The sequence below is a fragment of the Ciconia boyciana genome, chromosome 1, assembly GCF_034638445.1.
Source record: "Ciconia boyciana chromosome 1, ASM3463844v1, whole genome shotgun sequence".
NCBI lineage: Eukaryota > Metazoa > Chordata > Aves > Ciconiiformes > Ciconiidae > Ciconia > Ciconia boyciana.
The window spans coordinates 68,194,878-68,478,298 of NC_132934.1; the positions used below are offsets into that span (position 1 = coordinate 68,194,878).

Genomic DNA, 283,421 nt, shown 5'->3' on the forward strand with positions numbered 1-283,421 from the left:
AAACCAGGAACTTTTAATAGTATTTTATCAGTTTCCTACATTAGCTTCAATGTTTTTAAATGTACATTTTAATGCTTCAAGACATAAGTCATTGCTGGATGCAAATTAGGGGATTTCTGAATATATCTGGGAAGTTAATAAAAAGAGAAGCATGAAAAGAGATGCAAGACTCTAAAGATTAGCGTTAAATATAACTGGAGAGAGAGAAAAATGTTATATTAAAAGCCTACTGGAAATATTAGTGTATATTAAGAGCCTACTGACAAATGCTTGTCTAAATAATGACAGCAGGATACTATACATTTTAGGACAGTCTGTTTCCAAACAGAATAATGAAGGGTGAAAGCAAAAAAAAAAAAGAAGCTTTCATGAAATAATTCATTTTAATCATTTTAATTATTGTCACCATCAATTAGGACTCAGTCCTGCACCATTTAATTGTTCTTTTGACTTTGCCTCCTAGAAGCATATTTCAGAAAATGAAGTAATATGTGGCAAAGAAAAATTTGCACTGGAAAAATTCCTTTAATAAAAGCTTGTTCCTGCAGAGTTAGTTTCAAGCTGGAGACAATTTTTCATCTTTTCAAATATAAAAACTAAATAACAGAAATCAATATTCCATGGGAATGAGACTCACCCCTGTGAGAAGAAGTTCATCCAAACTCTTTGCTGTCAATGGTAAGCTCCTATTTTAGGATTTAAGTGGGTGTTCAAATGGCTGGGTTGTGTGAATAATTGATTATTTGATTCAGTTGTTGAACCAAAAAATTAAACTCTGCTTTTTTCCAAAGTCAGCCCCAAAACACTGTTTTCGGTGTACTTGGTAAAGAATAAAAACTCCATAGTTTTAGGGTAAATTATTTGCTATTTGTTTGGTTGGGACCAACTTTAGTTCTGCCTTTTTTTTCCAGGTATATGCAATAAAAGCAAAGAACTGGATTCATAGAAGAGCCTAGGCATTACCTTCAGAGATGTTTTTCCAATTTCTACTCAACTGGAAATCTAGTGAAAACTTGAAATACTTACCTGAAATATTTTCTTTCTGAATGAGCAGTGAAATACATGTTAAACATTTCCAGTGATGTTATTACTCTTGCATTTCAATCTTTCAAATGCTTTCTATTGCTGTTAAGTATTCACATGAAGTTATTTCATTTCAAAGCCTACCATATAAGCCTATTATAATTCCTCTGTGCTGCAGGCCAAATTTCCTGGTGGTCCTTAAAATTATGCCATATTAACTGCCTTTTAATAACTGTATACCAAGGTGCCTTGTTAATTTCACTAGATTTTTCTCCAGAAACATGAATTTATCTTGCATCTGTATTATAACATCAGGTCCCTACTTAATTCTGTTTCTAAGACCTACAGATATAATCTTCCTTTTCATTTACAAAGCAATAGGATATATATCTCTCCCACTTCAGCCTTTAATTCCCCCCTCCATTTTAGAGAGAGGCAAAAATAATACTGGGTGCAACACAACATCAGTTTTAACAGTATCTTTGTCATTGTTTCATAATAAAACCAATGCATTTATTTAATAAATATTTCTAATAGTACTTCTATGTGCTAGCTAAACTGCATAGCTCATTCTTTAAAAAAATAATAAAGTTAAGCATCAATAAATAACTACTCCAGGTTTTAATTTTTTCCCTGTTCTTGGGAGAAGAAAAAGGGCTTAGAAAAAAAAACCACCCTCAAAACTCACAAGTCTGGGGAGTTTCATACGAACTGGAGAGCAGGAAGGGCGTGTGCCTTATGCTCCGATGTTAAAGCCTCTTCCCTGAGAAATGGGCTACATTTGTGCACCTCTGTGGTATGTGACATCGTTCTGTCATGGTCCATGTGAGCATCCTGACGAGGAGCTGCTGAACAGAAGGACAGTAGCTGGGTGATGACTTCATGACCTTATGACTTCAACTAAGACATCCAAACAATTTGTTTAAAAATACATCGAAAAGAAGCATTTCATAATTTCTGTAATGTTGTCCTCATTGTTTTAAATGTCTAAAATGTTCAGTAAGTGCATCTCAAATTCACAAATAATTTTGCATTGACTGAATGTTTATTTTGGCAAATAAACAATTTATGACAAACAATTCACTACACCCATTTCAACATGGCCTTCGGTAGTAGGTGAGCACATCCACTAAAACGAGCCAGGAACCAAGAATTTTCAGCAGGAAGGAAGACAGGACCACAGACAAGCTCCTAACCTCTCAGCTCAGGCTGAGCTTCAGTCAACAATGAAAGACATTTTCTCAAATCTATACAGATTATGAATATGTCCTTGAATTTCCCGTTGAATGCAGAGAATCAGGGTTGAGCCCAGAAATCCCATAAGTTTGTTTGAGGGGGCCTCTCTATCTATTTTTGTCCAAGTGTTTTGCTGCCAGGCAGAGATGCTGAGCTGGATTGCTAAAGACAAGCTGCATCCTGCTCTGAATGGTGAGACAGCACAGGTCTCCTCTGCCTGCAAAGCCTTGGGGTACTCCTGCCTTTAAAGCGGGCAGTTGTGGATGTGTCTGTGTACGGTGCGGGGGAGTTACAGACTTGCCCTTTCTGGCATGCAGGGAAGTAGGCTAACCACAGAGATGGCCAGGACAGCTAAGTCAAACAGCATTAGTAGCAAGAAGCTGGCTTGTAAGGAAAAGAGACAAAGGACTTGGAGACCTTCACAAAACAACTGCTGCTTGTGGGAAAGAATATCTGAAAGGATCCCAATATATAAACATAAAGGAAGAGGAGAATTTTGGGGGCTACCTCAAAATGAGCAAGTAGGACTTATCAGAAGGCAAATGAAAATATAAACCCGCTACAAGAATGTTTCTTAAAATTTAGACTGGCCTGGCCGTGATGGCACTAGCTCCAGTGGGGAGTAGGGGCAGCACGTACCTCTTACTGTGCTGACCGGTATTTACAGTTGAGAGCTCCTGATTTTATTTTAGGGTTTATTCCCTATAGTCATGCAAACTGTGGCACAATGCTCCACCTTGTCTCCATCACTGCAAAGTAATTCATATTCACCACAACCCCAGAACCACTAGAAAAGCAATGTAGACCTCACGGAGGGTGAAATCTTGGCTGCCACTAAAGTCAATGGGAGTTTTACTCTCTGACTTTGAAAGCATGTAGTGAACTCTTGCCTTTAGCTCTACACAGCTCGACTCTTACCCGTAAGAGAGGGTTTTAATTTTTCAGGAGCCCACTGAACAAACAGTCTGCTGGCTACAGCGTAGCTGTTTAAGCAGGACAAGTTCCATTCAGGGCTACCTACCAGTTCAGCTGAAGCAGCAGGGACACTACTGGAAGTGCAAGCAAGGATGAAGAGGGTTAATTAGCATGGTGGGTGGTAAAAATGCCAGCAGTTGCCAGAACATCATCTCCACTTGAGCTCCCATCACAGTAACTCCCTGGGTTTATCTGAACCAGCACTAGCAGTGATGAGGTAGTTTTTGCTCCTACTCCTCTTTGGAGACCCAGCCAGGACAGGCAGACTGTCACATTATGTGTTCCTCCTTTCCCTCTTTGAATATATCCGTGTGGAGGCAGCAGGAGCTTGGCCTTGAGTATGCACCATTACCTTCATAGAAGGGAAGGAAATACAAGGAATTAATACCAATACCAATATTGTTGCAGTCACATTCGGTATTTTACAGGCCTGTTTTGTTCAGTTTGGTATAATACTGTTTATGTCCTGTAATCTATGCTGTGAAACATACAGAATATATGTTATGGAAGAATTCCCACTGCTGCTACAACCTCAGCCTCTCCATTTCCAGAAGCTCGGGACTGTATATCCATAACCTGCATGATGCACTAGTGCCAGGTTTGCATTAAGAAACACCAGTTTTATTTAGCACCTCCTGAAAATTAACTTTGGTTCACTTTTTAAACTGACTGGCTTCATTCTGCAACCACCAGAGTCAAAGAATAAATACTCTGTCACATTTCTTCATTGCATCAAAACTCGTGCCATATCAACAAAATGTTATCTGCATCTGAAAGACTGGCAAAAGGAGGTAAATGGTAACTGCAGGCTGATGCTCCGGCTAGACAGATTTTTGTGCTTGGCTTGAACCCACTGATTTAAAAATGAGGCCTCATGCACCTGCTTGCCTGGAGCAGCTTATAGGATTGGGGTCAGAACTGCAGGCACCAGGGGAAGCCTCTCCCTCAACCCTGCCTCCAGTTTTTTCTTATCATCGTCATGCTTATATCACCTTTAGTAGCACTAATGCAGCCTGATTTCTCTAAACTATGTCATACTAGTAGAAGGAAAAAAAATGCTTGTCTGCTCTCTCCTTTGTACTTGCCTTTTTTTTTTTTTTGTTAGGTATGATGACCTCTGTGAGACTGCCAGATTTATTTTGGCAGATTTGGCTGCTAATTCATATCTCCTAGGACTGAAAGAAATGATCTGAATTTGGGATGTCTCTCTATTAATAATCTGTTTTTTATCTTAATAAATATTTGTGAATTGTTTATCTGACACAGATGACATGTTTATTATTACAAATATGCTTATTGGTCATGATTCACATTGGTCTCTATTATTTTGGACTGTTTTCATTTATCTGTAGGCAGCTCATGCTGTTCTATATATTCTGTCACAGTTGGTTTTGTTTTGCCTTTTTGTGCTGATCTCTGTAAAAAACACAGCACATATAAGAAATTAAAAAACAATGAGAATGTTTCCAAAATCATCACTCTACCACATCCATCCAGCAGTAATTTAAATGTGTATGAAACAGAGTACAAACCTGAACAGATGGGAAGCTTTTAAACAAATCGTAACTTAAGACATCAGCAAATAACTCTGGCTCCTTTAGGATCCAGACCTGAAACTAAGACAGAGTCAATGGAAAGACTGGTGTTGTCTTTTGACCAAGCCCCAGGTACCTATGTGCTCCTGCGCGGTGACATCTTTGGAGAGAGGATTCTGTTTGCTCATGGGGCCTTGATCCCTCTTTTGGGTATGTGATGCTGTCCTTGTTCCTCAGTAGAGTACAGAAAGAGTGTTAGGTAAGTATAGCTGGAGCAAAGATCTGATGCTCCCTGCTACAGGATGATGTGAACGCTAAAAATTCAGACAGGTTTAAGGTGAGACCAGAAAAACTGATAGAAAACTATTGAGGTTTTTTTTAATGCAGGGGTATCACCTCTGACTCAGGAAGTCTGGCTGGAAGCATATTTTGGGAAAGTATCACTTTGTGTTGCTCCCACTGTAATTCTCTTTCCTAGGCAACTGATTTTTTATTATTTATAACCTTTTAAAGCCTTACACAGTGGATTTCAACCTAACTTTCAAATTTTGAGTTTTCCTTTCAACCGTACTCGGCATGTCTTTCTAACAAATATTCAGCCATTCTCTTCAGTTTACTGAGAAGCACTTCAGATACCTCCTGCCCTCACACCTTTCTGTCTCCTTCTGCACATTCACTTCCCTTCCACAACTTCCACATCGGTCTTGCCTGCAGACCAAATATCAGCCTTCCCCCTCCGTCAGTTCTGCCCACCCCAGCGATTAACAGCCTATGCATCCTCAGTCCCCTGCCTCCTGTCAATTCTCACCCGTCTCCCTATGTATCATGCTTCCCAATTCACATCGGTTTTCTCTCCCCACCATCCAGCCGCTGTTACTGCTTCTGGCTCCTAAGCCCTTCCTCCCTCCAGGGACAAGACCGCTCATCCTTTGCCGCTTCTCTCTCCACCTTCCCAAGGTGAGCGCTGCAGAGTGCTGCAGAGGGAAGGAGTAACTGAACTGTCATCTCTGCATGGGATGGAAAGAAGAGGCAGTGCTGCTGTGAGCTTTTGGCATTTTTTTTCTTTTTTCCCTCTTTTAAAAATGAGTGTAGTGTTGTTTGAGAAGATATGTCTGCTCACTATCTGAAAAGGTCTGCTGGGCTACTTTTACCTGGGAGATGGGCAAATACAGTAGCCAGCAAATCGATGGGTAATTTCTCTCTGGCCAACTTAAATATTGTAAGGTTTCAGCTGCTTGCCTTGTCACTAGATTGGCTTCAACCACTGCCAAAATCCCACCAGTTGTGAAAAAATTCACAAGACAGAATGGCTTGCACCCAGAGCTTAACCTTATGTTAAGCTCATGCACGCAACACAAAAACTAGACCTGTGATCTGCCACCATTTGACCTATCTCCTGCTCTTTACATCTGGGCCTCCCAAAACAGAGTGGTCTCTTGTGCCCTTTGCAAGAGGCTGTGTAGACAGAGGTTCTACTGTATGGAGTCAGTTGCAGGAATGTGGATGGTGGTAGCTGTCTGAAGCAATTCTGCCATGTTCTTCAAAGAAGAGTCTGGAGCAAGTTCTGTTGGTTTTGAGTCACAGGATCCTTTTTGTCTCTTCATTTGCTCCTTGAAATGCTTTCAGACACCAAAATAGAACATAGAAATATTTATCACAAGTCAGCAGGTCTGAGCACAAGGGGTCCTGTCTGTAAGCAGATTTGAAGGCAAAGGTTAACCTGAGCAGAAGCCTGACCCCATAAATAATGAGCAACAAGAGACAGGAACACATCTGAGCAGCGACCTCTTCAGCATATATTTGGCCTGCCTCTAGTTGGACCACACTGTGTATCAGCAAGTCTGAAGGATTACCTCAAAAGCCAAAAAAAAAAGACTCGAGTTTAAAAAAAATTGCATCATTTAAAGAGTTCAGTCCGTTTAGCTTGCTAAAAATAATATCATCAGGTGATCTGATCAGTCACCTTCAAGGAGAGAAAAGCTTTAGGACTAAAGAGCTCTTTACCCTAGTGGAGAATGGCATAAATACTCACAGCTGGAAAGTAAAAAGGATAAATTCAAATGAGAAAAATATTCCAACTTGTCAACAATGACAGAGATTAACTATAGTGACAAAATATCAAGGAATGAGACAAATGCTCTACCTTTTACTATCTTCACAGTGGTACCAGAGGCATTTCTGGAGATACATTGTTCTTAAGCTCATGTTCCAGGTTCAGTAGCTGCATGAGATTATATGGTATGTAGCATGTCAGGCCAGATGCATTATTGATTTGTCCTGGCCTTAATTTCCCTGAGAAGTCAGCATCCGCTTACCCCTGTTGCATAACGGGAGCACAGACCAAACAAGCCACGCTTTCAAGGTGAAACAGGACGCCACGGAGGGTCTGTAAGCAGAAAGTGGTCCCTCTGCTTCAGATGAGGACTGACTAAAGGCAAGAGGAGTCCTCTGGCATCTTCATCCTCAGTCCTGCACCTAAAAGCCAGGTGGCATGGTCTGCAGTCCTACCTTCTTTAAACTGAAATCTGCAACAAGGTGAAACCTGTCTCTCGTCTTGGGGCTGTTGAATTGTTAATTCATACTGATACCACAAAATCAGAAGCAAAGGGAAAATATCTTGTTCTATAAAGCAAACATAAAGAGCTGAAATGTGGTAAAGACAAATACTTCAGTTTCTTTCAATGGTTTTTCTTTTACCTCTTCAGTGGAACACAGCTAAGCTGACATATAAATATTTTAAACAGCTGCTCATCAGAAAAATAGTATATTGTAGCTTTAGCTAAAACGTATACTGTTCATGCATGTTTTTTGTTTTCTTGATGGTATTTGATCTCTGCCACTGCAGAAAAAGCTTCTAGTTGGAGTATGAGTTTAGATTTAACATTATTCCATTTCTTTATGTTTCTCTTTTTTATCTGTGTATCTTATGCAAGGTCAGATCACACAAACTTGTCCCATCTGAAAATCCCCATGTAATTCAGTGGGACTAGTCAGATAAGATTTGGAGAATCAAGCTCATATTCCATTTTTTCATTTTACCGCAGTATTTACAAAGGACTGAACAACTGTCAGTTCAAACAAAAACCTGACTGACTCTGAAGAAAATGTCTCTGTGCAGCTTTTGCTTTCTAGAATTAATCAATTAAGTGGTCAAAGCTTAATTTCATGAAAAAGACAGGAGATAATGTAACATTTAGCAACATTAAAAGGGAAAGGGCATTCTAAAGAGGGACCTTGTTTCCTTTTAATTTGCAGTAAATAATGCAATGCTGCAGCAGCACAGTTCAAATACAGTCAGGATTTAAAAATATGTCAAAACTACACATCTCAGCTAAGGCTACAATACAGAATTTGTACCTTTTTCCTGATGAGCAGCTGTTTTAAAATATTAATATGTCAGCTTAGCTGTACTCCACTGAAGAGAAAAAAAACCAAACAAACATTGAAAGAATCTGAAGTATTCGTCCTTACCACATCTCAGCTCTTTATGTTTGATATAGAACAAGATATTTTCCCTTTGCTTCTGATTTTGTGGTATCAGTATGCATTAACAATTCAAGAGCCCCGACATGAGAGAGAGAGTTCACCTTGTTGCAGATTTCAGTGTAAAGAACATAGGTAGGACTGCAGACCATGCCACCTGGCTTTTAGGTGCAGGACTGAAGATGAAGATGCCAGAGGACTCCTCCTGCCTTTACTCAATCCTCATCTGAAGCAGAGGGAGCACTGCTGTTGACTCCAATGCTTTCTAATTACAGACCCTCCGTGGCATCCTATGGGATCATGGGCAACACACTTTACTTGGTCCTAGCTTCATTTTATCTATCTGTTTAACAGGTGTAAGCAGATAGTGGCTTACACTCAAGATGGTGAAATGTCTCTCACTGATCTGAATAGTTTTGGATGAGGCCTCAAGTGAAAGAAGCCTGAGTGAAAAAAGCATTCAGGAGATGCAGATTTTTTTCCCCATCCATGAATTATGCATGAGTACATTGTGATTGTCTTGATTCTATCCTCTGTTTTGAAATTATTCATCTAATTCCTGCAGAAATTTTTTGGTCTGTAGGCTGTTTGCAAGCAGTTCTGAGAACCTCTACTCAAGCAGCTGCTAACTTCCAGGTGGGGCTGAAAACACCCCGTCTTCCCCCAGAAATCAGAATGGAAGGTGGCAACACAAGACCGTGATTCTTGCGTCTCTTCCCTACCATCTTTTACACTAATTCTGTCTTTTTTATATGATTTGTGTTATGCTTCCTTGTGCGTACTTCTTAAGAACTGGGTGAGAATGGATCCAGTGGGAAACACTGGCTGTGGGGATTTCACTTGAGATTCTGCCATGGTTTTAGAGAGACAGGAAGAAGGGGAGAAAATGTTAGGTTAATTAAGGTGGGTTGGCCAACATTAAACCTGCCTTTCCTTGAGTACTAAGGACTTGACCTTGAACACCAATAACCTTTGTTGTATTCAGGTGCGCTTGTACATAATTCTTCTCCTAAAAGAAAGACAATAGAAATACATGTATTATAGAAGTATAAAAAACCTTACCATAAGCTCATAAGCTTATGATAATAAGACCATAAAATCGTAGCTGGGAACCTAAGCTATATGCCCTGCATCTCAAACTGGTAGTACTTTGGATACTGAATTACCAGGAGAAAGTTGTTACCTTGCAAGGCCTGGACATGGAAGGTGGAGGAGAATGGGGTCAAGTGGAAGAAATGGGGAGAAGACTGCCTGGATTTGCTGTGAGGAGCCCCTGTCCAGGAGAAGGAGATGAAGTGTAACTGAGAAGAGGGAAATGCCTTGAACAGAATTTCAAACACAAAAACATGGGAAGTCTTTACCTGTCAAAAGGCTGGAGTGATTTGTTCGCATCAAGTTTCAGTGAGCTGTTGCAAATTAAAGTGGGATTAGGACCTCTCAGTAAATGTTACAAGAACACTCTGCAGTGAAAATTTTTCTGCACATGAAACACCTGAAGATGTTACTACCTTCCCTATCGTGTATGCTTATTAGTATACCCTTATTTATGCATTCACTCTCCTCTGACTGAATTAAATAGCTAAATAAATGTAAAATTAAATCATGTAGTATTAGACCTTTCCATTAAATCCTGGGGCTTCACTCATTTGCATTTTGTTTTGTTTTTATAATGCATGCTTATTTTAATTACTACTGCTGCATTTTATTTGTAATTGTCTGTGCAATGCCCAAGCACCTTGCTAAGTGGATAAGAGAAGCACTTTATTCCATAATAACATAATTAATCCATTATTGTTCATTATTATTTTTTCTGGAATGGACTGAAAAGAATCATGACTTTGAAAAATACAATACCAACAAATTATCTATGGCAAAAATAATTTTAACAGAATTCATACTTTCCTCATCTTCGCCATTGTTTCCCTCTAGATATCATCTCTCCTAAAGAGAGAAGCAGCAGCATTTAATGACCTGAAGATTGGGCTAAATGCCAAAGAAGTTTGAAATCAGAGATCTGTCCCCCTGGCTTCCTGCATAGCCTTGGACAAGTCATTTAACCACTCTGTGTCCCTATTTCCCTATTTCTGATGGCTACAATCCTACCATTCACCTTCTACGGAACAGTAAAGCTTACTTCACTAATGTGCAGAGCTTTGCAAATGATGTATGCTAGGTATTGTGGCAGCGTAATCAAAGGGACACAGTGATGGCTGGATAAAAGAAGAGGCGTTTCCTAGCTATGCAGGATTCTTGCTTACCGAGTGAAAGAAGACATTCCGTTTCTTCTGATATCCTTGCAGATTCCTCCTGAATGAATAACCCATCTTCATTTAATTTTCTTATTACAGAGGATTATGCAACTCTATTACCTCTTGAAGTTTTTTAGGGAGATCCCTGCATAGTCTTTCATGTTAGGCACAAATGTATTCTGCTGCATTTTCCTTTGGCACATGCTTTCTGTAGAAACCTGAAAGGTCAGGGCTGGTCTTACTGTTTTTGTCCACCAGTCACCACACCCATACAGAAAATGGGCTTCCTCCTGATTCTCCTAGCCTGCTTGATTTTAGCTTACCAATCCATGGCTGTAGGTCTCTGTTTAATTTATGACAAAGATTTATTAGTAGAAACTAGGCTAATGAGGCTGGTCAAGCAAATTAAAGGTGCAGAAAAAGTGAATTAATATATGGGGTCCACTCCGCGCAGTAAAAGTCACATCTTCTGATAGGTATTCAAGCATCAGACACAAGACTTCCAAGCTGTTTTGCCCCATCCCCAATCATCCAAACCAGGATTTTTTCTTTTTAGTTAGTATTCCCTTAAGAATACATGCCACAACCTGGCTGACTATACCTGGACAGACCAGTACAATGTCTATGACCCTTATTTCTTCATCACTTTTATCCAGCTGAGCTGCAAAGGAACATGATGTCCACTGCAAAGACAAAACTCTGCACAGGGCTTGCCTTAAAACAGCCTCCTCTATTCTGCAAGATAAACAATCTCTGCCTGAAGTCTCTTCTAACAAGGACAAGGTAGCTCTGTGTGTGTGTGTGTGTGTGTGTGTGTACGTACATACGTATGTGAGCATACCCGTGGCCATCCCTCGTTTCCCAGAATACATTAATGCCAAAAGCACGTTACTTCCATTGGTGTCCCTGGACTCTGTTCCTGTGAGGCAAGACTGAAATGATGCTGCTCAGTAGTGTCTCTGAAAGCAGACACCATACCAGCACAATTTCCCAAACGATCACTTCCACTCTTCCCCAAATATAGCTTAGGTATTTTCACCTCCCCTGTCTTTCTGTGTGTGCCTTTTTTCACATTCCCCTATAACCATCTCTTCCCTTGCTAAATAATGCCAGTTCCTGCTCAGTCAATCCCCTGTCACGAGACATTAATGACACACTAGGCAATGAGATGGAGGAAGGTCTCCCCTAAAAATTTCCAATAAAACCATAAGTGTGTGGGATTTGAATGCTGTTACTCCTTAGAGTTCACTCCGGGGTCTTCCCCCAACACACAGGGGACATACGGCAATGTTTCACAATCCCCAAAGCTATCTCTAAGTGCTTGCAAGAGAACTGTGAATAGCAGGTCTTTTTTAGGAGGAGCCTGTGAACAGCTTCTAATCCTGGTGATCCTGTTTGCATCAGTTTACATTCCCAGGGCTATCTGTGAACAGAAAAGACCGGGACACCTTTCAGCTCATCTGAAACAGAGATGCTGCTTCACATTGCTTGGTTCCTCACTTCAGGAAATCCTTGCTATGGTGCAGGTTTTGCTGATCTGAAAAGGCAAAACGAGAGTAGTTCTAGACTCAAAATCACCTACTTAAAAACAGTTGTTTTTTGTTCTGTGGTCTTGCACCTTTTGTATGGTCGGTCGAATCTACTGACACGCTTGCCTGAAACCAGGTCTGACTGCCCATTACACCTCCTGGATCTTCAGCGCCCACAGTGCCTGGAAAGGATGCCACTTTTTTACCCTTTACAGAAATCATCATATTGTTCATGGATCTACACAGGAGTTCCTGAAAGTAAGTTTATTACCCTTAGCCGGGTAACTTATCGATGAATATAATAGAAAGCACACAGATAGTTTCTCAGACCCAAGGTTGTAAGTTTGCGAACTCGTAAGGCTGTGGATGAGGAAGGGCAAGGGAAGGTATTTCTTGAGAAATGAACAAAACCTGCACAGAGTCTAACAGCAAAGGCCCTGCCTGTCACTTCTCTGGTGTTACACCCACATCCCCCCCCAGCAAAACTCCACAGCAAGTCCTAGTTTTCTTCCTAAGAACCTGAAGGACACCAAAGACTCAAAGGAGTGACAAACTCGCAGGGAAGCAGCCGATTCCTCTAACATCGATTTTCCTCGGTAACTCCTTCCCTCGGGTTCAGATTTAGCCCTGCCTTCTGCATGCTAACAAGGCAGAGCAAAAAACAGGACCATTATCAACAGGGCAGCCAAAACCAGCCACGATTATTCAAATCACTATGGGGGGAAAAAAAAAGAAGAAATCACTAAGTCACCCTGGAAAAAAAAAGAACAGCAACACCTAGAAGTGCCATTCAGGGAGGAGAGCAGAACGGCTATCGGAGAGGCTGCGAAGGGCTCTGCGAAGGGCTCTGCGAAGGGCTCCGCAGAGGGGCTCCGCAGAGGGGCTCCGCAGAAGGGCTCCGCAGGCGCTGCCCGCTCCCGCCGCGGGCTCCCCTCGGCACCGGGCGCTCCACGGCGGGGCGAGGCGGCACCACCCGGACGCGGCGGGAGGGTAGGGGACGGCGGCGGGGCCCGGCCGCGCCAGCTTTCCTCTCACAGACACCGTCGGGCCCCACCGCCGGGACGGCGCCCCGCACCCTCTGCTCCCCGCGCCCTCCCGCGCCTGCGCGGCCCGGCCGGGGGGCGGGATCTCTGCGGCGGATCCCGCCCCGCTCCCCTTCCCCCGGCCTCGCGTGCGTGGCGCGCGGGGGCGGGGGCAGGCGCGGGAGCCGCCTCGCCTCCCCTCCCGCCAGAGCGCGCGCGCACGCGGGCGCGCGGCGTGCGAGTGAGCGGCCGTTGGTCGCGCGGGCGCGTGCGTGCGTGTGCGCGTGGGGCGGTGAGGCGCCTCCCCGCAGCCCGCGCCGCTCTCGCCGGAGCGCCGGCGGCCGGGCAGGGGGGCCCGGGCCGGCAGCCGGGGCATGGAGAGCCTGCTGGAGAACCCGGTGCGCGCCGTCCTCTACCTGAAGGAGCTGACCGCCATCGTGCAGAACCAGCAGAGCCTCATCCACACCCAGCGCCAGCGCATCGACGAGCTGGAGCGGCGGCTGGACGAGCTGAGCACCGAGAACCGCAACCTCCGCGGGCAGCAGCCGGCCCCCGCCGAGCCGCCGGCGGCCCCCGCGCCGCCCCAGGGCCCCCCGCCCGAGCAGCCCCCGCCGCCGCCGGGCCAGCCCGACCCGCTCCAGCACCACCAACAGCTCCCGGCGCAGCAGCCGCCGCCGCCGCCGGCGGGCAAGCAGGCACCGGCGGGCCCCGGCGGCGGCGGCCGGGCTCCCGGCCACCAGCATCCCCCTCTCCAGCCCCACCAGCACCCCGCGGAGAAGGACGGCAGGGAGAAGGGCTGCTGCGCCGCTCTGCTCCAGCACAAGACCCCCCAGGCCATCGGCAAAGGCGTCCTGAGCAGGAGACCGGAGTAAGTGAGACGGGGGAAAGGGGGCGGGCAGGGGTGGCGGTGGGGGAACAGCAGCGTAACGGGCTCTTTCCGGGCCCAGATCCAAGAGGGAACTGGGTTATACCCCCCTGCAGCCTTGCACGGAGAGAGGCAGCGTGTGGGTGGGTGGGGAATCCCTCCCTCGATGCGTTCTCGGGGAGAGCAGGCAGAGTGCAAAGAGGGGCCAGGATGCTGCTTCCAAGAGGCATTTGCCTCCTAGTTCACCGCTTTTATTTTTATGTGCAAGTGCTTGTGGCCTGTTTGAACCCACTCGGGCTGCTCACCCGCGGTGCTCACGCACAGCATCGTGCCCTCATTGTCTGTCATAAATAAATAAGTCTTTGATCAAAGATGAGTGCGGTTTAGCCCAGGCAGGGAGAAGCTTTGCAAAGGACAGCAGCATTGTGGCAGCTTCTGTTTGCCATAAGTCTGTTTGCCTTAAGTATCTGTCAAAAAACCCCATCATCCCTGGAATGAGCTGGGATTTTCCTGCCCTCGGTGATGTAAGGGGTCTAGGGTATGCATTACATTGCACATGATGTGTATATGTTCATAGAGATACAGATGCTGTACATATGTTTGACATTTAGGATGCTTATCACACTCCAGCTCTTCAAAAGGACAAAGTATTTTTTGCTGGTCTTTCCTCTTCAGTGAAGAAAGCATGACTACTAGTACTGAATACTGATAATGGTCTGTGTGCATGCATGTATAGTAAACAAGGATGAGCATTCCAGCGCTATAGGTGGTGGAAGAGGCTACTATTGAAGAGTCACATTTTCTTGGATTACGTATCCAGTATATGCCATCAGTTCACCAGCTGGTAATTACAACTGCACTCAGTATTGTATTGTCCTTTGTTTAGGCACTTTGAAAGCAGGGGAATGTTTTCTGATTGAAAGCCAGAGTTAGTGAAGTTAGGAAGAGAAGGAGCATAGTTTCTGATCTGGCTTCTTTTATGTAAGAAATAAGCTAATATAAGTAGTAAAACTAGATCGGAATTTCTTTCCTAGAGCGAATTCTACTGTTTTGGTTATAGTAATGTCAAAACAAATGAAGTATGCAGCACACTGTGTAGCCCAAAACGTCTTCCTTGTCTCTTTTGACACTTTAAATAAAAGGGCCCCTTCTCTCTCATGTTTGTTTTGAATACACAAGCATAGCTACAACATGGAGCTGGATTTTCAGCTAGTTTAAGTAGAGTTACACCACTTCATAACAACTAAGCATCTATCACGAGTTTCTGTGAAAATCAGTGGAGAAATTACTATTGAAAGAAATGCTATTAAAGGAATATGTACGGTCAAGGCACGCTTGAATCCCAAAAGACAGATCCATACTTCTAAAATACTGCACTGTAAGACTCAATTTTGCAGTCACAACTTAAAGGAAATGAGTGGGCTACTCAGAGTATTAATACAGGTAGTAAGCATTTGCAGGATCTGGCCCTTATTCATCATGCAATAGATGGAGTTTTAAAAAGACGTAGGGCCAGATCCTGAACTCATGCCGATTGATGTAAATCCAGAATAGCATAGTTTAAGTCACTGAAGTCAGAACAGTAAGAAACCCATAGAAAAATGCATAATCAACCTCATTGTTTTTTCAATAGTGAATCCCTGCAGTGAAGGCTCTGTTAGAAACATCATATCGGCAAGGGCTTTCCTTTCTTCTGAACAGAGTTTCTAACATACATCATTACACAGATTGAAGAGTCAATATCTATGCATAAGTCTAAATACCTCCTTCTTATTTGAGCTTTTTTTGCAGTGGGGTTTGACTGGGGGAAGAATTGTAGATTTTTTTCTTCATACCAAAATGCGCAAAGAGAAGTGCATTAAGAGCACAGCTGATCACTGGTATATCATACGATGATCTTTATATTCTATATAGATAGATAGATGGATAGATGGATGGATGGATGGAGCCTTTTTGTGGAAAGTCAGGGCTGCTGCTGGGGATAACAGAGCAATCCCTGCAGTGTTCTTCACTCAGGAAGATTAAAATAGACTGCTTCTGTTTCCTTGTATAGCTTAGGCAAACCAAAATCTTTGTATAGCAAAGGAAATATGAGAGATGCAAAACAGTCTACATTTCTCACTCCTGCAGGTTCTTTTTTTTCCCCCCATTGATTATATATACTCGGTTTCATGCTCTCTCATCTCTGACTGTTAGAAGAAAATCAAAGAGACTGCAAAATCTAACTTAAAGGCAACTTGGATGGAGGGGGGGGAATCTTTCACCACCTATTGACAGCATGCCCAATATATTATGATCCAGCTGGCCAACCTGAGAGTTGTATTTTTGCTTTTGTGTGACAGCAGGGGACATATACTTTAATATCTACACAGACTAGGAATCTGCACTCCCTTCCTTCCTCCCCACATCTGAACATGTTTTTCCCTCTATTATAATCCCTGAAATTCAATGTTATCAAAATTTTTTTCTCTTAGCCAAGAGCATAGGAACTGACTGTTCAGTACAGAAAATGGCCACTCTAAACAGAACAGAAATGATATTTTAGCATGTCAGGATGCAGTGGCTGAAAGCAAGGGTTAAAGCAGCACCCAGGCAGTGCCCGGCTCTCACTGCCCAGTAATGGAATTTCCTCTGCCTCTCACAAAACAGGAGGTTCTGGCAGCATGTTTAAGTGTATGTGTGCTGGCCCTTCTCACCTCAGACACAGCCCAGGGATTTTGCTCATTTTGAGTCAGGACTGAGATTTTTTTGCAGCCCAGCTCACCTCAAGCCCTGGACAGAAGAGAAGACCTGAGCTTTTGGACACGTGTGACTATTCATGTCAACTGGGGCAGTCTTCTGTAAGGGGCTTGGAGGAAAAAACAGCTGAAGCATCTCTATCATTTTAAAGAAAAGTTCAGTCTTATTTTCATTGTTCACTTTTTAAAAAACTGATAAGTTTTCTTTTTTTAAAGCCCTTTTTTAAAAAAAACCCACCTATATTTTAAAAGGGAACAAAACCAAGCCCATCTCTAGAAAGGGAAGAATTCCTGAGTTACACAGAGGCCCACTAATTGTTGCTGCATGTCATTGTGTGAGAAAGGTAGCACTGAGCTTACCTGTGAAAGGAGAGGCAAGGAGAAAGATTTTTGCAGAGATTCTCAGCAAGAATTAGGCTGATTATTATTCCACAGCATCTGTCTCTTTCTACCTTAGGAGTCTATTGCATAAGCACCTCACAAGTTTAAAAACAAAAAAATAAGGTCATCCGTCATGGAATGTTTTGCTTCAAAAATACAGGTTGCCAAATTAGCATAGCTTAGATCACCCTTACTAGGCAGCCTCTTGTCTTAAGGGACCATCCCAAAGTATCGTCAGATCCTGTGAGTATAATTTTTCCTTCCCTTCTTTATCAGAACACTACCTTCTTTGCCAATCCCCAGTACCCTTCCTTGAGTATCAGGGAAATGCCACAGGGTTGAATTTAGCAGATTAAGTCTAAATGGCCCAAATCCTGCTGGTTTTTTTATCAGTGAAACTCTCAGTAGGAGCTCTGCCTATGGAAGGACTTCAGATTTTGAGCCCATGCATTAGCTGGAAAGCTCACTTCGATAAATACAATTAGAATAACAGCTAATAATCCATTATAGTTCCTTCCATCAAAAGACATGGGTGCAATTTACAAACATTCTGCATTAAACTGGCATTAAAGTTTTCTTTTAACTGTGTCACCAACACTGAAAACAAGGCGTAGAAACAGTATTTGTCTAGCATGACATAAAGAATCTAAGTACTGCCTTTAAATTATTAGCCTGTTTTGCTCTACAAGATATCTCCTCAAGCAAAACAAACTCTTAGAACTCTTGGAAGAAATTTTCTAGAATCACATTTTCCCAGAGGTTTTAAAGCTCAGTTGGATTTGCATTGGGCTGAAAACTATTTTATTTTATTTTATTTTATTTTATTTTATTTTATTTTATTTTATTTTGTATTGGTTTAGGATAGTATTTTTTATCTTAGTAAAGAGGCAAGTTTTAAAAGACAATGTTAGGGTCACTTAGTTGCTGTTGTGGTCTGAGGCTGTTTGCTATATTTTTGTTTAATTTCAAAAGCTCAATTATGTAACTTTAAAATGAAGATATTGCATATGCAGAGGTGCTGTTTTCCATAATTTTTCTTTTTAACTATGCATTAATGTTCTATTCTATGGATTATCTCCAGGGTAAAGGCATTAGACAAAATCCCACTGATTTCAATGGATACTAACAATAACTGTAAATATTATGGCTTACTATTAACATATTTTGCTATATTTGCGCATTGCACCAGCACAAAAAAAAAAAAAAAGACCAGAACAACTCTGAATGGCTCGTGTACCCCAGATACCCATTCCTTTAACTTTGGGCGCACAAGGAGTGCTACATTTGCCCTCTGCTTTCATTCTTTCAGATTTCCCCCAGCCTATTTCAGGGTTTAACTCCCTTGAGCTTTCACACACTAGAAATAGTTGCATTGGTGCTGCCCTGGGTTCCGCAAATCCCTGCTAGCAATGTACCATTTCAGCATCAAAAGTTATTTGGAATAGAGTGCTGTAAGCTGGTTCCAAATGACAGAGGTCTGCACTGGCATAGCTATGCAGATGCTAAAGCCCTGCTTAGATGATTTTGAAATAAAGAACATAATGAGAAGAAGAAAGAAAGTAGACTCTCTCCGACTACGTCCCATTTAAAGATAGATCCATACTGGTTCCATTCACATTGTAATCATATGTAAGACATATTTTATGACATGAACACACCTGCATTGTATCTACATCAGGGCCTGTAAAATCCCAGGCAGAGGAATATGGAATTAATTATTTAAAACAGTATTTAAGAAATAAGAGATGAAGTGAGAGAAAGAAAACATCTCAGCTTAGGAAGGGTTCAGGATGAAGTTCTAGGTATAAAATTGCTGAGTAAAGACGGCATGAGGAATTCCACCCACAGGGATAGCACCTCAATATGATGCTGTATAAAGTCCCAGCCAGAGCAACACAGTGTCAAGGCTGAAAATACTATTGTGGGAAATCTCACTGGCGGGATGGGAGCATCAGGAAGTAATAACAAGGAAGGAATCTGTGTGAAATACTGCCTAGCGGTGCTTTGGGCAGATACTACTTGTGTATCTGTGTCCTGAACCCAGTTAGAGCAGTACCTGGAGTAACAAAGACTCATACTAATCTTTTAACAAGAGAAGCCAAGGGCTGAAAGCAACAGCAAAAAAGGTGAATTTTTTAATGCTTAAATGAGGAGGGATGCAAATGCATTATTTTGTTTTTCTGATAAGATGGTGATATTTTCATGTCACTCAGCTGTATGTTCTGCTGCAGCCAGGCTGCTCTTCTCTGGTGGCAAGGGTACCTTTCTTCCATATGCCTTGTATTGGCCCATTTGGTGTCACTTCCGAGGCAGATCCAAGGTAAGGTTCTATGAGAGGACTTTAGAAGCAATGAGCTCACATGCCAACTCTGTTAGCATTCAAAAGAATTCACGCATGTCTGTTTGGAAGAGGTATACATGGAAAAATGTCCCAAATGAATAGGTATTAACAACGCCCTTGAGAATTCCTGTCAGGGACTCAGTGCCAGGTGACTCTTGGGCTGGCTGTCCCATTCTTTGCAGCACGTACAGTGTGGAAGGACACCCATTGTTCTGAGATTGCAACAAGCGACTGATACTTCCATGTTCTCCATAAAATGATGTGCACACAGGAATATACAATTTAGGCATGGTTCATACAGTTTATGCATGCAGCAAGTGGCTACTTATATGAGGCATAGGCTGAATACATTCCCACCTACACCATACTTGAAATTATTTGCACTTTTAGTCAGAGTAAGCCAGAGAAATCTAGCCTTGGGCTGTTCTTCTAGTCCTTAGATGGTGCCAGACCAGAGCCTGTCAGCTAGAAGTCTGGTCTTCTATTAATTATGGCTTCTACCTGCTCATTCAAAAAAAGTGTTCATGTGATAAAATGAAGTGCACTTCTGCAAGGAAGAATACCTCTAGACAAACAGATGTATTAGATTGTAGAAATTTCCCAGTTTTATTTTTTTCCCTTCTGCCTTGGAATCCAAGTAGAAACAGTAAAAAAGAGCTACTGTCCTTCTGCCTTAATCTTTCTGTACGTACGGTTTATTCATCTTCTGCTTTCCTGTTATTTTCCCTATAAATGCCTTGTTAGGTAGCTTGTTTTCTCCTTTCTTTCCTAGTTCAGCAGTGGTTTATTTCTCTTTTTCCATTCTTGGTTATAAAACCTTTTGTTGTTTCTCCCTTAGGAATACATTATAGAAAGCTAGAAATATTCCTCTGTTTAACAGATGGAAAATATTTCATTTGTTATAAAATTACCTGTAGCCTGTGCTCATTACTTGGTGCACATTCCATGGAACCATATAAGAGCAAATAAGGAAAAAGGAAAAGAGTCATTTATGAAGACAGAGCCTGAAATGTGACCATTTTCCCTTTATTTTTCATACTTTTAAAAAAAATTATATATACATTTTTTCCCTCCAAGAGGTCTATCTTGAAACAAAATAGTAATATTCTTGTATTCATCTATTCTGGAGCTTGTAATTTCATTTAGCTAAGTCCTAGGTGAGAAAATGAAAGTCTTGACTATTGGATTTGTTCTGCCCAATGGCTCTGTTTAAGATCTCTTAGTTAGAGCATTGGACTAACAGTCTTAAGATCAAAGTTTAATTCCTCCTAAATGTATTTTTAACAGACTTGTGATGCTGGACAGTCCCTTTCATCTCTGCGTATTTTAAGATCTGTAGCAAAGCAGTTGGAGATCTATTGTTACAGATAAGAGTGGGCAGATAGATCAGGAACAATCCTTTTTATAAATTTCAGCACAGGAAGCAGCATAAAGCTCCTGTCATTACTTGCAATGTGTACTGCAAGGCAATATGTATATTTGCACATAGAAGAGAGAATGTATTTGCCTGAGCATTTGTCTACAGTAGGTGTCTAAGAGCAAAGTTGAAACAGCACCTAGCTTCTGTGCTTTTTACATACAGAAAAGCAAATCGTCTGCTGGAGGAAATCCATGTGTCTTTACTGACGTCAATACAGCCATGACAGTTTACATCACCTGTACCAGATTTTGCGTATCTGTCCTCACACACAAATACACATACATCCACTAGTGTAAATGAGTGTTGACAAGAGCAATGGATAGCTACTCATCACAGACATAACAGTGAACAATGAGCAAACCATTAAGCAACATTCTGACTCTTCGTATAACAGGTTTGTAATGTTTTCTTATGGTATTTTAGTATAAGGTGGTAGGAGTTTTCTTGTTGCAGGGTTATAAAGATAGATTTGCTCTGTTTGATAATGTTTTTTCCTTTCTCTAACCTGTGCATGCACCCTCAGTCTGCTTCTCACACAGGTATTATTTTTACTGCTTTTGCTAAGATTATGCTTATTGATCAGCTGTTATTTTCATGTCCTCTGAAGTTGCACTTTTTGAGGGGGATAGAAGGGGATCAATATTTTCCATGATTAGTCACATCTAAGAGGGGCCGTTTGGTGAAATTGAAGTGATTTTGAATAAGAAATTAAAAATGGCAAACCTTACCCTTCCTGCCCTCTTCTAGCTGCAAACAAGGGGGTCTGTGAGCTGCAGAGCTAATGAAGCTTGACTTCCAGAAGATTTGTGTCACGGTTACATTTTCTGATGCCTAACAAGATGTGAGTTCTGATCTAAGCTTCTCCTGGTATTGAGGCTTTTATAACATCTCTCTCCAACATGGAGACTTCTGTGTGGAGTAATGGCTTCAGTTCACTTGGCAGACTTTCCCTCAGTGGAGAACCTACAAAGTTCTCTCTGTTACACCCCGCCAGCTATTTTCATGGAACTCATAAGAGGTTAGTATCTCTGAGATCACTGTTACTCACTCAAACTTGGTTGAAACTCACAGTGGGATCTGCAGTTACAAAGTAGGAACCAACATAGACACACACACAGAGAAAGAGAGAGACATACGTGCATAGAATGAAAAAGGAAGAGGTTATATGGTCACAGAAAACATATTTTGCTTAGGAACCCAGGCAATAAAGACCAAGTCCTAGATAATTTTCTCATTTAGCTCACCAGTACATCAAAATGGCTGAACAGTCCACTCCAAATCTGTGACCCTTTCTTGGAGCTGGTGTTCTGTGTGTAATAGCCTCTTAAAAGTCTTGGAATATTAAAGTTATGAAGAATTGGGAAATTACTGTAGGAATTCAGGGGGTGCCTAGGTGGAGGTTTACCATTGGCAAATGGAGTCTGTTGCTTCTCCTGGCTTTGCATATGAAGTTGGTGGATCATCTTAATCCATCTGCCAACATTTGTGTGGGCATGGGCTGCTGCTGAGACAGTTACTACTAGAGAGGTTAATTTATATTTGCTGAAACACACTAAAGCATCTATGTCATTCTTAAGAGTAGTAGAAAATTGACACTGAAATTATTATAGATCTTAAGGAGGCTTGGGATTTTCTTCAGGTTTTGCTGTACTTTGGATGTTTGTTCAAATTTTGACCTTTCTATTAAAATTCAGGACCTTGCTGTCAATCTGTTTGTCTCTGTGACATCGATTTCCAGGCAGTCCTCCAAAGTGGTTCACACTATCCTGCTCCAGTGGGAGAGTTGCTCTGACAGCACCTCCTGCAGCCTCAGCATCCAGCATCTTGGTGTTGCTGTGCCAATGTGGGCACTGCCTTCACGGAACATCCTCGGATCTGCCTCCCAGAGCAGTGTGGTTTTGGCCCTGAGGTTCTTAATGGACTTTATACATGATAGCATTTTCCAAAAGAGAGGGTACCTCTCCAGATTTATAGAGATTATTACCTTTCTACTTCAGTTATGGAACCAAGCCCAGACCTGTCTTTCCTTGCTTTTGCCCCTCTGTGAGGAATACTGTTTCTGCCTCTGTTGGGCTGTTCCAGGAAAAGTTTCAGCTCTGCAGTCAGTTCAGAATTCTCACAAATGTCCTTGTCTTTCATTTGCTGGTTTTTAATTCGCGAATCCATTCCCAGTAGGACACCAGTAAATTGTCTGTGTCTGCCTAGGTACTGACATGGCCCCCTTCACCATAGTAACTGAGTATCTGGATTTGTCCTGAGGGCCCATGCTGATATCCATGCACACTGGACCACTAACCTTCATCTGAACTAGCAAAGAGTCTGAGGAATCTCCTCTCTTTTCTCTGAGCGCTCCCTGGTTCTCATGCCAAAGACCTCTCTTCAAGCAGTTTTTTTCTATAATGTTTTGTGCCAATAAATCTATATCCAGTCAAACTCCTGATGCATGACTGCATGTCTCTGATCAGTAATTTGCACTATTTTACAATCTAGGTAAGTCTAAGAGCCAGATTCTGTTACCACTTAACTGTAAATCTGAGTGGCTGAACTCACTTAACTCAGTGGCTTCGAATTTGGAGAGACGTGAGATAGCACTCATATATAACTTCTGACATTATGGATCTTCTTGAACTGACTTCTGTCCCACCACTGGAACTAGTTAGTTTGAGTTAGCTATTAGCTTATTAGATTCTGTGCATACTTGCCATGGCAATCATTTGGGATGGCACAGCCAACTGCTGTAATGTTTCCCCCAAGAATTCTTTATTACTCATTTGGGAAAATACTGATCTCCATGTTAGCTGCAGCAACATCCGCTGCTGGTCCCTTGTTTCTGCCAAGAAAGGAGTGAGTTTCTCATCTTTGTCAAGCTGAATACATAAATATTGACTTCACTAGACATGCTCTGACTGGAACTATTATACCACCTTTATCACCTCATTTACTGTGGCTCTTACACAGCTAAGCAGATAGGGAATACCAGATTGGTATCCTTGATGGATGAAAAGCATTGGCAAAGAGTTTCAGTCTCAGACATTTAAAGGTATTAAGCCTCCCAAAGGTGGAAGAAAGAATCTCAGTTTTAAGGGAGGGATCGGGCTTCTGCCAAACTCCATTTGCTTTCAGCAAGTTATTTTACAGGTAGGCAGAAGAAAGGAAATACTAGTGACAGGGGAAGAGGGGAAGAGGAGGATGAGAGGCATCTACAGTGTGTCTCTACTCTCTGCTAACAGCAACCTTCAGGCTGGTTTTAAGTCTATATTAACCTACTCTTCAAAACCCAAGCCTGAAAGCATGGCTGGAGCGTTGCCTCAGGACTACATCCCAGCGGTGTGCACATCTGCATGTTCTCCAAAGCCTCTGCAGCAGTCATAAGACAGGTTATACCATATGTCTGGGTTCTGCAGAGGTTGTCTGTGCAGGGAGATACAAGCTGGTGAAAGAGTGGACAGCAGTGGGGAGAAGTTACAAGGGGAAGGGGAAAGGGCCCAGTGGAAACTATAGAATGCAGGAGGGCCAGGAGCCCCATAACCTTATCTTGCAGAGGCTGTGAAGTTTTTGAATGGCTGGTTCATTTACATGTGCGACTGTAATGGTGCTTCAGTGTAGCTGGGGGGGAGGGAAGGAATGACAGGGGTTTATGTTCTATTTTTATGAAGCTTCTTACTCAGGAGAAATTAATAATAAACAGCACACACTGAACATTATCCTTAACACATACTGACTTGTTGAAGCCACCTCCCCAGTAGGCAACTCCTGGGCTTAAGGAAGGAGCCCACTACTGTATGCCGAGAGTGTATGTGACTAGTTCTCATCACTGTGGGATGGGAGGTTTATCAGATCTCATAAAGCAATGCTGTTTAACCTAGTCAGGCAGCGTCTGGGAGATCTTCAAGAAGTACCCAGAGTGCTAGAAGAGGACAGTGGAGTATGTCTGCAGATAGCATCTCATCCTTTTCAGGATGTCTCTACCTGGCATTAGCACCTCTTTTTTCAGATTAGATGTTGGGGACCTTGGCCACCCGTGTCCCTTCACAGGATATACACACACAGAGAGCAAAGGTGTTATCCCTGTTCACATGCTGGTGTGAATTTGTCATCACGTTCCTCTCCCTGTTTTGCTTAATTGACAACAGGCCCCATTCTTCATTGTCTTCCTCTTGTGAAGTTATTTTCTGTTGTGTGACATGGGTTTGAGATGCCAGCAAATCCTCACTGAGCAATTCACATCCCACTACATCAAGCACAAATTATAATATGACTTAGAAAGCATAAGGAATCAGGGCCATTCTTCTGCTGCAGTTTTTTACAAGGCTTCATTGGAGGCTGCTATGGCCAGCTCTGATATCTATCACCAGAAACAGCTGCATTTCAGAGATGAGCACATATACACAGTAATGTTAGGTTTTTTAAAGTGCTTTGGGAAGTAATGTACTTATTCACAGATGGAATATTGTTAGTGTATGTCCCTATCAATATCTAAAAGTGCAGCAAGTAGCAAGTATATAAGCTTTTCCTCTAGTACACCTCTAACCATGGCAAGATCTTGCTGCAGGATGAATGATAGAAATACCATGCAAAAATAAGTAATAATAATAATAATAATAATAATAATAATAATAATAATAATAATGATGTCTGTTCTGCATTACTCTTTATCAGTAGAGCCTTCAAAGCTTACAAAGGTAGCCCTAATTTTACAGAAGGGGATGAAGACATGGAAAATGTTTTGCTTGAGTTCACCCAGCTAGTCAAAGCTGAGAGTAAAACCTGTGTCCCAGGGCTCTGATCTGTCAAGTAGGCTACAGTGCCTTGAAAGAAGGAGACAAACAGGACAAGAAGTGTTAAATGTTACGAGGTCACTTCTGTGGCATAAATAACATTGCTCTAAATCCTGAAATATGATTCAGTCCCTGGACAGCTTGATATCAGGAAGAGTTTTGGGCAGTGAAAGATCTATAACTTGGCCAAAAATCCTTAACAGCCATTCATGATTGGTGTCAGTTATGTACACCAGAAAGAACGAGCAGTGGAGGCTGGACATAAAATTGAATATTGAATTTGATGAGGAATTGAGACACGTGATTTCAGGTTGGCAGGGCTGTGAACGTGTATTGCATGCAAGTCCAGCAAGATTTACAAAAGCATCTAGTCCAGCAAGAAAATGTGTCGGAGTAAAAAAGTGGCGTAAATTTGTTGGAGTAAAAAAGTGCAAGAAAACACACATGCATTCTGGAGCGTGTCTTGTTCCTTGCAGCAATGAACCAGTTATGAGTCGCACAGAATGATGAGGGGAGGAGGTAGTGAGAGAAGGTAGGTTAAGAGTCTATAGTCTCTGCTGTTTCAGTCTGGTTTCACGGGAGAAAGCTCAGCAAGCACATGGAAGACACCAAAAATATTCCTCTCGTGGGAGCAAAAGGAAAAGCCTCCCACAGAGGCAGGCACTGCATGTGAGCTAGGGAAGCGGAAAGTAATTACCACATCTGTGCATGTGAAAAAGTTGACAGAGTACCTTCTCCAAAAACCACTGCCTAGGAAGGCACAGTTCCTTCTTCCCACAGCTATATTTTCCCTCCCCCTCTTCTCCTATTAAATACAGAGCCATAGTGGGGTCTGCTGCCTCCATCCCCTCCTCCCCTAACACAATCACAGCAGTACATGCAATCACCAAGTCATGTAGACAGTCTCAAAGTCTTGCTCAGTCAGGTTTTTCCTGCCTCACCCAAAGAGAACTCTTGCATGATCGATATGTGTGGCTTAATGGATTCTGGGCTGAGGTTTTCATTTCCAGTAATAAGGAGAGCATTTGCGTTCTCCCATCCCTCTGCTTGTGGTACAGGGCTTGATGGTAACAATGTTTCATTAGCTCAGTCTGATTAGCTGTTACCTGGGGACATCACTTTGATAGGGATCCTCCATCCTGCCTGGTTTTTCATTCAGTATTGGGGTAGGCCCCAGTATTTTACAAACCTCCAGAGTGCTCTTTGGCACACTCTTGTGCACGTGTGAGAGGGGGGCACGCTCTGGGAATTCTTATACAACTTGAATACATTCCCCACAGTCGAGGGGTGCATTCAGGATAGACCTAGCCTGCATTCGGAAATGACAGAGATGGCAGGGGAGATCTGGAACAAGGGCAAGAATGTCTTCAGGATGTGAATATGCCTTGGATGTTTCTGGAATTCCTTTCTCTTACCAGCAAGGAGCTATTTATGTTTGTTACTTTTTCCTCTCAGCTTGTACTGTAGAGTATACTGATTTCCTCAATTTGAAAAGACTCAGGACCTCATAGGATCAGGACCTCACTCTCTCTCCTTTTTCTTTCAGCTCTATTTTTCATTCCTCCATTCTGATTTTATTTGCTGCTGTTTTGAATTCCCTGAGGTGAACACTAACCAGAGGCACAATTAGTAACTGTTCCATTGGGATCCACTATGGCACTAGTTGGAGATATGCCACAAAAATATCTAAAATATGACCGATTTAATGACATTTCTCTATTATTACTCCTTTTATTAAAGTCATGAAGAAAAGTTAGGACCTGAGTGGCTCCTCATAGTACGGCAGCATTTGCAAAGATACCAGCAAGAATGAAACTGGCCTTCAGGAAGAGAGCTTGGAGCCCCTCTCCAAACTTCACTGGGTCCTTCCAGACAGCACCTCCTGTTCATCCTTACTTAACTTGCCCTTGTTCCTCTTTCTCACTGGCAGTTACACCCTCTCTTTCCCCCAAAACCTCCATTCTGCAGTTCTGCTGCAAGAGTAGTGTAGGTGGCAGCTACACCACAATGGCAACTTATGAATACAGCACTGCTGAGAACAAGGCTGTGATGAAGGTTTCTGTTGCTGGATTCCCAGATAGCTGTTGGGAGAACAAGGAGCATGGCATGTCTGCATGTACTGAACAGTGAATGGGTAGGGTGAAGTGACATGGGAATGATACACCTGTATCCCCATGAGACTATGTCTTCCTTTCCCTCTAGATATACATCTCTCTGTGGAAAAGTGAAGTCTGAAGGAGTGAGGGGTTCAAAAGTATATAAACACATATATTCACTCACAACTGGCTGGGTGAACAGTCTAAGTGAGATGTGCTTTATGTGACATATGTCCAGTTTTTACATCTAGTGACTTATATGGGTTTCAGGAACCCACTGAATTAACAAAATCATCAATAAGGAAAGATGGAAGGGAAGATTATTTTTTCCTCTCTCCTTCCAGTTGCGGGCAGCGACATTGGAAAAAACAGATGGGTCCAGTCCATTAATACATGGCTCTGTGGCTGGTGTCACCGCCACAATAATGGGATGGCCTACACAGCACCAGGCTTGCTGGCATCAGGTGGGATTCACCTTTCTCAAAGGAGGAAGAGGGTCTTTGCTCACAAGCTAGTGGGGCTTATTGACAGAGCTTTAAACTACACATGAAGGGGGAGGGGGATAATATCAGGCTTGCCTGTGACAAGCTGTGGGATGACACGCCAAGGTTAGAGCGACGGGGTGCTAGTGAGGGCCCTCAGTCTGTTGCTCTGAGACATGCTGGCTACACTGCAGCACACTTGAAGTCTTACAGAGATGAGCCAGGGGCTTCTGAGGTAATAGGCGCCAATAGGGAAACATCAGTGAAATACCTCAAAGGAATTAAGGGCTGTTCCTCTAAGAAGGTGACATGGCCGACAGCCCAGCTGAAGTGACTCTATTCCAATGCACACAGCATGGGCAACAAACAGGAGGAGTTGGAAGCCACCATGCTGCTAGAAAGCTACAACCTAGTTGCCATTACTGAAACTTGGTGGGACGAATCTCATGACTGGAGTGTGGCTATCGGTGGCTACAGGCTGTTCAGAAGGGACAGGAGAGGAAGGAGGGGTGGAGGCGTTGCCCTCTACATCAAGAAATGGATAGAGTGTGAAGAGCTGTCTCTGAAGAATAACCATGAGCAGGCTGAAAGCTTATGGGTAAGAATCAGAGACTGAGGCAACAAAAGGAACCTTGTGGTTGGTGTCCACTACAGGCTGCCCGATCAAGGGGAGCCTATTGACGAAGCCTTCTTACTCCAGCTACAGGAGGCATCACGCTCGCAGGCTCTCATCCTGCTGGGGGACTTCAACCACCCTGACATCTGCTGGAAAAGTAGCACAGCTAGCTATAGGCAATCCAGAAGACTCCTGGAATGCATTGAGGATAACTTCTTAAGCCAGGTAATAGACAGCCGTACCAGAGGGGATGCGATACTGGACCTGTTGGTCACTAACACAAGTGAGCTAATTGGTGACATCAAGATTGGAGGCAGCCTGGGCTGCAGTGATCATGCACTGGTGGAGTTCACAGTCCTGAGGGATATGGGTCAGGCGAAGAGTAAAGTCAGGACCCTGAATTTTAGGAAAGCAAAATTCCAGCTCTTAAGGAGTTAGTCAACAGGACCCCCTGGGAAACTGCCCTCAGTGACAAGGGAGCAGAACAGAGCTGGCAGATATTTAAGGACGCTTTCCATAGAGTGCAAGAGCTCTTGATCCCCATGTGTAAGAAATTAGGAAAGGAAGGCAAGAGATCTGGCATCGATGGGTCGAGACCTGCTGGTCAAACTAAAGGGCAAGAAGGAAGTGCACAGGCAGTGGAAGCAGGACAGGTATCGTGGGAAGAGTATAGGTATGCTGCATGGTTGTGTAGGGATGGGGTCAGGAAGGCCAAGGTGCAGCTGGAGCTGAACTTGGCAAGGGATGCAAAGAATAATAAGGGCTTCTACAGGTATGTCACCCAGAAAAGGAAGGTCAAAGAAAACATATCCCCCCCGATGAGCAAGACTGGCAAACTGGTAACAATGGACGAGGAGAAGGCTGAGGTACTCAACAACTTCCTTGCCTCCGTCTTCACTGGCAGTCTCTCTTCCCACACCTCTCAAGTGGATGGACCACAAGATGGGGACTGGGGGAGCAAAGTCACTCCCATTGTAAGAGAAGATCAGGTTTGTGACCACCTGGGGAACCTGAACATACGTAAGTCTATGGGACCTGATGAGATGCATCCCAGAGTCCTGAAGGAATTGGCTGATGTAATTGCCAAGCCACTCTCCATGATATTTGAAGTCACAGCGGTCAGGTGAAGTCCCTGGTGACTGGAAAAAGGGAAACATTGCACCCATTTTTAAAAAGGGTAGAAAGGAGGACCCTGGGAACTACTGACCGGTGAGGCTCACCTCTGTGCCTGATCATGGAACAGATCCTCCTAGAAGCTATGCTAAGGCACATGGAGGACAGGGAGGTGATTCAAGACAGCCAGCATTGCTTCACCAAGGGCAAGTCCTGCCTGACCAACCTAATGGCCTTCTATGATGGAGTGACTACATCAGTGGACAAGGGAAGAGCTATGGATGTCATCTATCTGGACTTCTGTAAGTCCTTTGACATGGTCCGCCACAATGTCCTTCTCTCTAAATTGGAGAGATATGGATTTGATGGGTGGACTGTTTGGTGGATGAGGAATTGGTGGGATGGTCGCATCCAGAGGGTGGTGGTCAACAGCTCAATGTCAATGGAGATCGGTGACAAGTGGTGTTCCTCAGGGGTCCATGTTGGGACCAGTACTGTTTAATATCTTCATCAGTGACATAGACAGTGGGATCGAGTGCACCCTCAGCAAGTTTGCAGATGACACCAAGCTGAGTGGTGCAGTTGACACACCTGAGGGATGGGATGCCATCCAGAGGGACCTGGACAAGCTCAAGAAGTGGGCTCATGTGAACCTCATGAGGTTCAACAAGGCCAAGTGCAGGGTCCTGCACCTAGGTCAGGGCAACCCCTGCTATCAATACAGGCTGGGGGTTGAAGGGATTGAGAGCAGCCCTGGGGAGAAGGACTTAGGGGTGCTGGTGGATGAAAAGCTGGACACGAGCCAACAAGGTGCACTCACAGCCCAGAAGGCCAACCGTATCCCGGGCTGCATCAAAAGAAGCGTGGCCAGCAGGTCGAGGGAGGTGATTCTGCCCCTCTACTCTGCTCTGGTGAGACCCCACCTGCAGTACTGCGTCCAGCTCTGGAGCCCTCAGTACAGGAAAGACATGGACCTGTTGGAGTGGGTCCAGAGGAGGCCCACAAAAATGATCAGAGGGATGGAACACATCTCCTGTGAGGAAAGGCTGAGAGAGTTGGGGTTGTTCAGCCTGGAGAAGACAAGGCTCTGGGGAGACCTTATTGTAGCCTTTCAGTACTTAAAGGGGGCTTATAACAGAGATGGGGACAAACTTTTTAGCAGGGCCTGTTATGATAAGACAAGGGGTGATGGTTTTAAACTAAAAGAGAGTAGATTCAGGCTAGATATAAGGAAGAAATTTTTTACTACGAGGGTGGTGAAACACTGGAACAGGTTGCCCAGAGAGGTGGTAGATGCCCCATCCCTGGAAACATTCAAGGTCAAGTTGGACGGGGCTCTGAGCAACCTCATCTAGTTGAAGATGTCCCTGCTCATTGCAGGGGGGTTGGACTAGATCATTAAACGTCTCTTCCAACCCAAACTATTCTATGATTTTAAGATTTGCCCAATGTTTTTTTAAAAGAACTTAACATTTAATTTTTTTGTTTAGTGGTGTGGTGATGACTACAGAAAAAAACCAGTTCTTTTGACCTGTGTTTTGCTCTTCAAAGAGTGAATGGACACATTCTGAACCTGGGAGTAAGAGGCTCCAGAGATAGCTTAGAAGAAGCTCTGAGTAAGCAAAAAAGAAGTTTATGCTTACTCAGTTAATGCTACAAGAAGGAAAGAACTAAGCAGAGACTTCTAAGCAAGAGGACGTTGAGCTTGGGAAACTCCTGAAAGTGTGCATAAAAACACAAGTGGGAGTGCTCAAGAGGCAAGCAAAATGCTGACTGAGGCAAGCAGAATGCTGACTGTCTACCTGTTACCCACTTCCTGCTATACATTGAAACAAAGAGCCATAGTTACATATACTACTAAAATAAAGCATAGCCTTCATAGGTATCAACCGTCAGACCACAGTCCATGGAGCTAGAAGATACATCAACCTTTCTTGTCACTCCACTTCTGAGCTGTTGTAGCAGACAGTGTAGCAGGTGCTGTAAGATCATCAGCAGTCACAGCTTTGTTTTGAAACAAACTTTAGAGATATATTTATAGATACTAACACCGTAACAGTGGATGCTCCTATTTAAACTGAAACAGTACATTTTGTCTACTACCACTACCCTCTGCTAGGTGTGGAGAGCTCTGATGGCAAGAAGTCCATACAGTAGCTATCATGCCAGTAGGCTACCATGGGTGTGCCCTAAGATAAACTAGAGTGAGCTTAGTGACATTTGTCCACCCTTTATGTGGGTATTTCCCCAAGTGGCAGACCCAAGTTTGCTCAGCAGAGCCACTGTGCAAGTCCAGAACTGCATTTGTGAAGTAGGAGTTGCTGGGCAGAATTGAGATGAATGTGAGAGGTCTGCATTTTGAGGAAGAGACATGGAGAACTGGAGGAAGTGATGCTGCAGGACTCAGACAAAGACTGAGTGTTGTGCAAAGGACTAGCAGATGCTGCATGTGGCGAGACAGGTGAAGGAGCAAGACTGGAATAGCATGGGAAGGAGTAAGACAGGATTCTAATGCATCAGCAGAGCTGCATGGACAATCCACACTGGAATAACAAGTGATAACATAGGCAGCTTTCTGCATCAGCAGCAGAGCTATGTGGATGAACAGGTCTGGGCTAGCAGGGTTTGGGTGTACGGGCAGCTACATGGGTGCTGAGGACTAAGCTAATCGAGGTTCTGCAGGTGAGGAGAAATGCAGAGCTGCACAAAGGAAGCCTGCCTACGCTCTGCTTGGTATCAAGCAGTTGCTATTAATCTTTTACTTCCCCAAGCACTGATATTCATATAAATTATGAAGAAAAAAAAGGATCCTCACATGCAGCAGGAAAGGCTCTTTAGCTTCATATTTATGAACTTAGATAAAAGAGAACTTGATATGAATCTGGAAAAGTGACATCTCAATTTTATCCTGCCCATCATGATGATGAGTGCAAGTGTGGGTTGATTACTTGCTACTGAACCCTCCCTTTCTCTCGTCCTTTGTAAAGTTCTGTTTCTCAGGGAACTCCTTTTCACTGAACAGTTCAGGCTGTTCTTTGTCCTTACAGCCTTGTGATTTCCACTAGCACCAAGCCAGAAATCACCTCATTTGCTAATAGGTATTCTAGTTAATAATAGCAGATCCATCCACTGAGGATATTTCTGGACTGCTTTGCAAGACAGGAATTCTGTTTTAATGGCACAATGCTGGCACACGAGTGGGAATGCTTGCACCCATTTGTGTAGCTGCAGGTTGCACACAGTCTATGCACCCCTGAGAACTTGTGATGTGCCATGTCGCTCACCACACCGTAATTACGATGGTGGCGGGAGCATAACAATTCCATAGATAGCTGAAAATCTCCTGGGTAGAAAGACTTGCTGAATTTCCATGGCACAGGATTTCTGGGTATATGTTCATTGGCTGTTTGGGGATTTGACTATGAAGAATCCAAACCAATTTTCTCAATCAGGCTTTTGATGTTGTTGTTTTAATTATTAATTACATAAGAATAGGTTTTCAAGAAAAGATAGATCAAGCCATCTCCCAAACAGCATTCAAACCAGTCTCCAAAACAGATTTTCTACAGAATGAACTATAGATCTAAACAAGAAAATTACTCACATATTTTGTCTGTTCCCAATGTCTTCTAGATGCTTAGTGTATAATCCCTGTTTTGTTTACCTTGGCACAAATGGAGAGTAACCATCGAAGGCAATGAAACCAATCCAGTGGAAGCCCACAGCCATGAACAGACATAAGTGAGGAGAGAGCAGAGGCCCTTGGAGTTCTAATGGGCCCGCAGGCAACAGATGCAGATTTAATTAAACTTTTAGTAGCTGAACAGTTAATAGGGAAGGCTATTTCAGCCTTGGTAGAAGTACAGGCTGCATTGCTAACTAAAAAAATATCTTGAATAAGCAAACAAAAAGAAGGGTAGTGCTGTAGTCAACAGTGGCTATTGTCTGTAAGAGAACAATTGGCTGTAGTAATGGACATGGCATGGGTCCCAATGCCACAGCAGCTGTTCTGTGCACTGCTGTGTATCTCAAAGTTCATGCCCATCCTGGTTCTATCACGAGTGAGACAAAGGTGCATCGAGAAACTTTTTTTTCCTTTTAATTTGCCCTTTTTATCCTCAACAGATTTATATTTTCCAAGCACTCAAAGCATGAAATCTTTGTTCCCCTGTTTCCTCCTTTTTGTTGAATTCAGTCAAGGATATTAGAGAATCACAAATAGGAATGTCACATGAAGCCAACACTGACAGTACTGCTTTCCTTCTGGACTCCAGTATTTAATTTGTCTTTAAAAAGTACAAAAAAACTCAAAGAAAATCGTGGTCATCATCAAAACCCTCCCAAAATGGAATAAAAGCTACCCTACCTTTATCCCTCATCCCCCGCTTCTTCCCTGATATGCACTGTCAAGACCAAAAGCTCCAGGTTCCTTTCAGTAAGGATCTGACACAAAAGAAAAAGGAGGTAAGGTTGAATAAAAACTGTGAGAGGAAAGGAGGTATGAAATTAAAAGTACAATGTCATTTGAAGGCAGCCTTTATAAATGCTGAAGAAGCAAAAAGCAAAACACTTTTATTTTGCCTTGCATTTTCCCGGAAAGCATTTACAGGGGCACAAGTGCAACAGTCAGTCTGTTGTAATACATGCATTGTTTTTAGTATACTTACTCAGTTGCCTTCGTTTTGCCTCCTCCTTTAACAGATTGAGGGTCTTGAGACAGACTGCAAGCCTTCCCAAGGAGAGATAATAAAGAGAACATTGATACAAGAACTTGTTAAGACAAATTAGTTTCAGGAGAGTGATTTATGTAAAGGATCTTGTAATCACTCCAACCCCAACACTGTCTGACAGCAGTTGTTTTTATGAAGGAATTTAAACACAAGAGTGACTGCTGCATAGCCCTCTCCTTCAGAAGGCTGGGTTAATTAAACAAAACAAAGCAAAACAACAAACAGCTGGAAGGAGAAGGTGAGGTAGTAGCTAATGCTATCAACTGATAAGACCTGCTACATTTCAGAGGTGCATGCCATCCAGGAGTTACAAAGCCTCAGCACATTCTGCAAGATGGCATTTGGTCATAAAAAGTTTCTGCTCCTGGGCCAGATGGCCTTATTGCTGTTGCATGTTGAGCAGTCTGTTCTCAGATGCCAGCATTGTTGTTTTGTGGAGAGCTAAGAGTGATGTGGCAAGCTTCCCATTCTCAAATGTGCTAGTATTGCTTGATCCCAGAGGTTCACAATTACCTTACAGCTTATTGTATTTCATATGGAGCCCATCAGTGGAGTAGCCTGCAGATTTGTCTTTGAGGACCAACCTCCAGAAGCATCTGAATTTCAATTCTATAAGGTTGTACAATTCCCTTTTTTCTTTCTTCCTGACTGTATCCTCCATCTCCTTCCATTATTAACAATTCCTCATGTTATCTTTCATTGGAGCACTCCTTGGACTGATGTAAAAGCTCTAACTTAAATAGTCACCAAGGCAGAATTAGGATGTCCAAACCCCATGATAACACTCCACATCCACCTCTTGTACTTCCATCATGCTCTGTTCCTTTCCTTTTTTTGTCTTGCTCCATGTAGGTTTTTCTTCCTATGAATCTCCCATTGGTCAAAAACATCACATAACCAGAAAGACAGAGGATTTTTATTTTGTCTGAGGTCAAACAATAAATGTAAGTCCCATCCCCTTGATCTTTTTGAGATGCTGAGGCTGCCACAGTCTTTCTGAGCCATTACAGGCAAGAGAAAGGCCGAGGAAGGGGAATGAAGTGCAGGCACCTTCTAATTTCATCCTGACGCTTGGAGCTCTCAGTACCAGCCGTTATAAAGTCACTGATTCTAGTTCCTTGCAGACAAAAGCAGCCATGCAGTAGATACCTAGTAACAAAAATCCACAGCACTTTTATTCTGTGTGCACTGCAGGCAGCAAAACACTTTCCAACAAACTTGCACCCTCTCTCAAAAGAGCAAAACAACAAAAGCCAGAACTAGAAAACATCCCAGAAAGAGAGCAAAGGAAATCAAGAATACTACACAAGTCTTACTTACTGTAGAAGTGTTGTGGTTTAACCCCAGCCAGCATCTAAGCACCACACAGCCGCTCTCTCAGTCCCCCCTGGTGGGATGGGGGAGAGAATCGGAAAAATAAAAGTGAGAAAACTCATGGGTTGAGATAAAGATGGTTGAATAGGGAAAGCAAAAGCCGCACACACAAGCAAAGCAAAACAAGGAATTAATTCACTGCTTCCCATCAGCAGGCAGGTGTTCAGCCATCTCCAGCAAAGCAGGGCTCCATCACGCCTAACATCCTACTTGGGAAGACAAACACCATTGCTCCGAACGTTCCCCCCTTCCTCCTTCTTCCCCCAGCTGAGCATGACATCATATGGTATGGCATATCCCTTTGGTCAGTTGGGGTCAACTGTCCCAGCTGTGTTCCCTCCCAACTTCTTGTGCACTCCAACCTACTCGCTGGGGGTGCACAAGAAGCAGAAAAGAAGCAGAAGCAGAAAAGAAGCAGAAAAGGCCTTGATGCTGTGTAAGCACTGCTCAGCAGTAACCAAAACATCCCTGTACTATCAACGCTGTTTTCAGCACAAATCTAGAACACAGCCCCATCCTAGCTACTACGAAGAAAATGAACTCTATCCCAGCCAAAACCAGCACAAGAAGTAAGGTGTGGTAAGTCAAACTGAATGATGCTAGAAAGGAAGCCATGCTGTCTACTGGAGAGAGGGAAGATTAGAAAGTAATGATAGGCTGAGAAACAGCATGAAAGAAGATGACAAATGCTTTGGGTTTAGAATCTCCTAGAAAAAAGGAAAGAGTGGCACAGATTTACATACACGTAATAAAACTCCTCCCTCCCCAACCATAACACCTCAGGAACCCATGATTAAGGAACCTAACTCTATTTCTAGGCATTCATATAATTTTGTTCAGAGCACTTAGCACATGAAAAGACCAACCTGTTGCGTTGGACTAAGATGGCCTACATCTTTGATGTCTACATAGAGACTATGAAACTTTGGGTACTATATAAAGGAGAAAAAAGCCAACCCTGTAGAGATTCAAAACACCATCACTCCTGCTCTGCTTGCTAGCATCTCATTAGCACCTGCTGCCCTCAGATGTGTTTTAGCTTCTAAAAGTTGAAGAGTCAGTCTAGTTACAGACATACTTTCAGACGTTTAAAAGTTCAGCTCTGGGTTATGGAGAAGAGGGTGATAGGGAAGGACCCAAATAATTGTCTTTCCCATTTTAAGGATCATGAAGGAAAATGTAAGGCTATGACACTGAACTGTTGAGTAAAGAATATTGAGGAATATCCTGCCAACCTGTAATATCTTACCCATTCCAGGTAACCACTATTAGATTTCCAGTCAGATTTCCAGAATCAATGTAGTGCGGCACTGTACACACGTGTGAAAGCTCAGCTCATCCCTTAGTCTCTTTGCTATTTAGTTTTCCTAAGGAAAGTCTGGCACGCACTTCCCTTCTGTGCACGGCTCTCAGCAGTGCCCAGCCCCACAGGTCATCCACAGAGCATCCCTTTGACACAACCATGCTATGCCTTCTATTCCAACCATGCTCTCAAGGTGCCCATGACCATTCCAATGGACTCCACTTCTCCTGCTCTATGATCCCAATTCTATGGCCTGCTAGAGGCTTTGCTAGAGGCACTTCACAGGGGCTCTTACACAGCAGTGCAATTAAATTTATGAGTTTCCGATAGTTGCATTAATTTTAGAGGGATTATTGGCATTCATACCCTGCACTGAAGCACTAGCTGAAGCAGTTAAGAAATTCTCTCCCTCCATACACAGCCTTAACGAGGCTTTTCAGAAGCATTATTCCCCTTAGAAAAAAAGAGTTTGTGAATTAAGGAGTTCAGGGGATATGTAATTGGAAACAGTTCCATCGAATAATGGCTGTAGACTGGAATTCCCTTCTTGCCCTGAGGGACATTGTACTTTGTTTCCAAGCCAGAAGAATATAATTTCCATTGACAGAATGCTTCTTTTTTCTGAGCACTCAAACTGACCATTACCTGCCACTGAGACACAGCTGCCTCTGGGAGAGAAGGCAGCAGTCCCCTGTGATCAGAATTGCCATTTCTTCCACAAAATCTGTTGTGCAGGTGTTAGGCTAACCAACTGAGAGCAGGCCGTTAGCTGGTGCATATGACCATAGCCCCAGTGATTTCTGTTAACCAAATGGAGTTTGACAGAAGACTCCAAGTTTAAACATGCAAGCATGGAACAAGAACAACAACAAAAAATCCATTTAGTCTTACTAGGAGTTCAAGTGACTTCAGCATTACATCTTGGTAGGGACACTGAACCTTATAACACCGTGCCATGGCACTGGTGCACTGATGACTCAGAAGGAAGACTACCACTTACTGCAGCACCCCCTTCAGTTTTTATTGGAAATCTTCAATCCAACTGCATGCCTAGACTGACTCAGTTAGCTTATAATAGCTGACATGAGTGCAGCCTGAGGAAGCGTAGCTGTAGGCCACTGAGCATTGCTAAACAGACTTTTTCAACTCAGTGGAGGAGGTCTAGCAACTGCAGCGAAAACTTGTCACTGTCTACTTTGGAGTTACCCTGAATCTGACTTTTCTATGAATTTTTTCATCCTAAACACAAGGATCTCACTCCAGTTCTTTTTAAAGGAGAGAAACGTACCCTTGCAGGAGGCAAGAATATGACACAAGCAATGCCCAGTCTTATTGCTAAAACATTTCCAACTGCCAGTCTTGAACTAGATGAGCCTCAATTTCTGCCTGTTCTCAGTATTTTCACATTTTTTCTTATATAAAGGCTCCTCACACTGCAATTTCTACTGGTGAGAGGAAACTAAGCTATCAAACACAAATGAAAGGGTAATTTCCCTTTTTGTAATCCAATCAACTGCTACAATTTAGTCAAAACTGCAGAAGGACTAATGCAAAGTGATAAAGAATCACATAGAAGCTTAAGGAGGGTCTAAAAGCAGTAGAAACACATGCTTTTGTGGAAACTCACGTAATCCAGTCTGTACACTTGCTCTAGGACAGCAGAATAAGCTTAAGGAACCCAGTCATTTTTCAAGGAACGTTGGTTTCTGAGGACATGCTGCAGTCATATGTGGGATCTTCAGCTTACCTGCAATCTATAGTCAAGCAGGACAGCTCTTAGTTCCTATCCAAAATGGCTTAGTGATCTGAGCATTTATTTTCAAAAGGGGTTCGGTTCAAAGGCAAAGAAACTGACTTCTCAGGAGCTCACGGTGGAGCAGCAAATCTCAGATCTGAAATCTGAATGTCAGCGTTCCCATCTGCTCTGAATGGGTTAAAAAGGCTGAGTCTTCCAAAGTCACCAAGAGATTTCAGGAGCTTAGTTTCCATTAACACTCATGGAAAAGGAGCAGTTAGATCCTCCAAGGGAGATTTGAATCCCTAAATGATCTTCCAGTATATTTTGCAAGAGAAAGGGTTTGTTTAGATATCCCTGTCTCAAAGCTCCTCCTTACACAGCTGTGCAGCATACTGACTGCCAAATCCCACCTAAGAGATGGCTAGACGTCAATGGCACTCTCTCTGTTTCTCTCTCCCTCCTACCCCCTTTCTAAAGCACTTAGGCGATTAATGGAAGTATTAAAAACATTGCTTATTGTTCTTAATCCAGCTCTACCTTAATTTTACAAAACATATTAGTAGCACCACAGAGGGCAAGGTATCTTCACTGTCTTCTTTGCCCATGTATGCCCCTCACACACGTTGGGGACTCAAGACACTTAAGTTTAGCATAAAGACATTAGTTTTTATCTCTTTCACATCTTCTCCAGCAATCAGGTTTCTAACATTTTCCCCTCCCCAATACGAATGCAATCACATACGTATCCATGATCACCACTACTGCATGAGAAAGAGCACATGATATGTCCTAGATCAATGAATAGCATTGCAATGTCTTTCTCATAGCTACAGCATGAAGCAGACATCATAATGCCAGTAGATGGGGTAGGTGAGGGAGAGGAGGCGGCCGTGTCTTCACAGGTAGTTTTGAACTGTACTAACACTGTTTTACAGGGAGGTAAACTTCACTTCTCAGGTGAAGTTCAGCCACCCTAAACCAAGATGGATCATGCTACCAAATGAGGGGGAAAACACTGCACTTTTAATCTATGATGATGGAATTGTGCTACCAGAATAACAGCATGTAGTAGCTAATCTCCAAGAGGATAGGTTCTCCGTGTTAAGAAGTAACACAGATTAGTTAGAATTCAGAAGCCCTTTCCATTGAGCACAAGCATAAGGAGTTCTTGTAATCTCTCTCTGGCACCATTTGAGAATATTTATGAACACTAAAACTGGCTAAGAAACCACCCACACATTTTCAATGTATGATAAAGTCTCATGAGAACCTGTATCTTTCAATAAAATGTGACGCTTAAGAATCGGGAAACTGTTTTTTATTCCTAGATTTTCCATTGGAAGGTCATTAAAAAAAGTTAACCAACTTTTAAAAATCTTTAAGTGTTCCTTCTGGGCCAAAGAAGCATTTCTTGTCAGGAGAATGTTTGGACTCTAGCAATTTTTGACCAGTTGTTGTTTAATGAATTGTCATTCAGAGAAAAACTTGTATGCTTTGACTTCTTTTGTTTCAACCAGAAGTGATATGGGTCATGGCATCTTTGGAGCAAGCTGTCAGAAAATGACTCAAAAATTTTGCCTCTAATTGTACCCATTAACAGAGCAAGGAAACTTCCTACTCATTATTCCAAGAATAGCAACAATGCCTTTTGAAAGGGGATTAGCTGAAATTTCAAGTGTGCCAGTACTCCTCAACTCTGAAAGCTCTTCTATTGATGCCAAGCAGCAAGATTAGTCTGCAGGAGGAGGGAGCCTGCACAGCAGTGATGTGGTGTTCAGGACTGATGACACAAGTTGCAATGTGATGAAAAGCCCTAGCTATTCCATATGAGTGAGCACAGTTATAGCAAGGTGGCCTTCCTACTGGCAGGCTCAGCAGAATAACTCACGCCTGTGGGAATCTGCAAAGGCTAACAACCTTCTCACCTAACAACCTAAACCCAAAGACAAGGCACAATGCTAGAACGACATGGAAGGGGGAAAAAGGCTGCTTTCCATTCTGTGTGCATCATATGGCCCGCTGCTTTCATGTTCTTTCCTCATACTGGAAATTCCACATAAAGGAATATGTGTTGGGATCAATCACAGAAGGGGATAAAGCTCATTATGCGGGGGCTGCATTTTGTTTGTCTATGTTGTTTGATAGGGAGAGAATGTCTCAAGTGCTTGTATGAAAATTTGTTGGTGTTTGTTCCTGTTGGCTGGCTGAGGCTTCCATTTTGCTCGCTCTCCATTTTATTTTTTCCTTTGCTTGCAGTAGCTATTAGTGACAATCAGTTAGTAAAAGAGATTTATTGTTGCCTGTTAGGGCATGTTGCAACTTTTCAGTCTGATTATTTTATTATATCAACCCAAATTAAGTATCTTGCTTATGCTGCACTTCCCACCTCCTGATACACCTTCTGCCTGAATGGAAGCCAGGCAAGGTGTGAGGACTCAAGTAGATTGTTAATGTGTGCCTTGGGGAAAGTTAACATTTTTAATGATCCCATGAAATAGACCCAAGTTCTAGACATATCCTTTATCTCTAGTTTTCTTTGTGCATATGTGCCATCTGCTTTTTGCAGCGTAGTAGGAGAGATGGAGAATGTTTGGTTTAAGTAAGCCTGGAGACTGGAGGAAATAATCCCAATGACACCTACGCATTCTCACAGAGATCCTCTTTTAGCTCAAGCAGGAGAGGGTTCTTTCTCCATAAGAAGACATCAGGGGCTCCATTTCTCTACTCTCAACATACAAGCAGATGTTTAGCCAGGTGCTGCTGTGCCCAGTTGTACACTGCTGCAAGACTTTTATGAGCTTTAGTGGTGATTTCAACAGAAAGGTGTTGCTTATTTGGTGTCCTGACAAATAACTGGAGGTTCTCACTGGGTTATTGAGGCTATATGCTCTCTTCTGGAGAGGAGGAGGCTGGTTAAAATACCTGTAAAGCTAGCCTATTAGTAACGACTGAGCAGTACAGGTTGGCTTCAATCCTGTTCCTGTGGTTTATTAGTGATGTGAACCATTTCATTCCATTCACTTTGTGTTGCCTTTGCTACTTGTAATGAATGGATTGGTTTGCTCAGCCTGGAAGGACCAGGTTTATAATGCTTAGGTTCAAGGCCTTTTTCTGGTTATGGGAGCTCATCTGCTATTCCAATGACAGGCTACATAGCATCTGCAGCCCTGTCAGAGCAGAGCAAGGATAATACTTAATTCAGATAGGCACAGCATAGTGCTTCTGAGACAAACATACTCTTTTGGGACCACAGTTTAGGCTATGTGGAAGAGCACCAGGATTCAGATGCCATTCTTTCCAAGGAGAGGTGCCCAGTTCTGTTCCTTGGGGCTGCTGTCCAGTAAAGGAACTTACAGTGACCTTTAGGGGAGCACGTGGCCAGGTGAGCTACTGGGCAGAAGTGACTTGCACTCTGTTCTCTAGAAAGTTTCTCCCTCATTGAAAGAGGCTTTTTGCTCTGCAAATTATCACAAATCAGGGCAAGGGGAAGCAGTATGGCAGGGCTCGATTTGACAATTACAAGCTTTAGCAGTTAAGCATAGGTTGTTTCTGTCTCTTTAATCAGTACATATGTTCTTCACCCCCCAACTTGTTGAATTCTTTGAGCTGGTTTCTTCCTCTCCTGTGAAATTAATTCTTTTGGCTCCTGTTCAATATGGTGTTAAGTACCTACTTAATCCTTTGCAGTAGTTTGAGCTGCTGAATAGAGAGGAAGCTCGGGCTATTGCTTAGAAACCAGGACTGAGGTGTTAGAAAGGTAGGAGCTTCATGCTACAGACAAGCTTGCTGTGTGACAGTGGGCAAATTGTATTGCGTTGCTTTACTTTAGCATCACCCTGTGTGACTAGATGAGTGTTAGTCATTTCCCTTGCAGGGGGTAGCACGAGGTGTCTGCCAGTGGGGTTTGTAAAGAGCTTTGAGAATGCTGCCTTTGAAAGATGAGCAGTTTTGCTGCAGTGAGTGCTGGATGACTGGACATGTTTGACAGCACTTTGTGGAGCAAAGAAATGAGTGGGACTGTGCATTATTGTCACAAAGGGGAGACAGTTTCTTAGCTTTTGAAGTTGAATTCTATACATCATTTTAATGCAAGAATATATTTTAATTTAGACACAATACAAGGCACCACAACTTCAAAAATTAGAGTAGAGGCTGAATCAGGCAGCAATGCTTGGAACATTCCTAGTGCTGCCCCAGAGCCAGCACTGAGCTTTGGATCTTGAGAGCCTCTGATGGAGAGAGTCATGTACTCTGCTTACAACTGCGTTTTCTCTTCGAGTCAGGTTAGGTGGAACAGTTTGAGCTACAAACACTGTTTGGTGAGGGAGCTCTCAGGATGGCAGTTTTAAATTGCTTATCCACATTCCTATTTTTCCAGCACCTCAAAGCAGCCATAGTGATTAAGACATATGGGTGACAACACAACTTCGTATCCCAACAGGTAGAAGACGGACCCTGAAAAGAGGCAAGAGTTGCCTGGGAAAGCTCAAGGAGTACAAAAACAGTGAGAGTGTTCTGCTAGTCTCTGACAAAGATTAATAAATTCTTTTGTATTTAAATATGTTTTGATGATTAAATCTGTAGATAGGTATGGCATTCCAAATGCAATGGTACAATTTGCCGGTGAGAATACTAAGAAAAAAATTTGGAGGCTGAAATTCAGGTCCAGCTTAGCATTTTTGCAGGTAAGTTTTTTGGATTCAGAGCTCATTTGGGAAGGGAGAGAGGCATAGGTTCAAGTCTATGCAGATTCAGAGCAAAGGTTTTCCTCTCCAGTCACTCTGAATTAGGTAGAAGAGGAACACAGCTCACATGCCATATCAACAACTGGAAAAGCCCATTATGCAAGTTGTACACAACAATCAGAGGTCTCCTTTTGGCCTTCTGGCACACTCATGAGAGGACGATGTAAGACAAGATATGAGATAACTAAACATAGAGATCATTCCTGCTGCTCTTTTGCCTTCAAACGGAATTCAGCCCTGGTGAGAAGTTCAGAACTGACGTTACTAAGGTCTGAGATTTCCTGTTTGCCTCAGAAAACAAGCACAGCACAGGCTGTGGTAGCTCAGGCTTCCACAGAGTGCCTCAACAAATCATCGTCACCCCTCAGCCAAAGGGATGTGCCACAGGAGCACAGGGGTAGTATCCTTGCAGCCACCACCACTTCACTCTTTCAAAGTGTCCTCAGCCCAAGGATCAAAGGTCTTTCCAGACATTCCTAAATGATATACCTAGCACCCGCAAAAGGTTCACTGATCTCAGTGATGAGATGGGGCAGCTAAGAACTACTGCTTTTTTTTTCCTAAAAGTGAAGCACGCACCGCCTTCTACTGCAAGCTGTGCCTGCTCTCAGCATCAACTTAGCGGGACACAGTAAGTCATGTAGAACTTTGTAATACTGGCACGCAGACTCTGTACAGATAAGTGGGACAGTTCACACCTCTTCTTGCTGTTGCTTCAGTCTTTTTGTGGCTCGTGCTGGATCATATGTTGTGGATTATATGTGAGCCACAGATTTTCAGAACTGCATGCCTGCACACATAATCTGTTTCTAAACCCATGTTCAAGAAGTATTCAGCATGGAATCATTAGGGGCTTTTAAGATCAGGCTGTTGATTCTGCTGCCCATAGAAAAATATTCCCATTTGAAAGTGTTTAGTTACAAATGTAAAATGATTGAAGATAGCGAGGACAACATAGGCATTGCTAGGGGAGGCTGCTGTGTGGGAAGCCATATTGTTTACTGATTCTCCCACTTGAAATGGCAATAAATGATATTTCTCATGCAACAGACACAAGAATAAGATCTGTTCATAAGTAGGAAGAATCTTCATTTGAATGCAGATAGTTAGCATTTGAGTCAGGACAACCCTTAAGAGCTGAATTGGCTAGGATTCACTGCATGGGACTTGAAATCAGATTATATACAAACTCAGTGGAAATACTGTTTTAGTGGGAGTTGGAGGAGATCCCAGATGAATAACAATCAGATTCCATTTCAACCCTTACTCTTGGCCAGCTGCTTCTTTTGTATGTGCTGGGAAAGATTAAAAAGTTTGGAAACAGTATTCATGTGGTGCCTTATCACAGTTCTGGGGCATTCTCTGTCTCTCTCACTGTACCAGAAGTGCTAACAGTTTAATAAGACCAGGGTTTGAGGTTTAACAGTGTAATGTTAAAGGATTGCATATAGCCAGCCAGGGTACATTCTGTTTCAATGAAACCCATTCTGGAAAACTTCAAGGACAAAGGATGATTAGATGTAGAATTGATGCCTACACAAGCAAGTAGGTGGTCAAAGACATTACAAGCTTTATTTACCCTTTTCTGGCTAGCATATTGATAGCAGTTATTGTTTGTTTCCTCTGAAAAGAGTAAGAATTGCATAGAGGCCTCCAAACTCCTCCCTTATGTTCTGTACCTCGGACTCTATAGAGAGGTCTCCCTGTGCATCATTGGAAACCTTTCGGTCTTCTGGAATCCTTCCAGTCTTTTTGCTTATGGGAAATCTCCTAGTACATTTATGTTTTGCTTATGTTTTATTTATGAGGTATCTTCTAATATGGTTAACCTTTGCTAGAATCTCTGATCCTGTCTCAGAACTGTTGATAAGTGGATTGCATGGAAACATTACCATGGCACCTATGAAGTTCTCCAATAGAGCTGGACAAACTGATTCTAGAGTAAGAAATAATACAAAGTTCACTGAATGTGTTATTCATTGATTTTCACTTTATTCACACAGCTACAGAGTGAATAAAAACAAATTATAAAATGACTCAATTAATGTCATTTGCCTAGCTACTGTATAAGAACAGAATCCTGCTTCTCCTGATATCAAGGGCTGACATTCCCATTTAAAACTTGTTGATTAGATAGGAGCTACAAGTCTCCAAACCAGATCCATCTGTGCATAGGCTATGTAAATACTATTGATGCCAATAAATACACAGTATGGCTGTATTTTGCCTTAATTGTCCTTTTAGATGATTCTTCTCCACAAAATCCGGTCTCCCATTGGTACTTTAATTTCACTGTAACACAAATTCACCCTGGGTTTGACCATTGATTTTTTTTAAGTAGCCTTGTATCTTGAAAACACACAAACCAGCTAGGCATTTTCAGCTATGTAAGCAGTGAAAGCTGACTACTCCAGACAACATCTTAACAATGGTACCTGAAACATGCAATTGAATCATGGCATACAGTTACGCCCCATGGCTCAAGCAGCAAAAAAACCCCTATTTTTTTCTCTATTGATGCCTTTTATAACAATTCAGCACTGTTTTGCAAAGAGGCTTGAGATGTCCTATGACAGTAATCACTATGAAATCTCAATAAATGCTAAAAAAGCGTGGTCCATTCCAAGTGCAGCCTACCCATGAGACTCCGATCTGTAATGCGTGTTTTTCAAGATGGGAAATTCTGTCTCTGTCCGACTAAGAATGGGTCACTGTTTGGAAGTGAATGTGGGAATAGAATCCAAGTCCTGCTAACATAAGACCTGAAGAGAAAGACAGTCTCTTCCATTTAAGTTATTTGAAGAGCATTACTTTGGCAAGAAAAGAAAAATTATTGCTATTCTAAGACCTTGCAGGTTCCAAAATAACATCCCTCTGGAACGTCCCAACATACTCTTCCAGTGAGCCTTGTCTGTGCTGGGTCAAAACTCCGGCAATATGGTCTTCACTGTCTTAGTACTGTATAGTGCAGAGACAAGTGATAACACAAGAAGAAAATTGTCAAGGCAGTGGTTGTTCCTAGAGATACAGGAATTAAAGTGCCTAGTAACTGAGGACATAGAAACAGGGTCTGAAATGTCTTATGTATTCCAGTTATTCTGTTAATTTACTTTGTAAAAAAGAGATAGGGGTCTTCAACATGCCTAAAAGGGTGGACGAATTCAGTTGTTCTGCACCAAGGTGCAAAACCCAAGCAAATACCCTCAAATTCACAGTGGCATCAATTACACTGAGCTTGGAAATTTGGAAGATATGCTTCAAATTATGGAGTAAATCAGAAACAGAATAAGTAAAACACAGCCAAGTATGACATTGCCCTTTACAGACAGAGAGTCATGGAGTGAAGTAGCAAAGCAGTCGATACCACAGTTAACCAGAGGATAATTTTGCAAGGGGAAGAGAAAAGGCTTTAGAATCTGCCCTTTCCTTAAAGAGACAAACCTAAAGCTTTTTATGCACTTGCTGCCCCCAGCCCCCACATTCCGCCATGCTTCCTTAAAGGAGGGAGCCTGGCACTAGCAGAGGGAATTCCACAGCAGCACAATTAAAAAATGCTATCAATGAGAGAAAATTCTGACTTGCAAGAATCAGATTAACTTTTTTTTCAGTATTCAGCTTTATACAAAATGCCTGTATCTCAGGACTGTAACATACTGCTTCTTCCTACCACATACAGACACACACTGGTACTTTTAATGACATCTCTTTGGTCGTTTTGTAAATATCACATAATGCATCCTTTCTTGGAAAAGCAAAGTTCCTCCTGATAGAAAGTGCCTATCAGAGTACCCCACCAGATAATCTGTAGTCACCGCTGTTATTGTTCTCTTGCCAAAGTATCTCTTGCTTATGATGATTCAGATCCTAGCAAGGACCACTGTGCTGAGCCCCATCCCAGTTGTATGGTGGGCATAACTGCTGCCACACAGACCAGAGAGATTCATCTGTTAGCATCAAGCTTAATTTGAAGATATGGTGGGTAGGAGAAACAAACACATCAATGAACTATGAATGTATATGGCTTGAGTAAGCACTGACTAGAGTGGTGGTGAAAGTAATCAACATTCAGCTGAGAAACAACTGTTAGGAGAGGTACAATGAGAAGGGGAATAAAATGCAATGGGAGTTAAGTTTAGACTGAGCTGGGAGATCTGCTATTTGATGGAGAGGTCAGCTGAGAAACATGGAGCTATCAACACAACTATTCTCATCTAGTCTGGATATGATGTTGGCCATTGTATTGAAGTAATCATGACCAGGGAGGAGGCAGGGATAAGGAATGTCCTGAGGAGATGATGCCTTTCTAGTTAAAATAGAAGGCAAGTGTATAAAAGGTAGATTTGTCTCTCAGTGTTATTTACTTGTTCGTTTTGCAAGCAAGGCAAAACAACTTCTATCTCAAAAATAGAGAGGATGCCCCTTTCTCACCCCATTTAGGTGTTTTTGTCAGTTTGCTGCAAGGATGGACATTATTCAGTATTACCTGCCCTCCACTATGAATCACTTCTGATTTTTTTTTAATCAGGTGACTGCTGATGGTCTAGCAAGAATTTCACTTTACAGATGGTCCCCAGATCACTCTCCGAAATGACCTTGGAGGCCTCAGCCTGTAGAGACTAAATAGTGGTCTGCAGCTGCAACTCAAATTCTGCCTTTCTCAAGGGCACACAGGCAGGAGCCCAGGACAGCATTCCTGCTTCTTCATACATTTCAAGAGTATTTCTGTGGTGTGAGCATGCTGGTCTCTGCTAACTGTGTAGGGAATCAGTTACTAATCCTTTAGAAGAGGAAGTAGCAGCCATGGGAAGACAGGAATTCTGGCAATCCAGAATCGAGACACAGGGCACGAAGAATCATATCTCCCTGTAGGGCAGGACTGGCGTGGAACAGCAGAGCCACGTGTAAACAGGATAGAACTAGATGACACTGGAGACAGAATACGCCTCCTAGTACAGGAGGGAGAGTATTTAGTCTCCATGGCACATTGAGTGAGCTCTACTTCATTGCCATGAAAGAAATCCAGTGACTAATGAATCTCTGTCACAATTTGTTTGCTCTGGAGTCACCCTGAGAACAACTATTATGTGTAGCTACTCCCTGGATGCAGGGGGCCGTGTTTCAGCTGCAAGCAAGGCTGACCCTCCTAGCCTAGGAGTGCGGTAATTGCTCTCACCTATTCATATCTGTGCTTAGAGAACAGGAAGGAAGATGGCTGTCCTTTCTAATCCAGAGTTCTACCTCTGTGCTTCTCACTGTTTGACACTTGTTTGATTAAAATCTTATTTTTACTAGGTTGTTTTTCCTGTGAGAGGCTTCATTGTCTCTTCCCAACACCTTTTCCACAGCTCTGGGATCTCTTCATGCACTACACACTTTCTATACAGAACAGCAGCTGCCAAAAGTGGAATTTTCCCCCACCACACAGCTTCCAAGGCTAAACCAGAGTCTAGGCAGAATCTGTTCATCACAAGAATCAAAATTTCAGCAGTTCCTAGTGCTAAAGTAACCACAGATGCAGATACTGCCACTGCTGTCGCCTTTTCCCAAGATGGGAAGTATTGTCACATCCCAGCATCTAGGGTCTGGAACCATCACTGATGTAGCTTCACAGCTGAAGTGTGAAAGCACAAATAGCACTGGCATCTTATGCTGAGCCACATAGTGTCAGCTTATGCTACAGCCCTGTTGGCACCAGGGTACTGAAGCAAACTTTTTAAATCTCAGTTGTTAGAGGAGATTGCCCAGCTGTAAGTATCACGAGGTTCAGAAGGTCTGCATCAGCCATCTTGTTTCAGGAGCAGAAACATAACCAGTCCCACAGCTCCTCACTCTGATTTCTAGTAACTGTTTTTGCAACTTTCCTGAAATATCTCTGCAGAAATCGGGCTCCTTATGGAGAAGATCTACAGGAAGATCTCTTATGTTTGTGTTTCCAGAACCACACCTTATATATATATTTTTTTCCAAATAAAGAAAAGGAAACAAAGGACTCCAGCACATGGTAGGAAGCTCAAAGCTTTATTAAGTAGAGAACAGTAATGGATTTGTAAGTCAGATGTTTTAGCAAGTTAAGACTCCCCACAAGGCACAAGCTAGCTGCAATAAGGCACTACAGAGAGATCCAGTAGTACAGACAGACATAAGCAGCTCATTTAATTCAAGATGAGCTGTACATTTGGTTGCAGATGCAGGCTATATGGGTTCCTATAGTCATCACTGACTGAAGCACTGCTCTTTCAGCCAGATATATGAGTGTAAGCTGACATTTGTATCTCAGTGCTGAGATAGGGTATGGATGAACAATTAGCGTGTGCAAGGCATCAGGTTAAGAAGTGATGCCTTCTCCATTTTTGTGGTGATTTTTTCCCAGTGCTGCTGCACCAGACAGGGAGTATAAAATAATCCAGCTCCTGGGACTAAGACTAACCTAAATGATCATCATCTTGATAAATTGACTTGACAGTACATTGTATGTCCTACTGGTTTTAAATCCCAGGAATTACTGAGCAGTTAAGATGGGGAAAGGGAACAATTTTCATAGCTTTTCCAAATCTTAGGATACCTCATTAATTCCACCTACTCTTCTGCTACCTTGGCAAAGTCAGGAGTTTATGAAGCCTCAAGAAACTGTGAAATCTCCTCTTAACCCAAAACCAAGTATCCATGATGGTCAAGTGCTGAGCATACAAGTTGCATCCTCTCCCCACTTGCATTAGTGCCAAATGATACTTTCCTTCCCGGGAAATTACATATGCAAATTCAGCTGCTCTTGGTGTCAACCAGCTGCTGTGTCCACAAGCAGTCTTGAACACTGCCTGCTTTCCATATGTCAAGGCCCTGGTAGAAGCACATGGGGGCATGTGAAGGGAAATGGGGAAATTAAATTTCCCCTGAAACAATGGTGACTATTCCTATCTGCCACCTGAGGCATTAGAGTCAGCTCTGCAACTGGTCCTGCCCTTTTCCTCTGCTCTTCCCCTTCCCACAGCAGAAGCAGTTCAGCTCTGAAGCATCAGAGAACAGCAAAATTTAGTCTTGTGTATGCCACCAAGCAGCCTGTGTCTGGTTCTGCATTCCTAATTCTCCTTCTTGTCCTTCCCAGTTAGGAAACCACTCCACTTTCCATTGTAGGTGTCATTGATGCAACAGCCACAGATACCGGCAGGTCTGGTAGTAACTGGGTTTCCATATCCAAGGCCCCAAACTAAGGGCCTGAAGCAGCCTTCTGCAAGTCAAGCCGAGTCAAGCCACGACCTTTCTCACTGCATTCAACTGCACTCTTCTTGTTATACTGTTTTGTGTCAAGCCACAACATACAGTAGAGTCCAGGCAGCTGAGTACTAGGCAGCAGGACTTACCTCACAGAACGATCTTGATAATATTTGATGAGTATGCAGAATAAAACCACTACTTAAATTTAGTGCATCAGCCCAATGTGGCAGTAACGAGCTTGTCCTTAATAGCTGGTGCAATTCACTGTCATGCTACTCTGGTATCCAGCATTGAATACAGAGCTGCCAGCAAGGGCACAGAACTGCAGTGATACAAGCAGCAAATCTGGCCATGCATTTTCATGCAGGGGTAAGTCTACAGAAGACAGTGTTGCTAAGGTGCATGAAGAGCTCACTGGTGAGCCATTTCTGTGTATGCAGCTAATTTGCATGTTTATGGGAATCTGAATTATTGAACAGCACTCCTTCATATAGCTTTGTGTCATTCTCCAGTGCTGAGGGACAGTTTGATTTTAGACTTTGGAAAATTCCAGGGCTTTCTTCCTGTACTTAGGGGTTAAACATGAGCCACAGGAGTGAGAAGCCAGTAAGAAGTCTAAGCCTGATTAAAAACAGATCTAATACTCAGTCATAACAAAAATCCTTTTACTGAGTCCAATTCTGACACTTATTCAAAAAGTAAAAATAATTTATTCTTACTGAGGAAGAGACCTAAATTCCTTTTTTATCTCATAGTCCCAGTAATTATGAAAAGGGTTGCCAATTCCACTAACACAAGTCTTGGCTTTTTGATAGTGTTCATACATATTAGCACAAAATATGAGAGAAGAAGAAAGGTGTTTAGTCTGCTAGCAGAGCATTCAGGCAGAGTGCTAGTTCTGGATCTCTTTAGGAGGACCACATACTCATTGGTATTAGGTTGACAAACTATAATTGTTATATGAAGAACTGGAGGGGATTTGGAGAATGCTCATCAGTGTAATTAAAAATGAGCTTTTGCCAGCTATTCCCATTTTATGTAGTTATAAATCTATTATTTGAACAAAGAAGAAAGGGCCTTTGTATAGTACAAACAGAAGAGGTATGAAAAGATGTTTCAAAGCTACAGAAGGTCATTACCAGCATGCATTTGCAGACATGTAATTATTCCATTACATATATAACCTTTAAAAGAAATGATGATATTGAAGATAGTTGGAAGTGAGGGTTTCCATCTTGGAAAAGGTCACATGTTGTCTTGGAAAAGTAGTTTTGAATTAATATACCATTTTTCCATTAAGAAATTAATCGATACGACTTCTGTTTATGGTAATTATTTAATCGAAATGATTTCAGGAACTTACACAAACTCCCCCTCACACATGCTTCAGATTTACATAGCAGCTTCCTAGTTGTGATATCTGAAGTATAGTTTTGGCTACAACTTATTAAACCTCTGCTCACTCCCAGTGAGTGTTGCATGTGTCACTGGAGGATCCCCTCCACATGATTAGCTGTGCACATACACTTAGAATATCAGATTGCTCTTTCATACAATAGCTCTTTTTCCTGAGTACCACTATTCACCCTGTTAGCAAGTCAGAGCAAATGATGTTGTGACTTGTCTATCACAATAAGTCATGAACTGTTTCCACCATTGACAGAGGATCTAAACAAGACTGGTGGTGCACATTGGGCTATTGCATAGTCCAACATACAGCATTTCCTCCCACTGTGGCCACTTTGCCTTCTTCCTCTTAGTGCTTACAAAGCACCAATCCAATCAGCAGACAGCCATGCTCTATGTGGCTGATGTTCCTCTGGAAGAGAGAAATCCAATTTCAATGGAATGAATGGACTCCCCATTGACATGTGATTCAAAGACATTTAAGGAGAGGCAGCCCACCCAACCCCTCTAGCAGATGATGACAAACTCTTCCACCCAGGAAGTTTCTTCCTGGGAATTGCTTAATCATTCCCCTTATCCCTGTTCCTAGTGTGCCTTAGGAAAGAAATTAATAGCAAGAGGAGAAGCTTCTGAGTGAATCACTTCTGCTGGGCAAATATGAGGACATGAGAAGCATCCCCCATAAACCCAAAGAGTATTTCCTCAACTAGTAATTCTGTAAGAGACACCAACATAGCTACATCAGAGATAGCAGTACCTCTCTACAGAGAGCTTTCAACAATGCTAGCTTCTCCCACGTGTCCCAAATCTGAATGTTTTGTTCCATCCAAGTTGAGTACTATTTCCAAATCTCTTCAAGCTGCTGCCTTTTATTAAGGCACTGCATGTGTATGCAATACATTATGTTTACTGCTTTAAGGATCAGACTTTCTCTGTACAGTAGATACTTAATCTTAAGTTTCCTCCTGTGGACAATTTCTGTCACCTAGACTGACTCTGGTTATAATGAAGTTATTCCACAGATAATTGAGTGAGTGTATCATCCTTAGTTCACCTTAACTAAGTTCTTTCATGCCACTGTAGCTGAAGAACCAAGGGCCACAAAACTGCACAAAGAGTAGTGCACCACCTAGCATGAGAAGTGCTGGAAGTGGGTCCAAAGCGGGCCCCAGACTTTGCTTCTGGCTTTCACAAGGAAATTATCTGGCAGACTGGACCCAGAAGCCAGTATGGACTCTTCCCCTCCAGTTGATTCCTGGAGTGTGTTCCATTCCTTTTTCTACTCTTACCCATTTCTAGCACGTAGGGGAAATCTGGCAGTTAGCCCAACCACTCCTTGTAGGCTTAACAAATGGATTAGATTTCCTTTAAGTGTTTCTTGGTAACAAAATGGACTTGTCAGCAGCAATTTTCACTGAATACAGTGAATCCACAGGTGACATCTTTCCAGTCTTCCTCACTCTTACTAGTGATGTCTGGAGCCTAGATCCTCGGGTAAGGAAATTTCTGTCAAGTAGCCTGTCACCAACAAGAGAAAAGAGAGTGTCTAGGTCTATGGCAGAGGAGCAGACCCCACTGAGCCAGAACACAAGAGACCACAGCTCATTTTCACCATCTCCCAGACACATTGCTGACTCTTACCCTAAGCTCAGGAATGCCAGCTCACACTATCCCTTCATGCTCAGACCCTCTTTAGTACACATCCACACACATTTGTCCACTGGTCATGTTCTTCGCACTGAAGTTGGTGCAAAACACCCCAAATTCTTTCTGATATCCATGCACTCATCTGCCACTCATGCCCACACTTTTCCCCAAGAATTTCTTCAAGGTAAGAGTGAGGATGTACAGGAGAAATGCCTGCCACATATATGGACTAAAGTAAGCTGAGAAACCAACTGTTCAGGAAGATATGGCATTAATATCTCCATCCCCAGAAGCAGATGGTCATAAACGAATGGCATATTTGACATATCTGTTATAGTCACCCAACTAGTTAACCAAAAAAAGATCAGATCACAGCAGCATTGGCTCAGATCTTCTTCCTCCATCACAGGAAATTCCATTTCCTCAGCACAGTGCCTTGTGCTTATCCTTCCAAGCTGTGCTGTGTTCTGAAGCTCAAAGCTTCAGATAGCTCAATAGCTTCACAATAGCTCAAAGACACACATTTGCGTCAGCATGTCACATTGAATTTTCACTTTCCAAACAGTAGTGTATGCATATGGTATTTTATACTACCGAGGTGAATTTGTTTTAAGATATTTTATATGATATAAAATCATCGTATTCTGGTGAGAAACTGGAAATACTCTGTCAATGGGAATCCTGTCTTCATCCCATCCCCTAGCACTACACAAACAAATTTATAGTAATGCTATACAAAGGATATATGACTTAAAATGAATTTGTACCAGAAACAATATGATGATTAAGCAGGTGCTAAGTAGGTTTTAGAGGATGAGCTCTGATCTTTTGATCATCAAATTTCTGGATAAACATCATGGAAGAAGACATTTTCTCCAACACTCATAAGGTGTTCAAGGCAGGCCAAGTTGCAGACTACAAAACATATTTGATTTTTCATTTTTGGCAGGCAAGCAGAGAGTATAGATGCTACTGGTAAGTTCTCCCCTCTTCACCCCTCCCAGCATGACTTGGGGGGGCAGAGGAGGGAAGAAGTAGGAACAGCACTGAGAATGCTAAAGAAAGAGCTGTGGAATGATAGGCACTCAAGTGGACTGAAAGAAGAGCTACCATGCATCCTGGCAAGGCTGGGCATGTATGTGTATGCTATCCATTCATCCATCATGCTGACACTGCCAGGGGGTTTCTTCAGCAATTTGTTTTTGTAGGCAGTAGTTATGTGCTGGCATCTAGACATCATCTAGACACATCTTCATTTTTTCATACAATTAATTAGATATCTAAGCCTTTGAAGGGTTACAGGCAGAGCTAGACAGTCCCTGGTCTGAAACAAGTTAAGAAAATCCTAGATCTGGATGATGTAACCGGCACTCTGCACATAGATACATTATGAACATCTCCCCCTGTAGGCAACAGACCAGAGAGTCAATGACAAGTATGTGGAACAGATAAAAAGTGGTTCTGCATAGACTATAGTGGCATATGCAAGCCCTTTACAAATACGGCACTGACCTTCCAGATAGCTAAAGGACTAAGGATACTCACTTGAGAGGATGTTTCTGATGAGGGAGTCGAGGCAGTGATGACTTGGATAGCGAAGTAAATCTATAGCCATAAAACCAACAGATGTGAAGTGCAATATAGGAAGAGGCAGAGGCTGAGAAGTTAGAGAAGGGGAAATAAAACCAAAGTAGCCTAAAGGTGTTGGTAAGAGCTTGCTGGGTCAACACACACAAATTCCAAAGCATTTTCCTATCATCTTTTGCTCAGTTCTTCCCCCTGCTTCATTTGTTGTAGTTTCATCTTCAGCAACGTACCATGCAAATCTGTCTCCAGACTGCTTCAGTCTCATTCTCCTCTTTGGGGATTAATACTGGGACATTTTTGGACTGAATACAGAAGTCTTTGACAATTTAGAGAAGATTACCAAATCAGTCCATTCCTAAGATGCATCCTGGGGACACTCAGATTGGGATTGTTGTAGTTACTGGCAGTGTAAAAGAAAATGACAGTTTCAGTCCTGTTGCACTCCTACACTTCCGTATCTTGGCTACTAAGCCCCTTGCCCTTTAACACAGGATTTCTCAGACAGTCAGATTTGTGAGTCTGTTTTGTGTAGCTGTTTTTCAGAGATAGCCGACATCAAATGTTCAAGAGGGAAGAGCAAGAAGAGTCACAGTAGATAGCCATGGGACACCCATAAAAGCCACCTTCTAATGCTGAGAAGTTTGAGTCCTATACATTGGCTTTGAGAAGAATCTGCATTAAGTATTCTCATAGGATAGTCTTTAAAATGTCCAGTTTCCCTCTGAATCTTGACAAATTCTTGCCATCAACAGTATCCCATAACAATGAGGAAGCCATGAGACTTACAAGGAGTTAAAGAACTTAAATTCCAGAAATTACCTTGAATTTATTTTTAATCATGTATGGTTTCCCTACAACATAAACTCTGCCCATACTCAACTCCCTCCAAAACACCAGTCTAACGACCTACAATCAAGATGAGTAATTAAGATGGAGAGAAAGTTTTAGTGAGGGTATTTTGGAGTGAAGAGTGAAGAACCGGGGGAGAAACAGCTAGTTGCTAGAAGATACTCTTTTGGAAACACTGCCTCTTTCAGATCTCACTTCAACTCTCAGTTCCAGGTTGACTGGAATCAGAAATAGATCTAGCACAGGAGGGAGATGATAGGAGGAGTAAGGCCTGCAGCTAACCTTAGCTAGGTTGTATCACAGCTCCGTGGTAGGTAGAGGTAGCATTGAGCTACCATTTTGGGGGACTCAGAAGACGGTGCAACCAGCCTTTCATAAACTTAGCATTGCTAAATAGTTCTTGTTTGTGGTTCTCCAGTCCTCATCTTAGGAAAGATAACAGCCAGTAAAACTTCATCTGAGATGAATTCAGTTCTCCTTCGACTCTTTCTGCCTTTAATCTTCCGCTTCTAGGCCATGATTTTCTGTGACTCCATCTGTTCTCTTGGCAGCTATCCAAAAAAAATGCAAGATAGAGACAAGTATCAAAAGACTTCAGGAAAGCTGAGATATCCAGCACTACAAACAATGACTTTTGGTCAAAGCCTCTAGCATTTCTTCAAAAGGTGGAGTTTTAAAGAGAAACCAGAAAGGCTACATGAGTTGGACTAGTTATTTACTGATTGAACATTGCTTGAGGGATCACCATTTGCCTTTCAGCATTGTCAGATTTCTAAGAACTGATGTGCACTTGGGCCAAGGGCAAGGCTGCTGAATATGCAGGCCAGCAGGGCCCAAGTACCAGGCTACAGAGGCTAAGCAAGTACTGGCAGTTGGAGAACCCCGTGATCTTCATTGTTGTTGCAGTAGGGGCCATGCCAGCTATCCTACATAACTGACCAGGGTAGCAGTCACAGTGGGATGTAGGGGTGACGCAGCATGTTAGAGAGAAGCACGATCTGTGTACTCGTGAGAGCAATTTTCATTCTGTCTTGTTTTGGCATTTCTTGTAGTCTAAAATCATTCATGCAGAAAAACACAGAACTGCTCTTTTTCTATGGGAACAGGCCACACTGGATATTTGTTTAATTAAAGCTGACTGCTGGAGAGCAGGGAGCACCACGGTTTTCCATATGCTGTCTGGGTTGGGAGTTTGCTTTTGCAGGGGGCAGGAGAAGAAGAAAAAGGGGTTAGACTTGTTTAGCGTAATACAGCTCTCAGCAGACAGGCATCTCTGTTTCAGGACAGCTATCATCAATGCTAAACGAGTGGGCACTGGTGCTTAGGATGGGCAACAACACTGAATGAACATAAAGCCCCAGGCCCTTGTCTGAACATAAAGCCCTAGGCACTTGTCCAAAGGGAAGATACAGCATTAAGGCAATTTTAGGAAAGTTTGCACTCCTTTGGCTCTGTGATGTGCAATCGAGGTAGCTACAGACACTTTCAATTTTTGGAGCTCAACTCTTCCAGTTTTTAAAAGAGAAGAGGCTTAGGTCTTTGGGATCCGTAGGTGTAAAGACCAAGGCAGCATGAGTCAGGGGGGCCCCTTTGCAGCACAGTCCAACTTTCTAAGAAACCAGAAAGGTAGAGCTAATTCCTGAGCTGACTAGACAGTTTGTGCTAGCCAGGAGGTTTGGCACAGGCTTCTCTAAAGTTCATCACAGAGCAGGAATTGCTGTGGCCGGACAGTTCATTCACAGATACCCCCATTGAGGCTGCAGGCAGCTGGCTGGAGGATACCTCTTGTCAGGAGCAATGTTAAAGACAACTGAATAAAATTCAGTCAGTTGTTTTCTCTCAGAGGAGAGGGGGCTAACATTTCAATTGACAGCACGGGTTACTTCTGGGCCAAGCGTAGCTTTCTCTGCATTTAAGATAGGTCTGGACTGTCAAATCCTTGCCTCTGGAACATGTGTCCCAGCTAGACAGAGCAAGGCACTGACAGGCTCAGGCTGTTCCCAGTCCTTCTTTTGCATCTATGCTTGCCCTTGTCCTCTGCTGCTCCTCCACATACAATTCACATACTGCTGGCAACATTTACTTCAATAGGCCCTTCAGCATGCCTCCTCCTCTCTGTTAGCCTCTTCCTCTTTTGTACCACCCAACTCCTCTTCACTCACCCAGAACACCTTTTCTTCTTGCTGACTTTTCCCTTCCAAGACTTCATCAGGGTGCAGCCCAAGAGATAATAATTTGTTTGTTTTTAAAACGATAAATTGGAAACAGAACAGTTCAACGGTATCCTGACAGATGGGAGAAATTGCCTCTCTTCCCAATCACCTGCCTGATCTGCCCACAACAGTGTTTGCTTAGCTGCAGTCTCTGTGATGGTTTGTGAGTCTGAGGAAGGCAAGGTAAAGGACATAGAGGAAGAGACAGAAAGGCAAAAAAGCAAGCCCTGGACCTGCCCTTTTAATTTGTAGACCATTGCCACCTACCTGAAGTATTGAAAAAGAAAAAAAATTACAGATCATCATCCCAAAAGTAATGAGTCTGAATCAACTGTCACTGGATTGAAGACATGTTGCCTTCCTCCCTGTTTTTCAAAGGCAAAACAAGCCTTATGCTCTCTGGTGTTTACCTCCTCAGAGGCTGCACATTCAAGTTTTTTGTAGCCTTTCTGACTTATGAAGTAAGATTTGTTTAAAAACAAAATAAAAAGAAAGCACAGAAAGGAAAAATACCCACCATCAAAAGTCTTACACTGACTTCAGACAGATACTAAATGTCTCAAGACTCACTTTAAAGCTGCAAAGGTTGACAACACCACAGGGGAATGAAATCCAGGTAGCCACCAGCCATTACAACCCAGCCAGGCCCTCTTGAATCCCAGCAATAAAAATAACATTTTACCTGAAGACTTCACACAGTTAAGAAGACAGCTGCTTTCCTAGAGCACTTACTTTAGGCTTAGAAGTAATAGTAAGGCCCAGAACACTTGCCTTTTGCACCCGGATGAAAGCTGCTTTGTCCAGATAGCAATTAATACAGCTTCTTCAGGGTGGAAACAGATCCAGTTCTTCCATACCAAGTTAACCCTCTCTCCCAGCTCCTGTCTCGGCTATGCATGCTATGCTGCAAAGGCAAGGGCATGGATTTGCAAAATATTAGATATATGCAGGATCAAGAGATGGAAAGAAAGAGGAAAATGAACAAGGAGAGTCTCCAAGGTGGAGCCCAGTCCCTGTGGTGTACACCTGGGTAGCACAAAAGAGAAAGACAAGCAAGCTGTAAAAGAAGAATGTAAATAGACCCAGAAATCCAACTGCTTTTGGGCATTTGGGGAACTCAGATTTAACATGAGTAATAAGATATCCTTCCCTGGCCCCAGTCAGGGGAAGAGTTTTCAGCACAGTCTTGGAATATCCATTTACACCTCATATATTTACCCCTATCAGGCAGTGTCTGCTCCTCACCACCTCCCTGGTGGCTTCTCGATGGAAGTCATGGCCCCCAGAGGGGGACTCAAGGATCCCAAATGGCCTGGAGGCAGATTTCTGCCTGTGGGGATGATCAACATCTGGTAGTGGTATGTAAGGTGCACAACTACTCCAGAGATCTTGGGATCTCAGAAGTTCAAGAGGACTGTGGTTTGGGCAGAAAATACCCAAGGTTAGTGTTAAACACACATGAGAAATCATGAGAACCAGAGTCAACAGCTGACTGTGCAGCTGCAGTGCTCAGAGCATACTGATTCTCTGAAGAGTATCTGTGAGATATTTTTTCTTAAAACGCCCACAGGAGACTGAGCCTAAAGTCCTGTAACTTCACACTACTCTTCCTTTCCCTGTTTCCCCTTTACTTTTCTCTGTAAAGAGAAAATTTCTATCCTGATAATTAACTAGCAAGGCATTTCATCTATATACAGGCTTCCATTTATCTGTTTTTTGTCTGTCCTCGTTCCTTCCTCTTCTTCCCTTTGTTTTCTCTCCCTGTTGTTTGCTTTCTTCATGTGTAATTAGGAATTGGAGTGGTGCATCTGCTGTTCACATAAAAGCAGAGAACAGTGTAGTTCATTTAGGGAAGTGTTGAGATTAGAAATGGCTGAAATTTGGGCTGTCCATTTTTTGGAAGATTCCATTTGGAAGCTGGTGAAGAGTCTAGAGAACAAATCTTATGAGGAGGGGCTGAGGGAACTGGGGTTGTTTAGCCTGGAGAAGAGGAGGCTCAGAGGAGACCTTATTGCTCTCTACAACTATCTGAAAGGAGGTTGTAGTGAGATGGGTGTTGGTCTCTTCTCCCAGGTAACAAGCAATAGGACAAGAGGGAATGGCCTCAAGTTGCACCAGGGGAGGTTTAGATTGGATATTAGGAACAATTTCTTTACTGAAAGGGTGGTCAAGCATTGGAGCAGGCTGCCCAGAGAGGTGGTGGAGTCACCATCCCCGGAGGAGTTCAAAAAACATGTAGATGTGTCACTTTGGGACATGGTTTAGTAGGCATGGAGGTGTTGGTTTGATGGTTGGACTAGATGATCCTAGAGGTCTTTTCCAACCTTAATGATTCTATGATTCTGTGATTCTATGGTTTAGTGGTGGACTTGGCAGTGCTAGGTTAACAGTTGGACTTGATGATCTTAAAGGTCTTTTCCAACCTAAATGATTCTATGGTTCTATGATTTCAAAATATGTTGTTACTTTTATCCAGAAGTAGGCCCTTTTTTTCCCAGCTGTTCCTGTAGAGATGAAATTCAGCAGGAAATGCCAATATATAATACTTCTGAAACCAAGCATGCTCCTCAGAATGAATGTCGGCTGTTGCTGAATCAGCTGAGAGCCTTGTGCATTTCCATGCTGCAGCTGACAATGTCTGTGACTCCAGAGCTGCTCTGCAGAGCTGAGTGACTTGGTGCAGGTGCTCCACACCTCTTGGGCTAGCCAGCTCCCAGCGTTGCTGCTCTGGGAGTTGGGCAGAACAAAGAGCTGGGTGGAAAACCTGATGGCCCCTCTCCAAGGGGCTACTTGTATGGCATGGCTGCACTAGAGAGGTGGGATATGGAGGCACGGCCCTCCAGCAGCCTGCCAGGAAATCCAGGTAAAGCCCTGTAATTTGAAGAACCTTTGTCAAACCCAAGATGTTTTCACCAGATAGTTTAAATTTGATGAATCGGTGTTTTTATGCAAAACCAAAATTGTATCAGGAAATTCCTGACGGATTCTAGCTGGAAGCAGAGTGACGAGATGTAGAAGCTGGACTATTTGTGTGAGCCTGCTTGAACATAGACTCAAATGTGATCCCACCGCTTGCTTCAGTAAAAAGACAACACAAGTAATTTATGGACTCACCAGTCAGATAGGTACTTGCCACCTGAGAAGTTTAAATTAGAAACAACATAGAACCAGCAATAACCAGGCTGGCAGGAGAGAAGGGATGTGAGCTGGGTAGTTACAGAAATGGAATACCAGGAGATGAGTTTGATATGTCACACAAACATGTCCTCTCTTTTCCAGCAGGTTGCATGTCACAGGCAGGGACCGAGGGCATGGGCAGAGGTCAGTGAGGTAAAGCTAATGCTTTCGTCTGTCCCCTGCTGTGTTGTTCCTGCCAATCCTCTTGTTTCTAAGGAAAGATTCCTTTTGAGAATGCACTGGAAGCCAAGGAAGCGGAAGAACTAAGCCGTTTGTTATATTAAGCTAGCTGGGAGGCCGGAAGGAGGTGGCTGGGAACAGTATCACCATCATCTGTAATTTAGCTATCTTTGTGGCCACGTCTGTCAGATTTTGAGAAAGACAAAGGTGATAAGCTTCACATTTCAGAGTGATGGAAAGTGTGGCAGGGCCTTTGGAAGAATGTGAGACCCTCCTGACAAGCCAGGAGACTTAGCTTTACTGCTTATGTCTGGGTTAGAAGCTGTAAAAATATTTTTAAAAGGAGATGACCCCATTTGAGCCCTGGGTCTCCGCAGTAGCATGGGAACAGTGCTGTTCCACTGACTTGGAGACAGGGTCATTTTATGCCATCTGAGGATTCAGCCTGCTTTATCTCCCCTGCTTTTCTTCTCCTCTCTTAATTTTCTTTTCCATTCCCCTAGTACTTTCCCCCCTTGACACTGTGTATCTCTTTAGTGACTCCTTTTCATTGATGAAGGTCAGTGTGTTCAAAATTGGCTGTTGATTTGTGCTGCCTATGACACCTCAAGGGCCACCCTGGACATATCTTAAAAGGATCTCATTTTCAGAGGTGCTGAGCAGCTCTTACTGGGTTCCAATGCTGTGGTAAGTGCCTAACACCCCTGAAAACCAGGCTCCTCACAAATGTTTCGAGGCAAGGGAACCAAGAACAAGTCACTCAAGATTAGTGAGCAGTTTTGAAAGTTTGGTCTAGGATTTCTTCCTTTGGATGAATTCTTTTGCCTTTCTTATCTAATAAACACATTTTTAGCCTTCTGTTTTCCTGTTCTGCTCAGGATTGTTACTTCTTATGGTTTTGCTTTTCTTTGCTGTGATCTCTCCCTCTCATCATGATCTCAGCCCCCCTTACTTGTGCTTGTCCTGTCAGTTTTCCACTACTGTTTTTGGTAATGCCCAGTGCTGATGTGCTGACGCCATTTCTGTGCTCTAGAGAGGTGTCAGGAGAAATGTCTGCAGGGTTAATTTAGCTACTGTCAACAAAAAATCAACTTTTTTCGATTACAACGTATAGGAAACATATCTAAGGAAACACATCTAATGAGATGTTTCTGTCCCAAAAGAAATAAAAGTTAGAGACAGGCAAAACTGTTTTTCATGAAATGTATGGGATCATGAGACAGATACTGATAGAAGGAAAACTTTTTATTTGGGCACTTTTGCCCCATTCTCTACATGTTGACATCAGCAGCAGGACAGGTAAAGTAGGGGAATAGAATTGTCAGCCCCCTTCTCTCCTGCTCCCTACCACCTTGGAGTGCAAAATGTTCATGTAATAATCAGATTTCTCTTTTAGCATCACTGGGAGTCACTGTCCCCTTGGAACAGCCCTGGGAAAGGCATTCTCCCTTGAGTTTTCTGATGAGTGAGCTGAACACTGACCTGCTACGGTTTGTTTTTTCTTACAGGAATGAAACTGTTTTACACCAGTTCTGTTGCCCAGCAGCTGATGCAGAGCAGAAGCCTTCATCTCCAGACTCCTCACCAAGGTGGGAAATTGCTGCCAGCAAGACCTTTTCTTTTCCATTCCCTCCTTCCTTATCATCCATCATTAATCTTCCTGCCTCAGACAAAACTCACATATTATACATGCCCACCCTCGTCCATCCTCCCTTATGTCCCATGTCCCCAGCACTGCTGTCCCTCTCTTTTCGCTCCCAGAGATTACTGTTCATACCGTTGTGTAATTGCTCACAAACCCCATCTGGCCTCCACTCACACACACCCATGCACCTCCAAAAACCCACATCCACGCTTGTACCTTTTCTTACCCTTCTGCATGACTTTGACACCAACATACACATGCTTCACTCTTCTCCTCCAAATTAGTTATCCCACATTATAAGGTGCCTGGACACACACCAATATAGACCCATAACCTTTAAGCTACAGCAAAAGTCACCAAACAAACTCAGGGCTCTGTCTCACACCCTGAGACAGGGTGGGGAGTGCAGTTTTACATGTGTTGAAATAGCCTGAACTTGCCAATGAAGGACAGTTATAGACGGGTACTATTAACTATTACCAACTTGTATGCAGTGCAGCCAGGTGTGGGTACACCAGCAATTGTCATAGCTCTCCCTCGTCAGTGAATGACATCAGTGCCAAGACCAAGGGGACCAAGGAGCTTCAAAAATACTTGAGATGCACATACAGCATATAGCTTCCATGCTCGGCCTTGTCTTGCCATCTCCTTCTCCTCTCACAACTTCTTACACCTTCATCTCACAGACCTACTCCTTTTTCTCATGCCTCATCACCTTTCTGTCAACAGCAAACAGGTTTCTCTTTAAAGATTTCCCTCATCACACTGCTAGACTTTTACATCTGACCTTTGGCATCTGTATAAGAAGCCTGAGCTACTAGGGAGGGCTCTGGACAGAATTGGGCAGCTGAATTGCTGTAGTGAGGCTACAGCGTTTTTTAAATGATATTTCTCTTGTTTGTTCTGCTCACTGGAACAGACTCTGGTTTCTGATTTCCTTCCAAGGAAAAGTGTGAGTGCTGGACAACTGTGAAGAGAACAGGAATGTGTGTGTGTGTATATGTTCAAATGTAGGGTTCAGCCACACTTGGAGACAGGGTAAAGAAGCAGGACCCCTCCTGCCCATTTGTGTATGAAGATGGAAGTGTTAATCTCCATGATGTCTGTGCTGAGGGCTTTAAGCATTGGTAAAGTTTGCATGACAGCCCTGTGGGACATCTGCAGCTGAACCGCCGTGGCAGATGGGGAGATGCTGGCAAGGAAGAGGAGGAGACAGCAGAGGTTTCTGTGATAGGGACAGCCACCCTTGCATTTCTGGAGAGAGAGAGTTTTGGTTATGTGCTCTTTTTTGTCTGAACTGAGGCTCAATTTTGCCATAGTGTTCTACCTCCATACCCTGATCCTTGACGCTGTCCCATTCTTGTCCCAGCCTCCATCTTATTTCTGATCAGTTGCCTTAGTTTCTAGCATTTTGTTACCCTACAAGGCTGTCACTCCTACAGTGTCTTAAGCTCTAGGGTTGTTTTTGTCACGGTCATGCTTCAGGCCTTCCTTTTGTCCCAGTGACTCCCAAAGGCCCTACCCATCCCTTGAGCCTGAGTTTGCCTGCCCTCCTTGTGCTGGGAACCACCAAATTTCTCACCTGGAGTTTGGCAGGTAAATTGAAGAGGAAGCAATCATTTTTTTCAGTAATTTAACAACTTTGGCAAGTTGCATCCAAAGATGAGTCTGAGCCAGGAAAGTCAGAAGTGGGGATGAATGACAGTGACCCCTACAGCATGTTGCATCTGGGCTTCCATTCAAGGGGCTTCTCTTACTGATCTATGCCTGTCCATTTTATGTCTTTTGTAGTTCATTCCACTCTGCAGGCCTCCTGCTTTTCTTATTTTTTCCCAAGGCTTTCTCTTGTCCTCTCCATTTCTAATGCCCTCAGACCCCAATAGCAGTTCTGAATCTGTCTGTGTGGGACACAATATTCTATGTAGAGACAGAGATGGTTGAAGCCACCATGGCTATTTGAAGGTGAGAAACAGGCACACAGAACTTTTGCTTTTTGAAACAGAGCAGCTTTTATATGTGATCTCTCTATGTGACTGTCTCAGGTGAGAAGAGCATCCCTACTTCCCATGCTGTGCCAGAAGAAAGGCAGAGCACATGCAGGACTATTAGACTCACTGGTCAGCTTTATGCTGGCCAGAAAATACTTTCTAGCCTCTGCCAGGTCCTGCACTCAGCCATGGGCTTCCTTCATATCTGAAGTTACATACACAATGCAGTGAGGAGGGCAAAAACATGGCAGAGAGGGAAAAACTCAGGTTCACCATGGAGCTGATGTCCATAGCTGATAGCTATGCTGCTCTGGAATGGCTCAGTATGCTGCTGGGAGAAGCTCATCAGATCATTTACAGAGCCTGCTCAAATGGGAAGCCTGCTCAAATCATGAACAGGCTCCCCATTGAACCAAGGCAGAATAAAAGTCAATCAAGACTGAAGTATGTGGGTCAGACAGCCTGAATAGGCAATCAGTTCCTGGGTGAGCCAGGCATACCCCTAAATAACTCATCAGGTCTCCTGATGGGAGAGCCTAAGACACAGGCGCTCCCTGTGCAGCTCTCCTGAGCCCTGCTGAATGAACAGCCAGTCACAAGTGGTGCTGTGGTGAATTTGATAAACCAGCTTGGGTTTATTCTTTCTTTTCCCCCTCCATGATCAGGCGTTTCCCTAAATGAGATAAATCCTGTCAGAACTGATGCCACTAATAACCATCAGCCGTCTAGTTTTAATTAGAGTTTGCTTCATTAATGCCCCAACTCCTCCCTGTGCAGCAGATTAAATAATGTACTTGCAGCTCATTTACACAAACCCCCAAACTGCAGGGCTGAGCTGCAATCCTTTAATTAAACAGCCTGGCTGATCCCTACCGCTGCCTCGGCTCATCAGTCTAAGCCGATTAAACAGAATAGGGACTAATAAGGAGCATAAACAGGGAAGTGACTCTCGTCTCTTCAAGGGACTTGGAGACTCCAGTGGTGATCGGCTGCTTTCTTCTCCTCTACCAGAAACCTTACCTCAGCCCACATCACTTCCTTCTGGGACCTGCAAGAATGGTCCTGCTTTCAACAGGAACCCAGCCTTATCTTGTGGCACAGAAATCCTTTGGGAGACTGAGGGAGCATGGGCAGCAGGATGGTAACGCAGCAGGGAAGGTGAAGATAAAGAGAGGCATCAAGGCAGTAAGAAGAGTGACTGCCTGACTGCAAGACAGACCAGCGAGACCAGCCGTACAGCTCAAGTGTGGGGCAGAAGGAGAAGGAAACACAGGGCATAACAGTACGAGGTTGGCTGTCGAACAGTCTGGGACAAAAGTTTGTCTCTGCTTGTGGTTTGTGGTGGTCATTGTTGTTCTTATGTGGTCTTCCTTAATGTTTGTCCTGCAAGATTTCTGACTCCTTCTTTGCTACCTGTCCAGCTAAAAGTGCTGTGGCTTCACCTGGGTGGGAATGATTAGGAACATGTCAGTGTCTAACCACTCAATAGAAGCCAACTTGATGAGGTGGTTGCAATCATTCCCACTCATATTGTTCGCTTTGCTTCACTGACTGCCACAAGCAGTGCTAGCCCCCTTCTCTGCTCTAGCATGTGAATTCCTTGTGGGGGGGTTACAGCTCCATGAGTTTAGCAATGTGAATTTCCCCCCATGCTGCTTAGCTGTGTTGCACCAGCAGTCAGCAAGACTGGTGCTGTAGGCCATGAATATTAGGAGACAGATTTGATCCCAGAATCTGCTCCCAAGAAGCTCAGAGCCAAAGTACAGTATGAGGTGATGGCAGCAGCAGGCAGATTCCTGTTGCTGAACTCTTAGGGCTTCCCCATTTCAAAGTACAGTGTAAATCCTGGCTGTGGACCACCATTGTCTCCATTGGATTTGTACACCACTGGCTTCATGACCATAACCCATCTTGCAGGTTGGGCTTCCACTGGGGATGCCAAAGATCGGGTTGAAGGGAATGAGGAGATTCCATGGATGGCAGTAGGAGCTAACACTGCTCCTTTACTGAGGTGCTGATTAGACTCTGATTTAGCCAAACCCTATAATTTCATAAAGCAACTGCTCTTTTTCTTGCTGGCTTCTGCCTGTTAACGGCAGGGTTTCATTCTAGGGATTTGAATAGCCTAGTAATTGCATTTCCCACTTCTCCCAGTCTCACACAGTGCAGACTGGCATCCCAGAACAATGACCTTAAAATGTGTCCAGCAGCGGCCCAGCTCTAACAAGATTACATAGCATTTTCCTTTGTGTGAGGTAATAGGGCTGAGATGAGACAGATTTTTTTCTATTAGAATAATGAGAGGAAATGATGGAGTCACAATTGGAGGGAAGAGTATATTCATTCAGTTGCCTTTCATAGGCTTTTCGGAGCCTGCCTCTGGCTCGCCTGCGGTGCTGAATAGGAAATCAGCAGAAAATCACCTCTGCTCCAGTGATGGGAAAAATTCTACATAAAACTTTAAGCGCCTGGGGCAGGTCCACTTTGGCAATGGACATGGGGATAGCACTGGAGGGCTGAAGGATCATGTCACAAAGGAGACTGGATGGGATCCAGGGCAGGATCGGATGCCAGACAGCTCTTTGGGAAGGGATGATGTTCCACCTGCATTTGTGGGAGAGAGAAGGTACTTCCTATCTGGAAGAAGTGCAGGTAAGACCTGACCTGCTTTTAAGGCAAAGGGGACAAAGAGTCCTCCCAGGAAGAGGAGAGGTCAGGCATCTGAGCAGTGTCTTCTGGAAGGGCTTGGATATGTACCGAGCAGAAGGGCTAGTTTCTGAAACATCTATGGAAACATCTATGGAAATGTTGGGCAAGCTCTGCTCATCTTTTCCCATAATATTTCCTCACTTTCCAGTAGGGAGACTGCTGCTTAAATCAGGGTTGAACATGATTAGTGCAACTGGCAAATGTTTACTTCATGATTACAGACCAATTAAATTGTAACTCAATATAGTTTAGACTTCAAACAGCTGTGTACTCATTTCTAAAGTGCCTGCTGGATTAGTCACCATCACAGATTGGTTACTGCCTGGCATCACAGCACCAATTAGTGGTAAGGCGACATGTAAGCCATTGGCTACACCTCCAAGCCAGCCTTCCTTGCAGTTCTGGTGAAATCCCCCCTTGCCCCACTTCTGACTTACCAAAGTACTCAAATGGAAATATGTGTTCTTGCTGGAGGATGTCCTTTGTACTTGTTCCTCCATTTTTGCATGTGGGAGGGTGAAAAGTGGATGGACAGATTTTGGGACAGTTCTTTGAAATCAAACCTTCAAACATTTTTCTTCCCAGCTCTCTGAGCTGCATAAGCGTATGCTACACCCTAAGCAGCACACGGTTAAAAAACAAAATCTGATTTCATTTACTTCTGGAGGTCTGCTGTCTCTGACTCTTCATGTCTCTTTACCTGAACTCTCCATTTCCCTTGAACATTCATTTGTTCTTTGTCCGATGAAGTCATGCTGGAAGGCATTGGCACAAAAGAGGCATGAATATTATCCACTGCACAGTCACAGCATCGTGTCCCTCTTTGGCTCCCCACTGCTGTAGTCCAGGAGCATCTCTCCTCCCAGTACAGCTCTCACTTTGCCCTTGGGTCACTCCAGGTCCTCTAACAATTAGATCCTCCTGAGAAATCCACAAGACTTTGGATTGTGAGTGCAATACCCTTTAAGGCTGAGGCCCATGAAGTTGATGAGAACTGAACCGCTCTCCAAGTCAATTCTCCTTTTAGATACCACTGAAGCATCTTGATAAAAAACCAGTGGGGAATGATGATTTTCCACCAGTGTCCATGACTCTTTAAGCATTACAGAAAAACAACTGAGCTACCCAACATTTTGTCTGAACTTGTAGAAGATTGACCTTGCCTGACAGAAAGAATGCAAATCCAGTTCATGAAATGGGAAATTAGCCTTTCTGGTTTAGGATTGCTGGCAGGATATTGGATAGGCACTGACCTCTGGAGGTCAGTGCTTCCTCTCAGCTCAGAGGTACTCAGTGGCTCTGGCCCAGGTGTGAAACATGATAATGATTCTAGTCTGTATCAAATCAGATCTATAACCTACCACACAAAACATCATAAAAGCTCTGACTAATTGGCCCCCAGCTGGCAGTGTCAAGTGCAAGCTCCTACAATGAGTGGACCACGGAGGCTGAATTCTCCTCTGATTCTTAATGGAGAACACTCCAGGTCGGGCTAACAGCACCTGGACATGCCAGTGCAAAGCAAGCCTCTATGTCCATAGTCTGTGCCTTGTGTGCTCTGCGGACAAACGACTTCATATACAAAGCTCTTCAATCTGACGACTTTAATTCGTGCTAAAGTCCTGCACAGCACTGTTTTTGAAAACACACAGGAGAAGTTTGAGCAACATTTCTGCTTTGTTAGCACATCCTGTTTGTGCTTCTTTTCTCATTTCTTTTCCTTATTAAGGTCACAGGCATGAAGAGAGGATTTTTTCTGCTTCTTAACAGCTCATCTACTTCTTATTCTTTCCTCCCTGTAGACTTAATAATCCTGTTCAAGATATTACGATTGGAGGTTGTGGGTATGCTGCAAACAGGCAGGGATGGGTCTGCAAAGTTCACATAAATATCCCCCAGGCTCACAGTTGTCAGAGTTTTGATTTTAGTCTGACACAGAGATGTGGGCGAGGAGTAATGTCTAGACCCAGATTTGAACTCTTCCTAAACTTGGGAGTGAGTAGATTCCTCGCTTTTTATGGGTGTTTTGTACAGTCAGGACTAGCAGCTTTAATTGCTTTGCAGGAGCCTAGGTCCAGAACCGCAAAGGTATTTACTGCATGTAGATTTGGGGGAAATCGGGAAACAGAATTATAAGCAAGAAATGTTTTAGAGAACATCCTCTAACATCATAGTTACCAACAACCTTGGGAATCTCTTGCAGGGAGGTATAGTTGGCAATTCTTCTGGTACTATGACCTGGGAGGAATGGCTCTTTCTGGAAGCATCCAAAGAAACAGGAGGTGAGTTTCAGATGCAGCATCTCAGTCCTGTAAAGGAGATCCGCCAGGACATTTTGGCACTATCTCCCACACAGGCATTTCTCTGCTCCTTCTCTCTGACAGCTGGTGCAGCCACTTTCAGGCAAGTTTGGAGAACATGAGGGTGGGGAAGTAAAGCAAAGAATAGATGGGCTCTTCAACAGGAAAAAAAATCTCTGGCAGAAACTGGAGTCTCCCTGTCATATTGGTTGCTTTGTTTGCCTCTGTCAACACCTTTCTTCAGGAAGGAGGAAGATGGCAGGAGAGAGAGGCCAAAGAAAACCTGTCTGAAGTATCATCTTTTGAAACTGCAAAGATACCCATCAGATACATGTTTTTTGAGAGCCTGAAGCGGTATCCAGCCTGGCCACATGTTCTTCTAGAAATTCCTTTTCCCCTGTTACTTCTGTTGCTTACATGGGTCTTGCCCTAGAGGAATTCGGACTTGGATTTGGGTACTCTTCTCCCACATGTGACAGCGCTTGCCATTTCTTGGGCCACAGCAGCAGTAATGTTAGTGAAAGAGAATCAATCATAGCCAACCTTACAGATGTGGGAGCCACTTTCAACAGCTATTGAGATCAGTTAGTTGTTTTAATACTAGGTGATTCACTCATGGCTTGCAGGTGATCCTCATGTTTTCTCTCCTGTATTGCAAAGAATTCCCTGCCCATAACATGGCAACTTCTTGGTACGAGTGGAATGCAACATAAACACCTGCTGTATCCTGTGTTTTCTGTGTGACAACGCCACAGAGATGCATGAGAAGAGGCTATGACAGCTTTGGAAATAGTGCTGTATCTAGCACTGGAAAATGAGCACAGACGGTTGATGAAATAATAGCAGATGGACTGTGGTGGAGCTCACACCATCCATTCTAATCCTCTACTGATATCTGACCTGATCTGCATCAGTCAAGATGCACCCACCTGCAAAATTGGGCCATTCCAGATCTTTTGTACACTAAGGTGTGTTCTGTTGAACTTGACAGGTGGTTTCTGTGGGCATTCTGTCCACACACTTGTTCATGGCTTATAAGGCAGAGAGAGATAAGGCAAAGAGATGGAAAAAAGAGCTAATGAGAAAGAAAGGAGACAGACTCACCCCAACAAAGATAACAGTGCTACTGAAAGGAAAATGGATGGCAAATATGCTATACAGAGAAGGAGAATGACAGGAGAGAAGGAGCAGGAAAAGCAGGAAGTTAAAAAATAGTGTAAATGAAAGAAGAAACTGGAGGGACCAAGAACATATGAACAGGAGATAAATGAGCAGGTCCCTTGGATGGAACATTCCTGTTCATGCCAGCATTCTTTGGCAGTGACAACAATGAGGCTGTGGCCTTTTATTACACATTTTCTTGCAGTGTGATGTCAGTCCAAAGGCCTTTTGTCTTTTCTGTGCTCTGCAACACTAACTCACTCCTATGCAGGTTCACCTTCTGACCACCCCCATGGGGGAGGCTCTGTGCTCAAATACAATAAGCTGTCCTTTTGGAAAAACATGTCTGTGCTCCAGAGTTCCCTCTTCTGCATGTAGCCCTGGCAGGCTTGCATATGCTCCAGGAAGAACTGAGGAGTCTGAGATGCTGAAGAGGAGCACACTGTACAGCTGCTCAGGCCACTCTGTTTGGGCTCTGTGAACAGCTAGATAGCTGAGGGAGAGGGTGTAAAAAAGTTGGGAGATTTTTGGGACTGTTACCTGGCCTGTTCAAAAACTGCAGAGGAGCTGGAGACCACTCCATCTTCTGTGAGGAAACATCATCCTCAAGAAAAGCATCAAGACATAAACAGGAGCTGAGTTCAGTGAGACTTTTATTTTGAGACTGAGGAACCTAACTCTGACCACACCATTTGGAAGTGTGTTCTAGTAACTTTTAACCATCTCTGGTTGGCACCTTGGTTCTTTCCACACACAGATTGTACTATCATCCCACCGGGAACTGTATTTGCCTAGTGACTAGAGGCATGTGTCACCTTTGTCATGTCACACACTGGTATGTTGCTGCTTTCCTGTAAACAGGTTATGATGCTATTATCATTGCCTGTGTATCTGGGTTGACTGCAATCTCTCTCATTCCATCTTTTGGGGAAAGAGGAAAGATGGGGATAGACTACCCTATGTACACATTGCTGGTACTCTTTTGCACATGTCTTCTGGGGTGACTGGTGAAATATGACAGATGCCTATAATTTCCCAGAATACACTAATGTGAGAGTGGTAGGTCAAGATGCACAAAAATAGATGGTGCAGAATTGCATTGTGAAAAGTATTGCTGTGCTGTTACAGCACAGTTGGATCTAATAAGCATGTTACAGATTGTCTTAAAATATAGCATATTGGGCTAGATCCTCCATTTACTTTGGTGCAGTCCATTGGCATAATGCCATTTAGCACCAGCCATAGTTCTCCTCAACCACACAGTAGGACTGGTTGTGTCAAGGCAAACTCCTGTTTTTCTTAACGATCCTACCCCAAAAGGTCCATGGCTGAGTACAAAGTATAGGGATGGGAATCATTTTCATTCCTCATAGAGAAGAAAAGTTTAAGTGGCCTTAGGGCAATCTGAGCTTGTATGACCAAATGTGTAAGCTGCTAAGTCATCCTGTTTTCAAAATGGGAATGAAGAAAGATAGAAAAGGGAATAAGGCCTCATGGAAGAGAAGTGACAGGAAGTGGATCAGCATGTGAGTGAAGCAGCAGTGACAAAATAGGTGAGAACTTGGAAACGTGGAGCTTTGTGCCTGCTGCACAAGGCTGTTGGGGTGGTCACTGCATTGGGGAAAGGAGGAAGGAATGCTAACCATGCTGTTTCTATCTTGGTCTTCAGCTATAGACCAACCCAAAACCCTAGATCTGAACACATTGGCAAAGTTAAAACCTGGATCACATCTGATTTCCTAAAGCTGGTGAATGGTGTTTGGACTGTCGGTATTGAGGATGGTGATTTGAGGCTGTGTTACTCTTAATGTTGAGGAGGACCGGGCTTCCTTCTCCTTGTTTTTACACAAGCAGTGGCCTTCTGCTGGGCTGCAGTGATCACAAGACACGAAATAGTTGAGATACTTGAGAAGAGAAACAAAATTTATCTGGGTTATACAAAGAACTTCCTGTGAAGTGGCTCACTCACTGTCTTCAGTAATCTATTACCCTGATCCCTTAGGAAGGAACCCAGAGGGGCAGTCCAACCCAGGGTCTGTCACAACAGGTGGAAAAAGAAGACCACAGAAGCCCTTGCTTAGGTCTATAAATGCCAAGAGTTGTGTCCCTCACCCACCTCACAGGTAGCTGGAATAGGAAAGCAATGGGCTGAGGAGATATGCAACGTTTCCTTGCCTTGTAGAGGCTCTGCTGCCTCCCAGCCCTGAATTCATCTCATTTTAGCAGTGGAATTCTATCTTCTGCATGATTGCACCGGCAGGCTTTTGTCAGCGAATTCGGTGATGTTCAAACCTGCCTCAGGGATGAGGAGCCAAGAGATCTGAGTCAAAGTGGCAGAAAGACTGCTGCCGAGAAGCCAAGTTTCTCTTTCCCGGGGTGCTGAGCGGGCAGTTACACTAATGCAGGATGCCATCTGTTTTTTCCTTCTCTAAAAGGTCGTGTTTACCAAACATTGCAGAGGCAAGAGAGGTCTGAGGTTAAAGTAAAAGTAATTAAACCCTGCAGAGCAGGGCTCCCCTGTGCCTTCACTGTCCACTTAGTGCTTTTCACACCTCAGTGATAAGCACAGGTGCCCTGTTTGACACAGCCACAAGTAACCCCCTCTGCACTGACAGGCTGTGTGACCTCCTCCTAGTCTAACCTGCAGAGACAGCACAGTAACCAGCCTGGGGTGTCAAGCATCGAGGTGTGGTGGGCAGCTGAGAAAGGCGCTGTATTTCCTAAGCTGAGCCCTGTGCTCCTGCAGCTGGTGAAATAGGAGGTATGGCTGGGAAGGGAGAAGGAAAGAGTGGTATGCCTTAGAGGTGGCCCAAGTGTCATTCTGAGGTGTCACCTAGGCACACATAGGAACTATAAGAAAAAACTATGTGACAACCACACCACCCAGCACAGCCAGCTTTGCACCATAAACACTACTTCTCATTCAGTGGGAGCTGCCTTAGCTGTTCCAAGTCAACCTCTGGAGGAGCCTGTCTGTCTCCACGAAAAAGCAGAGATCCTAGTCCTCAAGTGGCTGAAGTTAGTCATGGAGAGCCTGGCCCTCAGACAGGCAGCCAGCCCAGACTGACACCTGGACAATCATCTTTGCACCATGAGGGCATGGGGTGCATCAGAAAAGTTTAGTTCCTGCAGTGCCGTTCTGTAGCAAAAGGCACAACACCACAACAATGTGTGAATTACACAGCACATGGGGATCATGTTTAAATACCAAATCCGAAATGGAAACCCTGACTTTGGCATGTTGGACCCTGTGGGACATGAGGCATTTGCAGTGTTATTACATTTTCCATCTTCTTAATATACATCTCACCGAAACCACTTTAAGCAATGTTGAAAATATGTTGCCTGGTTCAGTCTGTGCTAAAGTATGTTAAATTTAATTGACTTCCAATATATTTACTGTACTGTACTGTCAAATCTATTTTACAGGTATGTGTGCCAGCCTTTTTATGAAACAAGTAATATATTCTGGGATGGGTAATGAGATGATTGACTAATTATCATTAATTCCTCTTGGGTAAAACTAGTGTGAGAAGATGGCTTGATGCCACTGCTTTGCAAGGTGTTACGTGAATGTAGACAAAATCAGAATCTTGTTCCTATATTTGTCTGTGTTGGGGGAGACTGTCTGAGAAAGCTGCAGCTTGGCTGGCAGAGGATGATTTGCCAAGATCAAGTTCCAAGTTCCCTGCCTCTCTGGCAGGAGAGACTTTTGCCTTCCATCATTTCCAGCAGGCTCCCAGAGAGCATTGCCTCCAAGTCACCCTAAAACCTGAACTTAAAAACAAATCAGAACAATTCTTTTGCACTCAGACCCCCAGCATGTCAGAAATCTCTGAACCTTGAAAAGATCCCATAATATATTACCAAGCCTGTCTCAGCCATTTTTTTCATTGAATTCTGATCAACCCATTCACCATATGTTATGGGTGTCCTCAGGGAACACTGAAATGAAATAAACTGAAAAGGCACTTTGGACGCGGCTAACTCAGCAATGGGGTGTTTTTTTTTTTTCTGAGCAGGGAGAGGAGAGAGGACAGCGGAAATGCTGAAATGTCCTCAGACAGAGGGAACACAGGTTCTTGCAGACTTGGGGTCTGGACTGCATTCTCTTGGAATTAGCTAGTGACCTCTTCTTCTAATTTTCCATATGGCACTTTCTAAGTGTTTTTTATTCTGACATCTCTGAAGCCTTGAAGTCTCATATGACTCTCAGGCCATGATAATACTAATCACTTACAGCACTTTAGAGCAGCATATACACAATACACAAAAGTTATTGTGTAGCATATACACAATAACTGATCCTCATAAGGACCTCTGTGAAATGGATTCATAATTTTTTGTGGTCCTTCACAACTAGTCCATGTAGTCTTTGCCTCAGTTACAGGTCACAATCCTGCACACTGACCTTGAATACCATGAAGAAGGCATTTGGTAAGTTATGGGAAACAGCAATGTGGTCTTCTCCTGGAGTGACACAGGCACAGAAAGAGGAGGAGAGATCAGCCTCCGTGGTACTTTTGTAACACCTCACACCCATAGATTCCTCCTATCCAATTAGCTAGATCTTTTTGCATAAGCACTGTACCTGCCAACAGGGCATCTGAGCATCCTCTTCTTGAGTGAGTGGTTTCTTATACCACTATCCAAGTCCATGAGGCATTGCTATTTTTGTTACTCTGTTATTGCTCTTATTTATCTGCAGTAATTTTTCTTCTTGTAGGAGAGCAGGAGCAAAGAGATGAATTTTGTGTCCTGACCACATGGGAGCTGTGTAGCTATGGAGTGATCAGTGAGAAAGCTCAGTTTTAATTTCTTATAGGACTAACATTGCTGGCCTTGAGAAGAGTAGCTCTCCTGGCCCTAGAGCCCTGTTTAGTCACTAAGCTACCCTGTAAACACATTTCTGAGAGCTCTGAAAATTACTCTCAGACCGTAAACTGATTCTGCTATTTGACAGTGAGGCAATGAAATGTAATGTTTGGAGCATCCAACTCCTGTGTTCCTGTCTACAGGTCCAGCTTGAAATTGTCTTGAAATATTTGGGAGAAGGGGCTGCATGTTCTTTCTCAAGTCATCAAGTATGGGAATGTTTAAGCATCGCAGTCAAGATCCAACAGATAACCATGGTTCAGCTCCACAGCTGGCAGGTAGAGGCACAGATCTTTGCCAAGCTGGAAACGTGTGTTTCCAGCAACAAGGAGGTGGTGAGGCGTATGCAAGGAAGTGCACCATCCTGATGCTGTAGGAACTGAAAAGCAGTCACATCTCTCCCAGGACAGAGTATGATACAGCACCTCTGTACAGACATGGGGAGCTGATACTACTGGGAATGGGTGGATGGGCTTCTCTGGTTTGATAATTTAGTATCACTGATTTGGGCTTTAGGTTTCCAAAATACCAGGAAGGGAGAAAAAAGGAAGTCATAAAAAACCCTCTACATAATACCATTTTTCCTCTATCATCTCCCTACATCCTTCCCTCAGTGTACTCCTTATACAAAATCTTCCTGAGAAATCTGCACATAGAAGCTAAATATCAGAAGTCTCACTTACACATGCTAGACAAAAATATTTATGGGTGCCCAGCTGAATTGTCTCAGTGCAAGCTTTCTCACCATCCTGCTTTCTTGAAACAAACACTAGGATTCAGCCCGATATCTCTGTTTTGAAATGCTAGACTAGCTATAGTATTTCATATAAGCCCTGAGTCAGATTGTCTGTAGTCACCATCTTTGTTAACAAAACTGGTTTCTCTCTGCAGCAGGCATATACAAGTCAGCAGTGCAAAAGTAGCAGGAGATACCTGAAACATGAGAGATGTTTTCTACAGCAGATGAAATCTATTTGTAATAATGACTAAGCTAGTTGCTATGGGTCATAAAAGTCATGTAGGAACATCTAGGAAGAACAGAACAGCTGCATTTGTAGTCTTCCTTTTTTATCTGATTGCAAGTGATTTACATTGATATTACAACTTCCAGTCAAACAGAATTCAAAGACATTACAAACCTTTCCCACCTGATTGCATGACTAGCAGTAAATTGCTTCATTTATCATGCAAGAGTAGCTGTAAAAACTGTGAATGATGGTGGTATATGATACTTCAGGACAGCAAGTAAAGAACACTGATTACAGTTGAAACTGCAGGGGTGATGCTGGGATACAGAACTAAATTAACCTAGTTGGAGTTTGGCCAGGACATTGGGATTCACACCTTAGACTCTGCATGGGATTTTTAATTATTACAAGTGGTTAGAAAAATGTGCTCATCCAAGAAACGGAACGTGCAATAGCTCCATTACCTTCCTTCATCCCACAGCCTGGGAGGTTGATTGCTCACTGGCCAAGGGAAAGCAAGTGAATCCCCATAATTTACTTATAAACATTTTTTTCCCAGAGATCTTCCATGCTGTAGTGTCTATCCTTGCCTTACTTACTTTTCTTACTGTTGGGGTTTTTTTGTTACTATAATTACAATAGCTCCTGAACCTTCACATTCAGGCTGCTAAGCAAACTCTGTCTTTACCCTCTTTTTCCATTGCTTTTAAGTTACTGAAGTTTACCAGCTGAAGCTGAAATTTCCCAGGTTTGGTCTCTTGCCCAAAGGTGAGGTAGGTTTGTCTTTTTTTTTTTTTTTGAGATTTTTTTTTCCCACTAAATAAAAGTGGTTCAGCCTTTTTTTTTTTTTTTCCAGAAAAGAACACATAAAAACTATTCCTGCTTCAGCAAGAGTATTTGCTATTGCTTTCTGAACAGCACAACAGCTAAACTAGCAGGGGGTTAAAAAGTTTCTCTTTAGCATAAAAACATCTAGCTGAAAAATGCCTTTAAGTGCTTCAGTGGAATCTGATTTTGATTTGACCGAGTTTTGACCCTTAGAAAATTCCACGCATAAGCACAATACTTTCTGTATGGGTGTATGCACTGGGCTCAGGGCATGCATGGAGGAGGAAGGCAAGGTTATACGTGTATGTGTGGTTAGCTTACATGTCTTTAGGGGTTTCAGTTATGCACTGTGAGCGGGAGCACTGAGCTTGGTGGTGCTTCTCACACATCTGTGACTGAATGTGTGCACTTAGTGCTTGCAGTATTAGGGCGTCCTGTGTCTTGAGGAATATCCTAAATGCCAAATGAGGTTAAAGGGGGCTTCTGAGCATTTTGGGTTGGTCCAATGCCCTCTGCCTCATTGGCCAGGGTAAGAATCAGGTCCAGTGAGAGTTCCTAGGGTCAGACACAGCCCAGTGATCTATGGGTAGGTCCATGGTGATGAGGCAGGTCCAAGGTCAAGCTGGGGAGTCAGTCTGCAGGTCAGAGTCCAGATCAAGTGGGTCCATGGCCATGGAAAAGGGGAAGGCTGTAGCAGAGCTGGAGACCAGCACTCTTACAGTGTTGCTGGGGCAGGGACTGATGGCCCAGGGCTGGGCTGAAAAGGAGGAACTGCGCAGGGGATATTTGTGGGCACCCCAGGTGAGGCTGGTCAGGCTGTTAAGGTCTATTAGTGCACTAAGGGCCCTGACAAGGCTTTCCAGAGAGCCTGGGGAATCTTCATGGCTGGAGGTATTCAAGAGTTGATTGGAGAAGGCCCAGATCAACCTTACCTGTCTCTGAAAATGGCCCTGCTTTGAGCAGGATGTTGGAATAGAGACCTCCAGCCTTCCCTCCTAGCCTAGGTTATTCTGTGATTCTACAAAGCTTGCTGATTTTTCTTCTATATTAGTAGTGCATGCAGGATATCCTGTCACTATGAATGTTACTCAATCAGACTCTAAACTGTGTGCGACAGAAAACCAAATAGGTAGCATACACTAGAGGTGATGTACAGCCTTAGAGAGCAATGAGCCTGAATGCTGCAAACTCTTATGCACACACTTCACGTTCTACCATGAGCAGTCAGTGGAGGCCCTCAGAAAAATAGAGTTAAGCATACGTGTGAGTGTTTAGAGGACCATCACGTCAGGGAATATTTGCTGGCATTTAGAGTCCATTCATGCTCCAAGGGAAGTCAACTAGCTCTCTAGTCTACTGCCTCGGGCCCTGATCTGCCCTAAAGAAAGGCTGCATAGCACACTGTGCACTGTGACCTTGACTCAGCAGAGCAATTTGGGATATGTGGCTTGCTGAATCAGAGCTTATGTGTCTAGCTGAAATTGCTTTGTAGGGCACAGTTCGGTTCCCACTGAAATACTTGTGAGGCTTTTGGTATGCACTTCAATGAAAACATGATCAAATCTATGTTCACCTGGTCATCCCTTGAGCTGAGGATAAGAATTACTGCTCTGCTGGTTAAAATGAGGATGGATAGAACAGAGGCTGCCAATAAAAATGTTACAGTGAGAGCTGTAAGGGAAAAGTCTCGTATTCACGTTTCCTGCAATATGGATGGACATGGAACAGAAAGAGTTAAAAATGGGTACATGCCTTACATGTACATCTTTAGGTGTAGAAAAAAGAATGTTCAATTATATAGTATGAGGAATAGAACAAGGAAAGATTTTATAAGGTGTACAACCTAAAAGGACAGTTTCATGCCTCATTTTAATGGTGGCATTTCCTGATTGATGAGTATGCAGATATGTCATTTTAATATGCTTTGACAAAGTTGGTTATATGGCGCTTATCTAAGAGACTGGTTTCTTCTGTGAATTTATTTTTTAAGTCTTACTGGTGACTACATGCATGTGTATAAAAGAAGAAACTTTCTACCTTTAAATCCTTCATCTTTCTTAGTTCTGAAGTTGTGGTACTGTCTTTGGCTCATCAGATTTGGAGCCCTTTTAGAAACTGTGGGAATATTTCTAAAGTTGATTGTTAAATCTACTGAACAGAAGAGCTGCCATTGGAGAGAATAAACTTCCTTTTAAAGTACTAGTAAGTATGCAAAAGTGCTCTGAGGCTTAGGAGGCAAAGTCTGTTTACAGTTAGAAAACTTGGGCTCTTAAGTGCTTACAGCACTTTTGAAAATGATACTTAAATGCTTCTAAGTAATTTGGGCACTACAGAAAATCATGTCTAATTTCCCTGATTTTGCTCTGACATCAACACCAATCATAAAATGATTTGTTATCTAGATGACAGCAGAACTGGTCGTATGTGGAGCAAATCCAAGAGAAAGAAATATAATTCAGAAGTGAATGAAATAATTTAATGGTGTTTAAATATGGGAGGCAGTACACATCCTTGGTTTCAATGGAATTAAATGCATTGGTTATGTAGTAATTATTTCCAAACTAGATGTTGCTCTCAGCTAAATAATAATCCCCTGGAAACCAGTGGAGCTGTATCTGATGTGCAGTAGAACCCAGAGTCCATGTGGACTGGCCTGCACACTCTTGGAAATCATAAATTATTTCTCTGTAGCCGCTGGAAAGAGACTAATGTAACAACAAATAAACACTCCCATGGTTCAAATAGTCCCCCAGAATACCAAAATCTTGTTTGAAATTGGATGATTTTTGAAAATATTCGGCAAGAGAGGTTAACGACAGACTTCCTCAGCACTTCAATGGATCAGACATATGCTAATCCCATCTTGTCTGGAGCAACATGTCAGCTCTTAGAGTGCACTGTTGTCAGGTCCTGGTTTCACACAATTACCGCTGTGGCTGACAGGAGAAAATAGTGTTTTCCTTTCTCCACAAGATCTCAGTGGCACAGCAACCTGCCCTGTGGGTCAGAAAGAAACAGCTTCTTTCTTGGAAGCTCTGCAGTCTGCTATGGCTGTATTGCAGACATGCTTTAAAGAGTCAGGGTCTTGGGGCTGGCTGGCTCTGTTGCATCTTTACACTCACAGCTCTCCAAGAGTTCCTCTGGAAACTCTGCAACATTCAGCTGCCCCTGTACCATTTCCTACATGCCCTTAGAAACTCCAGGGGCAAACTGGATCCTTGGGATCCAGGCTCCATGCCAGATGGGACTCTGGGATGCACAGGGAGATGCTGAGCAATAGGCAGCAAGGGCACAGGGGTGACTGCTAGCTGCTCCAGGGAGCAGGAGAGGTGTCCATAGGCCATGACACCCTCCTTGGCCCCTCACCCCCAACTGCAACACCTCAAACAGAGGCAGCCGGGCAGCTCCAGCAGTCACAGGACTGGCTCATACAGTGTGTGCAGCACAGGTGCCTGCTCTTAGGGAGGGAGGGAGGGATCAGAGCTTTGGCGGCATCAACCTAAAGTCCTGATCCATCACTGAGAGAGGCTCCTCACAGCCCAGGCTCCCTAAACATTTAAAATGCAGCTCAGTGAATGAGTATAGCGAACAACAATAAACATAATCATAAATAAAATATAATAAAAACAAATAAAAAAAGCGAAACGTTGCGTTTTGTTCACAGTGACGATCCCAGCGGTTCCACAAGCAAGAAAGCCGGGTGTGAAACGGAGGATCCGAAGGAGGCCGGCAGACAGAGTGGCCAGGAAGGCAGGTCCGACACCCTGACGCTAAAAGCCCAGCATGCGGAGCTCCAAGAAGAGCAGGCAGCGGGGTGTTCCCCTCTGGTGCAGAAGGCGAGCCTCCACCACACGGGCTCCCCAGTGAGAGTGCAGCGCAGCAAAGGGACGGCCTCGTGTTCCCATGCAGCTGCCTCCGATTATGAGCTCTCCCTTGACCTAAAGAATAAACAGGTACAGAGGCTTCCTCCTCAGGCTGTGGGAGAAGGGGACGGGGTGGGTGGGACTGCATTCGCACTGTGGTGGGACGTCTTTCAGCAAATACTTTAGCCTTTTGTTCACCTTGAGCTTTTGCCCTGCCTGAACAGGCCTGGCCCTTTGGCTTCATGGGGCTGATGGAGGAAGTAGCTTCCCCACCTCTGAGTGCTACACCCTTTCACTCAAACCTGCTGGGCTCTGCTCCTCGTTGCCTGGGTTCTGTGGTCCAAAATGGACCCAGATACTCAGCTGTGACTGTAGGCTTAGAGACGGGTTGCGGGCAGCCAAGAGCTGCGGCATCCATAGATACTACCTTGCTCACAAACATATAGTGCCTGTAGGGCTCCCAGGAACTGACTGTCCCAAAAGACCTCCCTCATGGGAGAGGTCTCCAAGAGCCATCTTGCCCTTTTGGATCACGCTGGACAGGCCCCCAGTGCACTCCGGTATTAGCCTCTTCAAATCATGAGCTTTCAGGGAAAACGGGGCTTATTCAATGAGTGTCCTGCACAGAGTCTACCATGATGTTTGTGTATTCCTACCATCACTGCCTTCAGTCCAGTCATGGATGCTGAAGAGACAGGCAGGTTTACCAGGCTGATAGAAAATGATTCAGTTCTTGAAGTTGCAAGCCTTGCCTCCTGTGCTGGAGGCTACAGCCTAGCTCCAGAGCACAATTCTACCCATCTCTAGCTGCATCTCCTGATGGGGTCCCAGCAGGGGATAGCAGGACAGGGGCTAATAGCAGCTGGCCTCCTCACTCAAAGGTAATGAGGTGGAACGTGCTCCCCCCCCGCCACGTCTCTGCAGATTACAGCCCAGGAGAGCTGTTGTGCAAAACAAAACCTAAAGAATCGTTTCTGACTTTTCCCTGGGACGGCAGCTCAACCAGAGGTTGTTTGATATGCAGACCCTGCAGTATGTGAGATGAGGAGGACAAGCAAGCACTAGTGACAGTGTCCAGATTACGTTCAGTGGGAGAACTGAGTGGGAGCCGTGCTATTGCAGATGAAGAGTCTCAGCTAATGAGGTACCCACAGAAGAAGCTGCTGCTTCTAGGACATCTCTCTGCCACTTCCCTCAAGGCATTGCTGCTGTCCCTAAACATACATGTCAGATCAATGGTCCAATAAATTCCTGAGCAGAAAAGAGACCTTGGCTCTTTAGCTCTGTCTTTCTCAAAATACCACATACTCAACTCGGACAGAATGCTTGCTTCACACCAGGAAAAGAAACAAGAGAGGCTAATTAACTGGCTTCACAAACTAATGTGACATATCCTCAGGGTGGGCCAGATCTTGGCTGCTATATATGGGCTTAGCCTCCTCGATGTCCTAGAGCTGCTCTGATTTGTCCTGGGGAATGTCTGTCCTGTGTTATTTTAGCTTTAAGCTTATGTTGTCCTATCACTGCTCTTGCAGCAGAGGCCAGACCTGCCCTGGATGCATGTGAGACAGAGAGACATGTTAGCTGCTCATTCATTAAATTCTGATGCCTCGCAGTACTGACCTTGCAGGGACCTACCCTATCTCATAGGTGAAACCACTTTTTTCACAGCAAAGAGGGCTTACAGTATGTGTGCTCCTCCAGCCTGATGGATGTCCTCAGTGGATTGCCTCCAGCTCTGGAAGGGGAGATTTTCAGGGAGTGAAGAGCATTAATTCTTCCAGTCTTGCACTGTAGTATGTGTTTTCATAGGTATTCCTATCAACTTACTTGTCAGGTGGTTCTCTTGAATGGGAATAAGGGTGATAGGACCCTCACAGCACTGTCCCAGTAGTTCCCTAGTCATAGCACAAGTTGTAATATATTAATAGAACTTGCAGTAAGAAAAGCAGGTGGAAGGAGGCATTTTAGTCTCACAGTGCAGTTAAAGTCACATTTAGCTTTCAGGCAAGGACTGAGTGCTGGTAAGGGAGGAGGGTAGTGTACAGCCTCTTCTGCAGTGCTTGGAGGTGCAGGTCATCTACCTGTCATTGCCCCCCACCATCATACTAGAGGGTTGGTGAGTGTGGTCATGGCTCTCCTTGCTCTCTATCCCATGGAACAGAGCATGCTGACTGCGCAGAGCAGAAGTACACTGTGCTGGAAGGTTGGAAAGGAAACTCAAGTGCTCAAGTTCCCCTATGTTTAGGCTCTTTTGTAATGTTGGGAAAATGGAGGGGATCACAGGAGAGAGGAGCATGCTTTCAGTCGTACATACTCTTCTGCTGTGCTGAAGAGTGGCAGATGTCCCATGTATGAAGGAAAAGGTCCCATTAACACATGGCCCTTATAGCAATGTCCTTCCATTGTGAAAGGTTGGTGGGAGGGAGAGGCGTTAAGAATGGGTGACAGAGAACATATATGCTCTGTATGTCTTTTTTTTTATTTTTTACAATGCATGCATTGACTTGAGTGACTCAGATTCTGTCACTGAGCCTGATTCTCTTCTTGCTAACATGGTGGCATGTCGCCATGCTCAGTGGCAACCTGGGTGGAAAACCAGTGCTAACTGAGAATAAGATCAGGCCCGTTCTCTCCTGGCAGATTTATGAATTTATGCCTATGGGCAACAAAGCCATAGGGTGTGTGCCTCAAATGTTTGGCCATATCCAGGCCTAGCACTTTGGCTTGCCTTAGGCTGACCTTGTTAAATCTCCCTTCATGTGCAATCCCTCATGGCAATGGATATTTCCCAGCCATTTCTAATTCAGCCACAAGGCCTGAATTGCTTAGACTGAGTTTTCATGTTGAGGCCCAGAAATGTATTAAGCTAATTATTCTTTGAAATCCCCCCAACTCCCCCTCCTGCTTTTCCCTTCCTTTGGCGCCGGCTGTCGGATCATTCCCCAGAGAAGAGCAGCTTTAAGTAGGCAATTACTTGTGATTCATAGGGTTTATTAGGAGTGAGAGAAGGCCAATCATGTCTGGCCTTTCTTGCCTCTCAAATGGGAAGAGAAGGTTCCTCCAGCAAGCCAGACATACATCTCCATTACCTGTGACTGCTGTGGTGCTAATGGATGCCCTTTCCTACTCTCGAGAGGAAGAAAACAGGCCAACAGCTGTGTGAAATCCTTAATTCCTCTGGAGTGTCAGTTAGCTCGACCTGATAGCAAATGTGAATGTCTCAGACATCAGTAAACAGTAAATGGTTGGGCTACCTCAGAGAGCGAGAGAGACAGAGACCCGGGTGGGAAGGGCACTTCTGTATGGGGGTGCTGCTTCTGGCTTTGCCAGTCTTCTCAAGCATCCTTGGGACCAGTCCCCGGTCCTTGTTATCCTAGCCACAAGACACTGTAGGACTCCCCTTGCTTTGGACAGGGCTGGATGGCAGTGGACCGTGCAGAACCCATCCTTGCACACCTGGTATGAACTAGAGAACAGACTAGGTTGGGAGTCCTCTCACTTTACATCTTGTTCTGCTCCTTAATGCCTTAGCCCTTTGGGAGGACTGAAATAATGGACTGCAAAAAGCTGGTGATGTTTTATCAAGGTACTGACAGCTTGCACTGTTCATTTAGACTTTTAGAAGGATCTCTCCTCTTAGTAGTTATTAAAGTCTGCCTTTTTGGGAACTGTCCTTGCATGAGATTAACTGGCCTTTTACTTCAGATCAGCAATGACATTTTGTCTTAGCCTCTAATAAGATCAGAGCATATGAATTTCATGTTTTCAGAATGGCTGTCACCTCCTTGGAAACCTCAGATGATTATAAGGCTCTTGCTTTTGCCTTATTTTGCATCTTACTATTATTCTGCCCCTCAGATAGCTGTGTCTGTCCCTCCCATTTGTTCCTCTTTCCCTCCCAACACAATTAGCTCTACATTTTGATTAACCAGACCATTATATTAAGTGCTCATGGACAGTTGTTAGTAATAACTGTTTGGGTTGGGCCTGTGCAGGTTATTGGTTTAATTTGCATTTATCTGCATGAGCCTTCCTCCTGAAGGGAAGGGCCAAGGGATAACTCAGTCTCTTTCCAGGGAGGCCAACTTTGAAGAGATGTGGCAGGAGTGCTGGTTTTATGGTGGGATTTAAGATGGTCATTTTGGAAAGAAGGGCAAAGAACCCCAGAAAAACCCTTCTGCTTGCTACCCAGAATCTCTTCTTGTCCCTGTATTCCTCTTTCCTGCCGCATCAGAGTCTGGGGATAAGCAGAGACCTTGTTTATCCAGAAAGCCTACTGGCAGGTCTTGTGGTAAATGAACCTGAATCCATGACCATTGTGTGGGTCATTTTTAGCACCAGTTCTGCAGACCCTTTCTGGGAAGGCAGCAGGGCAAGTATTAGGCCAATGTTTTTTAAATTAGGGGTAGGCAGAACTCTGAGCCAGCTGCCTCTACAACTGCAGTGGCCAACCCCATTGCTAAACAAGTTGCTAGTATTTATCAGTGCTGAGGTTTGATGCTTGCTTTGAACATATGTGAATTCAAGGGCAAGGCAAACAGAAAACAGAAACCTACCTTATGCAAGACAAAGAGTCCCTGCTTCATTTCCAGCGAGGGAAATATGAAAAGATGTGTGTCCCCCCTGCTCCCTTCCAGAAATGGCATCCTCTCATCCAGTGCAGCAGGATCCCTAGACCTGTTGCTGCTTGGGCTGATGGGGTGCCAGTGGGCAAAGCCTTCAGTACTTACTCCAGCAGCCAGGATACCAGTGCAGGGACAGAATGGCTGGGGTCATGTTGTTCCTCTCTTCTTGTCATCTCCCAAGTTCATATCATCTTCCCCTACTTCCAGAGGAGTTAGTATTGGAAAGATGCCAGAGGTGATTTACACTTCTCACAGCTGTCATTCCAGGCCTTCACTTGTACCTAGATCACTCACTGATGGTTTTATCTGCAAATTACATAGTGTTACAAAAAAGGAAAAGAAGAAGGAAGCAGATGACATGGCATGACTCTGCGAGCTGAGGCTCATGTCTCAGTCTCGCTTTGACTACAAAAACAGCTTGCACTTAAACTCAGATCTTCTGTGAGCTCAGTCCTTCATCCTGTGAGTACTGGGCCAGCAAGGTATGGTGAGAGGCAAGTGATACCTGTCTGGGGATAAGGATGCAGTCAGTAAAACTCATCCTTTGGATCTGCTAATGAGCTCATACTCACCACATGAATGTAGTGAATCCTCTGTTAATTCAGGACTTATTTTACCAGCACTCCCAGTCCTGCACTTCACCTTTTTTTGGCTTTTCCACATGTGCACACACACATATAAACACTACAGTCTGCACCTGCATTCTGCCCTGTGAAGTGCCGACAATGTAGGGTTTGGCTCATAGTTCAGCCAAAACCTCAGTGAAGGTAATTCTAGTTCATCTTTCTTTTTTCTTCAATCCCATAATCCACCATCATCTTCACACTGTCCCCCTTGTCCTCCGTCAGTCACTCACTGGAACCAAGTCATCTAACATTGTCCAGTAGCATGTTAGTGAAGCCCAGCTGCAGAGAAAGAGTGAGGGGATTATCAGGAAGTATAAATACTAGACTACGGAAGAGAAATTACCATACATATTTGCTTTGTTGAAGCCTGTTGAGATGCCACTTAACTGTGTGTGTATGTATTACAGGTGTGTTTGTTCTTACCAGCTCAGGAAGGAGTAAATCCTCCTGCTACTTGTTCTTAATATCTTGTCGTAACATCTAAAATCAGAATTTTTTACCTTTCAAAACTGGGATTCTTTCTTTTCTTGGGTGGTTTTCATTTCACTGCTGGCTGACACCTGAAAAACTCAGATATCAGAAAGGAAGACACTTTGGGATTCAGAGTGCTTTTTAAAAGACACTGAACAAACCCAGCCTCCACTAACTTCTGTGGAACCTAATGTTTCTCACTAGCTCCTATGATCAAGCCAGCATTTTCTGCATTTAAAAATTAGCTTTTCTTTCCTTTTTCTGAATGGTTTCTCTTTCCCTGAGAGTATTTCCTAAGGTGACTAAGGAGGGGAGAAACATTAGTAACACTCTGAGACAAGGGATGATGCTTGACATTACCAGAGCACTGCTGAGCAGGAAGACACATTGCTGGAACTATTTGCAGTGATGAGCTTGCCCTAAAGGCCATCAGAAGTGGGTCTGCAAGGGAAGGGCACCTCCAGGCTTCAGCTTGTATGGCTGGCACTCTAGGAAGAGGCATGATCCTGTTACAGCTGTAAGGAAGCTCACAGTACTGATGCTTTAGCCAGCCATGCCCAAAGAGGGGGCCTTCCGTTGAAATCAAGGGCACAGCAGTGCAGGAAAAAGCTAATTCAGTGTTAGAAGTTCCTCTGACAGTCATTACAGACTAATCAGTGTAGGAACTGGGGTCACAGAAAGCCATCAGAAGTCAATTAACAAAAAATAACCTCTCCTGCTTCTATGTCTTTCAGATCGAAATGCTAGAGCACAAATACGGAGGTCACCTGGTATCTCGCAGGGCAGCCTGCACCATCCAGACTGCTTTCCGGCAGTACCAGCTCAGCAAGAACTTTGAGAAGATCCGCAACTCACTGCTGGAGAGCCGCATGCCACGCCGCATCTCTCTGAGGAAAGTCCGGGTCCAGAACTCAGAGAGCTTCTCTGCTGAGAAAGCCCTGGTGGAGGGGTACAACTTTGTGGGCATCCCATTGGTGAGGTCCCCATCTTTGCCAGCCACCATCAGTGGGGCACTGACCGAGCTGGAGGACTCCTTCACAGAACAAGTTCAGTCCCTGGCCAAGTCTATTGATGATGCCCTCAGCACCTGGAGCTTGAAGACCATGTGCTCACTGCAAGATGGGGGCTCATACCAGATAAGGGAGACCTTCAGTGCCAGCTCAATGCAGCCAAACCAAGACTTAGAAACTGAGCTGCAGGACAAGGAGAAGGAGGAAGGGCTCCTGCCAGATACCCTGCCCAAGAGCAGCAGCACTCTCATGATGGCTTTTCGAGATGTCACAGTCCAGATTGACAACAAGAACATCTCTGTCTCATCGTCTACCTCGGTGTCCATGGCAAACTGCCTCAGCAGCAATGCCCAGGCTGGGCCCTCTCAAGCTACCAAGGCAGAAGAAAGCCCAGGAGAAGGGGAGGGAGAAGCCAGTGAACCACTGGCTGCCCCAGAGAGTGTACCTGAGTCCAGAGCTCTCCAGAACAGCCATACTTTCACTGAGGTGGATGTCAGTACTAATGGCACGGGAGACAGCAGTGCTGAGCCTGGGCAGATGGCAGTGCAGAAGCTCCAGTTTGATGTTAGCAACGAGACGGGGCAAAGCAAAGGCTCTGAGTCTGAGAATGCAGACAACTCGGAGCAGCTGAGCAGCAGCAGCACCTCCACTTCAGCCAAGTCAGCCTCTGAGGTGTCCTCGAAAGAAGCACTGCAGGCCATGATCCTCAGCCTCCCAAGGTACCACTGCGAGAACCCAGCTAGCTGCAAGTCCCCTACACTTTCCACAGACACTATGAGGAAGCGCCTCTACCGCATTGGGCTGAACCTCTTTAATATGTAAGTGACTCTTCCTCTTTCATGTTTTCCAGCCTATTTCATGCCTCACAGGAACAGAAGATGGCAGGCTCCTGGTCTAGATCCATCTGTGGGGAAGATCTTTCACATTCAAGGGCATGACCCTCTGGGTATGCAGTGCAGACCAGAGGTGGGCTGCCCAGAAGCTTTTCCCTGAAGTCCCTCAAGTGCTGTCCTGATCTTCTGCCCAACAGAGGAACAAGGCCAGTGCCCCATGAGTAGTGCTCATGCTCTCCTGAATTCTGAACCTTCAGTCCCAGTTGCTGTCCATTTGGCATCCGCTAGCTGAGCCTGGGATCTAGGCTCCTACTCCACTCTCTTGCAAAGGAACAAGCATAGCTGGGGATGTACCCTGGTTACTTAACAGGGGGCATTTCCAAGTAAAGAGAGAGAGACAGAGGTAGAGCTGAGCTTAGCTAGCCCAGTATAAGTGCTCTGGCTGTCATTTTCCATCTGGTATTTGGGTAGATTTTCACCTGACAGACCAGGTTTAGTCATCTCAGTCTCTCACACATCTGAGTCTGATATCCTATGAAAAGGCTGTAGGTGTGAAAGCAAAAGCAGAGCAGCCCAGAGATTACCGTCAGAAGAGGTTAACTCCAGGGGTCACACATAGTCTATTTTGGATTGGCAGAAAGCAGCTGAGCTCCTATAAGGAGCTTTAGATTTGCTCGTTGCCTTTCAATGAGACTTTTCTCATCAAAGCAAGCCATGAGAAATATTGGGGTTTGCTCCATCATCACACTCTCATCTTATACTGTCTTGGTTTCCATTTGAGTCCCCTGATGAAGGTGCTGGGGATTTAATGCGCCCATACTAGAAGAATGTTTTGCCACACATTAGCGTGGGCCTTTTGGTCAAAGCGAGGACTAAAGATTACACAGTCCTAGGCAGAAGTTTTGCACAGGCAAGGGGGCAATGCACAGGATTTATATATGTGTAGTATGGAGGCTGTGGACTCCAGAAGGCAGGAACCTGAAAGAGACGTTTTTAGGGCTGGGCTCAGAGCACATTCAGAACTGAAGTGATGTTAGAGCAGATGGATTTGGGACTCTTACAGAACTGAGGAGGACATTTTACTAGCTCTGAGATTAGGCTGTGAACAGGTCGGTCCATGTGTACATATCAAAGCCAGGCTCTGGGCGCACACAGATATGCCTGATGAACACAAGCAGGCTGGAATGAGAGAAGGTAGGCACCTGACACAGGTGGCAGTTGATTATGATAGAGGTAGTTCCAGGTCCACACAGATGTTCTGGTGTTTGTGTTGGGATAGGTATACTTCTGGAGGGGGACATGGGGCTCACGTCTCCGCTACTAAGTATTTCAGTATTCTCAGACGTGCTTGGCAGAAGTCCGTCCACCCCATGTGTTTTCCTTTGGTTCCTGCACAGCTGACATGAGCACTGATGTGAAGATAAAGCAGGAGTGAAAATGCTTTTTCCCAGCCTCTCCTCCTCCCTCAATCTGCCTGGCACACATTCATGTGACAGATCAGCAGTGCCAGGTCTGTTTTGGGAAAGCAGCTCTGCTGTCCTTCATTCAGTGACCTGGGTTCACTGCATCTTGCAGGTCCCTGTGGGACAGAAGACTTACTGTGGAGCTCTGAAACACAACTTCCTAGCCAGGCCTCCCCTGCTCCCTTGAAACTAGCTGCTGAAATAATGTGCAGTAACCTCTAAGGCTCAGTTTTCTTAACAAAACACTGGAGGACAGGGAAGGAGGGAACTGACCTGTTAGCTCTGGGGAGTGAAGCCTTTTTTTTTTTCTCTGAGCGGGATCTAAGGGACACATGCCTCCCCTTAGTGTAGTGTACCTCAATCCAAGGGGCTGGGAAGGCCATTCAGCTTTCTGTAGTTATTCGGTTGTTGGTTTCCCTGCCAATTTCTAACAAGGAGCCAGTTTACCATTGTAGGGTTTGCAATGTGGGTACCAACCCACAGGGCATGGAGCTGAGGCTGTGCGTGCCGGTGTGCACATCCTTTTTGCTGACCACTCCCCTGGACCAAGAGCTGAAAGCCTGCAGTTGCTAGCACCATCTGCCATAGTCTATCCGGCCTTGAGTTGCTTTTTCAGCAAGCAGCGCTCTGGCTCAGAGCAGGCCCCTGGGAACACATCAACGCTGCGCTGCTGTGGCACTTTCCCCATCCCCACTCCACAGTGAGGGGGTGGAATCCCTGGAACGGAGAGTGCTTCATTATGCAGCACTGCTGTAATAACAGTGTGTGTGGGCAGCTGGCTGCGTGGGCAGAGGGAAAGCCAGCAGGACGTGAGGAATCCCGCAGCATTTGCTGGCCGTGCTTAACACCCCTGCAACGCTAAAGAAAATAGCAGGGATTGGATTCAGGAGAGATGTAAGGGGAGTTGTCTGCTGCACATCTGGGTGAAAGCCACATGCTGCAGTACATGGGATACATCTGCAGGTGTTCAGTGGCAGAGATGCTGTATTGCTATCGGGATTTTGTGGAGCACAAATTGAATCCAGGGGAAAACTGAAAGGCTGCTGTTAGTGGAAGGATAGTGTGTGCATGTATATTTGAGTTATAGTCTAGGCAGTGCAGGAGGACTGTTACAGCTGGACTGTTTTATCGTACATCCTCTTGCATAGCGTGTGCCATCTCTACTGAAATCTGCACATCCATGCCAGTGTGTGAGCTGCATTTTTCTGGCCACATGCAGCTCCCAGCTCCTCTGGAGTGAATCCAAAGTCAGTCCAGTGGCTTTGGAGTCACACCAGTGTGGCTGAGATCATCCTCATGCTGTGAACACCATACTGTCCCTTGCCAAATACCAAAGTGTGCAGGTGGAGGTGCGTTTTATGAATCTCTGTTGCTTAGCTTGACTTTAGCCCTGACCATATGACCTTTGCACTTAGCAGAGAACTTTGCCTGTGCTCTTCAAAGGTGAACCAGGAGATCTGTGTGATAATACAGAAGGTGCATTATTGCTTTTCCCTGAAGAAGGCCTGGGTTTTTCAATATCAGACCTTGCAGCTCTCCTGTTCATAAATTTAATGGGCTGACTTGTTCTCCCAGCCACTCTCCCTGGGGATGCCACATTGCCCAGGGTATTTTCTTTATGACGTTAGAGAGTAAGAAGAACTATTTCAAGCCTATCTACTTTTTGTAAACCCATGAGGCCCCTGTAAGGAGCAGGCCATTCTCCTGAATGCTGATCCCCTTATAGCTAGACATATGTTGCTCACCCACATCCTTCACCACCTGATAGTGTCACAGTCTGTGCCTGTGCATATCATGCATTCATGTGCTCTGAGAACTCATCCTATCCTTTCCTCACCCCAGGAAACTGCCTGAGCAGACTCACTGAGCCTTGACAAAGATCCTTGAATTTGGGTTAATGATGGAAGTATGGCATCCTTTCATGAAGAAGGTACCCTCTTACCTCTCCCCACTCACCAGCTCAGAGAACCAAAGGAATGTGGAAATCTTCCTGGCATTGCACTAATTCCCCTCAGCAAGTGTGCATCATGACAGACACCCTTCAGTGGGGCAGACTGAAATATAGGAAGAAAACCTTCTGCACAATACACACATACACACTCATTCCTATCTATACTGTGGGACAGGCACCACATAGGCTCACAGCCACTCCCAGGATACATAGAAGCATGTGGGCTTATAGGAGACATGAGGAGAAAGCCAAAACATGCCGACACACAGGCTCTGATGCACATGTGTGGTGCAAGAGAAATCTGCATGTACACAACATAGACACACACAAACATGTGCTTGTTGAGACACGCGCTACCCCTCAAGAGCTGGGTATGCGGGCACAGACACTGGCACACTAACAAGCAGAAAATCACTCCCACAACCAGGCAGTCAGGCCCACTCAGCACCAGGCCTGTTCTTAGAGAGGCACTCACAGCCACAGAGGGAGAAAAACTCTCTGTCTGGGAGCTGCACGCAGCTCCCTCCTAGCTCTGACAAGGCATTCTCCAGGTGTGTGCTCTCATCCACCCACACACAGAGATTTCTGCCTGAGGGGGTAAATCAATAGAGAAGGGAAGAACAACACAGCTAAGGGTGGGGGAAGTGGAGGAAAAGATAAGGAAATCTGAGCATGGGATTTCTGTTCAGGCAGCCAGCACCAGGCTCAGGTGAGGAAGGTAGAAAGTGTCAATTAACACTGAGCACTAAAAATGTATGAAAAAGAGAATTATTTTTTTAACAGAAAAAGTGCCCACCTTTGGTTATCCCCCTTTGTGTCTTGAGCCTCATTTGCCCATAGTCCATGGCAGCAATGTCTCCTAAGTCTCTTCACAGCCACATTTTTCCTTTTGCCTTTGTCTGCCCTACAGAAGGTGCAACCCCAGCTCCCCTAAAGCAGTGTCGCGTGCCCAGCTCTCACCCCTCGTCCTTGGGGACAGCTCTCTGTGGGTTGCATATGGAGCAGCTGAACATACTGGTATTTCCTGTGCTGTCTGTGTGGGACACACAGTCTAATCATGTCCTCACAGGGACCCTAAACAAACCAAGCTGGGGCAGGGAGGATACAAGAGCCTTTGACTCTGGAGGAGATGCATGGCAGAAGAGAGTCACTGATGGGGCTGGTATCGTGCAGCAGGATCCTTTGTAGCAGTAGGATGGCACTTGTGATCCCCAGGTGACAGCAGGTGCTACAAGTGACTCAGCAGGTCCCATGGCATCTGTTTGTCCTCAGCAGCAACTCGGGGGGACTCCCCCAAGTCACTTTTCCCTGCCCCCACCAGTCCTGTCCCTGCCATACACATGAACTCATAGGAGCCTATGCACATACTGAGGGCTGCATTGCTGCAAGCCATGAGGTGAGCCAGGGGCAATAATGCCTTAAAGAGATCATGCAAACTCACCATGTCTCTGTCCTTCCCTTTCAGAAACCCAGACAAAGGGATCCAGTTCCTGATCTCCCGAGGCTTCATCCCGGACACCCCCATTGGGGTGGCACACTTCCTGCTCCAGCGGAAGGGCCTCAGCCGCCAGATGATTGGGGAGTTCCTGGGCAACAGCAAGAAGCAGTTCAACAGGGATGTCCTGGAGTAAGTGTGGAAACCTCTTCCCCTCCTCCCTGCACTGTAAAGGAGTTGCCAGCCCACTCTGCCCCTGGCTGCACCAGCAAGCACCCTGTCCTCCATGCCCCGCCATCCCCACTCTGCAGGAACTTCACCATTCCCATTACCTGTCTGGCACCTCTCAATGCATTTCCCAGCAATGTGTTTACCCCTTAATATCAGCAGCCCTTTCATTTCAGGCCTCCTCAGAGGGCCTGTGATCGTCTAGCAGGAGCTCAGCACCGTTGGGTGGTAAGACCAGTGATGCTGGGAGGTTTAGTAGCTGGGACACTCTGTGACTGGGGTCTCACCCCATCCAGATAAAGCACCTCTGATGCTTTCTGGGAAGTACTAAGAGAGGCAGAGGAGGAAAAATATCTGCTCCTTACTGTGAGACCAGCAGGAAGCCGCGAATGCTGGCTCCACACCTGGTTCTCTTTCTGTCCAGTTTTGAGATGGGTGGCCTTTTCAGTTTGTCCAACTGCACTATGGGGATAATAAGAGGGGAGTTGGTCCTGTTTGTGCTAATGAAGAGGCCTTCACGAGGAAGCATGCTACTGAGGGTTTATCATTACCACTGCAGTCACAGAGCACTGAGAGGAACATCCCCACTGCAAAAACTCCAGTGGGCTGAGCTGTCCCTTTTCTGAACAAGATCTCAGGTTTCCTCCCTGCTTCTGTTCAGTGGCTGCCTTTGCTGGATTGTTCCCTTCAGTTCTCTCACCATGACCCTCTCCTGGTCACACAAGCCATGCATCTCAGCCTACACCTCTCTCCTCTTTCAAGTCTTGCAATTTGGGCTGCAAAATCCTATAGATACCTGAGACTTATACTACCTCAGCACCTGCCTGTTGCTCTGCTTTCCACATTGTAACCATTGCTAACTTGTCAGTCCCCAGTGTCATGGGAGCAGGGTCTGAAGTGTCGGGAAGCAAAGCATCTTCCCTGTTCTGAGTGTTGTCCAAGATGACAGGCTTTCTTGCAAAGATAAGCCTGGGGAATTGAGATGAGCCTCCATTTACTGTTTGGTCCTGATCTACTTCAGATGAGGGAAAAGGAGAAAGCACAGCTCTCTGTATGATAAAAAGGGGACATCAGGAACAGGGGACACCACCTCTCCCACCCTGAGAACTGCTACAGTGAAAGCAAGGGTGAGTTTGCACCAGAGTGTGAATGTGAGGGCTGCCATGCAGAGTGTTGTGACCTGTGTAGTGAGGGGACAACAAGCTCATTCAGAGACCCGTTTCCAAGGGATGACCAGCACTCAGCTGGGTCTTTCTTTTATTAGGCAGAAGCACAGTTCTTAGTGAGAGCTGCCTTTCCATTAGGTAGGAAGTCCTTTGCACTGGATCCTTTATTATATTCTCCCATTCTCCAGAATGTTCTCTATCTCCCTTGAATTTTGCAGTGTTTTCTCTTGAACCAAGCCAAACAGAAACCCTAAATCCAATACACACACCACTTCTACTCCAGGGAAAGACGGGAGGATGCCAGTTCAAGAGCAAAATCTGGGCCCAAATCTCAAAATTCATTCCTGCTGCAATTGCTGCTGCTTATTGCTGCAGGTACCTGACCTTTGGTCCAGCTCTTTTTTTAATATACTGTATGGGTATTGATTTGGCCAGCAATGAGACACATGTTCTCTCCAGTCTCTTCATGCTGAGAGCTACAATTAGAAGTAATTGCCTCTTTTTCTCCAGCAAGCAATGTGTGGGCTGCTTCCCCTGACAGATACTCTGCTGAAGTCCAAACCTAGCCTCTGCACAGACAGGGAAATATTGCAACAGCAATAGGCTGGCACTTCCTTGTAGTCCTAAATTGGCATCATCCATGCAAATGACCATGTTCTTCTGCCTCACATGTGACTACAAACTCTGTGTCAGCAGCTCCTTGGAACAGTCCTTATTGCAAAGCTTGGTGTCTGCCTCTCAGCCTCAGTGCCCAGGAGCTGCTATGTGGTTGCTTGTCTTGTCTCTGCATGTTGCAGGAGGGCCATTAAAGCAGGCGGCCCTATTCCATCGTGCTCATGACTCTCAGTTTCCACTGCACCTCTCAATGTAGCACTCCAAATGTCCAGTGAAAGAGTGACCCTGCCATCCTATTTACAGATGTAGAAAGCAAGGCTCAAAGACAGGAACTGAGCTGTTGAGGCTGTGTGTGCACGGACATATCTTGGACATGGACTGTGTGTACATGGACATATATCAAGCAACTGAGTCTGAATTCGGGATTCAAACCTGTGTCTGATCTCTCCAGGCAACAGATGATGTTCTTGCACTAACAATCTGTGCTGCCATCCCCTCTTCACAATAAATTGCTGATTCGTCTTCTTAAAGGTGAAGATAAAAGTAGACATGAAATATACACAAAATGTTCTAAAACAGGAAGGAAAAAACACACATTCAGCTGGTTGTAGCCGTACTGTTTGCAGGTAGTTTCACTCTCTTCCTGTGTCAGTTCTGAGCTTGGGGATAGCAATGGTTGGTGGGTTTTGCAAGCAAATTTTCATTAATTGCTTGTGAGAGCTGGCTGGGCAATGGCTGCACACCCAGCGGTATGACATACATGGAAACAAGGCATTGCCAGGAGAAATTCTGGTCCAGGATTATCATCCTGGATATGTTTCCTGTCCATGCTGCAGGAAGAAGAGGGCTGGCAGTGTAGTATAGTGTGCTGGCATTTCCAGTGCACTATAGCTCAAGGGCTAGTCACAACTTCTGAGCTGTTTGTGTGGGAGCAAGAGGCAGCTCAAAGACCTTTTGGCATTTTAGAACTGTCTAAGACCTAGTCTGGTTCTCATTCTCCATCCAACTCCAATCAAACTAGCGCAGGAATACCGCCACAGGTTGGGACAATGGACTCTGCAAGGGCTGTCTCACAGTCCCCACATCTACCCACACTTAGCAAGCCAGTGTTAGGGTACGTGGTATTCCCCAGAGAGCACGTGGTAGACAGGATAGCTCCTACAGTAGCTTCTGCACAATTTGCCCAATGTCACAGTCATTTTTATGGCCCAAATGAGCAGAAGAACAGGCACTGCTAGTCCTGGCAAGCTCAAATGCCCAGGCAGGGTGGCCATGAGTGGGCAGTAGTTGTTGGACAGGCTCTGACCACCTGCAGTGAGCAAGTCTGTGTGCAGGGGGAGATGTCTCTGCTCTTTCACATCCCAGACCTGGCCCTGGAGCATTCCTGGCCCATCCTCTCCCTCCTGAAAGCAATTTCAATTATTGATGCCACTTGCTGTGTTAGTTTAGCTTTCACTTGATGTGAAAACTTGTGTTAGAATTGTGTATTGTAAGCATTGTTTCTATTGCAGCCAGGTTGAATTAACCCAACTGCATGAATAAATAATAGGACAGCTTTTAAAACATCTGCAAAAGTGTCAGCCTCCCTTGTGCATTTGGAGGCGGGGCAGAGCTGCCCAGGTTACAAACTCCAGACTCAGCTGTAAGTCGAGCCGTAAGTCTATACTCTACAAACTTCTCGTGGCTTCCATAGGTATTGAAGCTGTGTCGGCTGACAAACAAGCCAACCACTGCCTGTTCCTGGAGTCAGGCAACAGAGCTCAGGAGTGCACAGTGGCATTTGGCACTGTGAAGATGGTCCCTCTTTACTGCCCGCCTAGTAAATGCAAAACTCCAGAGAAGCACCATGCTGGTTGCAAAGCCTCTTATGTACATGGGCAGGGGAGTGAGTGAGGGTGAGCATAGTATGAGGCTTGAGCACTTTGGTATGCTATTTTGCCTTCCCACACCTGCATGCCCAGCGCCTAAAGGCCCTGAAATTATATTCTCCCCTCCATCTTTCTACTCTATCTTTCAACCTTTAAATGATTTTCTTGGAACCCAGAAAAGGTGTCTGGATAACCCACAAGTAATTATACATGCTAGCCAGAGGAACAAGGGAGAGAGCAGGGGATTTTCAACAGTATCTAACTATAATTGGCACACATCCTTTGATAACACTAAACTGCTCAGGCCTGTCTGTTTAGGGAGATGCAGTATGTCATTTTCTCTTGCAGAAAAGGCTTCAGTCTTTAAAAGTAGAATTTATCTCACCTATTGTTAGCCACCACCAAGTTTAGTGTCTTCTATCAGTTCATGAATTCCTTTAGTCAATGGAGCAGCACGGGGCCCTCAGGAGTGGTGGTGTTCTCAATGTGCTAGTTTAGGCTGGACATCTATCTTTTAGGCATTTTATGTTACAGGGGATAAATCCCATCTGTAACCAATTTTGAGCATCCCACAGTAACAACCACTCACTGTGATCCAGCATCCCACAGTAACATCCAGCCTCTTCTCCTGGGAATCTGCTTCCACAACCTGCCCTGCAGCCAGCTGGGAAGAGTCAGTGGGGACATAGCCCAGGGCTTCAATGTCTACCGGTCCAGGGAATACAGCTGTAGAGAGGTAGCCTGGGCCATTAAAGCACTGATCTAGTATTGAGAAGTTATTATCAAATGTACTTGGCAAGTACTGCAGAAAAATAATTTGGTTACTTTGAAAAAGTCAGGCCCAAGGCATTAACACATATTTTTAATATGAGACACATCATCATTCTTGCATCCTTTCTTCATCCCTTTCTTTTGTATTACATGCTCAGATGTATTGCTTATTTCTTTTTGTGCACTCTTCATTCTGTGTTTATTTGTTGCTTTTGTTCTTCATTCATACTTCCCTTCACTTTAGTTCATTCTTCCCCTCCACCTGTTTCTGACTCAGGAATTGCTTCCATTTATAGTTCATTCATGAGCAAGATAATGTGAGTGATGCCATGAATGGAGTCAGCTGTGCTGCTGGTACTGGATGGTTTGTGTTCAGGTCATGGGACTGGGAAGTGCAGAAGTGGCTGTCCTGGTGCATTTGCTGTCAGAGGAGAAAGGGGCACGGATTCAAGCAGAGGAGACATTGTGCTGAGTAGGGGGCTGGTTGGTGCTAGACTGCAAGTTGCTGTTAGACACACTCTCCCTGTGGGTAAGCAGCTCTCCTGTCTGTCAAGCATGTATTGTCCTCTCTTTCTCTCATGGGAAGTCAGGGAGAGAAAAGCTGCTTTTAGGAGTGTAAGTGCAGAGCTGGGAGCCCAGCAAAGAGGCTGCCTCTCTAAGAAGCGTTAGAAATTCCTCTTGGACTGGCAGAGTGAACTTGACAGGTTAGCCCAAACTAGCCTCCTTTCCCTTCCTCACTGAGGACATTACAGAGGATCAATAGGGGACTTGCATTACAGGAGGGTTTGTGCAGCACAGTGCTGCAGCTTGTGCTGTGGAGCAATAGATAATGATGTGATGGAAACAGGACTGAGGGAAGAACATGTTACGCAGTTCTGACCTCCTGCTGCCAGCAGAGCTGTGGCACAGATCAAACTTGTGAACAAGAGCGGCTTTCCCATGCCAGGCTTGCAAAGGCTGAAGGTGTAGCTTGAACCTGCCTAGATGCCCAGGGAAACAGTGGTTTCCCTTGTCCCTTGGGGGACAAGGGTTCCCAGTGTCCCTTGGAGGGGAACATGAAGGCTAGGCAGAACCCTCCCCTGCATGGCCAACATGCCTGGAGTGGGAACAGCTCTCCACCTTGCGAGGCAGCTCTGGTGCAAGGCATGGTACATGAGGCAATTTCTTGCTTAGGAAGGAGTGGACGCTCAAGTGAGTAGCCATGTGAGCTACCAACAACCCTGGGGGGCAAGTAGGCATGACTCAGCCCCAGAAAAAAAACAGGCAATACATGTAGTGCAGCATCCCCCAGAAAGGGAAGACTGGCGTGGGCCATGGTCTCCATTGTAGAGACTACCCTTGCACAGGGAGGGCATGGAGAGCAGGACTGGGGGACATGCCTGTGCCCACTGGTGCAAGGAATCAGTGAGTCCTGCTCACTCTTCTTTCTGTGAGCCTCAGTTAACACGTGCAGGGCAGCCTCCTCCCAGGGAGCTGAGCTCTTCCTCTGCAGTCCACCCTAAGCCTGGGTCATCTTCAGAAAGCTCGTAGGGTTAGGGAAGCTGAGAAGAGGGATGTTTTTTATTAATATCTTTGTGTCTTGTGGTTTTAAACTTTCCACCTGGCTGCCTCCCCCCTTGCTCCCTCCCTGAGCATGGGCTGCAGGTTCATTACAGATGCTTTTAGTTGCAGCCCAGCTCCTGCTGCATTGTCACCTGAGCGGAAAAGCTGGAAAATAGGTCATTACGCTTGGTCGAGCAGATCCCAGCCCCACACGATACAGCTGCTTCCTGCCTTCACTGAACCCTTTCACCACAAGGCTTTTTTCCATGCTTAGCCCTGTGCTAAATCCTCGCAGCTCTGATGCCACTATGTCCACCCGCTTTTGGGGGGATCTGTGCCCTGCAGCCTAGGAGGCAGTATGACCGCCACAGAGGTAATAGCTGAGAAAAATGATCCAACTAGGAGCCCACCCTTTGGTCCTGTCACCTGTCACCTGGTGTGCAATTCTCTGCAGTTGTGAGGTGTCTGTCTGCCAAGTGCCTCAGGACAGACCAAGCTCCCCATGTATACAGGTGGCACAAGAGCCCTCAAACTCCACCACCTTGTTTGAGGCAGGGTGTCAGCACTTTTCCTGCTCACTTCAGCAACATGATCTAAACATCCAAAGTCTATCCCTGTGGGTGCTGGGCTAAATGCATCTCTGGGTGCACTGTGAGCTCAATTCACGTGGCTTGTTGCAAGTCTGTGGGGAGGAGGGAGTTGAAACAGGAGGAGATTTTATGAAGTGATTACTCTGCCCTTGCTTCATTATCCTTCAGGCCTCCTGGTGGTCCTGGAATAGGCATCTCACAGGCGTTCTGCTGTTTGTGGAAAAATTAACTCAGCACTGGTTTTGGCACATGCACATAAGCTGCTGGTTTATTCCTTGGATGCAGAGAGCCATCCGCTCTCAGCTCAACCTTTGTTTCTCACATTAGAAAATCCAGTTCTGGAGAGAGACACCCCCCTCATGCATGCAGTTACACTGCCTTTTACACTGCAGCTCTGGAGGCTGACGAGGTCAATGTACTTTTTGCAGTATACTTGCCAAGATATCCTATGTCAGCTTCCAGGGTCTCTACCTTGGAAAGGAAAGACCTCCTTGCTCTGATTTCACAAAGAAAAGTTGCATTGCATTTCAGGAGAGCACTGACATAGGCACCACAGTGCATTCGGAAAGTTAACAGGAGTCTGTACAGGAACCTGAGGACAGGCAAGGCAGCAAAACTTGTAGCCAGCTAGAAGAGGAGCAGGAACATGGATGGCAGCCCCATGGCACAAGGCTCTTTGGCTCTTTGAATGGACTTCGCTGTGTCAAATTTGCTCACAAAAAATATCAGACAACTATGATCCACCATTCTTTCTGTCTGTCTAGCAGCAGAAAGTAGCAGCATACCTGATGGCTCCTCTAGGAGCTATTCCTCAGGCCTTTGGCACAGGCTTTGTCAGATAAATCAAATGCAAGCTTAGGCTGACTTTGCTTGAATCAAACTTTCTTCCTAACCTGTGCTTTCTGCCTGGTCAACTTTTATCAGAAAGCAGGATGGGGGGCACCCTTCTTTGGGCTGAGAGACAAATGGAAGGGACTCCCAGGAGTTCGTCTTAGAATTTACAAAGTAAACCTGCATCTGTCAGTTCATGAAAGAAACTCTCAAAGGAGAAGCTGAGCATAACTCACGTAGCAATGCCTGTTTGAGTTTGGAAAGAACTAAAAACAGCTGCCTTGTCCTACTTGTCCTAATAAAGGCTCAATGCTTTCTGTATCAAGGGCATTGACTGTGTTATTTGAGATTTGTACACAAAGGGGAGGACGTGTTAGAACAGCCTATGTGGAGGGGGAAGGACTGATCAATGAGGGAGGGAGCAAAAGATACATGATTTAACGCTGGTGGATTGGAGTTACTAGGGTGACCTCAGCAAGTCTCACTGGTGTGTGCAAGGACTCTGCTTTCACGTGTCTGGAGGCAGACAATAACAGCAAAATCGTTGGGGTCAATGCTGAGAAACATCATGCATTGGAAAAGATTAAAAAATAATAACGAAAGTCCAACTGCAGAGGTGGTCGCAGCTGTGAACACAATAACGACTAACCAGAGAAAAACTTTTCTTACTATCAAAGATAAATTCCAAGAAGCAGAACGCCTTGATGTCAACCCAAGGGACATGTGAGTGTAAGTATGAGAAAGATAAAAATAACAAAGGAAAGAGGCAGTGGAGGAAGTTTTTGCTGTTGCCAGAAACCATTTGTGAGTGTTTCTGCAGTCCAGCTCTTGGAGAGGAAAAAAAAGATTTCATGTAAGATTTCCTATGAGAGCAGCCCCATTGATTCTCTGCCCCCTTGCTCCTCACCAGTTGTTCCTGCATTTTGATTATATGGAGTTTGTGCAGGGAAAGAGCCCACGTTTCCTAGTTGAGGTTGTAATGACTCCAACCTTAGAAGATACTGAACACTCTATGTTCAGCCAGAGCTCTTGGTAAGTTATTCTGTGGGTGTCATTTCAGTTAAGCAGTGCTATCTTAACTCTTAAATCACTAGGGGAATGGAGGAATGGGGCGATGTCTCTGAGCATTTGAACCCTGTCCCTCACCCATTTGAGACATCATGCAATAGATTTTTATTCTAGCAAGGCTGCACATGGCATTCAACAGCATAGCTCACAAAACACTTCCCAACAGCCTACAGCAGACTGCAGCACTATAGAAAAGACCGACAGACATGTCTCCAGTTTATCACAGAAAGGAAGAAAAAGAAACTGATGACAGCACATCCCTTTATTAGCAGTGGTTTGTTTGGTAAAATTTCCAGATAATCCTAGGAAATGGAAGGATCCAGAAGATACCTAATCCCCTCCCCCTCTATTTTCCCTGTACCGCTCCTCATACAGCCCCAGACAACCTGTCTTGGGGAAAATTTCCTCCTGACCTTAAATTTGGGGTCAGTTTATCCTTTACAACATGAGAAAGCAAACCAAACACAATACAGAGGAGGACATAAAGGGGGTGGGAGGGGGAGATAGAATTAGCATCCAAGGTGTACAGAAGCAGAAAATATGAAGTCCTTCAATTTTTAATACACTTGTAATGTCAAGGTGGTGCCATATAACTGAAGATTAGCAAATTAGTAACTTTGTATTTAAGGAAGGCTTAAAGAAAATGGGATTTTGGCACCTGTGAATTTCTTGGTCTGTCAGATGGAATATCAGCTTTGAGAATATATTTATGGGAAAGAATAATGGCAGACAGGAAGGTAAATGGTACATACCAAAGCCAGTGGAGAGTAGATTAATTCAATGTCTGTCTTTGTTAAAATAACTAGTTTTCTAGACAAGGGGCCTGCAGAACGTAATTCTAGACTTCAGCAAAGCCTTTGACATGAGAAATTGTTAGTTGAGAGTGGAAGAGAGAGAAATGAGCAGAGGAATCATAAACGGGGGAGAGAACTGGCTGATGAAGACATTAGTGCCTACATACTCTGCTGAAATGGGAAGCTGGGCCTAAGGGAGGTTATGAGCAGAGTTTTCTGAGTCTAGTCTTTTGATTAATGCTTGCAGTAATGACCTGGACACAAAAGGTAGGAATACGCTAACAAAATGTGCTGAAGCCACATGGGGAAGGTGTTGTCATTACAAATGACCAAAATATCACGCAGTAAGAATAAGAAGAACTAGATTATTTGACTAATACAGACAGCAAGAACTGTACTAGTAGGTTTTTGAGACTAACAGTAGGACTTTTATAAGCTGAGAATTCTATAGTGGGAAACAAGAGAGGTGGCAACCTCTTCTTTAGGCATCTAAATTGGCTATGAATTACCAGTGTGCAATGTATCGCTGTGAAAGGGAGAGTCATACCAGATGTATGAGGTGAAGGATTTCCAGCAGATAATGGGGAAGCATGGCACTGAAGTATGGTGGAAATGGAAGAGATTGTGTGAAATGGGTAGAAAAGTATAAAATTAATAGGGATTTGGACAGAATGAATTGTTGGGGACTCCTGGTGTTTGACTACATGGGCAGAGTTTTACCCAGCCTTGATGTTACAAGCCAGCTGATGTTGCAATGTTACTTCTGCACAACAGCTTCCATTTCGTATTTTCTCTGAGCTGGCTCTGGTCTTTAAAGACATAATGAACGTTGTTGCTGCAGCGGTTGAGTGCGAGTGAAGAGTGGTGAAGAAGGTATGGGTTGCAAGTGGGGATGTATATTGGACAGAATGGAAGGTAAGGAGAGGGCAAGTGCAGGAACAGCCCAGTGAATAGAGATAAGAGAAGGATGGATAAGTGGGTAGTGAACAAGTGCATGTGCTGAGAGGGAGTGAGGAATGGACAATGTGTGAAGGATCACCAGATGATAGGAAAAGCAGAAATAGATGGATCTATATCTATATCGATATTGGTATTGATATAGGTGTCTAAATATCTATGTCGATATAGATGTCTAGATACCTGTATCTATATAGATACAGATAAATATCAATACATATATATAGACTTTCTCTGTATATGTATATCTAAATATATATGCTGTATATGGTATGGTATGATATGGTATATATATATCATGGTGTATATATATACACACGCGCGCAAATATATATATATATGGTTAGGCACAAGAATTGCTTACCTGCTGTAGAATGCAGGAATCACTTGTCTGAAATTACTGCCCATTTTAAGTACGATCTGGGCAGCTGTAGTGATGTCTCAGGGCTGCTCCCATGGTATTTCCCATGGGGACTGAGCCTTGGCACCGCAGTGAAGGAGCCTGCCTGGCGTCCTCCGCAGGAGGAGGTGCTGATGAAGGCTGTGTCCCCCTCCCACAGCTGCGTGGTGGATGAGATGGACTTCTCAGGCATGGAGCTGGACGAAGCCCTGCGGAAATTCCAGGCCCACATCCGCGTGCAGGGGGAGGCGCAGAAGGTCGAGCGGCTAATTGAGGCTTTCAGGTAAGACAATGAGCCCTGCAGCCACACTGCTGCAACCAAGCAGAAGCAGAAAACATGCCCAAGGCAGAAAACATGCAGCATCCATGGAGTGAATGGCCAGGGACCTCCCTTCCGAAGAAGGTGATCAAGGAGGGGCTTCTGAAGCACAGAGTCCTCTGTGCCACTGCTGTGGCAGAGCCACGTCCTTGTCAGATGTTCAGTGGCATGAAGGGCACAAAGAGCCAGAGTGAGGCCAGTCCTGACATGTCTGCCAGCAAGGGACTCCCTGTTCATTGGTGACTCATAGGAAAAGCAGCACTGGGGCTTGCAGGGGCGCTGGGTTGCTCCCTTGGTGCCTCCAGAGGACTGCTTTGCCCTTAGCAAGGCAGGCTGGAGTAGACACCTCCTATATTACTCTTACATAGTGACACCAGCCTGAGTAGTCCTCTCTAGTCTCAATTGCTCTTTTGGTTCCTGAGGACAAGAAGGCTGAAGTTTCAGTGGCCTACTTCAGCCATTTGTGGGTAAATTTGCCTTTGGAGAGCAGTTAATTCCTTCTCATGTGTGTGAGAGGTGGAGTGAAAGGAGGAATTTAATCCACTTGTGATGAAGCCATTGCCACCCTGGAGCAGAGTATTCCCATGTTCCATGTTAAGTGTGTGCATCCCTCCTGCTGCAGCCAGAGGTACTGCATGTGTAACCCAGATGTGGTCCAGCAGTTTCACAACCCGGACACCATCTTCATCTTGGCCTTTGCAATCATCCTCCTCAATACGGACATGTACAGCCCCAACATCAAGCCTGACAGGAAGATGATGCTGGAGGACTTCATTCGCAATCTGAGAGGTGAGGGTCCTGCTTTGATTTTTTTGCACTCTTGCTGCTCTAAATTCTGCCTAGGTGAAGGCAGCAAAAACCTAGTGGAGCTGCCTTTCTTCAGGGCTGCTGCTGCTCCCTGTGAGCCAGACATGGAGGGCCCTTTGAGGTGTCCTCTAGGATGCTGGGGAAGAGGAAAATCTAAGCTTTGTTTTCTGCAGAAAGCTGTCCAGCCTTCTCAGAAACCAACAATTTTCCTTGAGAGATGGCTTCATCTTTTAATAGATGTCACTGCTTGGAAGCAGTCCATTGTATTACATTTTCCTGTTGTTCAGCTCCATCCTTCTTAGACCCTGCTGGATTGTGCTAAACAAGCCCTTCCCCTCCTTGCTGCTTTGAATATATGAACACATTTTCCTTCTATTCAGGCTAAATCTTCCCCTTCTTAATTGCTTGCAATTACTTATAGTAACTGTAGGCCTGACAGAGTTCATGCATACATTACCTCTTCGCAATTTCTGATACATCAGTTGCCCAAATCAATTTTCTTCTGTTTTTCAAGGTCAGTCCTTCCCATCTTGGTAATAGGTTGCTAAAAGCACTTTTTCAGATGTGGTCACAACATACTCATATATAGAGCCACTGCCTCCTCCTTATTTTCAGATCTGCTAATGCAGCTTAGTATTGTTTGGCCTTTTTGACATCATGTCTAGACAAATTCTTGTCTAATTTCCCAGCCATGTTCACTCCTAGGTCATCCTAGGTCAGCCATCTTCAAGTGTCTCTTACTGCACATCTGCAATTCAGATGAAGCTCCCTCAAAATTTTTCCAGTGTAGATCCCTGTCTAGATTTTGAACTTCTGTGGGTTCCTTCGACTTGTTTCTTTCTTCTCACTGCTGTTCAGAAAGTGTCATCTCAGCCTCCCACACTTTCCCCAATTTGTCATCCACTTCAGACGGGTATAATGTGACACTGAAGCCCTCTTTCAAGTTATTTCCTGAGATACTGAATGGGGCTGATACCTGCCTCAAAAGGTTTTTTTATGTTAACTTTGAGTTGCTTGAAAATCTGCCAGTTCACATCACAATGAATTCAGCCAACATGAGAATCACTTACCTCCAGCGTGCAACACCACAACTCACTAGAGCGAGTGAATGTCACCCCGTTACAGACAAGGGGAGACAGTTCATTCCAGACTCACCTGGAGGCCAATGCCCAGGTCAGTAACTTCACCAGCCTGTGTTTGAAAAAAGACAGAGTATTCAGGCTACATTTGCAGGGATGTGGATGAGGGACCCAGGAGATGACAACGTCTCTCCATTCCTCAGCAGTTCCTTACGTGCATCACTCAGGGTAGTACATCTCAGACCAAGGAGCCAGAGGGAAAGCAAAGAAAATCAATATAAAATGGCTGAAGGAATTCAGTGCAGAGGAAAGAGTGGCAGTTTAATTTGTGGTGTTTGGCTCAGGGAAGGGTGAAAGAAAACTTTTCTGCCAGGCTCTGCAAGGGTCAGACAGCAAAATTTGGAGAGTTATCTAAGGTGATGTTGTTGTGGTTTAACCCCAGCCGGCAGCTAAGCACCATACTGTCACTTGCTCACTCCCCCCCGTGGGATGGGGGAGAGAATCAAAAGAATAAAAGTGAGAAAACTCGTGGGTTGAGATAAGAACAGTTTAATAGATAAAGCAAAAGCCACACACACAAGCAAAGCAAAAGCAGTAATTCATTCACTACTTCCCATGGGCAGGCAGGTGTTCAGCCATCTCCAGGAAAACAGGGCTCCATCACACATAACAGTGACTTGGGAAGAAAAACGCCATCACTCCAAGTGTCCCCCTCTTCCTTCTTCTTCCCCAGCTTTATATGCCGAGCATGACATCATATGGTATGGGAAATCCCTTTGGTCAGTTGGGGTCAGCTGTCCCAGCTGTGTCCCCTCCCAACTTCTTGTGCACCCCCAGCCTACTCGCTGGTGGGGTGGGGTGGGAAGCAGAAAAGGCCTTGACTCTGTGTAAGCACTGCTCAGCAATAACTAAAACATCTCTCTATTATCAACACTGTTCCAGCACAAATCCAGAACACAGCCCCATCCTAACTACTATGAAGAAAATTAACTCTACCCCAGCCAAAACCAGCACAGATGTAAAAGAGGAAAGGGACAGGGCCAAGACAGAGATATCACAGACAGAGTAACAGGAAAGTATTACTACTGGGAGATGTCACAGAAGGAAAATGGTGGAGGCCACCAAGCAAACAAACGGGAGAGCTGACACTTGCATTGCCAGGAAGAGCATCTGGGTCCCACCATAGATCTCCTCCACATCTAGCACTTCTGGTGATATGTAATCAATGCAGGGGTTGCTGCTGAGTGGCCCAAGATATATGAATGTGAAATTGGGGCTATAAAACCTTAGGGAACACATGGAAAGGAGCCACCATGCAGAGCAAAGGAATAATGAAATCTTCTGCATTGGCCTTAGAGATGTCAGTCTCTCCTGCTGGTGCATTAGGTGTGTTAGAGCAAGAAAGAAGACAGCCTAAAGCAAAGTATTGCTCTTTCCCTTCTGACTTCCCAGCGCTGCACAGTGCAGAGGCAGTAGTTGCCTGTCAGGGACCACCGGTTCCTCCCTTTCCTTTTCTGCTTGCCTAGCCTGCCCAACATTTTCTGTTTGGCAGGGGTAGATGATGGTGCTGACATCCCACGGGAGCTGGTGGTGGGGATCTACGAGAGGATTCAGCAGAAAGAGCTAAAATCCAATGAGGACCATGTGACTTATGTCACCAAAGTGGAGAAGTCCATAGTTGGAATGAAAACGGTGAGCACCCATAACCCCACTGGCACCCACTTACCCCTCTCACCCCCACCTCCCTCACTGGCCCTCTTTTCTGCCTTTTTCCTCTATGCCCCTACTCCTCTTCTGAAACAGTTTCCTTGCTTGCCTTGACAAATTCACTCCTTTTTCTCCAACATCTTTTTCCTTGCTATCTCATTCTTTCCTAATTTTAGGGGATCTCCTTGGCCAGAGTTCACAGTATCTGGTGCAGTAATTGTTTTCCCAAGAATCTCATTGCAGGTCCTGCCTGCCAATGCAGGTCCTGCCTGCCAATGCTCCAGTGATAGCCCTGCAGTATTTCAAACTTTTAAGTCTTGTGAGAGTGGGGGAAGTGGAAGGCAAAGTGATAGAAAACAATTTCATCCGTCTCTAATGAGTTCCCTAAGGATTGCTGGGGTTAAGAGACCCTCAAATGCAGAGACAGCTTCTTTATCAGTAACCGATCTATAATGCAAAAATATACATGCTGTTTACCCAAAATGAGCAGAATAATTTCTCAAAGCCCAGGAAACCTGCAGATGTCCAGTGGGGTGAGAGAGGATGAACAGTCACCCAGTGACTGGAAGCCAGAGGTATATGAAGATAGGATGTGTGAGCAAGAGGGTTGCCTATAGCCTGTCCCACTCCTCTGATTTATCCAGATGACAAAGGCAACCTCTGCTATTGCACCAGCAGGAAAAGTGATGGTGAGGAGTGGTGATGAGGAGATTTGAGTGAGTGGAGTGGGCAGAATTGGCTTGTGCTACTGTCACTGGGCAGGGTTGTGCAGGCTGAAGGTGGGGAGACCCACAATGGCACCTCCCTCAGCCCCTGCATGCTCTTGTGGGTCTTCTGCAGGTTCTCTCCGTGCCCCATCGCCGGCTAGTCTGCTGCAGCCGCTTGTATGAAGTGACTGATGTGAACAAAGTGCAGAAGCAGGCAGCTCACCAGAGGGAAGTTTTTCTCTTCAATGACCTGCTGGTGGTGAGTGTGCTCTGGCAATTAGGCACTGCAGTGATAAAACTTGCCCTGATTTCTATAAAGAAATCTAAAACCAGTCCACAACATCCATTTCCCCCCTGTCCTAAGGACAGACCATCTCCTGGTCCATCAACATTGTAAGACACAGCTCTGGATCCTTCACTGTTAAAAACCTACCAAATCTAAAACTCCTCTAACCCTTGAAAAAACAAACTGTCATATCCCACAGCCATCCAAGCAGTGTCATTGCTCTCTCTCATGCCTTCGGCAGCAGGGAGGTTCATTTCATGAAAGGGAGGTTCATTTCTTTGTTTGTACTGTAGTAGACAGAGCCCTCCCATGCACTTTAAATCTTTCCTGCCAGGCACTTTAAAACCACTGCCTTCTAACATTGCAAAGGCTGTAGGAGAGTAGTTATTACTTACTGGAGCCCCAAATGTATATAGTACTTTTAAAAGTATCCTGCCCCAGCAACCTTGCAACTGAGTTCAGACAGGTACAAGGGAGGGCAGAGGTACACTGAGACTGGAAGGACGCCAAACAAGATGGAAGTCCTGCTGAATTTAATGGCAAAATGAAACTGCGGATGTTGGAAATGTAAGGCTAAAATCAAACTCTTTTGTAGGAGCAGAGGACAAGAGAGCTTTCCCCACCTATTCCTCTGCACCCATTTGTACAGTTGTGAACCGGGGGAGAGGGTCTGCTCCTTGCTATCCCTCAACTCCATGGGATAAATCAGATCCATAAGAACTAGTGCTGAGGGAGCAAAGGCAGTGCAGCATTCACATATGCTTTTATTCCCAGCTCTAAGGTATTTCTGACAGGCTTCCTTTCGCCTTTTGATCTGGCCCTTGATGAAAAGAATTATCCTTGCAAAGTCAGAAATGTGGGCATCAAAAAGCCAGCACCCCTGGGAGACAGAGAGCTGAGTGGGCCCCAGGGCTATGCATACATAATTTCAGAAGTGTTGTTACAAGTGTAGCATGCCAGGCAGCTTTCTGGGCAAAGAGCCTGTCGGTCACTAAGTGTTACTCCCATGTACAATTAACAGAGCTTGCAAAAAGCTTTTTTCCTTTGAGCGGTTTGCATTGTTCTTGCCTCACTGTTCCCCAGCACCCTGCCCAATGATGCATCTCTCCCTCCAACAGATCCTGAAGCTTTGCCCCAAGAAGAAAAGCTCCTCAACGTACACATTTTGCAAGTCGGTTGGCCTGCTAGGGATGCAGTTCCATCTCTTTGAGAATGAATGTAAGTCCATTGCTCCTTGGTTGCCTGGAGGGGTTTGGCAGGGAAAAGGAGAAGGAGGGAGGGGGCTGTGTCATCCAGTGTGAGTTTGCATCAGAAGAGAGATTCCATCAGGGTTAAAAGTGGAGGGGAGAAAACTGAGGCTTGGTGGTGAGGAGATCACTTTGCAGGTACAGTGTGATGAGAAGAGGCTCCTGGTACCTCTTGCTAGGTTGAGCACCTGCAGAAGGGTTGCACTTAAGCTCATTGAAGGATCTGTCTTGCCATGGTGGCAGAGAGAGTACTAGTGGGGAGGAATGAGGGAATCAGTCCCCAGATACATCTCACTGAGCTCTCAGAAGCCAACTGTAGGTGGAGAACCTCATTGACAAAACTGCTGCTGCCAGCTTTAGCCCCTCTCCCCTCATGCCCAAAGTCACAACTCCCACCGCTACCTTTGACATTGATAAAGGCACAGGTGCTGCTGCTGCCTCCCTGCACTGTGCCATGCTGTGCTATGCTGAACGCTTCCCAAGACAGAAGCAGAGCCCTTGGAACAGCACCCACCAAAGCATGGCGAGAGGCCAGCCCTAGTCAGCCTGACCTTGATGGTCTGGGAATAGAGCCATGATGTGTCATGATTGAGGCTGGTTGTGTGGTGGAGGAGTTCCAGAAACAGGCAGGCTTCCTGCTGGCACAGGCAGAGGGGCTGCACAGCAGTCCCAGGCAAGCATGGCTGATGCCCACTGGGGTTTTTGTGAGCACCTGCAGAACATGCTGCAAGGAAGGAAGACTGTAGCAGCACTGTGGCTATACTAAGTTTTTTACATCCTCCCTCTACCTTATTGGCAGCATGAGTCACTCTCAACACCCTACCTCTGCAGCATGCAGAGGCTTTCACATCCCTGTATTTACAAAAGAGTCATTCATAACTGAGCATCCCCAGGAGGCACCATCAGGAAAAGAGCTGGGATCAGCTTTCAGGGTATTGTGACTATCCTGGGAGTGCCCAAGGATCTTCTGGCAAAGGCATCCTGTTGAGACAGAAAAGGAGATGTCCTAAAGAGCTTGTGATCTGAACAGATGAAACAGACACAGGGTGGGAAAAGGGGCCTGGGACACAAACAGGGGGAGCTGAGGGCTGACAGCAAATAGCACGTTGGTCCTTTGACTTTTTTGGTAAAGATTGATAAAGGAAGAGGGTGGGGAAGGCAGGCAGATGCAGGAGCAGTGGAGGAGAAGAGAAAGCAGGACAGGGGAAGGGGGAAATTAATGTAGAGAAAGGTGAGAGGGAAGGAAAAAAGGGATTGAAACCACTGGCCATTGAGCAAAAGGCAGAGAAAGTCCAGTCACAAGTGTAGCAAGTTCTCTGCACACTCTCGTTCTCCTACTTCTGTTGGCTGAACCTCCAGCCACCACCTCCCTGCACCCAACCTGATCTTTAAAACACAAGGCCTTTTGTTGTGATATTTTCACTCTCTGGGCATGCCCTTTCATTTACATTCTTGTGTGTTTTGCCTGTTGGGGAGTACTAAGCAGAGACCTACAAATGCACATCTTTCTCTTTACTGTTCTCTCTGCACCGCACAATGAGTTCCCCACCCGTGCTGTGCTAACACCCCTGCCATGTTCTCTGCTGATGGAAGTAGAGACTGGGGAGAAGCCCTGCCACTGTGGATGTTAATGGCTGTTCTGGCTTTGACTCCAGGAGCCAACCTCTTCTGCTGCATCTCCCACAGGAGAAGAAGTGTTGTTGGCCTCTCATATATACTGTTTACTCCTCCACAGATTCAGAAGGGCTTTACAGTCCTACCTCTGTGCTCAGGTTCCCAGAGCCAATGTTGTCCTAAATGTACCTAAGAGCTAAGAGTTTTCTGGTGTTGGCAGCGCTGTGGTGCTGGTAGCACTTGCCTTGCTGCTGCAGCTTAGCCATTCTATTCCCTTGGAGGGCTGCAATGCTGCAGGTTCCCACAGATTACAGTGTGACAAACTCTAGGTGTGCCATTTCTTTGGACTCATGTTGGAAACTCTCTATCCTGCAGAGGTACCAAAGCAGCCAACTACTCCAGCAAGAATGCCTTACGCCTCTTTATTTTGTTGACATGTCTTCTTTACAGATTACCCCCATGGCATCACACTGGTCACTCCAGTTTCAGGCTCAGAGAAGAAACAAGTACTACACTTCTGTGCTCTGGGTGCTGAGGAAATGCAGAAGTTTGTGGAAGATCTGAAAGAGTCAATAGCAGAAGTGACAGAGCTGGAGCAGATACGAATTGAATGTAAGGGCCCCTAATACAATTCACACTCCAATGTGTCCAAAGACACACTGAATGTGTCTACAAGGGAGAAAGGGTAAAGGAAATGGGTTTTTCAGGAACAGGGGGAAAGAGGATGAGTAGCACAAGTCTGCACAGGACTGTTCTTGTGTTCACCAATAGGGTGAAAAAGGAGTCAGGCTCTGTGACCACCCGCCATCAGGAGAAATGGAAGAACTTAACTACTTATGATGCTTATGAAGCAGGGTGTGTGGTACAGTTGGCCTGGAATAGTGAAATTTAGACTGTCAGACCCAGAAGACTCTTCTCCATCCCATACTCCTTTGGCTATGCAAATATGATCTGTAGATAGCTGGGCAGTACAGGACAGGTCTGGTAGCCTTAGCAGAGTTCTCCTTCACTCCAGGGATGTCTAGGGGGCAAGCAGTCTGTACTGTGTCCCTCTGTGGCCTGTCTTACACAGATTAGATGCCCATGTAGCCTTTGATGGCCTTTCCATGTATAAACTGATGAGCCATCAGTGGTCCCCTCCTGTGCAGCAATAACCTATCCTGTATAAATGCAGGTCATACATAGAAGGTCATGTGGAGATACACAAGTTCCTCTACATGTCAAGTCCTGTCCAGTTTCTGTTTTTTTCTTGGCTGTTCCACTTTCCCTCCCTTCTTGACAGTCTCTTGTCATTTTCTTGCGTTAATTCGCCTTGCTGACTTCCCATATTGCTTCTTCAATATGCTACTGTCCTTCCCTCCATCCCTCTCCTCCTTCACTTTCGTATGTCTGTCTTGCAGGGGAGCTGGAGAAACAGCAAGGGGCAAAGACTCTCTCATTAAGGACCAATGGAGCTCAGATGGAACTGCAGTCTAAGCAAGGCTCTCCAGCAGGTAAGAGGACACCCAACTTCTCTTGGTCAAGCAGTGCTGTCTGCAAATGTGTTCTCCTTGATTCCCATGGGAATAACTGCAAAAAGAAATGATCAGTTTTGTGTCCTTTAGCCTTGGGCAAATAGTGGAAATATGAGAACATATGCATTCTTCAAATACCCTAGAAAAGCCATTAAAGTCTCATTACCTAGTCTGTATCTGTAACATCTAGCAAAGAGGTGTTACTGATGGAGCATAGGTAACTGCTGGAGAACCTGGCCCACTTTTTCTTACCTGAACTGATGCAACACATCAACTGTGCTATCAACTTCCTCAAGCCTTTTCACCAACACTTTGGCCCAGCCTCTTTGTATCAAAGGCTTTGTGTCCATTCATGCCTTGGCTTGTATGCCAGCAAAAATCAAGTGCAGAGGTGAGTGGCTACCAACTCACTAGAATGGCACTGAGATCAGGACCTAAGGATAGGACCCCAAAGGGGCCTCCCTGTACCCCACTAAGCAGCTATCAGGTTGCAAGAGGGTCTGGATTTGTTCTTGCAGTCAAGAGTCTCGTTTGGCCCTGTACCTCTCCCTTTAGCTTTCCAGTCCACAGCACGAGGGCCAGCTCTTGACCAGAGGTACAGACTTCATGAGTGAGATCTTTTGTTTTATTTCAAAGGCAAGAAGGATTTGGGGGAGAAGGTCTCGGACAGCACAGTGGAGGTAAGTAGAGTGCAGAGCAGCTGAGGTAAGTAAATCTCTCTCACTTCAGCTCTTCTCACATTCTCTGTTGTTTCTTTTCTCAGGTTTTAATCAATGCCTCCCCAGCCAGACTGACAATTTTACCAATTTCCAGAGATACAATTAAAAGTTACTGCTAGGACGGGTAATACAACTTTCAAATCCAAACTAAACTTCAAAGCATTTTCAATCCGTTTTTATAACTGTAACATCCCTCATGGACCAAGCTCCCAAACGCTGTAGACTAACCCACCCCACTGCTTACGGGGAGACTGAGAACCCCACTAAAGACTTCCCTGACATGCTAACTCCATGCAGCATCACATGCAAATTCCACGCAGCCCAGCTTTCCTGCACAATCTTTGCAGCTCTGTCTCTCCATCTCCCCTTGAAGGGGATTAAGCATGGCCTTTGTATACCAGAGACTTTCCCTAGAGCTTCACCTTCCTAGGTAGGGAGCTTGGCTGTCCTGTGTACATCTATCTTTGCAGGGATGTCTAGCATCCAGTGGGTTGCCTGTTTCTTCACAGACACCCATACTCCCACTGCCTGTGAGGAAACAGGAAAATGCAATCTTCACACTGAAAATCTTATCTACTACTTCCTACTCTCTCCCTGTCTGGAATATCTCCATTGTCCTGAATTTGCCCTTTTCCAGGGTAGTTCTTTCCCCTCTTGTCATAGTATATTTACTTGAAGACTTCAGCTTCTCTGTGGGGAGTGGGTGCTGCTTCTTTTCCCTGAAGAGCACCCCATTTCCCTGCAGACACCCCCCTTCCTGGGGAAGGTGCCTCTCCCAGCCAATTTCCTATTCCTGTTGGGAGGAGTGTTTCCTTGTGGAGAATGGCTTCCATGTATTCTAATGTCGTTAGCACTTCATAGCCCAGTAACCAGTTTTTCCTAGGGGATGTTCCACTGCCTGAATAAATATTGACACAACATTGTGTCCTGCTGTGCAGTGAGTCTGAGCAACCTCCATGCTTGAGTAGGGACAGACAGCTCATCCTTGTTCCAGCATGGTGGGAAGCTTGGCCACTCCACAGCTTCTCCTTCCCAGTTGCTGGCACTGCTGCCGAACATGCCAGACCATCAGGGCACCCCCACTGTCCTATCTGCCCATCTGTACCCCTGCCTAGCTGGAAGTGCCATGCCAATCTGCAAGCACTTGTTTCCTACCCAGGGTTTGTCACTTGACTGACATTCTGTTTTGAGCTGGCAGCTTTGCTCTGGTTTGGGGTCTCTGTCAGCCCATGTCCTTGCCAGGAGGAACTATAACTTCATCCACCATTCGGGAAGCACCATTTTCCTGCTGTGCTTCCCCCCCTAGGGACCTCCAGTCCAGGCCAGCTCCTCCTTTTCAAACTGGACTCAATGAGCTCCCTTATTTGACTCCATTATCAGCATCTCTCTGTGGGGACCCTGATGACCTCCTGCTTCCCTTCCCCCTTTCAGCTGCTCAAGTAATACTCTGCCAGCAGAGGAGCATTTCCATTTCTTTGAGATTATCTAATCTGCTGCCATTTCATCATGAATTTCTTTTATCATTGTATGAGCTAGATGGGCATTTTTTTTCTTTCTTTTTTCTTTTTTTGAAAATCATTTCCTTTCACTGACAAACCATCAAATGGATCAGAGGGAGCTGCCTTTTGCTAGAGTATGCCAGATTTCTGCTTTTTCCTTTGTAAACAGATTAGCCAGTCATGTGGTGTACCTTCCTACTCAGAAAGGCAGGGAGCTGGGAAAGGCTTGAGTCTCTCTGTCTCTCTCTATCTCAGATTCAGCTACTGTCATTTTGCTGAAACGTACAACCTCGATTATCTGAAACCTTGCTGTCTAGTTCCCCTCTCCTTTTTGCTGGTGGGGACAAGGGCATGACCTCTGAGGTCTGTTCATTACCATGAGAATTCACGGACGCCTCCACTCGTAGAGTTGACTTGCGTTCCCTGTGCCATTTGGATAATCAAAGTTGCACTGCATTTGGGAATGCCGGCCCTGCTGCCTTTGATGTGATGGAAAGGACAGGGGCACTTAGGCCTAGATGGGGATGAAGGGGCTATGGGGGGGGGCCTGTGCAGCCGGGGGTTCTGCCTGTTCTGTTTTTTTGAGGCGGGGAGGGTTTAATGCATGTGAGGCTGGCTGGTGGCGGGGGTTCAGGGCAGCCAGTAGCAGCAGATGGGAAAAGTCTTGTAACATTTAATGCTTCTTTGGCTGTTTCTAAACTAGGTGTCAATTCACAACAGGCTTCAAACGTACCAGCACAACTCCGCCCTGGGGCCCGAGAGTGGAATGCAGCCCAGCATGCGTCTTAACATGCCACGGGAGCGGCTGGAGACAGCACTGGTGCCCTCGCACCCCGCCTCGGCGGGGACACTTGTACAGTGCCAGCAGATTGTCAAAGTCATTGTCTTGGACAAGCCGTGCCTCGCTCGAATGGAGCCGGCCCTCAACCAGACTCTGACACGCTACGTCACCTCCGATTCCTGCACCTCCACCCCCTGGCGCGGTGTGGGCAGTGGGCTCCCCGGGACCCCCATGAAGCTGGTCCATCAGCCTCCCCTCCCACCTCCACCACCTCCCTACAACCACCCCCACCAGTATTGCCCCCCCAGCTCCTTGCTTCAGAGGCGCAGGTACTCCAGTGGCTCACGCAGCCTCGTGTAGCCACACCACCAGCACCAAAACAGCACAGACTTCCCCGCTTCCCTTCCCCACCACCTCCTGGGGACCCTTTCTGCCTACAGAGATCTAGTTTGTGATTTATTTTTTAGTAAAAGAAGAAGAAAAGAAAAAAAAAAGCTGACTGACCTAACTCTTACCCTGTCTCCCCTCAAGATGATGCTAATTGTGAGGAGCCATCTATAGAAACTGCCAACCTACATGCTCACACATCCTCACACCCTGCCAGCCCAGCTGGCCTCCCGTGCTCGTGCCGTCCCCATGTAGCACTTTGCTGCCCTGTTCCTGAGAAGCTTGATGACCTGCTGCTTTATAGGCACTGTGTCTTCCGTTTGCTACTCCTCGACCTCCTTCCCTGCCTTGCATTTACCTGGCCATAGGTTTGTACCCACCCCAAAACTTTGCCAGCCTCGGAGAGAAACGGACTCACCCATGCCAAGACCGACCTTGGGGCACTCCCAGGTGTGGAGTTCCCCCTGCCACCACTGCTGCTGCCTGCTAAGCTGGAGCTGAGAACTTGTACCACTTGCCATGCTTTCTCCTCATCGCTCTTCAAATATTATCTCCTTGCAGCAGCTGGTTCCAAGCGAGGGAGTGCACGAGTGAAAGAGAGCTTGAGAGGAGGAGAGACTGTCCTGAGCTGCAGTATAACGCAAAGATGGCCTCACTCTGAACACCAAAACTCTTTCTGTTGTTATATTGGAGCATTGTACCAGAGACCTCTGCTGAGACCTAGCAGACCTCATCATATGTAAATACACCTGTATGGTAGCATATGTATGGCGCATGCTTACTAAAGGAAACACCAAGCAGTTCTGAGGGAGCAGAAGGGAGGGATTAAGCCCAGGGATCTTCCTGGAATGGATGAGTACTTTTCCAAAGAGATGGCACCAAGAGGTGCCCTCCCACCTCAACACACACACACACACGCGAAGATTGTCTTTTCTAGCATAAGCCAGACCCACCTCTGCTGTCCTCCTTCTAGCTGGTTTTGTGTTTCCTGCCCACCTGCTTTTTTGTATTCTGAAAGCAAAGCCAAGTGTTATGTTAACCTTCTGGGGTGGATGATCCCTTCACTTGGGCTCTTCCTTCTGTGTTAGAGGGAAGGGGCTTTTTGGAGACCACCCATGTGAGGTCCCATCTGTATCTCTTGCCTGGCTATACTCTTGCCTCCATCAGCCCTTCCTATAGGACAGCTGCCCAGATACCAGACTCCAAGGCCTCTTCTCCTCTCTCCCTCCCTATCCCAGCTTCAAAGCGAGGGGAGGGGAAGATCCTGAGATAGAGATGACAGCTCAGCTCCTCTGCTTTATTGGGGATGTTGGTGTGAAGGAAGACAGCATTAAAAATGGGCTATGGATGTATTTTTAGAAAAAAAAAAATCTTTGAGCAGTAGGGAGGGGAAGGTATTAATTAGCTTAAAGGCTTTCATCTCGCTCACTCACTCTATCTCCCTTCGAGGCTTAAGAAGATCAACTTTAGGGTTTTAAAATAGGACAGAATGCCTTTTAGGGCCTTTATTTTTATTTTATTTTAAGAGGGAAAGAGAGAAATGCTCTTCCTTCCCTTGCAAGGCTGAGACGTGAGCACTGGGTGCTGATGACACAGCCATTGGGTGAGGAGTGGCAGGAGCTGTTGGCAGTGGTGGGGATGTGCAAAATGTCAGGGAAAGAGGGGAAGTGAAGACAGATGGAGGAAACTCTTTTTTACCTTGTGGGGTGAAAGCCACACAGCAATTTCCTTAGGGATTAGGCCAGTATGTTCATCTTTGGGGCTATTGCCAGTGACAAAAACCACAGTGCATGAGGGACTGGCTCCCCTCAGTGCTCTTTGAATGTCTTCTGGCTCTGCTGAAATGTTCAGATGAAAAAGTTCACGTATTTGACCTGGGCATAAGCCCAGCTGGGGTTAAGGAAGAGGACAGGGGCTGAGGTGAAGCCTTCCAGGGCAGGAGGCTGCTCACTTCCAAGTCCCCTTATTTCTGAGCCTGAACCATGTACCCAGCTGTGCCAACAGGTCTGTCTAAGTTGTTTGCTTAACTGTCTGGAGCAGGGCACTAGGCTGCCTCTTCTATACACAATAGCAGAGGTACTGACCAGGAGCCAGCAGCACAGCCTCAGGGATGACTGTGGAAGCCAAAGACAGAAAAGATTGTAAGAAAACCCTGAATAGAAGCCCAGTCTCCCTCCAGACCAGAGAAGCTTTCTTCTAGCCAGCGCCCCAGGGCAGTGAGGATGCTCCACATCTCAAAGCTGATCCCAGGGAGAGGTCCTGACCCCCAGCCAGGGCTCTGCCCAGCACCCTCCAGCCAGCTGTGAGGCACAGCTGGCCTGATCTGCTGCTGGCTCCCTCCAGGGTGACACCCCGCCGCCTCACGGCAGCCGGGGTCTGATCCGACCTGCCGGTAGCTTCCTGGCAAAGCATACGTGTGGCATCTGCCATTGTCCAGTCAACGTAGCATGTGGCTGCCATTTTATTTTTACTCCCTGCTGCCATGAAAGGGATGGTATCCAGGAGGCACTGGCACTGCCCTCCCTTCTCAGTGGTTACTTCGCTGTCTGAGAGGAATGGCAGTACTTGTTTGTTTTTTCCCAGACTGCAGTAAGCCACTGAAGGTCTCTGTGTGTGTTAAAATAAATAAATTCGATTTTACTTGACATTTAACACGAAGTGACAACAACAAAAACCTTAAGGTACTTGATGAAATAATTTTTTTCGATAAAATATTTATAACACTGTCTATGAAGTTCCTGCAAGAGAGGTTTGCTGCTTTAATAATTGATTGGGAGAGCTACAAGAATGTAAAGAAGAAATAAGGAAGCTTCCACGAGACTCCCTTCTTCATGCTGGATGAAGGATGGAAGCAAGTTAACTGAAGTGCCGAGGTACCTGAGGCACAGCAGTCTCTCAGGGTGAGTTGGCTCCATTTCCCTGACCTTGCAAAGGCTAATGCTGGCCTTGAGCTTTGGACAGAGAAGCAAACGTAGATAACCCTTGCTATCTTCTAGCCTGCTGGCTACAGCATCTTCTGTCAGGTTTAGCTGGAGAGACACCAAACCACTCTATTCCAGGTTGTCGTGGAACTAGGTTGCTCTAAATTCTATTGTGTAGCTGAGCCCTTCGGACTTCACTTCAAAACATGGATTATCTTTTTTTCCTTTGAAGGTTGGTCTCGAAGGATGACAAGCACTTTAAAGCATGTCTACACCTCATCTGATCTATTGTATTGTCTGCTCCAACAGCCCTCCTGCACACAAGCAAGACACACAGACTCAGTGCAGCTGTAGTACTGTGAATAGACACCCTTGCACACAGACTGATTGTTGACAGGGTGCAGGCTAGAAGGAGCATGTCAGTGACAGCCTAATGAAGGACAAAATGTGTACCACAGCTCGCCCGGAGGGACGAGCCCAAAGAAAAATCATGAGCTCTTGACAGCAGCGATCCTGATCATGAACCTAGCACAATCTTTCAGGTGGTGGGATCAGGCAGGAAGCTGCTGCAGAGATTAGATCGACCCAAATGAACCAGTGGCTTGTTGCTGCCGAATTCATATCCTTCTATATTAAAAAAGGAGGGGGGGAGAGAGAAAGGAGAAACCCAGTAAAGAGCATTCTGCAGTGAGTGTCGGGTACTCAGTGGCCAAACAAGAAGGTGGCTCTGCTGGAAGGTGGAAGAGAGCAAGGTGTTACTGAGGTCTACAGAGCTGCATTACACAAACTGTCAGGCTCTGTCCTGATTCTCTCTTGCTCATGCTGGTGCAGGTCCAGTGAAATCAATGTTTACACCAGTAGCACAGGGGTGGAAAAAAGCAACAGGAGAAGCAAGCTTAGTGCAAACAATTTGGGTTTAATGCAGTGTTTGTCCTCTGCTGTAGTACTTTTAATGCCATAATCTGAGCCACTGTGGTAGCAACACTTAGTGCTTTCTGCAAGACCTTCAAAGCATCCCACTGTTCATGTTTTCTCTCCTCCCAGTAGATGAAAGGTGTGGGTATGGTCCACAACCATGATTTCATCAGTACTCAGACTTCTTCACAAAAAAGTACCACCAGATTTGGAAGTATTTGAGGGCCTCTGAGCTGTAAGAATTTGAGTTTTGTTACATGTTTTTCAGAAGGCTCAACCTGCAACTATCTGCACGTGTTTATGAGGTTTCCAAAACAAATCTGAGCCCTAAATCAAGGAAGCTGCTGCTTGGCAGAGTCTCCGCTTTGAAATGCGAGTTGCTGAGCAAGCTCCCCCATCTCCCGCTGCACCAGCCGCCTCACTGTGCTAGCGTAGGCTCCAGGGACTGCCAGCAGTGTTTTGTGAGCTAGAGCTGTCCTTGTCCTGCCCGCTCTTTCACAGCCATGCCTGGGACAGCAGCTTTGAAGTCACCCAGCTCTTCAAAACTAGTCACAACCCCATCTGAATGTGTCTTTTTAAAAAACTAACAAGAGAAGTGTTACCTGTGTGTAGGCTTTTGAAAGCACCTGTCTGTCTGTACCTGTTTCCTGCTGTAAATATCACCAAGAAAAGCTTCCTTTGGGAAAAGTGGTGTGGTCACACCTAGCAAAGAGTCCAAATGGCTAATATTTTGTAACAAAATAACAAAAATAGATCAGAGGTATTTTATCTGTTCAATTAATAGAGTTTTAGAAATTATATTGAGATATGTCACTTGTGCGCTAATGTCTTCTTTGCCTCAGCCCCCCTCCTGCGTCCCTGGCTCCAGCAGCGCGCACAGGCGCACGGGCAACACACCACGGCTGTGCTCCCAAGGAGTGCTGAGCATCGTGGCTTCCCGCTGGCCTCAGGGGCAGCCCGCTGTGGCTGCTGCTCATTTTCCATCGAATGCAGCAGGAGCTAGCTCAGTGCTCAGGCTCTCTGAGATCAGATCCAAAGGAAACCGGGAAGAAATAATCTTGTCCAAGAGATGGCAACTCGGTGTGAAATTCACCCCTGCAGTGAGGCAGAGAGGAAAACGGGGTGGGGGGAAGGCAAAGCCCTTCCGTGCTGCAGCTCCTTCCTTTCCACCTTGCTGGCACGCAGCAGGGCCAGCCCCAATCCCTCTGCTCACATTTGTGTAGCCCTGCACCTCTGGGAAAGGAGGCCCACACACCCATGCAAAGCGCACGCTGCTGCGTGTGCACGCTGCAGGCAAGGAGTGCAACTTCACAAGCCACATGTGCCAATGCACGTGTTGGACGCCAGCTGGCCGCAGAGAAACTCATGCACCCAGAGACATCAGCACATACTGTGTGTAAATGCACACACCATCTGCCAACGTGTAGGACTCCATGGCAGATAACATGTAGGCACCTCTACTATCCACGCAGCTGAACATACTATACAAAAATATCAGGCATAAGCAGCCATGCACCGCCTGAGCAGGACAGCTGTGCTGGCTGCAGTTACCATTGCAGCACATCTCACAAGCTACGTAGGCTCAGGCTTGGTTAACATTTGGATGGGAGACACGTAAGGAAAATGACATTTCCCATGCAAATCAGATATACATGCATATTTACACAAAGCATAACCCCAAGGTTAATGAAACTGACCTTTGTGAAGTTCTGCACAGGGATGCAAGGGATGATCAGAGACAAACTCATGCACACAAAGCAAGCTCTCCTCTGCAATGGATGGGGGAAGGCAACCTACATCTTTGCAGCTGAGTTGAACAGATGCTGGATTCAGATTGCACCTACTAAAAAGACCTGTCTATAGGTTGCAAATTCTTTGCTGGCTTCAAAGAATCCCTTAGACCCTCAGGCCCATGGCGAAACCCCTGGGAGGACAGAGTTCCCTCTGAGACACAGACAGGAAATTTCCCAGGAATTCAGAGGCTTCTGTTTATGTTTTTGTGTGCCATGGTTATATTATAAATCAGCCCATCCCAAACAGTCATTTTCTAAGATGTTTCGTAACAGGAGATTATTGGAGAAGTTTCTGCCTGATGTTTAGATCACACACCTGGCTGTAAAGATGAAAGCAATAAAACCAGATTGTCTATATGTGAAATACTCCTAACTTGCTCTGATGTGCAGATGCTATTGTTAATCAGATGGCAGGTCCCTTTGGGACAGATACTATGTAGACACATAGAGGTAGTGCTGGTACAAAGAGATTACAATCCAAAAAGCGTATTCCACAACTGTCACATTGCATCTGTACACTGTTATATCAATACAGTATACATAATGTGCAATAATATATATATAGTGGTTCAGAGTTGATCAAAATATGCTGCTCTTTTCCACAGAGAATTTTGAGATGCAATTTTTCTCTGAAACTTTTAAGATGGACTTTAAATTAAGCACATCCCTCAAGTGCTTTGCTGTAAGTGGGTTCCACCCACCCCCTGTCAAGCAAGATGCAGACTTGCCACTGAACTCAACACCATGCAGCCTGTTGTCTCCCGCTTCACAGGCGTTGTCCCCGGGGTCAGATACCCGTCCCAAGGTCGATGCAAAGAGTGGAGCCCTCGGGGAGCAGTGTGGTGGCAGGAAGGTTACCGCAAACCCAAAGCTGCCATGTCACAGTCCCTTATTGGGACAGTGAGGGGACAGTGCCTGCAAGGTCACTGTTGTGTGCGAGGCGTGATGGGCCCCTTTCCACCTCACCTAGAGAACTCTGGAAAGATCGCGCTGGTGCCTCGGGGGTGCCTGGGGGACAGCTGATCACAGAGTCGGGCTCCACCGTTCCCCAGGGGTTCAGGTTTCCCGTCATGGCCAGCTGTTGGGGAGAGGTGCCCCTCTGTAAGTCAATGCCCAGATCCTGAGTCTAGCAACCTGGAGTCATGCGCGTACTCCTGCCTGACCTAAGAAAGGTGGCTGAAAATAAGCAGGTACCTCAAGGATGAGGATGACTGGTGAGTAAGGCTGTGGGATTTAAACAGTTTAGGAGCTCTGTCGCACTTGCCTGGTCTTGGAGCATCTTTCTTGCAGCTAATGAGTGCAACTGAGGTTAAAAGCTGGCTGAGGAGCTGTGTTTTCTGCCTTAATCCGAATAATCCACAAGCTGGGATTGTTCTCAAGCATGTAGGGTAGGATCTTATTTTATGCAACACCCATCCTCTAGCCTTGGGGTCTGACAATATGGGATAGTCATCAGTGACTTCTTGAAAACAAGAGTCCTGTCTTCCTAAGCCTTCCTCCTCATGAAGGGTAGAGTCTCCCAAACAATATCAAGTTCATTTAAAAAAAAAAGTGAGTAGAAGGGAGAGGGAAGGATCTTCCCCCATAGGACTGTAGGGTCAAGGCTGTAGCAGCAAAAACACTTTAAGTGCCTGACAGAGAAATGTGCCCATCCTGATATCCCGTATACACCTTCCTATTCCCTCCTGTTATGGAAGGCTTGATTTTTTCAGTATGTTTCAGCTTTTCATCTCAAATGTGCAGAAGCCTCATGCTGACTACTCATTGACTTGCTGATCAAACAGGGCTCACACAGTGCCAGCACCAGGAGCGATTGCCCCTCTCCTCCACTCGCCCAGCTGCACGCTCAGGATTTCCCTGAGCTGGCGTCCCCTCTTTGCCACTCTCATGAATTTCCCATTGCTAAATCAGAGAGAACAGGGCAGCCTCCTCCCACACCCTGCTGCAAACTGGTGTCCACCCGCAGGACCCTACAGCCGTCCATGTCCTTCTTTTGCCACCCCATGCCATTTGCACAGCTGGCTGGGAAACCGCTGGGTCAGTCCAGGGCGACGTGCCGTGAAAGGCGATAGCTTTGCAGGGCTCTGCGCTGGCAGCGGCCGCGGGCACCCTGATGCTCCCCTGCATGATGCACAGCCCGACAGTACGGGGATGCTCACTCCTCCCATGGCCACCATCTCGCTGCTGGTACGCCCCTGCCGCAGCTGCCTCTGCACCCTCCTGCCTCCCGCCACTGCCTGCGACAGGGGAAGCACTTCCCCTTCCTCTCCTCACCACCTTTTTGAAATAAGCTATTCATTATAGCTCGTAAAAAACTTGGAGCAAAGTATTTGGGCAGCACAGGAGAAGGAGGACAACATGTTCCCTGTGGGAAAAGGCAAATCCATATATTCTGAGCAGACATCTCTGTGCTCGCTCTGGCTAAGCCCAAAACAGCTAAGCCCGGTGCAGGCAGGCCATGCCAACATGAGGGCGTAAGGTGGGGGACTGCCAGCCTGGCTCTGACGGCAACTAGCTGGACGCCAGCCCTCCTGGGATGCTACGAGCAAGGCTTTTTCCCCACCAGGACAAGCAGCCCTGGCAGGAACAGGAGCGACCTGGGACAGCTGTTGTTACAACTGTTGTAACTATCCAAGTAAAAGGCAAGAAAAGCCGTCAAAACCCTCTTCAGCTTCCTAGGCAGGGGGAAATAAAGGTAGGGGAAAACAAAACAGCGAGCGGTGCTGCAGCCCTGCCATGCAGGGAGCCTGGACCCACGCTAACACTCTCACTGGGCCAGGCATCGCCAAACAGCTCAGTGCTAATGGTACCAAGTCCCCAGGATGCTTGGCTTTGAAAACTCTTTGAGTACAGAGAAAGCCTGCTAAAAACAGGGGACATAGTCACTGAAGTGAGCCTGGCCATAGCAGGGCCTGGTGCCTGGTGCTGCTGTCTCCACTGAGGCATTGCCACAAAGTGGCTGGTGCCCAAAACCTCCTCCTCTTTCCTTCGTCTTTGCTCTCGTGCGAAGGGAAGCTTTCCCCTTGCTCCTGGAGCAGGTCCAGAAGGGTTTAGGTCCTTGTACATCCCCTTCAGAGCCTGGGAGTCAGCAACAGTGGGGGGAAATCCCAGCTTGAGCTTTCTGAAACAGCTTTCAGCCCCACTGACTGGCTGGCCGATCCCTGCCACCTTAGCTCTCCTTTACCTTCTCAGTCACAGCCTGTGGCCCTCTGCCTACAGAAGGAATTGCCCCCTTTGCACCCAGTGGGCCACAGCAAAGCCACGCAGCCGATGGCAGCGTGAGCCAGAGCACAGGTCGGTCCCTGTGAGATGGATTTCAGCTGGCGTGAGCGGGCAGTGTGCTGGTTTCAGCACTTGTATCAGCTTTCTGCACAATTAGGATCTGCCTCGTAGGACCCAGCATTTGACACAGCCCTTCTCACCTCTCTGTGGGGACCGGTTCTCCATCACGTCTTTTTGTGATGGGGGGAGAGCGTTGCTCAGTAAGGGCCACATGAACCTGGGCAGAATTATCTTCCCTTTCTAGAGGGAAAGGAAAAAACCCATCCCCTGGGATCTGACCTTGGCCTTCAGCCTCAGCTCACATCTTCTGGCATCCCCAGTGAAAAGGACAACCCATCTAGCAGCCAGGAAAGAAATGTGCAAGGGGAAAGCAGGAGCCCTTATTAAATAGCTTGTTCAAAGATAAAACCCCAGCCATCTGTCGACTTGCCCTAGAAGAGGCACTGCTATAATAATTAGCAAAGGGAAAGGCAGCAGAGATGCCAGTGAAAAAAACCAGCAATTTGCTAACATTTTGCACAGGTCTGCCACGAACGCAGTGGGAGGAAGGAGCAGGGGGAAGAAGTACAAAGGAAGAAAGATCACGTTGCCTCGCTGGGGCAGATGCTGCCGGTGGTGAGGGGCAGAAGCTTCCCAGGGGCCACAGGACACTTTGGGCTGGTGCAATTTAGCACTTGGCATCCCAGGAGCAGATGCTGCCATGGGGGACCAGCAGCAGCTGATCTCTCAGATCCTGGGGCTCTGCCCTGTGGAGGAGTCCCCGCAGCTGGAGGGGATCCTGGGGGCTGTGGTGCCGCCGGGGATGGGGGCAGCATCTGTGGGGCTGGGTGCGTGTGTCACCCCACCGGGCAGTGGCTGGGACGCTGCCAGGGGGACCGTGCTGCCGCACACCTCTCACCGTGGCTGTGCCACTCGCCCAGCACACTCCCATTTAAACAGTGATGGCTAATACAGACTCACCCTCCATCCCCAAAGAGACCCCTCTTTCTCTTCAAAGCTCAAAGCATCCAGGAACCCTTGAAAATCCATTGGTGCAGCCCGAGGGCAGCACCTGCCCAGCACTCGGACATGCTCCGCGGTGCCAAGGCAGGTGCCCGGCCATGGGACACATGCTGTACCCTGGGCTGCAGAGCCCCCCGCCACCCCCGCCTCCTCCCTGCCGAAGTGCCACCCCACGCAGCCGCCGCTGCCGAGCCTCGGCTGCCGGTGCCCAAGTGCCTGTGGTGGCTGGGGCTGTGACAGCTGCTCTGTCACCCAGCTCCCCTAGGAGCATCACACTGAAGTTCCGCTCGCAGAGCTGAAAAGCAGCTTTAAAATAAGAATCTTGGATTATAATTCCTAATCCTTTCATTTGCACTAAGTGCAGAGAGGGGACAGAGATGCTGGCTCTCTTTCTCTCCCTCCTGCAGGACCAAACGCATTTCAAAAATGCGTCGAAGCGTTTGTGCCACGGGCTGGGCAGGCGGTGACCCAGAGTGGCCACTCAGCCAGGACGTTGTGGCACCGTCGAGAGGGCAGGGAGAGGCGGAGGGGGACAACATCCCTCTCCCACCAAAAGCGCTCATCCCTCTCCATCTCTTGTCCTCGTCCCCAGCCAGGAGTTATTTGTAAAGGCACATCAGTCAGCTCTGGCGTGTGCTAGAGGGGGATGCGCGGATGAGGGGGTGGTGGCGGCTGGGCTCAGTCATGCAGATGAGGGCAAGCTGCAGCCAAAAGGCAGGCGGGCTCCCTGGGAATGGGCAGGGAATGGGGCAGGGGACCAGCGCTGCCTGCGTGCTGAGACAGGAGGCCCGGGTGCCCCCGTGTCCTGCCCCTTGTGCCCCAGGACCAGCCGGGGGCTGATGTACCTCCAAGACTGTGTACGCAACTTTGGAGCCACTGAGCAGATGGGAGGCAGAGCGCTTCAGGCTGATGGCAAGGGTTGAGTTTACATTGTAGAACCTCCTCTCTAGACAAATACGGGGCAGGTTTTGTCTGGAGCTGGGTCAGCAGCATTGGCACAAAACTCACAGGTGCTTTACTTTACAGGGTCATTGTGGACATGTTTGTTATTTTCCCAAACAGCACGATGCAATGCAAACTGGCCAAGAGCCTCCTGTGAGCCACACAGCCTTCAGAGGGAGAAAAACATACAGCGGGGCAGCCGTGCCCTGCTCTGCCGGCAGCCCCCAGGCTTACAGGAGATGTGGTGTCCGGGCAGAAGTGTCCCCTGGGCAGGTTACCTGCCCCGCACTGTGGCTATGGGGCCCTCTGAGGCCAGTCCCCCCCGCTATCATTACACCAGTGACTGGGGCAAGTCCCTTCCTGCTGGGTTGGGTTTCCTCATCTGGAAACAGAAACACCCAGACCGCATGGGGTCCCCTGGAGAGAGCTCCTGTGGTGCACAAATACAGCCAGGATGAACCCCTCCATAGCTGCTCTGCATGGGGCTGCAGCCACGGGGTTGAGAGCTGCTGGTCCCCAGTGGCTGCGGTGGGGACATGTGCCACCCTGCGAGGGGCCGGGGCTGCTACCCAAGGCCTCAATGAAGGCTGGTGCCGTTTTCTTGGCAGCGCAGAGGCATCATGCCGGGCTGTTGGGAGGCATCTCCATCAGCGTCACGGCTGTCAGGTATCAGCCCGGGAGCACTAACCTCTCCTGAGCATCTCCAGACACAGACACTTCCTGGCTGACAGCATTGCGGGGGTGATGGACGCGTACTTGGCAGGAGCCTCGCGCTGCCCTCGGCGGTGCTGCCTCAGCCAGCGCTGTGGTGGGGACACCGGGATGCCACCTCTGTCCCCTGCCACCCCCCGGGCGTCTGCCCTGGGGCCACCACCTGGGCACCCCCACGGGCATAGCCCTGTGGCTCAAAACCCTTAATCCAGTGGTTAACGGCTGCACGTGAGTCCAAGCCCCCGTGGGATGTGCCAGGGCAAGTGCTAAAGCCAGGGGAAACCCCGCACCGCCCTGCAGGCAGCCCTCCCAGCGCTCGGCACCGGGGCACAGATGAGGACATGTGGGGACCTACGCTGGAGAGGGCTCCCAGCGTGCTGGAGGGAGGGACAGCAGCCCTGGGGGTTGCTCCTGATGGGGTGAACAAACCCTGAGGGTGGTAATGTCACTGCCACCATGCGGCTCTGACGCCGCTTGGACCTCTGACCACAAGCACCACTTTAACATGCAATTAAAGATGCAGAAAGTGGAGGAAAGCTGGTAAAATGCTTGGAGTGTTCCCCTCCATCGAGGCTATGGAGGGCTGTCAGTAGGGGAGAGGAAAGCATCTGACAGCCCTGTTAGGCGTCAGTGACACAGCGCTGCTAGCAGAGGTGGTGGGAAGCTCCGGGGAAGGAAGGAGGCTCGGATCCTGCGCAGGGGTGACTGGGTGAGCAGGGAAGGGTCAGCGCCCCGGCCGCGGTGCAGAGCCTGCCACGCTGCTCGCTGCCAGACTGCCCGCCTTGGCCATCCCCTGGCCCAGCAACAGGCACGCCTGCCCAGCGATTCGGGGCTGACAGGTCACTGGCACCAAGCAGGGCTGAGGAGGAGACAAAGCTGGCATGGGCAGGCAAGCCGCTCCCCAAAAAGGGAAGGTGCGACAGGCGAGCAAGAGGATGTAAAGCAGAGAAGGGACGAAGAAGTGACAGGTACCTGACCCAAGTGCTGCTGCAGCGGCCAAGATGGTGGAGGGGTAGATGGTAGCCAGCCCCCATGGGAACCCCCGTCTTTCAGCCCTCCCTTGACATCTCTTCTCTTGCCTTTCCAGAGGCTTTGAGGGGTGCAATGATCAGAATGGTCCTTGCACTCATTTTTAAGAGTTAGCTCCCAGGTGTCATCAGGAGGTTTCGGAGTTTCCAGGCTTTTTCTTCCTACCCCTGAGCAGCTCAGGTGGACTCTGACCAATAGCTGGAGTTGTACAGAGACGGGATCAGACATCAGCAGAGGAAAACCATGCTGTACAGGCACACCGCATGGCCTCCAGTGCCAGTATTGGCATCCAATGTTGAGCACCATGTTTCATGCGCTCAGCTCCTGAGGAAAGCAGACAGTGTGTTTGGTGCAAACTCCATCGCCATGGGTGGGCTGGTAGCCCTCAATACAAGCCAAACCACAGCGGACGTGCCCCTTAGTGGCACAGACTCCTCCCCATTTGGCCATCACCACCAAATGCAACCAGGGTCTCCCAATCCAGAGAGAATCACCCCGGGACAGCAGAGGGATAAGGACAAGTTGCTAATCCAGGATGACGCCGGCTTTAAAGGGCACCCCCCCGATGCACAGCACAACTGCACCCAACACATCGTTTAATAGAGCTGTGGAGAGACTACAAGCTACGCGGTGGTCGGCTAGCCGAAGCCTTACAGTGCCACACGGCATTGCCATCCTGTTGCGGACATTGCACGTGTGTTTTACAACCAGCTGCCAGCTGTTGGAGCACATCTGGGAGAATGGCAGCAGGAAGAGCTCCCCTCTCCCGGGGGAGAGGATCGCGCCCGCATCTCCAGGGGAAGCAGCACTTGAGCAGCAATGAAGCAATCCTGCCTTTCCCATCGCCCCCTTCAGCCCCCACTGCTGCAGCAGAGGGTGAGGGCAATGGCATTTATTTTATTTTTCACAGCCCTCAAGAAAAAGAGGATTTCGGAGGGATTTGAGCACAGCTCCCTAAATAGCTCCTTAGAATTAAGAGGTTTCATGGGGGATTATTTCGAGCAGCTGCCCGTGGTGGGAGGGAGAGGCTGGCTGGTGCTGGGGAGGCGAGAGGGCAGAGAAAAGGCAGGAGCACTGTAGGTGAGCACAGGGGAGCAGGATCCCCTTCTGAACTGCAGCATGGGGGAGAGAGGAGCATCCCACCCCCCGGCCATGCATATAGCCTCTCTGCTGGGTGAGCTGAAAGGAATGAGGAGCAGAGTGGTGGCCAGCAGAAGTGACGCACCGTGGGAACAGCGTAAAAGCGGTTCTTGCAGAGGAATCGCTGGCACCGAGCACGGCACGTGTGTTTCAGCTGGTATCCGAAGCCTGACGTCAAAAAGTCAACACGCAGATATGGCTTCTTCGCTGGACCTGCACATAGTGACATTTCTGAGGCGTGGGGTGAGCTCAGGGGGCTGTCCCCATCCCTGCCTTCTCACTAGACGGGAAGCCTGCGTGCGATGGAGGTGGGAAAGCTCTTCTAGCACTAAGGATGGGATGAGTTTGAAATGCTGGAGAAGGGGATCAGTCAATCAGACAGAGCTTGACTAAGGGCAAATTCCTCCCTGCAAGGCTACGAATGCCAGACTTTGCAGATCCAAACATTCATGGTGGAAATAAAATAGTGCAAAAACAGGAAAGGCCACAAAATCTTTCAGAACAGGCACAGCTCTGCAGAGACTGGTGGAATATGGGTTGAAATGCCTCTTCTAGGACTACCAAGAGATAGCGCTGCTTGGCACAGCACTTTCTGGTGCAAAGAGGAAGAGGAGATAGCTGGAACTTCATTATAATATTGATATTGGGATGGAAATTGGTTCTTAGGGACCGGATCCTGCAAAAAGCTGGGCTCCTCCATGGGGTCCTGAGCTCCAGCTTTCATCAGGCAGAAGGGTTGAGCGTGCGCACAGTGAGCGGCTGAGCCACAGGCATGCAGGAATAAGTAATAAGGCTGGAAGGAGAGCGCATGAGAGAGGCAGGGAAGTGAGGCTGGTAATTAATAATAGAGAGAGAGAAATGAGGAAAGAATAGAAAGGAGAAGAGAAAGGAGGGAGAGCTGTAATTTGACAGTAGTGGAAGCAAAAATCAGGAAGAAGCAAGCTGAGGTAGGTAATTTCCATCAGACAGATGATAGTGGGGAGGAAGTGAGGCAAGAGAATGAAAAGGAGCAGGGCAGGAGGGAGAGCAAAGGAGAAGGTCACAGGCAGGAAATGGAGCAAACGGTTAAATCTCATCAAATAGTGTTATTATGAGCAGCCCATGTGCAGGGTAGCCCCTGCTGCTACACCTGGAGTGATGTTCTGCACCTGCCACATGCAAGGCCACAAGTCAGAGAGATGCTGGGACTAAAATCCCAGCAAAAAGGAATTGGAGATTTAGGGATTTCCTCAGCCACCAGGGAAGGGACTTTCTGGACCCTTCCTTCTTCACTCCCCTGGAGGAACAACCTGGATGGTACAACCCTTTGAACAGCTCTCCCAGCAACCGAGCTCTTTGGACAAGAGTTTCAAAAATGACCACTGGCACTGATTTGTTCTATCTCAGACCTGAGCTGCCCCAATAAAGCTGGAAAAATTGGGGTCTTCCATGGTTTTAAGGCCTCGCTCAAGAATTGACTCCTTTGCCCATCACCCTGCGCAACCCTCAGTCTGCATTTAAGGGGAGGGAGGTTACGTGACCTGGATGCACAGGCAAAAGTAGGTTTCTAGTAAAGGTCATTACTGCAAAGATCAGAGGTTAATATCTGCATTCAACACAGATCTCCCTCTCAAAGGACATACATGTATATAATGAGTGATTTCCTTTATCCCCCAGTTTATAGGTGAAAGCGGAATAGAAAATTTTGGCTATACTAGCACTTGCAATTATGGGACAAGGAAAGATGACATGTCTCTGACTGGCTGAGATTAATTGTGATGAACTATGATTGCAGCTTTCAGTGTTTGGCTTTCAGCTTTACAAGATCAAGCCTGTAAATTCAGTGTTTCTTCATGTCTATTTAACAGCTGTGATTTTTTTGATGTAAACACCCTAATGATTAGATGTGGGACAGGGCGTGATCTCAGCTCCTGGTGTTGGAGACTGCAAACCATGCACTCAAGGCCTGGCAGCCACAACTGCTAACTGCCAGGACACAGCACGTATCACGTACAAACACAAATTGGTTACACATCTAAAGCAATGTTAATCGAGATGCTTTGGCGAGTTGGCAGGGGACCCAACCCCAAAGGTGACCCACTTCAGCTTTAATCACCAGACAACTTCTTTCCTCTTTACACGACCGATCCTCAGGCTGGGAGTCCAGCAGAAGAGCAGGCTGGCCCCGTGCACCGGCTGGTCCCAGGGATGGGCAGCACAAGGCCAACCTGCATCGTGGCACAGCTCCACAGCGTGAGTGGGACGTACCTTTCCTCAGATACTCATTTGTGAATTCATTGACTCTGAGCTGAGCCTGGGAGTGCGAGCCGGCGGGAAGGCAGGCCAGCAGACACAGCAACGGTGCCAAGGGAGGGGACAGATTAATTTGCACTGAGCCATGCCGTCTGTGCACGCGTACGACGGGTGCTCATCAAATGCTCTGAGCACACGGGTATCTCTGCATGGGGTCATTGGGAGGCTGTCACAAACGGGAGCATCACTGTCACACCTGCACATGGTGCTGTGATAAGACACCTCCTTTCTCAAGGCTTTATAAACCAGAGATACGCTGCTGCTTTAGGACTGCTCTGAAACACTTCTCAGCCTTCTCCGAGGTGTTATACACTCCTCCAGCATCATCTACAACAGCTCACGGCCCCCCCATGCTGTGTGTGCTGGGAGTCAGGATGTGCCAGCGCCAGCGGCCGGCTGTACAGACACTTCCCAAGAGAAGTCAGCACTGGTTCACGGGGGTGGGTTTAAGCATGGTGGCTACATCCTACCAGCTCCCCCAGGAGCTCCTGCCTTCCGCTGTCTGGGATTTAGGTGTTGCCACTTCCCGAAAAAGGTATAAGCTAAACCACCCATGGGCACTATGCTGCATCTTACTGCTTCCCACCTGGGGACGCAGCCAGGGAGGGTATTTGGCAGGAGCTCCCTTGTTCCAGCTGGGGGGGAGATTTGCACCGTGCTGGAAAGTCTCCCCGTCACACAGCAGACCTCTTGCCTCCACACAAAGCTGATTGCAGCAGAGCGTGGTCAGTGTAGGAGACTGGGACAGCCTGTAGCGAAGAGCCCTCCCCTTACCCTCTTAACTGCATTTTAGGGTCAGGGAGTGGCTACTGCACACAGCTGCAGAGGGCAGGGCGCTCCAGAAGAAAAAGGCTGCCGACTCTGCTAGGCTCTGGCTCACAGTGCCAGCCCCGAAGGACGCGGTGATAATGGCTGGAGACTGTGCAGGGCTGAAACGCAGCACCTGTGAGCAGCACACACTGTCCTGATGCCCTTTGCCAGTTTTGGGGTGATGTCCTGCAGCTACCAGCATGCTGGACTCCTCACTGGAATCCCTCGTTCTGCCACATTCCCCCCTGGTTATGCATTTGCTAGTCTTGGTTTATGCTAGATCAGTTGACAACCGTCTGGGATTGAACCTGGTGTCAGCTGGCTCTCTGGGGTGACAGCACGGCTGTGTGCTATGGGATGCTCTGTGGAGATTCACGTGGCAAGGCAAGAAGAAGAACAGACAATTGGTCAGCGATCAGTCTAAGCTCTCTAGAGACGTCACCTCTTGTAGGAGGAGGAAGACCTGGGCACTGGCCGCTCCTCCCTGAGAGCCTGGACCAGGATGTTGCAGGATGAAGACGGTCACCGCACAACGCCCTGGTGGCAGCTCGTTCAGGGCCTTGGTAAGCCGGGCTAGGAGGAAGAGATGCGAGAGGGTTCCTCCGCCAGGTCCTCTCTTCGGCAAGCGAAAGCCACCGCGGAGCTGGGGACAGCGAGCTGTGCCAGAGGAGCTCGAGGGACAACGTGGCACGAGCAGCTACGGGGCAGGGCGAGGAGGTCCAGGCTCTCCTCCTAGACGGCGGCATCTGAGACCCTCCCGTTCAAGGACGCCTTCGGCTGGAGGCCGTTGTTCTGAGCGTGCGCCTCTGGCTTGGGCTGTGTCATCTGCTGCAAGCGCTGCCCGGGAATGAAGGGAGAGAGTGGGTCAGCCGGGGGGCTGGGGATGGCAGCGGTGGGGCAGCCGGGGCATGGCAGCAGCTGGGGATTGGGACCCCTCGCCCCAAGCCTCAGAGGTGGCCCCAGTTACATGCAGCAGGAGTTACTCCTCCAGCACCATTCAGCAATCCACTGAAAGCCTCTGCAAGTCATCGTTGCTTTGGTGCTGCACTCAGCACAGCAGCTCCTCCTTTTATCTGAAATACAGGGATCACCCTTATAACACAGGCAAACTGTGACCAGGCAATACCAGCTGCAAGTAGGACTGAGAGCTGCAATGTCACAGGCTTCAGAGCAGACCCGTTTTCCCAGTTTCCATAATTTTTCAACTAGGGTTGATTATAAAGCATTACTAACTAGCTACAGCAGGCTGACAAGGTCATGGTCCGTGCTGCTGATGCAGATCAGACCAGTCCACCTGCACAAACCTTTGCACCAGCAGCAATTCCTGTCACCCTGAGCTGATCAAATGAAAATTGCAGAGCCGAGTAAAGTGAAGCAAGAACCCAGGAAAATATGGAGGGGCAAGTCATTACTGGAGGCGTGTAGACTGAGCATCAGGAGTGATGAAGAAGAATGAATCACTTTTGCCTGTCAAGAAGCGACTAATGCTGGAAGTTGCAGGAGAGAAGGCAGAGGAGGACTGAGCCTGACCTGAATAGACATCACTAAGTCAGGAAGAAGCTCTTTCCAGCAAAGGGAAACAAGCTCCTACTCTCGAATACCGCTGAAGTGGTTGTTGCTGGGTGAAGTCCCTGAAATGTTCACTGAGCTGCTTCTGCCATTTATGGTCTTTTTTTTATCCCTCACATTCATGCTCAGTAGGATCAAAATGACTTGTAATCTTTCCTGTCTGTCAAAACCACTTTATTCAGCATTGGCATCTAATTTCCCTCCAGCTCCAGCTCTATTACAAACTAATCCAGGATCTGTGCATATAAGAGGCCAAAAATTCTCTCTGTCTCCAACACACACACACAGACAGAAGCCTACTTTCTTCCTGCTGTCATCTGCTGCTCACCCCTGGGTCTATGAACAGTGGGGAGGAGGCCTGGGTCTCCTGATGTGTGTGGGTGCTGTCAGAGGGACGGCGGGACAGAGGAGGTGCACCCAGCTGCTGACTGGCACTGCTGGTTTGCACGAGGTGCTGAGGGGATGGGTGGAAACATGCGCATGAGCTGCCCCAGGAGCCAGGACATGCTTTCACCATCCCTAGTGGAAACAGGATTGAGCCTAAGCAAAGCGCTGAACCCATATCTGTATTTGCAGTCTTCCCTTTTCCCTCTTTTCCAGCTCATATTATGAGGGGATAAGGAGCCCTCAAAACATCTGAGAAAGGACCTGCTATTGGAATTGCTGCTGGCCTTCAACACAAAATGGCAAGAACCTAAACTCGACCTCAGATGAGAGACCAGAAACTGAAAGCAGATCTGAGACACCAAACCTGCCCAGTTCCCCCACCACAGCCCATCCAAATGGAGAGCTGGGAGGAAGGAAAGTCAAATCCACCTGCAGCTTGACCTCAAAGGTAGAGAGCCTGAAGCTGACCTCAGTCCAGCAGTTCCAGCCAAAACATTTCTGAATTAAACATTATTCAAAATATAGTATCCATGAAGCAAACTCATGAGATTGAGATGGCATCTGGTGGCTGTTGGAGCTGGGCTGGGAAAGCCATAAATCAGCATCCGTATGGTGACTTCTTACACCTGTAGCTTGCAGCAGACAGCATCAAGCCAGGGACTTTGTGCACAATGCTCTCAAGACTGAATGTCAACACTGTAAATAAAATCTTAACAGTAATTACTAGGTATGACATACAGAGACTCATGATTCACTGCTACATAAAACCCTGCTCAAATTATTCAAAAAAATGTTCAGATGTTCAACCCACAAGATCAGAGTTGTGGGTATTGTGGGTCCTGCATGAAAGTCTGCATTGCTTCTTAACCCCTCATTCACTGGGTGCCCTTTACAAAGCACATACAAACTACTGCTGTGCATGTTTGTCACTAGCAGGTCCTAGCCCTGAGATATTTCATGGTTCATGCTTGGAGGATGCTGATCTCTCTGCTGAGACATGCCAGGTAACCATGCTCATAGCCAGGGACTGCTGGGAATTGGGATTTCTCTGGGTTAAGAAACCTCAAAGATTTCCTCCCAATCTCTTCCAGGGCTCCAGTCCTCTGCACCAAAGAGATATCCAGGGAAAGAGGGCTCCCTTTTTGTGATGGTGACAACACAAAGCTCAATGAGGGACGACGGACTGACCTAAGGAGAGACTACCTGAAGGTCTACCCACTTGGCCAGACGCAGCCAGCCACGTGCTGCTCGGCAGTGGTCCCTGCCATTTAGACGTGCTAGTGCTCAGCTGGGCTAGTAAGTCCTCCCCAGTGAGCCCGTGTTGCCGGAGGCAGTTCTGTGCACTGGGGCTGCTTTGAGCCCTCCTGGAGGAGAGGGTGTGCAGAGCTCCTGCAGCACCAACCTGAAGTACTCTGACAACTTTGTCAGAGCAGAGTCTGCTTGGTTCTTCTTAGGTTTAGTTCAGTGGGGGGCTTACTCTAAGCAGAGAGCAGAAGAGGAGTGGTGAAGCTGTTCATACCTGCCGGAGAGTCCCCGTTGAGGTGAAGAAACAGTACAGCATGTATCCTGGAATCAGTACCATGGAGGACAGAGCCATAAGCCAACCAATGCCTTGACCCCATGCGGGATAGATGTATTTTCCCAGTGTCAGAGGGGTCATTTCCACCACGCTGAAGAAGAACACGCCCTGGGAAAAGAGCACCAGCCATCGCAGGTGAAAGTGTGCAAAATCAGGGTCCATCCATCCATTCGTTCCTTCACTATCCTCTTAGCTCTCAACAGTCTTACAGCAACCCAACAGCTCCGTAAACTAGTCTAGATGCTCTCAGCCCACCAAGTGGTAGTTTCACATTATTTCTTATTATCCTGTGTAAAAAGCTGGAATTGGAATACCCCTGATTTCCTTCTTCACTAGATTACTCAGACAAGCAATACCCCCACACCAGCTCCTAAGCAAGTTAACAGCATCCTCACAGCTGGCCTCAGGAGCCTTCATCTTCCTGTCATTGGCCTTCTCGTACCATTCCCTGTACTAGTCCTGCTGGAAGTGCAGGAACCAGCAAAAGCAAAATTGCTCCTCAATCAGTTACACTGCATTTGCTGATGGCGTTTGGTCTGACAAGCCTCTCAGGGGCTGAGGCTGGAGCTGGAGTAGCTGAGAGCCTTCCCCAGAACCAATAATAGGTTTTTAAAACAGCAAATTATGTGCTTATCTTTTGGCATCTCAGAAAGAAGAATGAAGAACTGATAGCCTCATTTAGATTAAAACAATCATCTAGAGCTTTTCTTACATGTGATTTCCAGTGGGCAGAGTGAAAGGTGCTCCTGTATTACGTTACCTATCTCAAATCTGCCTAGGACCACCTTACAGCAGACCTATACTGGGTTGAGAACATAGTATTTCCCCTACAGCCCATCCAAGCTAAGAGGCCCTTCTGGATCCACTCCTGCAGATAGGATGCCCCAGGTCTTACCAGGCAGACAAGAGGAGTGAAGAAGGCCCAGCAGATCTTCCACCAGATGCAAGGTTTGTAGCCAATCATTTCTTCGATGTTCCTGTAAAACCTGTTCACACCTACAAGAAGAAATGGGCATTGAAAAAGCATCCCATCTCAGCACCATGGTCATCACCTCTTCTCATGACACAGCACAGGCCAGCCACAGCAAGAGGGTGACAATGCTGTGGCATGAGATGCATTATCTGGAGGGGATGGGGTAGGGGGACAAAAAGCAAATTCGTGCTAGCGCTCCCATGTTCCTGGTGTCCTCTTGAAGGACCAGAGGGCAGGACCCTAGGCATCTTCCAGTTTGTGCAGAGGTCTTTGTGGTGGCCTGGAGAAGTGAGATGACAGCCTTCCAGTCCTGATTTTCGGGTGTTATCAGCCTAAGCTATTTTCAGTTGCAAAGTTTTCATTGGCTTCACTGTGGGAGGCTTCTGAAATAACTCACTGTGCCCATGGAGAAAACAAAGGAACAAGGTCTTTTGTGCTTACCATAACACCAAGAAATTGAGATGGTCTCAAAGAAGACAAGAAAGAGAAGACACATGCCACTGGCTGAGTAGTAATCAAACAGCTTGAAGACATAAATGCCACCCTGAGGAGACAAAACCAGGGTCAGGGACTTTAGTTCTAGATTATGGTCAACAATATCAGCCAGTTGCTTGGATTGCTACTATCTGCATCTGCTGGCTTTAATGTTAATTTTCTTGGACAGTAGAACCAGTGTTGCGATGTTTCCACTGGAGTCTGGTTCCCAGCAGCAAAACTGATGTGCTCTTGCAGACAATTAGCCAGCCTGTTCAGGCATGGCCAAGGGTGAGAAGAAAAGCAGAGATTCACTAGGATTTCTTATTTTTCTCTGTTTTAGATGGAGTCACTTAATTTAGTCTGCTCTGTCCCTCCCTGGAGTTTTTCTGCCTTACCTCCTCATGAACCTACAGTGCTCCACCAATGGTCTCCAGACCGCTCAGCCTTAACTCCACACATGTGAACTCTGGATTCAGCCCCAGAGGGTCAGGACCCCAACAGACTGGTCTTCTTTATGTTATGTTAACCCTCAGCTTGGGGTTTCCTCAGCTTGGGCTCTGTTGGCTTGAGCTCTTATTGCAAATAGCAAAACAAGAAGCCAGACTGACAACAGGATGGGGGTAAAAATTATGGAGGCATCCTAAGTCACTTGAGATGTAGCAGTGATGAGCAAGCCCATTTATCCAGCATTAGGATGGCTCCTAGGGATGCTGTCACTCCTCCCAGAGCTTTCGGTGCTGCTGTGCTATGCCAAAGTGACTAGAAAGGTGCCATGAATGGAGGTATAAGCACGGCTATCTGTACCTGGGTGATGTTGGAGAATCCGATGAGATAAGAGATGAAACAGACTGCTGCGATGAAGACCTTCTTCCTGGCTCTCAGGAGATGAGGATACTCATCCATCAGGGCTGTAATGAACCCTTCCACAGTGCAGAACTACGGGAAAAGGTATACACCAAAGACATATATATATAAGTACCTTAGCGTGACATCAACACCTCCTACATTTAACTCCAATGTTGAGAGCCTCATTGCTTCAAATGCTCTCCACAGACACTGGAAAAAGAGGCACCTCGGCACAACATTGGCCCAAACCATCTTCTGAAAATGCCCCTCTCCCTCCACTGACTATAGAGGGAGCTAAAAGCACCAGGGTTAAATACCTAAAATTAGCTGAGATAAATCTCCGCTTTCTGCCTCCTGTGGAAAGCCTCCTCTTTCTTCCCCCAAACTCTCTAGGGCCTCCCCGCCACTGCCCTGCTCCCCCATGCTGCCAGGCTCTCTGTCACAGCAACGTGTCTGTCTGCTGCTGGGACACATGCAGGACCTTGCTTGCTCTTCCTTTCCCATGTGTGCTCTTCTCAGCCTATTGCAACAGCGCTTGTGCTGTTCAATGATCTAAAATACTCATTAAGGGGCTGCATTACCCACTGCCCGGTCTCCCATGCATGTGCATAATAACAACATCTCTGACTACCCAGTCCTTGACTTTATCTCACTTTTTCAAGCATACTACATTAAGTGCATGTAGCACGTTCAAAGCCCATCCTCACAGCACATGGTCTTTCTAGAGCTGAAAACACCTGGATGGCTTGCGCAGTGCTATACCATGCACAGTATATTAATGCCGTCTGCACCATAACACATAAAGAAGTCCCTGTGAGTGTTACCTTCAAATCAGTTTTCCTACTAGTTCTGCACTAGTATGAAATGAGGACAGTTTGACTGTATGTCTGTGAAGTGCTTCCTTCCCTCCTATGTCTTGGTAAATTGTGAGATTCACTTCTATATCTCACTCCCAGAAACCACTGGTAACACAGAGCTCTCAGAAAGCACATCATGCCTCGAGCAAAAATCCTGGGAAGCTTATGAGGGCAGCAATCTCCTAGGTTCCCTGGTCACCCTCAGTAAATGTACAAGCCAGTGCAATGAAAATGAAAGAGGTTTCATTGCTCTTGGATGTCAGGGACCTCCCTGTCCCTGGGAGAGTGCTCTAGAAAGTGCTGGCATTTTTCGATTTGAACAGGGAGACAAGAAGAAAAAAACCTAGAGTGGAGGTGGAGGTAGAGGTACACAAACTAAAAAGAGCAGCAGAGGGCTGGAAAGATGTAGGGAGGAAAAGCAGGGAGCCTGAGCCGTGCCTGTAGTTGGTAGGGACGGTGGAAGAGCTTGGACACCTCTGCCTGCTGGGGCTGGCTTCCACCTGGGACAGAGCGGGGCAAAGGGTGAGGTTTCTGCCCAGCGTTTTATATCCGCAGGAAAGCTGGTATTCCCAGACCGTCAAAGCTCAACTGCTTGAACTCGAATTTTTAATGAGCTAAGCCTTTTATGTTGGACACAAGTGCTATTAAAGCATCTTTTGCAGTTCGGGCACGGGTTAAGCTGCCTTTATACTCACTGACAATGAGTTCTTCACCCCATCCCACCTGGCTGATTGTCTGGAAGAGTCAGGACTGAGGTGGCACCACAGTGTGAGGAGCCAGCGTGACAAAAAAAACCACTGTCGAAAGCTATTCCTTCCACGTGGATGCACGGCCAGGCGCTGCCGGAGCCATGGGCAGGGCCAGGCGATCTGGCACCAGGCAAGGCAGAGAGGGAAGAGGGTCCAGAGGCGGGCCAGGGATGGTCGGGGCAGAGGGTGGATGTGAGGGGTGTCCAGTGGAGAAGAAGTGAAGAAAAAGATGCCTCGGATAACAGGACGCAGTAAAACTGACAGCCCTGTGGTGCAGGAAGGCGGATCAAAGTCAGGGAAGGCACAGAGGGAAAGACAGGGAGACGGGTGATGGGGAACAGGGCTACAAAGTGAGTTGAAATCTCTTTACCTCCTATCAAAATTAAGCTGGTGTGTAATGGATGAGATGGGGAACCAAATGGTGGTACGCTGCTTTTTCTAGCCATAAAACAGGCAATGGCCTTCATAACATTTACTGAAAATTGCCTCATGCCAGCCTCAGGCTTCAGAGGTGACGCTGCCTGGAGGAGGCTCACCTTTCCAGCCCTGGGGACCATGGCTCCCCAGCTGGCCTGGGGTCCACATTTGCCAGCCTGCATACCCACCCTTAGATGCTCGCACGAGATAAGTAGGCACCTGAGTGAAAGCATGCTGCTTTCAGGAGCGATGAGGATCTGGTCACTGTCATGCTCCTGGTCTCACCCTTGCTCTGTGTGCACGCTTGTGCATGTGGGTGGACACACACACCCCCCCCCCACCACACACACACACGCATGCATGCACGCTTCAGTGTCCTTTCCAAAAAGTTTCATTTTTCTCACCAACTGTCTCCAGCCACAATCTTTAGCACATATTCTGTTCTTCCTCATGCCTCGCCCCATGATATTGTTTATCTCCTAAAGATTTTATTTCCATTCACTTCTCTCTTTTGCTCTTTTTCCCCTTCAGAGGCTTAATCATTACACAGGTTGCTGGGTCCGACAATCTGGGTTTGGGAGTCAATATAGGTGGTACCTCAGTGTGAATGAAAGTCTGTCTCCCATCCTCTCCCAGTGTCAGGGGCTGGCTATCCCCTCCTCGGCCACGCAGAGCACCCTGACCAGGACCCACGGGCCCATGGGGGTTCGACCACAGCTGCCAGATGTGCAGCAGAGAGCCGTGAGAATGGGTCTCACTGCTCGCAGCTGGAATTCCTCATGAATAACCTGTGAGAGGCGGCCTCACATGGGACAGATGCAGGCTTGCAGTCACAAGGTTCGCTAGCTCCCCTGGGGAGAAAACGCCTGACCTGGAAACTGGTAGGTTAAAAGAAAGCATTAGCATATTATGCAAGAGGGTCTAGACGCAAGAGAGCTGAAGCCCGGATGGATCAGAGGCAGAGTGAACGTTAAGGCACACAAGCGGCGAGTGGGAGCACAGGAGGGAGGCGTGTGTCTATCAATATAGGTCATTCATCCCCTTCAAGTAACTGCAGAGGAGATGAGAAAGAGAGCAGAAAGAGGCAGATGTAGCTGTGCCACATCTGCAGAAGACTCACCATCGAAGCTAATGGACATGGGTGGACCCACTCCCACCACCGTTAAGGGGTTGGGGCTTGTTGCTGCATCGCAAATGCAGATCTCAGCCCTACCTTCCTTAGCTAGCTGGGCTCCCGAGCATCTCTGCTGTGCCTACGGCCCCGTGCCCACCCGCTGACAAGGGGCAGACCCAGCCCAGCAGCCCAAGGAGTGCAGGGTGCAAGAAACGCCCAATGGCCCTGCCGTGCCTCATGGACTGGGCTGCTGACCCAAATGAAAAATGGCTGCTCCCCATCTGCAAATACCACAAACGGTATTTAATCAGCACATAGCAAAAACATCTCTTCTTTTTTTTTTTAGCTGGATGCTTCAAAATGCACGTGCAATTGCAGCTGTTGTTGCGGCCTGTGTTATTTGTTTTATATGCATAAGCTGCCATGCTGTTAATGGTGTGTTTGATTGAATCAGAGCTCCAGCATGCAGACAGAAACCTTCTTCACATGTATTTATCTGTGCTTTTTTAAAAGCTTGTTTTCCTTTTGATGCTTCGTCGTCCCCCCCCTTCCTCCTCCTCCTCCAGGCAATGATAGCCCCCCACAGACTGCCTGCCCTCCCAGACTAGCTGTCAGAAGGGGCTTGGAGAATTTCAAGTGGTATTTCAGAAGCAAGTGCAGCAAATAAATTCCACACAGTGCTTAGAGGGCTTATTGTCACATCTTCAACTATTTACCAGCACTGAGTGAATAATCCATGGAGAGTAATTTTTTTTTCTGTAAATGTAGCTTCTTTTGGAACACTTAGTCATTATTTGGAATTATTTGCCAAATAATGTCTGTGGTAATGCAGACGTGAGCTTTATGATGTGTTTATGGGAGTGTGCCATACTTGAAAACCAGGTTTGGTTGATTAGATTTTCCTGGAAACCGGGTGTGACACATCAGGAATAAGTCTGAGTCTGATTATGAACTAGACTTGGGCTTATGAATGCTACCTGTAATCCAAGAGAGCATCTATTTTGTACCGGTGGTTTCCACTGCGAGGAAAGAGCACACGGGCACAGGGGAGGATGTGACAGACCAAGCACAGGCTTTTGAAGGAGCCTTTGATTTTGGTACACTCAAAAGGGAGGCACGCTGCAATTCACTGCTTCACTGGGTAGCTACTTTTATGCTGAATCATCACAAAAAAAGTATCACTGCTTGTAAAAACACAGAGATGATGATTTTTTTTTTGTTTTGTGAGGGCTCTGAGGGGGGCAGGGTAGAGACCTTTTGCTACATCCATCTGCTTCCCCCTCAAATATCTTGTAAGACTTATCTGATGGCAAAGCAGTCAAGGTACTCAGGCACCAGCCTTTCCCAAGGCATGGCTCCTGCCTTCTGCCAGGATTTACCCCTGCTCACTGATGAACCAGGCCAGGGTGCTTCAGCTCTGCCCAGGGCCACTTTTGTTATCAACAACAATGCCGAAACACTGCATCAAACCACCATCCTCGCACCACGGGAGAGCCCTAATTCAAATGCCGCATCGCTGCTTTTCTCAGCGCAACCTGTCGACACTGCGCCAGAGACTGGTACCTTGTGCAGAGATGCTCCTCCCAGCCCCTGGGAGTAGAGAAGATGGAGGCTTTCTACCCTAACCTATGAAAGTAAGCCGAAGTAATGACATCTTCTTGCCTCACAGGAAATGCATTTTGGTCAAGGTGACACAGTAAGAAAATCCAAAGCATCCAAACTGAGCCTCTCACAAAATACCAAGAGAGGTGCAATGACCACAAACTATTCTTCTGCAGACACAAAATGAAGCAGTTAATACTGATTTCCCTTATTTCACATACCTATTTTGGGGGTGGGGGCAATCCTGTCTTACAAGAACAAAGCAGTTATTACTTGAAAGAAATCTTTTCCCTTTTTCCCTTGCCCCAAAGTATTTTGGCAGGGATAGTTTCCTGCTAGCTCTACTTAGAGCCTATGAGCTCAGCTGCCAGGGTCACCCAGCAAGATGGGGACATGCTGTGCCCATGCAGCAGCACCGGCACTTCACTAGGGCCAAAAATTGGTCTGAATGGAGAAAAGCTTTCCAAAGATCCTCTCCTCCTATGGGGAAGTGGTGATTTTCTTATAAGGCTGACTGGTTCTGCTGGGCTGCCGGAAGCTGGTCATTGATCTTATTTTTAATTGGCAGCAGGACAAGGACGGGTGCATTGGGTAGTGATCAGATTCGGCCACACTTGCAGTATGTGCCTACGTTAGGGAAGAGCGCAGAGGCAATGACCACATGGGAGGTTTTGTTTCATGCAGCTGCATCTCACCATAAAGAGTATGAAAAGACCCTGCTCAGCACTGTCCCAAGGTGCAGAAGAGGACACCACCATCGTATCTGAAGATACCTTCATATCTTACCCCACTTTGTCCCTGGCTTGTCTCACCTGACTATCCAGACCCAACATCATCAGCATGGAGAAGAAGAGGATTGACCAGAGCGGGGACAGGGGCAGCTGTGTGACAACCTGCGGGTAGGCGAGGAAAGCCAGTCCAGGGCCTGTGGTAATGAAAAGAGGGATGAGACCATGTTTGTAAAGCATTTGATGGGAAGTCTGAGCTAAGGGCCACAGTTGAACAGAGAGACAACGATCACAGTCAAGAATTTCAGGTATTTAATATAGGAGCTAGAAACACCTGAGCCTTTGCCCACGACACACCAGCCTGGTGGGGTGCACAGGGGTAGGATGGGGAGGCAGGAATGGCCACAGAAATGCCTTGCCTTTTCTCATCCTGCAAGCAAGAAAGTCATCGAATTACTGCTACCAAATGGAGCTGGAGCACTTTGCTAGAAAAATAAACTGGTATTCAGAGCTGGTTATAACTTTCCTGATGTCCTTTTTTTTCCATCACAAAATGCTGTTTCTTGGGATAAAAGCTTTCTCAGGGAAGACAGCAATTTCAAAATATGTCTTTGCGCAAAAAGACACAGTCCCATCTTGGTTAAAAAATTATTCTGAGATTACAATTTCAAAATTTTGCATGGTCCCTTTTGGGACTCCAAATTTTGATCACGTCTACTGAAAACATAGGCAGTATCTATTCTCTATAGGAAGGTTTCAGAAAGCAAAGGCCTAATTATTTCACTGCAGCAAAAGCACATAAAACTTCAGCACTAAAAGGAGAACATTAAAAAGCAGGCGGAGATGCCCCTTGCAGCTAGAGTGCGATGAACACCAGCCACAGGTGCTTGAGACCCGTCTTGGTGGGAGGGTGTGCAAAAAGGGTTGCACACTTGGGTCCTGGTCAATAAAGACCTGGGAGCATCCCATGTTCCCTGACAAATTGCTCTCAAAGGTTGGTGTTGCATTTGAACCTGGGTTTCTGCTTACCTGAGGAGGCCAGCTCTGAGATCGACTTCTTCGTTATGTGCGACATGAAGCCAACGATAGAGAAAATAACAAATCCAGCAAATACGCTTGTGGTGGAGTTTATACAGCAGACAATAATGGAGTCTCTGGAAGAGAGAAAGAAAGAAAAGAAACCACCTGCAGGTCCCTACCAAGAGGCCAGGAGCGAAGGGCGGGATAAAGAAAAGCCCAAGTCCTGCTGAGAGCAGTTCCTGTGCCTTGGAGAGGTAGCGCGGGGACTTGTTACGTGTGCCGCAGGCAGGGGAGCCCCGCTACAGCGATCGCAGCACGGCCCCTGGGCTGCATGTTGCCAGCAAGGGGACGCTGGAGATCAGGCGCCCCAGACTCACCATGACCCCCTCCCTCACCCGTGAGCACTCCCCACCATGCAGGAGGGTGGAAAAAACCCAACAGACCTGTAGACGTTGTTGTGGAAAGTGTTGTAGCTCCCCAGTGCGATCAGGGACCCCAGCCCCAGGCCGTAAGAGAAGAAGATCTGCGTGGCTGCGTCCATCCAGACCTGCGGAGAAGAAGCCGGTTTTGAGTCTGTCTTCCTCTGTGCTGCCAACTTGGCGGGTCCAGCCCTCCGAGCATGGCTGCCCTCCCTCCTTTGAGCAATAGCTCGGCACGGAGGGGATGGATGAGACACCTGGACACTTCAGTGTTTACCCTGTCTACCAGAGAGGGTGTGGGAGCTGCTGGGGCCAAACGCTTGGTGTCTTTGCTTTGCCAGGGGAGGCTGTCGCACCCTGGAGACAAACACCAACCTCTGGACAATGCCGCCCATCGCTCCCTCCAGCTTTTGCAAACCTGTTGCCTGGGTTGCGCTGGGAGAGGAGTGCAGTGGAAGGGACTCCATGCTGCTGAGCTGCTGCAGGAAACATGTCTGCAGCAAGAGGGACTCCATGCTGCAGGTGCATCTCCTGCAGCAGCTCAGTGCAGGGCTAGCGAGGGGGCTGGATACAGACCGTGGGACTGTGGGCTTGGCCACCCAGCCCACTGGGGTGGTCAGGACCTGCGGGCACCCTGTCACTAGGGCCACAGGTGCCTGCGATGCTGGCTGCTGACCCAAGCTCCAAGGAAATGTTTGGACCAGTGGCTGGAAATGTCACAGGAGCCACCTTGAAACCTGTAGCTGTGTTACTGCCAAGCGGGCTGAACATGTCTGAAGAAAAGAGTTTTCCGTGCCTTTCTGAACCTCTCCAGGGCGAGGCAGGGCTCAGAGATGGTGGTGCAGGTGGAGAGAAGGGTAATGGAGACAGCCAGCACGGCCCCATTTTGCCTGCGGGGTGGTGATGCTGTGCATTTGTGTCGCACAGGCATGGCCGGAGCACGCTGCCTCCCGGAGCCACCACGTGTCTCACAGCTCCGCGGGGTCAGCAAAACCCCTGCACCTCGCCCCACGGGAATGGGGCTGCCAGGGGACCCAACACAGGGCACTGAGTCAGGGATGTGGCATTTGCCTCCCCTGCTGCAGTGTCAGGAGGGAGCCTGCCAGAGAGCAATGCCTCCCCGGGGAGGAGGAGGAGGAGGAGGAACAGGGGGTCTGCGTCCTCCTCATGTGGCAAGTGCATCGAGAGTGCAGCCTGGCCCAGCACCAGATGTACATCGCCAGCCCTCTGAAACCCATGGCTCGAGGCTGCTTCCAGGGATGGATGGGGATTGAGGAAGGGTCGTGCATCCCGTTTTCTGAACCGTGTTCCTCAAGCCCCGGTGCAGGTCGGAAAGGACTCATATATCATCTGAATTTGTGTGTGTGTGTGTGTGTCCGCTCGCTTTCTCACGGCTGCCCTCTGAGGGGTGCTGCTCCCCTCGGAGACCCATGTCCCACACTCACCCCCTCCATTCTTCTTCCACTAGCGTGTCTTTGATTTTCCAACATGGAGTTTCTTGTGCAAACAACTGCAGAGGACAGCTTGCAAAGCTGGTCCTGGTACCTTAAGGGTTTAAACCCTAGAAGGCACATGAAAAGAGGTCAGACTATTCGTTTCTGAATTGCATAGTGTTTAAACAACTCTTCTGAGAGTTGAGAGCCTCGTTTCCAGCGTTAGAGCCAATGCAGCTGGCAGTACAGGACAGTTACAGTGAGTTTCCTGCGAGAGGGATCATTGGGACCCCTCGGGAAATCATGGGTGTCCAGTTGTCCCCACTCACACATGACCGGTGACCTCTGGAGCCGCAGGAGCATCGCTGCTGCAAAAGGCAGAGTCTGTGTTGCCTGAAAAACTTTGCCTTTGCAAGCCTCCATGCTTCTCCTGGGTTCCCCCCTGTGATTCTGCTGGCCAAAGCAACGTTACTGGCCACCAGTCGTCATTTAAGCATTTCCAAAAATTGCTGCTGTGTGTACTGTTGCACTTCTGAGGCCCCCATGCCAGTGCCACCACATTCTCCTTTCTCTGGGACCACCAGATCAAGGCCAAATGGCCAGCCCTGGGATAGTTAGTGAAATGAGGCATTCCCAACCCAGAGAGGAGGTTCCTTCATCGGGGTAATTTCTCAGACCCCCGTCTCATGGATAACACTGCTTGAGTACAGCAGAGCGGCTGCATGGATTTCCACCTGCAAAGGGCCTGCCCTTCAGCTTTGTCTCAGCCTGTGAGGGTCGTGACTGCTTGAACAGGGAACTACTCCCTTTTATTTTTAATACTTAAAATATTCAAGAGAAGTGCCCGAGGAAGACTAATGCAGAGACCACCGAGAGAGGTAAGAGCTTTCCTCACTAGGCTACCAACCTCGGAGTCGGAGAGCTTTCTGAAGTCGGGCGTGAGGTAGAAGAGGATCCCCTCCTTGGCTCCCGGCAGCGTGACTCCCCGGAAGAAGAGGATGAAGAGCATGAAGTAGGGGTAGGTGGCCGAGAAATACACCACCTGCAAAAGACACCATGGGAGAGAAGCCCTCAGCCCGCCAGTGCCCAGGAGCTTCCCTGCCCGCGGTGGCATTGAGTCCAGGTTGTGTCTCTGTGAGGGGGGAACGGGCTCCCCACACACCGCCGCTTTTGGCAGCATTTCCTTGCGTTTTCTGCCTCCCGTTCCCGTGCTAGTAGTGTTTCTGGCTGTTTGAGGTTTCTCTCTGCCAATGACACGCAAGGACGCACTAATCGCAAAAGTAGCATGCCTAAGTCTGGATGAATTGCCCAAAGACAAGGGAATTGCACAGGGATAAATTTAGTTCACAGAAGTAATCCCTTTAAGTCATGACATCCTTATTTTGCAGAGCTAAAGCTGGTGTTTCTCTAGTCCAATGCATCAAGTGACGTGAGTTGTCTTGACTCCACCACTTGCTTTTCAGCACTGTTTCAGGGACTGGCAGGTACACGCCATCCCTCATCACAGGGCCCCTACCGGCAACCACCGGGGCTCTGCTGCGGCTGTGTAGCTAAAGCCATTTTGAGAGCCACTGTGGGGAAGTTAACAGCTTAGGTGACCTACACCTGAAGTGCTTCTTTCTGATCTCTCCTCTAGATTATTCCTTTCATAATATTGTCCCACTACACCATGCTGTGCTCTAAATAACACATCTCAGTATCTCAGCATTGCTGTTTCACTAAACTAAGCAATTACCTTCTGGCTGTGGTAGCCTGAGATGCTACACAGTGAATAACTACGTGCTTCTGATCTGAAGGTCTCCCACCAGTCCCTAAAGGGCAGCAAGAAAATTTTCAAAGGAGGTGGTGAGTTTTTTTCCACCAGCAGCATTTTAAGACATGATGATTTTCAAAAGGGGGAGCCCAGAAGAGGCCTTGCTCTCTCAAAGGGCTGTCCTGAGGTGGGAAACATAAGTAATCTCCGAAAATCTCTTCCCAAGTCCTTCAGAGAGACTGAGTGCTCCGACCCGTGACTTTACAGGGAAGAGTTATTCTCTATGCTTAGAGTGAAAATTACCATAAACACAGTAGCAATTTTTACAACCACGAAAGGTAAATGTCAAAAATTTAATAGCATCTACCGCGATTCTGCCTTGAAACATCATAACCTTAGTTATAGGCACTCAGACAAAATTGCGTCCCGAGGACATTTCCACAGCCAAGACCTGCGTGTGGCGATGAGAGGCAGCACCAAAACACCTGGTCCTCGCACCGTACCTTGCCCGTCCACTCCACGCCCTTCCAGATGGAGAAGTAGACCAGCAGCCAGGCCAGGGCCAGCGTGCCAGCCAGGGGCCAGCGGATGGTGCCGGGCTCCCCCAGGCCCCCGGACATCTGGTGCATGTTCCTCCTAGGGGTGGGAGAGGCTGCGTTAAGGGGAAATCCAACCCTTGGGGGTAGAGAAACCGGAGATCCTGGAGGTGCAGACAAGCGTGAGAGCCCGCAAAACCCTAAAGGGACCTGAGGCTCATCATGTTGGGATAAAGGAAGGAGAAGAGAGACGAAGAGGCTGCTATCCCCTCTATCCGTCTGACCTGCAGCTGCACAGTGCACCCCACGCCCATGCCCGCCCCGGCTGACGGCCGGCTCTGACCCCCCTCCTGCCAAGGTTGTCCAAGGAAAGGTGCCGGCAGGCATGGCCACAGCCCCGGCGAGCAGGCACGACGGCTGCGGCAATGGGGAGAAACCTGGTGTAGGCAGGCTGTGGACTTACTCCCAGAACTCAGTGACGGCGCTGGTGAGGTTGGTGGTGTCGCCCAGGGAGTAGTTGGAGAAGCAGCGGTCGGTGTTCCAGGCATTCCCGCAGCTCTGCCACGGCAGGTCCTGCGCCGGCACAATGACAGCAGGGTTATCATTAATGTGCCCTCTCCGAAGGGCAGTGGCGAGAAGCAAAATTTGTCTTCTCTTAAACTGAAACCCTGTTTTTGTTTTTTTGCAAAGAGGATGGGTGGCTCCTCTGCATGGGCTGGAACCTTGCAGCCAAAAGCATGAAACAATTTTCCAAAATAATAATAAATTGGGACACGGATTTTCCAGGAAACAATATCACGATGTGATTAGGACAGTGCTGTAGCTCTAATAAAATGTTAGCAATTCCCCAGATAGAAAGCCATTTCCAATTAACTGTTGGTAATTAATAGCTACTAATTAAAATAGCTACCGGGGGATATTGTGTTTATAATCATTACAGCTTTTGGCTAGCTTCACTCAACAAGTGGTTGGAATTTACTGCACAAAGAATAAACACTGATTTGTTTCTTATCTCTCATTAATGCCAAGCTTCAATGCTTAAAAAGCAACGTGGCATTGAGAATGGGGGCTAACAGCTTGTCTACATGAATAAACTACTGTAACGTAAGCCCAGGAGTAAATTTAAAGCATAGTAGCTATTTCATGCTGTCCCCTGCCCTATAAGCAGCACAAAGGGATTCCTGGGAGGCGTTTACACCGTAGGTAGCAGTGTGACAGCAGCACACCACTACAGATTTAATACAGCCAGTCCTGGCGCTGCAAGCGATGAAACTGCAGCATCAGGGGCTGCGCGAGCACGCAGGGCAACTCGCCCGTGCCGTGTAGTACCATGGCCGAGGCAGCCCAACAAGAGCAGATCAGATACATCTCTGTGTGCAGCAGTCTCACTTCCCGAGTGCAGTGCATGTAGATAAATGCAGAACGGCTATTCTGGATGATTTCTCTCTGCAGATAAGACCTCAGGCTCCAGCTCAACAAAGCTTTAAGAAGATGCTTGTATCCATTCCTATCCATCCACGAACACAGACCCCTTTAGAAATATTATCTGTGTTCTAAGTGCTTTGTGGCATCACTGCCTTTAAGTGCTGCCTTCACCCCCCTTTTAAATCAGTTCACTCCAGCAGATGATACCTCCCAACGTGCACTCTGGCTTGGCAGAAGAAGGGCTATGGAGGGGCAGGTGGGGACACCCTGGTGGCCACCCGGGCTGTTTGCACCCAGTGATTTCATTGTGGACTTGCTAATTGCACTGAAGCAAATGCAATGGCTCAAGCAGCACCACACAGCAGCCCTTCAACCAAGCAGTTTGCACATCAGAGATGCTGTGCAGATCTTATAAGGAGGGGCAGGCAGGGAAATGGTTTGTTGCTGCTCCATTTCCTCTGAATTTCAGAGGACAGAAACTGCAGAAGGCAAGCTGGGTTCCTGTTCAGGTTCAAAATACTCCTAGTCAAATTTAGGAGGAACAGGGGAGAGGCATCAGCCTAGCTTTTTTATTTGTACCTTGGCTCCTTTGGGGAATCTGGAATTATCTGTGGTAAAAGAAAAGGCCTTGAGCCGAACACCTGGAGCTGCTTGTGTAGATACGAGCGCTGTCACCAGTCGGGTCTGTGGCACTTGACTGTACCAAAGCCTCATCCTAAGATGCATCCTGCCCAGGGTAGAACGGGGATGGGTTCCTTTGGGGTAGACTTTTGTTCATTTGGGAATCCCCCAACGGTCCACCTAATCATCCACAACTGACAATTTTGTTCTGGACCCAGGAGCCTACAGTGGGTATTGGCAGTAGAAACACAGCTGGGAATGCCAAACAGAATATTTTAGCAAAAGTCTTGATAGATACTTGAAATTTTTGATCAAACAAAAAGTGAAACTGGATATACAACGTTCATAACAGCATTTCATGGTTATACCTAAATGAAAAAAATCCCATTTGAACCATGGAGTTGATGTCTTTAAGGCTGCATGTTGCTCAGAGAGTTAAGTTAAGGGAGCTCTTCCCAGCTGCTGGGCTGAAATAAATATTCAGCTACCAAGAAGTTCATGTGGGGCGTGATTCTGACCTTGTATGGTACAAGACCTTGCTATGGAAAAGGAACCCACTATAAACCACAACGCCAAAGTACATGCTAAGGGGCAGTCACAAGCAGATGTCTAAATGCTTTCTGAATCATTTTCCCAGCAGAAAAAAATCCCCAGGATTTCATTTATCAAAAGAAGCGTAAATGAGGACTAATTAAGGTCAGGACTAAGTCCTGGGTAATAAGAACATGTTGTGATAAAACCAGTTGTGGAAATGTGCAGCTCTTAGATTCACACAGCTCTAGAAATATGACAGAGGCACAGGGTGGGTTTTAAAGATTGTTGTAATCGGCAACAGGTCCCAGAGAGGGGATGGGACCATCCCCTCCGAGGACCACCCTCTCCAGAGGGCAAGCATCAGTACCCATCAGCACTACACGACTGCCTCCAGGGCTGATGAACCTCTTCGGGAAGGGCCCAGCAGGGTGCTGACGAAGGCTCTTTGCACAAACTACAAGCAGTTAGTGCATGTTTTGTGGCATAAACAACCCCTCCCCATACAGCAGGGAGTAAGGACCCATAGCGCAGACAATGCCATGCTGTAGACATGTCTGTGACTCACCGCGGTGAAAGAGTTGAAGAGATAGTAGAGAGCCCAGGCGATGATGACAATGTAGTAGATGTTCAGCCAGAAGGAGAGAACCACAGCTGCCAGCCCCACTCCTGCAAAGGAAGGCAGAGAGCAGCATCAATCCAGGTCTCCAGTGCCCAGCTGCGCTCACGGACATCACGACGAGTTTTGTGGCAGAGCCAGAAAAAGCGAACCCGCTCATCAACACAGCACCTGATACAGCTACACTGAGCTGGTCAGCAAGGGAGGCTTGTTCCACACATCTCTCACCCAGCCATTACCACTGGGTAAACAGTGCTACCCTTCAGTATGCTACAGGTACTTTAGACGCAGAGCTCCATGAAAACAGGATCTGATCACTTCCCTGGCAGAATCGCTCTTTCTCACTTCCAAGGCATTCCTAAATCACCACTGGTTTCCAGAATGCTGCTACTCCAGACACGGCGTCAGGTTCACATCCACTATCTACAGCTTTCCCGTGCAATTAAAGTGAGCCCACATGGGGAGGCTTGGGGCAGGTCTTCTGCAACCAGAGCCCCTCCATCGCAGTCCCTGATGATCATAAATTGCCTTTGTTTGACTGTTTGAACAGAGCACAGGGACGTTAGTGACTGTGGACATCAGGGTCAAGGACAGCTTGATAAAGCCAGAGGGAAAAGACTCCCCTCACCTGCCACCCCATCCCCAGGGATTTGCTGATTTGCTTCCCAAACCATTAAAGGGTTTTTGTCTGTAGTTATGTGCCATCGCCTTCACAAACTTACAGTACAGTACCTTTAAACATGGGTGCTAATTTCCAGACTCCCAGTCCGCCAACGGAGGTATACTGGCCCAGAGCGGTTTCCAGCAGGAAGAGAGGAATTCCAGCAAACACCAGCGTCAGGAAATAGGGGATGAGGAAGGCCCCTGGAAGAAGGAGCAATGTTTTCAGATGGCTCCTCCTTTTAGCAAGAAGTAAATGCCTCCAGCTGCAGTTTCTCGCTCCACAGCACGCACGTGATGAGGAGCAGACTTGCTCGGAGGCGAGAGTTTGCAACTGGAGTTGGTGCGTTTAGTAGGTCTCCCATTGAGATCACCACTGCCTTCCTCTTACCTGTTCCTATCACTATGGCTATATAAGTATCATATATACGTATATACTGGCATCACTAGCTATGTGATGCCAGTCTCACTTAGTTGTTAGATATTTAGGCGATGCTAAGCCCAACCTGACAATGAACCCAAAAGCCTGGACACTGACACTGGTAACTTGTTCTTGTTGATATTTCCTGTCTTACCTGCAGCAGCTCCCGATTCTTCACCTTGAGGGAAAAGGGCAGAGGAATTTCTAGCATTGGCCACTACTTCCTTGTTTATAGCTATTTCAGCCTTTTAAGGAAACTGTGGCTAAGACTGTATTCGCTCTTGTAACAGCCCTATACATCTCCCCACCCTTGCTCTAGGTTTTACCCTCAGAATTCCTGGTGAAAACATTATTCCTCTCTATGGACCCTGTGGAAATCATCTCATCACTAGAAATGAGGTAGTGCAGCCATTCAGTGATATTACTTGCATCCTGTTATTAGACGAGCAAATGCAATAGGAGAGCCTCGCCATGTGATTTGAAGGCTGTACAGGTTCAGGCCACCCTGACTTCTAGGACTTAGGACAAAGCTCATTTTCCAGCTTCCTCGTGCATGTGTTGGAGCATGCCGTTGTCCCTGAAGAGGACAAACTCCTGCAGAAGATGACGGCTGGGGAGAGAGAGGGGACACTCAGTTTGCTCAGAAGCAGCTGGCCGTGTCTGGGACGGCACCGGTTTCTGCACTAGCCGGAGGGCTGAGCTGTCAGTCTGAGTCGTCTTCTCCAGATATTAGTGGGAAAGCAAACACGGAGCCAGTGAGCAAAGCCACTCTTGGAGAGCTGCAGCCCAGCTTGCACCTGGCAGAGCCAGGCTCCAGCAGCTGCTCTCCGAGGGCAGGGAAGCAGCGAGGCACAGCCAGGCACGCTGGCTCAGGGGGCACCCAGCTGGGGACGCCTGCCTGCCAAGCGGGGAGCTGAGCCCAGCTGGGAGAGGCAGGCGCCAGCACCCGGCGTGGGAGTCGGCGGGAGGCAGCGTGCAAGAGGAGCTGGCAGCGGGTGGCAGGGAGAAAACACGCTCCGGGCCAGCAGCTCGATGACCGTGAGCCTGAATTGCAAGCTGGCATGGAGGCGCAGGCTCTCAGCCTCACCCGCAGCCTGGCATGGAGGAGCGAACAGCTTTGAGCGTCGCTGCGGGAGGAGCGTTGCCCGCTCGGCATCCTTCCCTGCACTCTCGCTAGCCGCCGCAGCCTGCAAGCCTGGGACAGGTCTAGTCCCCCCAGGAGCCCTGCGGGAAGCCAGGGCCCGCTCCGAGGACACGGATGCTGCCTCGCTACCGTTGCACCTCATTGCAGAGTTTGGAGACTGAGCTTATCAGCAGTCACAGTGCCTGGCTTGCTTCTGTGCAAGCAGCTAATGAAATTTGGCCGCAGCCCTGACAATCCTGCATTTTTCATCTACAACAGGCCAGGAAGGTTTGTAGGTGAAAGATTTTATTAGACTATTGAGAAAAAAAACAGACAAACATTTGGACCCAGGTCATTTATCCTGGCTTGACAAAAATCCTCTGGAATAGGGGAAAAGCTACAAACCAGACCGCAGCTGGGAAGCGAGGGCTGTTGGCAATGACATTGCCACTCTGGAGGGTCAGGTCTCCGAGCAGGCACAGTAACATCCCTGGGTGCTCTACAGCCAGAGGTGAAATCAGTTTGGAAATTTGTACCTAAAATTTGCATGCCTGTGCCTAAATCCTTGGCACAGAGAGAGAGGGGTAGTCTGTAATCTCTGGCCCTGGATGGGCTGCTGAAAGGTCTGGTTCAGTTCCTGGGCCTGCTACAAATAATTGTGTATGAGCTTGGGAGAGTCCAAACCTGTCTCCAAAGTCCATGGGTCAAAGGGGTGACGGCGCTGGTCCTGCCCTGCCTGTGCAGGGCACAGGCCCTTGGAGGCAGGGAAGGAGGACGCAGTGCCTGGCACTCACTGTGCAGCCCCAAATCTGCCTGCAGTCTCCAGCTCCTAATGCCGTACAGCAAGGAATAATAATTAATCCTTAAAATGGTGAACACTGCCCACGAAACAAAAGTTGAGCATTACAAGCTGTTACATGCTGTTGCTTGGAGTCTCAATGTGTAAATGAGAAATGCATGACGCTTATTTAAAAAAATGTTCCTCTCAAGTTATTCAAGGATCTCACAGACAATTTTTAGCACCTACTGAGCCACATTTAGAGTCAATTTAGAGTCCGGTAAAATCCTGTTGACATCAGAAGGACTGCATGAGGTTAGAAACCAGTGTAGCGGCTGGAGCGTTAGTCATAGCTGGGCACATTCAGCTGAGCGCAGAGCCAGCAGGGAGCCCAGGCATCACTTTGGGTAAAGCCTGCTCCCCGGAGCGGGTGGGCCTTGCGCCGGGCTGCCGTACCCTGGGTGAATATCCCCTAATTATGTGCCCGATTACAATGCCGAGCAAATCAGCCGTGAGCTGATACAATGTGACAGCGGTAAGTGAGACGACAATATTTCCATTCAGTTCAATTTGCCTGTGCGTAATGGAAGCAGCCCACACGGCCGTGCTCTGAGCAGCGCACATGCAAGATGCTAAAATTAGAGTCCCACCCACAGTCTGCTCCGCTCCGGAGGCACCTCCGTCGGGGCAGAGCCAAGACGGTGCCCACCCGATTGCGAATCAGATGCCGTGCGGCCCTTCCTCGCTGCTCCGCATCGGCTCCCAGTGACGCGTTCGTGCGTCAGCTCTCCTGCCTGTCTCCGGCATCAGCAGCCTCCACTTGCTGCTCATTATTGCCGGCTGCAGGAACAGTCGTGCCTGCGAACAGCCAGACCGCGTGTAGGGGTGAGAGGAACAAGCAATACAGGCTGCCACGAACGGCATGAACCGGCGGCAAGGCAGGGCGTTTGAGAGGAGGCAGGCACCAATTCCCAAGCTTCATCTGTCCGGCGTTTTTGCTCGCAGCCGGCTGATCCCTCTGCGTGCCTGCAGCTGCCAGGGCAGAGATCGCCCTGTGTGCCATTGCTAATGCTAATAATAGCGCTCCGCACCTCCACAGCACCCGCTGTCCTAGCATCTCAGCTGACTTCATAAATCGGATTGATTTTAGCTTCAAAACACACCTCATCTAATTATAGATATCGTCATCCCCACCTTTATGTGTGAGGAGACGGAGCCACAGGCAGCGCAGATCCAATGTGTTTGAGATGGTGCAGCAATCACAGGGCAGAGACGGGGCTAAAAACCAGTGCTGGGACTTAGCCACCGGGCTAAGGTTGTATGAGGAGGGCTAGTGCACTCAGGTGCCAGAGTGTGACTAGATGAAAATGGCAGACCCGCACCGTGGTTCCGGTGATGGTGGCACAGGCTCCCCTAGGTAGACCTGGCTGATTCCCATAAACGTCACCCGGCTCGGCCGCACACTCGCGTCTCTGCACACAACGACATACTGAATTAGAAATCTTCTTGTCAAAATGGATAGCTGTCTGGTCTCCCACTGGGTCTTGCCCCACATGCTTCAGGAAAAGGGCCAAGATCCCCCTAAATGCTGTGGAGCTACATGGACAGACCACTGCAAGGAGCTAGACCCATCTCCTCTTTCCCAGGGTGGGAGGAGAAGAGCATCCTACACCACCTATGGCACGGACAGCAGAAGTGGGCTGGTGATATGAGGAGAAGTCATGAGAGCCAAAGACAAAGTGGGTTTTGGAAAGGGAGTTCAAGGCAAAAGGAAAAGAAAAAAGATGTGGGGAAGAAGCGTGAGAAGAGACCCTCAGAGCAACATGAATGAACGTGGCACTGGGGACAGGGACTCTGGGCAATAAAGAGCTAAGAGGGGAGTAAAGAGCAACATGGGAGGACTAGCAGAGGATACTAAAATTATATATACAGCCTTAAAGGTGAGGGAAAGGGGTTTGGACTTGTGTGGGAAGTCTGAGAAATCGTTCAAGGAGATGAGCAGCCCTTCAGGGGGGAGGGAAGGTTATTTTAATAACAGGCACAAACCATGGGAGAGCTGGGCATGGGTGGGGAGAAGAAAGAGCCTCTGCTCTACTGACACCAACGCAGCCCATACTGCCCTCCACAAAAGCCTCTCCCTGCCAAGGCTGAAGAAATAGCACCATTTTAGGGGAGAGCTGAGGCACAAGACTGTATTTTCTGACTTGATCCAAGACATGCAGAAAGTCTGTAGCTGGGCAGGGAGCTGATCTCCCGGATCTCTTGATTTCTAGCCCAGCACTGTTTCCCCATCTGCTTGCCTTTCTCTAGCCTTGCAATGGTTTGGCAAAGTCTCAGCTGAGGACTGGTAAGGAACGGATGTAGTGGGGCAATAATAAAAAGAATAAAAACAGCTGGTGTTAGCTGTCTGTGGAGGAGGGCACTGCTACCAGATGCCACCTTCTCTCGTGGCCTCTGTTTTCCAAACATTAGGATGGAGACGATAACTGTGACCTTTCTCACAGCACTGTAGTAAGTCAAAGCTCATTTCCTTCCATAGATGATGACACTCATGTGTGCCTGTGTACATGTACATATGTATGCATACTTGTACATATGTCTACAAGGCCCTGCTATGGTCCGTGCAAAGCTTCTAATCAAAACTCCTCAGACATGTGACACAAACTCAGATGCAAAACTGTTACCCCTTGAGAATACACTAGACTGAGGAGAAAACCACCATTAGCAGATATAAACTGATTTCCCTGGGAACACCCCAGCATCCAGCTGGGTGCCTATGTGCATAGCCCTCCTTGTAAACAAATGAGGTCCCAGACACTCTTTGCTGTAGCCCTGCAAATTTGGACTGCAGAAGCTTGACAAAACTCCATCTTCTTGTTATATTTCCTTGGGCTGCTTCTTGCCAACATGCACTTGCTAGTAAAGCCCACAGAACGTGGGAATTAGTCTGACAGCTTAATAGCTCACATCATGAGGGACAGCTCTCAGCCAGGGGACCAGCCGCTTGCCCAGACCCACACCAAACCAAAGCCCATTCAGGGGACAAGGCTGCTCAGGGATTAGCGCAGGTGCTGAGCATTTCTCTCACCTCCTCCGTTCTTGCCACAGAGATACGGGAAGCGCCAGACGTTGCCCAGCCCAATAGCATAGCCCACGCAGGACAGCAAGAAGTCAAATCTCCCCTTCCAGGAGCCTCTGTCTGGGATCTCCTTCTTCTTCTTGGTGCTCACAGCCTCGGGGGCAATGGGCTCTGACTCCTCCAGGGCTGCCTGCTTCACCTCGGAGGGAGAGCTCAGCTCCACAGAGGTGTTGTCCATCTTGCCCATCGTAACTCAGAATTACGGCTACTCTTGCTCAGGCGCTGGAGGAGCAGGAAGGGCAGCCTCCACCCTGGCCGAGCACGGATGAAATGGGAAGCACTGGGCAAAGCTCCTGATGAGAAAGTAGAGAAAGCAGGTAGTGTGTTAGTGTAGTGGGCTTAGGGGAGGGCCTTGCTGGGTCTGAGGTGGACTCACTGGATAGACTGGTACACATCAGGGCAGCCTATCCATGCCTCCCTGCTTTCCCCAGAGAGAAAAAGGAGGATAATTTTGCCTTGCTCCACAGCCGCCCTTCTGAGGAGCCATGGTCACGCAGACCGCTAACAGCAGGCTCAGACCGGGTTGTTACAAGCACATAGCAAACCCCTCAACTCTCATCTTATCTCCTCTTCATCCCAACACCTCCTCTGCAAGAAAACCTCCAGGGCCAGTATGCATGCAGGGAAGTCACAGCTTGTGGGTGACCCGCCACAGAGCAGTCCACGCAGAGAAATACATCTAGCGTGTCTGAGTGACGGTGGAGAAGGGCATGATGGAGGTGCCACATCCCCCAGGTCTGGGGCCCAAAGCTGAGTGCACCAGCCACGGAGCCATCTGAGAGATCGTGTGGCCCAGCCAGCCATGCATGGCTGTGACAGCGTAGCTTTGCAATGGCACTTCTGCTGTGGTCATGCCCCACGTTGCAATCCGTGCCCTAATCCCCTGTCCTGGCAGCGACACGGCTGTGATCACAGCTGTGCACGTGCAATGCCTGGCAAGGAAATCGCTGATCTGCTCAGCACCTTCTTGTACACCATGACACATGGGATATTGTAATTGCCAGGTATATTCAGATGATGCTCGCTAGTGACTATAGCCAGCCCATGAACAACTGAAATCCCACTAAGTCAGGACTCCAAAGTCCTAAATATTAATTGGATGAGTCTGACTAAAAATGTAATGAATATTTCCATTGATTTTAGGCCTAAGAAGTATATAACCAGCACACCAACACAATTCCAAAAGAAAGCGAGAACAGGCTACGTTATTATACCGGTGTCTAAAACAATATTGCACTCATATCTTGAAAACTAAATGCAGTTCTCCCTTCCCCTTACAAAAGCTATTGCAAAGTCAGAAAAAGGCATGGAAGAGAGCTAAAAGGATGCTCAAAAGTGTGGAACATCTTCCATGTGAGGAAAGGCTAAATGAACTAGGATCCATTGTCCTGTGGAAGAGGTAACTGACAGGGGCCTATAAACATATCAGTGTCATAGAATATGAGTATTCATGAGTTCTTCTGTCAAAATACTGACACAAGAATACACAAGATTTAATCCCTACAGGGGATTAAATCAAGACAGCAGGTGGTAGGTTCAAAAAGAGCAAAAGGTGGTACTCCACAAAATGCACAGCTATGGAGCAAGACTCCCCACCCCAGAACATGCTGGATGCTAAGAGTTTACATGACTTCAAAAAGGAAATTAAGAGGAAAAATAATGGAAGGAAAATCCACCAGGAGCTACCACTGCAGTTCAGGAAATCCCTGAGCTGCAAGTTGTTGGAGGTTGAGGGGCTCTTCCAAGAAAGTATCACTCCCTGCTTGTCCTGGTTTTATCCTCTCCCCTCAGCATCTGCCCTTGGCCAGGGTCTGGGACTGTCATGGTGTTGGCTCTCACTCAATTATCAGCCCATTTTACACAGAACCGAATTGAAGCCTCCACCAGGGGCCATAAGGGTGACCAGTGCTACAATCTCCCAGAGAAGTCTGTTGACAAAAACATTCCCAGATGCACACATTAAAAAAAAAAAAAAGAAAAACCGAGTGGGTATGTCAGGAAACAAAGCAATGCTATGAAGAGGTGGCATGCTCTAGCAGTTAAAGCTGGCCTTGCTTGAGCTGCTTACTCTTGGCAGTCTTGTCTCCTGAGCAAACAGTACCCATTTGCCCCATGGGATGCATGGGGGACTCATTTGACTAGTGTTTCTAAAGCATCCTGAACAGAGATGGTCTCCCAAGCTCAGGCTCAACGGCAGTATCGGCTCCTGCTTGTTACAATTGACAAGCCATGATTAAAGCAGATGGATTTCCTTCCCCCACGGAATTTTTTGCTGAGGTTAGAAAAACTGTGTCAACTGTGAAGGGAATGGCTGAACCAGAAAATAACTGTAATTCATTCTCGTACGTCAGTGGAGAAGCCAGAAAATTCCTTGCTGTGGGATGAAGGCTGTAACCTTATGAGCCCTCTGAGCTATGGAGCCAGCCCCGAGCCTCACAGCTCCTCTAGCCCAAGGATGGTTGCAGGTAAGCCCAGAAGTAAGTGATGGCACAAAAAAGCCTTCTGGGGAGAAGAGACCCCTTCACATAGCCCATGAGGCAGATGCCAGAAGAAAGCGTTGCTGGACATCCGAAGCAAAGGCTTCTGTTAAAAAAGATCCCTTTTGTTAAAAAAGATCCATTTCTGTCCTACAGCTCGTGGTAGCACTGCCACACCAGCTCCTGGCTCCTCAGTAAGGCAGGGAGCAAAAAGATTATACAGAACGTGTAGGAGGAAAGTAAAATAAAGACAATTTATAAATCAAAACAGAAGAAATAGCACCAAAACCCCTGGGAAGAATTCAGAGCTGGGCTAAGTCAGGATAATTAGCTATGCCTGGAGACATAACAAATTAGGCTCAGCAGAAGCCATTTTGACTCACTTTTTTTCTGAGGCAAAAAACAGTAGGTAAGCTGCTATCTTTAAAAAGCGTGTATATATCCTGCTCTCCCTGTGCTCTTTCCCCTGTTCTTGCTGCCACAGTTCTGGAGCAATACTAGAGCTAGATGATCACACCTCATATTTCATATACTTGGGATAGGATGACAGAGGAGCAGCAAACCATGCTGGCAGTTTCTTCTTACGCAAGAAGTGAGGTCCTTCATCTCCATCTCAGAAAGAATAAACCAGATTTATAGAGGTTTCTCCACAGTCAAGAAATAGAAAAACAGTCAAGAGGACCCACTGAAGGTTCATCCCACGTACTGTCCTGTCTCCTACAGTGATGGATGATTAGGGCAGAAGGGCTCACGCATGTCCCACAGCCCAGCTGTGCCATGTCCTTCCCCGGGCACGCAGCTCTGGCCAGGAAAAATACAGGCATTGGTTGCTCCAGGCTAAGTGTTTGACTCCTATGTTTAGACATCAGCTCACACGCTGGACAAGTGGTCCTACTGGGACAAAATGCACCAGCCCCTCCACTTACCCACATGGGTCTCCTCCAGCGCGAGCGCAGGGCTCTGCCCTGTGCTGACAGCCTAGAGAGAGCAGAGTCGGTTCAGCAGCTCTCTGTCATGTCACATTATTCATTCTGAAAAGCACACGGCGCTTTGGGCACAGCAAAACACCCGAAGGACTCAAAATGATAATCAATAAGAGCAGAACTACAAGCTGGAGGTGGGCTCTGCTTCGCAAGGACTTGAAAACAAGGTCAAAGAGTTTAAACATAACACTATAGCAGGTTTCTCATTTGGCTTCTTCTAAATACATCGTATTCTGAAGCCAAGACTTTCAAAATGATTACTAAAAGCTAGGGTCATAAATCCCTGGCAGTAAAGTAGTGACCCAAGTTTCACCGAGTCCTGCAGAAGGCCTGGTCTTCTGCTGCTCAAGTCAATAAAAACAACTGCGTGGTCCCCAGTGGGTGCAGAGCCAGGCTGAAACGCTTTCTGGAAAACAGTCCTTCCCCTCCTTGTTTTGAGGAATTTCACTTCAAATAAGAAAATAGCCCTGAAAAAGTATTACCTCCACTGGAAACGCTGCCGCCTGAAACTGCTAACAATGGTGACCTTTTTGCTTTGCCTGTTTCAGTGTGAAGTATTAACAGTCTCCTCAAATTTGACAGAAACCAAAAATTTCAAGGGCATAAAATTGCCTGAAATGAAACAGCAAAATTACCTGTGGAAATGCATGTAAGAAATACTTTCACACCTCCCCACCTCTTAGTTGTCAGTGCTTTAACAGCCACACAAATCACTTCTGACCCATGCAGGTAGAGCCACAATTAGTTTAATTACATGGCGCAGGCTGTTGTTCAGTCAATTAGACTTTTCCTTCCATCCACACCATTTTAATGACAGCCAAGTAGCCCCAAGGGTCTTGCATCTTGTTTAGAGCCGTGACCGGCTGATCAGGGCACGGCAGATTCTCGGCTGATTTTCTGCTCACTCCAGCTGCAGCATATGCTTGAGTTTCCTGCATCGGTGAAAGCCAGAGGGGCTGGGGAAAAGCCCCCCATGGGAGCCCGAGGATGCTGGTGGGGTGCTGGCCCCACATGGAACCCGCTCTGGGCTGGAGCATCACTGTCCTGCCCGGCTGGGTCAGGTGGACAGAAGGGCCGGTGTTTCACAGCCCTCTCCACGTGCTGCCCAAGAGGCAGCCACAGCAGCCACCCAACCTTTCAACTCCCTTCCCCTGAAGAGATGTGATTGCTTGGTTAGAGGAGAAATCAGTGCTCATAGAGGACACAAGAAGAAAATAAATCAACTCTCCTGGGTGATGGAGCTGCCAGGTAACCTCCACCTCCACCCCCCTTTTCCACCCTCCTGCATGAGATTTGGGTTGTTGATGTTCGGGTCTGACCTGTGGCTGTTGCCCAACCTCCCTCCTCTGCCAGCAGCTCCGGGCAACCTGTGTCGCTCCCGATAACGTGGCAGGTGAGGTTGGCACCACACCACAATCCTATCCAGATGAGCAGAGGAGGCAAGGCGGGCATGGGCCATGTTTTATAGACCATTAAACGAACTGGACATCCACATGAGGCCAGAACACATCTCACAGGCCCCGGCCACAATCCTGGGAGAGCTGTGCCAGTCTCTCATGGCCCTGAAAACAACAGGTGAAGAACTGCTGAGCTGCTGGCGCTGGCTGCAGCCTACCGCATAGTCGCTTTGCCAAGCAGCACCTTGATTTTTGCATTACTCAATGTGCTGGTTTTGGCTGGGGTAGAGTTAATTTTCTTTATAGTAGCTAGTATGGGGCTATGTTTTGGATTTGTGCTGAAAACAGTGTTGATAACACACTGATGTTTTAGTTGTTGCTAAGTAGTGCTTACACTAGTCAAGGACTTTTCAGCTTCCCATGCTCTGCCGGGTGCAGAAGAGGACACAGCCAAGATAGATCCAAACTGACCAAAGGGCTATTCCATACCACATGACGTCATGCTCAGTATATAAAGCTGGGGGAAGACAAGGAAGGGGGGGACATTCGGAGTGATGGCGTTTGTCTTCCCAAGTAACCACTACGCGTGATGGAGCCCTGCTTTCCTGGAGATGGCTGAACACCTGCCTGCCCATGGGAAGTAGTGAAGGAATTCCTTGCTTTGCTTTGCTTGCATGCACGGCTTTTGCTTTCCCTATTAAACTGTCTTTATCTCAACCCACGAGTTTTCTCACTTTTACTCTTCTGATTCTCTCCCCCATCCCACTGGGGGGGAGTGAGCGAGCGGCTGCGTGGGGCTTAGTTGCCGGCTGGGGTTAAACCACGACACTCAAGCAGAAGGATTCAGGTCAGCTATTGCAACGCCCTCCCTAGCTCTGGATGCCCCCTTGAATCTTCTCTGGCTCCTCATCCCGCAGGGAGAAGCAGGGTCAGGTCCTGCTCTTGGCTGCAGACCACACTTCACCCACCACTGCTGCTCTCGCCTCAGTGGCTGGGGCCGCCCCATGTTGCCCCTAAGGAAAGTGGGGGTTTGTGCCTTTTTTGAACGACATGAATGATGCAGCCTCAGACCTGTTTTAGCGCTCTCATTTAAAGCTCATCCCGGCACCTGAGAAGCTTCCCCGGGGAGCAGAGAGCTGGCAGGGCTCTTCCTCGGCTCCCGCAGACCGTCCGGACCCAGCCCAAGCGACCGCAGAAGCGTGAGGATCGCGGCTGGGCCACGTCCCGCTCCCTTCATGGCAGCCTGCAAGCAGCCTGCAAGCAGCTCCCTGAGCCCCCACCTGCTTCGAGACTGGGAAAGACAGACAAGTGGCTTAAAGTCAGCCCTGTCTCCATCCTCCCCAGTGAAACTACCACATTAAAAAGACTAAAGGCCTATTTCTGCCTATTTTAAATGCGCTGATTAAATTAAGAAGCATTTTCCTTTTCTTATATAGTGCAAGCTGGCACACTGGGATGCCAGTTTCACAATTCTGGTAGTTTATACAGTTTTGATACGTTATTCTTTTGCCCTGCCTGAAGCAGTGCAGACATTTTTAGCCCAGACCCATCTGTCTGTTCCCAACCCCAGTTACTTTTTGAGCTCACTGGCGAGTTTCACCCCTACTTGAAAAAGGAGCACAGCCCTCAAAGACATCCAGTTCCTTGAGAAGTAGGGAATGGAGAGAGGGAAGAGACTCCGGTTAGTTCTTCTCCCGAGGAAGGGCTGTGGGGTGATGCGGGGAGTGCCTCGCTGTGCATCACGCGCCAGGCAGCCAGCGTGCACGGTGCCAGGGAGGAGGGAGGCAGCTCCCAGGAGGGCAGCCTGGAGACATGGGAGACAGGCAGGAGCACTGAGGATGGGGTGGGGGACTAGAGAGACAGTAAACACTGCCATAAGGGACCTGTCATGAGAGGTGGAGGGACAAAGGACGTTATGAAGAGAAAAGCAGGTATCATTAGTTCTGCTGAGCAAAAAAACCCCGACTCACTATTTCTCCTCTAGGACAGAAGCTGCTGTTGTGCATATATTTCGCCACTTTTCTGTATGCACAAACCAGGAATAGGATTCATTGACCTCCTCTGCCTGCCCTGTTCCTTGCTAAGGGGCAAGCCCTCTCCAGGGAGGTTAATGGAAAAAAACTTGCAGGGACTTCAGTGAGAACATTGCCAGGACAGAAGTGCCTAAAAATGAACACAGAGGGCATTTCCAGCTGAAATTTCTCACTTGCCTTATACCTCCCGTTCCCTTTCATTACAGCCCAGCATGGCGTCCAGGCACTGCCATCACGGTGTGGGCAGGCATCCCCGCTGGCTCCCACTCATCCCTTCACTCTTCCCCCCGGAGAGGCTGCAGTGTCACAGCTCAGCCGATGCCGCGTGAGTTACTGCTCCCACCGGCCTCTACCTTACCAAAACCGCGCCTCTGAGCTAAGATTTAACCTCAAACCCTGAGCTGCAGCAACATCCTCAGTGGGACCATGGCCTTCACAGGGGTAAATTTCCCCATCTCGCTGGGAGTCACAAGTACTGTGCAAAAGGCATGGCTGTGCTATGCGTGAGGGGGGGAAATAATAACTTCATACACATTGCGCTGGATTTGATGCACCTCCAGAGATGTTGCAAGTAATGTCAGTGGCTATTTGCTGTATTGGGCTCGACATGTTTTGGGGGGTTTTTCAGGTTTTTCTTTTTTTTTATGAAGTCATTGAACAGAGCAAATTGGACGAAATTGGTCTTGCAATGGAAAGTGATGACCTTCACCTGAGAAAGTCACCTTGGACTTTGTTGCCACAATTTAATAATGAAGAAGTGAATAAATATAAAAAAATTGACAAGGAAAGAGCAGAAACATGTGTGAGAATGACCCAGAGACTGCCCTGAAGTGTCCAGCATGGCAGGGGAGCAATCTCTCCTCACCTTGCGTAGCAGAGGAGCAAAGGACTGGCCACTGCATGTCCCCTGTGGCCAGGAAGCTCACAGCTGGGGACATGACCTGTCTGCAGGGCATGGACGAGTCCAGCCTGCTCCATGCTGGCCAGCACCCGCTGCTGGAGTAAGAAAAGCAGGTAAAAACGCTGCACTGCCTCAAAAATCTCTGCTACTGCGTCCAGCTGAAAGCACAAAGGGGAAGATAGACGGGAGAAGGAGGAGACAAAACGCAGACCTTCCCCCTGCTCCTTCTGGGCATGGTCACGGCAGCTACCAAGCACTGCATTGAGTCACCAAGAGCTCATCCAAAACGTGGCACCTGTGAAACTGCCTGGCACCACTCTGGCATGCATATTCAGCTCTGAGAAAGACCAGAGCCTCACCACGCAGAGGACAACATAGTTTTCCTGCTGCACAGCTAAGCCAGAGAGGAAATCTGTGTCCCACTTTCAGATGCCAAGCTCTTTGTTCTCCTTCTCCATGAAAACAGAGAGATAATCATGCCCCAGAACCCTGAGGCTGCTGCAAGGCTCCACTTGTTCATATGCTTTTTGGGGGTAGAAAATAGAGAATGACAGATCCAGCTTCCTCCGCAGGAACCACGCATGAGCATTGTTAGCCAGCAGCCCCTTGGCTGAGGTTTTCCTTGAAATAGCCCAGAAAACAGGCTCATTACCTGGTAAGGACATCATCCCCTGCCGCCTAGGATCAGCCTGCAACTAGCTGGGTGTTATTATCTCTACTGCTTCAACACTCAGAGCTTCCTTCTCCTGTCCCTACTTCTTGTGCTAAGCACTATACAGCGGTGCAGGATGAGCAGCTCTTCCCCCGGGGCTTGTGGGATCAGGAGGTAAGGCTGTTGTCCCTCTGCCTCGGCTGGAGACCCAAGCCACAGCTCACACGGCCAGCCCATACCCGGCTGTGGACCCTGACCCTCCGGGGCCAGGCACAGCCTCTCCTGCATGAGTGTCTCCACAGGGACCGGACACAGCTCTCATTTGCTGTATCCCTGGCGAACAGGGCCCAGTGTCATGGGGAGGTCCACCTCCAGTTTAAGGACATTAGTTGTTTGGTCCTTGTGCCCATTAAGTTTCTCCAGAAGAAAACACACTTGCAGCTGCATGTCTTTGGCCTGAATTTTGTTCTCCTCTGCACAAAATCCCAAACTGTGGCAGAGCTTCTCTTGGAGGGAGGAGAACCGAAATTAAATGTGCTGGAGGTCCCACCAGATGCTGGCAGAACCACAGCAAGGTCACCAGCAAACTGGGGAGCCTGTGGTAGCCAGGCTGCAGCTGTCTCTTCCTCCAAGCAGTACTGATGGGAGCTGGGGAGCAGGGAGAAGGTAGGAGGGGAGGCGGGGAGGGGGCGGATGAGTTTGGCAGTGCCGTGGAGACAGAGGGATGGGGAGGGCTTCACCTAGGGAGTAAGGCACCTCCTTCAGGGTCAGAGTCTCTTGGAGATAGATGGGAAGGAAGGGCACAGACATACCCCCCTGAAACACCCCAGAAGCTTTACAGGCAGGGAAGCTCAGCTCCACTGTCAGAGACTGCCAGAGTTTGCAGGACCTCTGCGACAGGGTGCCGAGAGCCTGAAATGCTGTGTTTCGGGCTGATCCTTGGGACTGCAGCACACAAGGCTGGGAAGGGCAGTCCCAGCTCCAGGCAGAGGCAGCTGTACCGATTCCTCTCCTTGGATGTCACCTAGCCTGTCCCCAGACCCCTCCTCACTGGAGACCCCTGCCCAAGGAAACCTGCCCAGAGTTTCACCTGAGTGCTGTTACAGTGTCTTTACTGAGCCATCATTCACGCTCACTACATCTCCCTCCAGCCCAAAGGCACTGTGAGAAGCTTTCCACCTTTCCGGCCCCTGATACCATTTCTGGGTGCTGCTCCAGGACCACCATCCTCCCCCTCGCCCTGCCTGGCAGCGCCGGTTCCCCAGATGGGAGCGGGGGGCTCATGCCCTGCTTCTCCGCTGCAGCAGAAACACCCTCCCCAGCCCAGGCTTTTCCTGGGGGTGAAGGGGTTCTGAAGTGGAGGCTGGTTGCTGCAGCTGCCTATTAACACCAAGGAGAATCCAGCTGGCTCTACGTGCCGGTGACAGCTGGGAAGGAGATTGCCTTCCCAGCAACTGGCGTCTTTCTTGACCGAGGGGACATTGTAATGGCAGTGGCAATGGCAACTGCCAGAAGAAATGTAGGCATAGCAGTGGTGCAGCTGATGGTAAAGCACAGACAACGTCTGCTCCTGCTTTGGGCAACATGCCTGCTTCACACTGCCCCAGCTGAGCGCCAGGCAGGCAGGTCTGCCCCCATTTGCTCACCTCTCCAGCATCTTTTGGGAGGCAGAAACCATCCTTCATCCTGCGTGTTCTCAGGGTGCTGAGCCCCTCAGCCCCACATCCAACCCAGAGTGGATGGAGGAGAGCTCAGCACCTGCAGCGGCCCTTCCCCAGGGATGTGGGCAGGTGGCTCTTCCCCACCATCACTGCAATGCTCCCTTCCCCGACCCCAGTGCTCACATCCCCAAGACCAGACACTGCTGTCCCAGTGGATGCACCTACCTCACGGTGCCGGCCCGTTGCGGGTCCTGGGGGTGTGCAAGCTGCTCACGGAGACACCAGCCCGGGGAAGCACATACTGACTTTCTCCCACACACAGAGGGGAGCTATGAGCCCCTCCTGCTACGAGGCCCCTCTCCCCCTGCCTCACCCCACACAGCTCCTCATTGCCTGTATCGACGAGCCCTTAATGAGCTTTGAGCTCACGTCCAGTCAAATCAACACCCTGCATGTCGCGGGTGTGGGGCGGGGGGGTACCCAGAGCCACTGGAAAAACACACGTCGCTGGGAGAGAAGAGGTTCCAAGGGCATAGGCAGGAGGGAGGGCAGGACCGTGGGCAAAGGGCTTGGTGCCGAAAAATGGGGGAGGCAGCAGGTGAGTGGGTTGCATGGGGTTGGTTGCACCCACGTTGCTGCAGCAGTTCCTGCAAGGATGGCTGCAGCAGTACATAAGAGGCCATGCTAAAGGCACTGTGCACACCCCTTGCCCTCCATGTTTGCAGTCGGACAGTGGTCTCCATCTTCTCCGCAAGCAGGGCTGGCTGCAGCCACGCAGAGGATGCAGAGGTCCGGCACGCCACGCGCGGCAGGGAGGTTGGGTCTCTGTCCGTGAGCCTCTCCTGCTTTCACACAGCCCTGCCCGACGCAGCCCTTGCACAGAGCCAGGCTTGCAACAGCGCAGCCCTGCGAAGGGCGAACAGGGCAGGCAGGGCTCAGGAGGAATCGTCCCAAAGGACACCAGAGCGTCACTGGTCAGGGCGGTGGGTCAGGCTTTTGGGGTGGAGAGGGAAGGCAGAGGAAGAGGGATACTTCTCAGGTACCAGCCACCAGCCAAGGAAAGGAGCCACATGCGAATGACCAGTTGCTTAGCGTGTAAATCCTGTCATTGGCTCTAAAAGGGGTTGCGTGGAGCCTTTATTTCCCTTTGGTTTTTCTTTCTGGGGACCGAGGCAATTTGCATCCACTGGGAGCACAGAGAAGTCTCTCTCAAAGGCATTGTGTGGGAGCTGCCGGCTCTGCGAGCATCACCTCGTTAGCGGCAGCATTTTCAGAGGTGCAGGGGAAGGAGCCCAAGTGAATTAAAGTATAATTCTGCCAAGAGTTTGCCGGCAAAAATGACACCTTCTCACTTACTAGCTCCTCTCTCTGTGTGAAAGCAGAGCTAGGTATGCTTAAATTAGTGACAAAAGTACACTTAGCAGCTTTCAGCGCTGCAAAGACAACGCAGCCGGTGACCTGGACTCCCCCTGTACCCCCCCGCCCGTACACAAGGGCTTGCTTCACCCCAGCCATGACCCCGCACCAGCTCCCTGAGTGCTCAGGTGGGCTGAGGGTACCCTGGCAATCCCACACGTTTTATTCCTCGTTAGCAAAACTCACCTTCTTTAAAGGTCCCCCGTGTCTCCTTAGAGCAGGCAATCACACCCTATGGTGAACCCATCACAGCTAAACCTAACGCAGCTCATGTGCCAAAGCCCTTAACCCATATGGATGGGAGGGAAAACATGCTGCCTTACATCTTTGCTGAGGTTGCTGCTCATGGTCCCATCTACATCTGTGCTAATATCCTGCCAATGGGCTATGTTTAAAGAGCACGTTTCAGACTAATCAGGCACTAGATGAGCATGGAGGAGGCAGTAAGACCCCCACCAGGTTATTTTGGCCATTAAAGGAGAAAGACAGTGGCGCCAGGAGGGCTGGCATGACTGGCGAGAAGGAAAAATGGAGAAAGAAAATTATTTTTGCTAGGTAAACCCAGGAGGATTTGAGAGCTGAGTGGGAGGATTGCTCGCAGGCTGGAGGCATCCTGACAAAAAGGCATCTTCTCTGAGCTGAAGCAAATGCTGTGAGTGGGAATCCCTTCTGAGAGCAAGCACTGGGTCTGACAGAGCACCCCTATCCCTCTCCTCTGCCAGGGAGCCTGTGTTCCCCACGCCGCTCTGTGAGCTTGAGTACCTCTTATTTAGCAGCTAATAAAGCTGAAAGAGAGGTAAACAACATCTGTCTCAGAAACCTTTCCTTTAGACTCTTGTCTAGGATAAAAAACAGCCAGTGAAAATGTTGTGCTGCCCTCGCTCCCTAGAAAACCCATTCTGCATTTATGCAAGTGAGCGCAGCCTGCACTGGCCAGACCTGCAAGGACAGGGAGCGTGTAAGGACATTATTGCCTGTCACACCATGGAGCTCTGCTGGAATTGCTGCCAGCTGAGTCCTGCAGGAGCAAGACCAGGTCTCTGCCCGGTGAGCCAAGGCTCGCAGTGTTTCGGAGAGCTTCTTCATAGCTCTTGGTGAAAGCGGGACTGGCAGAGGTGTGCTTCCCCCACCTCCTGGGCAACGTGCGGGCACAGCACTGGATGTGCTGGACCATGCGGGAGGCTCGGCTCTCCCTCGTCTGCCAGGCTTGCTTTGCAGCCGCCGTGGGGCCCAAGCTGGGAAAGGGCTTTTTGAATGTAATGCCGTGTTACCAGCTCAGATTTGCTTCGGCCAAACAAACTGAATTAGAGCAGGTACCTGCAGATGGTAGTTTCAGTGGGGAGCCAGCAGCAAAGCCCCTGGCCTCCTTTTGTCAAAAGGAATGAAACTTCAGCTACCGAGATATCATAACTCACCCTTTGCTGAGCACGCCGTGCCTGGCATTAGCCTGTCCATCACTGTTCCCTCTTGGTCTTCAATCTCTCCTCAAGCCCCATTGCTGATGTGACACCTCCTTAAATAAAAAGACAGAGAAAGTCGGTAGCAGTTTGCTTGCAGGGCAGGTGCAGCTCTCAGGCCTGAGGGAACCAGCCTGTTATATGTGTTTTCACAGCTCCCCACACAGTCCTGGCTGAGGAACACCTGAGAACCGCAGTGGGTCAACTGGAAACACCAGTTGCCATAGGCAAAGACATTCACTCCTTTCATCGGAAGCACAGCACACCATCTCCCCACCTCATGCGCTGCTGGTCTCGAGCAAACCATCTCCCCACCTCATGTCCTGCTGGTCTTGAGAGAATACAGGCCAGAAAGCAGCCATTTCCACTAAAGTGATAAAAACTGAATTTGAAAGCAACAAGTGTTTTCTGTATAACATTTGTCATGTGAGTTAGAGGCAGAAGCACGCAGTAACTATCGAAGGCACTGGGAAGCAAGAATGTCTCTCAGCATCAGTCTGAGCAATGCCTTCCTTCCCCAGAAGAAAGGAAAGTGGGACCAAGAAAAGAAGGGAGTACATGGATATTTCATACTTGGCTAGAACTAGGCACGGACTGGTAAGCCCAAATGAATTTGGGAACATGCCTTAGGAGAGAAGCGGAATTTGTTTGGAAGGGTGGGATTTGGAGCTGTTCTCTTGGTTGTTGTCCATAAACATTCATGAGACTAAATTTTGATTCACCAGCGTGTTCCCAGAAAATGGGAGCTTGGCAGATATTCAGACAAATACTCGCTGGCTTGAGTATTTGCATTTGAAGCATTTGGGCTGCCACCTCCAAAGCTTTTGGTGGCTTGGGAAGCATCCAGTAAAAGAACCCAACCCCACCATATAATCTGGGTGAGTAAACACAAGTGCAAAGAGTGTTTTCTGAATAACAGCTATTGGATGCAATGACAGCAGTAAAAGCAGCCAAATAATCAGGCTAGCCATCTCTCAGTTTAAAATTCATTTGCAAAAATCATTAGCACAATCATTGTAACATAAGCAGAAGTATAATCACTCGAGGATAATTTGCAAAGAGGAATAGGGCTGCACTCACTGAAAAGAGCTGCTACTAGCTGTGAGGCTGCCTGGCTCTGACTAAGCCCACCAAGTCCACCACCTCCAAAGGGAAGCAAAGCTGGCAGGTGCAGCAGGTCTGGCAAGCGTTGCTTTTTTGAGCCCAGTCTAAAGCATAGCCTTCTCCTCCGCAACCTCAGCGATCCTGACAGCCTGCGGTGGGGGCTAAGCTGGCTTCCCTCCTTCCTCCCTGAGCAGGCTCAGAGCTCAGGTCTGGTCTGACTCCTGCCACCCAAGCCATCCTCCCCCAAACGGCGGTCAGTAGGGTATAGACAGGGAAAATGTGTAAGACCATAGGTAAGGCAGGACAATTCCTGTGCTCAGTCCTCCCAGCTTCCACCCACAGGTGCTATACAGGACTCCCAACCCAGGTGGCCTGTTGAAAACTCCCCTGGTGGGGTCTGGGGTTGCTTGGTCAGCAGTGGCTGGGCTGCTAATACCCGGTAACGTAATCACCTCCCAGCCTCACTGGCCTCTTCTCCCCGGGAAAGCTGCCAGAACCTGGGCTCCTCCCGATCTTGGGCACCTTGTGCAATCGCTCCCAGTCAAGGTGGGACGAGCCAGTCCTATGGCACAGGGAGAGGTCTTGCCCCACATATTTATAGTTCTCCACAGGTTGCCAGCCATGCTGCCGAGGCACACAGCTTCCTTGAAATATCCTTCCTCTGGAAACCTGTCCAATACTTTCCACAGCTAGCACTTTTATTTACTTTTATTTACACTGGTCTTAAATCTACATTTATGCCACTTGCCCCTGCAGCTGCTAGGAGCCCTTGGGAGCAATTTCATCTGGAGATCACTTGTTTCAAAGACTGGGCATTTTTAAATCACTTCCACTGCCAGCAGCGCAAACAAAGCAGAACATGGTGGAGGAACAAAAAAATGTAAAAGAAATATAGTAGGAACAAAACTGAAAATAAGTATGAGAAACGAAAAGGAATTTCCATCCTGGAGGAGATTAAAGGTGACCTGCGAAAGAAAAATAGATTGGGTTGGAGCACTTTTGTTCAGGGCTCTCCTGCTCATTTTTTCCCCCTGGAATACTCTGGAGACAGGGAGAACTAGTGAGATAATGTCACCGGAGATAAGACCGGAGTAAGACTGCATCAGCCGTGAAACAGCCAAGTTCTGTTAAGCTGTGTTTTTTCTGTTGTTTGTCCTGTGCACTTCACCTTAACTCATGTGGTTGAGAAAAACCTGGGAGAAAAGCTTCCTCTGCTAAAGATTTATCAGCACTGAGCTTTCAGTCAGCAAGGGAGACCTGAAGGACCGGGAGTCCTCCAGCACAAAATGAGGAAGATCAATCTGACAAGTCCTGAGTTGTGTTGTGGGAGGAGCGGGGATATTAGGTAGAAGAGAAAGAAAAGGCCACTAAAATAAAACCCATGCATTCAGAGAGGTCACAATGGCATTTTCCCTACTCTTTCTTTCCATGAAGAGCCTTCACCTCCAGTTTGGGTAGAGTACTCCTAGGTGTGTGACCAATTTTTCCATTTGATTGAAATAAATAGGGCTGTGTATATGGAAGTTTCTGAGAGGAGAGAAACACACTGCTTCACACGGGGCAGCATGCCTGTGGCTTTTGTTAACAGCTAAAGCACAGTGGAAGCTCAGACCTCTGCACAGTCACAACATCTCCTTCCCCGGCCGCAGCAGAGGCGGCGGTGGTGCCTGAGGATGGCCCGTACCTGTGGGTAGCCCAGCCCATTTGTCTGATCGTGCTGACAGCTACAGCACCTCGCTGCGACACAGATCCTGTTTCCTGCTGGGCAAAGCCAGACCTGAGTTGCCCTTCCAAAGTGCAAGGTTTAATTACCAGCACCTGCCTCCCAGGAGCTGCCAGAAAGCCCTCGAGCTGATTGCTGGTTAGCCTCTAAGCACTGGCAAGGGTACAGCACCTGCCTGTGGGCTTTCGGCTTTCTCCAGAGATGCTCTGAAGGCTGGAGTCCCCAGAGTGCAAGCATGCCTGGAGCCCAGGCGACACAGGGACACCGATGTTCCTGGGGGGCCCATAGGGCCCAGGAGGCCATGGTGAGATTTGGGAGCACACTTTGAGCACGGCAGAGTCTCCCCTTGCCCCCATCTTCCTGGCTGTCTCCCCTGCCGCAGGGGTATCTGAGTGAAACTGGGTGTCCGATGTCCCTGTGATGTGCACCTCCTGGCCAGCACACCAGCAAGGGGCACGGGGCCCCGGGAAGCAGAAGCAAGAGCTATCAAGGACACCAGCCATGGGATTTCTGCAGGGAGAAGGACTTGGCAGGACTTGTGTAACAGCAGGGCTACAGTACCTACCCACCAAAGGGAGCTCTCTTTGGTCTTGTCTACGCATAAGCAACCAGTGTTGCCCATCTAAATCAAAACCAGTTAGGCTAAATTAAACCAGAGCAGCCCACTTAGCAAGCATGATTATTCCAGTTTAAAGACCATTTGGGGGATAGGTGGACATAGTCATGTTGATGAAAGCGTGCCTGTGTCTGCAGGTTGTTTTGATAAATGGAGTTAAAAAAACTGAGCATCTTTCTGTCAGTGAAACTGTTCTCACAAGGGACTGTGGTGATTTAGCTCTATTGCTTCTAATCCGTCCAAAGCAGTGTGAAAAGTAACACTGTGTTCAACTTAGCTCAAACTTGATCCTGATGGACTTAATATAAATTGAAGTTAGTGTGAATGGAACATAAATAGAACAGTCCTCACATACTATGGAAGATTTAACTGAAATCACATACTGTGTTAAACCAACCTATCTTTAAAGTAAATGTGCCCTTAGGTCTAATTACATCATAGGTATAGCTCTGCCAGGAGAGCGTATGATTTTTTTCCCTCTTTATTAAGAGGCTTATGCCGATAAAAGCTCTGAGGTAGATGCTTTAAATCAGCATAAGTACAGTTATCCTGATAGGGCTTATGCCACTTCCCAGTACAACTGTATGGCAATGCTCTCCTACAGGGAGAAGAAGCCTTATTACGTGGCTGTGTTTGACATCAAAAGCACAGGGGTGTGGGGGAAAATGTGATAGGTGTGGAGGAAAAAGAGGACAGATTTGGGTATGATGAGATGCAAGCCAGGGCAAGTTAACAAAAGTATAACCACTGCCCACCAGTGCTCCATCATGGTAAGTACGTGGGCCCTGGGGACCAGAGGAGGAGGAAGAGCAAAGACCCGGCTCCTCTGTGAAGTGCCATGCGGGTACAATCTCATTTATCACCACATAGGAAGGGACGGTGCCTGCACCGTGAGAGAAAACGTCTCCAGCCTGCAGCCTTGCTGCTGCTTGCCCATGTGATGCACACAACCAAAACAAGCCCTTGTTTGCAGCAATCTTGTTTCACCCCCCAGGGGATTTGCTTCTATCGATAGAATTGGACGGTGGGAAATTGCTTTGCCGTCATTCGATGTGCCGTACGTCAGCCCGTCCCAGGGACTTTGGCCAGAACAACCAGGAGGTGCTGCTGACACCTCTGCCCAGGGTCAGTAAAACACCCTTCCCTTCCTTCCAGAGAGGAAAAAAAAAATTTTGGAAAGTTTTACCAAGGTTACAAATTACCTCTACTTATAGTCAAGGTCTGGAGGCTCACAAACTTGAAACGCCGGCAGCAACATATTTACTCACCGGTCTCTGTCACAACACAGACATCAGTGGTGTGATTAAGACATAAAAAATACCAAAGCCTAATTCTTCCCCAGGTGCCCTGACATCCAAGCACGCACATGGAGATGCGCAACATCGCAGATCAGTATCTCTAACTTTCTGAAAGGGACCGGCCCCCTTTCGCCTTTCTCCTCTTCACATGAAGCCTCGCGGGAGCCCGAGGACCGAACAGCAAAGGTTTTGCTGCTGCCTCCCCTGACCGCAGGCTGTGGCAGCTGCTTGGGGAGACCCCCCAGAAGTAACCGCACAGGTCAGCACCCCCCTGCCCTAATAAATCCCAACTCCAACTGCCTGGAGACCGGGGAAGCAGGAAAGTGGGACTGAGCTCAACCACCCCCAAATGCAAGGGAAATGCCATGCCCGTCTTGAACTGCAAAAGAGGCTGGGTTGGGTGTCATATTGAAAATCACATTATGTAAAATTCTAGGCACCAGATAACTTTTAAAAGCTGGATCTTTTAACTACTGGCTAGGGCAGGTAACTCACAAAACAAAAACAAAAAAAAAAGAAAGGAAATTAATTCCTGGCATTTTCCCAACTTGTCACTGTAAAATCAATCTGTTTGTAGAGCATTCAAATATCCTCCACCCACAGGCTCTGAAAAAAACTAACTGTGCCTGACCGCACCGCTCGCCCACGTGGAGACATGCACTCCTGCGCTTGGGCTCCTGGACAAAGAGGTTTATGGGAGAGGACAACTGGAGGCTGCTCGTTTTACTGCTAGTTTTACTTAGCCAGTAGCTTATGCTTTGTCTAAGCAGCAGGTGTAAAGCTGAGCCCTACAAAAGCAGCCGGGAATGGGAAATCCCAGTGTTGGTGACAGGACAGACAGCCATGGGACAGGACTGCATGGGGCATGGGAGAGGGGATTCCACCACTGTCTCCCTGTTACGTGACTGATGTACACAGCACACGGGTGCCAGTGGGAGCCACAGTCCCCTGGCCTGTCTGGGGAATTCATACCTCATCCGAAAGTGTAACGCAGAAAACTAACACTGCCTGGACATATTTTCCCCAAAGTTATGAGAGTAAGCCCCAGCACTGGGCCAGTTCCCATTGCCAGGCTGCTTTCCGCCGTCCTGAAGAGGCTAACCCAGGGTTTCTGATTTACACCGCTGTGCCTTGCCACTGGTGGGATTTCTCTTCAGCAGCTCCTGGGCCCACCTGTGCGCTGCTTGCAGCATCCCAGCACAAAGCCCTCTGTTCCTGGAGAGCCTGGTCAAGAAACACCAGGCTCCAGCTCTCAGGTCATCCCCACTTCAAAGCTAGTGCGTGGGGAGGGAGGTTCTTGTTGCACAGCACGGCAATGGCCCTTCTCCAGGATCTGGGAAAGTGACAGGTTGCTTTTTTGTTTGGGGGTGGGTTTATTCCTCCATGAGAAAAAGAAGCTCGTTTCATCACCTGTTGAAATACAAGGTCAGGAAAGGCACCAGACTGCCTGTAATCACTCATCCTTCTCCAGAGACCACTATCTATGCCATGGCACAACAAAAACCTCACACTTGATAAAGCATATTTTGGAAAAGTCTAGTGGCCACTGGCAAATAACAAACGAGCACGAGCACGCCTCCCGACCACAGCAGCCATCCTAGACAGCTAGCGGGGTAAAGCTCCCTGTCCTGGCTGTAACCAAGACTGGACAGGAAACTATTCTACAACCAGTAAAAAAAAAGGAGAAAAAAATCGAGAGACCGTTTCACAGCATGGTCTTGGCATGTCACCAAAAGCAAGACAGGACTGGAGTTGCCCACGACGGGCTTTGCACAGCCATTGAAAGCATTTCTCCCTGGGAATCCCTTTCCTTTCCACATAGCTTTCCAAGCACATGCTTGACAAACCAGAACAGACAGCTCCGAAATTACATGTCCTCCTCTGCAGAGAGAGTCGTGGGTCAAGGACTCAAAACAGAGCCAGGATTGTGCTCCAAGAGCAGTTGAGGGGGCAGGGATATTCTGGGTTTAAAAAGAAAACAAAGCAAAACAAACACCCCACTACCCCCCAAATGCTGTTAGACACATTTCTTCTCTTCCCTTGGGACCAGCAAGAGATTAATGAATAAAGTCTTTGACTTTAATGTCCCAGCCCTTCCCTGCAGCCCTGCGGAAGGAACTGGGTAGCAGCATATACACTTCTCAGCCTCTCAGGTCTTAAATTTTAATCCCTACTTTTTGAAAGCTGATATTATTTTATCTTCTCCTTTGATGAACATTACTCCCCTCTTACCCTATTCAAACCTGACTTAGCTAATTAGTAAGAGATTACCATACATATGTGCATGTAACCTAATAAAGCGAAGAACAGCAAGATGACCTGATGCTCTCTATACCCTTATGACTGCAGACTGCCTCTTTCCTGGCCCTTGTTTACTGTGCACCCAAGTCACTTGGCTACTGTCTCTTATTTGTACCTGGGCAAGGCTCACCCCCCTCAGGACCGGGAAAGCACCTCACCAAACCCCTCCTGCCACACACCAGGGAAGCAAAAGCTCGGGAAAGTCCCCAGATGCAAGCACAAACCACGCAGCTGCCGCAGACCACCCATAACTCGCACAATGCAAACATGACCTAAGACCTGAGAAACCAGTCTCCCCTGCTCTTCTAAGGGTTTTCACAAACCAAAATGCCCCGTTTCCTTCAGCTCAGTCCCTACTGCCCTTTGTCCTCTCCTGGCCCCTAGCAAGGTGCAATACATGCACAAGATCAAGGGAAAGATCGAGAGCTTTGCCCAGGATGGAGTTGTGGCTCCAGTCCTTGGTAGCTAACCCCCCCACTAGGGCTATTGGGCATGGCTTCTCTCCACCCAAAAAGCTAAGATGAGGGCTGGATGGAGGGCACAGCTGCATCTCCAGCTCGTGGGAGCTACAGCAGATCACTGTCCTTTGCCTCAGGGCTACCATGGTCACCTGGGGCAGGAGAAGGTTTGAGAGGTGAGCTCCAACCAAGATGAAATGCCACTGCAGTTCTCCTCCCCCAAAAAAACTATGTTGAGGGTTGGAGTCACGAAAATTTAAGATATCCTGATGACAAGAAGAAAAACATATTACCTCATGCTGGACAAACGTAGAAGTGCAAGAATTGCTATAAGAGTCCTCCAAAGCCTGGATGCACCCTCCAGGGCCAGGATGGAAAGGCTCCCCAGCCGGCTGCAGCCCCAGGGCCACGTGAGGGACAGCACGGTGTCTCCCTGCCTGACCAAGTGCAAGAGGCAGCAGTCAAGCCAGACCAGGAATCACCTTCATTCAGATGAGGATCTAAGGGAAGAGGGTCAAGAATGACAGATTTCTCTTTGGGAAAAAGAAACTTGCCAGAAGGGCATGGGAAGGGGCTTGTTTGGTGCGCACAGGGATGGACACAACCTCTCTGGCTGGGAGGGTGGATGATCGGTGGGGGGAACGTGGCAAGCAAATAATTCTTAACAACTTGTTTGGCTTGTTTGCCATTTGGTTTATCTTTATTTCTTTAAATTTTGTCCACTACAAGCTTTTAGCTATCATTTCCTTCTCCTTTTTTTTCCATTCGCTACTGTCGAAGGAAGAAGGGATGGAAGGCTGAAGGGGAGGGAACAGGAAAAATGGGAAGGAAAGAAACAGAGAATGAAGAAAGGAGAAGGAAAATACAAGAGCTTTTGGCTTGATTTCTTTTTTAACAAACTATTTTCCTGGCTTTCCTTTCTGGAGAGAGGGGTGAAAATGGCCTTTTTAATGAAAAAAAACCTGAACACCCAGAAGTGGTCATTAGGTGCTTGATGGTCCTTTCTTCTATACACAGTGTTTTTCCTCCAACCAGGAGGAGCAGCACAGTATGGCCACCTTGTAACTTCTCTTGGACTTCAGCTTCAAATGCATCATGTCTTGGCATGTTATCCACAATTACAGGAGAAAAAAAAAATCTCCCTCCTCTCTGTACCATCCCTTCGATAGTGTATTGACACCCTGATGGTGCGCAGGAAGGGAGCAGTTTCCCATCAGACTCGGAGGTCTCCAGAAGTGCCCGTTTCCAGGGGCTGATGCAGACCTGTCAGATCTGTCGTATGCACACAGCAATGCCTGAGATGTTTGTATAAGTTTAGCAAACCATTACTTGGTCTCTAACTATGCCTGCATGCTGGGGGTCTGTCCTGGTTTCGGCTGGGATAGAGTTAATCTTCTTCCTAGTAGCTGGTATAGTGCTGTGCTTTGGATTTTAGTATGAGAATAATATTGATAACACGCTGATGTTTTGGCTGTCGCTAAGCAGTGTTTACATTGGTCAAGGACTTTTTTTTTTTTTTTCCTTCAGCTCCCCATGCTCTGCCAGGTGCCCAAGAAATTGGAGGGGGCACAGCCAGGATAGTTGATCCAAACTGACCAAAGGGCTATTCCATACCATATGATGTCATGCCCAGTATATAAACTGGGAGAGTTGGCCGGGGGGTAGCGATCGCTGCTCGGGGACTGGCTGGGCGTCGGTCGGTGGGTGGTGAGCGGTTGTATCTTTTCTTTTTTTTTTTTTTTTCCTTTTTTCCCTCCCTTGGGTTTTGTTCCTCTCTCTCTCTCTCGTTGTTTTCCTTCTCATTATAATTCATTATTATTATTACTATTATTTTGTTCCAATTATTAAACTGTTCTTATCTCAACCCACGAGTTTTCTTACTTTTGCTCTTCCGATTCTCGCCCCCATCCCACCGGGCGGGGAGTGAGCAAGCGGCTGCGTGGTGCTTAGCTGCCGGCTGGGGCTAAACCACGACAGGGTCTCATAGGAAAAGACAGCCATTGGTGGCATTTTCCCCTGTTCCCCCAGCTGGGTGTACCTGGGTCACTGAGCTTTCCCTTAAACTTCCTGAGACTCTGCCAATCCCATCCAAAGCATCTGGATTAATTTCCTGATCCTGGGAATTTTGTAATTGCTTTCAGTGGGGACAGCAATACCTCCTCTGACATTATTAAAATATGCTGCTTCCTGGCAGAGGTGGGACGCTACTATCAGATTATACATAAGTAACAGAGGAACCAGTTCATGCAGTATTTATTTTCAATAACACAGCCCCACGTTTGTGCTCAAAACTGAGAACTGATTTATTTCTATCTAGGATTTTTGTGGTGTTATCTAACTACCTCAGGAAAAGGAGTGCACATATCTCGACAACTTCTCTGGCAGTATGACACTACCTTACATCTTAAAGGCATGGCAGCAGGAGCAACGGGGTTAAACATCCTACCAAGGGTTGTACAAGCAACCCGTGCTAATGCCTAAGACTGAATCTGGATGGCAAGTCCCAGTCCTTTAACTTGCCTTTCTGTTGCTTGAAGAAGAGAAGGCAGGTTTCCTTCTCAGAACAAATACCACCATTTTGACCACGGGTACGGCCAAGGCAGCTGCAGCCCATGCCTGAAATCAAACCTCTCGTGCACCGCCCTGCCGCAGCTCCGAGCGCGGGGAGGCAGCTGCAGAGCAAGCACCCAGCGGGCACCCGGCACCCCCGGGGCTGGCGATTCCTCCAGCTGATGGGGCTGTGCCACCCCAGCGCTGCTGCTCCTTGGTGGCAGCCACTGGCTTTTGCTCCAGCTGCATGTAGAGACCCGCTGCAGGGAGCTGCTCCCCCCACCAAATCGTGAGCAACACCGCTGGGAGGGAGAGCGAAAAACACCAAAATACTTACCGTGAGGTAAGCAAGCCTCTGGATGTTAAGCTCTTCCCACGACTATTGCTGCAAAGTGACATTCAGCTCTTTAAAAATAAAAATAAAATAAATGGTATCTTATGTGGTGCTGCAGTCCTTTGCAGGGAACAAGAATGAGGTTTGCCAGCTATCTCTACCTTTTACAGTAAATCATCTCCAATCAATCATGTCCCAGAGAAGTACAAATTTTGATACTTGAATTTCAGTGTTCATTTCACCAACAGTTTTTAGTTTTTAAAGGAAAGGAAATTAAATGGGGAGAAGATTGCCCTATGCTAATTCACCATTTAAACTCACAGGAAACTGCAAAAGATAAGGTTCCCATAGCAATTGGAATAGGTACCACATTGCACAGATGAGGCCCAATTTTCCCGCTTACTTTCAGTGCTGGTGGTTTATCTCCACGTAGCACAGGGAAAAGCAATTACTTGGAACGAGGAACGAGGGAAAGGAGCCTGTGGCATCTCTGATTCTTTTTAATGGCCTTTCTCTGGCATGGTTTGATGCGCCACTATTGCAACACAGCCATGCACCGGCACGTATGCCCTCGACCACAGCAATGCTCCTGTGGGGATCCTGCCACTGTCTTTTCCTGTGGTTTTAACTGTGAAATTCTGATAGGCGTTCAAGCAGGTTTTGGCAGGGAGTTTTACAGCCCCAGCCTCCACAGGACAGAGCTGTGTGGCGCCGAACCAAACGCCGCATCTGAGTGCAATCCCTCCCAGCCATCGCTTCACATTCATGACTACCCTGGCAACGAGAGACCTTTAATTTGACACAATCTGCTTCCAATGAACCCATCTTACCTATTAATTATTGCTTTATCTTGCCTGAGCTTATGATTATTGCACCCAGTTATGTCTTCCTTATCCCCTGAGCAGCCATCTGCAGCAAAGCTGAGGGAGCGCAATCCTTCTCCCACCCTCACCCCAAAGCTACTCTGCAGCACAGAATCAGGCCCATCAACCCCCTCATTAATTCCTCTACAAAATGCCCCAGCAGTGCAGTTAAATTTGTGGGTGTGCAGTCCCCAGGGTCTCATTTCTCCCTGCTGTGCTGCAGCTCATTTTTTTTACCAACTGCTCTGGGACTTTTCCTGCACTCCACGAATTTTCTGAAATAATTGTCAAATATTCAGCTGTTTCACTCTTGGATGTGTTTTCGCTGGGCTGTGTAGTTTTGACCAAGAGCGAGTCCCCTAGATAGTTATTCCTCACCCCCTTTCCATCCTGAGACTGCCCTGAGATCCATCAACTATGATTGCATCGAGCACCCTGTCACTCTCTTCCCTCTCAGTGCCAATTGAAGCCGTAACTACTAACACTGCAGCCTCCTTTTATCATTGCCTATGATATGTTCCTGGCTCCCTCTCTCTCGTACGTAGGTGACCTAGCAATGCACTTTCCTTTGTCATCCTCCAGCTTCTTATGTACTTCTGAACCAACTTGCTTACTCCCTGCGCTAACGCCCCATCTTTTTGTGCGTTTGCATCCCTCACTTTGCTCCTGCACACCTTTATTCTCTGCTCTCTCTCACCACTGTGGTTTCCTTTCCCCCTCCCAACACGACCACTTTTTTTTTCTTTTCTTTTTTTGCTAATACGTTGTTTTTCTCTTCCCCACCAGTGTCAGTCCTGGAGGACACTTCTGACAAAAACATGTTGCTCTCTCCCCAGCTGCTGGCAGGGAGAGTTGTCCCCAGGGAGTCAAGAGAAACCCTGTCCCTGGGGGTGCAACCAGCTGGCTGGAAGGAGAGGGTGTCCCAGATGCTTCTGTCTCAGACGTGAAGGAGAGAAGGGGAGAGCCCAGGAGAGAAAAGAAACCACTTCGGGAAGGAGAGAGCGAATCAGTCCGTACGGAGGAGACATCCCTGGTGCCTTAGAAGTGAGTTTCTCTCTCTGTGATGCTGAGCACCTCCTGGACCGGAGGGGACCATCCCGTGCGCTTCAGCTCGGACAGACCTGCCACGTGCTTCTTTGGCTGCGGCAGATCCTCTGCTGGGGAAATCAGCTGTGTCAGCCGCTGCGGAGAGGAAGTCTCTGTTAATTAAGCTGATAAACAAACTGACACCCAATAGTGATCCACAACCATTGCTGGGGGCAAAGGCACCTAGAGAGCTAATGCTCCCAGCTCCCCACTCCTCTCCTGCTGAATGGCTGTGAAAGGGAGAGGAAGGAGAGCAGGCTCACTTCAGCTGCTCTCGATGACAACTGTTCCACCTCTGGGCTCAAACCCGGGCTGTCCACTGACCACCTGACGTACAGGGCTCCTCACGGACGTGTTTCTGGGAGAAAGGATGTTAGCGATTAGCCCCACAGACATTTTCTGTAGCCATGGAAAAAACACCGTAAAGCCCTTTTTTTTCCCCTGTGCCAAGTAGCCGTGCTTCCCATTGGCTTTGGTGGGAGCTGTGGAGCCTTCCAAATGGTCTAACCATCAGAAAGTGCTGGGCATCTCCTGCTATGGTCCGAAACAGGGTGGCAGGGGATACCTACCTCAGTGGCAATTCCCCGGTAAAGCAGTCCCTCCGCAGACTGGTTCCTGCCCCCGAGCCATCCCAGCTCCCCTCTTCCAGCCAGCCAGACTGCGATGGTGCAGGCAGGGGTTGTGGGGCAGCTGCCTGCCCTTAGCTCCCCCTGTCCTCTGCAATGCAGGGGTGCTGCAGGCTGCTCCACACACATGTACGCTAGTGTTGTGTCAGCTTTGGGGAGTTTATTCTTAAAAAATGCAAAGAACTTGGAGCTCTTTGGGCAAAAGGTGCTGGCCCGCAGAGACAGCTGCTCTGAATTTCTGGTCTTTCTCATCCCATTTTTGAAGCCCCTCTGGTACCACACGCCTTCCTGAGCACCTGGGCTCCTCCCAAAGCCAAGTGACACCCAGCGTCCTGCAGCCACCTACCCAGCTCCACGGGCCAGTGTATCGCTTCCCTGCTGAACACCAACTTTCACAGCTACTAACTTTTTCTGTCACAAGCTGTTCAGGCCAGTGCACGCTCCTCCCTTGCAGAACACATCACAAGCAGAGCAGGCAATTAATCCGTGACTCATTGGATTAATTTCAGTGCTTCCACTCCTTGTGAAGTGCCTGCCAGAATCCCGGATTTTGCTCATTTATTCAAAAGTATTTGCCCCACGATTTCTGAAATCAGCCTTGGCCTGCAGCTACTCTGTGAGCAGTTCATTGCGAGTTTTCAGTCTTTGGAGCTTGAGCTGTCTTAATCAGACACATTAGGAAACAACATTTGTGTTTCTTGGTCAGTCATGTGTAACAAGAGGAATCAGTTCGTTGCAGTGACTGATCATAATTACCAATTAATTGCTTTCAGTGAATGGTTTGCAATATTCAGTTGAAAGGCACTGTTCCTGGAAGCATCTGTGTAAGGAAATTAATTCACTACATTTCTGAGGTGTGACTGGAAAAAGGAAACAGGTCTATTTTGAGAAAACCTGTCTTCAAAACAGGAGCAACTATTCCAGGAGGTATTGTGTGGTCGGCTTTGATTCTCCCCTGCATCAACTCAGGCTTAGTAGCTGATTCCTTCCTACATGCCTAAACCACATCCTCGGAAGTTTTTTCATACTAATATAACAGAGAAGTCCCTGGAAATTACAACTAATATCATCTAAACCAGGGCAAACAGAAAAACCCTCAATCTGAAATTGGCCAAATCAGTTCCTCAGGTGTGCTGTAAAATAAGCATTAACACCACTCACAGCAACATTTCAGTCCAAAGGCTCAAAGCACTTTGCAACAGGTGAGAAATATTGCTTGTTTAGCAGGCAGGACATTGAGGCAATTACTTCACTGACAGCTCCAAGTCCTCATTTAGACATATGAAACCTCTGAGCTGTGGGGAGTCAGACACGTTGTCAGCCACCCAGTCAAACTCTTCGAACCGGCCATGGGAAAGGACAGATGCATTACCACTAAATGGCCCGCAGCACAGGAGAGGGCTGTAAGAGGCAGGACTCAAGGTCTGAACTTGGAGCAAATCATATCACAGCACCTTGGCACAAGATTCACCTGGAGTTCCTCATATTGGGAGGAGTACAGCTCCCAGCTCCCTCCCAACCTTGTCATCTCTTCATGGCCACCAACAGCAACCAGGAGGCCCGAGGGCCAAAGGCAGCTAAACAGGAACTATTTCATAGCATCGTACTTCTCCGCCTCCCTGCCTGCACGGCTTATGCCCCTCTCACTGTGTCACTGAAAGACTTTCATTGCTACCATTCCTGTCTGGGCATTGCACTGTATCTTCTCCTGAGCCTGAGATGGGCATTAGTCAGCTCTGCCACAGCTCCTGTCACTCCCTATTAAGTCAAATCTCCCAGCCAGCAAATAAGAGCCCCCGTGGGCACAGATTCACCTTCCCTGAGGCAATGGAGCCAACGAGGACATCCTGCACCCAGCCCGTCCCTGGCTGTGTCGGCAGTGCAGGTTCCTCCTCCCCATGATCCCACACTGTGACTGTCACACCTACACCACAGCCACAGGGATGCTCCTGTCCCCTGTTCACCTTCTCCCCACCCCAACCAGCTGCAGATAAGCCTACAGTCATCTGAGGATGGGAAAGGACCAGAAGATAAATTGCGCAGAAATTTATATGAACTGTACATCACTTGGGTCTTTCTTCATGGGTCAGGTGGGCCAGATGACACCATCTTCCTAGACACGCTTCTTCCTAGGACAAGGTGTCTACAGTGAAAGAGGCCAGGCTTGGGCACGGCACCTTTACAGCTCTGTGAGCATGTCCTCTTTAATAGCCACATGCCATTTCTTCAGAGAAAATAACATGGTCCTGACCCAGGACTAAAAGGGCAGCAGGGGCAAGGGACAAGAAGTAAAGGCAAAACAGATCCTGGTTTTGGACCTGGTTTGCACTGGCACTAGTCAGTAACAAAAGAGGAGGCAAAGGTGGTGGCATGCCATCTTTACTTACATGGCCAGCAGGATCACCTGAACCATAAACCAAACCAATCAGCCTGTGGCCTCAGGTAGCCCACACTGAGGGGGTCCTCTGCCACCCAGTGGAGCCAGCATTAGAGGTGCTCTGCATATGTCTACATATTGCACTGAGCATGGTGGTGCAGCGTCTCATGGGAGACTCTGAACATTTGATGATCACCCTGGAAGTTGTGCTGAGACTCTCCAAGCCCTGCAAATTGCCAGCAAGAGCTACAGGGCATTATGGGGAAGAGCCACTCTCACCCCCCCTTGCCTTCTCAGAGGAGAAATGTGCCACATACATCTTCCCTGGGGCCCTTGGGGGAAAATATATGTGGCACATTTGAGCCATCTGGGGGAAGCAGCTCCCTGAGCCGTCTGGAGGAAGCACCAGTAACTGCTTTTGAGCTGTCTGGGGGAAGCAGCAGTAACTCGCCCAGAGACCACAATCCCAGTACCTGCTTCAGAGGTCCTTTGGTTTTCAGGAGGATGAAGATGGCGTAGAGAGGAATGCAGACCATGGAGGAGAGTGCCATCAGCCAGCCCACCACGTAGCCCCAGGGCGGGTACACGTAGGAATTGTTGTATTTCAAGGGTGTGTACTTGATCAGGGAAAACAGGAAGACGGCCTGAGGAGCAGAAAACACAGACATAGACAGAGCAAAGGGAGCAGCAAAGCCAAGCAGCCTGGCCACCCTGCAAGCACTGGCTGGGTGGCAATGAATGTGATGTCTTGCATGAGCTAGCATGGACCTTGCTAGCTGCAGAGAGGCAGAGCTTGGTGCATGCTGATCACACAAGGAGTTATCTCAGAGCCAGGGTTCTCTGCAGTGTAAAGCCTTCAGGCTTCTTAAGGGTTCAACCTAAGCAAAGTTGGCAGCAGCTTTGAGGGTCCAGCAACATTGAGACAGCCATTTATTAATATCAAAGTCAGGATTTATTGATATCCCTGGCAGAAGCCCTCCAGAAGTACCACGCAGGCACAGATTTACCCCTCTTAGGGTTCTCTGGCCACAGAGCTCTCAGATTATTTGGGCTGGATCAGGCTTGCTTTGAAAATTTCCCTGATATTCAACTCCTGCTGGAGCCCGAGGACTAAGGACTAGAAATCTTTTGTAGCTATAGATCCCATCTGTGTTCCCACTGAGGTCAAAGAAAACAATTCTCAACATCAGATGCAGGAGCAGAATTTGGGTCAGAAATCATGTAAAAGTCAATGAAGCAAGACTGGACATAAACTCAAAACAGGCAAGAACTTGCCTGACTTAGGGAGCATTTTCTTTAAACACATTAAAAGAGATTTAATGACATAGAAAGAAAATGGCCATGGAAAGATATTTCTGAACCATGGGAGGGCACAGGAACACAGGCTGAAGCAAGTATTTCAGAATGGGGTAATTCTCACAGGTCTTCTATTCAAAAGTAATTTGTCCAAGCCTCTCCAGACTTTGAGGATACATTTCCCTTTGCCTTCACAGTAAACAAGTGGCTTTTCAGGCTCAACTAATTTTCCAGGCAAAAAATAAGGCTTTGCAAGGGAAATAAATTGCCACCTCAGCTACGGACAAGCTTCTGCTTCTCCATAGCAGTTTGAAAAAATTACAGCAGCACCTTGAATACTAATCAACATTTTCTACTGAGAACCCAGGGACACAGGATAATATGCCATGTTGTCATAATTGCACTTACCAAGCACAGACCCGGGGTGAACACCAGCCAGCATATCTTGATCAAGGGCCACGGACGGAAACCAATCATGTCCTCAATGTTGTCGTAGAAGCGGTTGGCACCTTGGCCACCAGCCAGCACAGAGACAAAGTCAGAGGTCAGATCATCGTTGTTTCCTTCAACCACTATTCACATCAGATCCCAACTTTCTTTATCCTCAGTGTTTACTCCTGGCAAAAACACGGCTATCCTAATAATATAGCAGCAGGTAACAGGCTTTTCTGGCATTGAAAAGGCCCATCTGTGGCTAAATGCAGATGGAGGTTTTTAACTTCAGCCATAAGTTATCAGAAAGCTTGACACAGAAAAAATGCCCTGTCCGTCAGACAGCAGCAGCTGTAAGTGAGAGGTTGCAGCCCATGTGCCACTAAGAGCGGGTAAGGACTGGCACAAGGCAAGGAGGGGTGCCTGGTTTATAGGTCAGCAAGGGAAAGCTCTTGCAGGTTGCGCACATGGGAATGTGTGAACCCAGAGTGCTAAAAGGAACAAAGAGAGTGGGGGACACCAAACAAAACCCTCTCTTTGTAACCAGATTGGCACACCAGGGAAGTCATGTCAAGAATCCACACTGAGCTGGGCATTTCCCCTGTCATCAAGAGCCTGCTTTCCACAGAATATTTTATTTTTGGCATAAACCCAGAAGACCTGGCAATCAAACTCTGCTGGAAACCATATCTTCCATCTGCAAGTGCTGCTGTACTGTCCAGTGGGAGCTGTCCTGCAGGTGCCTGATCTCCTTCTTCTCCTCTCATTAGTCTCACTTACTAGATTATGTTGTTCACAGTATGTGGGACCCACCAGAATCTCATGGTGCACCAGAGTGGGATATACCTCTGAAGATCATCTAAAAGTCCTGCCACTGGCCAGACCCTATCCATTGGCTCTTCCCAACCCAAAGCACAAAGAGAAAATGTATGCAATGGTATACAGAGGGGATGGCGTAATGCAGATGGACTTCAGCAGACCTTGTAGTAAACTCTAAGATGTCTTCAAGGAACAAAAGCCTAATGTTGGCCAAAAAGAGATGTAAAATGAAGAAGAATCAAAAAGTCATTCATAAGATGCTCTCATGGTTTAAACCCAGTCAGCAACTAAGCACCACACAGCCGTTCGCTCACTCTCCCTTCCACCCCCAGTGGGATGGGGGAGAGAATCGGAAAAAAAAGTAAAACCCGTGGGTTGAGATAAAGACAGTTTAATAGGACAGCAGAGGAAGAGGAAATAATAATAATAATGATAAAAGAATGTGCAAAACAAGTGATGCACAATGCAATTGCTCACCACCTGCTGACCAATGCCCAGCCTGTCCCTGAGCAGCGACTGCTGCTCCCCAGCCAACTGCCCCCAGGTTATACACTGAGCGTGACGCCCTATGGTATGGAATAGCTCTTTGGCCAGTTGGGGTCAGCTGTCCTGGCTGTGCCCCCCCCCAGCTTCTCGTGCACCTGGCAGAGCATGGGAAGCTGAAAAGTCCTTGACTAGTGTAAGCACTACTTAGTAACAACTAAAATATCAGTGTGTTATCACACTATTCTCATACTAAATCCAAAACACGGCACTATACCAGCTACTGGAAGAAAATTAACTCTATCCCAGCCAAAACCAGGACAGATGCCCTAACTTCTTCCTAACTACAGCTAACCAGAGGTACTATATCAGACTGCCCCGGGTAAAATAGAGTAACAATATTAGACAAAAAAGTGGAGCTAGACTGTCTATAGAAAGGGTTACCAGTTAAGCACCTCTGGGATGAAATAGTACCATATTTGTCTTATTGAAGTTTAATCACAGTGCTTAGCTGATAAAGAAGGGCTCTGCCTTTAGGGGTGTTCATCCCGCTGTGAACTCAAGGTCATGACTCAGTTCCCACCTGCAAGCATGATGAGACCTTGCTTCTTTGCATCTTAACACCAGAAGGCTGGTGTTAAAATATATACCTAGAGGACTGGCCACACTTGTGAGTGTTTGCGGTTTGGTGAGTTTTATTTTGGTTTGTGTTTTTCATGTCTTAGAATTATATTGCTGTATTATGTTTCCTTTAAATATATGAATTCTACAAAAGCACATTTTGTGTGCTTTTCTTGTTTGTAATTCTTTGCACTATTTTCTATATCCCATGACTAATGTTTGCAGAAAAGCTCTTTTAAACCCAGCTTTTTCAAATATTTAGGCTGGGGAGGGCAGGTTCTTTGAACACGTCATGGTTCCCATCTTGAGTTGGCAAGTTAACAAGTAGCCTTAAGCAAACACAACAAGCTGTGGCATATCAAGGGACACGCAGCCTTGTGTGGGAGCCCAGCCTACACCAGAGAACAGAACCCTAAAACTTCCAAGCTGTAAATATCATGAGGCTTCAGATAGCATTTCTGAAAATATACTGGGGATGAAAGGGAGATGGCATAAAAAAATTTATTTTGTCAAAAAGCCAAAATCTTCCACAGAGTGATAAAAAAGAAGAAAGATATAAATGATGCGACTTGCAGTTTAGAATATGAGCACAGCACAGTCTCTTATACCATACAGTGCTTCCACAGAAACACACTGTGATGTCAGACATATGATGGATAAATTAATTTGTAATACAACTTTGTGGACACCGAAGTTTCACTGCAAATTTGGATCTAGGATCTAGTGGAAGAGACATAGCAATTAAAGAAATACAAAGATGCCAAACAAAAAGAAAGACACAACAGACATCCATCCTCCACCAAGAAAACAACCCAAAACTTGTGTTGTTAGTTACGGTGTGCCTCCACCTGTCCTTATCCCTATTGTCCCTACAACCATCAGGTCCTGCATTTCCACAGCCTCAGTGGCAGTCAGTAGGGGATGTGATGAAACACAATGGGGACTGACAGGAACATCCTTAGACAGTATATGAACAGGAGGTTTTACATGTTCTATGTTTCGCAGGCAGATGAAAAAGTGATCAAGCTTAAGAAGTCATCAGTTCAATCACTCCACATTGGCTTTTTCAGCAAATTAGAAGCTGGAGGATGTGTGCAGTCCCCCTTCCTTCCCAGCACATTAGAAGGATTAGATAAAGCTTCTGCAGAGAAAACCATAAAGATTTCCCCAAAGAGATTTTTGTTGGAATGAACAAAGATGTTTGCTGTTATCCCCAGTATCCCAAGACAAGGAAGAATGGTGTGCAGGCATAGGGCAGTTATCCATGCGTGCTGGTACCACTTCTCTTGTGCTGACCAATCCCATATACCTTCAAAGCTGATGCATGCTTTTCTGACAAATCATTTGATTTTGCTACACAAACTCATGGGCATAAATGTCACATGAACCCAACTAGAGATGTGCTTACATTCTTATGTCTTGTCCTTATGCAGCCCTTCTCATTTTATGTCGCTTATAACAACTGCAAATGATACCCAAACTGAAAGGGACAAAGATTTTATTTTGTTTTTACAGTATCCAGAAACAATTAGTTTCACAGATCTGCTAGTTTGGAATCTATGAAAAAGCCCTCCCTTTTAAATCTTTTCTCCCAAGCTGCATTTATTTGCATTCATCTGTATCAAATTTCATCCACAGGATTTCAATACGTGATGACCCTGGCTCTATGCCATAGTGCTAAGCTTGTATCTGCTCCCTCTCTGTTTCAAACCTGCAGCATCAACACCTGCGCCAAACCTGTGCAAAATGCCAGCAGCAGCGTTGTGGCACTGCAACAACTGTGCACCCTTTGGGTACCAGGTGCACAGAGCAGGCCCCTTACAGTCCATAAATAAGCGGGTAAGATTGCCTGTAGCCGGTGCATCCGAGAGGATTAAGCACACACAGCCAGAGCAAGCCCAACAGGCAGGATCCAGGCAGAAGGAGGCTGCTGCTTCTGGTAGCCACGCTGCATGTGAGCAAGAGAGTGAGAGAAAGATTTATACCAGCACAACACGGGTTCGCCCTAGGGCAACCCACAGGTACCCGCTGGCATCAGTTTGCTTTAGCTTTGTAAACAGTCCTACTGGTTTCAGCCCCGGCTCTCCTGCAGCAATGGAGGCACTTGCTTTCTCCTGGAACAGCTAATCCTAGTGTGCATGCTGTGACTGCCTGGAAAATATCCTCCCTGCAGCACATTTCAGCAGCATCATGTTGTGAATCCCAGTGCTCAAAACCCATGCCTGCTTATATGAGGGCTGCCTGTCCCAAAGTGAAAGGGAGAGAGGAGAAGGGAGAAAAAAAAACCAAAACAAAACCCTCCAGCACTCCCCTCTAGGGAATGTGATCAGCAGGTCCGATGCCGTGTGATTCTTTCATAGGCAGAGAGCAGTACGCGAGGAAATCCTCAGATCTTTGCGAGAGCAGCTGCCTGGCAGCAGAGGGAAGCTGCCAAGTGGTGGGTGGTTGGCGTATGTGCTGGGAGCGGGGAAACTCTGAACGCATATTTGTGTTAGCAAAAATGCTGTAATTCTTCACAGTGTAAGCAAGAGGCTCAGCCCTGCCAATTCTGAGGCCGGGGAAAAAAACATTAATTGGCACCAGGCACTTTTTTTTCCACTAAGATGCCGCACCTTGGCCCTCTGACTACATTTTGGACCAGAATCAGCCCAATGGATGGAAAGCAGAACATCAAGAGGGTTAAATCCCGCTATGTGGAGTGGGACAAATGAACCCATGGTGGTGAGGGAAAGGGCTGTTTCTCAGTTGCCAGCTGCTCCGTCCCCTTCCAGGCTGCTGGGGCAGCATCACCTCTCCTGCTGCTCAGTGTCTGCCATTGCTCCTCTCCATGGGTCGTCGGAAAAAACATGTGGCCTGTGTGACTGTAAAAATGGCAGGGGGATTCTATACATTAAAGCATAATTCAGTTTAATGCAACCAAGCATGGTGATGATGAAGCCCTGTCACCGATGGATGGGAATTTCCATCCCCCTGTAAACCCCACAGAGACTGGGTAGAAGGTGACTCTAAATTAAAATCTGGTCAGGGTCTGGTATTGCAAGCTCTCAGGTGAGCTTCCTTTGCAGGATATCTCTCTAGAATAAATCTCTCTTACAGATCTGCGTCTCTTGCATTCCCCAGAGGTCAAGCCCAAGCAGCTGGACCTGCTACAATTTCAGTAAGAGAGGAGTCCATCCAGACTAGCAATTGGCTCCTGCTGTACATAAAGTGTTTGGAGAAACAGATAACCCCTTCATCAGCAACTGCACTACAGCCAATGCAACCTCTATACAATTTCAAGCACCAAAGAGAGCACACAGGGACTGACTGCTCACTGTCTCTTCTAAAATAAGACAAAGGTGGCACCAAATGAAATTAGCAGGTGGCAGATTCAAAACAAGGAAAAGAGAGTGACTTCTCACACAACACCTGACCAAGCCATGGAGCTCCTTGCTGCAGCATTTTGTGGATGATAAATGCTTACCTGAGTCAACTGCAAAAATTAACAGAAGAGAAATAAATAGATTTTACTTCCGGCTCTGGAAAACCCTGGGCAACAAGCTGAGTATTGCATCTGGCTCCGGGATCCCCAGCACAAGAAAGACAAGGACCTGCTAGAGTGGGTCCAGAGAAGGGCCGTGAAAATGATCAGAGGGCTGGAACACTTCTCCTGTGAAGAAAGGCTGACAGAGTTGGGGTTGTTCAGCCTGGAGAAGAGAAGGCTCCAGGGAGACCTTGTTGCAGCCTTTCAATATATAAAGGGGGCTTGTAAGAAAGACAGAGAGAGACTTTTTTATTAGGGCTTGTAGTGACAGGACAAGGGGTAACAGTTTTAAACTGAAAGAGAGTAGATTTAGATTGGATGAAAAGAAGAAATTTTTTACTATGAGGGTGCTGAGACACTGGAACAGGTTGCCCAGAGAAGTTGTGGATGCACCATCACATGCACCTTGAACATTGCAAGTGTTCAAGGTCAGGTTGGACAGGGCTTTGAGCAACCTGATCTAGTGACAGATGTCCCTGCCCATGGCATGGGGGGTGGACTAGATGACCTTCAAAGGTCCCTTTCAACCCAAACCATTCTATGGTTCTATAATAAGTTGTTAGAAGCTGGAAGAATATTCACAGAAAGTATCATTGCTAACTTTTCTGCTATTATACTCCTTCCTGAGTATCCACTCCTGGCCATTGAAAGGGATACAACATGATGCTCATGCCTGCAATCTTTTCCTTAGGTTAGGATGGCCACACTGCTTGGCGTAGCTAGGAGCCAGCAGATGCGTGATTGTGGCATGTTGAGGGTCTGGTCTAAGCTGACATCTACTATAGTTTTGCACAATCCTTACAGGTACTGAAGTCCTGTAGCTCCATGAAGCTAAGGAGAGAGAGTAGCTGCTCTGCATCACACACAACTAGACCCTTTGCCTGAAAACCACCAGCCTCTACGCAAGCTTCAGGGAGATGAACTGCAGCCTGTGTGCTCAGGCACCATTCAGCAGGGAAGAGATCTCCCGTAGGATATCACAGGATACTCTTCTTACTGCACAGACTAACAAGCAGTTGGTTTCCTTCTGATAGTTCATGGAGCTCAGTTTAATCCTGCTCCTGAGTAGTTTAGTTACAGACTTCACTGAGAGCCAAAGCAGTCCCTCCCATTTCTTTTACAAGTGCCATCACAGCCTGTGCAAAGAGGAAGCGTGTATCATTGCAGAAGTAACACACAACAAGTCTGCATCCCAGCATTTTGTGTTAAATTAACTGACAGGACTAAACGAAAGGCACAACGTAAGCAGACAGTAACAGAGACCAAAGAACAGCAGTCAATCCTCTATAGCTGATTTTCTAATTCAAAGGGCAGATGGGAAGAGCAGCAAGGTAGTTCAACATGAGGAACCTTCAGAGAGGGAAAAAACCTTCCTACTCTAAATGTGGAGCAATTAAGAAATGTTGCAAGGAAACACAGTGGAAACCAGACAAGAAAGAGGGTAATTACAGCATTTCTTTGCCCCCTAAGGATCTTTTCTATCCACTTCCACTTCTCAACCCCCCATCCTTGCCTTAAGAAAGAGCAACACAGGTTTTTGTCCTCCACTTACCATACACCCATCCTACACAGATGACTTCAAAAATGGCCAGGAAGAGCAGGCACGTGCCGCTGGCAGCATAGTAGTCAAAGAGCTGGAAGATGTACATCCCACCCTGTTGAAAAGGTAGAGAAGAGAGAGTCATGGCAGGACTATTCTATGTGAGGGAAAAATGACTGAGGCAAGCAGAAGAATAGCAGCAGAAATACTGCACCTAGAGCAGGTGGGAGGAGGAGAAGAGCCTTCTCTTGGGGCTGCCCCCACACTGTCCCAAAAAGACAGTCAGGCCTGGTGGCAGGAGAGCATTTCATGCCCATTTTATGATACTGCTGGGCTAGGCTGGTTTCTATGTCCACAGGAGCAGGAGCTAGTTTCTTTGCTTGTTTTAAATCAGTTAGCAAGTTTCCAGCATCATTTCAAAATATCATGTAGCAGTGCAGAACTTTGCACCCAAGAAATTGGGATCCTGAGGATCAGGACGTTCAGATACCTCATTTTAGCTGTATCCATCTTTACATATTGCTCAAAGTCCAAGTCCTGTGATGGCAGAGGCATGTGGCTTCCCTGCTGCCTCTGCCTTTGAACTGAGCCCTGCATAGTTGCCATTAGCTACCTCTACAGGTCAGTGGATGACTCCTCTCTCCTACTTCTATGTGTTTTCTCAAAGAGAAAGCCCCTCCAATACAAGTCAAGCAGATGCTTTCGAATAGTGCTGAAGGGATCTAGACACTGCCAGAGTAGCAGAGGAATTACCCCTTCATCCCACCACATATGAAGTGACATCCTGCAACAGTGGGAGCAGATGCCTCCACGCAAGGGGACATGCAAAAGCCATGGGAATCCTTAACATGGTTTCACTCAGAGCTCTCTCAATCACCGTGGGAGCTGCCTTCAGCAAATCCTTAGCCAGGATCCTGTTGGAGGATCATTCAGCAGTGCCTAAGAGGTTCAGCAGGAATTAGCTGTCACTACGCAGCACATGGAGGCGGCACAGAGGAGTGCTTAGACCCACTGCCCAAGTATGCGGTATGCACGCACAGCACTGTGCAGGAAGAGGTGCTTGGCTATTAGCTGCAGAGCAGGGCAAACACTGTGTGCAGAGCATCGCACCGACACAGCTCTGCTGTTTCTGGTCCCGGGGATCACAGGCTCCCCACTTGCTCAGGCAGGGTTACGGTGCAGCCATTACCCCTGGCCTTCCCTCCCCCTGCTCTGCTGCTTGTGGAAAGCAGCCAGCGAACGATCGCTGCCCTTAGAAGAGCTTGTGCAGCTCAGCTTGTTTTAGCTGCCAGGCCTGGTATTTGCACAAAGCTGTATGTCAGGAGGCCTCTCTGGGCTGCGGGACTGTCTCTCTGGAAGGCTCAGTTATGTAGCAAGTACACTAGCATCACGCAGGGTAAAAGCAGCACTGGCTGTGAGAGACACCAGCTAATGCATTAGAAATGAAGGATAATTAAGAGCATCAAAGATGAGCTTGCTGTCTCTACCCACTCCTCCAGAGCAGTCTAGCGGGGTTTCTGGTGTTCGGCTGTACCCCAGCTACTCCTTTCTTACCTCAGTGACCAGCAATAAGCCCAGCAGGTAGCATATGACTGCAATGGCCAGGATCAGCAGCTCCCGACGCCCCTTCTTCCGAAACACTTCCGGAAACATGTCGATAAGAGCTGTCACCACGCTTTCCACACAGACAAACTGCAGAAGAAGACAGGTTAGAAAAACCAGTGTCTCCCCTTCCCCAAGCACACATTCCCTCTCGCTATCCTTTTTTCCTCCAGCCACCCAAATCCTTATGGTTTTGTTTTCTCTTTTTGTCCACCGTGAAGCTAAGGGGAGCCAAGTGACTGTGAGTACACAGCTCAGCCCTAACATCAAGCACACCCCTCGTACAGCAGGACAGGCTGCAAAATACACTACAACTGCCTGGGGCAATGTAGTAGAGCGGGTGGCTGGGTGTTCTGCAGGTGAATTGCTGGCTTTTGGGGCTGACCATGGGACAGGACGCCTGCTCATCACCACATGGCTCTTGGTCCTGCAGCATACGGCACCCACGGGATACATAAGAGAACATCAGCCACTGCTGGGACAGCCCAGCCAGCATGAAGCAGAGCTGTAAGCGAGATGAGGCAGGAGGGGACCTCAACCCAGAGAAAGAGAGGAAAGGGACCTCATTCTCCAGGCGCAGGGGCTGAGGTGCTGCAAAGCGGAGCCTGAGCAGAGCATCCTGCCTGGCAGGCGTGCTGGGACACCCACCGCTCCCCTCGTGCTGGCTTGCCAGGGTTGCACACTGCGCTCTGCAGGGTGCTCTGCTGGGTTTTGCTCCTGGCATAACAGGGCTATGGGAGGGTAAGAGATGGGCACACCAGCGAGGAGAGCACACAGGGATTGCTCTGGTGAGATGCAGCTGTGAGAAAAACGCCCCATTCCCCTTCCCAGACTGCCCTGCCCTGTGCCAGGCCTCACTCCACAGTGTGCAAGGTTTTGGTGCTGGCACAGAGATGGGAGGGGAGATGGGAGGGGATGTAGCTGGGACACCCTGATGTACACACAGGGAGAAGGATGCCAAACAGAGATGTCAGCACACATAATCACTGGCCTCCCATTGGCACTGGCTCTGAGCTCCCACACTGTGAAAGTGTTGTGGATAATGTGGAGAATTTATTGGAGGTACCAGCAAAGCACATAACCAGATTATCATCTCCCATGGCCTTGGGGAGTGCTCAGGGTGGGGACAGGCACCTGGGCGTTAGACGAGGAGGGTGCGCTTGCTGTACCTGGCTGTCCAGTCCCAAGAAGATCAGCATGAGGAAGAAGAGGCAGGACCAGAGCTGAGACACGGGCATCATCGTTACTGCCGTTGGATACGCTATGAAAGCCAGGCCAGGACCTGCCAACAGACCACAGGATGACCACGGGTGCCCCCCACACCACCGCCTGCCACCACCACCCGGCAGCACAGAGTGAGTTCACATACTGCTTCAAAGCTCACCCCACCACGGCTCCCTGCACATGCAGGGCTGAAAGACACATTGGGAAGCACTGGTTCTGCAGACCTCACTGCAGACACCCACAGTGATAGAGGCTGTAGATAACATCCCGGGCTTCACTTCAGAAAAGTCCCCTCCCCCTCAGGCTTTCTGTTTTGCCTTGGCTCTGAAGTCTTCTGGAAAAACCTACCTGATTCAGCCACTTCTGCAATGGGTACACCCTGCTCTCGAGCCATGAAGCCTAGCACAGAGAAAATGGCAAAGCCAGCAACGAAGCTGGTGGCACTGTTCAGGAAGCAGAGCATGATGCAGTCCCTGCAGGGAGGAGACCAGAGAAAGATTGGTGTTTCCCACTGCAGAATGGGTCCATGTGGGATCATGTCTGTACTCAGCTTCCCCAGCCAGACAGCATGGCCCAAGGAACAGCAATGCTGCTCTTGAACTCCCTCAGAAGTAAAAAGCTCAAAACAGAACAGAGACAAAAATCAGCCTACCTACCTTGTAGCCCACTGTTCAAGAGCTATAGGACTATAGCTGGCACAAAGAGAGACACAGGGCACCACCAGTGGCTTGTGAATAGGATGCCACAATGATATACACAGGGACATGGCAACAAAAAAGTTGACAGGAGTCAAGGGAATATGAAAAACAAAGAGAAAATGAGGAAACCAGCAAATTAGAAAAGGGAAAAGGTTGCAAAAGTAAACATAGTCAAGAAAGAGGAGCATCTGAAAGCATGAACTCGTACAGGTTCAGCAGGTCTGGTAACACAAGGACTAATGGGTTAACAAAAATCCTCACCTGGCAAGGGTTGTGTCTACACTGTCTTTATTAACTATGCTCAGAGGGAGGCTAGAGCATGCTATGCCACTTGTCCTGAAACTTTTGTGCACTTATTCCCTGCAAAAATGGGGCGCCAGTCTGAGCTGGCTGGGCTGGAAACCCCACACCCCAGGATCCTACCTGGGCAGCTGCCAGAGCAGACCCACAGCATCAGCTGCTGTGGGGCAGCATGGACAGACAGCACATTTGGGCCACCCAGAACTAAGCTGCCAGTCCAAGGCACCTAAGGCATTAGAGGAAGGCATCAGCACACCGCTCTGTTGGTGACAGATACATTTCAGGAGAGCCAGGGGAAAGTATTAATTGCCTGACCAACAGCCGTGGCAGCACCTATTGGAGATTGGAAGAAGAGGAGAGATGATTGATGTCTCTAGAGTACCATTACATTTTCCCATCCATGCCAGAGCAATACGTGAAGGAATAACAAAGCCCCCACTCCTCAGGGCTCTGTGAAAGGTGTCAGAAATGGTCTTGATGGCTTCACTGAGCTCCATGTCAGGCCATGGATAAAATAGATCTGTAATCCAAGGGCAAGGAGGAGGCCAGACAGACTCAATTAATCTTCTTGATAGGATCAAAATGCCACTGGCAGTACATTACCCTGATGGCAGTAAAGCACTGGAGACAGGGGACCTAGCCATCATCTTTGTCCCATCTCCCCTGCCTAGCAAGTGACAGCAGAGCTGGCCATGCCACCCCTGCTCACTCACCCCATCAAAATAGCCCGTGGTGTCTCCACAGTGGCTGGAGACACTCTCCATTTTCATTCCTCCCCCTCCTCCAATCTCCCCCGTTTCCAAGCTGACTCATGCGGGAGAGCACTACTAAAGCCATTTTCGGGAGCTCCCGTGTTCCCTCAGCCACTCTCCATCCCTGCGCTGAGTCCTCTGCAGCTTCCACACTCCGAGCAGCTCGATAGTCAAAGCAGCATGACCCAAGGCCTCCCTCTGCGGACAGAGCCTGCCTGAAATGCAGCTCTGAGCAAATTTCCAGAAGGATGTGAGGAATCCAGGCTCCTCTTACCTGTAACAGTTGTTGGTGTATTTGTTGTAGCTGCCCAGAGCTGTCAGGCACCCCTGGCAAATGGCGTAAGAGAAGAGGATCTGAGTGCCTGCATCCATCCAGACCTGGAACAGAGAAGGTCAGTGGTCTCCAGATCTGGCAACAAAATAAACAAATGGCTATGCCCTGTCTCACAACAACCCCTTCATCTGTGCAGAACAAACTGCATGAGACAGGGAGGGGCTCAGTGGATGTGGAAACTGGGATACCTCTCTGGGAAAATTGAGCTATAGGGCGGCAAGTCCTCTAGGAAAAGGCTCCTGAGGCGACCATATTTTCACATCCCACTCAAAGCGACATAGGGCACTGGTCAGTGCCTGACACGACTCCTCCATCCCACACCTTTGTGTTCTGGGTAGAGGCAGCATCCCTGACAGCGTGGCTCCGGCTGAAGTTGGCACTGCAGGTGTCTGTGGTCCCTGCGTGGCTCAGGGTTTACAGAGCCACTGGTGAGTCGTCCCAAATGAGGACTGGCGAATCTTTTGCATGATCAGTGCATTCGCCTCCCTGCTCCCGAATCTGGTTTCCCACATCTCCGAGGCCACGGTACAGGGTGAAAGGGGGAAAATTTCTGGGCTGAGAGATATCAGGCTGGTGGGGTGTCATGGGCCCAGGTTCCCCTTTGCTCTGGCGTTGCATGGGAAAACCTGAGTGGGCTTGTTCACCGCTGCTCCAGCCTTCTCACCCATGGAGGATTCCCTTATTCACTCTGTTGTGGGTGGAACTGCAGCTCTGCTCTCACCCCCTCCCAGGGAAAGCCCTGAGCTTCGAGTTAGCAGGCAGGCAGGAAAAGAGCCCACCTTTCTCTTTGTCTGTGTGTTCCCACTCACTCTCTTTTTTCTCTAAGCAGCCCCCAGCTGCAAACATCCAGGCAGCTAAAATTTGGCAACCTTCAAAAAATCCCAACCCAGGCATTGCTGCTTAAGTTCACGTGGATCTCTCACAGATAGGTGCGTACATGGGAGCTCTTCAGGCACGGGCACGGGCACGGGCACATATCCCGCTTTACACCAAAGCCCCACATTCTGCTTAAACTCAGTAGCAAGATCTCTCGGTCCTGCTACACTGGGTTGCAGCAGCCTGGAAAGACCATGTCAGCTTTAGTTAGGCTGTGAAAGATAGGGAGGTTTTCAGTGAATAAGCTCTGACCATGAATAAAACACACTCAGCCCCAGTCACCCCCCTGTTATTTATTTTGATATTAAAATGCCATTTATGTTCAGCTGGCTCTTTGCATGCAGCACACCACAGATTTTGTATTGACAACACATAATTGCATCTGAAAGCCATTTGGGGGAAGACAGTGTGTTTGGCAGCTGGTTTGGGAGCAATTGGGGCTTTGGCCATCTGGGAAGATGCAGGAGGTAAGCTGAGACTGTGGGCTAAGCATATTGCTCGGCTGCCTCCACGAAAAGATTCGGCGGTGGAATAATTAGCAGTAGTGTCATTTAAATGACACTGGGGAGAGTCTGCATTAGCACCTCCCTGGGATGGCAGAGGCAGCATGCACAGCATTGCTGAGCCCACATGGGGAAGGGAAGCGACCTGCCGCGACAGAAAGGTGCCCGAGCCAACACCCCGGGGCATCCTCCAAGGGGGGATCCTGCCATCTGCCCCGCGCAGCCCCCAGGGGTGCTGCCCACCTCCTGCCAACTCAGGCTACCCTGTGCGTCCTGGGTTTGGCTGCACCCTCTGCCCTAATCCGGTCTTGCCCTCCCTGGGTACAGAGCATCCCCCCTGCCGGGCAGGGGTTCCATGAGCTCCAGTGAGCGGTGGCAGGGGCTGAAGCCTCCCTTTGGCCAGCTGCTGACCCAAGCGAGTGGGACCAGCCCTTGGGACAGGTGAAGCGAACCTGCTGCCCAGCCTACATTACCTGCATGCATTCAGTCTCTGCAAGCACAGGGGCTCTGCGCTCCCTGGGAGGGCCCTGCTGGAGCCAAACTAAGTGCTAACCAGGCCAGAAAAAATGAAAAGTGGTAGATCATTTCCCCCCCCCTTCCTTAATTATTTGCATTTAAGACCCAGCAAAATTGTCTGTTCCATGCTGAATATTTCATATACTCTTCTGGTTTTGCTGAGCCCATGAGTGGAAATGACCTAATATGCCCATATGCTGCAGACGCATGAGCAAAAATGCAGATGCATGAGCAAAAAGGCTGTGCTGTGCAGGAGGACTAGACCTCTCTCAGCTCTTTTAAGGAGGTCTCACTGGTTCGCTGGCCTCCCTTCAGAGAAGACAGCTGGATCCTCAGCTAGCAGCAGATCCAAGGGTCAGGGCACTGGAAACCTTCCCGTGGCCAGCACCTGCCTGACCCCCACCCACCTGCGGGTCTGCCAGCCTGGAAATGTCTGGCTTCAGGTAGAAGATGATCCCCTCGGCAGCACCGGCCAGCGTGACTCCTCGCACCAGCAGGATGATAAGCATCACGTACGGGAAGGTGGCAGTGAAGTAAACGACCTGCGGGCGCAGGAAACAAGAGCAGAGAGGGTCAGTGGGGAGGGGGTGCAGGCATCATCTCATCTCACCTGCAGGCCCCCACCCCAGCCAACGTCCCTGGACTCTGCTGCTGGCTATAGCTGCTACTGCTAGCGTAGACGAGGGGTGGGAACGAAATTAATCACACTTACATCTCACCGGTGATTTAGTTAATCTACATTTTGTTCCTCACTCAAGACGCTGCCACTGGTTGCTCTGCTTTATTTTCTCTTTCCAGTCAGTGTAATTTCCCTGCTCTCCAGCTGTTCTATTCATCTTTCTAGAGCTGCAAAAAACCCAGATCTCTTCTGTCACTGAGTTTTAATGAGGAGTTATTAAAATGGTCCTATTGCCAGCAAGAGTTTTCCAAATTAAATAGCAACTTTTGCTGCCCAATTTGAGACACCTCTGAGGGGTCTCATTTCAAGGGGTGCTCATGCAACTCTCTCATCCCTTCGATGCCTCCGAGCTCACAGGTAAAAAATGGGGACACCTCGAAGCCTTTAAAGAAAATGTAGACCATTATTTTTTTAAAACCTTCTTTTAATTTCTTCTTGTGTGCAATGTAAATAAATATTACAGTAGAATTAATCATCTCTAATCCATTGTGTAATGTAACATATTTTTTTTCTATTGGCAAAATATCTGTGAGCAAGTTGCAACTTCCTAAAATTTATTCATTATTAAAATTCATCCAAGTAATGTGAAGGCTTGTTTACTCTATGGATTCATAGTCAGGGGCCTGAAATGACATTTTTTTCTGCTTAGTGATAATTGGTCGAATAAGTCACAGTACATGGCACTTTTGCTGCTCCCTGATTGAATGAGAATACGAGCACTTTTGGCACAAGTACTAAAATCTACCTTCAGAAATCACTTCTGGGGAACATTTATACACATCGGCTGAATGCATAAGGAAAGGAAACATGGAAAGAGCACAACAGTGGGCAAAATGAATAAAAGAAAAAGGCTTTTAAAGAAAATGAGTCTTCACGGACTTATTTGAAATTATTTTCCTGAAGTCGCTATTGTTTCTTTAAGTTTGGACTCCTTAAATCATAGAAGCATAAACACGAGGGTCTGGCAGGGTTATCCGATTAGAGCAGCCTCTCAGTCAAGCACAACATCCTGTTTACTCTGCAGCCGTTAAACAAAATTATGCACCTACTCAGAATTCCTGGGACCTCCCTACTGCTTATCCTAATATGTAGTCAGTGAGGAAAAAGAAGGAAGGAGCTGATTTTTTTGACAGTGCCCATGTAAAATTCAAAATGACTACCTGCAAAGAAGACAACTGGCCTGTCTGGCCTGTGGTATGTCTCAGGACAGAAAAACCCGCCCTGTATAGCTGCACCACGTCCATAACATCTATGTGGTAAAAAGTAAGACCTGTAGTCTAAACTGGTGCTGGAAAAATCTTATGTGGTCCCAGGAAAACCATTCCTGCTCTCATTGTTTCCTCTCACTTTCTGGTCTGACTTTGCCAAACCCAATCAGCCCAACCAGCCTGACTGAACTTCTTTAGCCTTCTCCTACAAGGCAAGCTCTGCATACCGGGGCAGCACTGGGCAAATGAGAGACTTGGTGGAGAGAGGGCTGAGAGCTGAAGGCAACCTGGGGTGACTTAACTACACTTCCATGAGGATCAGCCTCCCAAACCCAATCCCCCAAGATGATACCTCTTGTGATACCATTGTGATCCCATTGATACCAATGATACCATTGATACCAATGATACCACTGTGATCCCCCTCAGAATGATACCTCTTGTGAAGATGGCACTGTGGTATTTGAACCAGGGAGCATCAGAGATGTAAGATTTAAAATGTGGAGCATCCCCTCTCCCTATAGATGTGGAGTCTGGCTTTCACTCCTTGAGAAATGGTGACAGCAGGTCAGCACTAGGAAGAGACAGAGTCACCGGCAAAGACTGGGAGAAACCTAGCAAGCAGAGCAAGCTATTGTCTTGCTCTGTTAAAAATGGGTGCCCAGTGCAGTTTTAAGGTGGGAGATGGGATTTGACACTGAAACACAGGTGTCCAGTACTACAGGGAACATCTGCCAATAGTAGGGATAGTAATTTCAAGGAAGAAGGCCATTGCAGAAGTTGGTTCCCCTCCCTTTGCTATTGGGACATCCTCTGGACACCCACAAGACCCAACCATCATTAATAGCCCACTTGTCTCATTGCAGCTCCAGGAAGGAAGGAGGTCCTGAACAAGTCAGAGCCATAGCAGCATCCCTAACACTCTCCCCAAGGCATCACACACTCATTCACTCCAGAGGGATAACCAGTCCACCTGACCTACAGGATCAACATCAGGAGGGAGCATTGGCACCAGCCTCACTAGTAAAATGCAAAAAGTGAGCCAAAAACCACAGAACCAGGGAGAGTACAAAGGAGAGCACAAAGACACCTCTCCCACCCCAAATATTCTGCAGGATAAAGAAGCAGGAGAGGTTAATTATCTCTTCACTGAGCTGGTTACAGGCCACAGCTTGTCTATTTTGCTCAAGTATTTAATTATTGCCAGGGGTAGGAAGTTTGCTACTGCAGAGGATCTTGTTAAAAACACCAGCAAGCCACACCAGGACAACACCTGAGTGAGTGGATGGTTCCCAAGGGCACTTGGGGCGTATCCATCAGCTATTGTGGGTATCTGCAAGGGAAAAGGTGACCCAAGACACCCCTCAGTTCCCAGGTCTTTCTCTGTTCTCCCCTCCCTGTTTGACCTACTCTCTTATTCTTCCTCTTACAGGTCAAACACAACCTGTGTAAAGCAGCATAGTCCCACCAGGTTTTAGGTTTGACTTTGGTGCTGTGTCTCTCCTGCCTCTGCTTCACGAAGAGGGAAACGAGATTGGGGAAGAAATGTAAGATGGGTATAAGGAGGCTTATGGACTAGGAGGACAGTCTTCGTTCCTACTTTGCCTGTCGACTTGACCCCTTTCCAGATGCAGAAGTAGCAGATGATCCACGCCAGTAGGAGACACAGAGCCAGCTCCCAGCGCACAGTGCCCAGTTTGTGAATACCATCCGTGAGCCCCAGGACTCGCTTCCTGCCAGTGTCCAGGGACAGGGAGAGAAGCATTAACACCCCAGACCCCACTCATCTGTACAGACCTTTCCCATATTACCCCATTCAAAGACTTAAGAGACTACCCACAACACATCTGCCCAGAGCTCCCAGCCATGTGAATCCCCCCAGCTCTGCCTAGGGCTCCCCTCTCTGTCATTCCTGCTGATGCTGCTCCACTGTGCCCTGTAGCTGGCCCAAGCCCTCCCACTCTCCAAGCCCATGGTACCATGCCCATCAGACCCACGCAGCACAAATCACCACCTATTCCACGTTGCTCCCCGTCCCGTCCCTGGCAGCTGTCCAGCAGACACTACTCAATCCAAAGCAGGCCACCTATGCCATCATCACCCCATGGCCACTGCTCTTCCTCTGGCCTCCCCATACACTATGGACACCCTATACATAAGCATAAATGGCCTTTATGATTCCTATCCCCTTCCTTTAACCTCATTCCCTGAAGACTCGCCATCATGAAGGTGGGCCATACGAGAGGTCAGCACTGCAGCTCATTCAGTCCCAGCAGCCCAACCGCACACTTACGATTCCTCTACACACCTCTCCCCAAACCAGCCCCCTTGGGGCCCCCTTGACCTTGCAACCTGTGTAGAAAACCTGAACAACCATTTCAGAGGGGTCACAGTTCTCTCTAAACTGTACGTGCAAATAATGGGGCAGGAGAGGGGGTCTGGCACTGTGTGGACTCTTTCTGCACCCATGGGCACATCTCATCTCTGTGCCCTGTGATGGCTGGAAGGGACAAAGGACACTCAACCCTCTCAGAGGCACTTTAAGATCCATAAATGAAAAAGAAAAATACTGCTGAAGCTGAGCCCCTGGCACCCCTCTTCTTGATGAAACCTTCCTCAACTGAGTGTGGAGAGGCAGTGTGGCCCCTGCAGCCATTTCAACCTCTCCACACTGCAGCGATGACCCCTTCTGGGACACTGTCTGGCCTGCTGTAGGACCCCTCTTTCAGAGGTGTTTTATTTCCTCTAGCCCCATGACTAAACCTCCCCAAGCCCCTCTTGGCATCTCACCCATGTGCAGCAGATCCCTGCTCTCCAGGGATAAGCCTGAGCAGCCTGATGGACCACTTCCCTTAGGCACCAAGCAAGACGTGGTCAGAAGAAGGGAAAAGGCAGTTTTGCCTCTTTCTGTTTCACTGTAGAGGACTGTTCAGTCTGCCCTGAACTCTCATGCTTGCCTGCCAACAGTAGCCTGCAACACCCAACATGAGTATCCCCCGCTTACAGCAAGCCCTTATCTTATTCTGGTGCCTCTTTCTGTGGCCACACTCACCTGGGCACCTCAGTGCCAGAAAGGGAACATGCCTGTGCATGTGCACACGTGAGCACCCCTCGGCAGGCACTCTGCGAGCAGCCTTCAGGGTGTATCTAGTCCTTGTGCCCCTGGGCTCTGTGCCAATCTCCTTGGCAGCTCGGTGCATTGTGCTCCCCATGTTCAGGTCCAACATGTGGCATCTCACTTGGTCCTACAGAGACGCACAGCCCTCCCCCCAGATACTCCTACAGCTGCAGCCTTTGGATGACAGAGGAGCCTGAACAGAGGGAAAGCAATCACGTACTCCCAAAACTCAATCATTGGGGAGGTGGCGTTCGCAGGCAAGGTCCTGTTGTCCAAGCTGGAGCTATTCAGAATGTCCACACAGAGATCTACCAAAAGAAAAGGAAGCTGATGAGCCAGAGAAATTCTCCAAGGCTCCTCCATGAGGGATGCTCTTTCCCCTCTGTACCCTAACCCTCACTCTGGCAGCACACAGACCCTTCAACGCGTGCTATAGAGCATCTCATTAAACTCTTGCATCTCATTAAGCACCTTATTAAACTGTGGCTCTCCCCAGCTACGAATCCCAATCCAGCAGTAGCCAGAGGGCTTCTGGAAGGGTCGAGGGGAAGGAGAGAGCAATTTCTTGCCAAATGGAAACCAGATGGCTGCAAAATATAGATTATTGAGGGATAGCCACTATGAGTAGCCAGGATAAAAAATCCCATTCCCCTCGCGCACCATGCACCATTCCCTGTCCACACATGCACGCATATGTTCACACATGCCACAGAAGCCTTCATGTTCCGCTCTGCCATCCCCAACCCTGTCACATAGTGTGAAATTACTAAAAACAGAGGAGGTGCCATGCATCCAAGAAATGCACCTCATCTTGCATTTGGCAAGCAAAAGACAAGCCACCAGAAAACTGGGGAAGCCCAGCTCTGGCTGGCAAGCTTCTGCCTGTTAAGAGAACATCTGTGACTTTCCTTGCAAACAAACCCATGCTGGGGGAGCTGAAGGAATCAGATCCACTCTTTAAAAGGCTGGTTACCTCTGCTGGGATGAAGGGGCAAAGGAAGCTGTGAGTGAATGGCCCATGGGGTGGAGAAATTTAACACATTTAACACAGAAATTTAACACAGAAATGAATCATCTGACCCAAGAAAAAAAGGAAGGGAACCGAGCTGCTGCCAAAGCCCTTTCCAGCCTGGCCTTCCACTGAAAGCAAAACAACCTGTTCAACATAGTAAAAAAGGCCTGTCAAGGACATCAGATCCATGAGGGTTACCTCACATCTACCCCCTCTTCCCAGGCACAGCCCAAGTGCCTTGAATAAAACCAAAGCCAGGTCTTCTCTGCTGGGCACAGTTATGTGAACCGTGGGCATGAGGAGATGAGACCCCTGGCCAATGTAATGGTATAGGGGCTTGTATGGACGTGATTAGACCAGAAAAATGGTGCCTCTAGAGTTTTGTGTTACTGGTTCCTGCACCGGGAGACCTGTACTGGCAAAATCCTCCAGTGCAGGCCTGGCCTGATTTAGCCAAAAGCTGAGTGCACAAAGGAAACTGTTCAGTACGTGGCAGCAACTGTCCCAGTAACTCCGAAGGAGTGGGGTAGAGTAAGGGAACTGTGAGATAAATTGTTGTACCAGAGCTAATGAAAAGCTCCTGCCATGTGAGGAGGACTCTAGATTAGATTGGTTTGAAAACTCTCCCAACCCACCTACGTCTCCCACTTGCCAGCAAATGCAGATTTTTCAGGGAAATCTCAACACCCAAAACATCTCCATGTGGAAATAGTTTTACTGTCCCCTGCTGCTAGGCATAGGGTCATACCACTCACCCTTCCTGACACTTACCCATGGTGAACGAAGACAGTCGCCTTTGCAGGAGTCCCTAGTCACATTGCAGCTCATGAGAGCTTTTTATCTGAATAAAAAATATTTTCTACAAAACCCAAATAATTTCTGGGAATTGGGAAGGAGCTAGGAGCTGACCAAGGGAAGGTGTACCTGAGTTCCAGGGGTTATTGCAGCTGGCCCATGGTAGCACTGCAGTGAAGGAGCTGAACAGGTAGAATAGTGCCCAGGACAGGATGATGATGTAGTAGATATTCAGATAGCACTCGATGACTTGTGAGGCATATCCAATTCCTGTGAAGGAAAGCAAAGGAGGTGATAATGGGGCTGCCAACCAACTCCCAATACTTCGGGCTTAACCCCAAACAAAGACATAGACCATGCCATGGTAAGAAGGGTGCAACACCACCACATGGCTCACTAGAGAATAGGACAAGACCTACGTCAGGGAAAGAGAAAGGATTTTGTGACTGTGCACGCAGACAGGAAACATTGTTGGTATCTCTAGACAGGTCTATGGCAGAAGAGAGAAAAAACCATTCGCTGATGGAAAAACTTTTTTCTGACCACTACCATGCCACTGTATTACACTGCCTCTCCTGCAGAAAAGCCAGCTCAAGCCTTTAAAGAAAAAAAATGCAGGTGAGTTTCTTCCTTCTGGAAAGACTCAGGCAAAAAAGGTTCTCACAGCTGCTATACATCATGCATAAGGTATGGTGTTGGGGCAAAAGTACAGGCTTAGGAGCTGAGCTCTGGTCTTGGGTCCTGCTTGTGCCCATCCCTCACTGAGACATCAGAACAGTAATCAGGTCAGAAAGGCCCAATTCATTTGTTTAGAACTGCTTGTCAGTACCCTTTGAGATGCCACTGCTGTCCACCTCCAGGCCCCATGCCTGAGTGCAGGGGTCTCCAGCGCAGGAGGTCCTGGACTCCCCAGGGAGTTTCAAATAGCTCTGCACACCTGTGCTTGAGCAAACTAACCAGGCCTTTAATCTGCCTGAGCACAGGTTTCTCTGTCTGCAAAACGTGGGTATTAAGTTCTCCTCTGGACAGGAGAATTGTGGGCATTAGATTAATTAACATATTAATGCCACCAAACAACCTTCTCCAGGGTCCCAGGAGTCCTGGTTCTTATACCTGTGCCTTAAGGACCACCCCAGCGCATCTCTGGGCTGTCAGATTGGTGCATGCATTGTGATCCCCCTCAGTTTGCAGGACGCCAACCTGCAAACGCTGCCCCAGCAGCCTTGGGCACAGCGATGGGCAAGGAAAGTGCCATAAGCCAGCCAGCCTTCCTCATCCTCTTCTCTTTTCAGTATTTGTCCTGGACTACATGCAGGTGTTTGTGTATTGACACTTCCATCCTCCTCCTCCTGCTTGCTGCCCATCCTGCTCTCCTCTCTCCCGGGCTCTGAGCATCTCAAAGCAGAGACCGCAGCTCGGCTGGACGAGCCAGCACCACACACCCCCAGTCACCTATGGGGAGTTGGGGCACTGCCCCTGCACACACAGCAGTCACCAGCAGGGATAACAAGGCTGGGAGAGAGAGGAAGGGAGGGAGAATAAAGGAGAAAGAAAAAAACAGAATAACATTTCCAATGAGTCACTAATTGTTAGAAAGTGCTGTCAGCAATTCCCATAACTTGACTCACCTTCAAAGATGGGACAGATCTTCCTCCAGGCAGTGACCCCTCCCTGGCTGGTGTACTGCCCCAGCGCCGTCTCCAAGAAGAACAGGGGGATCCCGCAGGTGAAGAGGAAGATGAGGTAGGGGATGAGGAAAGCTCCTGCAGAGAGGGGTGAGATGCTGCCTCCGAAACCTCTTTAAAACCTTATCCCCACCTCCCCGTGCCAGGTACCTGCGGCCACAGCTGGAATCGGCTAGATAAACACAAATATTTCTCCAAATTAACTGTGCAACCTCTGCTAAAAAAAACCAAGGTCTCCAACACCATTATTTCTCAGAAAAAAATACAAGTATGGTCTGTCTTGTGCTACTGCAATACTTCTGCATTTGGTCTTGGCCAAAACCTAGAGGTAAGGAGTAACCAGGCAAGGGGATAAAAAAAGACAGCGCTGAAGAAGTTTTCCCTGCTTCACTCTCCTGACCTCGTTCTAGCTTTCAGCAGGAGTCAGGCGAAGCAAAAGGCGTCCTTGTTTCACATAACCACATTTGTTCTGCCTTCCTCGGGAGTCACAGCAAAACTCCCACTTGCCCAGAGGATACAAACCTGGAGGCTGGTGACATTTCTTGGTAAGTAATAAATTTGCCGGGATATAAATTTGCTTGAGACATATGTCATATCAAATCTGAAAAGCAGTTTGCACCAAAAGAATAGGAAAAGGGGAAGGGCAACAGAGTATCTTTCCAGCATTTTCAAAATGAAAAAGTTTAACTTCTGTCTTCAAAATCAATTTTTTATTAAAATATAGAGAAATGTCTTAAGATAAATCAGCCTGAAATAGCCCTCAGATTAACCCTTGAAGAAATGGAAGAGGAAGGGGAGAGAGAAGGTTTTTTCCCAGAAACAATGACCAACCAAAAAAAAGCATCAGAAAAGACAAACAAACAAACAAACAAAAAGGGTTTAATGCCCTATTCAGCTGTCTGAACCTTTTTTTCCTTCTTTTTGGTTCTGCTGCCAAACCAAAACACCCGGTATTTTCGCTGTTCTGCTCAAAACTGCTCCTGAGATCTCAGTTTCACTGCTGACCTTCCTTCTTTCACCTCACAGTCTTTCTCTCCATCATTAGTGTAGGTTTTCACACTTTCGCTCCCCTCCAAACAGGCCAAGGCGACTGCGTTCCTCTCTGGAACAACTGCCAAGGACTTGCCATCCCACACAGTACACTTTGGGTCATGAGTACATCCCACCACCAGTGCCTGGAGAGCATCTCGGCTGTTTGCCACCAAGATGAGGGCCCCTTTCTCAGCTGAGCCAGACATTGCCCCCAGACCCTCTCCTCCCCTGCCAGCACAGGCATTCGCATTGAAATTCCTTCCCATGACAATTAGCAACTAGGAACACTTCCCCTTGTTTTTAAGCCAACGATGTTACAATAACAAGCAACATCCAAATTTCCCCTAAACACAGCTGTGCTGCAGGGGACCTGGGGCCAGAGGGAGGGAGGCTGCTTCACAGCGTCCGTCCCGGTTTGCAGGGCAGGGAATGGGAACTGCATATGCTAAACTAGAGGCAGCTGCTGCTTTCGGTGCTGCAAGACATCTAACTGTATGCCAAATCTACAAGACAGCTTTATTGTAGCTGCACACAGATGAGCCTTTCAGCAGGTCCCCGACCTTCTCCTCTGACAGTATTTGTCCCAGAGGTTGATTCATTTTGGTCTCTGAGTAATGAGGGCTTTCTCACACTTCTGTTGTCTTGTCTTTCTTAACCTTCCGAGAGCGGTTACCAGCTGAAACTCCAGTTGTGATCTCCTCCCATTTGCTGCTCCGCTGGAGGAGACCCAGACTGAGAGGGGCCCCATAAACAGACCCTCTTTCCTGACAAGTCAATAACAAGTTCAGGATGCTGAGCAATTAGATCAGATTTGAAAGTGCAACCATAGATAAGTTTACACTCAGTTGCTTTACAGCAAGTTAGCACAATCGTTTTTATGACATGTCTTTACAGCTTTATAACTGTCTCACTATATCTGAAGGTGGAGAAAGGTGACAGGACAGCAGTCTCCAGTTTGGATCGGGGTATATGGGGGGGGGAGGGGGCATTTATAGGTGGAAAATGTCTTTTTTGCAATTTCCAAGACCTTTCCAGTGGTGAGAATATCTTTGAGTGTCATGGGAAAGAGAGTGCCTTGTCCCATACTAGTTTGTTGGCCATCTGGTTCCCTAGAGCGCTAGAGAGAAAAGTACAGTACACTTCTACAGTAGTAGCATACTTTGTGCAATGGGAGTGTGTGAGCTGTGACGGAAGGACTCTCCTGGCCTAATCTTTCCCAAGCCTAGCCTTGTTGGCCTCACAGCCTTAGATATTCCAGAGTAATTTAATTTAAAAAAAAAATAATTCAATAGATATCTAAAATGAACAAAAGTAGCCTTTTCACTTACACTAATTAGCATACAATTGCAAGGACTACTGAACCGGATACCATAGGCATAAACTACGCAAAGATATCATCCGAGCTCAGGAAGGAATTTTCCATGCAAAAGCCATGACTTCTCTCTCAACGTGTCACTGCAGAATGGGCTGCTCAATCAGTTGCACCACTAGTGTTTACTAACCCGTGCCAGTCTGATTTGCTTTTGGTGCCTCCAGTGCCTACCATCAAAATCTCAGAGAAGGAGACTGGAGGATCTGCTAAAAACCACCCCAGGTTCAAGAAAAACTCCTTTCATTTTCTTTAACCAACCGCCTTTCTCTTATCCAAACCCCATTTGGTTCAGAGGAGACATTGTATTGACTCCTGCTTGATTTGGATAAATTCTAGTAACAGCACAGGGGACAAGAATTTGGTAGTCCTGGGATGAACAACAGCTGAATCACTCATCCACTGGTGACAGCTCACAGCACCTTGGGAAAGAAAGGCCTTTGTGGCATGGTCTGCAGAGAAAGGAAGTTTAAAGTGGGGGGAACATGCAAGTCCCAAAGCATTATTTCAAGGTGTCTCTAGAGAACAAGAACAAAAGAGGAGTTATTGCTGTATTTGACATGTAATTTATTATTCCTCCTTTTCTTTTATAAAGTTAGATTTTGATTCACCAAGAAAAGTTAGTGACAGTCAATTATTCCCTTCCTCTTTCACAGTTGCATTTTATTGTTACGAGAAAGTTTAATTTTTAACCATGTAATGATCTTATTGCAGTGTTATTGGAAAAGGAGAGTCACGCAAGAAACAAAAGGAAAGGGGAATGAACTCTTCCTGGGGACAGATTTCCCTAGCAGTGGGTTGACGACTGGGAGAACTGTTCCTGGGGAAGAGGTAGCAATGTCCTTCTTCTTCCTGTCCTCTGAGAAAATCCTTCACATGCATGTTCTCAAAGATCTTATATTTGCCTATACGACAAGCCACGGTGCTTCAGCGTTGAGTATCTGGCACTGTCCCTCATTTCTGGAATTGATTGAGTTGTACTGACACAATAAAATACTGCGTTTCTCTAATAACCACAGGGCAGCCAGCCCTCTGAGAGGAGCTGGTGGGAGATCAAGTGCCCTGCAGAAGGAAGCGGGCAGCCAGGTGCCAGGAAGGGGGTTCCAGGCCTTGGCAAGGATACCGGTGCCATCAAAGCCCTTCCTCCCCTGTAGCAAGGGCCTGAGAGGTGGGGGTGACACAGAGGGTGAGAAAAGGGAATTACATAGAAGGAGGTTGCTGCCTGCTTTTTGACCACTCACAGTTTTCTGATGGTTTCGGAAGACCATCTGTCTCTTGAGATGCCCAAGAGCCTTGAAGATTTACTAAAGTTCAATTCAGCATCCAGAGTTGGGAGAGCTGCTTTGAGAAACAGCACCTGCTGGGGAACTGGATTCATCCATCAGTGCTACTCCTCCTGGTTTTGGCAGGAGCTAACTTGCTGGAGGACAGGGCAAGGGAGTGCATGTAGGAGCATGTGAGGCGTAGGAGAAATGGGTCCAGGCACACGTGTATCTCTTGTCATGCCTACAGACCTAGGACAACTCATGCATGCTATGAACTTACCACCGCCGTTCTTGTAGCAGAGGTACGGGAACCTCCACACGTTACCCAGACCGATGATCTCCCCGGCCACAGACAGCACAAACTCCATTTTGCTACTCCACTGGCCTCTCTCTTCCATTTCCTCCTTTTTTATGGCTTCAGGAACTGTGATGGCCCCATTGGGCTCTCCTTCCTTAGCCACAGCTCTTGTCATGGCTCTGTGGGACAGAGGAAAAAGAGAGCATGGGAGCTGCTGTGGGACACACTGGTGGGAAGAGGAGGGAGGGGACCAGTCACCACAAGGGATGTGTTCCTAGTATCACCATGAGGTTCTCCTCATCCTCGGGAAAATGGCTTATTTAGCCTCAGGATGAAGCATTTTCCCCAGGTTATGTCTGTGGGACAGAAAATCTGTTCTGAAGGGACAGAGAAAAGGTCACTGGTCAGGTGAGAAGGACCCACCTGCATCACCCCTTCACTGGACACACCCCCGAATTCACCCTTCCCACCCCGCAGCACCCTTCCTCAGCCTTCCCAGACCACCAGCGTTACTGTACCTCCATCTGCCCCTCCGCACACTGACTAAATGCTCTGCATCTCCACGGCTGCTGGAAACTTGGCTGGGACTTTGGAAACAGCAGGTCAGAGGAAGAGAAAAGGAGCTGGAGCTGAAGCAGAGCACGGGGACGTGAGTTTCCCATGTGCTTTATACAGCAACTGTCTCCTGGAGTGGTTTCAGAGAGCAGGATAGAAATCTTGCGGACTGATAGTCTGAACAAGAATGGACGACCTACTATCTTATTTCAAGGCATTGCCAGGAGCGCTGTCTTTGACCCCCTGGACACCATGCTATGCTACCATACAGCCTGCCACCTCAGCAAAACACACACACACTTATTTGACTGAGTCTTCCTTCAATAGCAAACAGGCACAAGCAACAAACCTCCCCCTCCATGCCCAACCCTGCAAAGGATACAGAGCAAGGAAACAAAGCCCTTGAGATGAACAAAAGGACCTCATACTTGTGAGGTGTTTCAGGTCTGGGCAAGGGTGTACTAAGATTAGACAAGCTCAATTACTGCAGTGAAAAGGTTAGTAGGAAAAAGCCCAGCCGTGGAAACACAGAGCGAAGTCACCATTGGAGGAGGCACACTGGATGCAGCTGGGCCTGTAGGGTGGTACAAGGAAGACATTCTCCAGTCTATGCTAAATCCTGAATTATGTTTAGCATCATCTTAATTAAGCAAAGTTAGTGGCATCTTGTTACAAGATACAATTTTCTGTCATACACAAAGTCCTTTAATTGGTTAGTTAATTTAAAGCTAGCCAAAATTCACACGGACCAGATTGAATCTTCTTGTTGACAACATTTTCATGTTGTTTACAGGCATTTGATTGTGAGAAGAAACTGAAGTGTGAAGAGAGAAAGCTCCCTTTGACTTAGCTAAAAAAATTCTCCTCAAAAGCTTGCTCTAAGAAGTTACCTAAGGTAGGGATGCACATGTGAGTCCAGCCAGAAAGCACAGACCTAGCACGAGAAGGGTAGCTGGTGAACTATGCCAGGGAAGCCCTAACTGTAGCTATATCTCGCTGGTGGCATTACGGACCAGAAGTTAGCCTTTGAAGGGGTGACTGGCGTCAGCAAGGGATACACATTTCCATGTTGGGACTAGGAAACTACACTGGAAACAAGCCTCTCTAAAGCAGCAGCATCTCTGCTAAAGGCTTCCATTCCTACCAGCTGCAAGTGCTAAGAAATCAGGGCTTTGCCCCTTCACATAAGCTTACAGATTGGGTTTGCTGGTGATTTGATAGGTTTTTTAATAGCATATCTATCATTGCCTCCATGCCTCCTAAGGGGACATCCCCATCTCCAGGGAGCAGCAGGGACAGCCCACACTACTTAACTCTTCTTCCTCTGCCCCCGGATCTGCTCTGGACCACATCAGCTTGCTCTCTCCCAGGCAAAGTCCAAGCATGGCTCTGGAGGTGGCTCAGTCCAGGGACCTCTCCCAGTCAGCTCAATGAGCAAGACCTCACCACGCTTGATACTCCCTGCCTGATAGGACCACCAAACCTATCCATCAACCTTTTGCACCAGGATGGTGCACCAGGACCAGGATGGCAAACCATTTCCTGCCTGCTTGTGCCTAGTCTCTCTCCAGTCATCTCCCTCTGGGCTAGCATCAGGGTATGAGCCATCTCATGGGGAGCAGGGACTACCACGGAGTCTGAGCTTACTAGGAATAAGAGCAACTGTGGTCCTAACATCAAACTGGCCCAGTAGCTTAGAAACACCACGGAACTTCTTTTGGTGTAGTTTTCAATGAGGCAAGGGGGAAGCAGGAGCAGGAACTGGTTAGCCATGCTTGCGCTTACTCCACACAAGACAGCATCATTACCACTGTGTCTCATTGTAAGTTGCCCAGTGCAAATGAAATTATTTCCTAAATGCTAGCCCTTTGGATATATCAGGCCCTGGGGCAAAGAAAGATGCTTGCACATGAAAAGACAAGTTTTATTGCATGTTCATAGCAAAGCAAGCAGTTTTTGGCACAAGGCACATTTCCTCCCTCTGTCATTCAAGTAAAGGAAGGAAACCAGACCTCACAGTGTAATACATCAATTGCTCTCTAAATGCCCAGGGCAACAACAGCCTTTGTTCGCCCATCTGTCTTGGTGCTGAAGGCCCCATCCATCCTATTCCCTTTGAAATCAGCAGCAGTTTTCCACGGACTCTGAATGCGGAGGGCTGAATACCACAGAAGGCATCAACACTGCCTTTAGTAAGAGGGGCTGCAGCAAGAACAGAGGAGCATAAACCATGGAGGAGAGCAGTCAGGGGTCAGCAAAGAACATCCTCCAGACTATATAGCTGCCTTTTCAGAAACATTGCAGAAAGATTCTGGTCCCCTATTAAATTTGAGAGGTTTTTAGAGTTATTTCCAATAAGGGCTTACATATGGGCAGTACTGCTGTGGGCACAGCCAGTTTCAGTGTCAAATGGAGATGCACCAGGGCACTAAGGAAGCAATCTCCCTTTTTTCCCCAGCTCTTGCCCTTTATGGTCCATATGCCAGAAAGCACCTATTTACTGGTATGGCTTGTGCTGCTCCAAACCCACCATGTACAGCACGTGTGGATCTACCCTTGAGTGTCCTGCTGAATCAGTCCTCTAACAGGCTTATACAAACCTCTAACCCCACATTTAAAGAATGGGTGCATTTCTGGGTGCAACCCAGAAATCAAGGCATGCACCCTAAATGCTGGCTGGTGCAGAGCTAGCAGCTCTACAGCTCACCAACAGCTCACCAGCACGGAGGTCCTTCCAGTCCCAGCTTTGACCCCTTCACTTAGCTCGCCTGCTGGGTTGGACTGGGAGGTGGAAACATCAGGTCCTCCCAACAGTCTTTTCTCAGCTTCTGAAGCCAGGCAAGGCCCCTTTCCCCACTGCCTGCTTGCAGCAAGGCCTGCCAGCTGGCTAATCAGTTCATTCAGATGCTGCAGCACAGCCTCCTCATCTTTGAGAGGAGCAGAGCTCCACGCACTGTCAAATGTGAGAGAAAAAATAACACACACTTAATGAAATGTGTTTGATCTGTCACAGTCCTTGGCACGTTCCAATTTGCTGCAGTCCAGGGCACATTATCAAGTACAATGATGCTTAAGTCTTGGCTTATTGAGGATGTCATGAGAGGACTTAGCTAATTCTTTGCTTTTATTCTTTTAATGCAAGGTGGCTCCAAGAGCCAGCCTAGTTCTACTAATATTTGTGGTTTACCTGTTTTTGTGTTAGACCTGTTTCACACATGGGGGTGAGGGAAGATCACAATCAGGGAGTCACCTCCTCTCACCTAAACCCAGGAAGGGAATGCCCTGAGTGCCAGCCTGCAGCCCCAAGCCTGACACCAGCCTCCACCTCAGGGACACCTGGACCAGGGCTTTGGCTCTGCACCTGTCCTCTGACTCCTGAATAGGCCAGCACAAAGGACAGAAGCTGGGATGCTGCAGTGGGGAACAGGGCTGGGACAAACACAGACCAGCAGGGGAGATGCACCACTTGTGGTTCCATTTTCCTATTTTAAAAAGAGGGGAAGCACCCTGGTTATGGAATCAAACCTTTTCAATTGGGAACAGGTCGCAGATTAAACTGGTGCCCAAAGTTTTGGCCCTTCGTGCCACAAGCTTCAGCTTCTCCCTTCCCAGACAAAGCGATGCACAGCGTTACACATCCCCACTACTTCCCTCTCTGCTTTGTCTGCTGCTTCTGTGAGAAAGCCTATTCACCCACCTCCTGGCTCTTTTCCTGAACATCTAATCCTACTGTGCCCCTGCCCTATATGTTTGCAGGCCAGATGGGGACTCAAATAACTTCTTGTCTCCAGCTAGGAACAATTTGGCTCTCCCACAGCAGCCACAGCCACCCACTGTGTTACATCCTCCCCGACGGGCAGTCATTTTCTTCTCCCTTTGATGCCCCTCTCCTTAATGCACGAGTTTGGAGAAAAGACTTTGCCCCTCGCTGCCTGCCTGCACCTTTTCTGCTGTTCCTTCACCAGAATTTGAAGAAAAATCCTCCGACTCCTTCGTTCCCAGCCTCTTTTTTCCCTCTGCCATAAAGTTTTTCCAACTGTTAAGATGCCACCTGACACAGTCTACCCCTCTCCTGGACCCACTCAGCCACCACCTTCCCTCCTCATCTCCCTCTGACCTTGCCAGTCTCTTCTAGAGGTGCCCTGCTGTATTTTCAACCCTCAGCACTTTGAGGCGGTGTCTTTTTCTGGGCCTAGAGTACCCTTTGCAGACATGACCCCCAGCCTGTCGTCTTCCCACAGAGAGGAGGGGGCTTCCTCTGTGCCCAGTGCAACAGGCAGCTCCATGTGAAATGGTACTGGACTTGGTACTGGGCTTGGTGCATGGAGGCAGCTACATTTTTTCCCACGAGATTTATTGCTGAGAAAATAAGAATAAACCTGGATTCCCCCAGGCACTGGAAAGAGAGCAGGCAGCATGCAGGCAGCCATAAACACAGACCACACCAACAAGTTCTCTTCTTCAATATTTGAATGAGGTAGCCCAGTCTCCCCTTGGTCACGAATTTTGGGCTGTGTTTGTCCCACACCTACCACCATGGGATCCTTCAAGTATGGCCACAAAAGGCAAGGAAAGCCAAGGACACCTCTGAAGTGCTGTGGAGAGTCACCAGTTGGGTCCGATGTGCCGAATGCATGCTGCAGAGATGCAGGTGAACAGCATTTCTTGGCTTTATTTGGGAACAAGCTGCAACTAAAGGCGGACAGCAGGACTCAGAAAAAGAGAAGAATGAAAGTGTCCTTTGAAAGCAAAACATGGTGGTATCCTCAGCCTCTCCCAGGGCAAAAAGGGCTTATTCAGGGCTGCTCAGGTGAGATAAGGAACAAGAAAGAGACAAGAGAGAAGCCGCCTGGGGTTTTGGCACTGGAGGAAGAAGCCATTAGAGATTCTCCTAAAGCTTTTCTTCCTGCAAACTTACTGCCTGTTCCCGACTGCCATCATACAGGAGCTCCTACTGCTGGAAGTTAACATCCTCCGTTTGACCTCTTCTGCTGTTTTATCTTAAGGCAAATGAGAAGAGGACAATCTCAAGAGCAAACAGTGAAACGGAGCAGACAGCGAACAGAGGTGTCGTTAAAAAGCAGCCGATAACACTTATTAGAGGAAGCACAGTTTTAAAGCACCTTTGGACACTCGTAGGTGCTGCCTGAGCTGCAGAAGGCAGAGTCGCAGGGGACACTGCAGACAGCTGCACTGCATTTATATTTCTTGGTTTCATTCTGAAACAAGCAGCAACCAAGCACAAAACCTGCAATTTAAGGTGGGGAGGGAGGAATCAGAAAGCAAGCAGGCTGGGCTGTGTCGCAAAAGGAGGAGCAGGAGGACACAGAAAATCCTCTGGTTGCACAATATGAGCCAGCAGTTAGTCGGCAGCTGAAATCCTGCGTGGTATTTCGATGGCAAGAGGCGGGGGCGGTTGTGGGAGCAGAGACAGAAAATGAGGGCTCAGTGAGGAAGAGCAGTGCCAAGGTACAGCTTAAGGAACAAACCCAGTTAGATGAGCGTGTGGGGGCTGCTACTGAAATAGGTCGTATCTGCAAGATGGACAGGAAAATATCAGCAGTAGAAGTGCTTAGCAGGAAATATTAGCAGGAAATATTAGCAGAAGATTGGCTTTCCAGCCAATCTAAGAGCAGCTATGCGAGCGGGGACGGCTGCTTCAACCACAGCTGCTTCCAAACCTGAATGCTGCTGGAGAACGGCTCACTCCAGCTGCAAAAAGGAGAAAGGCAAGGAAAGATGTAGCAAGAGAAAAACTGATCAACTCCATGACAGCAGTTGAAATTAAAATGCCTTTCATTTCAAGCTGTTGAAAGCTAGTTGGCTTCTTTACACCTTCTAATTAACTTCCAGGTTGTGTGGGCTTGCAGGGCATTCTCAAAGCATCTGTTCAGCAAGGTTCATGGGGCACAGAAGGCCGTCGCAAGGATCAGATCCTGCTTACATTTTCTCCAATGTGAAATAAGAGCAACACTTCTGCAGTCAGTGAGTTTGCTGCTTACTGACACCAGCAAGAGTGAGATAAGAAGCAACTGTGAGTTCACTAATGACATGTACATCTGTGATACAAGCTGCAAGAATTATAGAGCATCACCCTTCAGAGCACACACCCCCAGCTCAGGAAGGGACCAAATGGCTCCTGCCCTGTCCTCTGCTGCCGGGACAGGAGAGCCTCCCAGGTACCTAATGGTGGCTGGGCTTTCCTGAGGATCAGTGCCAAATCCTTTGCTAAAAGCAGTGTAGGCTGTTGTTCTCAGTGGCGGTTCAGTCTCTGTCGGTGTCTGCGGCTCACCATCCCTGCTTTGGGCTACAGAGACACAGAGGTGGTTTCTTACTTCAGCCTAGAAAAAATCAAGACTAACTGATGAAGTCCATAAATGGGGTGTAAATATGATCAGAAACCAGCCTTTTTCCTTTGCATCAAACCAGATAGATACTCTCAAGACCTCCACTCGGCCCACAGTCTGGTTGTACCCACTGCCACATAGCAGGAGGCCCAGTAGCATGCAACCACGGCAGGATCCATCTTTCTTGCAGACCACCACAGTGACAGCTCTCCTACAGACACAGAGCCAAGCTGGCCCCGGTGGAGGCCCTAGAGCTGCCCACCTGGTGGCAGAGGTGTCCCCACAGACAAAGTGTGGGGACAGCATGGCTCCTGTCACTGGCTGGAGGAGCGGAGCAGGTCAATGGCACAGAGGGTAAAAGCCACACCGCTCCAGCGCCCGCTCTGCAAACAGGCACAGCCCGGCAGGGCAGTGACCTGTGGTGCAGCCCAGAGGTGCCCTACAGCGACAGGACAGAGTCCGCGGGAGGGGACACGGTGGGTACAGGGCTGCCACCTCACCAGGGCAGCAAATTCACAGAGCAAGCCATGCCACCCGGCGGTCCCGGGCAGGTCAGGTGCAGGCAGGGAGGCTGCCAGCCCCCAGCGCTGCGGCTTGCCTGCCTGCTGCTGACCCAGGGCAGCCTGAGGCTGGAGGCTGAGGGGTTAGGGAAGGGTGGGCAGCAAAGCAGCTACCCTCTGCAGGTGCATGCGGGCCCCCACAAAAATCCTAACCTCTGCAGTGCCTAAAATCTGAACCTTGCAGTCGCTTCCCTGGGGCTGCTGCTTTGGGGCAGGAGAGCAGAGGAGCTAGCACTGCTGGTAGCCAACGTTTCCTAAAGTCTGCAGTTTGGAGGTGGGAGAGCAGCGCAGGGGATTTGGCGTCACACTGCTCTAGGCACTTCTAGCTAAAATCCCCTAGGCAGGCACACCCTGCCTAACCTCCTGAAAGCACAGCCTGGGGGCACTTGCTATCAGTGATGAGAAACAGGGAGCACAGGGGAAGAGTACTCAAGCAAAACTCTTCCGAAAGGCAGGTGAGGTTATGACATTATGGCATGACACGTTACCTTATGCCTCCCAGCACGGAGGACGAGGGAAGCCAACAGCTTATTTGGCAGAGCCCAGTGCCTCGGCACAGATGCACGCGCAGCCATCGCAGAGCAGCGGAGCAGTGCCGCACGGGCTCCCCGCCACGATCGTCCCCATACCAAGCTTCCTGTTCAGCCCTGCACAGGGAGCCCAGCACCCCGATCCTGCTCGGGTGCAGGCTGGGGATTTACCTGGCTGACCCTGGGCAGGCTCAGCCATCTCCAGTTGGTGCACGGGAGAAGGCACTTCAGGTGAAATCGGGACAGGCAGAGGCACGTGCGGACCACGACGCTAGCAGTGCTGTAACCCCTTCCTAGCAGTGCCTGCTGTAACGCCCCATTGCACTGCAATGGGACTGCATCCCACCTGCACCCTCCGAGAGGCAAGGTATCTGCTCTCCAACCCGGGGCACCAAAACTTTCCTATAGGCCTGCCCAGGAGCACGGGCAGGTAGAGATACGGTGCAGGGCTCGTTAGCCTGCCCTCTGCAAGGACCACATCTGCACCCTTGAATCCAGCAAAGTTGTGCTGTTGCAGAGCTGCAAAGATCAGGTCCAAGGTTCAGCCTCTCGTATCGGCAGCTGTCACAAAGAGGAAAAACCGGGGCAATGGCATTTCCAATGGCATTGGATGAAAGCCCTGATTAGTAGTGATTACTTTAAAAGCACTGTTGATTTAAGGAGACACAGATCAGGTGTTATGAAACCCCCATGTGTTCTGCCTGGGTTTGTTCACAAATATGCCCACAGATCCCCAGAGTTTAGCACATGCACAAACTGTGCTGTCTCCCTGCCTCATCCCTACACGGGAACAAATTTGATGAAGCCTCTGAGGCAAGAAGAACAAGGAGCACACTCCCAGGCACATCTTTTAGAGCTGCAGCCCCCAAGTCAATGCACCGGGGCCAGAACCTTTGCAGGGCAGCATGGCAGGAGAGGGGGTCGCTGCCTCATGTTTGCAGGAGCTGATATGCCTACAGCCTACTTCACTCCTAGCACCTTTCCTCCTGTACCTATTATCACCTAGCCATCGCTGCCCTTCATTCCCATCCCTGTCTGGCCTGCTCTCATCTCTCTTCTCAGTCTTTCTGCTGAGTCCTTTTCTTTCTCTCTCTCTGCTGCAGCAACCTTCAGTACCAATTACCCATCCTTCAGCCATCCCTTCCCAGCAGCCCCCCAGCAGCATCACTGCCTGTCCTCTCCTGTAGGAACCATTGAAAGAAAAACCTCTTCCCTGGGTTGATCCAAACTGATTATTTGCTCCCCATCCTCCAGCTCTCTCTTCCTTTGCTTAACATTGGGAAGCTTTTCACCTTGCAGATTTGCTCACCCACTCCCCAGAGCACTGCAGGCAGCTGGTGCGCAGCAGCTGGCTGCGGGAGGACCGGAGACACCGGCACTCCCAGCGTGACACACACATCCAGCCAGATCTGCTCAACGAGCAAATGCCCAACTCACCTGAAACCAGCACAGGTCTCTCCCGGGCAAGCTCCTCCAGTCCTGTCCTGTCCTGTCCCTTCCCACTGGAGTCCAGGCAGGGAATCCACTGAGTGCCAAAGAGATACAGCAAGAGTTAAGGCAAAGACTCCCCTCTCTCCTCCTCCCGTCCCTCCCACTCCACCAGCTTCCCCCACTAAATTATTACCCAGCTTATGTGTGGGTGGTAGGACAGCAGGAAGGGAGGTGCATCGGGGCAGGAGAACTTTCTGCCCAGCTCCCTTACAATATACACCTCTCCAGACCTTGAATTGTGGCCCTGACAGGAAAGCAAGAAAAGAAAGCAGCCATGGTCGGGCAGGGTAAAGGCCCAAAGTTTGCAAAGATCAACCGCAGCAGTCAGGGGAGTGACTCCAGGTCCTCTCGACCTCAGCAGGAGGCAGCTGTCCCCTTGCAGACCCCGCAGCATGGCCCAGGCTGGCTGCCACATGCCCCCACTGCTCTGGGGCTCCAGCACTTTAGTGGGATAGTGGCATCCCTTAAAATCATCCTGCAAATGTGCAGAATGAATCGTCTCCATCTTCAGGGACCACTACACTAAACCTGCTTCAGCGGCCAAGCTTGAGGCTCACCAACACCATCAGGCAGATGGAGCAAAAGGCAGAGAGGGCGTGCAGGGGGGACATTTGTCCTGGGCTTACGCAGACCCCTCCGTGCCTGTGCCATATGCTGTGAGTGCGAACACAGCTCATAGGAGAGAGCTCTGTCAGCAGGGAGAGATACTGCCGGAGTCTTTATTTTTATAGTGTCAGTGTGCTCGCTAGAAGTGAGCAATTCCTCTGTGCCTTTGCCCTGGCAGCTTGCTTTATCCACCTCAGCCCCGATGCACTTTTCTAGGGCTTCTCATGACCAACACCAGCAGCAGGCATTCCAGTTATGCCATTTTTCTCAAGATAGTTCAGCTCAGATATTTTTTTTAAATATTATGTTTAATGCTATTACTGTTTTGTCTTTTGCTTTGTCTGTTAATGTGCCTGCCAAATTCCTATTGACCTTTTCATGTACCCATGTGGTCAAACCACAGCAGCATGCAGGATGGAAGGTAGGACACATCCAGCACATGCTCCGATCTGCTCGCCGGTGTCAGAGCTCACCAGAAGAGCATCCCCTGGCCCCCTCAGTGGGAAACCTGGGAGCTGACAAAAGCCCTCACCACCGCAGAGTAGGGAAGCGGTAGGTTTACATGCCTGCATGCTCTATAGAGGTCATTTGTAATGTTGTCTCAAAAAAATCCTCCACGGGTGCCAGAAGCCAGTGAATCAGATCGCATTAGAGCATGCCAGATTGTCCTGGGGACAAGCAATTGCTGGAGACATGTGTGAAGGGAGTCACTCTTGTGCCTGGTGGGATCCTCAGGATAAACCACTGAGGCCAGCGCTGGAGGCAGTAGGGGAAAACCTCTCTCCTACTTTGGGGGTGTTGGGGTGTTTATTTACTACCTCAGCTGCCACGAGGGGCAGCGGGTCTGAGCCCACGCTGCTGTGCAGTGCCAAGAGGGGACAGAGCAGCTCAGGGTGAGCGCTGGGGGACGTCCCCTGGGCTGGGGAGCTCTGAGCCAGCCCAGCCCTGTCCCAGAGGCACCAGTTGGGCAACGGGGCCATGAGGGCAGAGGGCTGGGGTGGCAGCTGGAGCAGGCGATGCCTCTCCACAGGCAGCCAAACACAACGTGCAGTACCGTTTCCAGGATTAAACTTTCCAACAGTGCCATTTTTCAAAGCCCTTTCTTTCACCTACCATTTGGGCTGGTTGAGTGGATTGGTCCCGTACCCAAAGAAATACAGGCTGATTCTTCCCTTGCATGGGCTGGGATCAACGTCAGAGGGGCCAGGCTCCATCTTCTGCCTTTTGGGGGCTGTCTCTGAAGTCCTGAAAGACTGCAAAGTGAACATCATAGCCAGCCTGTGCTGGCTACACAACACAGGCACTGCACTGCCTCCGTCCCTGCTAATGAAGGACAGTGCTGCTGCCTGTCCTGCCACGGAGGACTGGTGTGACCCAGCGCAGCTGGGGAAAAGGTGCAGTAGAGGTTATCCAGACATGAAAAGGGGATTGAGATAAGCCAAGGTAAGCAAAGCTGACCTAAAAACTTGATTTAACCACACTAAAGTGTTTCACAGGAATGTCACAGTTTTTTGCAAAACTGTGGATGGGAAATGACCTGTGACATTATGGTAAAACAAGAACAAAGTCAACCTAAATGAAAACTTTATCCAGCAATGTGTGAAAATCATTCTCCAGCAGGAAAAAAGGCTGCTATTTCTGTTTTCCAGCCCAGAAGGTACTAGAAGTTACACTCAGGCTTCAGAGTTTCCCACCAGGCAATAATTCACTGTGGGTTTAAATCCTGCTAAGGGCATGGGGCACCTTTATCCCACCGCAGCAGCCTCCACTTGAGGGATTGCACTAGTGTGACAGCCCAGACTGAAAAGCAGAAACCACCTTCCGACCAGCTCAGCTGTGGGGGTACGGACTGTGCTCAGCCCCGTCCCGGGAGAGGGCAGGGGACGGGGTGACACACTCCCTGGCCACTAGTTGCCACTTTCGCTGGCAGAGACAGCCCCTGAGCAGGCACCCCGGGCTGCGCAGCTGCGTAGGCAGCACGTGGCTGCTAAAGGACGCGGCAATCTGACTGCAGGTCTCCCCACGGCACGAGTTCCTCCTCCGCCATTGCCATGGGCAGCGGCAGCTTCCCACAGGGGCTAGCAGAGGGATTATGTGGCAGGGTGGAAATTTGCGAGCAAGCCCAATGAGAGGAGCCACAGCCAAGGCTCAGCTGGCACAGGGGACAGACGCCTGCAGGGATGAGCCCTGGAAGCTTCTGGGGGGGGATAAATGCTGACCCCAGGAAAGGTGTCTTGGCACAAGCATACGGAGGGAACGGCGGGGGGGAAGAAGCAGGCAGCAGGGATGGGGAGAGCGTGGGTGAGGCTGCTCTTAAACACTCCATCCCCAAAAGGGAAGCGCTGCTTGTAATAAATCCTGGAAATGTTCAAAGCACCCCCTCCCCAGCCCTGCCCCAGGCAGCATGAACCCCTCTCAGAGCTGGGACCCCCTCGCCACGTGCGGCTCTGGCACCAGCAGCACCCAGCTCTCCGTAGCCCTCCCCACGGTGCATCCTGAGGCGCCGCGCAAAGGAAGGGATGGCAGCATCCGCTTTTGCAGGCAGGAAAACCAAGACAAGAGGAAGCCCCATTGCAGTGGCCGAGGGGCAGCAGCCTTCTCGACGGTAGGTCCTGCACTCAGCCTCGAGCCGTAGGATACTCCCCTGCCTTGGAGTCAATGGGCTCGCCACATGGCTGGTCCCAGCCTGCCCAGTGACTGATGTTTGGCTACCTTTGCCATTTTCGGCCATTTTGAACCCACTGCCCTGAGGATCTAACTGATGGGGATGGGCTTCCCCACACCCCTGAGCTCCCTGGAAGCCACCTCAGGTCAGCAGGACCGAGTGGCCCTCGTAGGAGGGGGCTGCCCCGAGTACACACAGGGTGCACGGGAGGATTAGGAAAGCACTGCTGTCCCACCACACAGAGGGACCCGCTCCCTCTGCAGCCTCCAGCCCAGAGCCTGCTGCATGCGTTTCCATCCCCTCCCATCAGCAGAGAGGGAAAACTCTCCTCGAAATGACCCGATTCCTTCAGCCTGCCAGGCCCAGGGCGGCTGGAGACCAGGACTCAGCCTGCCGCACCAGCCTTTGCCCTGACGGATGGCTAACCCCAACCTCAGAGACGTCCTGCATCTCCGCAAAGCTCTCCTCCTCCCCACCCCGCTCACTGCCTGCCAGCCGGCAGTGCACCCCTGCCTCCCTTTTTACCTCCCCTTTTCTTTCCTCAGAGCACGCGTTGGCTTTTCCCATTATTTGGGTCTCCCCACCGTTTCCTCCCTTTCGGCCGGCTCTGACATGCCTGCCGAAGGGCCAGCTGCCAACATCAGCCCATGCCGGGGTCACACTCCCCGGCAGCAGCGAGCCCCAGGCCCTACGATGCTTCCCTCCTCCACAAGCCAGCCAGATGAGGGCTTCAAGCCAAAACAAGTCCGTTTCCCCCCAGCCCAGCTGCTGGGAGAAGTCTGTCAGAGTGACACCCTACGGGTGCATCCAAAATGTCCTCCTGCTTTCCAGACGTTAGAGGCTGGGGGAGGCGAGCACTGGGTTTTGTGCTGGAGACAGAGGAGCCTGCAGCCCTGGCTGCTCCCCTCGCTGGGCCACCTGCGGGAGAAGCCACCACTGTCCTCGCTTGTCCAGACTAACCCCACCTTTTGACACCTTTGCTAACAAAACAGGAGAAACTCTGGTTCCCCCGTGGGCACAGCACCGCTGCTTCTTTGGTTGGGAACTTGCCTAGCCGACTGAATGCTATGTTTGCAGAGGAGTTTCCCCTAGGCATTCGTATAATTTATTTTGTATGTTTATGGCTAATTTCTGCTTAAGTAAGCCTGTGACTTCCTACAACGGTTTCACCACAGCTAATCACAAGTGAACATAACCAAAGTAACAGGCGCTAGCGAGGCCCCACGGAACCGTGATGGGCTCCGGCAGCCGCAGCACTGCTCCTGCACCAGGCTCCTGGAGAAGAGGAGGCTGTCAGAAGCCTCCACCTTTGGAAGTACAGGCAGGGCAAGACATCCCCTATTTCACAGCATCCCCAGTGGGGGAGAGGATGAGGCAAGGGCAAACGGCTTAGGAGCCCAGTGTCAGCAATAAAAGTGGTCAGGAGGGAGGATTAGCGATGCTGGGGAGACGTCTGTGGTCTAACAGCCTCTCTGAGTCTAATACCAATGCTGGCTGTTGATCAGACACCAAGGAGGACCACAGAAAAAAGGCAGGCAGAGGACACATGGGTACGTGCCTGTTTGCTCCTGCTTTCCCTCCCTGCTTCCTCAGGGCAGCTGAGCCTGTTGCCATGGGACGTGCGTTGTGACAGCAAACACCTTCGATGCACAAGACATGAGGATGCAAAGGACAAGGTCGGTCTGCAGGGACAGAGAAGCGCATGTTGCTGCCCAAAGTGATGCGAATCTGGACAGGTCAGATGGAGAAGGAGGTAACCAAGTCGCTGGTAACTTCTCAGAAGTAACGACTTCCCAAATCCATCTTTGTGCTCCCCCATGCGCACTTCCCTTACCTGCGCCATGCAGATCCCCATGCTGCAGGCTGCTAACCACATTAGCAGACAAGGTCTCTGCCAAAAACCCTGCTCTGAGGGACATGCTCATTTGCACTGGGCTGTAGGACACACTTAACAGATTATTTGGGGATCTCTGCTTCACAGGATTACATGTCCCACATGTTAAGATGTTAATCTTACTCTGTTCTCTCCGTTTATGCACCATGGCCTGTCTTCTCCCAACACATCCACCTTTCTTGTCACCAAAAATGTAGAGCATGACTCACATTACATGATTCTTCAATAGCCATGGAAAACTGTCTTGTAGATCACTAGCGGCAAAAGCAGAAGGACCTCTCAAGGCATCTGTTCAAACACCCTGGGAGCCCCAGGGTTTGGGATGCTCCCCACGGGAGCAGATGCATCCTGATCCACAGGTCCATGAGTCCGTCACTGAGATTTGAAGTCTCTCCCTTGCCCTGTGTGGGCATCTCCATCCATGGAGGAGGATGGCAGGGTCAACGCTATCTCTTTGCCTGATCAGGGGGCCAAGAGACTTCGTCAGGCACCACTGATGCAAGCACCACAATATGGGAAAAACAGAGCCTAGTTTTTGTGGGCAGATGGACAGAAAGGTCAGTCATCCTTTCCAAGCACTAACGACCTGGGATAGAATCTCAGGTAATCTTTATTTTTATGTGAACTTCTCATTTGAAACTAAAAAAAAAAAAACCCAAACCAAAACAAAAAAACCCCCCACGAAACCACAAACCGTGAATCAACCTGGGTCTTTAATCTCATCCCTATTTTCCTGAAAATAATGGGTTGAATTCTCAGGCTAAGTTGCAGATTTGGGATTCTGAAGGTGGGAAATTTCCAACAACCACACATCTCCTGTCTAAAGGGACATCAGTATCTCCCCAGCTGGAGAAGGTATGAGTAGGGGTAAATTCCACATACTGCAAGAAGAGGAGTACTGGGCTGATCTTGAATGCAATGAAAATCCCTTTCACCATATTCCAAATAATGAACAATCACCATATGCTAAAATCACCATATTCCAAATGTCACCAAAATTCCCTCTAACCATGGGGTCTTAAAAAGTTCTGTGAAAAATGTGATGTCTTGAAGTTTCAAATATATTAATTTCAGATTTAGTTCATCAACGTTCTGTGGGATAATTGCTGGAGGTGACTTAGAAATTAAACTTATATTCACACTTTTAGGTATGGCACAGCACTGAAGAAGCTTCCTGGGTGGAGTGCGGCTGACATGCAAGGAATCCGTTCCATGGAAGTTCCCTAGGCCTGCAACCTTAGCTGTTGGTAACGCCAGGGGAACTTGGTGTGCTGACTCTAAGAGGTACTGCTCGGAGGGTGGAGCAGTGTGGAGATACCGCGGCCAGGCTCTGCGATTATATGGGAACTTAAAGGTATTATGGAACTGATAAGCTGCAGATTTGCTACCCTGGGCCAACAGCCTGTTATGTTTTTGACAAAATGCTGTCCTTTTGGTGAACTTTGCTCATTATAACATCATTATAATACCAAAACACACCTCCATCCCAAAAGCTACCCGCCTCCGAGGTGCGACCACACCTCACTGAGCTTGTGCTTTGAATTTTCCTAGCTTATACCTTTAAAAGCGAAGTGAGAAAACTTTATACCAATCCTAAACAAAGGTATGTATGACCAGAGTCACTCAAGCTCTACTCAAGAAATGGCTTAAGAGAGAGAGAATGTTAGGAATGTACCACTCTGACCTCTGGGATCAGTCGACTCATTCAGTCGACTCATTCTGGGCTCATTCAGTCGAATGAGCCTCTCTTCCCCCCCATCGGGACGCCTTTGGGTAAGATTCGAACACTTGGTTATACCAAGTGCCTCCCTGGGAAACTTAGAAATCTCTCTAGAGTTGCTTTATTATCTTTTAATGCGTTTGTAGCCAGCAGTGTTACTCATACTCTTGGTATTTGCACGTGCTTTGCAGACAGTGAATTTATCACCGGTAATCCAAAGAACCTGTGTGTCTGTTGCTCTAATAAACTGCACTCTTCATTAATCTAGCCGTGGTAGTTCTCACTGAATGCAACCAGACTCTTTAAGTGTGGCCGTGATATATCATGCAACACGACTAGACTGGGGGTGCAGCGTGTTATTTGTGAATCCGTAATCGTGAAGTTCAGTACGCTGAACATGACCGGACTTACAACATTGTCAAATTAACGCTGTCGCCTTAATCGACTTTGCAAAGCTGTTTCAGTGAAAGCCCTGAGAGGGCTCTGACAGGCAAACGTTGACTCTGATGAGTGGGTACATATACAGTCCTTAGAAAATAAACCATTGACCAAGTCTGAGACTAAGACTGGACTTAGCCGCACCTAGACGCCTCTCTGAGAAGGAGTTTAGAAAGCAAGGGGGTCATGTCTGAGCCTCGTGACTCAACAGGAGGGTTCCCCCCCAACCACTCCTCAGATTCCTATGTGACAGTAACTCTTAACACAACACCTTCTCAATGAGCAATCCAGAATATACTTGACTCATATTTCAAGCCAGGCGTCACAAGTTCCAATACTTTGTCTTAAAGTCCTGTCAGAAATAAAACATTTATTTAAGAATGTCCAGCTAAACTACTGCTGGTTTTCTTGCTTATCTGACCTGCCGAGCTCATCCAAAGCTTTACAGCAATTGGGTCATGTAGGAACACAGGCTTGGGAGGCTTCCTGGCTCATATATAACTGGATCAATAAACCACATGCCCAATTCACTGGACACCAGACTATTTTGAAACAAAGCAAGTCACAAGACTTTCAGCAGACTCCCACTTTGCAGCTGAGCAGACTTTCTATATCAGCCATATTTTGGAGATAGCTGTAGACAATTACTATTTTCTATTAGGGTTAAAATATCTTCCCAGTGGGCCAAACCTCTCACAGATATTACTGGAAAATGAAAGTATAATTTTGTTTAAGATTAGAATTACATGAATAAAAATATCTGTGGCTGGAGCTTCTAATATGAATCACACAAAAAACCAACAGAAAAAATTCTGTATTGAACTCCATTCCCTCATTTCTAGAAGTAATTTCTACCAGCCAGTACCATACCCAAGTGGCAGGGCAGCTGGATGGCTCCATCCTCCACCACACTGTGGGTCTCTTCCAAAAGGGGCTTTCCCTGAGCTTCTAAGGTCTTTCGTACCCTCAGCTCACACATGAGCACCGTGAAGCGCTGTGGCAGCTGGGGAATCTGGAGTTCTGAGACTTTGAGGCTGCCCAGAAAAACCACGAGAGCCAGTTCAGCCCTGACGTCCCGCTCCCCAGCCCTACGCCGTCAGCATCCCCGGCTTTCTCCAGAGGCAGGGATGGAGGGGTGCAGAAACCCAGTGGCTGAGATTTTGATAGGGGAAGTGTAGGGCTGACCACGGGCGGTTCACCCATGGTTGTACATGCAGCCTAGCAAAGGACCCCCCCTGCCCCAGAGTCCCGGTGGAAAATAGGCTGGGAAAAGGGAAAACAGGCTGGAAATGAGATGAGGTTTCCACAGCCGCTCTGGAACAGAGCCAGTGAAGCCCCAGAGGACCACAGATCAGTGGGCTCTCCCTCCTGGAGGTTACATCTGCACCACCACGAACCCTCCCAGCAGCACTGCCCTCGGGACTTGGTGCTCGTCAGAGTTTCACACTCTCTACCAGTAAAGGCTCAAGACCCCTTTCCAACATCGACCTGTCTCCCGTCTCAGGTCACCAGGCTCCAACAACGCTAAACTGGGGAAAACCGAGCCCAAGAACTTGCCACTGCCTGGAGGTCTAAACCAGTATGTGCCACAGCTGGGGTCACCGTTCCCTGCGGGAGGCAGCTGTCTGCACAGAAAACCTCAACAGGCAACGGGGGGCGGGGGGGGGCTGGAAATGGCCGGGTCATCGTGACCCAGGGGAAAATTTCCTCCCGGCCCTACGGCTAGTGAAGAGGTAGCCACCGACCCTGCGAGCAGAGCCAAACAGCCACCCAGCTCAGAGGATCTTCCGAAGCGGGGGAGGCGGGGGGGATCCCGGCCCCGCTGCGGGGGTGCCCGCTGCCCCCAGCCCGCCCCGCAGGGAGCCGGCCCCGCGCCGCGGCGGTAGGCGAGGTCCTGGGGCCACCTTGTGGCTAATGGCGTCGGTTGCTTGAATGGGCGCCTTCCTCTCCCCGCGGCACCGGGAGCCCCGGCCGCAGCGTGGTGCCCACCGGTGTCCGTGTGCGCTTCGGGAAGCCGAGCACCTCCGGCCGCTCGCTCAGCTCGGCCCGGGCTCCAGCTTCCTCGGGGTTTCCTGGGAGCCATCCAGCTTCCCGGGGTTACACGTCCTCTGGCTGCCCTCCTCGGATGCGGGGGCTACAGCACTTAAAACACAAGCTCTTTGATTTTTTTTTTTTTTTTACCCAAACAGCCTGGAAACGAGGGGCCCTGTTTGTTGACATAACACGCAGATCCCGCTTCAGCCATGCAGTCCTTCTTCCACACGCAGGAAAACCAAAACGACTGGCTCTAGAGCACCTGGAAGGCAGTCAGCACAAAAAAGACATAGACCTGCAGAGACGAGGGAGAGTTTCCCATGATCCTTCTTCACTTGCACGAAGAAAACGCAAACCCACGCGCTTCTCTCAGACCCCGGGAATAGCCCAGTGACTCATCAGCCAGATGACTCTTTTGGCTGGGAGCTGGCAATGGCTCCAGCAGAAGGTGGCATTGCACTCTCCACTCCACCTAGGCACCCCAGGCCTACCACTCATGGGGGCCTCCGAACAGGGGCTCCCTGTTTTCCTTCCTACCCTAACCAAGCTTCCACTCCTCTGGCCACCCTCCCATACCAATGTGCCAGTGCAACAGAGATCCAGACCTGAATGCCCAGCACAGCTCCGCTAACAGGCATCCCGCCTAGCATGCTGTGAGCAAGGGATGCTGGTGAGACAAAACTGAGACAGAGCGGATCTAGAGGGGAAAAACAAGGATTTAATGGAATGAATGGAGAAGCTCCCAAAGTCCACACTGGAGCCACACCTCTGGGACTCTCTGACACTCTCCACTCCAGGATCAGTCCTTCCTTTCTGCCCACCAGAAGGCTGGGGATGCTCAGGAATACCGGTGCTTGATCTGCCCCTTCAGAGCCCTCTCCAGAGAGAGGATTAAGGTGCATTGCTAACTCCACACAGACCATCTCCATGACAGCCTCTTCCTCAGCCCTTCAAATCTTCCAGGGAAGGGAGCTCAGCCCAGAAATCCCTCTCTCCTTGGTAAGTGAAGAATCCTTGTGTTGTCCGACAGGTGGTAAAGGCTGTATAGAAACCATCCTGGGGGGAGGGAGGGAGAGCCACACAGGTCCTAGCAATGAGATTCGAGCTCTGTCAGCGTCAGGAGGCCAGCTCTGGTGGAGGGAAGGGGCTGTCCCGTGCCCGGCATGGAAGGCAAGTTCTCAAGTGGGCAGGTGAGTTGGCGGAGCCTCTGGAAGGCAAAGGCAGGTATTGAACACAGCCGCAAGCACAAAAGGTGACCTGAGCCCTCCCCTTCCAGTCATAGGTATCATTCAGCCAGCCAGGCAGGGATGCAGGTTTGGTCCCTAAGTGCCAGAGATGTCCCAATTAGGACAGTCAGCACTTCAGAGACTGAGGGGATAAACTCATCTTTGAACCACTTGTCCCAAGACAAGCACTGAGCACATGAGAGACCTGAGACACAGTAGGAAAGCTCTGTTCTTCATTTGCTCCAGGCAAGGGCTAGAAAACAGTGCAAAGAAAGGCTGGTGACCAAGTATCTCCACGTCATCACCTCCATCAGCACAGACTGCAATGGGAGAGCCTGTGCACACAGGTTTGGCTTTAACTGGGACAGTGAGTGTGTAAGGGACTACCCTCTATGTCACGCAGCACGGCCCTTGCCATGCTCCTGCAGCTGTGCCCGCTCCTGCCTGTCTGTGCCGGACACAGGGGTCGGGGCCCATTGCTGTCACAACCCATTCTTGAGCATCTGTGGGAGGCAGAGAATGGGTGGGATCCTGGGGGTTCAGGACTGTCTGTGAAACCTCCTCCTGAAACCATGAGCCATGGCCGGGACAGGATGCCTGTCTGGAGCAAGGTCTGGTTTGCCAGGTCCCTGCCCTCCCAATGCACATCCAGGGCAGCCAGCCCTCAGGTCACAGCAGCTCCAGGAGCTGAGCAGGCCCAGGGCACTGAGGCTGCGATGGAAAGTCCAAACTCCTGGTGATCCCCTACACGCACCCCTATGGCCTCAGTATAGACTGGGGAACTCAGCTGCCCACAACACTCATGGGATCTGGAGCCTTCTCAGAGCAAGTCCCCAAGCCTCAGTCAAGGGCAGCCTCCAAACTGACTTGAGGCACCAGAGATCATCTTTATCCTCTCCATCTAATGAACTTTTCCCTAGTGGTGCTTGCAAAGAGACAGAAGGAATAAACAAAGGGCACCAAGAGGCAACAGCCAGCTTGGAGCAGCCCTCCAGCCAGGCAGAACTTAATAAAACCAACAGTCAGTTATAGCAATGGACTAATTCAATCAATTTATTCTAGGCTCCCTGCTAATTAACTTGCAACACACAAATGATCCCCCTGCAAGGCTGGACTTCAACACAGAAGCACAGCCCATGCCCTGATCCCAGAGCACCAGCCTCACCTCTCTGAGGGAGCCTTTGATGGTGGAGAGTTTGTAGATGATCCAGAGAGGGATGCACACCATGGAGGAGAGGGCCAGCAGCCAGCCCAGGGTGTCTCCCCACCACGGGTACACGTACTTCTTGTTGTAGGTCAGGGGGGTGTATTTGATGAGAGAAAACAGGAAGGTTGCCTGGCAAGGTGGAAGAGACCAAGAGAAAAAGAGCAAGAAAATCAACACCATTAGCCAAGAGAGGTCTTCCTGGTGAGTCCACACCTGCACAGTCTCATGGTAACAAAGAGCTCCTTAGGACAGCAACAGAGGAGACACAAGTCAAGCAAGCTTTGCTGGGAGAGCCCCCATGTGCAGCACCGGGCATGGCAGCAAGGAGCTCACCCCACCAGCAGACACCTCTGTCACTGGTAAGCCAGGCCCCTCTCCCTGTTGTTTAGCCCCACACCTGGTCCCAAAGCCACAAACACACAGAACAACAGGCTCCCATAGTACAAGCCACATAACCCCCTATATATGCACATCCCTCTGTATATATGCACGTATTTATAGGTCAGAGGTACCCAGCTCTGCCCATCTTCCTCCCCACAGCTCCTCTTCCTGTGGGCCCTCACCATGCAAACTGCCGGGGTGATGAAAAGCCAGCAGTATTTGATGATGGGCCATGGCCGGTAGCCGATCATATCTTCAATGTTATCGTAGAAACGCTCAGCACCTGCGGAAGAGAGGAAGGATGCCTCGCTGCTACCAGGGAAGGAGGGCAGCAGGGTCTGCATGTCTGGGATCCTGCTTCACCACTGTTTGGGTGCTCCCCAGACGACAAGGCAGTAACCTCAGCACAGCCGACAGCCATGTCGGGGTGCTGGCCAGGAGTGTGGCCAGCTTCAGTCTTTGTCCTGGACTAACATCCTCTCACTCCAGAACAGCCCAGTGGGTCAGCAGGGCCAGCCCCTCAGCTGGCATCTCCCAGGCTAGGACCCGAACCCAGGCTGGGACCTGAACCCAGGTTTTACCCATCCCTTGTGAACGTCAAGGCTGAGAGAGGGCTCTCAAAAATGTTTGAGGGTCTCAGACTCCTCTATACACACGTTGGGAAAAGATTTCCCAGGCAGCTCCAAGTCCCCAAGGAAGGAGGGCCTCGCAAGCAGGGGCACGTAGGAACACGCTGGGGATATCTGCCAAGCAGATCCCCCAGGGCGTTGCTGTGAGGAAGCCCCTGCTAGCTGAGTCCACAGGCACCAAAGCAAGGGTTTAGAGGCCTGCCTTGCACTGCGAAGCGATTGCCAAGAGAAGCTACGACCAGCATTTTTAGGATGGACCAAGCAAGAGCCTGAGAGACCAGAGCTGGGGACCCCCTGGTTCATACTCACCATAGACCCAGGCGATGCAGAGAGTCTCGAAGATGGCCACAAAGAGCAGGCACATGCCACTGGCAGCATAGTAATCAAAGAGCTGGAAGACATACATCCCACCCTGGGAAGGGCCAAGCGGGCAGCGAGGCGAGGTGGGGAGGGAGAGAGGGGAGAGGAATCAGGCACAGGCAAAGAGCTCCAGCCAGAGCAGGAAACAAACTCAACATCTTCCCCAGAGATGGAGGCACCTTTCTCCCTCTGGGACATGGTTTTAGCCAACAGCAAGGGCCACGTCCCTTGTTCTCAAGGCCTGATGGAGACATGCAGCAGCCCTGCTCTCGGGAGTCTCTGCAACCCTTCATTCCAGGGCAGGGCAGGGGAGGGCAAGTGACTGCCAGGGATCGTGGGGATATTTTAGGACAAGACAAAACCAAAGCAACTCTTGTATCTGGAAGTGAGGGTGGAAACCCCCTTAAGAGACACAATGCATCTGATTTACTTCAGCCTCCTAATTTGCCCAGGGAAGTAGCAGTGCATGCAGTTTTGCAAGTACCTGTTGCTGTGGGCCCAGGGGCTGGCAGCCGGGCTGTTTCACTGCCCAGGTCTGCAAGGCTGTCTACAAAATGGGCCTGCAGGTAAGTCCAGGCACAAAGCTGCAGGTGCAACATCGAAGGCAGCTTTTTCAAAATTATGCCCAAATGAAAACAGAAGATGCAAAGAGCATCATGGCAGCATCAGTCCCCACACACATACTGCTAGGAGGAGTTAAAGGTTTTAAACCAGAACAGTTTAACTCCCAGGCAATTAATCACAATGGGGGGAATATATAGGAAATCAGTGTAATAGGTACGGGGCTCACTCAGGCCCACCAGATTTCCTAACACCACGTGTTGGGGTAGCTCCATCCAGGAGGAAAGAGAAGGACAAAGGCGCTCCCCTCACCATGCAACAGGCTGCAGCTGTAAAGGTTCGGCTTGTGTAAAGATAAATCTATAACCACAATATGGGCTGCCCAGAGCTCCAGTTACCAGCCTTGGCAGGAGAGATGTCAGGATTGTGACAAGGGGTGGGGGCTGGAAGGGGAAATGCGAACACCACAGGGAGGAAGGGCAGCCTCCCCCAGGCACTGTGCAGCAGGATGGGGCTCACCAGCAAGCTCTCGACCCCAGCATGGACCCCACCACCCGCCAGGCCCCCCTCTGCCAGGGGGGCACTCAGACCCAGCAAGCACCACGCAGGTGCTCTGAGCCCAAAATACCTCTGTGAGCATCACCAACCCGACCAGATAGGAGAGGACGGAGACCAGCAGGATGAGGGTCTCCCGGCGGTTCTTCTTGCGGAAGATGGTGGGGTACATGTCCACAAGAGCTGTGACGAGGCTCTCCACGCAGACAAACTGCAAAGAGCAGAGATCCCACCTCTGTCAGACTGTCCTGACCGGCTCCCCAGCCCCGCTGCCCCCCACTCAGCCAAGCTCAAGCCTGTGAAGGGACGGTGGCTTTTGTCTGGCAGGGAATTGCCCTGCACCTGCGCCTTTACCTGGCTGTCCAGTCCCAGCAAAACAACCATCAGGAAGAAGAAGCATGCCCAGAGCGGGGAGAAGGGCAGCATGACCACAGCCCGAGGGTAGGCGATGAATGCCAGGCCAGGCCCTGCAGGGAGAAGGGCTTTCAGAGTGGGCAGCAGCGTGGCAATGGCAGCAGCACAGCACAGCTGATGCAGACCCACCTGAGGCAGCCACCCAGCCAAGGCACAGCCTGCAGCCATGCAGCCTCTCGCTCCAGTTATACCAGTGCTGTGCATGAAACCCAGGCTCCTCAACGGCTGGAGGAGGCCAGCAGGAAAGGAAGGAAAGGGGACACAGCAAGGTCCAACGGCTTCGCCGGAGGGAAAGCCTCTGAGCCCAGGGGAGCACCACACAAGCCTGGGCATATGCCATGCAGGGACCTCACCCCCCACCAAGAGACAGCAGCTGCCTAACCCTAACCCTTATAGGCAGCTTATATTGACCTCAAGACACGGCCATTGCATCTTAGTATTCCATGAGCGTGCATTTGTTTCTCCCTGGTTTTTGGAGGCAGAAAGCAGAGCTGCCTGCCAGGATGGGAACCTGCAGCTGCAACACCGTTTGCCCCAGGGTGGGTATCCTGTGGACATTCTCCTCTTGCTGAGGGGGGGCCAAATGGCAGCACCCCTACATCCCCATCCCACCGCAGCCCCACTCACCCGACTCGGCCACCTCGGCGATGGGCACGCCCTGCTCCCCCGCCATGAAGCCCAGGATGGAGAAGATGGCAAAGCCGGCCACGAAGCTGGTGCCGCTGTTGAGGAAGCAGAGGGCCACACAGTCCCTGGGAGGAGGGGGCACAGCATCAGCCAGGTGGGGGTCCAGGTACGACCCACGCCCCATGGCAGCCCCCCAGGGCAGCACCCGCTCTCCCGCCCCAGCCACTGTGCCCACAGCAGGGCCTCTTTCCCAGCACCCCCACAGCTCAGGTCAGCACCAGGAGCTGCAGGAGGATGCCCCAGGGTGGGCAACACAGCAGGAGCCCCCCCAGGGAAAGCCTTCTCCAAGGGCAACATAAAGACACATTCCTCACCTAAGCTCCTTGCTCATGAGATAGTCTTGCTACACAAGAATGCTTGATTTTTTTCTTTTTTCCTTTCTCTCCCCTGGTACCTCCTTGTAGCAGAGAGTACCAGAGATTATTTTTGCCTGAGAAGGGGGCATGTTTTTTTTTCCTTAGTAGATTTCTCAGACCAGTTACAATGTTCTTGGGTCTCAGCACTACTAGATATCTCCTCGTCCTCACATTATGAGAAAAAGATGAACAGAGCCATCCAATTTATTTTCTCTGATCTATTCCCTTTTGTCTCTGTTTCATGTCATTCTCATCCATCTACTCTCTAAACGAAATATCTCTTATCTATCCAATTCCTTTTCACGCTCCAGTCTCCCTAGTCCTCTTGTGACTGCAACCCTGGGGACAACAATAACATTTGCAGCATCTTTCCGAGATATTCTGAACCAAACTGAATGCACCCCTTCTGGCATTTCACGGCCTGCTCTGACTTCATTAAATGTTACTCTGCAAATCCGGTGTGATTTTCTGTATCAGTCTTTAGGTAGCTAGCATTTTGGGGGCTTCATGCTCCTCCCTGCACATTAACTAGATCTATTCACGGTCTGCAACCATTTCTAGAGAGAAAGTATAGTTCATGCAGAGTCCCTATGCCATACAAATTCAGATTATTCCTTCCAAAGCACAGCTCTTTGCGTTGTCAAGGACTGCACAGCACCTAACACCGTTGCTCTGCCTTTGCACTTGGTTTCTAAGGCAGAAGAGACTGAAAGAGGCCTGCAGGGTGAGTCCCCGCAAATCTCCCAGCTGGCAAGGCAGGTCATGCTCCACCAAGCTCAGCTAACCCAGTGGGAAGCCCACTCCAGAACCTTGTTTCTCCAGTTGCTATAAACTACCTGTTCTCCACTCAAATTATATTCTCAGTCATTTTATACAAATGCCCATTTATTTCAAATAGTTCCTCTTCCTTCCCGGTGTTTCTCCTTTGTTCCCCTGGATGTATGCATGACAGGTCAAACCCTCCTTGGAAAGGTATGGGCTGGAAGGTGCTCTCCAGTCACCTGGCAGGTGGGAAGGGGTGTCATGGTGGAGGGTAACATGCGGGCAATGGCCAGAGCAAAGAGGTTTCTCCAGGTTTTCACCCAAAAGGGAGCCAGGGAGCCCTGATGATATCTCTTACAGTACCAGAAAGTGCCGTTTGGTGCCATCTTGGACTGCTGCCGTGTGAGCGATGGTCGCTCCTGCCCACATCCTTTTCTTTTCCCAGGTCACCAAAGGTTACACCTGGCCTGGGATAACTGAGTGGGGAACCCTGTTGGTTTCCCTCTGCCCTGTTAAAGCCTGGTCCCGGCTCCCTATGCAAACCAAGGTTGCAGAGCACAGGACTGACTCATTAAAACTGGGTCCATGTCTGGGAACAGGCTGGTGAGATGTTTAACACCGAAACTAAGAACAACTTCCCCAGCAAAGCCAAACAGCATAAAGGGTTTGTGTGCAAACAGACATGTCTCCCCTTTCTATAGTGTCTCCCAGCTGCAGCTACAGAAGCTTTTTACAACCTTGCTGCTAAGCAGCCCCTGTCATCATCTCCATGTTAGACATCCAGACTGGAGACAGAGAGAGCTAATGCCAACGGACATGCAGCAGGCCACAGCCAGATCTGTTCTCTCTTCTTTTCCAACAGTTTTTTCTCTCAAAACTGCATCTGGGAGAAGGGACATGAAAAGGAAGAGGAATCCAAGCCCAGCTGCTGTTGGAGAGGCATCCCTACAGCAGGAGTGAACTTCTCCTAAGGTGAAGAGAGAGAAAGATGCCAAGCAAGGACCATGTAGCCGGTGGTCTGCCTGGACCTTCCACGGCAATGACAACAAATTCAAATTTAAAAGTTGGAGGGACAACCCACTGCGAGGAGCAACACAGCCAGCAGAGAAAGGGTGGGAAGGGAGGTGGGTAGCTTTACAGGGCTCTTCCACTCGCACTAGCCTTTTACCCCTAGGGATGCAGCTCCAGATGCTGGATATATCTACAGTGAAATGAGTTTATTTTCACCTGACCACTTCCACTTGACAGCCTGATTGAATCTGGCAGGCTGGCCCATCTCTGTTCAACAGCAGTCCAGCACAGGGAGAGTATGCAAGAAGCAGAAGTCATATCTGCAGGTTTACCTGTAGACCATAGATAGCACATAGGAACCCAGAGCACTGACAACTGTGCAAGACACTAGGTCCAAATGTACCTAGGAAGAATAAACGCCAAGGTGAAAGGACTCCAGTCTAGAGCCATTAGATCTCACAGCTCTGCTTCCCCTATGGCTACTCGTGCACCCATGTAATAGGGGAGGTTATGGTGTGGGCTGGGGCCAGAAAGCTAGGACTTTGCTGGGTCTCAGCTGGTGTGGAAGAGAGGATGTGTCGTCCATGGCACGGACAGAAAGTTCCCTTGGCTAGAAAGCACAGAGAGCTGGATTTGGGAAGAAAACACCTGGAAAGAGTTTTCTTACGCCTTGGGTCGAAATAGAAAACACGACACTTCAAAAGGCCAATAGCCTCCAGCAGTTCACCAGCCTATGTGCACTGATGTTCAGGGAGGGGAAGGCTCTAGGCAGCAGAGCCATGCTCCAGTTACCTGTAGCAGTTGTTATGGTATTTGTTATAGCTGCCCAGAGCTGTCAGGCATCCCAGACAAATTGCATACGAAAAGAAGATTTGAGTGCCTGCATCCATCCAGACCTGCAAGGGAGATGCAAACACAGGTGAGAAGACAAGGCCAGCACAGGGCGCAGATACTGCACAGATGCGAAGAGGCAGAGCCCTAGGGACTCTCGTAACCAGCAGAAAGGCCAGTGATCAGGAGGTCAGCAATACCCAGCATTTAGGCAAGCCTTTTCTAGGGGCAGGTTATATAGCGCCAGGAATTACAGTGCTCAGTGAAGCACCCAGGGGGTGGTAAGAGTACCTAAGGGAAGGGATGCACTGGGAGCCTTGCAAACCCACAGCATGTATAGCTCATCATCATCGTCTCTTTCTTCCTTGGACAAATCTGCAGAACCTGTGACTCTCCAGAGCCTCCCAGCAGTGAGAGATCAAATGAACACTTTCCATGAGTGCTGAAGGAGCCCTCTACTAGCAGAGGAGGGGGACTTGATTTGGGCAAGGCTGGTCTCCCACGGGGTGGCACAAGTATATACAGCTTCTGGTGGTGGCCCTTCTCTCCAAGACCTAATTTAAGGGCTCCAAAACTTAAAAGAAAATTAACTGGGACGGAGAGGAGTATTAGAAATAAACAGAGTTGTTTGCAAAAGACAGCTCCTAAAAGAAAATACAAGAACGCTGTTAGTCCCACGAGGCGCCTTTGAACTCCGCTTCACTCTCGCTGTCGATAACATGTCCCAGTGCTCCGAGGCTGACATTTGTCAATGCCAAATTTGATCTGAAAGCCTAGCTGTGTGCAGTCACCGATACAGCCACTGCCACTGCCTTCTGCAGAGAACAGCAAAAGCAGGAACCAACAGTGAGGAATGAAGCAATGACAAAGATTATTAATTAAACCCTCTGTTTTCTAAGATTTTTCTTCCTAAGGGGTTTACAGAATAGAGATAAGACAATCATTCAACCAATGCTGAAGGCCAGACACATTCTAGAGACAAAAGAGAAGCTAGTCAGGAAAGAAAAGCAGAAGAAAAGTATTACTGGGACAACTTTAATGAGAAAAGTCTCCATTTGGCGGTACCCTCCTTCCCCAGAGTAGCAGTGCTGGTGAGCCCTCAGGCAAACACCAGCCTTGCCCCAGGATCCCCTCTGAGAAGAACAGAAGTCAATGGAAAGCACCACAGTGGTTTTGATGACGCCAAATCACACCTTTACCTGTCAGCCAAGACCTCAGGTTCTGAGGCAATGGTCAGCTGGGCAGCACCTGCCCAACCACCCCTGATGCTCAGGCCACCCTCACCAATGCCTGGTTCTGCCTTTCCTCTTCCACACTGGCCAAAGAGCAATCGCGTGGCGAGAGGTTTTGTTTCATATTTACCTGTTCTCCTTCCTAGGTTCATGTGCCTTATGAAGGGATGTTACGATCCCATTAGCTGTGATTTTCTGGAGGAAATTCTGTTTTTAGCTCAAGGGACAGCTGCACAGAACGAATCCTCTCCCTGCCCACTGCTGCAAGACCCAGCAGCGCAGTCAGCGGGGAGAGAAAGCAAAGCACTGGTAGGGCTAGATTTGATGAAAATGCTCTCCCTGACTGTCCTGCAAGCAAGCGACTCTGCTAAACGTTCAGCCCCACCACCTTCTCTTCGGTCCATGGAAACCCTGTTCACGATTTCACAGGGAGTCAGATCAAATCTCTGATTTGTAGAATGGGAAGGGACAGACGATGAGGTAGGACTGGGACAGCTAGTTAGAGGCACTGGCATGTTGAAAAAGGAATTGACCTCAGTGTATTTTACTCTTTTTGGAGGACATGCGTGGGGAGGTTGGTTTAGAGAGCAGGGTATTAGTCAATTTTTGCATTTCGAAAAGATTAGGAAAAAACCAAAGCCCTTTTTATAATTGATTCCTAAAGCATCACTGTGCTTGTGGGCAGTAAGGGTACAGCCTTCACTTTTCAGCTACTTCTTAGGCACAGCAAGGCACTGAGGTGAGCTGGACCAGCTGACACCTTTGCATCAATAATTTAAGTATCTTTGCACAGATTGGGGTGAAATGTTTTGTTAGGTTTGCTTTTTATTTTGCTCTTCATTGCTAGAGCTCTGGTTTTTCATCAAATTTGAGCTCGAATCACACCCTCTCATGGGTTTTGGAGCCCTTATCGTTCAATTTATCAAGATAACAAGACTTTTGCCATCAAACTGCCTACCCCACACTTGCCATAACATTGGACTCAGTTGACAAATTTCAACCAGATTTAACAGTTGGTAGAAACCTGAAGGATATCAACTACCTATGAATTTCACAACAGCCAGGGAACAGGAAAAAGACAGGAACACAGCGTCCCCACTGAGCGGAAAGCTACAGGGAGGAAGAGTCAACCAGTGTTAAATATCAGATAAATCACACGAACAAGAGACATGAGAAATATCCCAGGGGCAGGAAAAGAACTGGTGCTTTACCAGCCATGGTAGAAGCCAAATATCAAGACACCAAGCTTCATTAGCTCCATGGCTTATGAAGTGGCTCATTTCTAAAACCCAGTGATACCCTTGACTGTGTAGCAGAGACCACCATGGGGCCTGTGGGCTCCCCGCTCCACTGCCTGCTCTGCCCAACACAACACCCATGGGGTGCACACTGGGCTGCGTAGGAGCCCAGCTCTAAAGGATTGTCTTTAGGGAATACAGGACCTGCCTTAGCACACGCTCCCATTTGAAGCAAGGCAGCCTGTGGCTGAAACTGTAAATAAAGCTAAGCTTGGCTTGCAGAGTTTATGATCCTACTTAGTCAGCATGACTGTGAGCACCAGCTCGGGCTGCCTGCACTTTATTTCCTATTTTAAAAGGTTACTGCAGCTCTTGGGCCAAAAACCAAGCCAACTTTGCATCTTCCCAGCCCCCTGGCAATTCCCAAATTGCTTGGGGGTCAATGGACTGCAACAAGACTGATGCCGTGTGTGCTCCTGACCCACTAGTGACAGACCTGAACAGCGGCAGCAAGTCCCGGGACTGCAGGGTCACTGGGCTCGGAAGGGGCCTCAGCCCATCTGTGGTCCAGCCTCCTCCTCAAGCCCCTCACGAGAAGCACCGCTGCTCACCCGACCCTGTGGGCTCAGGGGGACAACACAGACCACTCGCTTCAGAAAACGGCAACCCAAATCTTCCCTCCCCAACCTGCTGCCTGTGCTCATTTCTCCCCCTGCAGTGACTCAGAGAAATGTTTTTTTCAGCCCTTCCAAGACCCCCCTTTCCCTCCTGTGCCGCTGATCAACAGGGTCTCATTATTTTAATATTTCCACTCTGACTACAGGGGCTCGCTGGGGTCAGGCAGGGCTCTCTTTCCCCTGCAGATAAAAGCTTGCTGCTCCTCTCTGGCCACTGCTCCCAAAGAGACTGGTAAAGTTTATCCTGTTCAGATTTTGCTGGCACATTGGCAGCATGGGTATTCTGATTTGATTGTTGTCTGCAGTTTTCTAAGCCATCCAGTTTATTTAATTCACAATTCAATTTCCTTGAACATGTTGTTTACTCCAGTTTGTAATAACCTCCTACTCTCTGTTTTTAGCCAAAGCCTTCACAACTGAGCTGCAGTTATCCAAGATGGTTATGACCTGGAAGAGGACATATTCCTTTGCCCCTTAATTTTCTCAGCAATATTTGCTTTATTACATGTACTGGAATTTAATAGCCCCCTGTACTGAAACAGATCCTTCCTTAGGAAGATCTCTAAGCACTTACAAATAACAGTAAAGACCAATTTCAAGCAAAATGTTATTGAACCGCAGTGCAGGTCATACATCAAATACAGGTGCCATGCTGAGAAGCGCCAAACTGTCCCCATCAGCAAGCAGAGATGATACAGCATGGAGTGGGTACATGCTGCGTGGAGGGTCACGCTCAGCGTAATGCAGAGCAGAGAGCAAAAACCACCCAAGTCTTGAGCTGCGGTTCAACCAGCATTCCTTTCGCACCCAGCATCTCAGCTCACAGCTCAGCCTGTGGCACTGGTGCTACCCACCAGCCACCCGCGGCACCATGCAAACACAATGCTTCGGCCCAGCCTTAAAAGGGGAGATCTTGATTCCTAGAGATTTCACCTCAGGACGCCCAGGGCACCCTTTCCAGATTATTGCCTTTCCCCCTTCATTCAGGACTGGCCCACAGGCCCCAGCCCAAAGACCCAGTCCATGTCCAGCAGCACTGCAATGGTGCAGGGCTGTGCGGCACTGGGGCATTGCTGCAAAGAGCCCACCACTGTGCTGCACAGCCCAGGCCAATGCTTTCCTTCATCCTCATTTATCCCAGGAGAGAGGGGGCAGGGAACGAGCCACTGACATTTCCATAAAGCGTTCCTGGTCCTTCTGCCCGCTCTACGCCCAGCCAAGCACCACGTTCCCAGCCCCAAGCCCCAGCAGCTTGGAAAATACGTCCTCAGGCTCCTTAGGAATCAGGGATGGAGTCTTTGTTCCCCAGTTAACCGCCCTGTGCCGGCACTCACGGCCCCCGCGATGCCCTGCCAGCGAGCACCGACCTCATGTAACCCCCACACCTTGGGGCACCCGCCGACCCACAGGGACATTTTACACCCGGGGAGCCCTCCCACTGCTGGGTTTCTTTAAACACCACAAGAAAACAAACAGGTTTCTGGTTCATCCTGAAGAGCACAGCTGCCTGCCCCAGGGCAGCGCAGAGGGGCGAGGGATGCTCTGAGGGATGCTCCTTGCTGCCCGGGAAGCCAGGCTTTACGGTCCCCCTTGCCCCACTGCTTGCGGGCGGACAGAAAGACAGCTTTATTCCTTCCTGCTATGTCAGCGCTGAGATCAGACTCAGCAGGGCGGCCGGCCGGCCACCCGGGTCCCACGCTGGCAGGGCTGGTGAGAGGCGTGGGAGGAGGAGGAGGAAGCCCCATAAGGTAAATACAGCTGTGGTTCACCCCGCGCGGATGCGTTGCTCCAGCAAAGCGGAGAAGAGGACGCCAGCCCCGAGCCCCTCCAGCACGCTGCAGGAGCTGCCAGCACTCCCCCCATGCTGCCCGGTACCTGCCCTCTGCCCCCCAGGCAAGGACAGCAGCGGTGCCCGGGCTTGCAGCCCCTCTGCAGCCCCTCTGCTGGGGCTGGGGGGGCACAGAGCCCCGGGCTGGGGTGCAAGGGCACGTGGCGGGAGCAAGCGCAGCGTGCCAGCAGCAGCCCCGCCAGCGCACGCATCCACGCACAGGCGCAGCGGGTCACCCTCCGGCATGAAAACAAACACGCTCGCCTTCAGAAAGGGGAAGCGGGGGGCCAGCAACAGCACAAACCGAGCGCACGGGGTCAAGTTAAAGGCTTGCTGGGAAAAAAATAAATAAGGGGAACAAATAATATTTAGCAGGCCCATAGTCGCCCTCCCCTCTTGCTGGGAAGCAGCAGCTCTCGCTGGCCATGGAGCAGCAGCAAGAGGGGCCTGAATTTGAAGAGAATCTGGGGGCTCTCTCTGGCCCCCTCCCCAGTGCGGCTACAGGGGCCCACGGCTAACCCAGCAGGTCACAGCCCTGCAAGATGCACGCACCTCCTGTCCTCCCTGTGGTGGCCCGAGGGGCTTATCCTCAGCACAGCCTCGGCAGTGAGAGTTGCTCTGGTGCAAACCGCGAGCTGGACCCCAGCAGCCTCCCTCTCTGGCCACAGGCACAGTGGGCAACCCCCCGAAGAGCTGGGGGCATCGTCATCTCTTGTCTCCCCTTCCCGCCGCATCCGTCGGGAAGCAGGAGCCTCTGGGGATTCTGAAGGGGCAAATGCTGCTCCAAAAAGCAACCGCCGGGGAAATGAGTGAAAGAAAATGAGAGGGACATAGGGAAGGTTATTTGAGAAGTAGTGCAGATGAGAGAGGGAGAGACAATGAGAAGTAGAGGTTGGATAAAGGTAATGCTCTGAATTTAGCTGTCAGAGCAAGTCAGGGTGTCCCGGCACGGTGCTGTGCAGGTCGGGTGTCCAGTGCGGCGGTGGGGACTGCTTACGGGGTGTCTGCAGAGCTGTGGGTCCTCTGCTGGTCCTCAGCACCGCCGGAGCTTCTCTGCCCCCAGGAGCAGGGGTACAGCCCTCACCGGGGCCTTCGGCACAGCTGGGCCAGATGGAAAGCAGGTCATCATAGAAAGTTCTTCCTTTATATAAAGACTGGATAAAGTACAAGCACATACAGCAAGGTGGTGGGTTTTCTGGAAATTTCAAGAGGGAAACAAGAGTGGGAGGTTTTGGGAAACATTTGCTGCTTTTCCAGAGAGGGAAATGCTCAGAGGCTGCTGAATTTACTCCTTCATTCTTACTCACTAAACCTAATGAAATTTAGCTAAAATCACTTGAAACTTGATACCAGAGTGAAAGGAGACCATTACATTTCTTCTCTTTAAAGCAAACCCAAACACACTGCTGGCATTTTCTGCACCAAGCCCATCAGTCCTCTCTTTAAATCTGTCTATTAAAACTACGTCTGGTCGTGGTATGAAAGCATCAAGCAACGGAGAGCCTGCCAGCGCCTGAGAAAAGTTCTTCTAATGACAAGTTTCCCACACTTAAACATGATTTCTACTATGAATTCCTCTTGTTTCAGCTTCCCACTAGCAGATCGCACTGTGCATCCCTCTCCTTAATCACATCCATAAATCCCCAGCATTATCTACTGAAATAAACAATTGATAAAATTGCCACAAAGTTAATTGCAAAGGGCGGAGTGATCAAAAGTGGAAATGGTGAACAATCCCGAGACCCTCTTTCGCTTAAAACACAACCCGTGCTAAGAAATAAGTAGGAACCTTCTGGAGCACAGAAAATGCAGTTCGGGGGGGGGGGGGGAATTTGGGCCTAGTAATGGCTGGCATGCTAACATCATAATACTAAATATTATACAAATAAAAACCAAACTATGGGGTTGCTTTTTTGGATTTTTTAGTTGGGGGGCATACAGTTCAAAATAGATGATCTCTTTGGCGGTTTTGCTGTTATCTGTTTGTATTTGAGCAGAACGACTTCATTATTCAAAACTTTTGCTTGACGTTTTCTCTGTATAGTCCAATCTACCTATCAAATGCATTTTATTTACCATTTTAATTATAAGCATTTCATAGATTTAAAAAATGAAGGTGCAGGCAGATTTAGGGCATTATAGACTTCACGGTCAGAAGAGACCACCATCAATCAGCTAGCCTGAGCTCTCGTAGGCAGGATTTCCCACTTCTGTCCAAGGTCATTTGGCAGGTGAAAAGCAATGATTTCCACACACCAGTCTGATATTCTGACACTTAATCACATCTCAGCTGCTGCTGCTCCCCTGGCAGAATCTGCTAAATAATTAATCCCCTCTTTTCACCTAGCTTTTCATAAACTTCAAAGGAGTTTTGATTTTGTCCCCTTGTATATTGTTTGCCCTTTGTTTAAAGTTCCCCTTGAGATGCCTTATCATAAGGCTCAGATTGGAGAGGGTATTTTTAATCATTTTTTTTTAATTTCCAGAATCCCTTCCCAGGCACTAGAGAATCTTCCATTTTTCCGGGCAGCGCAGGATTACGGGTAAACAATTGCAGCTCGCCGTCCTCTGAGTGCAAATCAATTATAATCGACTTGGCCCCGATGGGCTGGCAGGACTCATGCTGTCCCGGCACAGAGAGAGGGGGGCACAGCCGCGCACATGTGGGACTTGGGGCACTAACCCTTCCCTTCCCTCTCTGATGGGAAAACGCGAGGGAAACCCTGAGCCCTGCTACTTGGTTCGGTAGGACGGTTAAAGCGTGCTGCAGGAAGGCAACCACTGCTACCGACCCCTGCTTTTCTCCCGCAGAAGCGAAGCATTCATGGGGAAATGATGGAGTCAGGGAGGGAGGAGCAAGTTTTCCTCCCCCAGTTGAAGATGAGCCATCCTCTTGCTCTGAAGGGTTACTCTGCCTTTCTACCAGCGCATTAGCATTTTCCAGGCTGGAAAGAAGCTGTGCTTCTAAAGCTCAGGCTGTAATTGAAAAAGTTTGCCAGGACGGACCTAATGAGGACACAGCTAGTACCAGCAAAACCATGCCATGCTTGAAGTGGTTTAATTCAGTCCCCTGGGTGACACAGCCACAGTAACAACAGGACTTTTCATAAGTGAATGAGCACCATTTGAAAATGTTTGTTATTTCAGAGGTCTCTCACACCTCATCGGCACAAATGGAGCCACAACCACTGCAAACACAGGCCTGTCCTCACCCCCTTCCAAGCCTTGCTGCACCTTCACACCAAGGAGCAGCTGTCCTACCCACCTCCTCTCCACAGGCAAACTGAGAGGGCATGAGAGCAGCCGATGCTGGAAAACGAGGCTTTTCACCCCCTGCTCAGCCACAGCCTTGACCAGAGAGCGACTTCCAGAAAGCTGAGCAGGAACTCCAAGTCCTTCCTGTGATAAAAACCAGACCGCCTGGAGCTGGAAACAGGACACTCGTGTTTAGCTCCCCGGATCGGAAGCCGTAAGTCAAACTGACTTGCACAGAGCCACAACGCACCGGTGGCACAGGCGGGACCCGGGGATGCCAGCCCAGCCAGCGGCCCCCGAGACGCTGCTACCCTCACCCACAGGGATCCTCTCTCCTCCATCAGGGAGCGCAGGATCAGCCGGAGCCATTCCTCCCCCGACACTTCTGCCCCTGTTTGCAAAATTAATAACCAAGGCACCACCGGGGCTAGACCAGAAAGAGTTAACGGGGTTACGAAGGGTTTTGCTGGCCTATTTTCCAGGCAGGCACCCTTTAATCTCCTTTGGAAACACCTTCACACAAAGGCTGGTACAGCAGCTCAGCTGGAGCCAGGATTTAACATGGAAGAACTTGTCCCAAAGAGATTAAAAGCAGCAGTCGGGCACTGACCCTCCCATCAGACAGGCAGGAATTTCTCACCGGGGACAGGGAGGCGAGGAGGGCGGCCGGGTCCTGGGGAAGTGCTGCAGCATGCCACGGCTCCCACCATCCATGCACCCGACATGCTTCTCAGGGAAGCCGGAGCAAGCGTGCTGGGAGCAGGGCTCGTCCCCACAAGCCACCGGCACGGTGCCGAGCAGCACCCCATGCACAGGCTACTTCCGCAGCACAGGGGTCTCCCCAAAAAACTGGGGGATGGCTGGCGCGGCTCATGATGAAGGGTTAAATCCCACTGCCCATACCCCCGGGCAATTCAGACCCAACTCGGACTAGAAAATACGGTAACAGCACAGGTGAAGGCCGAGGGCAAGAGAGCACGGGGACCGCCAGAGTACGCACTGGTATCACAGCCCTGCCTTATGCCGACAGAGGGGAAAAAGAGGAGACAGAAAGAAGAAATTGGAAGAAAGAGAGTGAGAAAAGAAAAAGGAGGGAGAGAGGACAGCCACATGCATCCATGCAAACACAGCTCAGCCATTCGATCCCCCTCCATCTTACCTGGGGGTCCCCGAGGCGACTGAGGTCTGGATAAAGGTAAAACAGGATTCCCTGGGATGCCCCAGGCAGGGAGACTCCCCTGATCAGCAGAACAACCAGCATGAGGTATGGGAACGTGGCCGTGAAATACACCACCTGGGAGGAGGATGAAGGGACGAGCGTGAGCGGGCAGCGCGGGCCGGAGCACGCAGCACCAGCCGGCAGCACAGCACCGACCCCCAGGCTGGAGGAGATGGGCAGTGGCAGGGGATGGGTCAGGCTGTGGTAGAAAGAAATGCATTTTAAAATGTGCCCAGGAAACTTGTCATGTGCCACGGCGTGTCTGGAGACAGAGAAAACCTTTCTAGTCCTAAGAGCAATCCAGACCCTGAGCCAGGCTGTCACCAGGTTGGAGTCAGAGTAGCTCTACTGAAGCCAGCGGTGTAATATCTACATGTGTCAGAGAAGGAGCTGCCCCCAGCATCCACCTGCACATCCCTACCCCAAACAGAGTCCGAGTCACACACAGAAAGTCTCTTCTCCACAGCATTTAGTGGCAAGGGTGAAGGGGTGTGCAGATAAGAGATGCACCCTGGAGCATGATTGCTACTGAAGGATCACCAGGGACAGCACTGGGGGTCCCCCACTCAGGGCTGGCACTGGCAACTGGCTTGTGCCCACCGCTCCCCACTGCAGTGACTCGCAGTCGCTGCCTCTGACTGACCCCTGCTCAAATACCCAACATGGGCATTTCAGGCAGAGCAGGGCAGCAGGTCTCAGACTTGCCACCAAGGACGCAGATCCAAACAGGACCTTTAACCTGTGCCTTCTTGCTTTTTACGCCCCTAGCCCCATGAGCAATGCAGACGTACTCAGGTAGGGTTGAAATCCCTTCCTCTAGCGATGAAGCCACGTCCCTTGGGGGAATGCTGCAGGCCAGTATCAGCTAATCCTTTCAGGGACTCCACGTCTGGTAAATATGACATTCAATTTGGGGATTACCAGGGTACTTTCAGGACTGTTCAGGCTAATTGCTGTAGCGTGCCAAAACTTGGCATGCTACATGTTGTGCCCTACATGTTGTAGTCTGTGTTTCCCACACAAACAAACTGATATCAAGGGCTTATGCAGCCTCCCCAGCAATTCAAGTTGTGTCATTAGTCCCTTTGCATTGCTCCCGCACCTTCAAGACTTATTGACCACCTTGAAAAAAAGTTGTTCAGTCTGTTGTACCATGCTAGGCCAAAAAAGAAATGCTGCTCCTTCAGGTTTTTCTGGTGTGGACGTGCTGAGTGAGGATTCGCATCAGCACGCTTCACTTGAATACTACCCTACAGCTCTTTTCTCAGCTTTGGCAGTTACACACCAGAGAGCTAAAGCTCATCTCTGGAGGAACCGGAAAATGTAATGATGTGAAATGATCTGTTTCTCACACCTGCACGTCCATCCAGAATGAGTTGTTTCAAAATCCACCTAAAGCCCACCATCCCTGAGCGGGGGGTGCAGGCTCTGCCACAGCTGTAGCATTTTCTGCATCAGAGGAGGTCCTACTAAGAACAAGCGTATGATTTCCCTGGACAGTACGACCACTTTCACTCTGCCCTGGGGTAATCCTTATGATCTCAGTAGTGATTCAAAAAGAGATTTTTTTCTGGATCCACTCCGATGTACTCCATTCTGAATAAAGCAACGTCCAAAGCACCTTACGTTGCAATGCAAGTCTTCCTCTAAGTCAAGATACACACTCTTCAGTGATTCAGTTCTGTAATGCGGAAGGACAGAAGGATTTGAGATATCCCATCCTTGAAAAACCACACTACTAGATTATCATCTCTGTCTGCAACTCTAGCTTTTCTATGCATTTCGTGTGCCCTGCTCCATATATCACGGCAGTCTTGGGTAATGCCACAGAGGTGGGTGAAAAACACCTCCCTGCTCGGGCTCGTGATTGCCTGAGATGTCTGTGTGAGCAGATCCATCCCTGTCCCTCTGAATCTGCATCCTGAACATTGAAGGAAACCAGGGACAGCGTCCTTCAACACAGGCAAACACCATCATTCATTTCATTCTCAAATTTTCAAGGAGTCTCTGATTTAGAGCTTTTCAGTGACAGTTAATCAAATCCGCAGGTCCTGCGAGTTTAACAATCAGCCCTATATTTACCACACAACCAAATTCTTCCTTCAGGAAATGACAGGATGCAAGTCTAATCTTTCTCAGCTTATGAAAGTAAGATTAAAAACAAAAATCATAAAAACAACCCATTGCCTTTGAACCCTAGTGCACATTCTTCCAGGATGCCAGGTGGCACATTCTTGGCTGGATCTCTAAATAACATCAGTTTTAGGAGCTCAGAATACAAACTGGTAGTTGTCTGGCATATGATTTGGATTCACATTTTGGTAATGTCCTATGTGCTTCACAGCCTGCGCGAACTAGCACATTAAGCTTTTCACTCAACAGTCACCCACATCTGCACTGAGACCAGAGGCTTGAATTTGGAGAATGTTTTGCTGGATTAAGAGTGCCAAACTTCTATCTAACAACAGGAACATCTGGATCCAATGAGATATTACTCAGTGCTTGGCTCAGACCCAACCTTTTTATTTCTCGGGCATTGTTAGCACTAACTACATCACTAGGAACCTTGCCGGGATCAGTGTGATCGTTCTGTCACATGCTGGTCAACAACATCCAGGGTTTTATTTGAATCTGATCCACATGCCTCGGCAAAGTGGTTCCATCTGTGACAACCTCCTGCATCTGCAAGCGCTCCTCGGGGATGGGCAGTCCCCACGTCGGAGGATGCGACCCGCTGCTGCTGTTCTGAGTAGGATGATTTCAGCTCATGGTGTTTGCCCCTCCACAGGCAAATCCCCAGAACTAAGGTATATCTCTTTCCCAGTAGGACTGTATTCCCACAGCCATCATTTTAGCTGGATTATTAAATATGCGGAGGGTTGATAAACCCATGGACACTGTTGCTTTACTGAAAGAAGGTTTCTGATTTCAAGAAGTTAAGATCTCACCATAGCTAGTCCTTTTTGCTAAAAAGCACTTGCATTTAACCTAGAACTTGTATCTAAAATAGATTGAATTTGTTCTCAGCACTTCCCACACTATGTTTGCTGTATCTTAGTATCATATTTGCTGTTATTAGACTGCCTCTGCTTTCTTTTACCAGGCCACCACAGCAAGCAGTTGCTCTTTTCTTCTAATTTTACTCCATGGAAACCAGAAAACATCATCTCTGCAAGCTGCTTGATTTCCCTGTCATGTTTCATAATCCCAGACCATTCTGGAAGCAGGAGAAACTGCTAACATCCATGCCATCAACTTGATGGAAATGGGTGCAGCTAAAATTTACACCCCATCGCACATGATGTCTCATTCAAAACATGCAGAGAAGACACCATTTAGATGACATACTAAACGTTTTCATTTCCATCTGTTCTTGCTGGCTCCAGACAAAGCTGACTGGGAATGGGTCAGGAGGCGGTAGCAGAAACTAAGTAATGGGGTCAGTGCAAATGACAGTGGCACACTCTGCAACAGAGGGAGCATGGGATGGAGCTGGACAGTCACACCAACCCTTCCCAGACGCATGCAAAGAAATACCTCTGTGGTGACTAGTGTGGGGAAAAAAAGGGAAACCTTTATTGCTGGGGAATATGAGCAACTGTAGGAAGAGCTGGGACGAACAAAAAGAAGAAGATCCTCATGGCGATGAGGCAGAGAGGGCTTTGAGGCCATCAGAGTTACCTTTGTTACTACCTAATGAATTTGAAGATTTTCCAGCTGCACTTGCCAGCAGAGGCAAAAACATGCCGCTTGCTCACACTGTGGTGGGAGGGAAGGGAACATGCAACCACCCCATAAACAGGAAGACTGCAAGGTCTCCTGGGCCTGTGGATGGAGAGGGACCAGATGGGGATATACATCTTGGAAGTTAATGCTCTGAGATGTCTCAGCGCTCCCATCCTTTCCTACCCAAACCACAGAGCCTGGCTCACACTCCTGCTGCAAGTGGAGTCCCACAGGCTCCTGCCAGCTTTTTCAGAGGGTGGCTCCCAGGGGATCCCTAGGATCTCTCTGAACGTACAAAAGGTGAGTAGGTCAAGCGCTCCAGCTGTGATCAAGGGAAGAGGCTTGATCTGAACCAAGGACTCACCTTGCCTGTGGACTTGACCCCTTTCCAAATGCAGAAGTAACAGATGATCCATGCCAGCAAGAGGCACAGAGCCAGCTCCCAGCGCAGGCTGCCCAGGTGCTGGATGCCATCGGAAATCTTTAGCACTCTCCTCCTGCATTGGGGGGAAGCAAAGGAACATCCAGGTGTCACTGATGTTGGCCACTAACGTTCCCAACGCCATGCTGGTTCTCACCACACCTCCACAGCACCTGATGGCTTTGGGGAGAAGAGCTGTCTTACTAACAAGGCCTAGGTCTGAGCTGCAAGCCTCAGAGGAATCAAGCAGTGCTCCCCTCTTAAAAGTACTACCAGCCTGGCAGATCACGCATGGACACTTGCTTCTACACTCGTGCCAGTGCTGGTCTGTTGGGCCAAGACATTTCTTCTCCTGTCCTCCTCCCACCCTTGATCTGTCTTGTCCTCCAGGGTAAGAGCTCTCTCTCTGCAAGAACATGCAGCACTTTGCATACACAAGCTCTGCCCGAGCCTTTTTCATGCACATTAGAAAGTTCACCTACATTTCTGACATGCTTCAAACCTCAAAGTGAATAATACCTTGCACTTACCATGCAGAATCCATCAGGACCACCCAAGAAGCAATGATGTCCAACCCCTTCTCCATAGCACACTTCTTCTGTCTTTAGGAGCAGCTACATATTTCACCTCAGGACCCAGAGCAGCATAGCATCCCATACCATGACTAAGACCCAACCAAGGCCACAATAATCCCCATTGCACAGTCAGAAGAGGCCACCTTGGGCATCATCTTTCAACCAGTGTGGAGATAGGATCCTGCGCTAGATGGACCTTGGTTCAGCTAAGGTCTTATGGTCTCACCCTGGCCATATAGCAGCTTTCCTTGCCATGTGTATGTCAAATCTTCCTCACCACTTACAGAAGTAAGGACTCACCCTCCTACATCGCACAGATGGATCTGAGCGTGAAACACCATGGTGCAGTCCCAAAACCCCAAGCCTGAGACAGGCAGAGAGGGACATGCACTACCCTGGAGCCCAGCAGCAATGCCCGCCCTGCTGCAAAAGACAGCGATTATCCCAAAATGAAGGTCGCGCTCCTGGAGAACTGCACTGCCTCCTTTCCTGTCCCACAGCCTCGCGGTGGATTGAGAGGATGAGAGAGGGGTCGGAAAAATCACACTGCTCTGCCAGATACGGTTCACCATGTTGCTCCTTGCCTGCTTCTAAGGATGTGGACTCTGTAACCAGTGGGGAAAGGGTGCCAGCGGACTGTAACTAACTAGGGACTGTACTGCAGCCAGAAGAGGCCTCAGAAGCATGCCATCAGCCCACTGGCAAGTCAGTGCTTCGCGAGGAAACGGTGGCTTCCTACCTCCCCACCCAGGGAGGGCAGGAAGAGATGCTGCATCAAAAGCAATGGACAGCGGAAATTTCCAGTCCTGTGTGCTTATTCCCCAGTAACACAGGGATGGTCACAGCAGTGATGATGGTCACATCAACTGTTCCAGCAGCCGGCCTCAGGAAAAGCAGTCTAAGGCAGGCCACCATCTAATCACATGTGAGCAGCAGGCAGAGGGAGAGTGCAGGCTCAGGGAGCACACAGGAGACGAAGAAAACTGGAAAACTTTAAAGTTTAAAAAGAGCATCCCTGTGCTGAGCTGGGGATGCCCCGGAGGTACTGCGTGCTCCGCGCGCTGACAGCAGCCAGCAGCGCTGCTGAGGGCAGCGAGGGCAGAGCCCGCCATCCGTCTAAACACACAAGGGAAATTCACAGTGGCAGCAGAGGGGTTACTTGCACAGTCTATTAGCCACGGCTCAGTGCTTAACTGGGCCTGTTCTCCCGGGAGATGCTGAGGATCATCAGAGATCCCAAGCCAACAGGCCTGTGCCTTCATGCCAGAAATAAAGCTACTCTGTACCTCAGAGTAACGAACACAAGGGGAGAAAGCAATGAAAATGAGGTAGCAAATTCCAGTGTGAAGTAAACTGACCCTAGCACTTCATTTCGATTTTGGTCAGCTTCTCTCCTCAGGATAACTTGCATATTAGTCACTCTAAAGTGAAAACATCACCTCTTTTTCTATTTTTAAGATGAAGGCTAGCCCACATACAAAAGTCACCACCCACCATGCCAGAGCCTCCTGGGAACATGCTGGTATCACACAGTAGCACCAGTTCAAAGGAAAGAGATCACCTACTGCTTCACCAGCATGGACTCCTGCAGTACATCACAGGGCTTTAAGGTCTCCTCTTCAACAGCTGAACATGCTACAGGTTGCAAAGCATGCAGACAAAAACCCGTCGCAGAGCTGCTGCTTTGTGGATCACCACAGATCTCACCATACTCCCACCTATAGTCTTGGCACCCATGACCTGAGCATGGTTACACTGGATGCAGCCACCAGGGAGGGCAAGGACTGCATGGGGCAGACTGCTCCGAACAGAACAAGAGCAATGGATAATCCAGCAGATACATAAACTGCAGATATATAATCCAAACCATAGGGTAAAGGCCACTATACCCTGAGGGAGTGCCACTAATTTTATTGAGGTTTGCACCCTGGGTAAGTCTGAACCAAAGCTTCAGGATGGGGAACCAATTCACCTACGTTGCAGGAGGAAACAGCTGTATAAGGAAGTTCACAGCTGGCAATGAAGAACAAGGGAGGAGACAGGGAGAGGAGCAGCACAAATGGAGAAAGGGAGAGTGCAACAGCAGAGGAGGAATAAGGGAGGAAAGGACAATAAGCGGAATATCAAGGACTAAAGGAGGCAAAGCATCGGTGAGGTAAGGTCTTGCACAGTCAGCTAGCCATCACTGAGGTCACTGAGACCAAGAAGCCCAAAAGGTCCAGAGGGACAGGAATATGGCGTCAGAGAAGGACAAAGTCAGATGGCTCTGAGGCATGCCAGCACAGCTCCAGACAAATAACACAAGCCCAGCGATATCACCCTTGGCTGATGGTGCTGCCCCGAGAGCCTTCACTCTAACCTGCCCAGCTTCCTCTCTTGTATCCTCTTCAGGCAAGGATGGGTTAATAGGACATGCCGCTGCAGGGCTTGTTCCTTGTCCAGGGAAGGTAAGTCCTGGAGGAAAGGGGGGTACAGGTCTGTCCTTTACTTACTCCCAGAACTCAATGACAGGGGAGGTGGCGTTTTCGCTGGTCACATTGAGCGTCGAGTTTGCCTTCTGGAGCTCCATGCAGTTTCCTGTGAGAGAGGCCCAGGCAGAGATGGAGCATAAGTAGCAGTGGCTGGAGTACCAGAGGACCTGAAAAATCCCTCCCTTTCCATGCATAGTGTCAAAACTCATTGACACTGAGACAAATTTTGTATAGTCCCAAAGATGCACAAAAGGAGTCTCCTCCAGGGTAAGGCTGGCAAGAAACCTAGGACAATTAAGACTACGGCATTTAATTTTTCCTTCCAGTGGGCACGGTGAGCAGTCCCAACCAGCACTGGGTCTATGGCTAACACACAGCACAGGACGACTGGAAGATGCCAGGAAGGAAGGTGCCCACAGTGGCTGGAGCCCAGAGCAGGGGCCACCGGGGAGGCCACCACTGCATGGCACTGGCCGGGTGCTGCAAGTGGTCGGGCAGTGCCAGCACTGGTGCTCTCTAGCAAAGACCCAGATCAACCAAGCCTCTTCCCCAAAAGTGTCAGCAGCACTGCAGTGACCCGGCGCTCCCCATCCCTATGACCAGCGGTCCCACCCGCACACGGGCAAGCCACGCTCCTGAGGTTTGGCCTTGGGCAGCAGCAGGTTTCCCTCAGCCAGGATCCGGTGGAGGATTAGGAGAGGGCTCCACACCCACCTGTGTTCCACTCATGGTCGCAGCTGCCCCAGGGGAGGTCGATGGTGAACGAACTGAAGAGATAAAACAAGGCCCAGGCCAGGACAATGATGTAGTAGAAGTTCAGCAGTACGACGATGACCTGTGAGGCGTAGCCGATTCCTGCAGAAAGCGAGCCCCGAAGGCAGGTGACCCACGTGCCGGGGGACGGGAACAGGACTCCCCTTGGGAGGTGCTCACCCAACCTTTTCATCTGCTGCTCTGCATTTTGACCGCGCTGCTGGATGAATGCCAGTGGGGCAGCCCCCACAGCCACCATCCCCTCCCCAAAGCCCACCGTGCTGCATCAGCGGGGGTCCAAGCAGGGGCCCCGGGGACCCCCTTTTTCCTGCCACCCCACCACAGCCTTCCCTGGTGAAAGGGTGGCAATGGGAGGGAGTCTGGGCAGGGGACGGGCAGATTATGGTTGGAAAGCCACCCAAAGGGACAGAAACATATGGCGGTGCTCCACCTGCTGAATAATACCTACCAAAATTCGCTTTTTATTTTGTTCGCTCATCCCTTTTCACTTTTGTTTGGGAAGCTTTTGTATTAACGCTGCACACCTTCTCTGGGAGGTGCTGGAGGAGCATCTAAAGGTTTTGGTAGGTGGGGAAGAGGCAACTGAGACTTTCAGAGAAATCATGGAAGGTGGCTTGAGGCTGGATGACTGTGCTGAAACAGTGCTAGAAGTGGATCTGACTGCTAACGATTTATTAAGACGGGTGACACCTTTCACCACAAAGGTTTTAAACCATCTGCAAACTCAGGAAAATCACATAGCATTGACTTAAAAAAATAGTAGTATGTTTTAGGTTCCTCATAACCGCCAGAAACATTTTCATTATTTAGCTCTTGGAGGACAACCTTGATGGGGTACAAAGCTCCTGGCCAGAGCCGTGGCCTTGAAGAAGGAAGCCAGGATGTAACGTAGCGATGGGAACTGTTTGGTGAGAAAGGCGATCAATTTTTCCAGCGTGATTTTGGAAAGGGGGCAGCCGGTGGCCCTCCCAGGCTGGGATCCCCAGGGGTGGGCAGCAGATGCGTGGAAGTAACGATCCAGGCTGTGGGGAGAGACATCACCGCTCGTCCCCCCGGGGTCCCACGGTCCCCCCGCCTCGCCACGACCTTCCGAGCTCACCCCACTCACCTTCGAAGAGGGGACAGATCCTGCGCCAGGCCGTCACCCCTCCCTGGCTGGTGTACTGCCCCAGCGCCGTCTCCAGGAAGAAGACGGGGATCCCGCAGGTGAAGAGGAAGATGAGGTAGGGGATGAAGAAGGCACCTGGCAGATTCAAGTGGCAGATAGGAAAAATAAGCCCTGGGGCTTATAGGAAAAATAAACCCTGGTGGCCGGGGTCAGGCCGTCTCCAACCTGGCACCGGGCAGGTCCCTCCCGGGGGTGGACAGCCTGGGAGGGATGGGGGCTGCGGGGGCGGGAAGACCACAGTCGGGATGCCAGGAAAAAGGGATTTTCCTCATGTTTCATCTCCCGGAGTGATGTGATTGCATGAAAAAAAATTTAGAAAAGATGGAGAGGAAAGGAAAGTTTCTAGGCCCGATTTTTGTGCAGAAAAGAGTGAATCAAGTTCTCAATAGCTGTATAGAAATACAAGAGAACACCCTGCTGTAAAACCATTGTGACTTTTAATCAAGTTGGTGACTCCTTTCACATTGATTATTCTGACTGAATAAGCTGACAAGCCTGTGGATGACAACACCGAGGCACTGAGGAGCACATGGAGATCGACACCTTCACCCAGTCTGTGGGTTTGCTCAATCATTTGCTCACCGAAAAGCAGCAGACATGCAAACAAAAAGCAAGCAGCGCAGGAAAGTATGTACCTCACGCCAGCAGCCAGGGCTGCCCTCCTGTTCAAGGCCTGTCATGAAACCAGGCAGGGAGAGAGAAAATGCATCAGGCTTTTGACTACCCCAGGCTAATGTTAAACGCAGTAATGGCCTTTACCCCGCGGAGCACAGGAGACAGCCCCGCAAGACGGTCCTCGCTCCCCGCTGCACTCGTGTGCCACCGAAGCTGCTCAAGCCCTGCTGCAAAGGCAGGGACACGGGGCGGGACGGGGAGCTGGCGTGGAAGGGGGTAGCCCCAAGCGGAGGGCAGCAGCTGGGCTGCAGTGGGCTCAGAGGGGCCCGCGGGGTCGGAGGGGACGACCGAGCCAGCCGCTAACCGCGTTTTCCCTGCATAGGCCTTTTCTGTGCTGGTGAGATGCTAACTGGCTCCGGGCTTGGGTCGGTGGGGGCGTATGGGAAAGAACAATCCCGGTGCACAAGTAAACTCAAAACCTGAGAGATTTCATCAAGAAGCTTAGCTAGCATGCAGGGGCAGGGAGAGGGAAGGCGGGCTTTAGGGACCGGCCAGAAGTCCCACCCCGTGCTCATCCCAGTGGGGTACAGAGCCACAGCCCTCCCCGTCTTGCAAAAAAAATGCAATCAACAAAATAGACAGGGAGAGCTTCTTGGCAGCTCCCTGTGGGCAAACAGCAGCTGAAGAGATGCTGGTACCTGGCAGCCCTGGGGGAACGACGGGCATCTGCCCCCATGCTCTCCCTCTACCAGTAAACAGAAGCTGGTGAGGGCAAACGGCGGGGGAAATGGTTGTATCAACACCGTTCCCTCAACTCCCAACCTGTGTGCAATCACATTAAGTGGAGCCTATTTCCAAGAGAGATTATTCTTGTATAAAAATTTGTATTTAACTAAACTGCAGCCAGGACATCCCAGGGGAGGTCTCTGAGGTGGCAGGTCGAGCTCTCAGCCTGGGTTTCCCTTATCTGCAGCCTGTGGTCTGGCCTGTCACCTTCCTCAGCACCTCTGGTTATCTCAGGTCTCAGGCAGGTTTCACGCTTTGGAAGTCTAACTGGAGGGTCCCGGCACGCGGGTTGTGAAATAATGCGAAAATATGGTGGGGTGAAGGAGGGATTTGCAGAGACACGTTTGGGCCAGGGGCTGTGATCTGCCCTGTTCCCCTCGCCCCCAGGTGGGGGACAGGCAGGGTGGGACGACCCCGACGCCAGCCCCACCGCCACTCCCCATTGCATTTCAGCTGGCAGAGGGCTGCTGCTTGCCCGCACAGGCAGGAAAGGGAGGCCGGCAGGACGGCCTTCCGGCAGGGACTGGACTGAAGGAGGAACAGCCGAGGAGAGGCACCCAGCAGAGCCGCCCTGCACGACGACTCTGGCGAGGGGAGCGGCAGGGAGGGCAGCCGGCGGCGGGGGGCTGCGGCGTGGATGGGGGTCCGTCAGCGCACCTGAGTAGCCCCCAGCGCTGGCTGATGTCCTTCCGGCCCAGCCCCGTCCGCCCTCCCCGTGGGTGAACCCTGTTGAAGGCAAAGGGGGAAACGCTGCCGCACGTGTCCTCCACCATGGCCCCTTCCCCCTCCACGCACGCAGGGACGGGGATGGCGGCGGTGGACCCTTGGGACTGGCCGGTTTGGGGAGCGCTGGGGAGGGGGTGTGGCACCGGCAGCCACACCAGCAGACAGGCTTCCCCGGTATTTCCCAATCGGCAGGGCCAGCCTGCCCAGGGAGGGCCTGACCCCACCACGGGAGGCGAAAACAAGAGCAAAAAGAACATTTTTTTGCTCTTCTTTTTTTTTTCCTCCACTATGTAAGGCCTTGGTATCAGATACTGAGCACTAAATACATAAGGGACTACCCTTTGTTTTGTGGAAATATCCCTAAAGAAAGGAAAAGTGATCGGCTGACCCTCTTTGCATAACTCCGATTTTGCAGATACCTTTTTTGTGAAGAGCCTGATATTTAGGCAAGCAAAGCAAGAGCTGAGAGCGGTCATCACCGCTGCCTACACACAGTTCAGCGGGGGGAGAAAGAGTCATCCAGCGGGGCAGAGCTATCCCAGCAGGACGGTAACGCTGGCACAAGAGGTAGTGGTCGTAGGCTGGCCATGATTGACCTGGAGCTAGAAATTAAATAAAGGTCCCTCACCTTTATCGAAGTACTAGAGAAGCAAGTGCCTGGGCCAGCCTTCCCAAAGGAGTACAGGATAAAACCTCTGGCAGCTTTTAAAATTAATCTTGAGGCGTTACAAGGGATTTGGTACCGCACCGGCCGGGGTAGGCTGGGCTCCACGAGGCAGGAGGGAGCCTGGCGTCCTGCACAGCCTCGTCGCACCGCCCTGCCCCAGGAGAAGCCATATGGGAAACACTTTCCTCTCTGCACGAGAGTCTCGTGCGCCATCCTTTCTCTAACCTCATGGGAAGGGGGCTGGAAATGGGCAATTTGCCTGAGACTTCAGACTCCTCATAGTCTCTGCCGCTTCACGGGGCTTTGCTTCAGGCCCGTTTCTTGGGGGAAAAAAGGCTGAGAAATCCCTTTGTGTCTTGCCTCTGCTGTCCCACCACACATGGCAGCTCCCCTTTCCCCAGAGCCCTCCCTGAGCTCTCCCCTGGCGCCCAAGGCAAGGGATGCCAGGATGGGGTCCCGGGTCCCGCTTCCCCCGACGGGATGGCACCCGGGAAGGGTGCAGCAGTGGGAGCAGACATGGCTCAGCAAGCAGCCAAGAAATGTTCCCTGTGGAAAAAGAAAACATGAAGAATCCTCCTTTTTCAACAGGGAAAGAAAATGCCCGACCACCTGGTGAAAAGAAACAAGCGCTGAGCAAAGCATGGCATGAAAGTAGCTAAACAGTGGTTAATCCTCTTTTATGCCACTGGGATGAAAGCAGTTTAGTGAGGCCCATGAGACTACCCTGAGCTCAAGCCAGGGGATTTCAGCCCTGGGTCCCCAGCGCTCGCTCCCCGCCAGCTCCCAGCCAAGCGCTGTTTCCCCTCTCCGCTGCCCTTCCGGAGAGCCCAATTAGCAATTAATCACCAGACAGTGAGAGCAACTCCCTCCCTCCACGTGCCACCGAGCCAAACTTGAGAAAAGCTTCAGGCTTTTGTTTTTTCAAACAGTTTGCTACCTTAAAAGGCAGCCACAAACTAAAAGCAGGCACAAACACCTGTAAAAGCCCAGGGCAATCCTCCACCTGCAAAAGTGAGCCCAGCTCCACTGCCAAGCTGTGGGGCAGCCCGACCTCGCAGGGGATCGGCCACCGGCCACTGCCAAGCACAGCCTGAGCAGCACCAATGTGCCGGCACCTCGCCGGTCACAGCAACGTTCCGCTCTCTCTCGCTCCATCGAGCACGCCCATCTGCACACCTCGCAGCCCTGCCATGTGGCTCAGAGGCAGGGGTCCCCTCTCCCACACGCTTGCAGCTCCGGCCGATGACAGGGAGGGCACCGTGGGGTGCAGGAGGGATGCTGTGCTTCTGCACCGGGGCGAGGAAAACCCCCTCACTCTGCCCTGTCCCTGCCACCTGACTCCAGCACCCAGGGGACATCCCTCCACGGTGAGACACCCGACCGGGACCTGTGGCCGAGAGCCCCTTGGAGGCCCCCTGAGACTCCAGGAAATGCTCCACCTCCTCACAGGACCTGCAAAGACATCCCCATGGCCTCCCGCACCGCTCCCTGCTACGCTGCCAGGACCCACCGTCTTATTTGCACAGGGTGCCTGGTGCTCCTCAAGGCAGAGGTGCCGGGGTGAGTGACCCTGCTCAGAGAGCCGAGCCCCCACCCTGCTCCTCCTGCCTCCCCCTGCAGATGGCCACCCACCTCACCAGCAGGACCAGGGTTCCGCACGCCTCAGGGAAACATGGCCACAGCCACCAGAAACCCTGGGACACTGCAACTCAGTCACCCATGTCCCACCGAGTCAAAACAAACCCAGCTTGTGGCCCAGATGGCAGCACTACGCTGGCAGGTTGGCATCCTCTCTTCAGACTCGTGACTCGGGCATTGCTGAGAAGCTGCTGCCAGGGGTGAGCAGGGACGGACACGGATGTCACAGAGGCAGGAGGGACCACGGAGGGACACCGGTGACCGGGTGCCCCTGAGGCTGGCCAGGGCCAGGGCTGCACTTACCTCCGCCGTTCTTGTAGCAGAGGTAGGGGAAGCGCCAGACGTTTCCCAGGCCGATGATCTCCCCAGCCACAGACAGGACGTACTCCAGCTTGTTGTTCCACTGCCCTCGCTCCAGGGTCTGGTCCTCCTCCTCCTCCTCCTTCTCCTTTTCCCTGCCGGGGTATGCGGGCACTGTTTCGCCATTGCTGACGGCACCGGGAACTCTGTAATCCATCCCACCTTCAGAAGGAGTTTCCTCCGTTACGTTCAGCACAAGCCATGCAACGAGGCAGAAATTTGGGCTACGGGACGCAAGAGAGGGGAGAGGACGCTTGCACACACACATGCCGAACCGTCCCTCTCTTGCTCCTTATACCGATTCCTGCTGGCAGCAAGGTGCTAAGAGCATGCATGCACTTTCATTGCTTAGTCCAAAACTAGTCCCTAAAAGCCACTCTCAGTTTCATTATTTTTAATTGACTCATCTCAAAACACTCCTGCTTCTGGAAGCCCATCCTTTAAGCACAGTGTTACACAGAAGACCCAGTGGCTCAGCCAGGCTGGAGCTCCCACCGCAGCCGATACTGGGAACAGACTTAGGGCTGGAGCGGGGTGAGAGCGGCATCAAATACTTGACAAGGTATTTTATAAGGGTTTCTCTTCTCCCCTGTTACTGCTTACCAAGGTCTGGTTTTGCAGACCATGTAATGAAAGCCACAAAACACACAGAAGTCATAGATGTGCAAAGAGGACAAACTGAAATAAGAGGGAAACAAGTTTCTGCTTTCGGTGGTGGCAACTGTTCCTGGCAAACTACGAGGCTGCAAGCAAAGGTGATTTTTGAAGATGGTGCTGTCCTCGTAATTGCAGGAAAAGAAAGGGTGCAGATGCCATGGCCATCTGGGATCTCTCCCCTCCAAACACCTGCCTGTTGCCTGCAGAGGCTCCCCACAGTTCCGCTCTCAGGAAGCTTTGGCACCGCAAGAGCTTCTCCTGTCTCTAAACAGACCTCTGCTAAGAGGTGTAGAAGGTCGGCACAGAGTAGGTGGGCACCTCTCCCGCTGTCCCACCTTCCCCAGAAAACATCTGAGAGGACACCTCTCCTCCCAGGAAAGCCAGGGCACCGCGTGACTGCTGGTGCACAGCTGGTGCCTCAGAGCAGGGGTGGCATGGGTGGCACCAGCTCTGCTGCAGCCGTTCAGGAGGCTCAGGGGGTGTTTGAGGCTGCTCTTCGTGGGCAGGATGACCTCCCGGCCGCCGAGCCCCGCGGGGCAAAGGGTGAGGACTGCGGTTCCCACCAACGCCCGGTGCCGAAGCTGGGATTGCTGAGGACCTGGTGCCAAGGAGGGCACCTTCCTCTGCACGGTGCCGGCCCTCGAGCCCACTCGTGTCCCGCAGAGGCAGCTTCCCCAGCCCCAGCCTAACACTGCCATTCATTCCCGCCTGCGAGTCCCGTGCCAAGAGAGCAGGAAAAGGCACTGGCAGCAAATGACACTCTCCCCCATCCGGGGAGAGGGAAAAAAAAAAGGCAAAGCAGCAGTTTCAACCTCTCCCCTCCCCCTACATAGTGCCCTATAAAACACTTCGGGACGTGAAGAGGAGCAAGAAACACTGGCAGGCGTTTGACAGCGGCCGCAAGGAAGGACGGGGAGGACCCTTCCACGCTAGAAAATGATTAAACAGGCAGAAAGCGCACCGTGACCTCTCATCCACGGCAGACCCGGGTGGGTGCGGGGCGCGGGGGGAGCAGGGCAGAAGAAAACAGGGGCAGAGGTGTTACCTTGCGGACGGTGCTGTCGGGGCGTGAGCCGACGGGAGACGCAAAGGCAGGACCGAAAGGTGCTGGCTATTTAAAGTGTGGAAAGAAAAATTCAGCGGTGGTGTAATCCTAGACTTCGCCCAACCCACATTCCTTCCCCCACCCCCCAAGGCTGGACAAAAACCTACACATGACTGATTTCATGGCCAGTGCAAAGGGGCTCGTTCCCCCCGCCTGCGAGAAGGGCTCATGCCGCCTCCACCAGTGCTCTCCCTCCCGGGCTGCGGACCGCTTGGCTTCCGCTCTCCATCACCTCTCTGCCCAACGCTGGCCCTGAAGGCACGGGCGACCACCGCACACAGGTGCCCCCACAGCCCTGCCTGAGGGAGCCTAAGCCCTGAGACCTGCTGGGAAGACTCAAAACATGAATTCATGGTGAATTCCCATGGCAGGGTCTCTCCTTGGCAGGGAGGACACGGGCACAGGGCAAGGTCCTGCATCCCAGCCCAGCCCGTGATGCCCAGGGGGGCAGCTGGGCTGTGCTGTGGCCAGAGGCAGCGGCGGGCAGCAGAGCTCTGAGCTGGAAATAAACTCTGCTAAACTCTCTGCTGCTTCTTACTAAGGGCCCAAAATACCTCATTCAGAAATTCGGCAGGCTGCGCACTCTCTTCCCTCACACACCGGGAGCTTTGCCACTGGTCTTTCGCAGGAGCAGCGCTGCCCCATCCCAGGACATCATTCCAGAAGCTGCAATGGGAGCAGGCAACCAAGCAGCAGATGAAAAGTCATGCAGCAGGGAGAAAAACAGCCCCAGTTGTGCATACCCAACACCGGGCTGCAAAATTAGCTGCGGCTGCTTGGGAAGGAGGTCTTGGGATTACTGGGGAAATTACTTGGGACGGCATTAGCTCCATGCTTTGAGGCCGTAAAAAAGGCAAACAGAACGGGATAGTGTTCATGGTAGATGTGTTACAGCTGTGATGGTCCAAGGATGTAAATGAGGCAAGGTTTTAAAATATTTTTATTACATCTATTGATTAATATTTTGGGCAAGAGAAAACAAAAAAATCATGCTTTTGGGTTCAGTGTCCTTGTATCCGGCCTGCAAAGCAGCAGCAAAACCTGAGCTGTGTACAGGCAGTTTGAGAAGGTATTAGGAGAACAGCAGGAACAAAGCAGCAAACACTGCGGTGTCACCACGTTAATCTATGGTATACCCACACAGCACCGGACTTCCTACAGGAGAAACAGGGAAGAGGAACAGGCAGAGGTAAGGAATGGATTCAGCCAAGGAGTGATCAAATACGTGACAACTCAGGAAGAGAGGCCTAGGATAAAAAGAGGGTGACAACAGAGGTCTAGGAAACAAGGAAAAGACAGAGGAGATTAATATATCATTCACTGCATCTCATAGTGCAACAACTAATGGCATCTGATGAAATATTCAGATTTAAAACAAAAGGAAATACTTTTTCCTCCCACTGTGCATAATTAATTAAAGGTGGTTCCCGCAGCTGTTGCCACAGAATATCATTCGGAAAGGAACTAGGTACATTCACAAAGGGCTGCTCCTCCGCAGCAGTGATTAAACAGCATGGTCCAAATAAAACCATCAGCTCCAGTTCTCAAATCGGTGATTGCTGGAAATCAAGGAGGATGTTCCAGAGGAGGAATTATGCGAGATGGTGAGAAGTGGAGAACATCCCTGTGCAGAAACCATCCCACAGTGAATACTGCAGTTGTTAAATACTTAGGGTAAGGATATAGGGATTAAAAAACAACAGCAAAGTCAAATAATACCTTGCCTCGTGCAACAGGTTGGTGTAAGGAGAGAGGAGACTGAATAAGGAAACATTTCTAGAGATTCTCAAAACTATTGTGTGCATCAGCATCAGTGCTTGAATATCCCTGAATAACCATGATCACTACAGCGTATCGATGGCAATAATCTTATCAACAAGACGACAAGCTAATTGGCAGGAACTAATAGACTATGATAGGAAAATGCGTAATCAATAACAAACTATTTGACTTCCGCCCAGTGAGATAATACTGTGCTGAACACAACAATAAATTGAAAATGAAAACAAATGTTCAGTGTAAACATAAGCAGCAAGGGGAAATATTAAATCTACAAGTGCAAAAGCAAGCTGGAAAATCCCAAGCGAAGCATATTTAAAGTAAAACATCACTTTACACATCTTCTGGGGTGAAACAAGAAAAAGTCCATATGGTTTTGGGAGATGTTACTTGAGAGATTTAAAAACAACAACAAAAAAATCGATCTTTTTACTGAAGAGAGGAAGAGAACCAACAAATATCACAAAGGATCAGTTAAGACTACAGAAAAAGATGTTTTTAATATACATTTTTGAAATTGCAGAAGGCAAAGAAACTGGGAGGGACTTTAATCGGCCTGTCAGAGGCAATGCAAATCTAAAAGGAAAAATGCAAAGGATGAAATCTCTATGTCTAAGATTTTGACTCTGTAACCATATCTAAGCCAAGTGGAAGAATGGGGACAGTTGGAAATGAAACCTTAGGAAACAGATTCGCAAGAAACAAATAAGAGAGATGGAAGAATGTGAATCTTTAGTGGAAAAAAAAACAGAACGAGCCTAGATAACATGCATGCTGTAGCAACAGGAAAACAATTTCATCCTGACATCTACTGAGATAATGCCATTTAAAAATATTTGGATAGATACACATACATATATTTTATTTATGTGAATAAGAACACCAGGGAAGGACTTTTGCAGCAGCAGTTGCCACCCGGAGTTGTGCAAGCTGAACCTCACCGGGCAGCTGCAGAGCATCTTCCTCCCAATGTTACAAGTGCTGGCAAGTGGCAGCGCTAATGCTGGCACCCGTCCCGCCTGCATCGCTCTCATGCCACCCCCAGGATGGCACAAGGGGATTATTTTGCAGGTGGCCTCCCCTGCCGGAGGTACAAAATGGGAGGCTGCCTATTTAGTAACCCCCCCAGAGCACGGGGCTGAAGACGGTGCCAGCCGGAGCAGCTGCACTCCTCCCAGCCCCGTCCCACGTGGCTGGGCCATAACCCACCACTTATTGGGACAGCCCCCGCTGGAGCGATGCCTCCCCGAGCGGGTCCTGAAGCAGCTTCCAGGTCCAGGCAGGCTGCCAAGCTGCCTTTGCAGGCGCAGAGCAGCGCAGTGCTGGTGCACGGGGCACGAGTGGTGCACGGCCGGCTTAGCCGCTTCTCCCCAACACCCCTTTTGGAGAAGAACGAGAGTGCTGGACCAGGGGGATCTCTGTCAAATGTACCTCACACCTCAGCCAGGACGAGGGCTGGAAAATCCTGATCCTAAAAGGCTATTGATTCTTCTCTTGGAATTTATGTTGCATTTTGCTCATCTTTCTCTTTACCTTGCAACATTTGCCAAGATTTCTGTCTTCAGCTTGGTCCCAGTCTTCCACCAGCAGCTGAGGCTGCGCTCCCGGGGAAGTGCCCATAGCCGGAACAAAGCAAGCCTGGAACGAGCTTCCTCTGGAGATAATGAGGTACTTTGACATTTTCTGGGTCAGATGTGTACAAGAACTGGCCCCAGCCCACCCCATCCTGCATGGCCGACACACACGAGCGCTGGCCCCGTGTGCTCTAGTAGGAAGCACAGAACCTACTCCCAGGTCTGGTCTTGCTTCACATCTACATCCAGCTGAGCAGGAAATGAGCGTTAATTAGATTTCTTTCCTCCAAAGCACCCAGAGAAGTGGTTCAAACCCAAAAGAAGGAGGGATTCAAAGGCACCCGCTTAGAGGGACGATGAGGGGAAAAGAGGAGAGGGAAATGGTTACTGGGAGCCATACACAATCCCTTACTGCTCTGCAAGTAGCAGCAACTTTCAAATGAACTTATGCTCCTAACCCACCAAAGCACTTTTAGGAGGGCGGCCAGGACACAATTGCTGCTGCTGCTTTGGCGTTCCCAAGGTGAAGAAGCCATCAGCTGCCTCTGACCTTCGCTGGGCACTGAGAGCAGCTATGCTCCCCACTTCGACCTCCCCCTCCGTCCCTCTGTCACACATGACAAACTGCCTCCATGCCTTTCGGGGCCCTGTAATCTTGCAAGCCACCTCCCAACTTCCAGGAACACAATTTGCCGTTATATTATCTGGGAACCAAAGGCCAGAGCAAATACGATGCATTTCCTCTATCTGATAACCACCCTGCTACTGGCCTTTTCAGCCTCAAAACATTATTCAGCTTAAGTGACCATGGCTGTAGCAAGCAAAATTGTCACAAATACACACAGAAAGGGGATAAATAGAGGCTGATACTGGCTGGGACATTACAGGAACCTGGAGACCACTCAGCGAAGAAAGAAGCCAAAGTAAGCACAAAGGATTGACTCCTTCTTGGTCCCCCCAGAGGGACTCCCACTAACGTCTCTCCCAGAAAGGCACATATATTTTGAAACTACAGTGGCAGGAGCCAAAAGCCATTGCAAGAGCCTGCAGTTCCCACAGCGGCAGAAGGTCCTACTGCAGCCATTATGACAGCCTCATTCGGACACAGCCTTCCCAGCAAATACCGGCTTCCAAGTAACGACCTGAATAACCAGAATCCCGAGGCAAGAAAAACTCTGTCCCCACTGGACACCTGCAGAGCGGCAGAGGCCTCACTTTTGTGCCCAGGCTGTTTCTGGGGCAAGATACGACTGTCTGTAGGCACTGTGCTCTGCATACAGGAGATAAACAGATGACGCTTCTGCACTAGCCAGAGCTCAGGGACCAGCTCGAACACAGGACAGCATGCTCACAGCAAGTACAGCGCTGGAGAACCCTTGCCTGCAGATATCGCTGCCATATCCCTTGCTCCTCTGCACGCAGAAGCTAAGGGTGATGCTTGCACTGCGCTCGGTGCGTAGGCTGACAGCGTGCTGGCGAGTCCCTCCCTATGCACCTCTGATCAAAGGTCAAAAGTGGTAGAGCATAGGGGGAGATAAGTTGAGACCAAAAGGACTGTGCCCCCAGAACCGCTTTGGCCGTAATGTGACTTCCTGGCCGTGTAAGGGAGGGGAAGCAACAGGGCTGCTGATTCCCATCGCCACTGTCTCAGCTACGTACAGTGCCGGTGGCTTCCCCCCCAGAACAGGATGGAAACAGCAGTGCTTCTCGGGTGTGCCCTTGCCCGTCTGGAACAGCAAACCCAAGACAAAGGCAGGAATGCGCAGGCATTTGTATTGCACTCACAAGCACAAGCGCAGCAGGAGTGCCCAGGCAGGCAGATCTGCAGTGCTTCACATCTTACCTCTGCTTTGACTTCTGCTTAGCAGCTTGTCACTGTTAAACACTCTGGCCCTTTGCACAGATGAGCAAGGAACAGGGTTTTTTCTGCTCAGAATTCAAAAGTGTCTCCATTTCATTTACAGACAAAACCAAAAGCACTGCAAGGTTATGCAGTTATAAGCACATATGTATAGATACCTATATATATGCTTATAATATAATATATAATATAAACAAGAGTTGAGTAGCAAGAAAAGACTCCTGAGTCTGGAGTCTTCAATCTTTTTAGCATCTCCTTCTGCTTTCCTTCCAGCTCCATCAGGTACAACCAGTTCCTCAAGGGCTCTTCCCTAGTTCCACTTCGCCAGCAACTGGGCAGCCTGAACAAACCCTGAGTAACCCCCAGAGTAACTGTGGGAACAGAGCCTGAGCACATTTTTGGGAGAGGGTGGGAATCATCGCCCTTCCAAAGGCTAGTCATCGACCTCCTGATGTGAAAATTGACAGTTTGCATCAAGAAAATAAAACTCACCAGTTTGTTCTTGCAGCCAAGAAGCTAATTAGAGGGCATTTTCATATCAAGAACCGTATGCCAAAGGAAATCTCAATTTCAGGCTAGTAACGATAGCAGTATTGCTTAAGTGGCCCAGAAGTGAGAAGTATGAGATGAGCAGATTGATTAGGTACAGGGTAGATTGGGGGGTAGAGAAGGAGCTGTATATTGGGACCATTGGGATGATGGTCTTTCCTTATGCTCTGCACACCTCACTCCTCTGAGGTGAAGATGATAAATCTGAAACAGACTGTCCGCACAAAGAATGAAATCAAAGGCATTGATAGGGCTGGGATTTTAGATGCCCCTGTGCCCTGTCTGCCTGGAAGAGGGATGTTCCGGCAGGAAAAAGGAAAAGCTTTTCTCAGAGGTGAGACAGGGTTGCACCCACTTAACTGATTCTTGCACAGAAAACCCATAATCTGGTTTTAAACAGGGAAGATCTGGGCAGTGTTCTCAGAGTATCTGTTCATGCTTATTTACATACTCTAAAAAAAGTGAAAAGATACTTTTAAATTCAAGAGACCTACTGGGCTGGTAGCTACTCAGAATGCAAAGTTTCCATTCTGGGAGAAAATCCAATAGCTAGTCATTGGTGGACAGAATGAGAGAAAGTTTTAGACAGTTTCTCAGAAATAAGTTTTCTAAGAGAGAGATGCAAGAAAGAGATGCCAAAGTGAAAAACTCCAGCATTTCAAAAAAGGCCAATAAGAAATAAAACATGGGTTCAGTTTTTCCAGCCTCCAAAAAATCAGAAAGACAGCAGATTTTTAGAAAGCCCCTGCATTGCCAGGGAGCGTTACCTCTTCTCAAAGCATCCCAGGCAGCCCTCATCTCTGCAGGAGGAGTGCCAGCTGAGCTCCTGGGCCAGCACAGCGCACAGGGATGCCGTGCTCAGAGAAGCACCACCTGGGAGTCCAGAGCCCACCCCTGAAATGCCGCTGTCCCAGGCACCCCGCAAGGCTCTGCAGAGCTTTGCTGCCATCACCACAGAGCGCATCTGCTCCCAGCTGCTGCTTGTCAGAAGTGCCTTGTGTCTCTTGTTTTGCTTCTGCGGTGGCTGCCAGCCTGAGGCAGGGCAGGAGGAAGCGGAGGGACCTGTGCTGCCCGTCTTCTCTAACCTTCCCCTTGGCTGCCCTGCTCAGGTCCCTGCAAGGTAGCGTAGGTAGACCCTCAGAGTGCAGTTACCTCTGCAGACAGATTAAAAAGGAGCTCACATACTCATGGAACTCATGGCACTCATGGAAACGTGCTCCCTGCCACTCATCTACTGAACTGGTTCAGTGTGTGGTGGGGATTTGAGACATAACATGAGTAAGACCTAGAGCCTTTAGACATCTTCCTAGACGGATGGGATTCTGCCTGAAGCAAGCTTCACACCAAGGCTGATCTCCTGTCTACAAGTCATTCCTGTTCTGGTGGTCAGTTGCAACATATCACGATACTGAGTCTCTTTCAAGCTTACACATTTTTTTCCTCAAAAATTTAGGTGAAGAGTCATTTGCAAGTTTTGATAACTTAAGGCAATCTTATTTTTCTATTGATGAGTGCCAGAGATGAAAAAGCTAAGCCTCAAATAAGACCCGGCTGATGTCTGAAGAAAGCTAACCCTTCCAGTCAAGAGGAGGAAGGGCAGTGGAGCAGGGGCTTGGTGCCGAGGCACTTGGCACAGAGATACTAGGAAAGCCATGTGCTACATGGAGTAGGTAGCTTCTTGGCATTGCTTGAGAGCAGCCTTCTCCAGAGGGAATGAAAGGGGTGCTGCTGCTCACACGCTTCACTGTCACTTTTGAACACCAAATTCCAAGCCACATTAGCTTCTTGCCACTATGAATTCAAATACTGATGCTCACCTGAAATAAAACATGGGGGCTGACCCGACCAAGAGGTCAGAGGGAGAAACACACACAAACACAAGGTATTTCCATCATGAACATTAATTAATTAATTGCTTTCCTTCAGCCAGACAGGCTCAGAGCATCACTGCTCTTTTTGATAGAAGACACTTCATTTCTGGCCACTGCAAGCTAAGGCAAAGGGTCAAGTACTGCTTGCCAATCATCTAACAAGTGCTGGAAATGTGGTTTTATTAAGTCAGTCACAGCCTAGATATGAAGTTTTCGTGGCAATCAGAGAAAAAAATGCAAGCGTCCATGGTGATGAGTCCAGATGGGGGAAATAATTAAAACTTATGAGCTAATTAAACCTTTAATCTGGGTATTTACCTGTCCTGGTTTTGGCTGGGGTAGAGTTAATTTTCTTCATAGTAGCTAGGATGGGGCTGTATTCTGGATTTGTGCTGAAAACAGTGTTGATAACACAGGGATGTTTTAGTTATTGCTGAGCAGTGCTTACACAGAGTCAAGGCCTTTTCTGCTTCCCACCCCACCCCACCAGCGAGTAGGCTGGGGGTGCACAAGAAGTTGGGAGGGGACACAGCTGGGACAGCTGACCCCAACTGACCAAAGGGATTTCCCATACCATATGGCATCATGCTCAGCACATAAAGCTGGGGGAAGAAGGAAGGGGGGGATGTTCGGAGTGATGGCGTTTGTCTTCCCAAGTCACCGTTATGTGTGACAGAGCCCTGCTTTCCTGGAGATGGCTGAACACCTGCCTGCCCATGGGAAGTAGTGAATGCATTCCTTGGTTTGCTTTGCTTGCATGCGCGGCTTTTGCTTTCCCTATTAAACTGTCTTTTTCTCAACCCACGAGTTTTCTCACTTCTGATTCTCTCCCCCATCCCACGGGGGGGGAGTGAGCAAGCAGCTGGGTGGGGCTTAGTTGCCGGCTGGGGTTAAACCATGACATGACCATAACTGGGACGTAAGGGGAAAATGAGACCGGTCTTTGATATTATTTACCCTACAAGTTTCCTACAGCAAGGCTTGAACTGCACAGCAGTACCAGCATGCACCCTGCTGCTAGAACAGAAGCAGTGGATTTACACCAGAGCAAACCAGAAACCAGCCCTTTTTTATTGCAGTCCAAATCTCATCCTAACGATGCTAATGGACGTGGATGTAGCACTCCGCTCACTGAGGAGGAAAGACAGGGACTTCAGGGGGGAGCAACTTACTGGAGAGAGAAAACCAGGCTTTGTCGGTGGAGCCACAGCGAGGAACCCAAGCGATGCCCCACGCAGCCCATTGACTGCGACAGCACAGGTAATAGCTCACAGCCACTGTCAAAAGTAGCCTGAAGATGCACATGCCCCCGTGCCGTTCCCAAGTTCAGCCCGGGGCTGCCTGGAAGGCTGAGCCGCAGAGCCCCTCCGCTTCCAGCAACCGGCTGGTGGAGAAGCTGGAGGATCAGCCAGGGCTGACAGGACGGCAGCAAGGTGCTAACCTGCATGGAGGATGCTCTGGCTTGGAGGTGGGGGACGGCAGCTCTGCGCTTCTGGGGTAAGGAAATACTGAGCTGCAAGGTAGGAAAACTCCAGAGAGGCAGTTTGCAGTCTCCCAGCTTCTCTGGAAGTAGACAGGCAGCCCTAGCAGGGTGGGAGGTGAGATCTCCCCTGCTGGGAAGGGAAAGCAGGTGGGGAGGAGCACAAAGAGCCTGCAAAGGGAATTTGTCCTCATTTTCTTTGTTCTCACTTCCTTCGGAGCAGGGATTTCCCAAGGTGTACTGGGAAGGCCCGAGGGAAGAAAGCAAAAAGCACATGAAGCAACTGTATTTCTTTGAGTTCACCCAGAGCTGAGAGAAACAGGGACTTAGAACAGCTCTTTCTTAGGACAAAGCAAAGCAAGTTTCCTTTTGCAGAAATCTCAGGTGTTGCTTGTGCAGCAGCACTCTCTGCACACTCTGTAAACAGGAGTTACAAAGAAAAAAAAAGTGCCTGCTTTCTGCTCCAAACAGGAATCTGACCCATCAGCTTCCTAGAATTGCCTTACTCAGCAAGAAAAAAAAAAAAAAAACCCAACCTTTAAGTTGTATATAGCTTTTCTGTTGCTGTGTACTTTCTTCCATTATTTGTTATTTGTCTAGTTTCATGTATTCTCTAATTTTCTAACACCCCTAAATCCTGGAGTGTCACCATTCCAGGTGCATTCCTACCAGAAGCCAGGGGAAATCAGTGCTCTGGCCTTCAATTCCCTGTGCACACACGCACATTCAGGAACAGGGCAGGATCCTTTCAGAGCACTGTACTGCATCCTTACTATCCAATTCATAACCTGTCATCCATTCCCCTCTAACAAATGCAGCTTGCAAAAATACTGGAGATATGAAAGGCCACTAAAGCATCATAAACATCGTGGGAAGCACTCCCCTAGACTCCGTGCTTCTTCTGAAAACCACTTTTAATCCACTTTCTTCTGCACCTACATTCCCTGCAGACACAGTGAGTGGTAGTCCAGGGCTTAGGGCATCAATGCTGGACTAGGTCAGCTTCTTCCCTCCTTCACAATCAGCAGGCACTCCAGACATGTTGATTACCAGGGAAGTCTGTCCACCCCTCAGGGCAAAGACTCTGGTTTTCCTCTGGCAAGCTACTCCACAGTCTCCTTTCATTACACAGTAATTGTGGAAAAAAAAGAGTAGCCAGGACTGATGATCTGCCAATCTTGGTTAAGGCCATAGTGTAACACTCAGAAAGCAAGCAACCCAGCTGTCTTTAAACCTTACCAGTATGGATACAAACCTGGATAATGGTTTACAGCTGCACCAGTAGATCACCACCTTCTACCAACAGCTGAAGAGCAGAAGTACCACGCACTCACCTGGGGGTTCATCAGCATTAGGTAGGGTTGCTACCAGATGATTCCACTTCTTTACCAGGTATTCTCAGACACTGGTGTGCAGTGATTGTCTCTCCCAAGAACGTTTCTAGGCAAAGCTAAGGCATCTATCTCCTGCCTCCCTCCTGCATAAGAGACTATCAAGAAAGCTGCTAAGGAAATAATGGGATGCAATGCTATCAATACACTGATAATGTCTAGATTTTGATCTTCACAGTATTTCACTCTGATGATGCCATTGCAGGGACACATACAAGACCTGGCCAACTAAATTTCCAGCTGTATCAAGGGAAAAGTTAAACCATTAGCTGACAGAAGTAAACAGAATGTGCTACTCATCTCACAGCCCACTAAAATGTGAGCTATTTCTCAAATTCATAATTTGGATTTGTGTAGGCTCCACTGCTATTATCATAGAACAGCAGTAGCAAACATCTTATTTCCCTGGGGAGCAACGCACTGTGCCCATTGCCTGGTGGGTGACCCGAGTTGCTGCAAGACTGAGCACAGACTGCATCAACCTGGAAACGGATGCAGCAGTTGGATCTGCTGGCACATCACCCACCCATTCGAAGCAGATGCCAGGCTGGCTAGTGACATCAACTGTCTCAGGACCTGCGTGTTCAGAGATGGCTGCTCTCCTCGGATATTAATACCCACAGCAGTTCACTCTGGCACTTGGCTTTAAATGACTTTTTTTGGGGGGGTGGGGGGTGATATACAGACTGCCAAAAATTGGCCTCTGAAAAGCCTCAAATTGAGACACAATGCCCCATCTAGGATTAAAACTATTCACTGCAGCAGGGCTTTTGTTTCTAAGGCATTCAGAGCATGTCTCCTTACAAATATTTGTTTTTCAATAAATCCTTGCTACTTTCATTGCCTTTACCTTGCAACTTAACGTTCATTTGTACCAAGCCATCTCATTACATAAGGCTCAATGCTCTCAATGTCTTGCTGTGCAGTTTCCAGCTGTCCTACGCATTTATCACCCTCCCAAAGCCAGCGTGGCTAGAATTTTGATAAGGGCTGGATTTATTGCATCTCCCTGCTGCCTCGGTGCTTGAAGCAGAGTTCCTGTTTGGTTCAGGCAGGCTGACCAAACACATTCTTAGTGACCGCAGCTGGAGAGGATTTGAAGGAGTTTCCTCCTTTTCATTTTCATCTAACTCAAGGAAGCCTCAAAAATCTTGCTTTTAGCAGATCACGGTTCTCAACTTCTTACAGGGGCATTAACAGTGATTTCAGGAATAATTTTAAGAAACTTTTTCCACACGATGACTGCTAATGTACAGTGGTTCTTTCAATCAGTCATTACTTTTAAAAGGTGTGCAACGTACCTAGAATGACAGCAAGGCATGTCAGATAAGCAACTGATGAGTATCTTAATACTTTCTGCTTTACTTTGCTACAGCTCTGTGTTGTGCTTATTCTAATAACTGTTATTAGAACAACACGAAGTAAAGGTGATAGCTATCCTTGGGCAGCTGCCTAGTAAACAGCCTACTGTTGAACGAGCAAGGCTGTAGACTTTCATTTCTCCTAGAAGATCAGACGCCCCTGTTCATGCTCATTTGTATGATGCCTTTCTTGCAGGGTGAAGAGCCGCATACAAAAGGACAATGCATCAGTAACACTGACTTCAACCAGACCAGCTTGGACTTGTATCTAGATGTATGGGACTGACATAACTGCTCACTAGCCCACATGGAGTTCAGGTATGAGCAGCCCTTGAAGAAGCTTGGTTCTGCCATTTAGTTTTCCATGCATCTTACAAACAGCAATTTGAATAGGTTGATTTTTTTCTTCGAATCTTGTATGCCACAACGATGAACAAAGCATAAGAAAATGCCTGTATGGAGAATCATGATCTTGATGGATGGTGATGAACCCTTCTGCACATCACGCCCATTCAATGAAGAGGAGGAAATGAGGAGGATGCAGGCAACTACAGGGCAGCTAGCCTCACTCTGGTCCCTGGGAAGATTACAGAACAAAACATCCTTAAAGCCAAATCCAGGCCCATGAGGGATGGTAATATTCACCACTGTAGTGCTAGCCCAGTCTGGTTGCCATTTGTGATGAGTCCTATGGACAAGGGGAGGGCAGGGGTTGTTTACACTGACTTACAGCAAAAACACACAGAGTGGATGGACAACCTACAATGGGGGTGAAAAACAGGGTGGACTGCTGTGCTCAGACTTTAGTAGTCAACAATTTGAAATCTAGGAGGTGTCCAGCTGCAAGTGGTTGGGGTTGGTACTGGAGACAATAAAGTACTGGAGAGGTGGCTCAGGGGTTGGTACTGGAGACAATACTGTTTCATGTCTTACCCACCTGTGTCATGGGACAGAGTGCACCCTCATCAAGTTTGCAGATGACACCAAACTGAGTGATGGGGGGAGAATGGGAGCAGGACAACGCAAAACATGTGAAAGGGCTCCCATTCAGTTGGATCTTGACTGGCTGGAGCGATGTGCTGATGGAAAATGTTACGTTTATCAGTCCTGCACCTGAGAAATAATAGATCAAGGGACCTGGGACTAACGGTGGACACATTGAATAGGAGTCAGCAGTGTGCCCCCTTGCAGCTATGAAGGCCAACCCTGTACCAGGCTGCATAGTAAGACCATGACCAGCAGGTTAAAGGAAGTTATCTTCCCCCCGTATTCAACACTTGTAAGCTGCATCTGGAGTAAAATACCCAGTTTTGAGCTCCTCAGTACAAAACCGGACATTGACAAACCTGAAACAAGTCCAGCTGAGGACCACCAAGATTGTTAGAAGGCCGCAGCAC

General features: G+C 48.4%; 4 protein-coding genes across 10 annotated transcripts; 1 reads left to right on the forward strand and 3 right to left on the reverse strand.

The window, feature by feature from the left end:
* The first annotated feature begins 13,398 nt into the window (after positions 1-13,398).
* Positions 13,399-122,903, forward strand: IQSEC3 (IQ motif and Sec7 domain ArfGEF 3). Of its 5 annotated transcripts, none has more exons than XM_072872944.1 (15): positions 13,399-13,920; positions 63,553-63,633; positions 82,183-82,471; positions 88,841-89,934; positions 94,829-94,990; positions 105,789-105,911; positions 106,570-106,736; positions 109,386-109,525; positions 110,381-110,506; positions 111,652-111,751; positions 113,845-114,006; positions 114,795-114,887; positions 115,545-115,588; positions 117,830-121,194; positions 122,399-122,903. In XM_072872944.1, the coding sequence occupies exons 1-14, from the start codon at positions 13,427-13,429 to the stop codon at positions 118,265-118,267; spliced, it is 3,513 nt and encodes a 1,170-aa protein (XP_072729045.1). In that variant the 5' UTR covers positions 13,399-13,426; the 3' UTR covers positions 118,268-121,194; positions 122,399-122,903. The 5 variants fall into 5 exon arrangements, with proteins under 5 accessions (XP_072729045.1, XP_072729009.1, XP_072729018.1 ...); XM_072872908.1 differs by lacking the exon at positions 122,399-122,903 and adding an exon at positions 115,672-115,751 and having other exon boundaries at positions 117,847-117,988; XM_072872917.1 differs by lacking the exon at positions 122,399-122,903 and adding an exon at positions 115,672-115,751 and having other exon boundaries at positions 117,830-117,984.
* Positions 122,904-135,863: 12,960 nt separating this feature from the next.
* On the reverse strand, positions 135,864-161,094 carry LOC140646215 (sodium- and chloride-dependent GABA transporter 1-like). The gene is made up of 14 exons (XM_072849807.1): positions 160,857-161,094; positions 155,519-155,650; positions 154,736-154,836; positions 152,054-152,163; positions 151,558-151,690; positions 150,209-150,343; positions 147,893-147,996; positions 147,459-147,583; positions 146,514-146,626; positions 140,921-141,052; positions 140,081-140,183; positions 139,562-139,662; positions 138,607-138,774; positions 135,864-135,968 (listed from the first exon to the last, which is right to left on the reverse strand). Exons 1-14 carry the CDS (start codon positions 161,092-161,094, stop codon positions 135,864-135,866), a joined length of 1,800 nt encoding a protein of 599 aa, XP_072705908.1.
* A 25,075-nt stretch (positions 161,095-186,169) lies between these two features.
* Positions 186,170-217,375, reverse strand: LOC140646212 (sodium- and chloride-dependent betaine transporter-like). Its single transcript, XM_072849793.1, has 14 exons — positions 217,183-217,375; positions 213,180-213,314; positions 211,681-211,821; positions 209,965-210,052; positions 208,227-208,359; positions 205,147-205,281; positions 202,785-202,888; positions 201,109-201,233; positions 200,706-200,818; positions 199,489-199,626; positions 197,947-198,049; positions 190,925-191,025; positions 189,694-189,864; positions 186,170-186,313 (listed from the first exon to the last, which is right to left on the reverse strand). Exons 1-14 carry the CDS (start codon positions 217,373-217,375, stop codon positions 186,170-186,172), a joined length of 1,824 nt encoding a protein of 607 aa, XP_072705894.1.
* A 19,418-nt stretch (positions 217,376-236,793) lies between these two features.
* LOC140646221 (sodium- and chloride-dependent GABA transporter 2) lies at positions 236,794-270,178 on the reverse strand. 3 transcript variants are annotated; one of them, XM_072849825.1, is made up of 15 exons: positions 270,099-270,178; positions 268,340-268,558; positions 263,545-263,679; positions 262,377-262,517; positions 261,684-261,768; positions 258,560-258,692; positions 254,410-254,544; positions 244,982-245,085; positions 242,001-242,125; positions 241,314-241,426; positions 241,033-241,170; positions 239,793-239,895; positions 239,037-239,137; positions 238,432-238,602; positions 236,794-237,247 (listed from the first exon to the last, which is right to left on the reverse strand). In XM_072849825.1, exons 2-15 carry the CDS (start codon positions 268,551-268,553, stop codon positions 237,128-237,130), a joined length of 1,818 nt encoding a protein of 605 aa, XP_072705926.1. In that variant the 5' UTR covers positions 268,554-268,558; positions 270,099-270,178; the 3' UTR covers positions 236,794-237,127. The 3 variants fall into 3 exon arrangements, with proteins under 3 accessions (XP_072705926.1, XP_072705918.1, XP_072705933.1); XM_072849817.1 differs by lacking the exon at positions 244,982-245,085 and adding an exon at positions 253,261-253,394; XM_072849832.1 differs by lacking the exons at positions 239,793-239,895; positions 241,314-241,426; positions 244,982-245,085 and adding an exon at positions 253,261-253,394.
* Positions 270,179-283,421: the final 13,243 nt, after the last annotated feature.

Bases quoted from the DNA above. Each gene is read 5' to 3' on its own strand.
- IQSEC3 (XM_072872944.1), top strand. From the start codon at position 13,427: ATGGAGAGCCTGCTGGAGAACCCGGTGCGCGCCGTCCTCTACCTGAAG. The intron at 13,921-63,552 runs GTAAGTGAGACG...TTTTTCTTACAG, and splicing joins GTCCTGAGCAGGAGACCGGA to GAATGAAACTGTTTTACACC. The intron at 114,007-114,794 runs GTAAGGGCCCCT...TCTGTCTTGCAG, and splicing joins GGAGCAGATACGAATTGAAT to GGGAGCTGGAGAAACAGCAA.
- LOC140646215 (XM_072849807.1), bottom strand. From the start codon at position 161,094: ATGGGCAAGATGGACAACACCTCTGTGGAGCTGAGCTCTCCCTCCGAG. The intron at 140,184-140,920 runs GTACAGATAGCC...TTGTCTCCTCAG, and splicing joins GATTCTCCAACATCACCCAG to GGTGGCATTTATGTCTTCAA. The intron at 135,969-138,606 runs GTATGAACAGCT...ATTCCCGGGCAG, and splicing joins CAACGGGGACTCTCCGGCAG to CGCTTGCAGCAGATGACACA.
- LOC140646212 (XM_072849793.1), bottom strand. From the start codon at position 217,375: ATGACAAGAGCTGTGGCTAAGGAAGGAGAGCCCAATGGGGCCATCACA. The intron at 201,234-202,784 runs GTAAGAGGAGCC...TCCTCCCTGCAG, and splicing joins TACACCAACAACTGTTACAG to GGACTGCATCATGCTCTGCT. The intron at 200,819-201,108 runs GTAGGTTTTTCC...GTCTGTTGGCAG, and splicing joins TGCAGAAGTGGCTGAATCAG to GTCCTGGCCTGGCTTTCATA.
- LOC140646221 (XM_072849817.1), bottom strand. From the start codon at position 268,553: ATGGATTACAGAGTTCCCGGTGCCGTCAGCAATGGCGAAACAGTGCCC. The intron at 253,395-254,409 runs GTAAGATGGAGG...TTTTTATCACAG, and splicing joins GTCGCCTCGGGGACCCCCAG to GAAGGACTTGGAGTTCCTGC. The intron at 238,603-239,036 runs GTGAGGGCCCAC...CCACCTTGCCAG, and splicing joins TCACCCCGGCAGTTTGCATG to GCAACCTTCCTGTTTTCTCT.